We start from the raw sequence: 243793 nt of genomic DNA on the forward strand, positions 1-243793 counted from the left end.
TTTGTTTTGCAAGACAAGGTTTCTCTGTGTAGCCTTGGCTGTCCTGGACTTGCTTTGTAGACCAGGCTGGCCTCGAATTTACAGAGATCCACCTGCCTCTCCTCCCAAGTGCTGGGATTACAGGCGTGCACCACCAGGCCCTGGGACAGTTAGTTTTTAACTATTGAATTACATGTTTAATTGTCTGCTCCCTACTTTGTGCATTAATATATTTTTAGGTGGTGTGTGTGTGTGTGCACTCGTGTGTGCATGCACGTGCAGGTGCCTGTGGAGGCGACAGGACATCAGATGCCTGGGAGCTGTGATTACAGAAGGTTATTTCCTATGTGGATGCTCAGAACCAAACGCCACTTTTTGAAAGGGTAGAAAGTGCCGTGGGTGGTGGCGCATGCCTTTAATCCCAGCACTCAGGAGGCAGAGGCAGGCAGAGCTCTGTGAGTTCAAGGCCATCCTGGTCTACAAAGCGAGTCCAGGCTACACAGAGAAACCTTGTCTTGAAAAAACAAAAAAGAAAAAAGAAAGAAAGGGTGTGAAGTGTTCTTAACCCCTGAGCCATCTTTTTTTGCTTTTATCCTGTCTACTGTATTTTTAAGAACTTCCGTCGGGGACTAGGGTGATGCCTCTGTGGGTAAGAACACTTGGGCTTTCACATAAGACACAAGCTTGGGTCCCAGCATTCATGTCAGGCAGTTCACAGTCCTCTGTAACTCCAGCTCCAGGGACTCCAGGGTCCTTTTCTGACCTTCCTAGGCATTGACATATATGTGCATACACACATACCCGTGGGGACAGACACAAATATAAACATAAAGTCTTGCCAAGCACGATGATGCACATCTTTAATCCTAATACTCCAGATACAGAGCTAGCCTGGTCTACGTACTGAGTTCCAGGTCAGCCAGACTACACAGTGAGACCCTGTCTTTAAAAATCAACAATAATCAATATTCTGTGACCTTAAAGATTTATTTATTTATCATATATACACAGTGTTTTGCCTGTATGTACACTAAAAAAAGGGCACCAGATCTCATTATATATGGTTGTGAGCCACCATGTGGTTCCTGGGAATTGAACTCAGGACCTCCAGAAGAGCAGGCAGTGCTCTTAACCTCAGAGCCATCTCTCCAGCCCTATTCTGTTTTGGTTTTTCAAGACAGGGTTTCTCTGTGTAGCCTTGGCTATCCTGAACTCACATTTTAGACCAGGCTGGCCGCGAACTCAAAGCGATCCGCCTGCCTCTGCCTCCCAAGTGCTGGGATTAAAGGCGTGCGCCACCATGCCTGCCTCCAGCCCTATTCTGTGACCTTAAATTACTCTCAGTTTTTTGTTTTTTTAAAGACAGGGTCTGTTTGTGTAGTCTTGGCTGTCCTGGATTCACTTTGTAGACCAGGCTGGCCTACAATTCACAGCGATCCGCTTGCCTCTGCCTCCCAAGTGCTGGGATTAAAGGCTGTTTTTTAAAGTGTACATTTAAATTTTTTGATAGAGTGTTTCATAGACCCTTTAAATTTTAGCATATTAGTTGAGTGTGGTAGCCACGCCTGTCCGCCCAGAGCTGGGAAGCCCAAGGCAGGTGGGGTCCATGGATTCAAGGGTGGCCTCAGCTAGGATGAAAGGCTGGCCTCACAGGAGAGCCACCTGCCTCTGCTTGCCAAGTGCTGGGCTTCAAGGCCTTCACTGTCCTTTTTCCTTCCTTAACCCTTGGGTAGTGCTAGCAATGTCTCCCACACAGTGGTCCTGCGCCCTCTCAAAGCCGGCTACTTCAACTTCACTTCAGCGACTATTACCTACCTGGCCCAGGAGGATGGGCCTGTTGTGGTAAGTTGTCCAAGCCTTGAGCCAGGTAGGGCTCCAATTTCCTTCAAAGCTCTCCAGTTTCTTTGCAAAGTGTATGGATTGATTTTTATTTACTCATGTGTGTCTGTGTGTGTATGAGCATGTGTGTATGTTGGATGCCCATCGAGGCCAGAGGCATCTGATCTCCTGGCTGTTGGCTCTTGTTAAAAATGCCTGTAGACAATTTCTACAGCAGCTCCTAAGACAGGCTGACTGCGTACCTGCTATAGTCCTAAGGAATCTGTTTCTAATTGTAAAGTTCCAGAACAGGGTACCTGGGTGAGCGGCCACAGCGTCTCCCCGCTCTGTTTCTCTGCTTTTCTTTTGTTTTGTTTTTGTTTTGTTTTTCAAGACAGGGTCTCTCTGTGTTATCCTTGGCTATCCTGGACTCGCTCTGTATACCAGGCTGGCCTCGAACTCACAGCGATCCACCTGCCTCTGCCTCCAGAGTGCTGGGATTAAAGGCGTGCGCCACCACGCCCAGCATTGTCCTGTTTTTATAGCTCTCCATTTTATAGCTGTCCCTGCCATTGCCAGTCACTTTGCCAGGCTCCATTGTTAGATATCTCTATCTCTCTCTCTCTCTCTCTCTCTCTCTCTCTCTCTCTCTCTCTCTCTCTCTCCCCTTTTGGTTATTGAGACATATCTCACTATGTAACCCTGGCTGTCCTGGTACTTGCTCCGTAGACCAGGCTGGCCTCAAACTCACAAGAGAGGTACCTGCCTCTGCCTCCCAAGAGCTGGGATTAAAGGCGTGCCCAACCATCACCCAGCCAGGCTGGGATTTTGTTTTTGGTTGTTTTGTTTTATTTTGAGACAAAATCTTGCTACATTATCCTGGATGGCCTAGAGCTCACTTTGTCAACTTGGCTAGCCGTATTTATGACACACTCCCTGCCTCTGTATTACTAGTGCTAAGGGTTACAGATGTAAGGTCACCTAGCTGTAACCTCACTATCACTGCAGTCGGCCTTATTTTTAATTAATTAATTAATTAAAGTGATTGGTTTTTATTTATTTATTTTTACTTAGTTTGAGACAGATTCTCCTGCAGGCTGGCCTTCCTCAAACTCTCACTATATGAAGGAGGCTGGCCTTGAACTCCATATCTTCCCCCCTCCCTCACCAAGTGCTGGCATTACCAGCCTCTGTGCCCAGCACTGCCTGGTACTCGGTGGGTTAATAGCCACCCAAATCAAAGGCTTAGCTGCCACCTGAGAAACAGAGTTGTTTGCAGTGAGCTCCAAACTCTTGGCCCTCTTCAAAGCAAAGGAATGTGGAGTAGCCCCAGCCCTCCTGGTAATGTACATTGGGTAGGGCTCTGACATTTTTAGGACATTTCTTAGTACTTCATCTGAGCCTTATTCTGCCGTGTGAAGTAGAACAGGCTGTTTTCTCTTGAGGAATAAGTAACTGAGTGCTGAGACCTGGTTATTCCATTATACACCTTGTCTTAAAGGCCGGAATGGGCCTAAGACGAATGGATTGAGTTTTGGATTTAGTTGTGTAGCTGGCCTGACCTATTAACAAATGCTCACTGTGGAGGGAGCCCCACCATGTGGGATTTCAGCTCTCCTGGCTCCTAATCGATGTTTCTTTACAAAATGTTAAAAGGAATCTTCTCTCTGATTTTTTTTTTAAAATATGATCCATTCGTTCATTCATGAATTACAACTTTATTTTATTTTTATTTATTTGTTTATTTATTTATTTTGGTTTTTCAAGACAGAGTCTCTCTGTATAACCTTGGCTGTCCTGGACTCACTTTGTAGACCAGGCTGGCCTCGAACTCACAGCGATCCGCCCGCCTCTGCCTCCCGAGTGCTGAGATTAAAGGCGTGCGCCACCACGCCCGGCCCGTTTATTTTATTTTTTGAGACAGGGTATCTCTGTATAATAGTTCTCGTTGTGCTTTGTAGACCAGGCTGGCCTCGAACTCACAGCGATCCGCCTGCCTCTGCCTCCCGAGTGCTGGGATTAAAGGCGTGCGCCACCATACTTTATCTCTTTAATTTAAAAGTTTTTCTTAAAAAATACTTTTTTTTAGATTTACTTGTGTATATGAGAGCTTTGCCTACTCATATGTTTGTGTTCTGCATGAAGACGTCAGAAGGGATCGGATTTCCTGGGACTGGAGAGGTGGTTGTGAGCTACTTTGTGGACGCTAGGGACCCAATCCAGGTCCTTTGCAAGAACAGCCAATGCTCTTAACCACTGAGCCATCTTTCCAGCCCCCAACAGCTGTTCTTTCTTTTTTGTTTGTTCTCCCCCAAGTACTGAATATCAGAGCCCAGGCATCTGTCTGTCTTTCTTTCTTTTTCTTTCCTTCCTTCCTTCCTAGCCCAGGCTTCTTGCGTGCTGTCTAGGACTGCCTCTTGCTCTATAGCTGTGTTCTTTCAGTGCTCTTGCCTGTGTATGTCGGTAACTAAGTCCGGCGCTGTGCTGTGCCTGTGTCATTAGGAACAGCCTGGAGGAGATGACTTTGAAGCTTGCCTTGATGCCTTCTTTTTCCCTCTCCAGATTGGCTCCACCAGTGCCCCTGGCCAGGGAGGAATCCTCGCTCAGCGGGAGTTTGACCGGAGATTCTCCCCCCATTTTGTAAGTGCCTCTAGTATTGTGTCTCTGCGTTCCTTGCCATGAGAACATTCTTCTAGTTCTGGAAACGTATGGTCTCTTAGAAAATTGATTTGCTCTGCACTGTCTGTTTTTGCTTTTATTTGAGAGAAAGAGAGACAGACAGAAACACAGTTTTAGATATATTTCTGATATAATCATTCCCAGAATTTTATTTTTATTTATTTATTTTCTTCAAGACAGGGTTTCTCTGTGTAGCCTTGACTGTCCTGGACTCATTTTGTAGACCATGCTAGCCTCGAACTCATGGTGATCCACCTGCCTCTGCCTCCTGAGTGCTGGAATTAAAGTTGTGCACAAAGCCAGGCATGGTGGCGCACGCCTTTAATCCCAGCACTCGGAAGGCAGAGGCAGGCGGATCACTGTGGGTTCGAGGCCAGCCTGGTCTACAAAGCGAGTCCAGAATAGTCAAGGCTACACAGAGAAACCTTGTCTTGAAAAACAAACAAACAAGTCATGCATACCATACCCGGCTCATGCCCAAATTATTTTTTTAAGATTTATTTATTTATTATGTATACAGTGCTCCGCTTGCATGTATACCTGCAGTCCAGAAGAAGTCATCAGATCTCATTATAGATGGTTGTGAGCCACCATGTGGTTGCTGGGAATTGAAATCAGGACCTCTGGATGAGCAGCCAGTGTTCTTAACCTCTGAGTCATCTCTCCAGCCTCTCGTGCCCAGATTTTTGTGAGTGAGCTCCCAATAGCCAGCACCATAGACCTGGCCTTTCCCTCTGCCCAGCCTGGAGGAGAAGCCTGTGTTAAGAGTTCTGTGCCACTTGGAAGCCTCAAGAGATTTCAGTGAGTCACAGCGTGGTGAGAATTGTGAGCTTGGAGAGAATTTTTCAGAGCTGACTAAAATCAGGGGAGCTGGAGGCAGTACCACCTGTCCCATGTTCAGAGAGTCTAAGAAGCAAGGCACGGCAGGCGTTGAGAACAGCTCCGATGTGACTAAAGGTGTGATCCATGAAGGCCAGTGCTTCACAGGGCTGGAAGGCAGAGCACGCTGAAGTATGACACAGATAGTCCTAGGTGACAGGGCCTCCTGTTAGGGACATCCCTTTCTCAGGCACTCTCTAGAGTTTGGGGGAGGTGAGGCTTTGGCTACACAGCTTGAAAAGTAGATTGGTTGCCAAGAGCCGTTTTGTCTGAGGAGAGAGGCTAGCAAAGTCCTGTCTGCAGTCTGGGCCCTGCTACTCCCTTTGCCATTCCCTCTTTTCCTGCACCCAGACTCCTAAGTCAGCCCTGTTTCCCTCCACAGCTGGACTGGGCAGCCTTCGGGGTCATGACCTTGCCCTCCATCGGCATCCCTCTGCTCCTGTGGTATTCCAGCAAGAGGAAGTACGATACTCCCAAACCCAAGAAGAACTGAATGCAGCTTCCTCGGCCCTCCCTCCCAGGAACCAGATGTTGCTCAGTCTCCACAGGGGATCAGATGTGTTCTCTTGGCCCTTGGCCATTTTGTCCTGAATCCTACCCTGAACCCAAACAGATGCCAGGCAGGCAGGCCTGGAGGCTGTGAGAGCCCCGTCTTCACCGAAGCCATACAGGACTGCCTCGAGCCGCAGCTTTGGGGCTTGAGGGTCCCACCAAGGTGCTGTTGGAATATTACTGGTAATATGAACTCTTGGGGGGCCCTTTGGACACTGTCTGACACCCCCACCCCCTGCTCCTCTCAAGAGGGTAGAAGATTAAATGAAAGCAATGGGGCCGACACAGGCTCTGCCTGGATCAGGGGCACTTACCAAATGGATTTTCTAATAAAAACAAATGCCACACCCATGTGTTTGTCTTGCTGTGGACAGACAGTGATTTCTGGAGCCCAGGTCCGGAAGCTCCAGCTCCAGGGCAAGCCAGGAGACTCCTTTGGCCGTCTTTGTTCCAGAGACGTGCCTGTTTCCTTTTGACCCTCCTGGTCATCTTTTCTGTTTTCCTACCCATCACCACAGTCTCCCTAAGCCTTCCTTGCTGGCTCTCCCCAGCTGTAGACAGTTTCGTCACTCGTGCCTTGAGGGGCCTGATCTATTTACTGAACTTTCTAGAAAACTGCTCTTTGGGTGGTTTGTAGTCTAAGTCAATAGTTCTCAACCTGTGGGTTGAGACCCCTTCAGGGGTTGACAGGCCCTTTCACAGGGGTCACATATCAGCTATATACAATACAATTCATAGTTGGCAAAATTGCAGTTATGAAGTAGCAATAAAAAGTTTTAAAGCCAGGTGATGGTGGTGCACGCTTTTAATCCAGCACTCTGGAGGCAGAGACAGGCAAATCAATGTGAGTTTGAGGCCAGCCTGGTCTACAAAGTGAGCCTAGGACAGCCAGGGCTACACAGAGAAACTCGGTCTCGAAAAAAAAACAAAAAATTATGTTTTAAAAAAACCAGATGGCATTTCTTAGGGCTGAAGAGATGGTTCAGCACTTAAAAGTACACTGCTCTTGCAAAGGACTCAAAACTATGTGAGGTGGTCTTTAGCTCCAGCCCTGGTGAATCTAGCACCCTCTCATGACTTCTGTAGGCACCCGAGCGAGCGCGCTTGTGCGTGTACACACACATTAGTAAAGGAAACAGCTTTTCGAGTTTGAATTGTTTTCTTTTGGGATGGGGTATCCTTATTGCATATCTGGCTATTTTAGGACTTCCATTGTAAACCAGGCTGGCCTCAGACTCACACAGATCCACCTGCCTCTCTTCTGAGTGCTGGGATTAAAGGTGTGCACCATGCCTAGCAGTGTTTGCCTTTTGAGCCAGGAAGAAGTGCAGGGTCTCCTGCATCAGGCCCTCTTGCCGCCAGCCAGTGGAAATAGCAGCTTTGGCTGCAGCCTCATTGTGGAGAAGCCACTGTAAACTGACTCTGTCCAACCCAGGAATGCCGTGGTCTGAGAAAGGCCTCCCAGGCAGGAGGAAACGCAACAAACACCAGCTTTGTTTCTGCTACCAAGTTTCCCCTTTAGAGTCTGCTCCACAGCTCCCCTGCCCAACCGGTTTAACCTTTCCTTTACCCAGCTGTGGGAGCCTCCATGTCCCTGGAAGATGAAAAGGACATGGAGACAACGGGAAGCTCCAAATGGAGTGGCCCTCAGGCAGCTCACATCCTTCCTTCAAGCCCTGCAGCTTGGACACCCCAGTGCCAGCCAGGTCAGAAAGCAAGAAAGATGACGCCTCTTGTTCATTATGTTCCATTCGCTGGGAACCTGGGAATGCTCAGATTGGAACGGGGTGGGGGTGGGGCGAGCAGGTGGAGGGATGTATCAAGTGGGGAGCCCATTTGATGGGGACGATCCTGTCTAGTGCGGGGAAAACCTTCCTGGTTCCTTTCCAGGGAGGGACGCGCTGTTTCCCATGCAGAGTTAAATCAGAGGAGGAGGGCTCTCCTGCCCACAGCAGGATGGACTTGGGCAGGTGACAGAAAGCTGTTTCTTAGTGTTCACTCTGGGTGGTCTCTGGAGAGCTGGGGAGCTCACTCCTTTTCCTTGCACTGTGAACTGGCACTGTGTGAACCTGCACTGGTGGGGAAGGAGATGGACCAGGGAGTCCAGGAGCTCACAGATGCCAAGTGCGGTGAAGGCACTGAATGCTGTGCGTGCCTTGAAAAGAGGCCAAACTAGATACTAGATCTCTCACTCATGAGATCAGCTGCCTTGGAGTCAGGGTGGAATTTGAGCCTCCCTTTAGTAAGCACCCCTGAAGTCTATGGACAGACTTAGCTGAAAGAGTTGGCTTCAGCGCTGCCGTTGTCACCCTTGGGCAATCTGATAGGGTGAGTGCTTATAGTTAGTTCTCTTTGATGCTCCCACAGACACAGAAACACACACACACACACACACACACACACACACACACACACACATACACCCTCGAGGCTCTGAATCCTGATTCAGGATGTATGCAGATCTGTGAGAGGAGGAGGAGAGTGAGCAAAACCTCATTGCCTTGAGGATTGGGTGCCCAGACTGAGCCCCCCTCCCCCAAAAGGATGGACAGCAACCCGGAAGCCAGCAGGGGGGACGATGTCCCTTCTACCTTCCGCAGACTAGCCCTCTAGTCCTCCCACAGCATTCAGGCAGCATCTCAGCCTCACTCGGCTTGATACCGGAGAGAGCCAGCTACCTCCATTTCCGCTCCCTTCACAGCTAGCTCGGCCTTCAGACCTGAGGAAGGTGGACGGAACATGAGAGCCTACCCTGCAGGGAGAATAGAGCAGGGGGTTGTCTCCCCAGGGCCCACAGCTGGGGTGTGGGGAGCAGCACTGAGCACACAGAGTCAGGATAACTGGGTGCCTACCTCTAGATGGTCACTCACTGTTGACTGGTGGGCGCCATCTTGGAGCTTGCATCCTCATCTGGAGCATCCTAGATTTAATGGGGAATCTCATGGACTGGACTCCTCCTCGCTAGGACAGTGATTTGCTTCTTCCTTCTCATGTTTGGTCAGGGCATGTAAGGAATGGAGCATAGCGCCTTCTGGCAGCAGCTGCCGTTCCCCTCACCCACAGCAAGGACTCCAGACCAAAGGATTAAGACAACTAATTTGCCGGGCGTGGTGGCGCACGCCTTTAATCCCAGCACTCGGGAGGCCAAGGCAGGCAGATCACTGTGAGTTCGAGGCCAGCCTGGTCTACAAAGTGAGTCCAGGACAGCCAGGGAGCCAGGGATACACAGAGAAACCTGTCTCAAAAAAAAAAAAAGGGGCTGGAGAAATGGCTCAGTGGTTAAGGGCACTGCCTGCTCTTCCAGAGGTCCTGAGTTCAATCCCAGCAACCACATGGTGGCTTTACAACCATCTATAATGTTATCTGATGCCCTCTTCTGCCGATAATACAATAAATAAATCTTTAAAAAAAAAAAAAAAAAGACAACTAAGTTGATTATTTTATCCTATAGGTCACGAAGGACAAAGTAAAGTAGCTTATCCAAACATTACCAGCAGATGGCTGTCAGCATATCTAGTTTTACATATTATTTTTGAGCCAGAGTCTCTGTATAGACTAGGCTAGCCTGAACTCACTAGGTAGCCCAGGTTGGCCTTCCCCCTAAAGTGCTATTGTGCCACCACAGTGACCCACAACAAATTTACTAAGTGACTATGACAAACGCACATTTCCCATTTCCTGCCCACTTTATGAACCAGGAATGAAGCGTTTAGTACGTAACTAGTCCAAGGTGCTGTAAATACCGAGCTGTCAGAGCCAGGTTTTCCCATACCAGCCCTTTCCAAGACACAGGATCCTTAGAGAGGCGTGCTCCCAGTGACCTCAGGAAATCCAGTGTGTGCCAAGCTGCCCTCTGCCCTGGAGGAAGAAGTGAGGGTTGAGTCCACCACACCCCCTCAGTTGTTACCAAGGGTGGAGGAGCTGGTCAAATACCCTGCTGCCTGGCAACCAAAACACGCCATGCCGTGTATATGTGTGTGCCAAGCTGCTGGTCACTGTGCTGCTGTCAGAGCTGGGGCCCTCCTCATCTGCAGCTACCTTTGTAATCTCTCTCTCCTTGTACTTTCATCACAAATAAGTGCAATCTTTCCTCCTCCTCCTCCTCCTCCTCCGCTACTGTAACCTGCCTCTTAAAGGGACCAAAGAGCAGGTTGTAAGGCAAATATGAGAGAGGACAGAGGATCCTGCTGACCCCAGGGAAGACTTTGCTGTTAAGTAGGTCTCTAGCCAGTGACTCCTGCCCTGGGATGATGTTCCCTTTTCCCCTCCCTGGCTTCCCCTGTCCCCTGTTAGACGGAAGATAAAAGTTCCCTAGTGGTCCGGGTCCCACATCCTCCCCCTGTCAGGGTGACCCCAGCCTGGTTTCCCATGCCTGTTTCCACCACTGGAGCCTGAGTCCCGTGGCCACCCTTTTTTAATACTTAGGGCAGGGCCTGGCACCCAAAGGGTTAAAGGCCTGGCCGCAGAACTGTCTAGGGTGTTTGAAGTGGGGTGGGGAAGGGAAGGGCTTAAGCCGTTGAAGAGGCAGCTGGTCAGGGCTGGAGTGAGTGCCCCCCTGGCCCCTATGCAAACTGCTGGACCATGAACAGTTCCTGTAGAGGGACCAAGAGAGAGGCACCCCCATCCAAGTGCTGGGGTAGACCCCTAGAGGGGCTGCCTGAAGCAAGGACTTACACCCCTATTGAAGTCACCAGCTGAGGGCAAGAACAGGTTTCCCATCTTCTGGACGTCTCCAGGGTCTGGTGAGTTTCCTCTTCCTTTTCCTGTGTCCTGTTTGATAAAAGTACATTCCTCAGGAGGCAGAGATGTCCAGGAACCCCTCGGCACCCCGGAAGTGGCAAAAGAACTTATAGGTCTCTCACCAACGTATTCACATTTATGATCAGGGGGCAGTGTGTGTGTGTGTGTGTGTGTGTGTGTGTGTGTGTGTGTGTGTGTGTGTGTTCCTATATGTTTGTGTGCCTGCATACAAGTATCCAAATAGGAAAGCAAGTACTCACCATAATGGCCAACGATTAACACAACTTGTATAGCAAATGTTTTAAAATCCTTTTTGCTTTCCTTTTTAATGTTTAGAATCTTATAGGGTTAGCATACCCAACCCCTGTGTTAAATACAAGGTTTAAAGGATTTAAATAACTAACCTATGTCAATTAAGATGTAAGTTGTAGTACTAGGTTTCAAGGTCAAGTTCACTTGACATCTTACTTCATTGTGTTGTCATTAAGAGCAAAAGCAAGCTGGGCTGTGGTGGCACACGCCTTTAATCCCAGCACTCAGGAGGCAGAGGCAGAGGCCAGCCTGGTCTACAAAGTGAGTCCAGGACAGCCAGGGCTACACAGAGAAACCTTGTCTCAAAAAAACCAACCAACCAACCAACCAACAACAACAATAACAAAAAAAACATAGGAAAAGAAAAACAAAACCCCACTATCATTTTTATCCTTATTGTGCTGGGACTGGGATCCAGTACCTCAGTAAGGTAGGTGATGCCTTCACCACTGAGCTACAGTCCACCTGGGGCTATGCTTCTCTCTCTCTCTCTCTCTCTCTCTCTCTCTCTCTCTCTCTCTCTCTCTCTCTCTCTCTCTCTCTCTCATGTAGCTCTGGCTGTCCTAGAACTTACTATGTAGACCAGACTGACCTGAAACACATAGCAATTTGTCTACTTCTTTCTCTGGAGTGTTGGGATTAAAGGTGTGCACAACCACACCCAGTCCCCCGGATGTTTCCTGCAGTATGGACACCAAGGATGGCCACAGGATCTGGGAACCTGGAGGCTCAAATGCCCCAGCACCTCTTGTGTCTTAAAGTATTTATTTTTCCCAGGAATTTAGTTATGTCACTTGTGCCTTTAATCCCAGCTCTCGGGAGGCAGAGGCAGGTGGGTTGCTGTGAGTTTGAGGCCAGCCTGGTGCACAAAACAAGTCTAGGACAGCCAAGGCTACTCAGAGAAACCCTGTCTCAAAAGACCAAAATAAATAAATAAATAAATAAAATAAAAATAACTTATCCACCAAACACAAATCTCTTGAATGTTTATGACTTAATAAAATAATGTTAAAGGGAAAAATGGGGATATAGCATTGTGGTTAAGCTCCTGCACAGCGTGGCATAAGGCCTCACTCTTAAGCCCGAGGCCACCCTCACTGGACCACTCATCCATTACTGAAGCCAGGCCCTTTATTAAAAGTCTGTCTAGTCCGTCCCCTGTGCTAGTAGGAGTTACCCACACTACCAACTACTTTTAGCCTTTCCCGGGATCTGCTGGGTTAATTTCCTGTGTCACAGTGGCCAAAGTCTCCTTGGACGGTTCTCTGAACCTCAGACTTTCTCTTGCCCCACCCTTTTGGCACAGATACCGCAGTGCCTGCTGCTGAGAGACTGGCAGGAGGTGACGGGGACTGGCTGGGTGGCACAGGGCTTTGTTTCTTTATCTTCCACCTGCTGCTGACTGGACTAGTACCGAGGGCTCCTGTAGAGAAAGCAGCGTACAGTTACCAGCTCAGGGGTAGGGGGAAGTGAGAATAAAAGCAGAATCCCTAAATTCAATTTGCAAACGACAGAACAAAGCGGATGATCGCCTTTGGAAACAGCAAGATTCCATCCAGACTGACGTGTGAGCCCTGAGTATCCTAGAGCCAAGGGTGGGGTTGAGATGCCTGCTCAGTGACTTAGAGGTGTGTGTGGTTAGATTAGGGTCTGGGGATGCTTGACTGCCTTCGAAGCTTGGAACTTCTGGAATTTTCTAACAGTAAAATCAGTACCTGCTCTGTGGGCCTTGGCTGCAAGGCAATGCCTGTTCAGAGCCCCCCACAGAAGCCAGCCTAGGTGAATGGGTTTTGGCCACACAAGCGTCTGCCGGTCTTTGCATTGATAAGTTGGTCCTTCCGGGTTCTTCTCTCTTGCTTCGCGTATGTTACAGTTTACGGTGCGGTTGCCGGGTGGATGATGGATCTTCTCTACTCTTTCCCTTTTTTAAATTTTCTTTTCTCTCTTTCTTTCTTGCTTTCTTTATTTTTTTTTCTCACTTTTGCATTTTGGGAATTATACAGGAAAGTCAGAGAAAGAGAGAGCTGCAGAACGCAAGCACACAGCCAAGGCAAGGCAGGCTGATGGCGAAGACAGCATCCTTGGCCTTGATGAGTGGTCCCGTGTGTGGGGTCAGAAAGGAAGTGTAGTCCTGGGGTCCTCCTGACCAAAAGCAGCTCTGCTCTTACTTGGCTTCTCACTGTGGGACTCATGTATCTTAGGGCTTCTGCTGCTGTGAGAACTGCCATAGTGGTAAGCAATCCGGGGAAGCAAGGGTCCTTTTCGTCTTACAGTTTGAAGTGAGGCCATGAAAGGACACTACTTGCTCCCCGTGGCTCGCTCATTCGGCTGCCCAGGTGGTGCCCCACCCAGTGGGCTGGACCCACTCCAATTAACCACCAATCAAGAAAATGCCCACGTCTCGGTTTCTCTTCTCTATGACTCTGCCCTGTGTCTAGTTGACAAAAACTAGACCAGGCTGGCCTGGAACTCACAGTGATCCACCTGCCTCTGCCTCCCGAGTGCTGGGATTAAAGGTGTGTGCCACTAGGCCTGCTTCAACATTATCTGTCTGTCTGTCTATCTATCTATCTAGTGTGTGTGTGTTTGTATGTGTATGAATGTTTTGCCTGCAAACACATATGTGAGCCACTTGTATGCCTTGTGTCCAGTGAATTCAGAAGAGACTGTCAGATCCCCTGGGATTAGAGTCCTAAGTGGTTGTGAGCTGCTATGTGGGTGCTGGGAACTGAACCTGGGTCCTTTGCAAGAGCAGCCAGTGCTCTTAACCACTGCAGTGCTTCTTCAAGTTGTTTTTTTTTAATGTTATGACTTATTAGTGTGTGTGTCCTTGACTCATGTCAACAGTCTAGGTGACAAGCATGTTTAGTCACTGAGGCATCTCATCAGTCATTTGTTATTGTTTCAATCTTAAATTTATACTTATTTATTGGGGGGCACATGCTAAGGTGCACGTGGATGTCAGAGGACCACTTCCAGGAGTTGGTTTTCCTAAAACATGTGTGTGGGTCCTTATGGGGCTGGAGAGATGGCTCAGCAGTTAAGAACACTGGCTGTAGCCAAGCGTGGTGCACACATGCCTTTTAATCCCAGCACTCAGGAGGCAGAGGCAGGCGGACCTCTGTGAATTTGAGGCCAGCCTGGTCTACAAAGCGAGTCCAGGATAGCCAAGGCTACACAGAGAAACCCTGTCTCCAAAAACAACAAAACAATCCCCCCCCCAAAAAAAACACTACTGGTTCTTCTAGAGGACTGGGGTTCAAATCCTAGCACCTACATGGTAGCTAGCAACTGTCTGCAACTCCAGCTCCAGGGGATTTGACACCCTCACACAGACATCCATAGAGGCAGAACACCAACGCACATACAAGAAAAAGAAATAGATAATTAAACATGTGGGTCCCAGGGATGAGTTTTTGGCATCCAAGAAACTTACCCACCAAGCCAACCTGCCTGGCCCTGACTGATTGGTTTTAAAGTCGGGTGTGAGGAGAGCTCGCTTGCTCTCTTCAGGAGCTGCTGGGCTGGGTTCAGACAACAGTGCAGGCTCCACAGTGTGATGGAGGAGCTGTGAAACCTCACAGCTGCCTACAGTCAGCTGCATGGGTGGCTCTGAGCAAGCTACTGCAGGTCTGGGCGCTGGCAATTCCAGGTTAATGTCCGCTGGCTGCACACTCACAAGCTGACTCCCTCTGTGTGCTCCAGGCGATGTTTTAGGAAGTGGGCATATTGGGGTCCTCAATGTTTCCGTCCCCCTAAAACCGTTGTAGAATACCTGGTTGGATATATAGCAGATCTTAAAGCTTTTTTCTATCTTTTCTATTTTTTCCAGAAAAAATATTTTAGGCTCGTGAGCCATATGGTCTCTGTCATAATGATCAATTTTGCTGACAATATGCAAATGAGTGAGCAGGTTTTTTAAAAAGCTTATGAATATTGAAATTTGAATTTCATGGAAATTATGTATATATCTCTGTATATATTTTTAAGACATGGTCCTATATATTCCACATTGTTCTCAAACTCACAATGTACCTGAGGATGACCCTGAACTTGTGTGTGTGTGTGTGTGTGTGTGTGTGTGTGTGTGTGTGTGTATTTGTGTGTATGGAGGACAGGTCAGCCTCAATGTCATTCCTCAGGATCTGTCCACCTTTTATTTTTGTTGCTTGTTTGAGAGTTTATTTTATTATTTTTTTTAAAGAATTGTTTATTTATTATGTATACAAACTTGTGTCTGCATGTACATCTGCAGGCCAGAAGAGGGCACCAGATCTCATTATAGATGATTGTGAGCCACCATGTGGTTGCTGGGAATTGAACTCAGGACCTCTGGAAGAGTAGTTGGGGCTCTTAACCTCCATCTCTCCAGCCCTCAGCTCTCTTTTTTTTTTTCTTTTAAAATAAAAAATTATTTATTTTTTATTTTATTTTATTTTATTTTTTGGGTTTTTTTTGAGACAGGGTCTCTCTGTGTTAACCTTGGCTGTCCTGGGCTTGCTTTGTAGACCAGGCTGGCCTCGAACTCACATCGATCCACCTGCCTCTGCCTCCCGAGTGCTGGGATTAAAGGCGTGCGCCACCACGCCCGGCTAAAAATTATTTATTAAGTATACAGTGTTTTACTTGCATGTGCCCCTGCCCTCCAGAAGAGGGCACCAGATCTCAGTATAGATGGTTATGAGCCATCATGTGATTGCTGGGAATTAAACTCAGGACCTTTGGAAGAACAGGCAGCATTCTTAACCTCTGAGCCATCTCTCTAGCCCTCAACTCTCTTTCTTTACCTCCCTGCTCCATTCCTGTCTCTGCTTCCATTTCCTGCTTCTGTCTTTTCACCGCTGGGCATCCTACCCCACATCTAGCCACAAAAAGCCAACAGGACAACACAGATCTGTCTTTTTGAGTTGCCCTGCCGCACTGAGGGCTTCGCGCCCTTCACCACGGGCGTCCTGCTTTTTAGCCTGATAACCTCAGAGAATCAGTCATCTTTTGGGCAGATGAGGACGGACAGGCTGCATATAGAAAGCAGGCATGGCCCATAGAGATGGCAACACCAGCTACCCTGCCAGTGCAGCCACTAACAATCGAAAACACAGAGGCACACCTACGTAGGCGGTTGACACAGTATGTGCAGGTGTAGGTCAACCCAACTTTTTGTTTGTTTGTTTGTTTTTCAAGACAGGGTTTCTCTGTGTAGCCTTGGCTGTCCTGGACTCACTTTGTAGACCAGGCTGGCCTGGAACTCACAGCGATCCTCCTGCCTCTGCCTCCCAAGGGCTGGGATTAAAGGCGTGCGCCACCATGTCCAGCCTCAGCATCTGTTTTTTTTTAACTCAACATATAGCTCTTCATCTGGTAATTGATCCTTGACAGGAAAAAAAAAGAGCAGTAAGATGACTCAGCAGGTCTTACTACCAAGCCTAATGACCTGAGTTCAATTTCTGGATCCCACATGGTAGGAGGAGAGAATCACTTTCCAAACCACCACATCTGTGCTGTGTCACACTTTCACCCCTTTACACACTCTCTCTCTCACACACACACAGACACACGTGTACACACACACACACACACACACACACACAGAGTAAACAAGATGTGATTTAAAAGTAAAGAAAAGACCATTCAGATAGATTACTAAGGGTAAAGGCGCTTGCTGCAAAGCCTAAGCTCTGTCCCCAGGACCCATGAGATAAGAGAGAAATGATTCCTACAAGTTGACCTCTGACCTCTACTTTTGCTTTATGGTACCCATGTGCTCACACATTTACACAAAGAAATGGAAGACCAGCAAAATGGCTCCATGTGTAAAGGCACCTGCTGAGCAAGCCTGGCAAGCCAACTTCAACCCCCATACTCCACGGAAAGGTTGATAAGGAGAAGACTGACTCAACAATGTGGTCCTCCATAATAGTAATAATAATAATAATAACAACAACAAGAAGAAGCCAGGAGGTGCTGGAGGTGGCTCAGTGATAAAGAGCACAGCTGTTCTTTCAGAGGGCCTGAGTTCCCTTCCCAGCTATCATATGGTGCCTCACAATGGGCCATCACCATAGTCCCATGGGATCTGATGCCTTCTGGTATGCAGATGTACATGCGGACAAAATGCCCACTTACATATAATACATTAAAAAAAAAAAAAGGCCAGGCACGGTGGGATACCCATTTGATTTCAGCTCTTGGGAAGCAGAGGCAGATTGATCTGTGTGAGTTTGAGGCCATCCTGTTCTACCACAAGTTCCAGCACAGCCTGGGCTACATAGAGAGACACTGTCCCAAAACAAAGGGGCTGAGCTGGGTGTGGTGTCGCATGCCTTTAATGCCAGCACTCGAGAGGCAGAGGCAGGCGGATTGCTGTGAGTTCGAGGCCAGCCTGGTCTATAAAGTGAGTCTAGGACAGCCAAGGCTACACAGAGAAACACTGTCTCAAAAAACAAAAAACAACAAAACAAAACAAAAAACCAAGAGGCTGGATGGCTCAGTAGCTGATAACACTGGTTGCTCTTCTAGGACACCCAGATTTGATTCCTAGCACCTACATGGTGACTCACAACCATCTATCTAGACTTAGGGGGATCTGATGTCTTCTAGTTTCTGAAGGCAACATGCAGGCAGGCAGAATATCCATACATATAAAATAAAGGTCAATAATATACATATAAATAAAGGTTAATAATTAAATAATAATAAAAATAACGATGATGATGGCTGTTTGGGACTTGATGTCACACACCTTTAATCCAGGACTTGAGAGGCAGGGGCAGGTAGATATCTGTGAATTCAAGGCCAGCCTGGTTAAAGAGATAGTTTCAGGACAGCCAGGACCACACAGAGAAATCATGTCTCAGGGGAAAAAAAATGGCTGGGTGTAGTAGCATATGTCTTTAATCCCAGTGTTCTAGAGGCAGAGGCAAGTGGATCTCTGTGAGTTTAATCTGGGTGTGGTTGTCATAGCAATAGCTCCAGTAGTTTGGAGACTGAGGTAGGTGAGTTTCTATGAACTCTCAAAATACCTGGGTTACATAGTGAGATCCTCTCTCAAACCCCAACATCTAGGAACTCGCTGAGTGGTAGGGCATTCTCCTAGCACATGTGAGGTCCTGGGCCTGACACCCAGCGCCGCAAATGTTAGCAGGACAGCTTTGGCCTTGTCAGCTACAGCTTGCCATGGCTTATCCTAAAAGACACCTCCCTTCACCCCACCTTTCCAGGGGCTCCGAGCACCAGACAGGCTATTTTTTCTCTTCTTCTTGATAACTTCGCAACAACACTGTGGTGTTGTGGTGTTCATGTCAGCCTGTGACCTTTTATTTTCTCTCTCTTTCTGTCTCAGATAAAACAGTGGTGACGGTCACATGATCCCTATTTCTGCTCCTCTCTTACGCTGCCTTTTAGGTCTTCATTCCAATAAGCCCTAAAGCAGGTCGTGGTGGCGCATGCCTGTAATCCCAGCACTCAGGAGGCAGAGGCAGGCAGATCGCTGTGAGTTCGAGGCCAGCCTGGTCTATAAAGTGAGTCCAGGACAGCCAAGGCTAACACAGTGAGACCTTGTCTCGGAAAAACAAAAACAAAAAAAAAAAACAAAAAAACAAAAACCAAAACCAATAAGCCCTAAATAACAGCAGTAACAACAGCACGTGACCGTAGCATGTTAGCATGTTAGTTATATTGACTGGATGATATTTGCTATTCTCTCTCTCTCTCTCAGAGACAGGGTCTCTGTGTGTAACCCTGGCTGTCCTCTAACTCTCCATGTAGACCAGGCTGGCCTCTGCCTTGCCTTGACTGTCCTGGACTCACTCTGTAGATCAGGCTGGCCTTGAACTCACAGAGATCTTCTTGCCTCTGCCTCCTGAGCGCTGCAAGGTAGGTGTCTTAATCATGGTTCTAGAACTGTGACGAGACAGCATAATCAAGGCAGCTTAGAGAAGAAAGCATTTACTTGGGGCACACAGTTTCAGAGGTTAAAGTCCATGACCGTCGTGGCAGGGAGCACAGCAGCAGGCAGCAGGCAGCAGGCAGCAGGCAGCAGGCAGGCAGCAGGCAGGCAGTAGGCAGCAGGCAGCAGGCAGCAGGCAGCAGGCAGTAGGCAGGCAGCAGGCAGCAGGCAGGCAGCAGGCAGGCAGTAGGCAGCAGGCAGCAGGCAGCAGGCAGCAGGCAGTAGGCAGGCAGCAGGCAGCAGGCAGCAGGCAGGCAGGCAGCAGGCAGCAGGCAGCAGGCAGCAGGCAGGCAGTAGGCAGCAGGCAGCAGGCAGCAGGCAGCAGGCAGCAGGCAGGCAGCAGGCAGCAGGCAGCAGGCAGCAGGCAGCAGGCAGTAGGCAGGCAGCAGGCAGCAGGCAGCAGGCAGCAGGCAGGCAGGCAGCAGGCAGCAGGCAGCAGGCAGGCAGTAGGCAGCAGGCAGCAGGCAGCAGGCAGCAGGCAGCAGGCAGGCAGCAGGCAGCAGGCAGCAGGCAGGCAGCAGGCAGCAGGCAGCAGGCAGCAGGCAGTAGGCAGGCAGCAGGCAGCAGGCAGCAGGCAGCAGGCAGCAGGCAGCAGGCAGCAGGCAGCAGGCAGGCAGCAGGCAGCAGGCAGCAGGCAGGCAGCAGGCAGCAGGCAGCAGGCAGCAGGCAGCAGGCAGTAGGCAGCAGGCAGCAGGCAGCAGGCAGCAGGCAGGCAGCAGGCAGGCAGCAGGCAGCAGGCAGCAGGCAGTAGGCAGCAGGCAGCAGGCAGCAGGCAGCAGGCAGCAGGCAGCAGGCAGCAGGCAGGCAGCAGGCAGCAGGCAGCAGGCAGCAGGCAGTAGGCAGGCAGCAGGCAGCAGGCAGCAGGCAGCAGGCAGCAGGCAGTAGGCAGGCAGCAGGCAGCAGGCAGCAGGCAGCAGGCAGCAGGCAGTAGGCAGCAGGCAGCAGGCAGCAGGCAGCAGGCAGCAGGCAGCAGGCAGGCAGGCAGCAGGCAGCAGGCAGCAGGCAGCTGGCAGCAGGCAGCAGGCAGCAGGCAGCTGGCAGCAGGCAGCAGGCAGCAGGCAGACAGGCAGCAGGCAGCAGGCAGGCAGGCAGACAGGCAGCAGGCAGCAGGCAGGCAGGCAGCAGGCAGGCAGGCAGCAGGCATGGCACTGTACAGTAGCTGAGAGCTCACATCTTATCCACAGGCAGGAGGCAGAGAGAAAGAGACATTAGTGTTGCGTTTTTGTTGTTTGTTTGTTTGTTTGTTTTGCTTTGTTTTTTGAGACAGGGTTTCTCTGTATAACCTTGATTGTTGTGTACTCTCTCTGTAGACCAGGCTGGCCTTGAACTTACAAAGATCCACCTATCTCTGCCTCCTGAGTGCTTGGATATAAAAAAGTGCCACCATACTCAGGTGGTGTTCATTTTTTTTTTTTAATCTTAATGCCCACTTTCAGTGACACACCTCTTTCTAACAAGGCCACACCTCCTAATCTTTCCCAAAGCAATTACACTGACTAGGGACCAAAGTTCAAATATGTGAGCCTATGGAGGTCATTTTCTTGAAACCACCACTGTAAGGGATGCCATGCTCATATTTTCTGAAGAAGAAGAAGAAGAAGAAGAAGAAGAAGAAGAAGAAGAAGAAGAAGAAGAAGAAGAAGAAGAAGAAGAAGTCTGTACTTACTCGGGAGGCAGAGGCAGGCAGATCTCTGTGAGTTTGAGGCCAGCCTGGTCTACAAAGCAAGTCCAGGACAGCTAGGGCTACACAGAGAAACCCTGTCTCAGAAAAGAAAGAAAGAAAAAAAGAAAGAAAGAAAGAAAGCGTGCCAATCTACCTAAACCACAATTATACATGGAGACGACAAGGCCTCGGCTTTGAGCCACAGTGCTCCCTGCTGTACTACTTTACGTTCTCACCCTGGTACCCAGAGCTGGGAGTCAGTGGTGAGCAGCCTGGCCAGTGAAGTCAGCCAAGGAGAGGTGGAAGCGGGAAGTTAAGCCAAAGCAGCGCTTACAGCAGCTTCTTCCTACCCTGCCCACTTCATTTCAAGCATCCGATTCAGAATCTCCCAGTTCTGTCATCAGAAGACCAGACAAAAGCCCCTCCACCTTTATAAAAAAGGTCTCGCTATGCAGCCCTGCTGTCCTGGAACTCACTACGTAGACCAGGCCGGTCTTGAACGCCCAAAGATCTGCCTCTGCCTCCTGAGTGCTGGATTGAAAAGGTGGGGACCACCTTGCCCATCCTGGCCTAAGACTTTTAGTAAATTTTCTCTTTTACCATTTGGTAGTTGTGGAGCCATTTATGATTGTGCTTTAGGCTGAACACATGCTTATACGCACGCGCACACACACGCATGCGCACGCATATGAACACCTAAGGACAGAAACAGTATCTGCTTAGCTATCTACCATATGGGATCTCCATAACTAGAATAATAATGAGCAAACAAGAATTTGTCTTTAAATTTTTCATTTTGAAACAAGGTCTCACTATGTAGTTTGGTCTGGCTTCCAACTCACTTAATTGCCCACAGTGGCTTTGAACTCCCAACTTTCCCATTCTGCCCTCTGAGTACTGAGATTACAGGCATGGGCCACCACTCCCACAGCAAGACTCTGGAAAGAACTGGAAAGAACATGGACTAAGGGCCAGAAAAGCCAAGTTCTCCACTCAGCCCGGTATGCAGCTGACCTCATGACCCTAAGCCAGCGGTTCTCCAGCTCCGCCTCAGCAAAGCGAGGCTCAGAAGCTGCTCAGCGTCCTGGCTGTGGAGCCTTCTCCATTCCAGGCTTCCATTTCTGCTTTCTTTCTTTCTTTCTTTCTAGATAGGATCTCACTATCTAGTTCAGGCTAGCCTGGAACTTGCTACAGAGACCAGGCTGGCTTCAAACTCACAGAGATCAGCCTGTCTCTGCCTTCCAAGTGCTGGGGTTAAAAGGGTGTGCCACCACACCCAGTTTCTTCTTCCTTCTCTCCCTCCTCCTTCTCCTCCTCCTCTTCTTCCTCTTCTTCCTCCTCTTCCTCTTTATTTTTATTTTAAAATACAGGTCTGGCCACCCCGCAGGGGAGGAGCGGGCGCAGCGCCGGAGGGGACAGAGGGGACCTTGGTGGGACACCCAGGCCCAGAGCCTGCAGGCAGCCACTGCAGCAGCTGGAAGGGTGGGGCACAGGGCTGCCGCAATGGGGTGTAGCATGAGGCTCACTCAGAAAAGGGATTTCTACAAGCAGGACATCAACAAAACGGCTTGGGAACTACCCAAGACCTACCTGGCCCCCATGCATGTTGGCAGCGGGGTGTATTGTGTGATGTGCTCGGCCATTGACAAGCGGACAGGAGAGAAGGTGGCCATTAAGAAACTGAGCCAGCCTTTCCAGTCGGAGATCTTTACCAAGCGCACTTACCCCCGAGCTCCTACTGCCAAAGCACATGAGAACGTCACAGGGCTCCTGCATGTCTTCAGCCCTGCCTCTTTGTAGGCTCAATTTTCTTAACCAATATATTTTATTAACAATTTAGTGACCGAGCATACATCACTTATAACCCGACTAACCAAAACAATAGAAAATGAGAATTAATGGACACAATAACAAAACTGTAAGGATATCAGTTCTGAGGAACGATTCTCCTGGCACAATCTGCAGGATTTCTTCTGCTGGAACATAGAGTAACCAGAACCCAGAACCTCAGCAGGAGCCAGAGCCCTGAAGCCTTCCCTCAAGCGGTTCTCCCTAGGAGCATCTTGAAGTGGAGCAATGAACAGCCAAAACTATCCCAAGTCTCCAAAAACCCCCGCCTCCAGTCCTGGGCTCATTTATATATCTCCTCCCAGAGTCTGTTCACAGGATCTTTTCAGCTGGCAACAATCAAGCTCCTGCACGAGGTGGTCAGTCTTCTAGTGGATTAACCTCACCTGTTCTCTCACAAGACCGTTCCAATCCCTCACTTGGGATCCTAAAAAACAGGTTTATCTCTCCTTCACCTCTTCCTTCGAAACTTCCATGATTTCTACCTGGTGATGCCCTTCACGCAGACAGACCTGCAGAAGATCATGGGGGATGGAATTTAGCGAGGATAAGTACTTGGTGTACCAGATGCCCAAAGGTCTGAAGTACATCCACTCAGCTGGTGGTGTCCACAGGGACCTGAAGCCGGGCAGCCTGGCAGTGAGTGAAGACCGAGCTGAAGATGCTACACTTTGGGCTAGCACGGCATGCGGAGGCCGAGATGACCCGCTATCTGGTGACCCGCTTGTACGGGGCCCCCAGAGGTAATTCTCAACTGGACGCACAACTAAACGGCGCACATCTGGTCTGTGGGCTGTATCACGGCAGAAATGACGACCAGAAAGACATTCTTCAAGGGGAAGGACTAACCTGGACCAGCTGACCCAGATCCTGAAAGTGACCGGGGTGCCAGGTGCTGTTTATGCAGAAGCTGAAAGACAGCGGCCAAATCCCTGCCATGGAACCCCAAGAAGGATGTCACCCAGCTCCTCCCACGTGCCCGCACCCAAGATGCAGACCTGCTGGACAAGATGCTGGAGCTGGGCCGGGCATGGTGGCGCACGCCTTTAATCCCAGCACTCCGGAGGCAGAGGCAGGCGGATTGCTGTGAGTTCGAGGTCAGCCTGGTCTACAAAAGCGAGTCCAGGATAGCCAAGACTGTTGCTCAGAGAAACCCTGTCTCGAAAACCTAAAAAAAAGGACAAACATCTGACCTCCACTCAGGCACTTGCTCACTCCTCTCTAAACCCTTCCAGAACCCTGAGGCCCAACAACCATTAAAAAAAAAAAGCCGGGCATGGTGGCGCACGCCTTTAATCCCAGCACTCGGGAGGCAGAGGCAGGTGGATCACTGTGAGTTCGAGGCCAGCCTGGTCTACAAAGTGAGTCCAGGACAGCCAAGGCTACACAGAGAAACCCTGCCTCGAAAAACAAAAAACAAACAAACAAACAAACAAACAACAACAACAAAAAGATTATTATGTATACTATGTTGTGCCTGCATGTACACCTGAACGCCTGAAGAGGGCATCAGATCTCATTATAGATTGTTGTGAGCCACCATGTGGTTGAACTCGGGACCTCTGGCAGAGCAGCTAGTGCTCTTCACCTCTGACCCATCTCTCCAGCCCTCCCCGCAGCCATTGGATGATGCCTTAGAACATGAGAAACTCAGTGTGGGGGAACGGAAACAACACATCTACAAAGAGATCTCGAACATCAGTCCCGTAGCTCGGAAGGACTCTCGGCAACGAGGTGGCAGGAAGCTGCAGTGGCTGTCCAGTCCCACCCGCAGCTGGGACTGGTAGACAGGACCACCTTCTGCCCCAGAACTAGTATTTTTGTCACTACTTATGTCTCAGGACTTAGAGGAATGTAGCCTCCTGAGCCAAGAGATGGATCATCCAATGGCTTAGTGAGCAGGCCCCGAGGGAGCAGAACTCCAAACTGCTGTTCGGGGTGGGGGGAGCTGTGGTCACAGCAGGCTGTATTAAAACAAAAGTGTGGGTGACTACAATAAACAAACAACAAACAACAGGCCCGCATTCTATTTATTTATTTATTTTTGGTTTTTCCAAGACAGGGTTTTTCTGTGTAGCCTTGGCTGTCCTGGACTCGCTTTGTAGACCAGACTGGCCTCGAACTCAGAGATCCACCTGCCTCTGCCTCCCGAGTGCTGGGATTAAAGGCATGCGCCACCACGCCCCACTGCAGGCCCTCATTCTTAGCACAAAACTCAGCAGGCAAGCCAGCCTAGCCTGGCCCCAAGTCAGAACCATCCCCCTGCCTCAGCCTCTTAAAGAATGTGAATAGGCCTGTAGTATAGTGCCTGTCTCCAAAGTTCTAGAACCCTGCTTGCTCACTCTTCTCTCTCTTTTCTTGACTCAGAGCTGTCTCCGTGGACCTTCCATGAACAGATCGGTCCCAGAGGAGCCCTTCGCAGGTGAAGACCCAGCGCCCGGTGGCCACACTCAATGCTGCACATCTGCAGTTGAATCCAGAGAGCCACTGGAGGACCAGGAGAATGAAGAAGAGACGGAGAGGGAGGGAAAACAGGAAGACAGTGATGGCTTCCACACATCACCCCTTAGAAGGTCGGGGGCTTTCCGTGCCCATAGCCACAGCAGTGACTCCTTCAAAAGACACAGCTGGGGGCCTGGAAAGGAATTCCAGGACCCAGTAAGCAGGTGAGTCCCCAGGGGCACCTCCCGACCCTCTGGTCCCCATCTCTGGACCTCGGGAAATGTGTTTAAAGGCATATCCTGGTGTCTCCAACCCGCTTCCGCCTTGCCACCGATCTCCGATCTCCCTGGAGAGACAGGATCTTTAAGGAATGACAGAAGTCGAAAGCTCTCCCAGAGAGGCACCGCCTGTGATAAGGCCCGGGAAGAGTGGACCCTGTCTTTTGTAACAGGGCTTCCCACAGTGGCATGTGCTCTTTCCCATTGGTCGTAGGGGCAGGGGAGAGGAGGGGAGGGGAGAACTGAGTGGGTCCCATCTGAGTTTCATAACCCCGTACAGTGGTGTCAAACACTTGGATATCATATTACCCAGCCTCTTCAGACAGGAAGGAAGTAGGTCCAGAGAGCTTTAAGAGCTGTGCGGTGGTGGCGCACGCCTTTAATCCCACTGCTTGAGAGGCAGAGGCAGTTGGATCGCTGTGAGTTCGAGGCCAGCCTGGTCTACAAAGTGAGTCCAGGACAGCCAAGGCTACACAGAGAAAACTTGTCTCGAAAGAGAGAGAGAGAGAGAGAGAGAGAGAGAGAGAGAGAGAGAGAGATCTTTCTTTCTTTCTTTCTTTCTTTCTTTCTTTTTTTTTTTTTTTTGTTGTTTTTCGAGACAGGGTTTCTCTGTGTAACAGCTCTGGCTGTCTTGGAACTCGCTCTGTAGCCCAGGCTGACCTCGAACTCACATAGATCCACCTGCCTCTGCCTCTCAAGCGGTGGGATTAAAGGCATGTGCCCGGCTTAAGAGACTTCTTGACGGAAGTGGGTACTGTGTCTTCTCTGCCCCCTTCTGCTACCCTGATGGCAAACCCATGCCCTGGACAGAGCAGCAGGCTGAAACAGTTGGAGTTTTGGGGGTTTTTGTTGTTGTTGTTTTTGGTTTTTCCAGACAGGGTCTCTCTGTGTTAACCTTGGCTGGGAGTTTTGGTTTGTTTTTTTTTTTAAATATTTTTAAAAAGATTTATTTATTACATATACAGTGTTCTGCCTGCATACCAGAAGAGGGCACCAGATCTCATCACAGATGGTTGTGAGCCACCATGTGGTTGCTGGGAATTGAACTCAGAACCTCTTGAAGCGCAGACAGTGCTCTTAACCGCTGAGCCATCTCTCCAGCCCCGATAAATACTTTTTTTTTTTTTTGGTTTTTCGAGACAGGGTTTCTCTGTGTAGTCTTGGCTGTCCTAGACTCGCTTTGTAGTCCAGGCTGGCCTCAAACTCACAGCGATCCGCCTGCCTCTGCCTCCCGAGTACTGGGATTAAAGGCCTGCGCCACCACGCCCTGCTCGAGTTTTGGTTTTTTGAGACAGGGTTTCTCTGTGTAGACTTGGCTGTTCTGGACTCACTTTGTAGACCAGGCTACCCTTGAACTCACCGCGATCTGCTACCGCACCTGCCCGGCTAACAGCTGGATTTTTATGTTTTGTTAGTCTGTCGGTTGGTTTTTGTTTATTTTTGAGACCAGGTTTTAGGTAGCTCAGGTTGGTCCTCAAATTACTGATTCTTCTAAAACCCACCTTAAGTACTGAGATGACACACATGGGCTACCTTGGCTAGCTGGGGACAGCAGCTGCCCTTGCTCAGAGTTCTCCACATACTCAGCAGGCTGGGAGAGAGAGGACCGTGTCTTCACTAGCTCCTGGGAAATCCCTGACCACTTCCCCAAAATGGAGGAAGTTAAAAAGGAGAAGGTCGGGCAAGGGGGTTGTCCACGCAGGTCCAATGTGAGTCCAGCGCCGGCTACCACCAAGGGCAGTCTCTTGACTTGGGCATGGTCTCCTTAGATAAGCCCTTAGCTCTGGTGAGTAGTACAACTTTCTTCACCTCTTGGGCATGGACACGTGGGGTTTGGGGGCAGGGGTGTCGGTGTTGCTGAGTGAGGGAGATGCTCTGGGACTTAGTCCCAGCGCTGTTTTTGTGGGAACAGGGTAAGCAGCAATACCTTCCGGCAAGCCCATCTTAAGTGCCTTTCGTAATGCCTGCCTACAGTTTCTCTGAGTGTCTCAGTGTCAGCTTCACGAACAGGCACTACATCTGTGCTTCCGGTGCAGAGGGAAGGAGCTCTGGCTCCCCACAGCCGAGAAAGAGGAGAGGCTGTCACCAAAAATCAAACGAGGAGAACTCATCTTGTCCTTCCCCTCTGAAGGACAGTACTGCCATTGTGCCAGCAGGGGCCGCTCTTGTCCGAAGCCACCCAACTGTGCCATCTGAGCTGTGCCTAATGCTAACAGGAAGGGCTGGGCTGGGCTGGGGGCAAACAGGGCTGGGCTGAGGAACTGTTCGTTCCTGGTGCCCATCACTGACTACTGGCTACAAGAGCAGTGGTGGCGATGTGTGTTTCAGGAGGAGACTGCTGTCCTCGGGATGTCCAGGCTCCCAGGAAGCCCCCTTTCTACAGAGCCTCGAGGAATTGGACAGCCTTCTGGGAGCACAGCAGGAGCAGCGGCCACAGCAGCAGGGCGGCCAATCCTCCCACCGGGTATGACAGATAGACCCCGGGCCAGGCCACTGCCTCACGCCCCCTCCTGATCTTCCTCTGCCAGCAACCACTCTGTACCTCTTCTGTTCCATCAGCTTCTGAGTCTCTCTGTCCCTGGACCTGGCTCGGGCTCCATTAGACACCATCTGAATCTATCTTCTGTGGCCCTCTGTCCTGTTCCCTGAGTCTGTATGCGCTGTCCCCGACGCTTGGTAGCCTGCCCCTGTCTCTTTCTGTGGCAGTTGTTTCTTCGTTTCTATGTCTGTCTCTCTGTATTGATGTTGGGTATCTGTGTCCCCTCCCTTTATAAACCCCGTGTCCTTCTGGAGGCTATAACTACTTTCTGTGGGCCCCACATGCCTCAGAGCTGGAACTGAACTGATTATTTGTGGGAATAAACTAGGCATCTGGCACCCTGAAAGACACAGTAGACCTCTAACAAGGCATCGTCAATAGGAACAGCAGTTGAGAGGGAATAGAGAAACGCCAGGTGCTGTGAGTTTGAGGCCCAGCCTGGTCTACAAAGTGAGTCTAGGATAGCCAAGGCTACACAGAAAAACCCTATGTAAAAAAAACAAAAACAAAAAAACAAAAAACCCAGAAACTAGAGTGTAAGTAAGTGCTGGAGTCACTGTAGATCACGTGGAGTCTGTGGGGTTAATTCCCAGTAATAGAGGTGTGTGTGTGTGTGTGTGTGTGTGTGTGTGTGTGTGTGAGAGAGAGAGAGAGAGAGAGAGAGAGAGAGAGAGAGAGAGAGAGAGAGAGAGAGGCAGCGGGGGATGCAGGATGAGGGAATACAATTGCGGAGTGGGTCCCAGGATCTGAGGATCACTGAGGACACCCATGCTTGGGAGAACCCCTGGCTCTGCAAGCTAGTATCCTGCATTCCAGAGAGAACCCCAAGCCTGGTGGGTGAAGAGCCCCTCCCAAACTCACACCCCAGCTGCCCAGGAGCTCTAATCGACCCTTACTGTGAGAGTATCTTAGGTGTGTGAAAGGCTGAGAAAAAGAGCCTCTCTGGCAAGTGGCAGGACCCCATCCTGTTCCGGCTCCTAATTTTCTCCACCCACACTGCTGAGTGTCTCCTCCCCTGGCACCCCCACTTTAATTGAGAGAATATAGAGAGCAATCTCACCTTTCCACCTTCCTCACTTGGCAGCTGATAGATTGATCTCCTCGTCCCACAAATCGGAAATCAAACTGCCTCACAGTTGCATTTATCAGAAGAAAGGCATTAGGCTGCCCGACCCAGGGGCTGGCACTAACGTGGATCTGAGAAATGTCTTTTTCTCTTCTTGTTTCCCTTCCTATTTTTGCTCAGCCTCTCCTTTGCCCCTTCTCCTCTTACTTACTCCCTTCTTAGTTCTTTCTTCCCTCCTTAGTTATTACATTCCTCTCCTTCCCTTCATCTACTCATTAAGCCACCCCCCTTAATATTCTCCCTGCCTCGGTGTTTGGGGTTCTTGTTTTTTCTTTCTTGTGGCGTTCCTCCAAAGCCTACAGACCAGAAGTCTGATTCACTAGGGCTAGGCAGGAGCTGCAGACAAACGTCTATGAGCAAAATCTCATTCCAAAATTGATCTTTACACACTGTGAAGGAATTCACTGTGTGTGTGTGTGTGTGTGTGTGTGTGTGTGTGTGTGTGTGTGTGTGTGTGTGTACATGTGCAGATGCTTGTGCCTGTGCGTGCAATGCCTGGCTGGTTATGGGGTGCTGGAATCTGACCTCCAGTCCAGTTACTCACTTGCAGAGCAAGCACGTCCATGCTCTGCAGCCCTCGGTGTCTGAACTGCAGCTTGCCCTCTGTCTTCCAGCTGGCTACCAGTCACGAATACACTTTTGTATTTCCCCGTTGCTTTTGATTTTATCTCTTTATGTTATTTCATTTGCGATAGAGCTACTTATGTAACCTTGGCTGGCCCGTCCAGTCATCCTGGCCCTGCCTCACTAACTCTGGGATCACGGGCGCACACTGGACTTTTTCTGTTTTGTTTTTGTTTCTTGAGACTGTGCAGCCTTAGCTGGTTTGGAACTTGGAGTGTAGACAGGCTCACCTCCAACTTATGACGCTTTTCCTGCCTCTTAAGTGCAAAGGATTACAGGCATGAGCCACCACCCCTAAACTCTGGCTTTGCTTCTTAAAAATATATTTACGAAACTTCTAAGTACCGAAACCAAAACAAACAAAAATGCTTTCTGTCCCAAGACCTGTAGCATCATCAATACCTTCATCTCTGCTGACTGCTGCTATGGACTTCCTTTCCTTTTTAAAAACTTTTTAAAGCTGGGCATGGTGGTGCACGCCTGCTGTAATCCCAGCACTCGGGAGGCAGAGGCAGGCGGATCGCTGTGAGTCTACAAAGTGACTCCAGGACAGCCAAGGCTAACACAGAGAGACCCTGTCTCAAAAAAAGCCAAAAAAGAAAAAATAAATAAAAACTTTAAAAAATTTATTTACCTTTATTTTATGTGCATTGGTGTTTTGCCTGCATGTATGACTGCATGTGAGAGCATCAGATCTTGGAGTTAAAGACAATTGTGAGCTTCCATGCAGGTGCTAAGATTTGAACCTGGGTCCTCTGGAAGAGTAGCCAGTGCCTTTAACCTCTGAGCCATCTCTCCAGCCTCTGTACTTCCTTTTCTTTCTTTTCTTTCTATCTTTCTTTCTTTCTTGTTCTTTCTTTTTTCCTTCCTTCCTTCCTTCCTTCCACTGTGTTTCTTGAGATAGGGGTCTTACTATACTAGGGCACTGGCTGGCCTAGAACTCTCATTATATATCAGGCTTGTCTACAAAGGACTCCAAGAAAACTGGGCATGGTGGTGCATGCCTGTAATCCCAGCACTCTGGAGGCAGAGGCAGCTGGATCACTGTGAGTTCGAGGCCAGCTTGGTCTACAAAGTGAGTCCAGGATAGGTAGGGCTACACAGAGAGACCCTGTCTCAAAAAACCCAAAGCAAATCAAATACAGGCCTCCAAGAACTCCCACCTCCCTATGCCTCCCACATGCTGGGATTAAAGGTGTGTGCCACCAAGCTCAGACTAACACTTTTATTTCTTTTATGAAAAAAATTTTATTTTTATGTTTTGTGCATTGGTGTGAGGGTGTCAGGTTGCCTGGAACTGGAATTAGACAGTTTCGAGCTGGCACGTGGGTGCTGGGAATTAAACCTGGGTTCTTTGGAAAAGCAGACAGAGCTCTTAACCACTGAGCCATCTCTCCAGCCCCCTCCCCTTTTTAAATTTGTTATCTTTTTCTGAGACAGGGTTTCTCTGTGTAGCCTTGGCTGTCCTGGACTCACTTTGTAGACCAGGCTGGTCTCGAACTCATGAAGATCCTCCTGCCTGTTCCTCCCAAGTGCTGGGCTTAAAGGCGTGTGCCACCAAGCCCAGCCCTTCGTGCTTTTTCTTTTTTGTTTTATTTGAGACAAAGTCTTGGCTGACTTCAAACTTGTAATCTTCCTGCCTAAACTTCCTGGGAACTAACATTTACAGGGCTATTCCCTCCTGCTCACTACTGTAACTTAGACGTAACAAAGTTATTTACTTTTTAAATTAATTAATTAATTCATTCATTTTTATATCCCGATCATAGCCTCCTCCCTCCTCTCTTCCTGGTCCTGCTTTCCTGTCCCCTCCCTGCTCCCCTGTTCCTCAGAAAAGAGGAGCCCCCTACTAACACCCCAGCTCATCAAGTCTCTTCAGAACCGAGCACATCCTCTTCCCCTGTGGCCTGGCGAGCAAGCAGTTATTTACTTTTTATCTCTGTGTTGTTTCAAGTCAAGTTGTTAGATCACTCACTCGTTCTTTATTTATAATATATATATATATATATATATATATATATATATATATATATATATATATTTCTTTTTGGTTTTTGAGAAAGGGTTTTTCTCTGTGTAGTCTTGACTGTCCTGGACTCAATTTGTAGACCAGGCTGGCCTTGAACTCACAGTGATCCGCCTGCCTCTGCCTCCTGAGTCTTTTTTCTTTTTCTTTTTTTTTTTTTTTTTAAGATTTGTTTATTATTTATTCACTATTTTGCCTGTATGTACACCTCCGCACCAGAAGAGGGCCCCAGATCTCTCTCTCTCCCTCTTTTGGTTTTTCGAGACAGAGTCTCTCTGTGTAGCCTTGGCCATCCCCAACTCGCTTTGTAGAGCAGGCTGGCCTCGAAATCACAGCGATCTGCCTGCCTCTGCCTCCTGAGTGCTCAGATTAAAGGTGTGTGCCACCATGCCCGGCTCAGATCTCTTTTATAGGTGATCATGAGCCACCATAATCCCAGCAAACCATGGTTGCTGGGAATTGAATTCAGGACCTTTGGAAGAACAGGCAGTGCTTTTAACCTTTAAGGCATCTCTCCAGCCCCAAGACAGGGTCTTATGTAGCTCAGGCTAGCTTGGAAGTCTCTATGTAGTAAAGGATGGCCCTGAACTCCTGATCTTCCAGCCTCCACCTCTCAGGTGCTGGGATTATAGGCATGCACCGCCTTGCCAGTTTCCTGTGGTCCTAGGGGTGGAAACTAGGATTTTGGATATGCTGGGCAAGTGCTATACTGACTGAGTCACACCCTCAGCCCTATAACAGGAAGCACAGCATGGCTCACAGTGGGTGGTCGGAGGATGATTTTGTGACTTCAGTTCTCTCCTTCCACCTTTACATGGGTCCCAGGATGGGACTCGGATGTTATGTTTACATAACTCATCACTCCCACCAGCCCTTGCTTTGCTTTTTATTTATTATTATTATTATTATTATTATTATTATTTATTAATTTTGGTTTGGTTGGTTTGGTTGTCCTGGACTCACTTTGTAGACTAGGCTGGCCTCCAACTCACAGAGACCCACCTGCTCTGCTTCCTGAGTGTTGGGATTAACGTTGTGTGCCCACCTTGCCCACCCTCTTGTTGTTTTTGTTTTGTTTTTGTTTTTTTGAGACAGGGTTTCTCTGTATAGCTCTTACTGTTCTGGAATTCTCTTTGTAGACCAGGATGGCATCGAATTCACAGAGACCCACCTGCCTCTGCCTCGCAAGTGCTGAGATTAAAGGAAGGCATGTGCCACTACTGCCTGGTATACCTGGCCTTTTACAAAAATGTGTATGCACCTTGTACTGCCCTTGAAGAGGGCAGAGGAGGCCATGGGACTCCTGGACCTGGAGTTACAGGTGACGGCAAGCTGCCTGCCCACTGTGGGTGCTGGGAACAGAGCTCCTGCCCTCTGCAAGAACAGTAATCACTCATAACTGCAAAGCCGTTTCTTCAGCCCTGACTTTTGTGAATCTTCTTCCTTCTTTCCTTCCTTCCTTATCCCTTCTCTCTCGCTCTCATATATATTTTGAGATGAACAGTGGCAACAATCTAAACAGTGTCTGTACAGCCTGGACCTACACACGGGTGAAGTGTCTGTTTTAGTACACACAGGTCTCTCTGTGCAGCCTTGGCTGTCCTGGACTCATTTTGTAGACCAGGCTGGCCTCGAACTCACAGCGATCCGCCTGCCTCTGCCTCCCGAGTGCTGGGATTAAAGGCGTGCGCTACCACGCCAGGCATAATTGTGTGTGTGTTTTTTATTTTTTATTTTTTTTATTTTTTATTTTTTTTGGTTTTTTGAGACAGGGTTTCTCTGTGTATCCCTGGCTGTCCTGGACTCACTTTGTAGACCAGGCTGGCCTTGAACTCACAGTGATCCGCCTGCCTCTGCCTCCCGAGTGCTAGGATTAAAGGCGTGCGCCACCACGCCCGGCTGTGTGTGTGTTTTTTAAAAGATTTACTTATTATTATGTATACAGTGTTCTGCCTACATGTACACCTGCAGGCCACAGGAGGGCACCAGATCCCACTATAGATGGTTGTGAGCCACCATGTGGTTGCTGGGAATTGAACTCATGACCTCTGGAAGAGCAGTCAGTGCTCTTAACCACTGAGCCATTTCTCCAGCCCCCATAATTGTGTTCTTTTAAGAACATTTTTAGACTTTTTTTTTTTATGTGTATGAGTGTTTCGTTTTGTCTGTCTGTCTGTCTGTGCCCCACATGTGTGCCTGGTGCCTGTGGAGCCAGAAGAGGGTGTTAGATCCCTGGACTGGAATTACAGCTGTGAACCATTGTGTTGGTGCTGGGGCTCAAGCTTGGGTCTTTGGGCAGCCGGTGTGTTTAACCACTGAACATCTCTCCAGCCCTTTTGTTTGTTTTCTCGATGATAACCATTTTGAATGGAATAAAATAGAATCCTTATGTTTAATTTAATTTCCCTATCCTACTGGCTAAGGATGGTGAACATTGTTTTCATAAATTCACTGGCCATTCGTTAATGGTTTGCTTGCTTATGTATTGGCTGGATTGTATACTTTTTCATGCCTGTTACTTTATTTTATTTTATTATTTATTTATTTATTTATTTATTTATTTATTATGTATACAGTGTTGTGTCTGCATGTACACCTGAATGCCAGAAGAGGGACCAGATCTTATTATAGATGGTTGTGAGCCAGCATTTGGTTGCTGGGAATTGAACTCAGGACTTCTGGAAGAACAAATACTACTCTTTTTTTTGTTGTTATTTTTTGTTTTTTGTTTTGTTTTGTTTTTTGTTGTTTTTGAGATAGCCTTGGCTGTCCTGGACTCTCTCTGTAGATCAGGCTGGCCTCGAACTGACAGCGATCAGCCTGCCTCTGCCTCCCAAGTGCTGGGATTAAAGGCATGGGCCACAGACAGTACTCTTAACCTCTGAGCCATCTCTCCATGCCTTTTTTTGTTTTTGTTTTTGTTTGGTTTTTGGTTTTTGGTTTTTTCTGAGATAGGCTTTCTCTGTGTAGCCTTGGCTGTCCTGGACTCACTTTGTAGACCAGGCTGGCCTCGACTCATAGTGATCTGCCTGCCTCTGCCTCCTGAGTGCTGGGATTAAAGGTGTTCACAACCATGCCCGGCCCTTGTTTTTTTTTTTTTTTTTTTTTTTTTTTGAGACAGGGTTTCTTTGTATAGCCTTGGCTGGCCTCAAACTTACAGAGATCTGCCTGCCTCTGCCTCATAGAGTGCTGGGATTAAGGCGTGAGCCACCGCACCTGGTGCCTAGTTTTTTTGGTTTTGTTTGTTTGTTTTGTTTTTTAACTTTACAATCTAGATATTAGTCCCATTGCTTGTAAATCTAGATTTTTCTCTCATTTTGTAGGCTGGCTGGCTGGCTGTTCCCTCTGATAATTGTTTCTTTCACTGTGCTGAAGCTTTTTAAACTTCATGTAATCCTACATGTCAATTCTTGCTTTATTTCCTGCCCTTTGGAGTCCTTTACAGAAAAAAAAAAATCTTCTTTCTGCCCAGGGCTGGGGATGTGCTCAGCTGCTGTCCTGAGCCATAAACAGCATCTGCAGCTAGAAAGATGCTGCTCTTGTCGAGGACTAGTATTGGCTGGCTTGTGTCCTTTGTAACTCCAGCCCAGGGGATCTCATGCCCTGCTCTGGCCTCTTTGGTAACCTGCATACATGCAGTACGCATACATACACTCAGGCACACACACATAGACATAAAACACAATAAAAATAACAAAACTGGAGCTGGCAGTTATACCTGTAACCCTAGCACTCCAAAGAGGGAGGCAGGAATACCAGCACCAGGGTGATTCTTGGCCACACTGGGGAAGACCCTATTTCCAAAAACACAAACAAATAAAAAGGGTTTTATTTGTGCCTGTATCCTGAATGTCCTGTTCCCTCCCTGCCCCTTCTCTTCTTCCAGCAATTTCCAAGTTCCAGGCTTGACTTTAAGGTCTCTCATTCATTTGAATTAATCTTTGTCTAGGGTGAGAGAGAATCTAGAACCTTCAGAAACGTACCTGTCACTCTGCGCTGGGGCCGTACTAGACTTCTCCGTGTCTTGGCGGTTCAGCGTATGCACTCCCGAGGGAGCCCCGCCTCTCCTCCCGCACTGCACTCAATGTGTCCTTTAGACATTCTGACACTGTCCCTTTGTGGTGATTGTGTGTTTGGTGATTTATATCAATTGGGCTCTGTCTTTTTGTTTTTAAATAAACAGAACTTTCTTTTTCTTAAAAAAAAAAATTATTTATAGCTGAGTGTGGTAGCACATGCCTTTAATCCCAGCACTCTGGAGGCAGACGCAAGTGGATTTCTGTGAGTTCAAGGCCAGCCTCGTCTACAAAGTGAGTCCAGAACAGCCAAGGCTAACACAGAGAGACGCTGTCTCACAAAGACAAAACCAAAAATGGATACATTAAAACAACAGCAACAACACAAAACCCAAAAAACTCCATGCCAGTTTACAAATGGGATGTAGTAGCATAGGTGACTGCAATCCAGGCACTCAGAAAGTGGAGACAAGAGGATGGACACACGCCTTTATTCCCAGCACTCCCCAGGCTGACAGGTGCATCTCTGAGTTCAAGGCCAGCCTGGGGGCTCAGCAGGTGACAGTACCTGCTATGTGGACCCCAACCTGAGTTGATCCCTGGTTCCCATGATGGAAGGAGAAAAGCAACTCCTGAAAGGTGTCCTCTGACCTCACACCTACACTGTGACAGGCACAACAGAACCACAAAATAACAATGGAAAATACGTAAGGTTATGTTTTCTGTCCAGGTTTTTGTTTTTGTTTTGTTTTTATTTTTTTGGTCTTTTGAGACAGGGTTTCTCTGTGTAGCCTTGGCTGTCCTGGACTCGCTTTGTAGACCAGGCTGGCCTCGAACTCACAGCGATCCGCCTGCCTCTGCCTCCCTTAGTGCTGGGATTAAAGGCGTGCGCCACCACGCCCGGCTCTTCTGTCCAGGTTAGTGGATTATACTGCAGCACTAATATCACAACTCTTCCCCTCGAAATAGCCCAGATGTGGGGTCTGGGGAGTCTTGGGAGGCCTGTGGAAAGGAGACACGTTTGAGGAGGGCGGAGCAAGTGTGGCTTTCGCCTGAGAATCTCCACAATTCCAGGGTCAGAGTTTCTGCCATCCATCTGCTGCCACTTTGGTCCACTCGGCCACTGGCATGCTGTCCAAGGCTGTGTCCATGAGTGCCATCAATTTCTTCTCACACAGCTCGGATCCAGATGGTAAGTGAAAGTGGGGGAGCAAAGAAAAGGGGGACTTAGGGTAGGAGAGACTCTCCCAGCCCCCACATGCCCGCCCCTCCCCCGACATGCACACAGGTAGATAACTGTGACCAGGCATGGAAAGATGGCGTCTGGGGAGCTCAGTGCGGAACCTCAGGCCTCTCCATTTACCAGAGCAGGATGGAACCGAACCGTTCAGCTCCAGCTGGTTCTGTGCTTTACCTGGCTCTCAAGTTGTTCAGCGTGCTCTCCTCAGACCCCGCCCTCTGTCCCTGCTTCCCTAGTGGCCGCCCTCAGGAATGGCGTCACATGCACCTGCAGCCTGGGAACCTGATCCAGGTGGAGGGGGTTGGGGAGGCCGCCTTAGGAGCCTTTGTCTGCCTTTTCCTAGACAATTTCTCTTTTCCTTGTGTATTGGCAGGTAACTCGGTCCAGTCCTCTGCCACAGACCTCAGCAGATGGTGAGTTTTGGGGGATTCTCAACCCATCCAAGGCCTAGGTGGAGAAGTGATGGGTGGGGGCCATGGTCTTTGCATCCTTAAGACTCTCTGCTTCTTCAAACACTGTTCCCCAGAACGCTTCTGAGAGGCCTTCAAACGGCCATCTCCCCGAGGCGCACAGAATCCATTCTGTTGTACAGTAGCCAGGAGGGATGGGAGAAGAGTTAGGGAGAGAGAAAGAGTAGCCAAACCCTACGGAAGCTGCCGAATGGCAGCGGGATTTGCTGGCTGTTGTCGGCGACAGAAGGGGGCTTGGCCATTCTGCCGCTGGGTGGACCGTGACCATGGGTGGCTTTGGATGGCGGGTGACTGGCCGACAGACAGTGATTCTAAGGACAGCTAGTCGAGGGCTGTGGGGATTCTCAGAAGAGGGACAGGGTCTGAAATGGAGCTTAGAAAGGAGGTGGATGCTGGACATTTCAATAACTATGCAAATAAGCATGCAAAATTGGCACCTGTTTATCTGGCTCGGGTGGCCAAAGCTTTATTAGACTAGGGCCGCCGGCCCGCTAGTGTGTCTCTGTGAGCAAACCATGGCCCCTTTAAGAATCGGGCTCTGATTTGTGATCCTAAAATTCTCTAGTTGACACAACCTCCTGGCTCCAGCCGGGATTAGCTCATGGGATGGGCTGATGAAATCCCAGGAAATTCGGCTCTCATTGGCTTTAGGCCCAGGGGCTTTTTCCAAAAGCAGAGGGTCTTGTTCTGAGAGCGGGAGAAATGCCCCCAGGAGGGTACTCTCTCCAACCTCCTCAGACGGAGAACAGTTTGAGAGGGACTGGGCCCTGCCCTCCCATCTCCTGCTGGGGAGGAACGCGGAGGAGTCTGGAGTTTCTTCATAAATTGAGGGGCCTGGAAAACCTGAACATGCAGATCTTGGGGAGCTACGAGGTGGGGCGTTATTTCCAGTCTCCTAGCTCAATGGGGCACGGTCACCCGCCATCCTCGTGGTCTGTTTTTCCCCTCAGCTCCCTCTCCTCAACCTTCCCTGTCTCTTTGCAGCAGTAGCCAGCTGGACGTGGACTCCGGGACCTGGGCAGGCTTCCCGCTGCGACGGACCTTCAGCTTCTTCTTGGGCATGACCGGCAAGGCCAAGGTAGGAGTCAGCCCGGGAAACCGAGGCACAGACCCGCTATGCTCCTCCCTACGTCTCTTCCTCCTTGTTCTTGCTGGCCACCGCTCCCCAACTCTCCTGTTACAGATTCAGGGCAGGGACTCTCTTTTTTTTTTTTTTTTTTTTCCGAGACAGGTTTTCTCTGTGTAGCCTTGGCTGGCCTGGCCTCACTTTGTAGACCAGGCTGGCCTCAAACTCAGTGATCCACCAGCCTCTGCCTCCCGACGGCTGGGATTAAAGGCGTGCGCCACCACAGCCCGGCAGGACCCTCATTTTTTAAGAGAACACACGATGTACTTTCAAAGCTTGGGGTGTCCCAGTACATCAGCCTTTCCCTGTCCCCGCCCCGCGAGGCCCCGCCTCCCCCACCTCCAGCTTAGCAGACAGCTGGTGCAGACAGCTGGAAGAGAAAAACAGCTAGGAGCTGAGAAATGGCCCAGGGCTCCCTCACTTTAGGCCACCCATAGCTAAGAGGTGGGCAACAGAAGGCTTGCCCGTTGGACACAAGAATGTTAATTACAGCGAGGCCTTTCACTTATTCATAGGTGTTAGAGTTTTTCAAAGTGCTTTTACACTCATAATTTTATGGGTGGGTACAGCAACTGAGGGAGTTGAAATAAGACCACAGGCAGAGTGGGAGCTAGAAAGGCATGTGATTGTGCAGCGCTTGTGTGGCCGTGTGCCTCCTGAGGCCAGGAAGCAAAAGTGTTCCTCTCTCTCTCCTTTGTCATTTACTCCTCGGCTCTGGTGAGGCAGGGCGGCACATTAGCTGCAACCCGAATTTTTCATGGTCTTTCTTCCGAGCCATTTTGTTGTTGTTTTGAAACAAGGCCTCAGTCTGTAGCTCAGACTCCGGTGGAACTCACTGTTTTTGTTTTCTTTTGTTTGAGATAGGGTTTCTCTGTGTAGTCTTGGCTGTCCTAAACTAGCTTTGTAGACTAGGCTGGCCTCGAACTCACAGCGATCTGCCTGCCTCTGCCTCCTGAGTGCTGGGATTAAAGGCGTGGGCCACCAGACCGAGCCGTGGAGGCCCCCTTCCTTCCTTCCTTCTTTCCTTTCTTCCCTCTCCTCCTCTTCTTTTAGCTCCTCAGCCTGGCTGACCTTCATCATCTGCCTCAAGCCTTCTTAGTGCTGGGATTACAGGCTCCATTTTCTTTCTTTACTTTTTTTTTTGGTTTTTTGAGATAGGGTGTCTCTGTGTAGCCCTGACTGTAGACCAGGCTGGCCTCGCACTCACAGAGGTCCGCCTGCCTCTGCCTCCCGAGTGTAGTGCTGGGATTGAAGGTGTGCGCCACCACCGCCCAGCCCAGTCTCCACCCTCTGCAGCCCAGTGAGCCACCCTCCTTCCCATTCTGAGGTCGCCTCTGACCACTGGTCACTGAGAGGAGCCTGGAGGAGACACTATCCTACTCAGCTGGTAGTTAGGCAGCAAGTGCAAAGGCAGGGCTCTCCTGGAGGCCAGGGTTCCCTCCCTACAGGTGGGCAGGGACGGTAGAGCTGTCAGCAGGTCCATTGCTAGGGACTGGAGGCTGTTGGGAGACGTGATTTCGCAAATCACCATCTTAAAAACCCTGGACTTGGGAGGAGGCAGGCGGGGCCAGGAATCTGATTGCTAGAAAACAAAGCAAGCAGGAAGCCCTTAGGGTCTGAATTCCCCCCACCCCCAGGACGCAGGCTCCGTCAGTCAGACCGTCACACTGCATTTACTCACCCTTGGCCTAACAGCCAGATAGGAGATTGAGTAACTTGAAAAAGGGGAACCTGGGTAGACTGGTGCATGGACAGGGAACAAGAAGAGCCAGTGGAGGTCAGTACAGTGTTCTGCTTGCCGGCCTATCTTCACCAGCGTCTCTGCATCTCTGTTTCTCTCTTTTGAAACCCCACCCACTGTCTCTATGCCCTCATTGAATGCGTATGCCTACATCATGCTATCCCGGTCTCCCTTGTTCCTGGCTTGGGTACCACTTCTGCACATTGCTAGGGATGGAGAGGAGGAGGTAGCTTGTTCCTCCCCACTTGACTGGCATCAAATAGGTGGCCAAACACTTTCCTGGAGCTCATCGTGTACTTCTGGGAATGGCTCTGGCAGAGATAAGCCGTGGTGGTACATTAATCACCATTTCACAGACAAGATAACCTGGAGGCTGGGTTACTTAGATCCCTCAGCTTGCTTGAGGTGCAGCACTCATGTTAAGCGGCCTGTGCCTCCCTCAATAAACCCAAAAGACTTCCTGCACCAGCTCTTGCTGGGAAGCCACTGCAGTTATGTCTACCTTAGTCACCCCTGAGGCATCTCCAAGGCTCAAAGTCATCAGAAGAAAGGCCGCTTTGTGGACTGTCTGTGCTTGGGCCTAGGCTGCTAGGGCCGATCTTGGTTCTTCCAGTGGCTCTTTGGAAACCAGACCCTTCCTCCCTAGTTGTCGATGGGAGTGGTATTTTTGACATATTTTTTTCCCAAGTTAAATGAGCCAATGAAAACATTGGCTACTTTTAGATTCTGGCAGAGGTTTTTGCACACACACACACACACACACACACACACACACACGTATAAACACACACATAAGCAATTTCTGAAAGCTGTCATTGGATAGTATTACAGGAGGGTTGGAATAAAAGGGTTTGGGAAAAAGGAGGATACCAGAAGGAAAATGTTCATTGTTCCAGAGGATACAAAACAGAAACCGAGTCAAGCTGAAGACATAGCTCATTAAATACATGTGGGTCTGAAGGCTTGCCCCCCACTCCCAGGACAGGGGTTTAGGGAGCGGTGAGAGCAGGTCGGGTGGACATCAAGCTGAAGGTTGAGGAAACATAGTAAAAGGCTGGGAGGTCAGATCATCTTCCTCCATAATCTTTATGTACTGACTGGTCCCACACAGAGTCTGGCGGTAAGCCAGGTGCTGTGGCACACGCCTGTAATCCCAGCACTCAGGGAGGCAGAGGCAGGCAGATCTCTGCGAATTTGAGGCCAGCCTGGCCTACAGAGTGAGTCCAGGGCAGCCAAGGTTATACAGAGAAACGCTGTCTCGAAAAAACAAAACAACCCTCCCCACCCTGAACAAAACAACAACAAAAGAGTCTGGGCGTAAACCTAGATTTACTGGTTAGTCAAGAGTTTGGTTTACAACAATTTCTGGCCCAGGCCTTGGAGAAAAGTGAGGTCCTAGCCCATCTGAGGTCTCTGAGCCTCCAGCATTAAAAGCCCCATAGCTAACATTCTGAACGCTAGCTGGCTGTTAGTCATTTCTTGGCCTTAGCTGGTCACTCAAGGGAGGCAAGTCTGCAATCCCAGAGCCAGAAGGTACACAGGAGTTCCTATGGCCTTCCCTCAGTTTTACAGGAACCAGAATTGGCCTGGGACTGTCCTTTCTGCTTCATCTAGCTAGCCCAGACTGGGCATAGTTTGCTTTTCTTTTTTCTTTTTCTGCCCTTTACTATATAAGGATCCTCAAGAGGAGAACGGGTGTAGAAGCTGAGGGAGTCGCTAGGCAGGGGGTAGGTCAGGAGTGGTGCAGGGGTGAGGAGCCTCACAGCCTGTGGTTGAGGCAGTGGAACCCAAAATAGAGACGGAGGCTAAAATTGGCACTCCAAGAGCGCTGGGCTGGGCTGAAACCCTGCAGCCCAGCACCATGCTGCCCTGCCACCGAGAAGGCCAGAAGCATCCTCCATCTTTATCACACACTTTTTTTGGGGGGAGGGGAAGTAGATTAGGCAGGACCCTACATTTTTACAGGGTCCCAGGGTGCTCTGGTTTTTACAGAGCAATCGGAGACCTTGAAAGGTGGAAACGGAGCAGACTGGGGAAAGAATTCCCCACTGTGGCAGGAAACTCAGGTTGACTCAAAGGGTCCAGAGAGAGATGAAAAAAAAAAAAAACCCACACACACTCCTCAGCAAGCTGGAAATGCTTCCTGACCGGGGCAGGCTGCTTCTGGTCTTCTGGGTCTGGTTTAACTCGTAGCTGAGGGAACTGGTGTCAGGACACAAGGAAGGATTTCCTCAGCTAGCCTGAGGAAAGGTGAAGACTTCTCAGCTTCATGACCGAAGAGGTGGGGCTGCGAAGGGTGGTCAGAGCGCGGTCCACAAGGCCCAGAGGGGGGGGGGGAATTGTGGAGGAACCAACCCTCCCCACTGGATTCCTTGACTTTGGAAATGAGTCCTCTTCTCTTCACTCTTTTGGGGGAGAGTGAAATCTGCTAATGATGACGATTCTAGTTCCCCTTTGATTTTCCTCCTCCCTCTTGTCGCACCAGTCCACTGTAAATGAGGTCCGTGTACTCAAGCCTGCTTGACGATGGGCCCTTATGGCTGGTTCCCCCAGCGGCCTCCAACCTGAGGGTCCTTAAGGAGTCAAGTTACCCGGAACCGGTGACAGTGTTTTCTTAGGGAGAGCCGAGCTAAGAGTCAAGCGTGTGCCTTTAGGCGCTAAAAGGAAAAGGCAAGCAAGAGGGAGCCTTGGTCCTGTCTAAGGACCCCTGTCCGCCAGGCTGCCGCGGTACTAACCCTGGCGTCCCGTCCGGTGCGCCGGTACCCCGCCCTGCCTCCGCTCCGCCTCCCCCCTTCCTGAGCCCGGGCGGGGGAGGAGACTAGGGTTTGAGGAACTGGCGCTGGGTGCCGGGGCGAGGGGACTCAGACTTCCTGTCCCCGAGGCCGACGCGTGCGGCCGGACCCCTCCCCCGCCGGAGCTGGACGCCCGGGGCCCGCCGCGTCCTCCCGCGGTTCCCGCTGGATTATGTCTCGGATCGAATCCCTCACGCGCGCGCGGATCGACCGGAGCAAGGAGCTGGCGATCAAGGTGGGCTGGCTCTGCGACCCGGGGCGCCCTGCCGACCTCCGGGGCCTCCGCCCCGCGTCTCCCCCCCGCCCGCTCTGGGGCGCCCGAGTCCGCGCGCAGCGGCCGGACGGGGTGGGTGGGGCTGCGAGCGCGTGGGGAGGGGGCTGGAGGACCGCGACGTGACCCGCGTCTCCAGCACCCGCGCAGCTTCTGTGCGGAGATCTAATAGAGCGGAGCTGTGTCAGCAGTAGTTCGGCGGGACCTAGCGCTTTGGGCCGCTCGGAAGAAAGTTGCTCTGGTAAGGGACGGGGTGGGAAAAGGGGGCCGAACGCGTCGGGTTCCTGGGGGGGGGGCGACGCTCTTGGGCGTCTGTTTCTGCGCCCCAGTTCCGCCGGGCCGCTCGTGGCGGTGCTCCCCAGCGCTGGCTCCGTCGTTTCCCCCTTTGTCCCCACCATCGGGTGGAGGGGGCCGGAGGGGGTGGTTTCCCAGCTCCCTCCCCCACCTTCCCGCCCCTCCAAGACAAAAGTCAGCTCCTCCTCTTCGTGCGGATGGACTTTCCAGCTGTGATTCAGTTCTTGCCTGGGGTGGGCGGGTGGCTGGGGTCAAGACAACAAGCGACAGCCCATTTCCCCTCCCGCCGCCAGGCCAAGCCGACTCCCTCAGGTGAAGCGAGCCGCCTTTGTGTAGCTGGGATGCCTTCCCTCATCCCGAGCGCCGCTGGGTTCCTGGCACCCAGAGTTGTTTCCAACCTTATCTATTCCACTGGCTTCCAGGCTCCTGGTTCTCCAGCCACCTCTGCTGACCCAATCCCACAGCCGTATTTCAATTATCGCCTCGGGTTGGGGGCCCTTCACCTGTCATCTGGAGTCTGGCTGGGTAATTATCAGCACACACACTGCATCACAACCTCTCCAGCGCGCTTTTTACAAGTGTCCTTTATTCCTGTCTTTGTATTCAGACCCACTCCCAAATGCCACGACTTTCCATACCTCAGCTCCCAGGAAGTGGTGAGGCCGAGGACTTGTGGATGAATAAGTGAAGCTGGTTCAGGCTGACGGCGCCTCCCAGTTCCTCGGGGCACCCACATTAGAAGGCTAGGCGGGGAGGGGTTTTAATCTTAATCCTTGTCCTCCCAGGGAGCGCAGTGACCCTCCTGCAGCCAGCCAAGCAGATCGTTTTTTTTTTTTTCAGGCTGGCAAGCCACACTCCTTCCTCCTCCTGGTTCCAGCATTAGCTTTTTTGTCTTAGTGCTAACACTGGGACAAGGTCGGTTGGGGTGGAGGGCCTCAGGGGTTAGCTCAGTTTAAGGCCTTTCTTAGGGTTTTGGGATGGGTGTCTGCTAACCGGAAGGAAAGCTAGCAGGGCTCTAGCTCCAGGGTGAGATGACTGAAGTGTGAACTGTGAGAGCAAACAGGCTCTCAACAACCCTAGCGACTGGCCAGGCCCAGCTCCCAAAGTCTGTTTATTTTTTCAACCATTTGAGCAGAGACCCTGGAGTAGGGCCAGGGTTTGGTGGGGGGGGGCGGGCGGCGGGAAGGGAGGACTTTTTGAAAGCACGGAAATTTGGTTCCACCCTAAAAAGGAAAGCCATGGGGGAGTTGGAGGCCAGACCTGTGGGGGCCGTATGAAGACATTCTCGGGGGGCCTTTCTCTAGCCCAGACACCTGGCATCTCATGCCTTGTTTTTCTTTTCTCCCCCCCCCCCACCATAAAACAGTAACTGGAAATCCAGAAGCCTGGCTCTTTTATCCTTTGACTAGCCATGGAGGAAGGCTTGGGGCATCTGACTGGGACAGGGACCAGTGAGTGGTTCAGAGAGGGCAGGGAGACCGTGGGGAGGAGGGAGGTTGTCAGTTTGAGCTGGTCGGAAGGGGAGGGACACCTCCGGAAAGCTGTGGTTACCGAAGTGGGGGAGTTGGTTTTCAGCCAACCGAACCCTGGAGCTCCCCCTTCCCCCCTCCCCAAGCGCGCCAGCTGTCTCCTTTCTTTTTATACTGTGGTGGGAAGTGGAGGGGCCCACTGGAAATGAGATTATTTGAGGAGCACGGTCTTCCCTGCTACCTATGAGGGAGAGAAAGGTCTGGGCAAGGCCTGCTGCCCTCCCCGTCTCGTTCCTTCCTCTTAGGGTATCTTCACCGAAGGAAGAATTCAAGTGTAACCTGCGCCTTTCTCCATCCACGGGCACGGGCACAGGCTCCCTCTCCATGTACCCTCAGCGCTGCCTTCTTCTCCACCCCCTCAGCTCTCTCTGCCCTGCTTCCTACCTCCTCAAGCCTCAAAGATGTTCTTTCCATCTCTAGACCCCCTTATCTCTCCTCCCCACTTTCCGGAGCCCTAACAGTCTTGGCCCACAGAACAAAGCAAGGGCCGGAGATCAGGGCACCACGGGTTTTCCTGAACACCCTGCTGCGTGCGCGTGTGCGTGTGCGTGTGCGTGTGTGTGTGTGTGTGTGTGTGTGTGTGCGTGTGCGTGTGCGTGTGTGTGTGTGTGTGTGGTGAGGAGCCGGGAGAAGCGGGTCGCCTTTGTTCTGAGTACCAGAGAGGTGGCTGGCTTTGTGTGCAGGGCCAGGAGGGCAGGAGGGCTCGGGGAGCCCCGGAGGGAAATAAATACCCTTGATAGTTAGGAGACTTGAGGAGTTGGGGGGGTCTTCTAGGAAGTTGTGGTTTTGGGGGGGTCATCAAAAAAAGATTCTAGGGGGTCATGGGAAGCAAAACTGGGCACAGGAAGCTGAAGACTTAAGAGGGGTCACCTAGGGACTGCAAGATGGTTGAAGAGCGCCTACGGCACACCCAGGGGCGCCAGAGGGGGAGGAGAGGGGTCTAGTCTCTGTCCCACTGGTACTGGAACTGTGACCTTGAATCAGGGAGGGCACGGATCTGAGGATCAGACTGTGATTCCCATGTGTGGGTGTTACCTGTGTTTGGGGGTGTGTCTCTCCATCAGAGATGCTCTGGGGGTGCTCTTTGAAAATGAATGCTTACGGTGCTCTGTGGTCATAAGGAGGTAGTTCCCGTTTAAAGTTGAGCCTCTGTGTGGATGTAGGATGTGGGCACTGAGTGAATTGGTCAAGGCAGAGAAATGGCTGAGAAGGCTGGCTAGACCCTTCTGGGTTTGTTTGTGTCTCCTCGGGGAGGTGGGGGTAGGGCTGCAGGCGGCAGCTACCCCCTCCCAACTCAGCTGGCCTGCCTTGTGCCAGGAGGGCAGGGAGTCTGGCACAGCCATTGTTCGCCTGTACAAATGCCCGTCTGTCTGCCTCTTGCCTTCTCCCTCCTGGCCCGACAGGTGTGGCGGGGTGGGGAGCAGGCTGGGGTCCAGGGTACCTGGGTCTGGGAGTCTCTAGCTGGATTTTATTTTTGCCTATGGTTTAAGTGCTTTTCTGCTTCACCAGCACGCTGCCCTGGCCCACTGTCCAGGGGTTTAGCACCCTTCTTTAAGTGCCCTTGTGTGCACAGTGATGTGTTTCTCTTTTGTTTCTGGCTCTGGTGTCTGCATTTGGCCACGCTCTCTCAGCTTCCAGCCTTGCGTTCCCTTCCCCGAGCTTCTGAAGGCGCGGGGCCTTGTCCCGACCGCCCAAAGCCCTCCTCTGGGACTCACAGCAGGAATCTTCTCGCTTCCCTCCTCAGTCTCATAGATTTCCCCTGGTGGGATTGAAACCAAGTTTGCAAGCGCTGCCCTGCTGAGCAGCAGCCGGTCCCCTTCACAACCAGGGACCCCGTGTCTTGGCTATCCAGGGTGGAGCCACAGGCAATTAGTCCTAGTGCGGCTCCTTCAAGAGTCCTCTGGGTGGGTGGGGGCAGTCTTGAGGAAGATGCCTCAGCCGGTGGCCGGTTGTCGACAGAGGTGGTTGTGAATACCACACAGTTTTCCCAGAGCCCCTGGTATGGAGAGAACCGGGAGAGCAGCGCTGACTCACCCTGTGGAGCCCGGGGAAGCCAGAGTTTAGGTTTACCTTTATGTATAACACTGTTTTTCTCAGCCTAGAGCACAGGATGGAGCGAACTTGTCAGCTCTCAGTCCTAAGGCTCTACCCCCCAGCAGTGGCCAAGATTTGGCTCCAGTGTAGAAGGAGGTTTTGACTTCCCAAGGGAACCCTCTTGGTCTCAGTCAGAGGAAGTAGGCGACTTGGGCTTGGGAGTGCTCTGGGAGGAGGGCGAGGAAAGACAGGAGAGGGGACTGAAGTTTGAAAGGTTCTCATAGGCAGTAAAGGGTGTCTCCGAGCAGGGCAGCTACTGGAGACCCTGTCTTTTCTTCCTTTTTCCGCTTCCATTGCCTAGCACACATTGGGTGTCTGCTGTACATGAGGCTTTGTGCTAGGTATGGGTCTCAGGTTGAAGGTTGGCCTTGAACTCCTGATTCTTCTGTCTCAACCCTCCCCTCCCAAAGCATCGGATTTACAGGTGTATGCCACAACGCCCAGGTCTGTTCACCTTGACGTTCGGTTAACCCAATGTGTAACATTAGCTAGGATAACATCGGTAAGCTGGGCAGAGTATTCATTCAGATCTGTGAGGACGCAGGAGGTCCCACCAGAGCTGGGTCCAGCAGAAAGGCCTCTGAGCACTGGGGTGGATATTTGGACTGGGAAGTGACCGGTCTTTCTTGCCTCTGTGCTCCACCATTGAACCCCGTCGTGTCTAGCTTCATGCCTACTGGATCCTTGAACCCTAAGCAACATCCCCGCCCCATTTTTTTAGAATTTTGAGACAGAGAATCTTGCTAAGTCGCCCAAGCTGGCTTTGAATCGTGCATCGCCCCCGCTACCTCAGCCTTCTTGAGTACTGGCCGACCAGGTGTGTACACCACCCCTAGCGGTGCTTGGCCCTTTCCTGGTGGACATGCTGGGCCATGGAGGACTCAAAGAGTTGCTCTGCTTGCTATGGGGGAGAATAAATCAAGTCAGCCCACTTTCCTCCCTTGGTAAGCAGTTCCCATGTCTTTCTGCTCTCCACGGCTTGAGCCCTGGGGCGGGTTCAGGACAGCCATCTCTGGGACAATAGTGCTAGGCAGTGCCAGGGCTGCTCGCTGCTGCCTAGTGTCCGTGCTGGGATGTGCTGTTGCTGCTGTGGCCGCTGCCCTCTGCTTGCCCACCCAGAGCAGGGCCCGCTCCTCGAGAGGGTGAGTGTTTGGCAGGTCGAAGGCAGGGACCAGAGGGCAACTGGGGTCTGGATGGGCAGTGGCGCCGAGGAGGGAAGAGCCCTTTTCTGGGCTCAGTCCTTTCTCCCTTGGCCACTCCCAGAGGAATTGTCCAGGCAGGTAGTACAGAGAGCCACGTGCAAAGAGCCCATGGCAGCTTGTAGCGTATCTGCACACACAACTGTTCTTTCTGGAGAGGCCCTTGCCAGGCATGTTGTTTTGTTGACTGCTGGTCTCGTGGCTGCTTGCTGGCTTGTTTTTAATTAAATTGTCTTAAGTGGTCATACTTCAGATTGGTGTCCTAGAGAAGGGGGCGGGGTCAGAGAGGGGAAAGAGTACATAGTAGTGGGGAGAGCTACTTAGACTTGGCCTTTGAAGTCCCACAAGGTGACTTTGGCTTAAGAGCGTCCTCCCCCCACCCCCCAAGACAGCTGGAGAGTAGACCAATGGGAGCCTTTTCTGGTGATTCAGGTAGGTAGGTGCCACTGGAGAAGGAGGACACTGAAGTGATGGGAGACCAGAGTCTAAGGGAGGGGTGTCTCTTAGGAGAGGAGGAGCTAGCAGCGGGGGGGGGGGGGGGGGGAGGGACGCCCATGCATTAGGGGAGAAGTAAATGCGAGGCTGAGAGAAAGGTGGAGGTACAGGGGAGGAGTGCCTGAGCCAAGATCTGAGAACAGGGAGAGAAGACCACAACTTGAGGAGAGAAGAGAGAGGGGAGGCAGGAAACGGAGAGAAGCTCCGGCCTCATGGCGCCTGCCCTCAAGTCCAGTACTTGGGTGGCTGAGGCAGGAGGATTACCTTTAGTTCAAGGCCAGACAGGGCTACATAGGGAGACTCTGATTCAAACAAAACAAACAACCCAAACAGTACAGTAGGGGAGAGAGGAAAAGTGAGTGGCTGAGGTGGACAAGGGGCACAAAGACGAATGATAAACAAGTGACATCCCGGCCACTGGGCTCTGTCATCCTCAGGCTGCCCTAATTTAGGAGGACCAAGACAGGAGGATCTTGGTTCCGGACACCCAAGACTGAGGGCACTGTGGTCCGTTGCTCTCTGGCCCCTGCACTGTTGACGCAGCATCTTTGCACTTCCCCTTTTCCCCCACCCTCCCCCACTCTGCCTACCAGTGTTGTTAGTGGTTGTCCAGGCCCAGCTGAATGTTTTTCACTGAATTGTGACTCTGTGCTCGGGTCGCAGTGTCCTCAACCTGGGGCTCCTGTTCTCAGCCCTGCATAGTGTCCTAGGCTGCTAACATCTTTAATTAAATTAGTTAGCTAGTTAATTTAGATACAGGCTCTCACTATGAAGCTGTTACTGGCTTGGAATTTTCTTTGTAGGCCGGGATGGCTTCAAACTCACAGAGATCCGCCTGCTTCTCCTCCCAAGTACTGGGATTAAAGCTGTGTGCCTCGCTGTACCAGCTGTCCTGGCCTTTCTAATTTACTGGGTACATGCTGTGGTTTGAATGTGGGTGTCAATTCTGCTCTCCCACTGTGTGGGGCCTAGGGATTGAACTGGTGTCATCAAGCTTGGCAGCAGGTGCCTTTGCTTCTCTTGTCTGCCCACTTCTAACCTTTTTTTTTTTTAATGTGCATCAGGGTTTTGCCTGTATATATGTATGTGTTGGAGGGTGTTGGAGCCCCTGGAACTGGAGTTGCAGACAGTTGTGAGCTGTCGTGTGGGTGCTGGGAATTGATCCCAGGTCCTCTGGAAGAGCAGCCAGTGCTCCTCTTAACTGCTGAGCCCCCAACCTGTGTGTGTGTGTGTGTGTGTGTGTTGGTGTTTTGCGATAAGGCCTCATATCACTATATAGCCAAAGATACCCTTGAACTCCCAAGTTCTTTGCCTCCACTTCTTCAGTGGTGTGTGTATATGTGTGTGTTGTTGTGTTTTTGTTTTTGTTTTTGTTTTTGTTGTTCTATAGCCCAGGCTTGCTGCAATATTCCTGTCTTAGTCTCCCAAGTGCAGGAAATAACAAGCATGAGCTATGACAGCCGGGTTGTCTTTTCACCTTTTCTGGCTCTTGGAAAAGTCGGGAGCTTGGGGTGGGGGTGGGGGTGGGGAGGGCATAGAAAAGAAGTCAAGGACTCTTGCAGAAGCTGGAGGAAGTAGGAGAAAGCTTAAAGGCAAAGGCATGTCTCAGGCAAGAAGGAATACAAGAGCACTGTAATCCCAGCACTGGGCAGTGGAGGCCAGAAGATTGGTTACCTGAGCCCCCGCCCCCTACACACACACACACACACACACACACACACACACACACACACACACACACACACGGCCAGAAAGGCATCTTTTGGGTTTTGACTGAGTGTTAAGTAGAAGAGTTAGAGGTTCAGGGTCCCGACCTCTGGCTTGGGGGTGACTGAAGAGACTTTTTGGGCCCCCCCAATCTAATAAGGGGATCTCCTGCTTTCCCATCCCTGCTCCCCCATGACTGCTTTGAAGACAGCAGCTCCAACACCCGTTGTCATGGTTATGAGAGGAGCTAACTCCCATAGATTGGAAAGCGCTGGTGAGCTGGCACCCTCTGCTTCGCTGGTCCTCCCCTCTTCTCTGCGCATCTTCCCCCAGCACAGAGAGAGAGAGTGTACAGCAGCCCCGGGGGCGAGGAGCAGAGCTGAGGCTGGGAGGTGGAGTGAGGACGCGCAGATCTAGAGCTAGGGAGATGAGTGGCAACAGGAGGCAGCCCAGTCGCCGGGGTCAGGTAGGTCAGAGGCCTGGGAGCCTTAGGGACTGGCTGCGCAGGGCCTGGCCATGCCTGCACAGGCTATGCTCCAGCAATTGGTGTCATTTCACCTTCCTCCGTGCCTCTGCTTTCACTCAGCCCGTTTCTCTGGGTGCCAGGTACCTAGGGAACTTCTGGCCTCACTTCTGTCTCTCAACCTTTCCACAGACCCGGGAAAAGGAGAAGATGAAGGAGGCCAAGGATGCTCGCTATACCAACGGCCACCTCTTTACCACCATCTCGGTCTCAGGCATGACTATGTGCTATGCCTGTAACAAGAGCATCACAGCCAAGGAAGCCCTCATTTGCCCAAGTAAGTGTTTGCTTCGGTTACCACCAACCCTCATTCTTATTTCTGCCCTTTCTTCCCTGGATCCTTAAAAAAGGGGGACCTCTACTTTCTGGGCCTCAGCTGGGCTCAGGTCCCTTGCTACCCTTCCTCCCACTGGGGTGGTGGCTGTTGGAATGTGGCATGAGCTGGCCTCTTGGGTGTGGGTTGACAGAGGCTGGGATTACTGGCCTCGCAGCTGTCCCTCGCCTGGGTGTCCCCCTCGCTCCCTGAACAGCTGCTGACAGTTGGGAGAATGGGCAGGAATGTGTGTGTGACCCAGGGTGGAAGAGGAGGGTACGGACTGGAGGGAAAGCGGCCGCCAGCCTTGCAGCTGCCTCTGCCCGTCTTCCTGGGCCCCACTGGACAGTTTGGATTTGGGGATCCCCTTGCCCTCCCCCCAGCCACCCCCTTCCCCCCCGCCGCCTTTCTGTTGCATGTGGGTAGAATCTGAAGTCGGCTGATTTAAGGACAAGATGGGAGTTTCTCCTTCTTTATCCCTGGCAAAGAAATGCAGCAGGGACCAGTGTGGTGGTGGTGGGGGAAGGACTCCAAACTCCTAGTGTTGCCCATGTCTGACCTTTATCCTGTCCCAGGGTGACCCTGTACTGAACGGGAGGAATTCCAGCCTCCTTAGGATACCGGTGCAGAGGGCTCCAGCCCCGTCCTGGCCACCCCCACCCCCACCCCCAGGCCGTCCTCTGAGCCTTGGGCTGACCAGCAGAACCCCCGCTCTAGCCTCCAGATCCCTTTGGGACTTTGGGAAGGAACCTCAGAAAGAGCCAATGAGGCCTGCCTCACTACTTCTCTACCACTTGATATAGACCTAAAAAGGATGCAGCGGTAACCCCAATCTCGATCCCTCTAGAGACCTGACAGAATACTCAATCCGGAAGCTCGTTGCCAGGGGAACTGGGGAGGTGGGTAGCACTATTTTGAGCGCAGGTGGAAAGCGGAGGTTTGATCCAGAGACACTAGGTGTTGGGGGTAGGAGAAGGGAGCTCCGGGGGGGGGGGGGGCAGGGGTGAGCGCTGCCACAGCCCTGCTTCTGTCAAGGGGGGCCCCTTCTGGTCCCGCCCTGTGCGCCTTGTATTTGTGGAAGTGAGCGTGGTGCTGGGCATTGTCTTCCTGAGTTAGCAGAGTTTCCTGTGGTGTTGGGGTGGGGTGGGGGTGGGAGGTGGGCGAGCGAGCTGTAGAGCCGAGGGCATATCAGGAAGGGGGCAGCCATGGTCCTGAGCCTAAGGCGCAGCTCCTCCTGTTTCCTTTCCTACTTCATGGAGAAGTGGGGCGGGGGATGGGGAGGAGCAGATGGAGTGTGGGAGCTGTAGTTCGCCTTAGTGGGGAACAGAACTTCCCAGGCCTACAAGGGAGAAAGCAGCCTGAATGGAGTTGATGCAGAAGACGGCCAAGCTGGGAATGGGGAGGGGCCCCTGGGAGCTTTTCCTCAGGGACCGAGTGGCATTCTGGCCTTCTCTGCCACCCTCTGGTCTTGGGAGTCCTCATGCTCATCCGGTGCCATCTCCTTTGTGCACACCAGACACCCCCTCCTACCTCCCCCAATCCTCCCCATCCCCTCACCCCTCACCCCCCCTCCCCGCATCTTGCATGAAGGGACGCAGGGGAGGGACTGGCATGTGAGGATGGCCAACAATTCTGGGAAGCTGGGAGAGTGTCTGCAGAGCCTGTGGCCTGTGGAGCTGGGTGTTCACATGTGGGCGTGTCCCCCTCCTGTGCCACCCAGCCCTCCCTTCACCCTCTCTACCCCACCCTCCCAGCCTGCAATGTGACTATCCACAACCGCTGTAAAGACACCCTGGCCAACTGTACCAAGGTCAAGCAGAAGGTGAGAGGGCAGGGCGGGCAGAGGGTGGGGGTGCGAGTGGGGTGGGGGTGGGGGCCTTTCCATTCATTCCTGGCCCTAGGTCCCTCTCCTTGCCGTGGGCACCCTAGACCAGTGACCATAGGCCACAGGCCTACTATAAACATAGGCCCGCAACTAATTCACCTACCCCGGTGCCCTCAACTGCAGCTGCCAGATCCTGGATTGTCCCTGGGTGACAGCTGTTTTTGTGTGTGTGTGTGTGTGTGTGTGTGTGTGTATGTGTGTCTCTCTCTCTTTTGCTCTGTGTCTCACAGCAACAGAAAGCCGCACTGCTCAAGAACAACACTGCCTTGCAGTCCGTTTCTCTTCGAAGTAAGAGTGAGTAACAGGGAAGTTCCCATGAGCCACAGGACCACCAGCCTTCTAAGCCTGTGGTGGGCTCTGCTGCCCCCATGAGGTCATACCCGGGCACAGCTCCTTTTAAACGGAAGTGTCTCGGGTGGGGGCCGCATAAGGGATGGGCCCTATTCTTGGCCTTAGTATCAAGACAGGCTCGTCCAAATAGGGGTGAGGGACAGGGACGGCTGGTTACTTAAGCCTTGCCGCATCCTGTTACGATAGCCACTTATTTATACTTCATTTGGGGACTCTCTGTGGCAACAGTCAAGTGTCTGTTCAGAAAAAGTAGGGTGCCCGAGTTCCTTCTCAGCAGCTTGGGTCACCCCGGACAGGCCTCACGTTTCGCTTGGGAGCGGGAGGAAAGACCTCCTGCTCCTCCGCCAACAGTCCTGGCCTTCAGTTTGCTCATAGGCTTCTCTGGGGTTTGACAAACACATAAGAACAGGCTTGAAATTCGTGCCCAGGGGTTGCACAGTGAGTGGACGGTGGTGTTACCTTCCTGGGTTTTGCTAACTCTCTCCAACCATAAGAAGCGGAGGACAGGCCAGAGAGTTTACCTCAGATTCATTCGAGGAGCCTGGGAGGCCAAAGGGCCAAGGAATTACATTTTCTCTTGCTTGGTCTCCTCCTTCACAGCAACCACCAGAGAGCGGCCAACCTCTGCCATCTACCCCTCCGATAGCTTCCGGCAGTCCCTCCTAGGGTCCCGTCGTGGCCGCTCTTCCTTGTCTTTGGCCAAGAGTGTTTCCACCACCAACATCGCTGGGTGAGCTTCTGTCTGGGGAAAAGGGGGCCCGGCAGGCGAGAGCAATCATTTCTTCCCCTGAGTTCAGAACCGGAGAGACAGAGAACGTGGAAGATAAGTTCCAGGCCAGAGTAGCCACCCCTAGGAGCCCCAACCTTGGGTCCCCACCTGGGAAGGGACCTCGTGCCCGAGTGGGGGGTGATGCAGATGGCCTCCACTTCCTTCAGACATTTCAATGATGAGTCTCCCCTGGGGCTGCGTCGGATCCTCTCCCAGTCCACAGACTCGCTCAACGTGCGGAACCGAACCCAGTCCGTGGAATCCCTTATCGATGAAGGTGAGCAGCCCCCGGGCCTCGGGGAGAAGGGTGTTGGCACGGCTGGTGGGAAGGGGAGGGAGGGAGGGAAGGGAGACCTGGGCTCTGATGTCCCCACTGCACCGACGCCCAGGTGCGGAAGTGATCTACAGTGAACTGATGAGCGACTTTGAGATGGACGAGAAGGACTTTGCGGCAGACTCGTGGAGCCTCGCCGTGGACAGCAGCTTCCTGCAGCAGCACAAAAAGGACGTGATGAAACAGCAAGATGTCATCTACGGTAAGCAAGCCAAGGACACCGTGGTCCTCCCTTCTCTTACCAGGCCCTGTTGAGCTGCCTCTTCCCTCTGCCGCCCACCTGCTGGGACACCTCCATCCTAGCCTTGGCCTCCATGTCCCTGTCTGGCACCAGGTTGTGCCTGCGCACCTAATTTTTGAGCTTTTTTTATTTTTTTAAGATTTATTTATTTATTATGTATATAAGTGCACATTAGATCACATTATAGATGGTCCTACAGATACAAAGCTGCATCTCCACGGCCCAAGACAACAACAGGATAGCTGAGGGGATCCCAGTGAGGATCCAGGATGGATGGTGCAGCAGAAGCCAGAGGCCTCGAACCAGACCAGTGGCGCATTGCGATGTGACCTGATGCTCTCTTCTGGTCTGCAGGTGTACATCCAGGCAGAGCACTGTCTAGATAGTCAGTAAATAAACAAATAAATCTTTAAAAATTTTTTATTTATTATGTATATAGTGCACATTAGGTCACATTATAGATGGTTGTGAGCCACCATATGGTTGCTGGGAATTGAACTCAGGACCTCTGGAAAAGCAGTCAGTGCTCTTAACCGCTGAGCCATCTCTCCAGCCGGCCCCCATTTTTTTGTGTGTTTAGTTTTTTGTTTTTTGAGACAGGGTTTCTCTGTGTAGCCTTGGCTGTCCTGGACTCACTTTGTAGACCAGGCTGGCCTTGAACTCACAGCAATCCACCTGCCTCTGCCTCCTAAGTGCTGGGATGAAAGGCATGCGCCACCATGCCTGGCTGGTTTTTTTTTTTTTTTTTTTGACACAAGGTTTCTCTGTGTATCCTTGGCTGTCCTGGACTCACTTTGTAGATCAGGCTGGCCTCAAACCTACATTGATCTGCTTGCCTCTGCCTCCGTGAGTGCTGGGATTACAGGCATGCACCACTAACCCTGGCTCCGTTTGGGCTTTTTTATTTTGTCTCTCTGAGATAAGAGTCTTACCATTTAGGCCAGGCTGGTCCCAAACTGTCAGTCCCCTTGCATCAGCGTCCTGAATTGTGAGACTACAGGTGTGCACCACGGCACGCAGCTCCCAAGGCCTCACCTGGTCTCCATTCTGCTTCTTCCATGCCCAGCACTGTGCCCGGAACAGGGAGCCCTACACACCTAACACACACGATGCTTGCCCTAAAATAGAAAATCACTTAATGCTCGAAAGAGCAAGGCATAGAGATAAAAAGAAACTAGACCATGATCTAAGGTGAGGAGACCCACCTAGGGCCCCATGTATTGTGCCTGAGGTAGGTGACAGGGACAAATGTCCCTGTGTCTCATAGAGCTGATTCAAACGGAGCTGCACCACGTGAGGACCCTGAAGATCATGACCCGCCTCTTTCGCACTGGCATGCTGGAAGAGTTGCAGCTGGAGCCAGGTGTGGTGCAGGGCCTGTTCCCCTGCGTGGACGAGCTTAGCGACATTCACACACGCTTCCTCAGTCAGCTGCTGGAGCGCAGGCGCCAGGCCCTATGTCCAGGCAGCACCCGAAACTTTGTCATCCTTCGCTTGGGTGACTTGCTCATCAACCAGGTAAGAAAAGGCTGGCCTCCTGGAGGATGTTTGTAGGAGGAGTCAGGACAGAACTGAGCATTTCTTGTTGTTGTTTTTTTTTTTTTTTTGGTTGGTTGGTTGGTTTTTCTTTTTTGGGGCAGGGCGGGAGGTTGGTTAGTGGTTTTGTTTCTGAGGCAAGGTTTCTCTGTGTAGCCTTGGCTATCCTGGAACTCGCTTGGTAGACCAGGCTGGCCTGGAATTTCAGAGATTCTGCCTGCCTCTGCCTTCTGAGTACTAGGATTAAAGGCGTGTGCCACCACAGAACAGCCTGCATTTCTTGCTTTGAGACCAGAGTCTTACCATGTAGCCCTGGCTATCCTGGAACTCACTATGTAGACCAGGCTAGCCTTGAGTTCACAGAGATCTGTCTGCCTCTACTTCTCTCTCTCTCTTTTTTTTTTTTTTTGGTTTTTTCGAGATAGGGTTTCTCTGTGTAGCCTTGGCTGTCCTGGACTCACTTTGTAGACCAGGCTGGCCTCGAACTCACAGCGATCCGCCTGCCTCTGCCTCCCGAGTGCTGGGATTAAAGGCGTGCGCCACCACGCCCGGCTGTCTGCCTCTACTTCTCAAGGGGTGAGATTAGAGGTGCATGCTGCCATGCCTGGAGTGTGTGTGTGAGTGTGTGTGAAAGTGTGTGTATGTTTGTGAGTGTGTGTGTGTGTGTGAGAGTGTATATGTGTGTGTGTGTGTGTGTGAGTGTGTTTGTCTGTGTGAGTGTGTGGTGTGTGTGAGTGTGTGTGAGTGTGTTGTGTGTGTGTGGTGTGAGTGTGTATGTGTGTGAGTGTGTATGTGTGTGAGTGTGTGGTGTGTGTGTGTGAATTCAGATTGTCAGGCACAGTAGCAAGTGCTGTTACTTGCTGAGCCATCTTGCTGGCCGAGGAGTGAGCAGTTCTGACCTCCAAACAAACTCTGATGGCTGGAAGGGAAATGGGGTTGGGGGAGGGGGAAAGTGGGGGGGGGGGAGCTGGAGCGGAGGACACTGTCTAGCAGAAGGCCGGAGGTGTGTGAGGGGTGACGTGCCGCTCTGCAGGAGGTCCTGATCTAGTCCTGTTCCCCTGACGTCAAGTTCTCAGGTTCCAACGCGGAGCAGATGCGCAAGACCTACTCAGAGTTCTGCAGCCGCCACACCAAGGCCTTAAAGCTCTATAAGGAGCTGTACGCTCGGGACAAACGCTTCCAGCAGTTCATCCGGGTGAGCGAGCGTCTCCAGGCCCAGGCTCCACCCGCTCATGGTGCACACCCAAACCTCCCGTCCCCGGGGTAGCCTGTGCTCTTAGATCTCTATGCAGCCGCGGCTGGCCTGGAACTCACTCTGTAGACAAGGCTGGCCTCAAAACTCAGGAGATCCACCTGCCTCTGCCTTCCATGCTCTGGCACTAAAGGTGTGCACCACCACGCCCAGCTCACGCCTAGATCAGCAGCCAACCCTCACTGGGCAAGAGGATGTTGGATTAGTTTCTCTCCCGTCTTTATCGGTTTGCTCATCACCACAGACCTGTGACATTCTCGTCCCCCGTTTTCCTGAGGCTGTTCACCGAGGCTAATATGGGGCGGATGCCAGGCTGGGCCAGCTTCAGAGCTTGGGCTCCTAGTCTTTCTGTCCCCTTAGTCTTTCACCTTCCCTTACAGAAAGTGACCCGTTCAGCTGTGATGAAACGACACGGGGTCCAGGAGTGCATTCTGCTGGTAACACAACGGATCACCAAATACCCAGTGCTCATCAGCCGGATCCTACAGCATTCCCACGGTGAGGAATAGCCTGCCGGGGGACGCCCAGGAGCTGGCCAAGGGGTGGGGGGGTGGGGAAGCGGGGTGGTGGTGGTGGTGGAGGGGATCTGAGCAGCCTCCGGTAGAACTGGGCTGGAGTGGCACCAGCCGAACTCTTCTCTCACGCTGGGCCTCCGGCACCAGGGATTGAAGAAGAGTGCCAAGACCTGACGGCAGCCCTAGGGCTCGTGAAGGAGTTGTTGTCCAACGTGGACCAGGATGTACACGAGCTGGAGAAAGGGGCCCGCCTACAGGAAATCTACAACCGAATGGACCCTCGGGCTCAGACCCCCGTGCCTGGCAAGGGCCCCTTCGGCCGAGAGGAGCTTCTGCGGAGAAAACTTATCCACGATGGCTGCCTGCTCTGGAAGACCGCCACAGGTCGCTTCAAAGGTCAGTGGTCCTCTTAGCCGACCCGATGATAAATCATAGTTAGATAATCTGAATGGAAGTTGCAGCCAGCCTTTAGGGACGATGTTTACAGCCTTTCGCCAAGGGTGAGGTTCGGAGGGAAAAGGCGTGTAGCCTGTTGCTGCAGAGGTCTGAGCTCTGCGTTTGATGTGAGGGGCCAGTCGGAGACTTCTCTATTTGGTTGCATTTGTTTCTGCGATCTGTGAGTGCCCAGAGAAGCACCATCCTAATTAAGAGGACATAGAGACACAGATTAGATGATTCCGTCAACCGCAGTCCCAGCAGAGATACGTTTGGGACACCCAGGGTGGGAACCGAACACTGAGGAGGACAGGAAAGTTGGAGCAGAGCAGTCAGGCTACAGGGCTGTGTTGGGTGGTGTGTGTGTGTGTGTGTCAGGGTGTGCTACCCTAGGCTCGATTTTCAGAATTTATCTGCACTTCCAAAGTCCTTGTCCCTAAATCAGGACAAGAAATTAGGACCTCTAAACCTTGGTTTTAGAGGTGAAGGAGCCAGAGCCCATATAAAATTCCACCTGTGCTGTGAAATTCCTGCTCCTCGGGCCTGGGTACTGTCAGTCTTTACCAGGCTTTCTCCTCCATCCATTTCTCTCCTTCCCATCCCTCCCACGCAGCAGCTAAGAATATAAAGCATCGAGGATTAAAAATAGCAAGGCTGGAGAGCTCTATTTCTGAGCGATTAGCAAAAGCCCTCCCCTTCTGTGTCCACAGTTTAGTAAAATCCCCACAGGCAAAGGGGGACCGAGTCTTCTTGACTGTGGCATTCGGGTCTTTTTTTTGTTGTTGTTGTTTTGGTTTTTCGAGACAGGGTTTCTCTGTGTAGCCTTGACTGTCCTGGACTCACTTTGTAGACCAGGCTGGCCTCGAACTCACAGCTATCCACCTGCCTCTGCCTCCCGAGTGCTGGGATTAAAGGCGTGCGCCACCACGCCCGGCCCCGGCATTCGCGTCTTAAAGAGCTGGTCCTTGGGTGCCCCCCCTCCCACGTGATGGACTAAGGCGGATCTGAGAGCCTGGAGGTGGGGCAAGAGAAAGCAAATGAAGCAGGGCCTTCTGGGGTTAGAGGAGATGAGATTAGTTGGGGTGATGGGTGAGGGGTGGCTTCAGCCCTGTGTTACTGCAAGGAAACTAACTTTGTCCCTCTGTGTGTAAAAAGTGCGCTAGAGTACCTTAGAAGGTACCTCGTTGGGGCTGGAGAGATGGCTCAGTGGTTAAGAGCACTGTCTGCTCTTCCAAAGGACCCGGGTTTAATTCCCAGCCACCACATGGCAGCTCACAACTGTCTGTAATTCCAGTTCCAATGGCTCTGACACCCTCGCGCTAAAATAAAATTAAATAAATTATTTAAAAAAAAAAAAGAGGCTGGGCATGGTGGCGCATGCCTTTAATCCCAGCACTCGGGAGACAGAGGCAGGCGGATCGCTGTGAGTTTGAGGCCAGCCTGGTCTACAAAGTGAGTCCAGGACATCCACGGCTAACACAGAGAGACCCTGTCTCAAAAAAAAAACAACAAAAAAAAGGTACCGCGTTAGTCAGACGTCAGGCGTGCAGCTTAAGCCTAAGAACACAACACTCCTTGTTCTGGGAATCTTTTAACAGAAAAATCCTGGATCAAGCTAGGCCTGGTTTTATTTGCTTGTAGTTTCAGCTATCCAAGAGCTGAGGCCAGAGGATTGCTTGAACCTATATGTTAATATATGTAACTGTTTATGTAATAGTGGGTTTATAGAACCTGCAGAACAAGCAGTGGCTATGCAGGCATGGGGTGGGGTGGAGTGGGGGGTGGCAGAAAGGTCTAGAAGTCTGAATTAGGGGCTGGAGAGATGGCTCGGTGGTGAGCAGCGCTTACACTTTTTGCAGAAGATTGGGGTTCAGTTCCCATCATAGGAATTTAGAATTTACATCTGTGTAACTCCAGTTCCAGGGGATTTGACGCCCTCTTCTGGCATCTGTGGGCATTGCATGCATGTGGTACACATACACACATGCAGACAAACACACACATACAGAATGAACTTTAAAGAATCAGAACTGAGCTGGGAGTGGTGGCGCACACCTTTGGTCTCAGCACTGGGGAGGCAGAGGCAGGTGGATCTCTGTGAGTTCAAGGCCAGCCTGATCTACAAAGTGAGTCCAGGATAGCCAAAGCTACACAGAGAAACCCTGTCTTGAAAAACCAAAAAAAAAAAAAAAAAAAGAATCAGAGCTGGCCAGGTGGTGGTGGTGAATTTAATCCCAGCACTCTGGAGGCAGAGGCAGGCAGATCTCTGAGTTTGAGGCCAGTCTGAACCACAGAGTAAGTTCTGGGATGGTGTCTTGTTATGTAGTTTTTGGTGGGCCTACAACTTGCTATGGAAACTAAGCTGATCTCAAACTTTTAGAGATCTGCCTGCCTCTGCCTCATGAGTGCTAGGGTTACCACACCTGGCCAAAACTGGCTGATTGAAATAAAAATAAAAATTTTGGGGGGCTGGAGAGATGGCTCAGTGGTTAAAAGCATTTTCTGCTTTTCCGAAGGTCCTGAGTTCAATTGCCAGCAACCACATGAAGGCTCACAACCATCTATAACATGATCTAATTAATGTGCACTGTATATATACTAAATAAATAAATCTTTAAAAAAATTTTTTTTTGGCTGGGGACTGTGGTGCACACCTTTAATCCCAGCACTGGGGAGTCAGCGGCAGGCAGATCTCAGAGTTCCAGGACGGTCTGGGCCACAGAGAGAAACCCTGTCTTGAAACTTGAAACATACACACACAGGAGGAGGTTGGAGGTCAGAAAGGGTGAAAGGAAGCAACAAGAAGGGAGAGAGACCTGGGCCCAGGACTGGAAAGCAGTCTGATAAGGTGACCCTGGTCCTAAGGGAGGAGGTAAACAGTTCTTTCTTTGAGCCTTTAGTGCTGACCATTTTCCAACTTTGTGTCTTGGCAAGATGTGCTGATGCTGCTGATGACAGATGTGCTAGTGTTTCTCCAGGAAAAGGACCAGAAGTACATCTTTCCTGCCCTGGTGAGCCTTCCTTCTGCTCTCTTCATCCATTGTTTTTCTTTGTGTGTGTGTGTGGGGGGGGGGCACGGGTGTGGTTCGAGACAAGGTTTCTCTGTGTACCCTTGGCCTTGGCTGTCCTGGACTCACTTTGTGTACCAGGCTGGCCTCAAACTCACAGTGATCTGCCTGCCTCTGCCTCCCGAGTGCTGGGATTAAAGGTGTGCACCACCACTGCCCAGCTCCATTGCTTTTCTTTTTTCTTTTTTTCTTTCTTTCTTTTTTTTTTAAAGAATTTTATTACTATGTATACAGTGCTCCGCCTGCATATACATCTGCAGGCCAGAAGAGGGCATCAGATCCCATTATAGATGGTTGTGAGTCACCATGCGGTTGCTGGGAATTGAACTCAGGACCTCTGGAGGAGCGGTCGGAGCTCTTAAGCTCTGAGCCGTCTCTCCAGCCCCTCCATTGCTTTTCTTACCAAGCCCAAGACAGCCTTACAGAGTCAGATGCCTGTTGCAGCTGTTCATTCTATGTGATAAAAGGTCAGGTAGTGACCAGGTGTCGTCCCCGCGCACAGGCCTGTTCCCCCAGGGAGGAAGCCATTGTTAGCAGAATTCTGTAGATGATGACAGTAAAACTTAGAGGCCAAATATGGAAACACACGCCTGTAATGGCAGCAGCATTCGGAAGTTAGAGGCAGGAGGATCAGGACTTCAGGGTCCTTCTTAGCCACATGGTGAGTTCAAGTCTAGCCTGGACTTTATGAGACCCCATAAGTAAGTAAGTAAACCTACTGTGGCATGGTGGCGCAGGCCTTTAATCCCAGCACTTGAGAGGGAGATGCAGGAAGATCTCTTGAGTTCAGGTCAGCCTGGTCTACATACCAAGTTCCAAGCCAGTCAGGGGGCACATAGTGAGACCCTGTCTCAAAAGACACAACAAGAAAAGTAAAGCAGGCACAAGACTACAATCCCAGTAAAACAAGGGAAACAATCAAGAAGAGACTTGATACCCTACGATCATATGGGAGGAGGTCCCCCTCAGTCACAGCCATAGGGGAGGGCAGTGAGGGGAAACTGGGAGGAATGGGAGGATACAAGGGATGGGATAACAATTTAAATGCAATATGAATAAATTAATAAAAGGAAAAAACCAAGGGAAACAGAGGCAACTTTGAGGCTTGTCTGGGCTACATAGCGAGTTCAACACCAGGTTAGGCTACATAGTGAGATGTACAGGGAGGGGGAGAGAGAGAGAGAGAGAGAGTTGATTCTAAATTGTCTTGGGTGGTACTGATGCTCGACTTCTTGTATATACAGCATCATCTTCAATCCTTCTGTTATTTCTGGACTGAAAACCCAGCTATTAAGGATTAGAATTCTGGCTGGGGAGATGGCTCAGAGGTTAAGAGCACTGGCTGCCCTTCCAAAGGTCTTGAGTTCAATTCCCAGCAACCACATGGTGGCTCACAACCCTCTATAGTGAGATCTGGTGCCCTCTTCTGATGCGCAGGCACATATGCAGGCAGAGCACTGTATCCATAATAAATAAATAAATAAATCTATCTGTTTAAAAAAAAAAGGATTAGAATTCCTAGGCTTAATTTTTCCTTTTCCCTAACAGGACAAGCCTTCGGTGGTGTCCTTACAGAATCTGATCGTAAGAGACATTGCCAACCAGGTGAAAGGGATGTTTCTGATTAGTGCTGGCCCTCCTGAGATGTATGAGGTGCACACAGCATCCCGAGATGACCGTAGTACCTGGATCCGTGTCATTCAACAGAGCGTGCGCGTGTGAGTGTGTGGCTTCGGGTCCTAAGCAGAAGACTTCCTGGGAACAGAACCCATCATGAGGGGCTGGCTGGCTGGGGCAGGAGCTGGGGATAGACAAAATGAGCCAAGACTGGACAGGGCACGTGGGAAGTTCTAGTTTTTATTCAGACAACCCAGCTAGCCCTCCGTAGCACTTTGAAGTGGCAAAGGGTTGCGTAGAGAGATCTTGCATGGTGGTGGCACGCCTGCCAGCAAGTCACGTAGTGCCAGCTGCACCGACGTCACTGGCAATAGGAGGAAAGCTCTTCTTTGGGTTATGCTACATTTTACCTTCACTTTCTAAAAGTGATAGGATAGAGTGATTAAAAGCATTTGGTATAGCCGGGCGTGGTGGCGCACGCCTTTAATCCCAGCACTCGGGAGGCAGAGGCAGGCGGATCGCTGTGAGTTCGAGGCCAGCCTGGTCTACAGAGGGAGTCCAGGACAGCCAAGGCTACACAGAGAAACCCTGTCTCAAAAAACAATAAAATAAAAAGCATTGGAATTAGAGAACAGAATATGTTTTATCCGTAAACTCCAAGCAGTAGATACAAGAAGTAAACCAGTTGTGCTAAACCAGTAAGTCCTTAGGCTGTCCTTAGGTCAGCCATTGGATTTTAAGTAGTCAGTCAGGTGTCTAATTGCAATGCAGAAGTAAAAAGCTCAGGCAAAAACGTGGAAGACAGCCTGGCGTGGTATGAATGCATGTAACCCCAGTACCTGGGAAGTGGAGGCAGAAGAGTCAGAGTTAATGGCTCAGTCTTGATGCATAAGGAGTTCAGGACCAGCTTGGTCTCAGGTCCTGTCTTAAAAATTACAACAAGCCGGGCGTAGTAGCGCACGCCTTTAATCCCAGCACTCGGGAAGCAGAGGCAGGCGGATCGCTGTGAGTTCGAGGTCAGCCTGGTCTATAAAGTGAGTCTAAGACAGCCAGGGCTGCACAGAGAGACCCTGTCTCGAAAAAACAAAAACAAAAAACTATAGCAACAACAAAACCTACAACAAGCCAGGCAGTGGTGGCGGATCTCTGAGATTGAGCCTCCTCTACGGAGTGAGTTCCAGGACAGGCAGGGCTACCCAGAGAAACCCTGTCTCAAAACAAAACAAAAAGCCCTAAAAACTACGACAGAGTTAGTGATGTAGCTCAGTGGTTAGGGTGCTTGCCTAGCATTCTGGAGGCCCTGGGTCCCACCCTAGCACACTTAAATCTGAGTTTTGACCCACAGAGGTTCAGAAGTTGAAAACAATAGCAAAGACGTTGACAAAATGAGTTCTTGAAGACCACAGTCAGAATAAACTCCTCTTTGTATTTTCAAAGCTAGAGGTTGGATGCAGGGCCTTGTGTGTACCAGGCCAGGCCAACATCCTCAGTGCAGGCCTTCGGGGCGGTATATGGTGATAGGTGGGGAAGTTGGGGCGGAGACTCCCGCGGTGTGAGGGGACGGTCCCGCAGAACGTGGGCAAAGGAGGGAAAGCGGATTGCTGGTGCCCTTTCCACAAACCCAACCTGCCTGTCGCCCTGCAGATGCCCATCCAGGGAGGACTTCCCTCTGATCGAGACGGAGGACGAGGCCTACCTCCGGAGGATCAAGAGTAAGTCCCCTCGCAGGGAGTGGGCCCATTTATGGCATGTCCATACCAGATGCCACGATACTCTCAGAAGGTGAGAGAGGGGCTGAAGGTGACTCAGAGGTAAAAACACCTGCCTTGTCCTTCGGGACCCAGGTTTGATGCTCAGCACCAACCTGCTGACTCACAATTATCTCTAATTCCAGCTCAGAAGATCGCTAAAGCCTTCTGGCTACCTCGGTCACCGGCACATACATATATGCAGGCAAAACTCTTACATACATAAAATAAAACAATCTTAGGGAAAAAAATAAACAAATCTTTGGGGGGGGGGGAATGAAAGTTTCATGTAGGCTAGTAGAGGTCTATCCCAAAATAAATTTTTGGTTGGGTTTTCTTCCCTAGACAAGGTTTCTCTGTGTAGCCCTGGCTGTCCTGGACTCACTTTGTAGACCAGGATGGCCTCGAACTCACAGAGATGCCCCTGCCTCTCTGAGTGCTGGTCTTAAAGGCATATACCATCGCTCCTGGCCCCCAAAATAAACTTAAATGAAAAAAGCCAGGTTTAAAAGAATGTGAAGTGTATGCAACAATTTTGTAAGATTAGTGCAGATAGAAGTAGATGTGTGTGTGTGTGCGTGCACGCCCGTGTGTAATAGAGTATCTAATATCTCTATGTCCCAAGGACATCTAATGCCCTCTTCTGGCCTCTGAGGGCACATGGTGTATAGATGTACATGGTACAGAGACATATACGCAGGCAAAACACCCATATGCACAAAAATAAAGGTTAATGCCAGGCTTTTAATCCCAGCACTTGGGAGTCAGAGACAGGAGGATCTCTGTGATTTCCAGGACAGCCAGAACTACACAGAGAAACCCTGTCTCAAAAAACAAAAACAGGCTAAGCCAGGCGTGGTGGTGCTCATCTTTGGTCCCAGCACTTGGGAAGCAGAGGCAGGCGGATCACTGTAAATTTGAGGCCAGCCTGGTCTAAAGAGCCAGGACTAACCAGAGAAACCCTGTCTTGAACCCCCCCCAAGGCTCCTTAAAGAAAGAAGGCTTTCGGGCTCGAGAGATGGCTCAGAGGTTAAGAGCACTGGCTGCTCTTCCAGAGGTCCTGAGTTCAATTCCCGGCAACCACATGGTGGCTCACAACCATCTATAATGAGATGGTGCCCTCATCTGGTGGGCAGGCACACATGCAGGCAGAACATTGTATAAATAATAAATAAATTTAAAAAAAAAAAAGAAAGAAAGAAGGCTTTCGAGGCCAGCCTGGTCTACAAAACAAGTCCAGGACAACCAGTGCTACACAGAGAAACCCAAAAAAATTTAACAAAAATTTAAAAAATTAAATAGAAAAATAAATAAATAAAAGAAGGCAGGATTTCTTTGGGGCTATCCGTTCCAGAGAGTTAGGGTTGAAAATGGTGGGAACAGCAGGTGGCAGGCATGACAGCTGCCCCGAGTGACACACTTCCTCCAGCAAGGCTCCACCTCCTAATCCTCCCCAGAGAGACTGGGGACTAAATATTCAAATGCCTGTGCCTCATGGGAAACATCGCACTCAGACTACCACAAAGGGTGTCTTCAACTATATATGGCGTTTGAGGCCAGGTTAGTCATACAGCTGACTGCAAGTCACTGTGGGAAGCTTCAGCCGCTGAGTGAGCAGGTCTCCACAAGCTCTCATTAACATGGAGAGAACAAGGCAGGCCGCCTCAACCCTTATGTACAGACTTTTCTAAACAAACGTCACGATGATCTACAACACACACACACACACACACACACACACACACACACAGATTTTTGTTTTGTTTCACATGAGGAAATGCTCCAAGCCTAACAGTGAATTCCAGCCTCTCTGCCTATGCTGCCCCTCTGCCCCGGGCTGCCCCTCCCTCCGAGGCTTTTCCGGTCCTTTCCTTGCACACTCACCTGTCCCTATCCGCAGTGGAACTGCGGCAGAAGGACCGGGCGCTGGTGGAGCTGCTCCAGGAGAAGGTCGGGCTGTTTGCTGAGATGACCCACTTCCAGGCCGAGGAAGATGGCGTCAGCGGGATGACTCTGCCCGCCCTGCCCAGGGGCCTTTTCCGTTCTGAGTCCCTCGAGTCCCCCCGAGGCGAGCGGCTGCTGAGGGATGCCATCCGTGAAGGTGAGGGCCCTCCCACTGAAGCGTTGTAGGGTCTTCGCTCAGCGTCACACGGTGAGGCCCTAGACCAGGACGATGTCAACCCATAGAGGCCCCTGAGGCTTTGTCCTGGAAGAGCAGAGGAGGAGATCTGACCTTCCTATTGGCTGCCACTCGGGTGTTTTTGATGTCCCCTGGATGCCACATGGCTGACTGAAACCCCACTACCCATATGTGGACTCCCTAAGTGTTTGAATGGTCAGTGTGTGTTGGGTGAATCCCCCATGGGCTGTGTGTCCCACCCCCCCCCCTCCTTTCCCCTCAGTGGAAGGCCTGAAAGACCTGCTGGTGGGGCCTGGTGTGGACCTGCTTTCGACACCCCGAGAACCAGCCTTGCCCTTGGAATCTGACAGTGGTAACACCAGTCCTGGGGTCACGGCCAGTGAGTATGGGGCATGAAAACAAGATGGCAGTGGCTAGTGAAGGGGGATGGGTCCCGGGCTTTGGAAGATGGTAAACCCTGTTCCTCCTCTCTTCCGTAACAGATGGAGAGGCTAGAACCTTCAATGGCGCCATTGAGCTCTGTAGAGCAGACTCGGATCCCAGCCAGAAGGTAGGTTCTTGGGAGAGTCCCGGAGTGGCCAGAGGAAGGGCACAGCCGGCCTGGGGATCTTCAGTAGAAAGCTGCTGGGGCTGGGCAGGTGGTGGTGCAGGCCTTTAATCCCAGAGCAGAGGCAGGCTAGTCTGTGAGTTGGAGGCCAGCCTGGTCTACAGAGTGAGTCCAGGGCAGCCCAAGGCTACACAGAGAAACCCTCTCTCAATAAACTAAAAAGAAAGAAAGAAAGGAAAGAAAGAGAAAAAGAAGGAAGCTGGGGCAGGGCCCCTAGGTCTGTGCCTGCTGACTCCCCATTGGCGTTTATTTCTGCAGGATCGGAATGGAAATCAGTTACGGTCGCCCCAGGAGGTGAGATGAGGATTCTGTGGTATCTGAGAAATCATAGCGCGGTGTAGGTGATTTTAGGGGAGAGCCTGTACTTTTAAGTATGTCTCAAGACATCGCTGTCTCCACACCCTTGGGATTGCTTCTGGGCACGTAGCCAGTCCTGGAGCTTGGGTACACTACCGCATCCTTTCCTCTGTCCTCAGGAGGCGTTACAGCGATTGGTCAATCTTTATGGACTTCTACACGGCCTGCAGGTCAGTGAGCAAGGGCTGGCATGGGGAAGAAGGGGAGGAGCCAGCCAGAGGTGTCCATGTAGGTGACAGTCTCCCTAATAGGCTTAAGTACCAAGCCAAGCGCTCTGGGTCCCTGTGTCGTCCTGTCCCCATCCCTCCACCCCTCCCACCCACCACCCACCCCCGACCCCCGACCCCCGTTTGAGAGAAAGGTGGGCAGAAGTGGCTTCTGAAGCACCTTGGCCTCATCTCCTCCCCCCCACCCCCCCAGGCTGCTGTGGCCCAGCAGGACACTTTGATGGAAGCCAGGTTCCCCGAGGGCCCTGAACGGTGGGAAAAGCTGTCGCGAGCCAACTCTCGCGATGGGGAAGCTGGCCGGCCTGCGGTTGCTCCCGGGGCTCCTGAGAAGCAAGCCACCGAGCTGGCACTACTGCAGCGGCAACACACCCTGCTGCAGGAAGAGCTGCGGCGCTGCCGGCGGCTCGGGGAAGAGCGGGCCACCGAAGCTGGCAGCCTGGAGGCCCGGCTCCGGGAGAGCGAGCAAGCCCGGGCCCTGCTGGAGCGAGAGGCTGAAGAGGCCCGCAGGCAGCTGGCCGCCTTGGGCCAAAACGAGCCACTCCCAGCGGAAGCCCCGTGGGCTCGCAGGCCTCTGGACCCTCGGCGCAGGAGCCTTCCTGCCGGCGATGCTCTGTACTTGAGCTTCAACCCCCCTCAGGTAAGGCTGCTTGGAGGGGTGAAGGGACACTCGTGAACCTAAGAAACCCCCACAGGACACCCCCCAGCTGTTGGGGATTTGAGCCCAAGTGACTGCAGACAACAGATTTGAATGACAGTACTCTTTGGGCTGTGGGGGAAGTCTCAGTTGGTAAAATGCTTGCGGTGTAAACATGACAACCTCAGTCTGACCTCAAGAACCCTGAGTTCAAAGCCTAGTGCTGGGGAGGCAGGGACAGGTTCGCTCTCTCAGCTCATTGGCTGGCCAGCCTAGCCTGTTTAGGGAGTACCAATAGGAGACCATGTCTCATAAATCAAGGTAGATGACTCTTTTTGGCCGGGGTGGCGTGAGGTAGGGGGTGTTTCAGACAAGATCTCTCTCTCTGTAGCCTTGGCGTCCTGAAACTCACTCTTTGGACCAGACTGATCAGTAATTCAGAGAGATCTGTGGGCCACCACCAGGCTAAAGTGGCTGACTTTTTTTATTTTTTGGTTTTTTTTGAGACAGGGTTTCTCTGTGTAGCCTTGGCTGCCCTGGACTCACTGTGTAGACCAGGCTGGCCTCGAACTCACAGTGATCCGCCTGCCTCTGCCTCCCGAGTGCTGGGATTAAAGGTGTGCGCCACCACGCCCAGCTCAAGTAGCTGACTCCACCCGGGGCTGGAGAGATGATTCAGTGATTAAGACCACTAGGCTGGTCTTCCAAAGGACCTGGGTTCATTTCCCAGCACCCTCGTGGCCTCTCACAACTGTCTGTAAAGCGTGGTCTAGGGGATTGAACACCCTCATACAGACAGTCATGCAGGCAAGTCAGTGCACATAACATTAAAAAAAAAAAAAAAGAAAGAAAGAAAAAAGGAGGAATCAAGCTGCCTCTAGCCACATCACATCATCTTTCAGGCTGGAGACGTAGCTCAGCAATTAAGAGCACTGATTGCTCTTCCAGTGGACCCAGGTTCAATTCCCAGCACCCACATCACTCCTATGAATCCGGCATTTTCTCACATACATATATATCCAGGCAAAACACCAATGCACATAAAATAAACGTTGACTGTGAAGACAAAACAGGAGCCACATTGTTGTTAAGGAGCCAACATTGGTATACATTGTTATTAAGTCTCCATGCCTTACAAGAGTGTTTTTGTTTTTTAAGATTTATTTATTTATTAAGTATACAGTGTTTTACTTGCATGTGCCCCTGCCCTCCAGAAGAGGGCACCAGATCTCACTATAGATGGTTGTGAGCCACCATGTGGTTGCTGGCAAGTGAACTCAGGACCTTTGGAAGAACAGGCAACGTTCTTAACCTCTGAGCCATCGCTCCAGCCCCAAGTTTCTTTTCTATAAACCCACTGTATCCTGCAAACCATGCTTTTCAACCTGTGCTGAACTTGGGTGTTTTGTTTGTTTCTTGTTTTTTATGTGCATTGGTATTTTGCCTGCATGTATGTCTGAGTGAAGGTGTCAGATCTTGGAGTTACTGAGAGATGTGAGCTGCCATGTGGTTGCTGGGAATTGAACCCGGGTCCTTTGGAAGAGCAGCCAGTGCTCTTAACCTCTGAGCCATCTCTGCAGCCCCCTGTGCTGAAGTTGTAACCCGCAGTGTTATCCCGCTACTTTGCCTTGCTAGGCTCCTGACCACGTGTGATGACTCCTCTCCCCTTCCTGGTGTGTTCTTGCACTTTTCAGGCAGCCTTGAGCTCTGGGTCCCCCGCTCTTTAGTCCAGGTGCTAACAGCCCATTTTCTCAAGAGCTGTTTTCTATCAACCCTAACCCCCATAAAAGGGACCCCAAAAGCCAGTAAGGACCTGTTTTCTGAAACCCCGACTTAGGGGGAAGCAGTCATCTGGCCAGGCTCCTTTGCACTTCTGAATATAGCTTGCTTTAGTCAGACAGTTGTGTGGGCGGGGATTATTATTATTTTCTTGTGTGTGTGGTTTTGTTTTGTTGGTATTATTTGTTTGGTTTCTTGAGACAGGGTTTCTCTGTGTAGCCATGGCTGTCCTGGACTCGCTTTGTAGACCAGGCTGGCTTTGAACTCAGCGATCTGCCTTCCCAGAGTGCTGGGATTACAGGAATGTGCCACCGTGCCCGGTGGAAATGTTTTTTTCCTCAGGTCCAGTATGACCTCTGGCTTCCTTATACAGAGTGCACACACATTCAGACAAAAATATTTAAGGCTCAGTCCCATGGCAGAGGCCTGTGCAGGTCTCCAGCGTTTGCGAGGAACAAATACGCTCTGTTCAAGTTTTCTGCTAGTAGTCTATTTGGGATCTGATGGGTACCTGGAGTTCTCCATGTGAAGGCTCAGACTGGAGGACCAGCTGAGCCCAGTGGATTACAGAGTGTTCAAGGCAAGCAATATGGTTCTCACTGAGAGGAGAGCCAGTTAATGGTCGAGCTACTGAGAATTAGTCATTTGGTTGAACCCCAAGATAACGAGACATCTTGGGGCCCTCAGAGGGCTCATTGCCTGGCCCACTCCTGCCTGTAGTTTTCACACTGGGCTTCTCTTTTTCTTTCCATAGCCCAGTCGAGGCCATGAGCGCCTTGATTTGCCTGTGACTGTTCGTTCCCTCCACCGACCTTTTGATGACCGAGAGAGCCCTGAGGAGCGGCTGCAGGACAGCAGTGACCCTGACACCGGCAGTGAGGAGGAAGGTAGTGGCCGCTTGTCTCCACCCCACAGTCCACGAGGTGAGACCCTAGTTGGGGATGTGGGGTCTGGGTCTGAGCCATCGGGACTGCAGCTTTTAAATGTATTCTAAGTGACTCCTGAGGAACTTGTAAAAAGCAGTGTTTTCCATTGGTTGGTGACTCACAACCTTTGGTGTGGTGATGCATGCCTTTCATCCTAGCTCTCAGGGGGAGGCAGAGGAAGGCTGATCTCTGTGAGTTCAAGGACAGCCAGCCTGATCTACAAAGTGAGCCCCAGACAGCCAGACAATCCTGACTTAGAAAAAAAAAAAAGAAAGAAAGAAAGAAAGAAGTCAGGCGTGGTGGTGCACGCTTTTAATCCCAGCACTTGGGAGGCAGAGGCAGGTAGATCACTGTGAGTTTGAGGCCAGCCTGATCTACAAAGCAAGTCCAGGACAGTCAAGGGTACACAGAGAAACCCTGTCTCGGCGGGGGGGAGAAATCCATTTTAAAATAGTTTAAAGACTGCCATGGCCTAGGTAAGGAAGTACAAAGGTATCACATCTCTTAGAGTTAGTTTCCTGTCCCAATGGTGATTTTGCTGCCCGAGGGTTATCCCACCAGGGTGCTCAGAGGCCCCGCCCCCCACCCTAGGGCGTTTGTGTGACTCTGTGCTGCTCCTCATGGGAGATCCTGCCTCCTCTCTCATCACCTCTGCCCTGTGTCACACCTCCAGACTTCACGCGAATGCAGGACATCCCAGAGGAGACGGAAAGCCGAGACGGCGAGGCGACAGCTTCAGAGAGCTAAAGGGACCCTTCCCCTGCCTGGTGCCCCACTGAAGAACATTAGAAAACGGGGCAAACCTTGGGGACTCCATTCTGCCAATAATGAGGGAATATTTGAAAGAACTGCTGATTGTCCTTGCTAGTCCCTGGATCCTTGGATCCCTGGGGGCCGTGGAGGACAGGGGGATTTAGAAGCCACAGCGCCCCTAGTGGCATCCAAGAGCTACAGTAGCACAGATGCCACTTTTTCATGCCTTCTTCCCTCTACTTAGGAAAAATTATTTATTTATTGTTTAATGGTAATGGGGGGGGGGGTGATTTAAAGGACCAGGGACATGGGAACCAAGCCATAGGGATCAGAGGGCCTCTACTGTAACACCACTGGGACAGCCTGACCCCCACCCCAGTGACACCCATCTGTGGCCACAGAACCTGCTGCCCCTTTAGGAGGGCTGTGGGTAGGACCGTGTCCCTGTCCCCGCTCCCCTTAGCCTCCTCCTGCGGGTCTTCCTTCTCTTCAGCCTCCATGGAAATCTGGCTCCTTGGAGTTGATGGCGTAGAGGCTATAGGGGGGCCGTATGTGTTGCGGTTGGGGGACAAAGACTCCACAGGGACCAGAATGTTTTGGGGGTTTTTTGTTTGTTTGTTTGTTTCTTTTTTGTTTTTGTTTTTGTTTTTTGTACCAAAGCCAACTGCACGTGTTTTATATTTTTAAAAGAAGATTGTAGGCACTTCTAGCTCCATGTGTTTGAACTTGAGGAATTGGGGAGACTGGCTTCTTTCATCTATAGCCAGGGGCTCCTATTCGGGATTCTCCTCTCTCCCTCTCACCTCATCTCCCACCATGGCAACTACAGTTGAACCGTAAGCAAGAATGGGGCGGGGCAGAGATTGTTTTTCAATGCAACCCAACCCTAATGCCCATCATCGATAGCTATTTGTCTGCCAATTTGATTTTTTTTCTTTTTCTTTCTTTCTTTCTTTCTTTCTTTTTTTTTTTTTTGTTTGTTTTTTAAAAAGGACAAAAACAGTAAGGACAAAGGAAAAGAAAAAAGCTCAAGCAGGGTGGGGGGGATGGGGATGAAAAACCCGAAATGCATGAGGTGCTGTCTCAATGCCCATTCCGAGGATTGCGGTGGGTGCCTGCAGCCAGGCAGGCGGCCGTGGTTTCTGTAAAGGGGCTTGTCACTACCTCACTAAAGAGGGCGCTAACAAACGAAGCTGCCTTGTTACAAATCTCAGATTTACAAGGATGGAAACAAAGCGGCACTCAGCCCCCACTGGCTGGCGGTGACGCCAATATTAGAAAACTGAAGTTTGCATCTTCATTTGTATGCTGTGGTTTGGATATCACGTCCGGATCCTGCCGCCCCTCAGTTCCTCCCCCGCCCTCCGCGTCTCATGCCCACAGCATCAGGGCCCAGGGCTGACTTGTCAGAGCAGCAGCCTGTTCATTCTGTCTCTTGGAAAGGCAGTAACTGGTTTCAGTTCTTGGTTTTTGGTCCATTCCACTTCCTGTTTCTAGGCCCTACCCTTAGCGCACGCGCACGCGCATGCACACACACACACCCATGGCCTATGAGGTAAGGTAAGGAGGAGGGTCTCAGGACCCCAATGGAAAAGGAGAATTGAAAGTGCTTGGGCAGCAGGCTTTGTGGGGCAGCCAGCATCTTCCTCTCCGTCGGCCTCTGGCCTTTAGGCAGCACTTTCTATCCAGTCATGGGATTCTTGGGCCATAGGCATTGTTTTATATGTTTACTTATTTACTTTAGTATTAACTTTTGAGACCAGGTCTTGCAATGAAGCCCAGGCTGGCCTTGGACTCACAGCAATGCTCTTGCCTCAGCCTTCCAAATGTTTTGAATTACAGGCATGAGCCAGTATGCCCCGCCTACGTTGTTTTTCTTATATACAATTGGTTCCCAAAAAATTGCCAGGCCTCACGTCCTCTGCCTTTACAAGCAGCAGCCCTTCAGTTACAAGCATGCTGAGCCTCAGGCAGCACTAAGGATCTGGAGCCCAAACATGAAAAAGTCAAGTGGAGGAGACTGTGGGAGACTGTGGTGGGGTTGGGGGGGGGGCTGGGCAGGGAGAACAGTTTCCCAGCATTACCCAGAGGGACCAGGAGAAAAAACCTAGACCCTGCGACTGAGAGGCTGAGTTTTTCCTGCTATCTGTTAGCATAGCCCCACCCCTCATGAGCCCAGAGCCACCTCATTGGTTCCTTGCCCTTCCCCTCCCCAAATCCCTTAATTTTTCTGACCTTAATTTCTGTGCCTGTGTGCTCTGGGATTCAGGGTCCAGCTGTTTACCTAAATCACACTGCTCCCTTAGAAAGTAGGGCTACATTCAGTTACTTGAGCTGATTTTGTCAATATTTACCCACCCCAGGGTTCTGCAAAGCAGATGCCCACCAGAAAAGGCAATATCCGCCCCAGCCAGGCCATCAGGGCCGCTGCTGGGGAGAGAGGGGACCATGCCCACCTTCCCAGATGGCTGGGAATACACCTGGCATTTTGAAGCCGGTTTAAACATTATCATAAAGAGGAAATTAAACATCAAGAGGCTAATTAAATCTTGTTTCCCATCCTTTAATATGTTGTGAGTTGGGCGACTCTTAAATGCTCCTCGGCAACTGGCAGGGACAGGCGGCGGCGCCTGGAGCATTGCGGAGGGCGTCTCCTCCGTAGGTGCCGCTATTCTGGGGCCTTGAGTGCCTGGTCACATCCTGGTTACAAAGCGTCCCCAGAGCCGGGTCCTGAAGGGAGGGCACGGAGTAGGAACTAAGCTGCTACCTCCTCTCCGTTCCGGAAGCAGCCCCCAGCAAGCTCCTTCCTGATGGCCAGCTTAGGTCATTCTGGTTTTAAGTGACGAGGGGAACCCACTGCTCAGGAGCTACTTGCAAAGGGGCCTTGGAAGGACTAAGCCTGTTGTGTCTGTCTCTTCGCAGAGCTTGATGATGTTGGTTTCAACCTTGATCTTCACCTCGTTTTTTTTTTTTAAGATTTTATTGCATATGAGTGCTTTATCTGCAGAAGAGGGCATCAGATTACATTATAGATGGTTGTGAGCCACCATGTGGTTGCTGGGAATCGAACTCAGGACCTCTGGAAGAGCAGATGGCACTCTTAACCACTGAGCCATCTCTCCAGCCCCTTCACCTGGTTTTTTGAGACCAGATGTGTTGCTGAGCTGGGAGCTTGCTGGTTTGGCTGGACTGGCCAGTGAGTCTCGGGTCCTCGTCTTCCTCCCAGCACCACTGTATCCAGTGGTTTTTATATTGCTTTTGGGAGCTTGAGCGCAAGGGCTCAGCGCACTTGCTCCAAGTACTATATCCACAGCGCTCTCCCTGGTTTGTTTGTTTTAACTTATTTATTTAATGTATATGGATACTTTGTCTACATTACATCTACACACCAGAAAACTGCGTCAGACAGGTGTGAGCTGCCATGTGGGTGCTGGGAATTGAACCCAGGACCTTTGGAAGAGCAGTCAGTGCTCTCAACCACAGAGCCATCCTCTCCAGCCCCCTGTATTTGGTTTTGTTTCTAATGTTAGTAAGTGACATGCAAGTCAGAGCACATGGGTGGAGGTGAGAGGGTAACATTGCATTCTTGGGTCTCTCAGTCCATTTTTGTGTGGATTCAGCAATCCAACCCAGGCTGCCAGGCTTGTGTGCCAAGTATTTTCCCTGCTGTGCCATCTTGATGGTCTTTATTTTATTATGTATGCGTGTTTATGGTGTGCATGTATGGGTATGCACGGCCAGGTCTTTTTATGTGAGGCTTTCATTATACACCATAAACAGTAACATATAAAATAATAGACAAGATGTCATTAGCTCTCCTGTACCTGTCTGCCAGCTGCCCTTACTGCCTCCTTTCCATTTCACACGGAAGGTGAAAATACTAGTAACACTGCCCCCGGCACTGATGGATCCTCAACATCCTTTTATTTTCCTGAGACAGTCACTGGTCCAAGTGGGCCCTGAACTCTATTTAGTTTAGGGAGATCTTGAACTTAAGGCATCAGATAAATACTCCAGCAACTGAGACATTCCTAGGCTCTAGATAGAAAGCTGAGCATGGCAGCATCCACCTATAATCCCAAAACGGGGGGGAAAGACTAGAGGAGAATCAGGAGTTCAAGGCCAGTGTAGCTATATAGAGAATTGGAGGCCAACCTGAGGTATAACACACACACGCACACACAGGCATGTACACACACACACACACATATGTACACCACATACACCACACACAAACATACACACAGAGACAGATGGCCCAATATAGTACTTGCCATGCATACACAAGGGCCTGAGGACTAGGGACCCATATAAAAGTCAGTGCAGGGGCTGGAGGGATGGCTCAGTGGTTAAGAGCACTGATTGCTCTTCCAGACCTAGGTTCAATTCCACCACCCACATGGCAGCTCGCAGCTGTCTGAACTCCCAAGATCTGACACCCATAGACATACATGCAGACAAAGCACCAATGCAGAAGCTCACTGGTCAGCCAGTCAAGCCAGTAGGTCTGCTCCAAGTTCAATGAGAGACCCCGTCTCAAAAATAAGATGGGGCAGGAGAGCTAGCTCAGCAGTCAAGAGCGCTTGCTGATGTCCAGCCGGACCTTGATCTGGTGTCCAGCACCTCGGCCAGGCAGCTAACAACCACCTGGGGCTTTTTGTTTTTGTTTTTTTGATACAGGGTTTCTCTGTGTAGCCTTGGTTGTCCTGGACTCGCTTTGTAGACCAGGCTGGCCTCGAACTCACAGGGACCCGCCTGCCTCTGCCTCCCTAGTGCTGGGATTAAAGGCGTGCTCCACCACACCTGGTGTACATTCATTCCCAGCACTCAGGAGGCAGAGGCAGGTGGATCGCTGTGAGTCTGAGGCCAACTTGGTCTACAAAGGGAGTCCAGGACAGCCAAGGCTACACAGAGAAACCCAGTCTCAAAAAACAAACAACCAAACAAAATTTTAGCCCAGCGATGGTGGCCCACGCCTTTAATCCCAATACTTAAAAGGCAGAGGCAGGTGGATCTCTTGAGTTCAAGAACAGCCTGGTCTGTATGGTGAGTCCCAGGTCATCCAGGGTGACCCTATCTCAGCACAGAACAAAAAAACAAGGAGATAAACTAAGGAAGAAATCTTATGTCCACCTTTGGCATCCACAGGTGCAAGTACACAGCCAATGTACACAGCCAAATGTACATGCACGAATACAAGCACACACAGACACGAAAGCAGGAAGAAAGGGCAGGACGGAGCCGAACATGCCTGTGAGTCTAGCATTTGGGATCCAGATGCAAGAGTTCGAAGCTACTCTCAGCTACATAGTTTGAGGCCAGCCTGGTCTCATGAGACCCTGTCTCCAATTTAAAAAGAAGGGAACTGAGGCCGGGCGTGGTGGCGCACGCCTTTAATCCCAGCACTCGGGAGGCAGAGGTAGGCGGATCGCTGTGAGTTCGAGGCCAGCCTGGTCTACAAAGTGAGTCCAGGATGGCCAAGGCTACACAGAGAAACCCTGTCTCGAAAAACGAAAAAAAAAAAAAAAAAAAAAAAAAAAAAAAAAAAGAAGGGAACTGATTTGTAGAAGTAATTTCCCTGAGGGGAAGGTTCAGACCCACATGCTGTGGCACTTGGTTAAAACTCAGACGTCCGCAGTGATCCTCAACACTCCTGCTTTCCGACCCTGAGCCTCCCCCCTCTCCTGCACCTCTCACCTCCCTCTACCCTGAGATGTCTTCGCTGTTTTCGCCAGGGCTATATATACATTCAGGGTTTGACAGGCATGTAAGGTCCCAGCAAGCCCAGCCTCGCATCTTCCTGCATTCTAACTGCAGGTGTTGCAGGGGAGGCGTGTGCATCCTTTCTATGGAGACCCTTGAGCTGAGCAGCCAGAGGGCATGCTTTCTGGTTTTGGTACTAAAGAAACATAAGGGACGCTCTGTTCTAAAGTGAGTAGGGACAGGGCGACTCCTGACCAGTGTGTCTAAACCCGGTAGTGTGGAAGTTATCCTGTGCTGTACTGGCATGAACAGTCAAGGCAGTCTGTGTATAATCTGGTTTATTCACAGTTCCTGTTCGCCATCTCCAGAGATAAACTTTGCCACGCCCACCTCCTCCCTTAGACTTCCATCTTCTGGCTTCCACCACATCCGGAGTTGGTGATCTGCAGCCAAGCAGAGAGAACAGCTTCTCCCTAGAACCTGCGGGCTATGCCCCTTGGTAGATCTCAGAAAAGAGTGTTTAACGTTGCATCCTTCATCCAGGTGTCCTTTGTGTTTGTGCCTGTTGTAGAAGGGCCATCCTCCTGGGTGCCAGCCACCCATCTCCCACCTACCTCCTTTAGGGCCACTTGTTCTGCACAGGCCTTGTTCTGGGGCCCCAGCCTTGACCAGAGATCCCTGAAGGAGCCGACAAGAACCTGCCTGGGCTCCTGTCGGAGGAGACAGTAGAGCACAGGGTTGAGGCAGCTGTTGCTGTGTGCTAAGCAGGTGGTGACAGGAAAGACATATGTATGGAAGGTGTAGAAAGTACTGTCCCAGGGCACCAGGTCAAACTTTACCAGAATTCCCCAAAGAGTGACCACATGGTTGGGGAACCAGCAGAGGACGAAGGAAGCCACCAGGATACGGATGGAGCGGGCTACCACCTGTCTGTCCTGCCACCGTCTCGGCCGGCCTCCCTGCTGCCGCTGTAGAAAGGCCAGCAGCAGCAGGTAGCTGGTGGTGATGATGCCCAGGGGCAGGACAAAGGCCAGCACCACCCTCTGTAGCTGGTATGCTCCCAGCCAGTATCTGCTGGGGAAGCGCAGAAGGCAGAGGCGCACGCCCCACAACTCACCCTCGGCCCCAAAGATTGCTGTGGGCACAGTCATCAGGGCAGCCGCCACCCACACTACCAGGGTGATCACACGGGCCCAAAAGACCGAGAGATGGCTTCCTGGTCCCACAGCCATAGCCACGACCCAGTATCGGGCGACACTCAGCGCTGTGATAAGGAAGGTGCTTGCATAGATGCTGAGGACAGTGCTGGTCAGGACGATCTTGCAGAGGGCACTTCCAAAAGGCCAGTGGAAATCCATTGCCGACTCAGTTGCCCAGAAAGGGAGAGTGAGGGCCAGTGCCAGATCAGCCAGAGCCAGGCTGAAGACGAAGGTGTCAGAAGGCGGGCCAGGGGCACGCTGAGCACAGTTCCCTAGCACCCACAGCACAGCCGAGTTTCCCAGCAAGCCGATGAGACCAACAAGTCCGTAGGCTACTGCAACCATGATCCTCAGGGCAAGGAACTGGGCAGGCATTGCAGTGCCATCGGTACTCAGCACGCCGTCTCCAGAGCCATTGACCCAGAAGAGAGTGGGCAAAGAGGCAGAAGAATTGGATGAGGCCATCATAAGGCATCCGAGGCTGCTGGAGCAGAGCAGAGCAGGGGAGCCTGGGAGTGGCCGTCCACTGGACTGACAAGCTCCACAGCAGTCTCAGGAGAGCTCTCAGGAGACACCTGGAGTCTGGGTGTTGGTCTGGAGCTTCAGGCTTGTAGGAGCCCCTGCCCGTGCTCACACCTGAGAGGGAGGTGTGTGGGCAGAACAGCCTACCTCTTCCCTGTTGGACAACAGTGGTGGGTGGGGCAGCGCAAGGGAGGGATATGTCCACACTGCAAACATGCATAGGACAGGGAGAAAATAGAGCTGTCTGGAGTGACAGAACCAGGCAACAGAGAGCCCTCTGCTAAAAGGAGAGGTCTCCAAAGAGACTAGGGGAAGAATATGGTGTTAAAGAACCAGAATGGGGCGGGGGTGGGGGGTGGGGCGAAGGGGAGAGAGAGAAGGAGGGGACACATGTGTCCCACAGTTGCCGTTTCCCTCTGAGTGAATCGCATTAACTCCCCTGTGTTTCTTTGCTTAAAATGTCAGTGTGGGCAGGCCAGAGAGACAGTGGCTCTGTGGGTAAAGGGGTTTGCTGCCAAGCCCGGTAATTTAAATTTAATCTCCAAGATTGACACAGAAGGTTAGACCTGACACAAGCTGCCCTTTGACCTCCACACTCATGCTGTAGTCCAGTGGTGATAGGCACTCCCAACCTACAAAATATTTTGTTGTTTTTGAGACAGGGTTTCTCTGTGTATCCTTGGCTCTCCTGGTAGACAAGGCTGGCCTTGAACTCACAGCGATCCATCTGTCTCTGCTTCCTTGAGTGCTGGGATTAAAGGCGTGCGCCACCGCCCAGCCCACCACCAAATGTTAAAAAGAAAATATACAAAAGTTCACTGAGTTGCCAAGTGCCAGTGGTCACTGCTACCAGCAAGGCTGAGACAACTGGATCACCTGAGCCCAGGACCTAGAAGGTGAACCTTGGCAGTCTAACAATAAATAATAATAAATGAATATGGCCATGGAGGCAGGACCAGCCTCCTGAAAGCTGCCCCCTGGCATTTGCATGCTTTCAGTAGCACACTGCACATTCGTGCCCACTTAGGCAAGTAAATACTACTTAAATATTGTTTTACATTGGAGCTCGAGATGCCTCCATAGTTAAAAGCATTTGTGGCTTTCGCAGATGACTTGGGTTTGGTTCCCAGTACCCATACACATCCACAACTATCTGTCCGTAGCTATAGTTCCTGAGAATATGGCCCCCCTCTTTTTGTTTGTTTGTTTGTTTTTTCGAGACAGGGTTTCTCTGTGTAGCCTTGGCTGTCCTGGACTTACTTTGTAGACCAGGCTGGCCTTGAACTCACAGTGATCCACCTGCCTCTGCCTCCTGAGTGCTGGGATTAAAGGCGTGTGCCACCACTGCCCAGCATGACCCCCTCTTTTGGTCCCGTGGGCATTAGGCTTACATGGGGTGCATATACATACATGCAGACAGGCAGACATATAAGACAAAAATCCTTACAAAAGTTAGATCATCAGAAAATGTTCCTTGTACTGGTGTGGTGAGCTAACGCGAGCCAGTCCCGTGTCACTCTCTGCGTGATGACTGTAACTTCAGAGGGGGAGGTTTGGAGTGTTTGTAATGGAAGGGAGAAGGACAATGAGCAGCTGGTGTCACATTGAGGGAACACCACGGACTGAAAGGAAGGTCAGAATTCACTGCCAGCACCATCCATGTGACCTTGATGCTAAGAAGGGGAAGGGAAGAGAAGGAGGAAGTCACAGCTTCCTGTGCACCCCTCCTGGGCACACTGGGCTTGTGAGGCCGTAGGTGGATGGACAGGGGCACGCCTCCAGACCTCCTGCCCTATGTCACTAAGCACTCTGGCCAGCCTGCCCCACTCCCTCCTCATCTCTCTGGTGAAGTCAGAGCTCAGTCATAACCACATTCCTCCATGCCCCATTGTGGAGTTCTGGAGCCTGAGAGGAGCCATAACCCCACCTCATCCTGTCTCCCCATGACCTCAGCCCCAACTGGAAAAAGGCCTCACTAAATCATCTCCTTCCTCTGCCCACAGCTTTTTTTTTTTTAAAGATTTATTTATTTTTTATACAATATTCTGCTGCACGCATGACAACACACCAGAAGAGGGCGCCAGATCTCATTACAGATGGCTGTGAGCCACCATGTGGTTGCTGGGAACTGAACTCAAGACCTCTGGAAGAGCAGGCAGCGCTCTTAAATCTCTGAGCCATCTCTCCAGCCCTTTGCCCACGTCTTTATCCACAGTGGGGGCTGCGATGGATAGAGAGCATGGTGTGGGGATGTAAGAGTGAGGTTGTTTTAAGGGGTTCCAGGAACAGTTGAGCACCTTTAGGCTAAGACAGTATCCGATACTGAGTCTCTTGTAGTGCTGGGGGGAGCAGAGGGCTTGAGCTCGTGTATGAGAACCCCAGAGGTGCCTGTGCAACTGCTGCTCAACTTACCCATTTTATTTCACGTGTGAGTGTTTTGCCTGCATGTATGCATGTGCACCATATGTGGGATTGGTGCCCATGGAGCTCAGAAGGGAGCACTGAGTCCTCTGTACCTGAAGTTATGAATGGTTGTAAAGCATCCTGTGGGGGCTGGGAGTCCAACCCTTAAGTGCTGAGCCCCCGACATGAAAAAAATTTAGTTGAAAAAAAAAATCAGTTTCTGGACGGTGGTGGCGCACGCCTTTGATCCCAGCACAGAGGTGGGAGGATCACTGTTGAGTTCAAGGCCAGTCTGGTCTACAAAGTGAGTTTAGGACAGCCAAGGATACACAGAGAAACCCTGTCTTGGAGAAAGAAAGAAAAAGAAAGAAAGAAAGAAAGAAAGAAAGAAAGAAAGGAAAAGAAAAAGAAATCAAAGCTGGGTGTGAATTCCCAGGGGTTTCTGCTCTGTCTTTAAAATACCTCTCACAGGTAGGCGTGGATGCACATATCATAACCCTAAAACCCCAACAATGGAGGGACAGGGGCGGCTGGATCCTGAGAATTCTCTGGTCAGCCAATCTTTGAAAGCAGCGCCAAATTTTGGTTCAGTAAGAGCCCCAGACTCAAGGTGATAAAAGAACAGTGGAAGAGGACTCTAGCATCCTGCCTCTACAGCACCCGCCATATCTGTACACTAACTTCCACAAAACAATTGTCAGTAATGACTCTCTGGCTGGGGACGGTGGCATACGCCTGTAATCCCAGCACTCTGGATGCAGAGGCAGGCGGTTCGATGTGAGTTGGAGGCCAGCCTGGTCTACAAAGTGAGACGACCAGGACAGCCAAGGCTACATACAGAAACCCTGTCTCGAAAAACAACACACACACACACACACACACACACACACACACACACACACACGTCTTCTGATAATCTATTTCCAGTCTTTTCCTTTGAGATCATCAGCGCCCCCTGGTGGTTATGGTCATTGCCACCAGCTTGACATGTCTATTTTTTCGTTTTGTTCTTTTGTTCTCTCACCCACATATTCACTGATCTCAGCAGTTCCCTAACACTTACTACTTTGTGTCAGGCACTATGCTAGATGTTGTGGAGACACAAAACATGACTGTCCTCATTGGAAATTATAAACCTTTTCAGATGGAAACTGTGAAAGCAGCTGATTCCATTTCTCATTTCACAGAAAAGGTCTTGCCCAAAGCTATGGGGGAGAGATAGTGGACGCATGAGTTGAGATAAATGGGTTTTGTTCATTTGTTTTTTGGAGACAGGGCCTCACTATGTGGCCCAGGCTGTCCTGGAACTCACTACATAGATCAGCCTGGCCTAAAACTCATGCCCATGTCAAGCTAGATAAATGTCTTTTGACTCCTAGAATGTACTCTTTCTGGGCTAACAAGATGGCTCCTTGGGTAAAAGCAATGTTGTACATGCCTGACACCCCAAGTCCATCCCTAGAATGCAGGTTAAAACAACAAGCCGGGTGCCATGCCTTTTTCCCAGCACTCGGGAGGCAGAGGCAGGAGCATTGCGGTGAGTTCGAAGCCAACCTGCTCTACAAAAGTGAGTCCAGGACAGCCAGACAGCCAGAACTGTTACACAGAGAAACCTTGTCTCAAAAAACCTAAAAAACAAACAAGCAAACAAACAGTAACAAAAGCCAGGAGCAGTGGTGCATGCCTGTAATTTCAGCACTCAGGAAGCAGAGGCAGGTGGGTTACTATGAGTTTGAGGTCTACAAAGCGAGTCTAGGATACCCAGGGCTTTTTTTTTTTTTTTTTTTTTGGTCTTTTGAGACAAGGTTTCTCCGTGTAGCCTTGGCTGTCCTGGACTCACTTTGTAGACCAGGCTGGCCTCGAACTCACAGCGATCTGCCTGCCTCTCCTTCCCGAGTGCTGGGATTAAAGGCGTGTGCCACCACGCCCAGCCCTAGTATCGTGATCTTGAATGAAGCAGTCTCTAACGGCAGTGGTGGAATGGATTTGCCAGTGAGAGTGAGAGCAAGCAGGCAGAGAGAGAGAGCTTCCCTTTTCCGTCGCCTTTGTATAGGCTTCCAACCTCAGAAGATCTGGATTGAAAGTGGGTCTCCCCAAGGCTGGTGGCAGTACATCGCTTTAATCCTAGCACTCAGAAGGCAAGGAAAGCAGATCTCTGTGAGCTCAACACCAGCCTGGTCTACAAAGCGAGTCCAGGACAGCCAAGGCTACACAAAGAAACCCTGTCTTGAACCCCCTGCCCCCACACACACACTCAGAAAAAAATATTAGGGAGTGGTGGCATTTTAATCCTAGCACTTGGAAAGCAGAGGATGTGGATGTCTGAGTTTGAGGCCAACTAGGTTTATAGAGCGAGTTCCAGAACAGCTAGGGATACACAGAGAAAGGCCAAAAAATGAACAAACAAACAAACAAAAAGCTCAACTCTCTGAAACAGAACAATCCCATTGCTGAATGCATTTCTGGAGCCAGGTACATTTTGGGGTATCCCAGGCTGTGACTCGGGGAACACCAACCTTTCTGTCCCAAGTGGGTTTCCATTCCAGGTGCCAGGTGTTTGTCCTCCTGAGACAGGAGTGGTACAGATGACGCCTGACTCTTGTTTTTGACAGGAGGTTTTGCTGCGTTGCCCAAAGTGGCCTCGTGACCCTCCTCCCTCAGCCACACAAGTGCTGGGATTACATTTGGGTGTTACCATGCCCATCCCTGAACCCCTTAATTAATCTTAATTAAACGGGAGAAGATAGAATGAACTCTCTAAGTCAGTGCGCTATAATGGCCACCCTCTGTCTGTGGGAAGCCAGCACTGTTCTGCCTGCGGGGATAAATCAGGGATGATGTAACACAGAATGGCAAAAAAAAAAAAAAAAAAAAAAAAAAAAAAAAACTTGGCTGACTCAAGTCCTCTGGGCTTTGTTACTTGGTGTTGCTCGGCATTGAACACAGGGCCTTGAACACTCTACTGCTGACCTTTATGTTCCTTCTTTAGTTTTTTGTTTGTTTGTTTGTTTTTCGAGACAGGGTCTCTCTGTGTAGCCTTGGCCGTCCTGGACTCGCTTTGTAGACCAGGCTGGCCTCGAACTCACAGCGATCCGCCTGCCTCTGCCTCCCGAGTGCTGGGATTAAAGGCACCACGCCTTCTTTAGTTTTTACTGTGAGGAGTATTCCAAGTTGCCCAGGCTGGTCTTGAACCCAGAGGGTCAGAGCCAAATTGCAAGGGACTGGAGGGATGATTCAGCACTTAAGAGCACTTGCTGCTTTTTTTTTCTTTTTTAAAGATTTATTTATTATTGTGTATACAGTGTTCTGCCTGTATGTATAGGCCAGAAGAGGGCATCAGATCCCAGTATAGATGGTTGTGAGCCACCATGTGGTTGCTGGGAATTGAACTCAAGACCTCTGGAGGTGCAGTCAGTGCCCTTAACCTCTGAGCCATCTCTCCACCCCCACTTGCTGCTTTTGTAGAGGACCTGGGTTCAGTTTCTAGAACCCACACGGCAGTTTGTTCACCGTTCAATAACCTTCTACTAGTCTGAGTCCAGTGCTTGAGTGGTCAGTGTGCAGCTATTCCTGAACCCATAATAGCCAGCCTGGTCTACAAAACGAGTCCAGGCCAGCCAAGGCTACACAGAGGAAACCCTGTCTTGAAACCCCTCTCCAGCCCCCAGAAAAACCCCACGGGACTACGTTTTCGTTTTAATTCCAGATGTGGGATAAGAGGCTGCTTTAAGGGGCTGGAGGGATGGCTTAGAGGTTAAGATCACTAGCTGCTCTTCCAAAGGTCCTAAGTTGAATTCCCAGGAACCATATGGTGGCTCACAACCATCTATAATGAGATCTGGTGCCCTCTTCTGGCATGTATGTGTATATACAGGCAGAACACTGTATACATAATAAATAAATTAAAAAAAAAAAAGAGGCTGCTTTACAGCAGGTGACTATGATTTGCCTAGTGCTCTAGTAGGGGTGTGGTTTTGCCACTTGCAGATAGTTTCTGCGACTGTGTGACATTTCAAATCCTGGGAACCTTTCAGAGGATATATAAATGCGAGGGCCCTGAGAGGTGGAGTGGCTGTTGTTGGCTGCTTGGTGGTTGGATGCTGCTGCTGGTTGCTGCTGTCAGATAGTCATGCCCAAAGAAATGAGAAGACCTTGTCCTTAGGAACTCTACGCCCCGAGTCAGCAGGAAGCAGCCTAGTAAGAACTTCACGCCGTTCCCCCTCTATCTTTTTCCCCTCTCCTGTCTAGGGGGTTAATAAGGGTAGAGGGAGAAAAAGGAACCCACAAGATAGCTAAACCCTGGCTACAGGAAATAGCTCAGTGGATAAAACAATTGCCATACACTTTTCAGAACTGGAGTGAGTTCACGTCCTCAGCAAACAAGTAAATACTCAGTGGGGGTGTGTCATACTGCCTGTAATCCAAGCACTGGGGAAAGCAGAGACAGGCCTCTCTAGAGCAAGCTGGTTATCTAGACCAGCTGAACTGTCAAGTCTGGAGCTGAAGGGAGAGACCTGAGACCCTGCCTTAACTTACAAGGTGGAGAGCAATGGAGGCAAACACCTGATGCCAGCCTGTACTCACGCGTGGCTACTTGTGCACTGTCTCCCCCCCCACTTGTACTCACGCGTGACTACTTGTGCACTGTCTCCCCCCACACACTTGTACTCACGCGTGACTACTTGTGCACTGTCTCCCCCCCCCCCACTTGCTGGAGAGATCTGGGGATGTAGTAGCTCAGTAGGTAGCTTGCCTACCATGCAGAAAGCTCTGGCTCCCATTCCCAGAAGCACAGAAAACTGGGTGTGGTAGCTGAGGACAGCACAGCTCCATTCATGAAGTAAGAGTCTGGAATGTGGATTTTCAGCAGGGAGGCTGGGGACCCAAAGAGCATTAAAGAACCTCTGAGTGCCCAGTATTTCTCTTGCGCTGAACTTTCATTGGGGTGATTGTATGCAAAAATAATGTACAATAAGTAAACCTATGCTTACAAGGAATAGAAGGCAATAGATCACCAAGGAGAAGAGAAAGAAGCACGAACAAAAACTATACATGAGCACAACAAGCCTTTACTTCCTTTTTTTGTTTTTTGTTTTTTGAGACAGGGTTTCTCTGTGTATTTTTAGCTGTCCTGGACTCACTTTGTAGACCACGCTGGCCTCGAACTCACAGTGATCCACCTGCCTCTGCCTCCTGAGTGCTGAGATTAAAGGCGTGCACCACCACACCCGGCTGTTTGGTTTTTTTGGTTTTTCTTTTTCTTTCTTTTTTTAAAGATTTATTTATTATGTATACAGTCAGTATTCTGCCTGCAGGCCAGAAGAGGACACCAGACCACATTCTAGATGGTTGTGAGTCATCATATGATTGCTGGGAATTGAACTCAGGACCTTAGCAAGAGCAGCAGTGCTCTTAACCTCTGAGCCATCTCTCCAGCAGTTTTTTTGTTTGTTTGTTTTGTTTTTCAAGACAGGGTTTCTTTGTGAATACCTGTGGCTGTCCTGGAACTCACTCTGTAGACCAGGATGTCCTCAGATTTGTGCCCACCTGCCGAGTGCTGGGATTAATGTGTGCGCCACCATCCCCTGAAACTCTTTCCCATGTGAAAGCCAAAGACCATCCAGAGTCCTGGCCCTACAAGATTAGCAGAGTACCTCACAGAGATGTGAGTGACACCACAGAGCCATGCCTTCATCCCTACCACAAATGGATATTTATTTTATTCCAAAAAATAAAAACTATTATTTAGCTTTTAAGTGAATTTTTTCCATTAATTATGTGAAAATGTAAACTAGCATGCTGGGTTTGTTTTTTGTTTTCTCTATTGAAAGAGTACTTGCATAAACATTAAGGATCTGTTTTCAAGATTTAAATCAAACTCCTGCGCATTCAAAGCTTTTCACTATTTTGAAAAGGCAGCCAAGCACGAATACACAGCCCTCACAGAAAAGGACTTAATAATTAATTATGATTATTAATATCCACCCCCCCCCCTCATCCCGTTCCTTTCTTTATTTGAGACAGGGTTTCTTTGTGTTACAGCTCTGGCTGTCCTGGACTCACCTTGTAGATCAGGCTGGCCTCGAACTCACAAAGATCCACTTGTATCTGCCTGCGGAGTGCCTGGACTAAAGGCAAGCTCTTTTTTTAATTTTTATTTTTTGTTTGTTTGTTTTTGTTTTTGAGACAGGGTTTCTCTGAATAGCCCTGGCTGTCCTAGACTCACTTTGTAGACCAGGCTGGCCTCGAACTCACAGCGATCTGCCTGCCTCTATCTGCCCGGCAGCTCTTAACTACACTGTTTAGCACCCTTCTACCTTTCTTTATTTGTTTATATCGGAGGCCAACGTTCCATGGGTGCTCCAGGTAGATTGTCTTGTGTGTTCGCTGGTGTCTTTACCTCTTTCAGACCCTCGGTTTTTTAATGCCCCACTACGCTGAGCAGTTTTTCTTCAGTTTTTGCTTGTTTCATAACTCTACAGTTGTCCAAGTACCTATGTTTTTGCCAACATCAATGCTAGGCTCATGGCTACTACCACCACCTGCAGCGGCCTGGAGCATCATATCCCTAAGAAGGAAAAAAAAAAAGAAAGAAAAGTAAATTATGCAAATGAACTTTGGGAAGAATCCCTTCCTTTTTCAAATACTGAACTGAGATATGGGCTGGGGTCGCGGGAAGATTTCCTCTCAGCTACAGGTAGGGACTCCACAAGAGCAAACTGAATTCGAAGAAAATCGGTTTAATTTTCGGACTTACAGCTGTCCTCCAGGCGACTAGCTTGCCCACAATAAAGATGGATTCTCCCAGCGCGGACCTCGCTCTTAAGACAAACGTAGCAGCCATCTTTCTTGGGGGCAAAGTCGCCAGCCGCAAAGTCGCGGGCGCTCTAGCCACAGAACCTCCGGACCGCTTTAAATGCCTGCGAGTCCAATCGGAATCTTGAGTTCTCACCGGAACCGCCCTACCTCACGGCCGGAAGGGGCCGTGCGTCAGCGCGTCGGGGCGGAAGTGGCGGGAGGGCGGTGGTGGGTAGTTGGCGGGTGGTTGACTAGAGCCGGCCGCCATGTCCGCAGGGAGCGCGACACATCCAGCAGCTGGCGGGTAAGGGTTTCGCGGGCCAGGCGGGGGGCAGCGAGCACGGGCCCGGGTGTGTGTGTGGGGAGCCCCGGGAGGCTGCGTGTGGGTGCAGAGCCCGTAAGTGGGGGCGCGTCCGGACGCCGAGGCCCGGGTTCCGGAGCGAATGTTGAGCAGGCCTCGGGCGCCCGGAAAAAGGCCGGCCAAGGTGCGAGGGACAAGGGAACTCGGAGTTTCTAGAAGGGCGAGCCAAGGGGAAGGCAAACCCAAGAGCACGCCGGGCCGGCTTGAGTCTTTGAGTGGAAGTGACCGGAAAAGGAATGTTTTGGAAAGGGGTTGAGAGATCTAAGGATTTGGGGCGGGGGGATCGGCAGCTCGGTGATGAATAAACTCGGGTGATGAATCCGGAACACGGCAGGGAGAATGGGATTCTGTGTCCTAAGAGAACGACACAAAGGAAGGTTTCCTACGGGCCCCGGTATTTTCCTGTTCCTACCTGTAGGCGCCGCAGCAAATGGGACCAACCGGCTCCGGCCCCGCTTCTCTTCCTGCCCCCAGCGGCCCCCGGTGGGGAAGCCACCGGCAGCGGGGGAAGCCCTGGGGGCGCCGCCGCGGCTGCTCCCTCGGGAGCCTTGGATGCCGCTGCTGCTGTGGCCGCCAAGATCAATGCTATGCTCATGGCCAAAGGGAAGCTGAAACCATCGCAGAACGCCGCCGAGAAGGTATTGTCGCCTTGCGGTTGCGTAATCTTCGGGGTTAGTGAAGGGGAAAATGGATAGCAGAGAGTGGAGATCACACTGGGGAGTATTCACATTGATACCTAGTTAAAATTTTTCTTGTGAGGCTGAGGCTTTTCTTTTCTTTTTTAAAGATAGGGTCTTTATATGTAGACCAGGCTGGCCTGCTTGCAGAAATCCGCTTGCTTCTTTCTCCCAAGTGCTGGGGATGACAGGCGAGCTCCATGATCATACCCAGAGGTCAGGCAATTTTCACTGGTCTTGTTACTTTGTTTTTGTTTTTGACACAGTTTTTCTGAGCAATAGCCTTGGCTGGCCTAGACCTCCTTACAGAGGTCCACCTGCCTCCGCCTCCCCAGTGCTGGGGTCACAGGCATGGGACATCTCGCCCAGCTTGACTCAATTTTTATAGGCATTGAAAGCGATATGTTACTGATACATGAAGTTCTGGTAAATCAAGTGAATGTTTTTAAAATGTGAATTTGTATACGTGTCTTAAGTGTCATAGGACTTTGGCTTGCCTATGTAAGGGATCTAGTGATTGAACTAAGGTTATCAAGCTTGGCAATAAGCACTTTTACCCTCTGACCATCTTGCTAGCCCTCTGTAAGTATGAAGTGTTCAAGTGTTTTGTCAGGAGGACGTGCGGGTACATGTTGCCGTGGTGACCGTAGGAGCTCAGTCTTCACTTTCCATCTTGTTTGAGTCAGGGTCTCTGTGCTCACTTGAGCGCCCAGGGATTCTTTTTTTTTTTTTTTTTTTGGTTTTTCAAGAGAGGGTTTCTCTGTGTAGCCTTGACTGTCCTGGACTCACTTTGTAGACCAGGCTGGCCTCGAACTCACAGCGATCCGCCTGTCTCTGCACCCACGCCTTGCTGTAGGAACATTGATAAGACAGAAGCAAGCTCCCGTGTCTGGTTTGGTTTGTGTACTCTGGGAATTAAAATTCAGTTCTCATGCTGTGTGGCTGTCACTCAGGAGTTAAAATTTAGAACTGTATCTATAATGGTGACACACGGCTTTAATCCCAGAACTCAGGAGGCAGAAGCAGGTGAATGTCTGAGTTGGAGGCCAGCCAGGGCTACACAGAGAAAGTCTGTGTAGCTTTGAAAGTTATTTGAAAAATAAATAGCTTTGCCGGGCTTGGTGGTGCACACCTTTAATCCCTGCACGTGGGAGGCAGAGGCAGGCGGATCGCTGTGAGTTTGAGGCCAGCCTGGTCTACAAAATGAGTCTAGGACAGCCAACGCTACACAGAGAAAGCCTGTCCTGAAAAATAAACAGCGTGGCATGGTTGCCATACACCTTTCTTTAATCCCAGGACTCAGGGAGGCAGAGGCAGGCGGATCCATATGAGTTTGAGGCCAGCCTGGTTTACCAAGTGAGTCCAGGATAGCCAAGGCTACACAGAGAAACCCTGTCTCAAAGGAAAGAAAGAAAGAAAGAAAACCCAAAAAAATCTCTAATTAGATTTAAGTATGTTTTTATGTTTAAATATAAATGAGCTAAAATGGAGAAATAAGTTGTTTTGCTCTTAGACAAGTTGAGAGCATTATTTGGTTATTTCACTCTAGTGTCAGGATAATTAAACCTTCAGACAGAAGCTTTGCCTTGCCATAAAGTGCAACATAAAATATAAACCTAAAAAAAAGTTGCACAGAGCCGGGCGTGGTGGTGCACGCCTTTAATCCCAGCACTCGGGAGGCAGAGGCAGGCGGATCACTGAGTTCGAGGCCAGCCTGGTCTACAAAGTGAGTCCAGGACAGCCAAGGTTACACAGAGAGACCCTGTCTTGAAAAACAAACAAACAAACAAAAAAAAAAAAAAAAAAAAAGATCCTGGAGTGTAGAACAAGTCCTTGTCTAAAAAAGAAAGAGCAAAAAAATTTTTTTTCAAAGGATTTTTTGTTGGTGGTTTTTTGAGGCAGTATCCTTCATAGCCCTGTCTTTCTTGGAACTCTCCCAGCCTGGCCTTGAGCTCACAGAGATCCTCTTTCCTCTGCCTCCCCAGTGCTAGGATTAAAGCTGATGATAATCTTTTAAACTGAGTCTATGTTGAGTAATTTTATTACCGTATATGGATGTTTTGTCTCCATATATGTATGTATACCATATTTATGCCTAATCTCTCCAGATTCTAGAATTGAGTGTCAGATCCCCTGAAACCGGAGATCACAGATGATTGTGAGCTACTATGTGGATGCAAAAAATTCCCCCTCAATCTCCCAACACACACAGAGACAGGGTTTCTCTTGTAGAGCCCTAGCTGTCCTGGATCTCACTTTGTATACCAGGCTGGCCTTAGAGATCCACCTGCCTTTGCCTTCCAGGTGCAGGTACTAAAGGCGTGTACCACCACACTCGGCTGCAGTCAGTGTTCATAACTGTCAAGCACTATCTCTAGTCACTACTTGAGATAGTTTGGGTGTGTGTGGGTGTGCGCGCTCATGCGTGTATGGTCACAGGTGCCATATAACTACTTTGTGTAGTCTAGTCTCTACTTTTTTGTTTTTTGTTTTGTTTTGTTTGACTGAACTTAGGCTGATGAGCTATCTTGCCAGTCCTGTGATGCCATTTAAATGAGTTTCTTTTTATGAGCTTTTAATATCTTTTTTTATATCATTTGTGAAGAATGACTGGATAAAAAAATTTTTGTTGGTAAAGGAAAAAACAGGAAGTAGGTGGGACTCGATTGCTGTAAATCTGACAACTGAAATCATTATAAAAGCTTTTAATTCTTTTTCTCCCCCCTTCTATTTTGTAGCTTCAGGCTCCTGGCAAAGGCCTAACTAGCAATAAAAGCAAAGATGACCTGGTGGTGGCCGAAGTAGAAATCAATGATGTGCCTCTGACATGTAGGAACTTGCTGACTCGAGGACAGACTCAAGATGAGGTGTGTTGGGGAGAGTGGCAAATGAAGTCAGAAAGATGGTTCGAGCACAAGTATTCCTGATTGGATTTGGGTCTAATAAAGCCAGGATTGGGTTTAATCGCAAGGGATAATAGTGAAACAGTTGTGGGCCGGGTTTGGTGGCGCAGGCCTGTAATCCCAACGCTTAGGAGGCAGAGGCAGAAGCTGGTGGATCTCTGTGAGTTTGAGGCCAGCCTGCTCTACAAAGCGAGTCCAGGACAGCCAGGACTACACAGAGAAACCCTAACTCGAAAAACAAACCAAAAAACTGAGGCAGATATGGGTGATTTCCCTGGGTGGGTTTGATACAATCAGAATTTCAGATACATGACAGTTTATACTTGGTGAAATGAATGGGAGAAGTAGTCCTGTTCTTTGGGATATTAATACCTTAATACCAAACTATAGTTTTATTTTGTTTTTTTTTTTTGAGACAGGGTTTCTCTGTAGCCTTGGTTGTAGACCAGGCTGGCCTGGAATTCACAGTAATCCACTTAACTCTGCCTCCCAAGTGCAGGGATAAAAGGTGTGCACCAGCATGTCTGGCAAATTGTATAATTATATGTATTTGTGGTGCTTCAGTCCTTGTATTCTCTTTTTAATGGAACATGTCTTCTTTTAGATCAGCCGGCTTAGTGGGGCTGCTGTGTCAACTCGGGGACGGTTCATGACCACAGAGGAGAAAGCCAAAGTTGGACCTGGGTGTGTATCCGATGACTTGGGGAACAATTAATTAATAGCTCAATACTTAAGCATTTTTCCTGGCCTGGAGAGACAACACAGTGAGGACCTGAGTTTGAGCATTCCAGTCCTGAGGCGTTGCGGCTTGTGTCTGTAATCTCCGCTCTGGAGAAGCCTGGGCAGAGGATGGACCTCTACGGGTTACTAGCCAGCACAGCTGAATGTAAGCTCCAGGTCTCAGAGAGACTGCCTCAGAGAGACTGAGAGTGCTCGTTCTGGGCTGGGACAGCATACTGGCTGCTCTTGCAGAGGACCCGGGTTTGATGCCTAGAGGCACATGGTGACTTATAACTGTAACTCCACCTCCAGCTGTTTATGGGCACCAGGTGTGCCTATGGTTCACAGACCTATGTGGATGCAGAAGATCCATACACATTAAAACAAAAAACCTGGATTTTATTGTACCCTGTTCACAGGAACAGTCTGCACACACGCGCGCGCACACACACACACACACACACACACACACACACACCCCTTTTTCCTATAGAAATAGTCTCCAAATGTTAGGCATGGTAGTGAGCACCTTTAATTTGTTGCAGGGGCAGAAGCAGGCAAATCTGTACTAAGTCCCAAGACAGTGAGAGCTACCTAGAGAGACCCACAGAAGGTCTTGTATTGTCTTGTAAAACCTACTCCAACCGCTGATGTCCATTCCCAGACCTTTCAGTTTTTCAGTGTTATTTTATTTTTTGGCCATATGATAGTTGTAGACTGTAGGTATATAGATATTCTCACCTTTAAATTTTCCTTTCTGTTAGTATGTAAGATATCTTTTTGTTTGTTTGTTTTCTGAGACACGGTTTCTTTGTGTAGCCTTGTCTGTCCTGGACTCACTTTGTAGACTAGGCTGGCTTCAAACACAGAACAGAGACCAGCTGCTTCTGCCACCCTGAGTGCAGGGATTAAAGGTGTGCATCACCATGTCCGGCTTTTTTATTTTGGTTTTTTTGATTTAATGTATTTGTATACATGCTTGTCTGTGTGTGTACCATGTGCATGCCAGTCCCCACAGGGGCCAGACAGGAGAGTTGGATTCTCTGGAACCAGAGTCAGTGGCAGTCATGAGCAGTCTGACTGTTGATGTGATTCTGGGCCTCTGCAAGGGCAGCAACAGCTCTTAACTGTTTGGCCATCCTTCTAGTCTGTTACTTTTTTTTTTTTTTTTTTTTTGGTTAGTTTTGTTTTTTTTTGAGACAGGATTTCTCTTTGTAGCATTGGCTGTCCTGGAACTTGCTCTGTATACCAGGCTAATCTCATACTCAGAGATCCACCTGCCTCTGTTCCCAAATGCTGGACTAAAGGTTTGTACTACCATGCCCAGCTCAGTCTCTTACTTTTTATTTTATTTTTTTATTTTTTCGAGAGAGAGTTTCTTGTGAAGCCTTGGCTATCCTGGGCTCTCTTTGTAGACCAGGCTGGCCTTGAACTCACAGAGATCTGCCTTACCTCTGCCTCTGTTGGGGTTATAGGTGTGTGCCACCATCACTCCATAACACTGAAAAACTGAAAGGTCTGGGAATGGACATCAGCGGTTTGAAAGCATCCTTTTTGTGTGTTCAATGTGTGGATGGTTTGGGGTTCTAGTGACTGTTTCTCTGGAGCTATTTCTTTGTTTTTAAATGTATTTATTTTATTTTTGTGTATGAGTGTTTTACCTTTGCCTTATGTACAAGAGCTGAGAACCAAACATAGGTCCTTTGCAAGAACAGGAAGTACTCATAACCATCTTTCCATCCCCAGCAAATGCCCCACCCTCTGCCTTTTTTTTTTTTTTAAAGCTACATGGTCTCACTACATATACATAGTTCTGGCTGTCCTGGAACTCACTATGTAGACCAGGTTCACCTCAACCCCAGAAAACTGTCTCTGCCCCCTGAATGCTGGAATTAAGTGCATGTTCTACTATGCCTCGTTCCAGTAGACAGTTTTTGTTTTTGTTTATTTGTTTGAGACAGGGTTTCTCTGTGTAGCCTTGGCTGTCCTGGACTCACTTTGTAGATCAGGCTGGCCTCGAACTCACAGTGATCTGCCTGCCTCTGCCTTCCTGTGTGCTGGGCTTAAAGGTGTGCGCCACCAGCCAGTTTCTCTGCTGGCCTGGGACTCATTAAGTAGACCAGTGCGCTCCAGGAGTTCTCTCTCTACCTCCCCAGTACTAGGAGTACATACCTGGCTCTTTAAAAATGGATTTTAGGGGATCAAACTCAGGTCTTTCCTTATCTCCCCTGCTCTGAGATGGATCTTTTATATTCCTTTTACAGGGATCGACCGTTGTATCTTCATGTTCAGGGGCAGACACGGGAGTTAGTAGACAGTAAGTAATTTTCAGCCCATGTGACTTCTGTGCTGGATAAACGCTCTTGCCTGCTGTTTATGACCTCTCAATGGGCTACGAGGGTGTAGAGGGATGGAGCTGCTTGTGAATCTAAACACTGAGTTGAGGTTTATATAATTGAGCATTGGCCTGTGTTTATCTTTGAGCATTAATTAACTCGTTCTTTATTGTGGTATAAGAACTCAAACCTGGGGCCTCATGAATGCAATGTAAGCACTTTACTGACCAGCTGTATTCCCAGGCCCCTGTATAGCATCTTACTGTCTGTAATTTTTCCCTAGGAGCTGTAAACCGAATCAAAGAAATCATCACCAATGGAGTGGTGAAGGCCGCCACAGGGACAAGTCCAACTTTTAATGGTGCAACAGTCACGGTCTATCACCAGCCAGCCCCCATCGCTCAGCTGTCTCCTGCTATTAGTCAGAAGCCTTCCTTCCAGTCAGGAGTAGGTTTTGGCATGAGCTTGTTAGTGTTATAAAAATATCTTTGCAAACTAATAACCTAGGGAGAAAAACAATACCAAAGTTCCAACCTGAGAATTATCTACTTTTTAATTTTTATTTATTTATACATAGGTTTTTGAGACAAGGGCTTCTGTAGTTGTGGCTGTCTGGGTTTTTGAATTAAAAGTATGTGCGCTATAGATATTCTATACTATTATGGACTAACTAATGCCAGTTAAATAAAAATCTTCATATTGATTGGGTTTTAAATGGAGGGGGTTGCTAGATCAAAGGGCATACAAGACTGTAGAGTGTGTACGCTTGACAACTGGAGGACCAAGAAGGCTAAGTCTGATGAAGCAAGACTTTGCTGATACACTCCTCCTAGACAAAGGGGTGGAGAGAGCTGCCCTTATTGGAGAAAACCACAGGGCTGACTGTTCTACCCAACATCTTCCAGCACTGTCTTTGCTGTTTTTTAAATTTAATTGAACAAGAATTGAAGAAAAGTGGGTATGCTTAATTAACACTATATTTATGTGTGCGTGCTTATGTGCATGAGTGTTTTTTCCTGAAATATCTTGTTGAACAGATTTTTTTTTTTGGTTGGAATCGGGGTCTCTGTGTAGCCTTAGCTGTCCTAGACTCGCTTTGTAGACCAGGCTGGCCTTGAACTCAGCGATCTGCCTGCCTCTGCCTCCCGAGTGCTGGGATTAAAAGCGTGCGCCACCACGCCCGGCCAGAATAATCATTTTGTAGGTAAGGTAGATAATAGGTACATGTTTTGTGCTGCCTGTTTGGCCAAGCAGGGCTTAGACTATGCTAGGAAAGCACTCTTCGCCTAAGCCACTAGCTCATAGGTTCTCACGGGCCCCAGGCCTCAGTAACGTTGACTTCTCGTGATACATGTGCTGCCATGCTTGGCTTTTCTAATGCAGTGCTGGGGGTCTAGCCCAGTTCTGCTAACTGACATGTCCCGAGCTCCACAGATTTAAGTGTTCATTAAGATAGGGTCTTAGAGTCAGGCCTGGTGCTGCAAGCCTTTGATCCTAGCACTTGGGAGGCAGAGGCCAAGGCCAGGACAGCCAGGGCTGTTACACAGAATCTCTGTCTTTACACACACACACTCTCTCCCTCCCTCCCTCCCTCCCTCCCTCCCTCCCTCCGTCCCTCCCTCCCAAAAGAGATAGGGTCTTAGAGCAGGTTATAGTGGCACATGCTGTTCGGCACTCAGGCACAGAGGCAGGAAAATGGAGATAGAGTCTTAGGGGTCCCTGGCTAGCCTGGAACTCACTATGTAACAAAGGATGACCAGAACCATCTGATCATCCCCCCCCTCAGGAATTAGCACCATATGCTACCATGTCCTGTTTATGTGCTAGGTAAGCACTCTGCCTGCCACTTAAGTTACGTTCTTAGATACCCAAAACTCCTTGAAATTTGGACATAACAGCAGAGGCCTTATTCTAATTAGCATTCTGTTGCTACGACAAACACCATAACCAAAAGCAATCTCAGCTTTCAGTCATAAATGTCATGGATGGATGGCAAAAGAGAAGGTCAAGCGGGAGCTTGAAGCGGAAACTGCTGGAGAGTGCTGCTCGGCTCCTTTCCCCTCCTTCCTTCCTGCCTTCCCTTGCCCTTTCTTTCTTTCTTTCTTTCTTTTTTTTTTTTTTTTTTTTTTGGTGGAGTTTTTTTTTTTTTTTTCTAGACAGGGTTTCTCTGTGTAGCCTTGGCTGTCCTGGACTCCCTTTGTAGACCAGGCTGGCCTCAAACTCACTGAGATCCACCTGCCTCTGCCTCCCGAGTGCTGGGATTACAAGCGTGCGCAACCACGCCCGGCTATTTTTTTTCCTTTTTTTTTTTCAGTTTTGTATTGTGAGACAGAGTTTCTCTTTGTAGACAGGGTTTCTCTTTGTAATATCCCTGGCTGTCCTGGACTTCGGTTTTGGAGATCAGGATGGCCTAGAACTCCTAGAGAGCCTCCTGCCTCTGCCTTCCAAGTGCTGAGATTAAAGGTGTGTGCCACCATGCCTGCCCTCCTTTTTAAATATATGTAAACTGTCCACTGGGATGGTTCCTACTCATCTTGACTCAGGCGCTTTCAGTGCTGTCTCCTGGAGGAGAAGCCTCCCGCCCTCCTGCCAGCTCTGCTTTTCCTTCTGTGGCTGACAGGACAGTGGAGCGGCCAGCACACAAGACTGCTGGTGCGCAGTAGGCCACGGGGATTTGGCAGCATCCTGGGCATTTCCCATCCATAAAGTAGGAGTCAGGGCTCTGCACCAGGTGCTGCTGCCAGAGTTTCTTCTTCTGGAGAGGATGAGGGAGAGCCTTTGTGAGAGGCCAGCTCTCATAGGGAGGTTGTCAACACTAGAGAGCTCACCAGCCCCCCACCCCCCCCACCCCCAGACAGGGTCTCATTATGTAGCTCTGGCTGTTATGGAACTCCTTACATAAACGAGGCTGGCCTCAAAGTCACAGAGATCCACCTGCTTTACCTCTCAAGTGTTAGGGTATGTATCAACCACCATTTTTAACACAGCCCTAGCCCTATGTGCCTAGAGTTGGGCCTTTTGCATCAATTTACAAGAAAGTGTCTCACGGACATGCTAATAAGGCAGTCTGATGAGGCAGTTATCAATATTAGCAACTGCAAGTCTACCCTTGCTCAATCTGGCATAAAGACATCACGGTTAACCCTTCTTAGGAGGCTGAGGCTAGAGGGTTGAGGTTATGAGGCCTAGGCTGTGTTGTGGATTTCAGGACAGTTGAGATTGTAGATAGAAAATTTCAAGGGTCCACATGGAAGCGATCCTAAGTATATAGAGGATTACACTGCTTTGTATAATGGTTTTCTACGAGATTTTATTATTTTCTCTATTACTAATCAAAGTACTCTTCTCTTACAGATGCATTATGTTCAAGATAAATTATTTGTGGGTCTAGAACATGCTGTGCCCACTTTCAATGTTAAGGAGAAAGTAGAAGGTCCAGGTTGCTCCTATTTGCAACACATTCAAATTGAAACTGGTGCCAAAGTTTTCCTACGAGGCAAAGGCTCAGGCTGCATTGAGCCAGCGTCAGGCCGAGAAGCTTTTGAACCCATGTATATTTATATCAGGTATGGACAAGAGCTGAGGACACACAGCTCTTTCTCAGTGTACTCAGCGTAGGCTGCAATAGTTGATAAGAACCCTGAGATCTGTGTGCTAGTGGAAACCTGACCCTCGCATGCAGGTGGGGCAACAGGGGATCAGGTTTCCAGGGACACCCTGTGCACACGGGGGCCTATAGGCCTACCTAGGTCTCTTAAGAGTACCTCAGAAATTAAAAAAAAAACCAAACCCATATGAGGAATGAAGTAAGCTTGGGGTGATGACGTAGTTAATTTGCAGTTGGAAACATGATTTCCCAGCCCTGAGCACTTGAGGTTCCTCCAGAGGATGTGGGTTTCATTCTGCCACTTAAGTGGGATATCTCACAAGCACTTGTAAGTCCAGTTCTAGGGCATATGATGCCTTTGGCCTCTGAGGACACCTATATATGCAAATACTAAATACAATTAAAAATAGTAAAAATGAATATTTTAAGAATTTAGAAAGTCTTGGGGCCGGGCGTGGTGGTGCATGCCTTTAATTCCAGCACTCGGGAGGCAGAGGCAGGTGGATCGCTGTGAGTTCGAGGCCAGCCTGGTCTACAAAGCGAGTCCAGGACAACCAAGGCTAACACAGAGACCCTGTCTTGAAAAACCAAAAAAAAAAAAAAAAAAAAAAAAAAGAAAGAAAGTCTTGGGTTGGAGAAATGGCTCAGCAGTTAAGAATACTTGCTGTTCTTCCAAAGGACATAGCTTAGATTTTATGACCCAAATGGCAGCTAACAACAACACTCTACACATTTGGTACACAGATCTGTGCAGGCAAAACACCTATATACATAAAATAAAAGATTTATTTATTTAATATTTATTTGGTATTCTACCTACATGTGAGCCAGCATGCCACAAGAAGACACCAGATCTCATAGATGGCTGTGAGCCACCATGTGGTGGCTGGGAATTGAGCTCAGGACCTTTGGAAGAGCAGACAGTGCTCTTAAACCTCTGAGCCATCTTTCCAGCCGGGGAAAATATTTTTAAAAGCTGAATTAGAAAGATTAGTTGTGGCTTTAGCATTCAAATCTTGTTGTTTTTGGAGACAGGGCTTTTTTGTGTAGCCATGGCTGTCCTAGAACTCCTTCTGTAGACCAGGCTGGCCTCTGAACTCAGAGATCTGCCTGCTCCCCCCACCCCCCAGTGCTGGGATTAGAGCTGTGTGCCAGCACTGCATGGCTACCATTCAAGTCTTTAAATTCTGTTATTATTTGATTATAAAAAACAGTTCGGTGGTGGTCCTAAGGGTTTCTCTGTGTAGCCTTGGCTGTCCTGGACTCACTTTGTAGACCATATTGGCCTCGAATTCACAACGATCTGCCTGCCTCTGGCTCCTGAGTGCTGGGATTTAAGGCGTGCGCCACTACCACCTGGCTCTGGTCCTAAGGTTTGAATCTAGAGATTTTTTTTCCCTTTTTGTTTTTTTTGAGACAGGGTTTCTCTGTGTAGCCTTGGCTGTCCTGGACTCACTTTGTAGACCAGGCTGGCCTCGAATTCACAGCGATCCACCTGCCTCTGCCTCCCAAGTGCTGGGATTAAAGGTGTGCGCCACCACGCCGGGCTGAATCTAGGGATTTTTAAGTGTTAGGTAAGCAAGCACCCTGTTACTATATTAACACTCAGACTATGCCTATAATAACTGATTTAAACTGCTGATGTCTCTGCATAACCTTAGCTGTCCTAGAACTTAGTATGTAAGCCAGGCTGGCCTCAAAATTACTGGGATATCCCTACCTCTAGCTCCACAGTGCTAGGATTAAAGGCGTGTGTCATTGCAACTGGCTTATGGTATTTTAATATTTTGGATAGGGTCTCATGTATTCATCTTAAATAGATTGTGTAGCCCAGGGTGACCTTGAATTTTCTGATCTTGTCTTCCCAAGTGCCGAGATTATAAATGACCCCCGAATTAGTTTCTCCTTTCTCCCTCTCCATTTTATTTTATGTGTTTAAGTGTTTTGCCTACACATATGTATGTATGTATGTATACTATCTATGTACCTGGTGCAAGAACAGTCCAGAAGAGGATGCTGAATCACCTGGACCTGGCATTGAAGATGGTTGTAAGCTACCGTGTAGGTGTTAGGAATCAGACTCAGGTCCTCTGGAAGAGCCGTAACAGCTCTTAACTATTGAACCATTTTTCCAGCGTCCCCCCATCCATTGTCTTCTTTATGTCAAAAGTACTATTATCCAGAGAAGAGGTACTATAAAATATATGCCGCAATGGTGTATAGTTATAACTTAAAAGACTTAGCGTTGGTATCTGGGGGTGGTGGCACATCCCTTTAATCCTAGCATTTGAGGAAGCAGAGGCAGGCAGATCTTTGTGTTTGAGGGTTGCCTGATTTGCACAGTTCCAAGACAGCTAGAGCTACATGGTAATATCCTGGGTTTTTTTTTTGTTTTTTTGTTTTTGTTTTTGTCTTTTTTGGTTTTTTGAGACAGGGTTTCTCTGTGTAGCCTTGGCTGTCCTGGACTGGCTTCGTAGACCAGGCTGGCCTCGAACTCACAGCGATCTGCCTGCCCCTGCCTCCCGAGTGCTGGGATTAAAGGTGTGTGCCGCCACCACCTGGCCTCCTGTCTTTTTTAAAACAAAAAGAAAAAAAGATAAGGTGCTTATCTTTGTGTTCCTAGTAAACGACCTCAGAGGGTTAGATTGGAGTTTCAGTGCCTATGCTAAAGTAAGTGTGTACAGTAGCATAAGAAGAGGAGATAAGACTCTGACTCTGCTCTTTGCATCCTGTGGTTTGTTCTTATTTGCAGTCATCCCAAACCTGAAGGCCTTGCTGCTGCCAAGAAGCTCTGTGAGAACCTCTTACAAACAGTGAGTCTGTGTGTGTTGCTGGGGTAGGAACCAGGGGCTCATGTACACGGCTGTACACTCTAGTGCTGACCTGTAAGCAGTCCTTCCTGGGATTTGTCATAGTCTTTAAAAAGTAAATTAAGATATATTATAGTTGTGCTAAATTTTAATTAAGCTAAAGTAAAACCTAACTGCGTAATGAGCATCTGGAGCACAGGATGTGATGGGTAGTCCACGTTACATGCAGCGACGCAGACTAGACACCAGCTAGAGTCATCAGAGAGAGTGGGTCTTAGTTGAGAAAATGCCTATTAAGATTTTAGGCTTTAAGGCTTTAGTGATGGTTGGGGAGGGCCCAGCCCTTCTCAGTTGTGTCGTCCCTGGGCTGTTGGTCCTGGATTCTATAAGAAGGCAGGCTGCGCAAGCCAGGAGAAACAAAACAGTAAGCAGCACCCCTCCATGGCCTCTGCACTGACTCCTGCCTCCAGCCAGGTTCCTGCCCTGTTTGTATTCCTGTCTTGGCTTCCTTCCATGAAAGTGATATGGAAGTATGAGCCAATTTAACTCTTTGCTCCCTAACTTGCTTTGGTCATGGTGCTTCAGCACAACGGTAGAAAACCTAACTGAGATACTGACCAAGACGGTAATTTAACTATCTTTGTACCTGATAACTATGACTTCAGTAGTCTGAGTCTGTGACAGTTGAGAAAATGTATTTGAGTGAGCCCGGTGTATTGGTACACATTTTTAATTCTAATACTGTGGGAAGTAGAGGCAGACAATTTGTGTGCTCAAGGTCAGTCTGGTCTACATAACAATTTCTAGGCTATCCAGTGGTGCATAGTAAGACCTTTCCTTCCTTCCTTTCTTTCTTTCTTTTAAAGATTTGTTTACTTATTTATTATTTACACAATATTCTGCCCCCTTGTATGCCTGCAAGCCAGACGAGGGTACCAGATCTCATTATAGATGTTTGTGAGCCACCATGTGGTTGCTGGGAATTGAACTCAGGACCTTTGGAAGAGCAGACAGTGCTCTTAACCTCTGAGCTGTCTCTCTAGCCCTTGTTTTGTTTTTTTGAGACAGGGTTTCTCTGTGTAGCCTTGGCTGTCTTAGACTCGCTTTGTAGGCCATGCTAGACTTGAACTCAACAGTGATTCTTCTGTCTCTGCCTCACTGTGTGCTGGGATCACAGGCATATGCCACTATGCTCAGTTTGATCTGGTGATTTTGTGAAAGCACTTTTTGGTTTTGGTTTTGGTTTTTTGAGACAAGGTCTCTCTGCTAGCCTTGGCTGTCCTTGAACTCACAGGGACCTGCCTGCCCCTGCATCGAGAGTGCTGGGATTGAAGACATGCACCACCACATCTGACATTAACTTAGTATTTTCCTAATTTCTTTAATGGTTGCTTTCTGAATGATTTTGTGCTCCAGAATTGAGTAGTTTGGGTGTTTAGGGTTGTGTTCCTGCTCATGTACGAATTTACATAAAGTTTAATAGTCCCTTTAACTCACATTTAAATTAGAACATCAGGGGAAATATTTTAGTTTCCAATTGCTTTGGTTTTAGTATATGGTCAAACCCCTGTAAGTATGAAGGCACTTGGGATTGGCTTTTCTTAACTCTGCTTTCTCGACTTTTTTCAGGTTCATGCTGAATATTCTAGATTTGTGAATCAAATTAATACTGCTGTACCTTTACCAGGTGTGTATGGCGTTAGTGTTAACATACTTTGGTACTGATACTTATGGCTAAATGTGATTCTTGAGGCTAGACTAGTGGTGGTCCCTTCAACTTAAGGTGATTTAGAGAGCCATTGGGGCCTCAGTGTTGATTAATAATCGGGTAAAATGTTTCATTTTGCTGCAGCTGATTAAACACTCTTTTTCTTCCCCCCTCAGGCTATACACAACCCTCTGCTATAAGTAGTATCCCTCCTCAGCCAGCATATTATCCAGCCAATGGCTATCAGTCTGGTTACCCTGTTGTTCCCCCTCCTCAGCAGCCAGTTCAGCCTCCCTACGGAGTACCAAGCATAGTGCCACCAGCTGTTTCATTGGCACCTGGAGTCTTGCCAGCATTACCTACTGGAGTTCCACCTGTGCCAACACAATACCCGATAACACAAGTGCAGCCTCCAGCTAGCACTGGACAGGTAAGATGCCAGGATGTGTGATGCGCTGTTGTTGAGCTTAGGAAGAAACCGAGGAAAGGATGCTTTCTAGAAGTCAGTCCTAGCCTGTGTTTGGTACAATGCGATCTCATCTCCACAGTCTTTAGTTAGCGTCACAAGTCTTGCTCCCATTGAGCTCTTTCAAGTGGATCGTTGGCGGACGTTCTATAAAGCACTCGATGACAAATGTGTTAGACTGTGGAGGCTGTACTGTCTCTGTCACAGGTACTCTTGCTCTGTATAAAAGCTGTAGAAAATACCTAATGTGAGTGGCAGGTCGGAGTTTGTTCTCTGCCCGTAGCTTTGTGGTCTAAAGTTCTCAAGGGCAAAGAGGCTGACCTATAACACCTATACCTCTCTTTTTGTTTGTTTGTGTTTTTGTTTTTTGAGACAGGGTTTCTCTGTGTAGCCTTGGTTGTCCTGGACTCACTTTGTAGACCAGGCTGGCCTCGAACTCACAGAGATCCACCTGCCTCGGCCTCCATGTGCTGGGATTAAAGGTGTGTGCCACCACGTCGGGCTAACACACCTCTTTGTGGTTTTAACTGAACAAGTCTTTTCTTTTTATTGTGTATATTTGTTTTCCTGTATGTATGTGTACACTCCATGTGTACTTGTGCTGTGGAAATCAAAAGAGGGGTCAGAGCCCCTAAGTCTGGAGTTAACAAGTACATGTGAAATTCCAGTTGTGGTTTCTGGAAACTAAACCTGGGGTCACAACAGGACCATCAACTGCTATGACCACGGAGCCATCTCTCCAACCTCTATTTATGAATGATTTATTTATTTATTATTTTTGGTGCATGCCACTTTGAATGTGAGGACGTCAGCAGACAATGTGCAGGAGTAGAAGAGGGTTTTTCCCTCTCCTTCCACCATGTCAATTCCAGACTAAGTCTAGAGTTGAACTTAGAGCATCAGATTTGGTGACAAGTGCCTTTACCCCTGAGACACATTAGCATTTTGTTCTTTGAAGTATTCACATGTAATCGAGGCGTTAAATGCCTGAAACTCCTGACTTTACCTCTCCTGTGCTAGGATGACACACCTGACTACTCAGCTCTGAGTTAGCTCTTCTCATCCTGGCAGTAAACACTACAGGGCTGGGAAGAGCTTGGTCAGTGAAGCACCTGTCACAGAAATAGGAGGACCTTGAGTGTGAGCCCACGTTAAAAATCTGGATGTGGAGCCGGGCTTAGTGGCACACACCTGCCCAGCACTCAGGGAGTCAGGGGCAGGCTAAGGCCCTATACACCAAGGCGACGTTATTCTATGAAGCACACGGTTGTATGTCACCTGAGATTTTTTTTTTTTTTTTTTTTTTTTTTTTTTGCCAGTGTCCGTGCTACTTTGACTTGGGCCTCTGAACTCATGTATTGATCTAATGTTTCTTATCCTCTTTGCTTCAGCTTGTAAACTGGATGAATTCAGCTCCTCTTATTTTCCCTAATGACTCTATGTTTATGACTGGACCTTGGCAGTGTAATACTCATTCTTCTGAAGAAGGGATTGTGTTTAATTTTTATATGGGATTTGAGCCTTTTAGCCATCTGCATAGGCCATTATAACATTTGTATGCCTATGAAGGCACATATGGACTTATGTTTTATAAGATAACAGAACTACTAATCATGAGTCTCTTTTTCAAGCTGTTCTGTAGATTTTTCTGATCAGCCTAATAACATAACCATATTCCTGAACATAGCTTGGTTCTCTGGTTTTGGTAGCAATGTATTATACTCACTACATGCATCATCTCAGAATCACTCTGCATATCCTACTGTAAAAAATAAAAAGGGGGGAGATGTTGGAACATGGTCCAAGAACGGAGTATAAGAATTTTGAGTACTTGTAAGAACACGCTAAGAAAACAAGACAAGATTCACAGAATTGTTCTTGGATTATGCTTTCATGCCTGACCCAGGCGTAGTCGATAGGAGTGAGTTTACCTCAGATTATTTATTAAGACTGGCTCTTGTTAATAGTTTATATGCCTCTGTGGGGAGAGGGGAGATTTTTTACCAAGGGAGGTTTGTCTGTCATGCACGTTACTCATATGACTCCTATTAACCCTCGGAGTGTTAATTGTCAGATCCTCTGGATAAGGTTGACACTGTGGGCTAGAGATGGCTCAGTGGTTAAGAGCACTGTGCTCTTCCAAAGGTCCTGAGTTCAACTCCTGGCAACCACATGGTGGTTCACAACAATCTATACTGGGATCTTATGCCCTCTACTGTCCTGCAGGTGAACATGTAGATTGAGAACTCATATACATTAAATAAATAAATACATCATTTTTAAAAAATTATTTATTTTTATTTTATGTGCATTGATGTTTTGCCTTCATGTATGTCTGTGTGAGGATGTCAGATCTTGGAGTTAAAGACAGTTGTGAGCTGCCATGTGGGTGCTGGGAATTGAACCTGGGTTCTTTGGAAGAGCAGTCACTGCTCTTAACCGCTGAGCCATCTCTCCAGCCCAAATACATGATTTTTTAAATTTGTGATTGCATAAGACTTTAGTCTACCTCATCTATTGGCTCCATTCTTTAGGACCCACCACCTCTAGAGCGGTAGACAAGGGTTGGGAGGATAGAAGGTACACCCATAATAGCAAATAGTATAGTATTATTTTGCCATGCTAAGGGTTGTCTGGATAAAAGATGGTATCTATAAATATTTGATCACCTGAATGGGGGGGATATTTGGTTGGACTAACTAACTAGTTCAAACACAATGATATGATTTTAGTATAATTAAGTTTTCTTTTAAAAGTTCTGATAATGGAAACAATAGTTGTATAGAGATGCAAAAGGGAATACATGATGTATTGCTTACCAAAGTTTATATTATTGTACTAAGAATAATGTGCTCTGTTATCAATGCTTTAGAAAAATAACCTCAGCAGGGCGTGGTGGCGCACGCCTTTAATCCCAGCAGTTGGGAGGCAGAGGCAGGTGGCTCTCTTGAGTTCGAGGCCAGCCTGGTCTACAAAGTGAGTCCCAGACAGCCAAGGCTACACAGAGAAATCCTGTCTCAAAGAAAAAAAAAGAAAAATAACCTCTGGCCAGGAGGTAGTGGCACATTGCCTTTAATCCCAGCTCCTGGGAGGCAGAACCAGCCTTGTTTACAGAGTGTGTTCCAGGATAGCCAGGGATACACAGAGAAACCCTGTCTCAAAAGAACAAAACCAAAAGAACCCTTAACCCTGTATCAAAGAAGACGCATCTACTTCTGGACTTTAAAAAGAGATTTGTATGGCATAGGAGTCACTCATAAACTCTATGCACAAGTAACAGTGGACAAATAGGATCCACCTGCTCTTCTGGCCAGGCTAGCCTCACACTCAAAGCTCTGCCCACTGGGTGCTGGGGTTAAAGGTGTGCACCTCCACTGCCTGGCTTTCGTTCTCAGTCTCACACAGATGGTTTCCCTCCCAGCTGTGATGCTTCCAAGTGTGAGCATTATTTCTTGATGAGGTTGGCCCGTTTCATTATCTTACCTCAGGAGTTAGGCCATGTTGTTTTCTGTGTTACAGATAAACAAAGGTTCTGAAAAGTAACTCTTTTGGAGATATGATTTGGAACAAAAATCTTACTTAAACTCAGGCTTATGACAATTTTGGAATCCAATTTTAGTGGGTAGAGAAAGTTCAGTACTTGGCATTGGTTCTAGTCCCCAGCACCATCAATAAAATAAGTAATGAAATAGAAATTTAGGAAAAGATTACATGTCTAGTCCATCTGTATGCATTATCTACAGTCCTCAGTGGCAAGGGAAAGACTTAAGTTGGAGCATGGTAATGGATTGGTGGTCCCTCTATGTTGTCTTCTCATAGTGGACCCATGCCAGAGTACGCTTAGCTTTTAAACCATTTAAAACTAGCTATCTGTGAGCTATGAGCACTGAAGATTGTAAGGTTTATAACAAAAAAGATCCTATTGGCTGGCTTTTGCTGGGCAGTTATGAGGACCTCATATTGGATCCTAGCATTCAGGCATTTCTGCACATACCCGTAACCCTAGCTCCCAGGAGGCAGAGACAGAAGGATCCTTTTGATTTCCAGCTAGGCCAGAAAATCATTTTCAGGCTCAAGGAGATAACTTGCATCAAAACAGTAGTTGGAAAATAAGAGATACCCAATGTCCTCTGGCCTCCAAGTGTGTGCACAGGCGCATGCGCTTTGTGTGTGTATGTATGCCACATATAACATTTAAAAAGACTTACTAAGTTCTGATTATAATCCCTGATCAATGCTATTTTACATGTTGATAGTCTTTATATGATGGCCTAGAACTTGCTGTGTAGACCAGAACCTTAAATTCACAAAGATCTGCTTGCTTCTGCCTCCTGAGTGCTGAAATGAAAAGTACATGTACTATCAAGCCCAGCTATTTTATTTATTTATTTTTTTAAAAGATGTTCTATATATTCTATCAGTGCTCTGTTTGCCAGAAGAGGGCATCAGATCACATTATAGATGGTTGTGAGCCACTATATGGTTGGGAATTGAACTCAGGAGCAGACTGCTCTTAACTGCTGACCCATCTCTCTAGCCCCCGTTTGTTTTTTTTTTTTTTTTTAAACTCTGAGATTAATTTATGTTTATGAGTGTTTTGCATGTATGTATGTCTGTATATATATGCATTGTGTATGTGTCTGGTACCTGAAGATGTCAGAACAGAACATTGGATTACACAGACGCTTGTGAGATGCTTGTGGGTGCTGGGAACTAAACCAAGGTCCTCAACAATACCAGCAAAAATCACATGTATTATCAGAATTATCTGTATTACCTGTAGGCCCGGCTAGCAATCAATTAAGATACAGACATTTGTTATTAATAGCCTTAGTTAACCTGGGGCAGGGGAGATATCAACCCTCTAAATTACCTCCCATAGTGGGGATCCCTGCCTCAATCCCATGCCATCTGTTTCCAATAACTTCTGTCAAGTTACTTTCCATCCATAATCCCAAACACTTGTTCCTTATCTGGGCCGGATTCTCCATCCACGCCGGCCATGTGTTTCTCCTCCAGCTAACCATGGTGGCCTTCCTCTCTTCCCTTCAGGTCCCTTCCTTTTCTCCTCCTGGTTGTCCTTTCTTCTTCCCACAATCTCTTCCTCTCCTAGCCCCACCTATCTCCTCTGCCCTGCCAGGTGGGATGGCTTTTTATTAAACAAAAGGTGGGGCACAGACAGAAAGCAGTAATTAGCATCAAAATACACCAGATTATCCCCCAACAGTTCTTAACTGCTCAGCCCAGGCTATTTTACTTTTTATACTTAAGGCAGATCCAAAATTCCCCAGCTTTGAGCTACACACAGCTCTTTGTTCTTGAAATGCAAAGTGTAATCGAGGAGTACAGTGTGCTATGCAAAGATTCTGCATTTTCTTACCTAAAGATAGGATCTCAAAAGATATAAAAATTAGGGGCTGGAGAGATGGCTCAGTGGTTAAGAGTGCCACCTGCTCTTCCAAAGGTCCTGAGTTCAATTCCCAGCAACCACGTGGTGGCTCATAACCATCCGTAGTGTGATATGGCGCCCTCTTCTGGCTTGCAGGAGTACACGCAAGCAGAGCACTGTATACATAATAAATAAATAAATCTTTTTAAAAAAAGATATAAAAATTAGACTATAAGCACATTTGTTAGTAATAGAAGTTTTGGGTGCATGCTTATTGTTGCACTTAGAACTTCCTGGTCAGTCAGTGTTGTGTGTTCTCCCAGTGCTTCAGATGCATAAGATCAGCACCCAAAACTGATCGGCAGCTCTGGGAGGTTGGCGGTATTGGCTTTCTGAAACATGCTGGCTATTCAGGCCTTTTCTTGACATTATGCACCCAACATCTCATACTTTATTCCTCCTTGGTTTCTTTGGTCCTAGAGTCCAATAAGTGCTCCTTTTATTCCTGCTGCTCCTGTCAAAACTGCCTTGCCTACTGGCCCCCAGCCCCAGCCCCCACTCCCAGCTCAGCCCCAGTCACAGAAGAGGCGATTCACAGAGGAGCTGCCTGACGAACGGGAATCTGGACTGCTTGGATACCAGGTTAAATAAACACCCAGTCTTCCTTTATCTTACCTTGCTGTGATCTCCCTTTAAATAAGAGAGTTTGCATCGTGGAATTCAATTAGGTTAGCATTTAATTCTTGAGGAGTTTAAAGCAAGAATGAGTCTCCTTTGCCGGTTTTTTGTTTTTGTTTTTTTGTTTTTTTCTTTTTTTGGTTTGCTTGTTTGGAAGTCAGTGTGATAACACAGTGTAGAGGGAAGTCTCCCGTGACCAGCAGTATGCTTTTTTTTTTTTTTTAACCTAAAATGATTGAAAGCCACTCAACAAAAATTGTCGATCTTCAAATTCATGATTTTTATTTAACCTGTGGCTTTCACTTACTGTCCTCATTACCCCCTTAAAAATGAAGGACAACTTCTCTCTGCTCTGCCCTGCTCTCCCACCAGGAAAACCCTGTGAAAATGGAGTGATGCTACATTCTGAACATAGTCACTGACAAAGACAATTTAGAGGAGGTGTAGGTCAGTGGTGGAGCACGTATAGTGAGCACAGGGCCCAGAGTTTAATCCCCAGTACCAGGAAAGACAAGAGTAGTTTTGTTCCTGTTTCCTAGGAGAGGCATTTATGTCTTATCACAGCCTTGAGACATCTTCAGACCAAAACCGTTTGCAGTTTTTGTCACTAGATTTCTAGAAGTTACACCATCCCCTTGACAAAATTCTACAGAAACAAGAACCCCTACTTGACTATAGTTACTCTCCCAAAGCCCAAAGACCATGTAATGCCATTGAACGATGGCAGTTTATCAGAAAGATGAGGCACCTGACAGTTACATTAAGGAGCTGAAGTCAATGCAGCAGTTGTAGATTTGCTAATGCTACTGTATTTTTCTGCTCATAGCATGGACCCATTCATATGACTAATTTAGGTACAGGCTTCTCCAGTCAGAATGAGATAGAAGGCGCAGGATCGAAGCCAGCAAGTTCCTCAGGCAAAGAGCGAGAGAGGGACAGGTAAGTTAATCGGAATAGAACAGCTAATTGAACACTGGATAATATGATGCTAACCCCTTTCACTGTCTCATGACAGTTATATTCTGGTTTAGGGGCATTTTCCTAAGGTTAGGCAGTCACAGAAGTGCTAATACAATCAAGCTTCAGAATGATAGTCTGCGGTGTGGTACATGCCTTTTCAGGACGGAAAGGCAAGAGGACCAAAGGCCATCAAGTTTGAGGCTATCCTGGGCTACATGAGACTCTGCCTTAAAAAAAAATGAAAAGGGTGTGTGCTAGGATGACTCAGTGGTTAAGAGTTAATCAGGATCCTGGTTCCGTTCCCAGCACCCTCATGGTAGCTCATAACCATTAGAAACTACAGTCCCAGGAGATTGACCACCCTTTTCTGGCTCATGAGAACTTGGCACATAGTGCACATATATGTAAGCAACATGCCTGTACACATAAAAAGGAAGTATACCACATCGTGTATGGAGATGTGTGAATTGTGTAGTTTCTGCTGCATGTAATACACGAATTCTCCTTTCCTGTTTGTGACGTTGATCTTCTTAAAAGGGCAGTGAGGCCGGGCCGTGGTGGCGCACGCCTTTAATCCCAGCACTTGGGAGGCAGAGGCGGGCGGATTGCTGTGAGTTCGAGGCCAGCCTGGTCTACAAAGTGAGTCCAGGACTGCCAAGGCTACACAGAGAAACCCTGTACATGCTTTTGACTGCTTAGGAGGGGCATGAGTTCTTTCAATAGTTTAGGCTGGCTTGTTGATAGTTTGAAGAGGGCAAAGGTAAAGGCAAGCTGTTAAGGTAGCAGTCTTTTGTTATTCATATCAGCAGTTGTTACTGTTATTTTGGCTCAAGGTAATTTAAAATACTGAATTTCTCTGAAAAAAAAAATGTCATGATTTTTAACAGGCAGTTGATGCCTCCACCAGCCTTTCCAGTGACTGGAATAAAAACGGAGTCTGATGAAAGGAATGGGTCTGGGGCCTTAACAGGAAGCCATGGTGAGTGAAGTGTGGCTGGGGGTGAGGTGACTGAGCCGGGCGGGCATAAGCTCTTAGTATGCTAACCTGCTGGTCACTCAGATTTAATCCAACCTCTGTAATCTACTGGCTAATAACTATATTTTTTAATTTATAAGGACAATATATAGTTTTTACTTTTAACCATCCTGTGTCAGTAATAGGGTTGCTTGCTTTATATTAATACATATCAACAGTAGCATGAAAATCCTAGGAAATACAAATGATTGGGAGGTCATTTCAAACCCTGCTGCTTATATTGTCTAACTGGAGGTCATCTGGTGTAGACTTAGGAAGAGTTAAGTTTCCTAAGTGTCGGGAGCTGAGCCCATCCCCCACAGCGCCGCCTCCTGTGCATGGGATCATTTGTGTTCCTTGCTTCCAGTTGGTGAAAATGAACAGAAGAAAAAGTAGCTCTTCTTTTCTTCTTTTCTTTAGCTCTGTAAGTGGTGAAATGGTAGTCCTCAGAGGCTCACTTGCTAACTTTCCTTTTTCTTTTCTTTTTTTTTTTCTTTTTTCTTTCTCTGTTTTCTTACATGGTTCTGGTGGATTCTCATTTGCTGGTGCTGGCTGTTTTTCGTGTGATCATCAACGTTTTGGGGTGACCATTGACCCTGTGACTACAAAATGGTGTCCAACTAACCACTTACAATTAACATCTTTTTTTTATTAACGAATTTATGGTTTTGTTTTGTTTTGTTTTTTTCTTGGTGGGGATGGGGTTGGGTTTGTTCTCTCTTCTAGATTATCCAGCCAAGAAGATGAAAACGGCAGAGAAAGGATTTGGCTTAGTAGCTTACGCTGCAGACTCCTCTGATGAAGAGGAAGAACATGGAGGTCATAAAAATGCAAGTAGCTTTCCACAGGGCTGGAGTTTGGGCTATCAGTACCCTTCATCACAGCCAAGAGCTAAACAGCAGATGCCGTTCTGGATGGCCCCGTAGGAAATAGTGGACAGAGCTCTGACCCTCGGTGACTCTTCTTAGCAATAATGCATGCACTTGATTAAACAAGACTCTGGGACCTGTTCTGGGGGCCATCTTGGACCGTTGAAGACGCTAGGGACGCAGTGTCCCTTGTCATAAAGGGATGCCATTTTTTTTAAGACCCTATTTCTGCAGTGGCATAACATCCGTTAAAATTAACTTAGAATCACAGATTTGCGTCCAAGCATTTTAACAGTTAATGAAATGTTTTTGTCCAGCAAAACATCAGAACAGAGTCATTTCCACTTATGTTTGACCTGGTCTAGCCTTTTCCAAACGAATAGCCTCAACTCTGTTGTAAAGAAAGTTTTATTTGTATTTTACTACTATTGGGTCAATTTTGATAACTGGTTACAAACAAAGCCTTACTATTTATTAGTGGGAAATGGTTTTAGGACTCTTCCTTCCAGTACTTACGTTTAAGTCTGAGAGTTCCATGTCCCTCTTTCCATTTGGGTTGTGTTGGGAAAATGCTGTTGTACTAATTTAAGTGGTCAAATACAGCTGGATCCTGAATAGGAAAGTGAAGTTATTTTTGCATTGTTTCTTTACTGGGATGATCCAAAGCTGGCACTGCCCTTCTAAGCTCCTTGTTGTCAGCTGGGTCAAAGAAAATATGACTAAAAGCTGGTCAGAACTCGTCACAGAAACGAAACACTCATCTGTCTCTCTCAGAACTGGTTGCAGCTAAAAGAGAGATGTGATGACACTGATGGGGCAATGCACTCTGACTGGAATTGCAACTTGTCCTTTTTTCTTGGCATTGCAGGTTTTGCCAAAAGAACTTTTTTGTATCTAATATTGCTGTGTGGACGTGAAGGAATTGGTGGCTGAGCCAGGAATGTGTTAAAAATTGCTGTGTGGAAGTGAAGGAACAGGTTGGGGGCTGAGCCAGGAGTGTCTGAGATACTGTCATTTTTGCACATTTTTGAATACTTTGCAGGCTGGCTTTGTACAAACTTATTCTCTGGTTTCCTGTATATTGTAAATAATTAGACCATAATTTCATTATAAATAAATGTATAAATATTCTGCTTGTCATTTCTCTTTCTTCCACAGCCCATTCATATATAATCTCAATAAACTTCTATTTTAATGATTTTTTTAAAAGTGCATTGGTGTTTTGCCTGTATGTCTGTGTGAGGGTGTCAGATCCCTTCAGCTGGAGTTATATATAGTTGGAAGTTGCTGGGAATTGATCCTGGATCCCCTGAAAGCCATCTGTCTCTCTAGCCACTCAATAAACTTCTTCATTCATAGCATAATCCTTGAGTTTATAACTCTGCAGAGTATATCTTTAAAGGCTAAACGAAAGATTAAGATAGTGCTTCTCTACATAGCCCCTACCTGTCTGGGAACTCATTTTATAGTCTTTGCTGGCCTTGAGCTTAGAGGTATACCTGCCTCTGCCTCCCAAGTACTGGGATTAAAGGGATGTGCCAACACACCTGGCTGATTATTATTATTAAATTACATGGGTTTTTTTATTTTTTTCGAGACAGGGTCTCTCTGTGTTAACCTTGGCTGTCCTGGACTTGCTTTATAGACAGGTTGGCCTCGAACTCACAGTGATCCGCCCGCCTCTGCCTCCCGAGTGCTGGGATTAAAGGCGTGCGCCACCACACCCGGCTACATGTTGTTTTTAATTTTTCCACTTGAACAATTTATTTTTGAGACAGGGTCTCACTATGTGGAACACATTTTTGGGGCATGATGTGTATAGCTGGCAGAGGACATCTTTCAGGAACTAGTTCTTTCCTTGCAGTCGAACCCAGAGCTTTGTCTATGCTAGGTAAGACCCCACCACTGAGAAACATCCTAGCCCCTTCCCCCTTTGGATTTTTGGAGACAGATCTCATGTAGTGTAGTGGCTGCCCTGGAACTCTGATGTGTAGACCGACGTGACTTTGGGAGATCCTCTGCCTGCAGGGTGCAGATATTCTAAGCATATGTTACCATGTCTTCCTTACCTAGCACTTTTGTTGTTGGTTTTTGAGACAGGGTTTCTCTGTGTAGCCTTGGCTGTCCTGGGCTCCCTTTGTAGACCAGGCTGGCCTCAAACTCACAGAGATCTTCCTGCCTCCCAAGTGCTGGGATTCAAGGCGAGTGCCATTACACCCAGCTGCTTCTTTGTTTTATGATTTGTTTTCACTGGGTGTTGTGGGACACACATGTAATCCCAGGCTCAGGAGGCAGAGGCAGGTAGGTGGATCTCTGAGTTCAAGACCAGCCTGTTGTACCAAGCGAGGCCAGGACTACAAGAGAAACCCTGGCTCAAAAACAAAACCAAAAAAATTTATTTCCTTCATGTATGTGAGTGCCAGAACTGGGCATCAGATCTCAGTATAGGTAGTTTATGAGCCATCATGTGGTTACTGGGAATTAAACCCAGGGCCTTTGGAAGAGACATCTTTCCATCATCACCTAACTTTTTTTTTGAGGGGGTGGGGTTCGAGACAGGGTTTCTCTGTGTAGCCTTGGCTGTCCTGGACTCACTTTATAGCTCAGGCTGGCCTCGAACTCACAGTGATCTGCCTGCCTCTGCCTCCTGAGTGCCACCTAATTTATTAAAAAAAATACCTTGAAGGCTGGGCGTGGTGGCGCATGCCATTAATCCTAGCACTAAGGAGGCTGAGGCAGGCAGATGCTATGAGTTTGAGGCCAGCCTTGTCTACAAAGCGAGTCCAGCACAGCCAAGGCTACACAGAGAAACCCTGTCTCAAAAAAAATAAAATAAGCCGGGCGTGGTGGCGCATGCCTGTAATCCCAGCACTTGGGAGGCAGAGGTAGGCGGATCGAAGTGAGTTCGAGGCCTGCCTGGTCTACAAAGTAAGTCCAGGACGGTCAAGGCTACACAGAGAGACCCTGTCTCGAAAAACCAAAAATAAATAAATAAATGACCTTGACGGTCATGGAGGTGGAGTTGAAGGCCAGCCAGTCTGGTGTATTTAGCTCCAGGACAGCCAGGGCTATGAGGAGACCCTATTTTAAAAAGGGGTGTGGGGAGCCGGGCGTGGTGGCGCATGCCTTTAAACCCAGCACTCGGGAGGCAGAGGCGGGCGGATCGCTGTGAGTTCGAGGTCAGCCTGGTCTACAAAGGGAGTCCAGGACAACCAAGGCTACACAGAGAAACCCTGTCTTGAAAAACCAAAACCAAAAAAAAATAAAATAAAATAAAAAGGGAGGGGGACTGGTGAGATGGCTGAGAAATTAAGACCACTGGCTGTTCTTCCGGAGGTCCTGAGTTCAATTCCCAGCACCCACATGGTGGCTCACAACCATCTGTGATAGGATCTGATTGCCTCTTCTGGTGTGGGTGAACACAGATTACTCATACATAAAAAAGATGGGCTCCTAAAAAAAGAGAGAGGAACTAGTATTTTGAGACAGCATTTCTCAGTTACTAGCCTACTGCTGTAAAGAGACACCATGACCAAGGCAACTTTTATTTTTAAAGCATGTAAACGAGGGCTTGCTAACGGTTGTAGGGTGTTAGTCCACGTTCCTCTCACTGGAAGCAGACAATGGTGCTGGGACAGTAGCCTAGACTGCTAGTCTTTCCTCAACCTGTTCTGCTTACTGGACACCTCACATTGAGATAAGGCTACGAGAGGGCATGTTCATTCCAACCACCACACAGGTCTCAGCAGATGCTGAGGCAGCTGGCTTAGACTTGCCTCACGCCTGCCTCTGTGTCCAGAGCTTGGAGGGTGACTGACACCACGCCTGCTTCATGAAAAGCTGCAGCAGAACATGGGGACAACTTGTCCCAGAACCCAGGAGCTGGAGGACAAAGGGATTTTGAGTTTGTGCATAGCCTGGGCTACATGAGACCCTCAAAACAAATTATAGTTGCACTCGGAAGACTAAGGATTGATTACCGTGGATTTGGGTTCTTTGTGGGCTGTTAAGTAGGACCCTTAGCTGCCCCTCTGCTCCCTCCTGGCCTTCGCTCAGCACTGAGTGCTGACATCTGTCTCTAACAGAAAAGGGAAGTGAAGGTTGCAAAAATAATACAGGAAGGGTTCGCTGCTGTGGTGCGTGGAGGGGATGAAGATGGTGCCTGGTTATTGCTCCCCCCAGCCCGAGACAGGGTTTCTCTGTGTAGCCCTGGCCGTCCTGGACTCACTTTGTAGACCAGGCTGGCCTCGAACTCACAGCGGTCCACCTGCCTCTGCCTTCCGACTGCAGGGATTAAAGGCGTGCACCACCTTACTACCTTAGAACTGACAAGAGACCTGCTTTCAGTTATCTGTCTAGTTGTGGTTCTGAGATAGGGTTTCTCTGTATAGTCCAAACACTCTTTTGTTTGTTTGATTTTTCATAACAGCGTTTCTCTGTGTAGCCCTGAAACTCTCTTTGTAGTCCAGACTGGCCACAAACTCAGAGATCCACCTACCTCTCTGCCTCACTGATTGGTTTAAAGGCATGGGCTGACTTTTTTTTTTTTTAATGTATTTATTTTAGTGTATGTTTGCCTGAATGTGCACCACCTGCGTGCCTGCAAGATGTCAGAAGAGGGTGCTGGACGCCCTGAAACTGGAGTTAGGGAGGGTAGTGAGCCACTTTGTAGGTGCTAGGAACTGAATCCAGAGTCTATGCAGAAGCACCACGTGCTTTCAACTACTGATAATCTCTCCAGAGCTGCCCTCCCTCCCCGCCTCCCTCCCCTCCACCCCGACCCCAGCCCCGTTTTCCCTCTCCCCTTACCCTTGTGGCCTGCACTGCCTCGCCCAGCTCTGCTTTTTTGGGGTGTGGAGGGGCTTCAAAACAGGCTTTCTCTGTAACAGCTCTGGCTGTACTGGACTCGCTTTGTAGACTAGACTGTCCTCGAACTCAAAAAGATTCGCCTGTCTCTGCCTTCCAAGCGCTGGGATTAGAGGCACGCGCCACTACATGCAGCCCATGCGGAATTTAGTATGTATCCAAGGCTGACCCTTTAACTGCTTGCCACAAAAACCTCCCAAATGCTGGACTTACAGGCAAGTACCATCATCATATCTGGCTTGTATCTGTCTTAGTATTTTTAAGATACAGAACTGCGATTAGACTAACTGGGTGCTGCGAACAAGAGCCGTAGAAAATGCTATTTGTGTAGCAAAACCATTTCTACCCCAATGAAATCCTGTATTTTGGTAAGATTGAGGGGATGTGGGTTTGTTGTACTGTATATTTGGTTAGAAAATTTTTTTAATGCCCACTAGCAGCAAATAGCCTTAAATTATTTTTAAAAGTATGTCGCTCGGGGCTGTGGTGGTGGTGCACACCTTTAATCCCAGCCCTCAGTAGTCAGGCTGATGTTTGTGAGTTCGAGGACAGCCTGGTCTACAAAGTGAGATCAGGACAGCCATAGCTACACAGAGGAATTCTGTCTCGAAAAATCAAAAAAAGAAAGCTTTGGTTAATGGTACACCCATTTATGTACGTGCTAGCCTCGAGATATAGTACGTGACCAGAGAGCTTTGCGAGTCAGCGCTAGGCGTGGGGCGGAGCCGAGTCTCTGTCAGCTGTGGGGGCGGGGCTGCAGGGCCGCGCCCCGCCCACCGGCGCCATCTTCCTGGGCCCGGGCGGGGCACTTGGCTGTGGGCCGCTGCTGGGGAAGGAGCGCGGGCTGTAACCGGGACTCGGGTTCAGAGGTACAGGCACAGGTGGACAGAGACAGGGCTGGGGTGCCCGGGGCAGACACCGGGAGAGAGCCTGGCGGTGCCAGGAAGCCCTCGGCACGCATCCGGATCCTTCCTACCGGCGCGCTGCCTCGATCTGAAGAGGAGTCCAAGTTCTTTTTTTATTTTTCTGGCAAAATAACTTTGGAAATCTGCCGTATGTTTTAGGATTGAGAGAGGACGTAGGTTTGTTAGTGGTGCGCAGTGGGCAGGGTAGGCCACCGTGTTGGGAGGCGGGGGCTCTAGTCTGTGGCCGGCTGTCTCCAAGAGTGTGTGTTGTGCCTTCCCTAGGAGGCCTCTCCCGGGGGCCCGGGACTGCTCGGGGGCACAATGGAGCCTGCAGCGCGCCCGGTTGGCAGCAGCTGTAGCAGCCCTGCAGCACTGTCCCGGGAATACAAACTGGTGATGCTGGGTGCCGGCGGAGTTGGGAAGAGTGGTAAGTAGCCTTTAACGCTGGCCGGGAAAGTTTGAGAAGCCGTACCCGCCCTTGGTGGGTAGCTGGCTCTTGTGCAAAGTTGATAGTTAAAGACTGCGCAGCGGTCACCGTCACGACTTCCATTTCTTGTTTTGAAGCCATGACAATGCAGTTCATCAGCCACCGGTTCCCAGAAGATCACGACCCCACCATTGGTAAGTCAGAGGCTCCTTTGTATTTCCAGAGACATCCCGTAAAAGTACGTTAGTAGATTTAAGGTTTAAAACATAACATTCAGATCCTAAGCTCTTGTGTGTATGCAATCCGTACTTACTTAGAAATGAGAATAAACAGTTTAGTATTGTTTTAAATTTTAGGCTTCATATGTGTATATGCCATCTTTAGTCTTCGGATTTAGTTGAGCATTAATAGACAAGCTTTTCTTTTTTTTTTTTTTAAGGCATGGGTACTAGATTAAAGGAAAAGTTGAAAGGTTACTCAAGGAAACCTTTTCTTGCTATCACTTCTAAGGGTCTGACATGAGACTAACCCTGAAGTATGAGTCAGCTGGTTTGAACTTCCACAAAAGGAAGCAGAAAAACAAGTAGAGCCAGCCTACTGACCGCTTAGGAGCACTCTTCCACTTGAAGCCTCCATTTGTTTCCTTGTCCCCGCAGCAGCTCCTTATGTAGTAGTGTCTTCTCCTGTGTCCTCCTTGTGCTCTTAGGCTGTCGGTGTCCACACGGCAGAATGCCGGTAGGGACTGTACCTGAGACTTCACAGCAAGCCTGCAGGCAGGGGCTCTACCACTGAGCTGTATCCCCAGCCTTGGTTTGTATTATTTGTTCTAATTTGTGTTGTGTTTTTCTTTGATAAGAGACCAAAGCCTAAGACAGCCTTGACGTCATAGCGCTCCTTTTGCCTTAGTCTGGGAGTAGAGGCCTGGCCCACCCTGCCCAGGTCTGTGGGCTGTACTGTTGTTGTTGTTGTTGTTATTAACTGCTCTCGTCTAGAGACCACAAATGTTACTCATTCCTAAGTCATAAGGAAGCAGTTTCGATTCTAATTGATCGTATAAGTAGGGCTGAGGAAGGGATAGGGCTCGGCCTGGAACAGGGAGTGATGGCAGGGATCTGGAACAGCAGCCCTTGGGAAGCAAAGGCAGAAGTGTGACTTGACCACCAGGCCGGGTTACGTAAAGGTTGGCTAAGGATGGGTAGGAAGATCCTCTGTGAAAACAAAACCAAAAGCCCGCCCTTCTGCTCCTGCGGTCACTTCACTGAGTGCATGGGCCTGTGGGTTTGGGGAAAATGGTAACACTTCTTGTTTTCAGTGAGTGGTGTGGGAGTTATTTATTTTTTGTGTTAAGGATCAAGCCTAGGGCCTCACACAGGCTGGCTACATGCTGTACCACCCACTGCACCCTAGCCCTGCGGTATCAAGGTTAGAACATTGTTTCAGGGATTCAAGCTGTGGTGAGGCGTGGCGACTCGATGAATAAAAATCAACTCGGGTTAGGATCCCTGTACGCCTCCCACCCGTGGCTCCCAGTGCAGAGCTCACATTCAGAGCCATCCCACCTTTACTGAGGCTTCACTAGAGGGAAACTGTTGCTGCCAGGTGGCCAGGCAGGGACACTGTCTACCCTCTGCCTGCAGGATGAGTGTCTGCCACCCCTGCCTTCCTGAACTGCTGGCTCCTGGGTGTGGAAGCCTGGCTGACAGCTTACCACACCCACCTAGTTGTTCTGCCCTTGTTTGTGGTCAGAACCAGCCACACCTAGAGATTGGCTGGGAAATGTCAGTGTTCACCTCAGTTGGTTTGAGCCCAGGCCTAAGGGTCTAGTGGCCCAGGTCCTAACCTCAGTCCTTGGTAGAAGGGCAGAAATGTTCCTGTGCCTCCTTCACTCTACTCCTATCCAGGGCTGTTTGTTTGCTTCTCTGTTTTTCGAGACAGGGTTTCTCTGTGTAGCCCTGGCTGACCTATAACTCGCTTTATAGACCAGACTGGCCTCAAATTCACAGAGATCTGCCTGCCTCTGCCTTCCGAGTGCTGGGATTAAAGGCGTGCGCCACCACGCCCGGCTGATAGTCTTTAATTTTAACATGGTAGCTAACATTCAGTATAGTGCAGTTCACTGGCTGCCATGTGGTTTGAGATGTGAGCTGCAAAAACTGTAGTAGCGACCTGGGTAGATGTGTAAATCTGCCACAGGAGAAGGCCACGTGGCCCTGGGCCTTACCTAGTGGAAGAGTCAGGGCCTGAGGCTGAGGAGATGTACCATCTGGTAACTCTCAAGAGAGAAGGAAATCCAACGTTCCTAGGTCTTTTTCACTGAAAACAAAAATGTACTTATAACTGTGGTAAAGGTGCCCACCCCAAAAACCTGGTGACCTCGATTTCTGCAAAACCCATAGAAACATGGAAGGAAAGACTTGACTCCACAAAGTTGTCTTCTTGATATCTATGTGCACACATACATGCACAGACATGGTATAATATCCCTTATTTCCCTCTCTGTGTGTGTGTGTGTGTGTGTGTGTGTGTGTGGTGACAAACTCTGCTTAACCACGGAGCTTGGGGTCAAGCCCAGGACCTTGGCCATAGTGGACAAGCATCCACTATCAAGCTACATCCCAGCTTTCTTATTTTTAATGCAAAACTCATTTTTTTCTACCTTAAGATACTTTTTTTTTTAAAGATACTTTATCATTGGTCTGTCTGCATTGTTGTGGGTTGAATTCAAGGCTTATGCATATTGTGCAAATCCTCTGCTGTAGGTCTATACCACTGCCTCATAAACTGCTTTTTTTTTAAACAGGTTAGTTTTATCTTATGGGAATGAGCATTTGCCTGTATGTATATCTGTACACCACAGTGTGCGTGGTACCCAGCTTTCTTTATTATTTTAAGACTTATTTATTAGCTGGGCGTGGTGGTGCACGCCTTTAATCCCAGCACTTGGGAGGCAGGAAAGTCAAGGCTACACGGAGAAACCCTGTCTTGAAGGAAAAAAAAAAAGAGAGAGAATAATAAAGAAGTCAGGCTGAGCATGGTGGCACACGCCTTTAATCCCAGCACTCGGGAGGCAGAGAGATCACTGTGAGTTCAAGGCCAGCCTGGTTCACAAAGTGAGTCTAGTCTCAAAAAACTAAAAAAAAAAAAAAAAAAAAAGGGCAGTCAGGTGTGGTGTGTGCCCCTGTAGTCCCAGTACTTGGAAGTCTAAGGCAGGAGGCTCTCTTGGAAGGAGGAGTTCAAGACCAGCTGGACAACATAGAGACCTCATTTCTTTGTGTTTTGGCAGTGGGTAGTTTTTAGGGTGGGAGTTGAATCAGGGTCTTGTGTGGCTCGCACTGGCCTTGGAGCTGAGGACTTGCTCCTGAGGAGCTGCGCCCCCACTTCCATGTCCTCGTATTACAGGCATGCACAACTCTACCTAACTTCCAGCCCAGCGGCACACATCTGCTGGGGAAGGGTGATGGTAAATTCAAGGGCTAGATTATTTAAGACCCTGTCTCAAAAACAAAATGTATCTGGGCCTGAGGTTATAGGTCCCCGAATGTTTCTTGGGCTGCTGAGAATAGTTCAAGGACCAGCTATTGGACAGCCTAAGTCCAAGACTAGCCTGATCAGCTTAATGTGACCTCTCACAAGTAAAAAGAGCCTGGCATAGTGGCTCGACCCTGTAATCCTGGCATGTGGGAGGCTAAGGCAGGATGATTGTCACAAATTAAAGACTGGAACAGTGCCACAAGTGTGTAACCCTGCCACAAAACAACACAGTATGAAAGAGCTGCCTGCATAGCTCAGTGATGGAGGCTTGTCTGTCAGAGGCCTCAGGTTCTGTTTTCAGTGTTTTAAGAAGAAAAAGTGTCAGGATGCAGAGACAGGCAGATTTCTGTGACTTCCAGGACAGCCTGGCCTACATATTAAGTTAGCCAGCCATGACTACATAGTGAGATCCTATCTCAAAAACAAAAAGCAAACGATAGGTGGAGAGATGGCTCAGAGGTAAAGAGCCCTGACTGCGCTTCCAAGGGGCCTGAGTTCAGTTCCCAGCACCCACATGGTGGCTCACAACCATCTGTAATGAGAACTGTGCCTGCAGGTGTACATGCAGATAGAATACTGAGCCCGGCGCACGTCCTTAATCCCAGCAACCTGGGGGGCAGAGGCAGGAGGGTCGCTTTGAGTTCAAAGCCTGGTCTACAAAGCTAGTCTAGGACAGCCAAGGCTATACAGAGAAACCCTGTCTTTAAAAACCAAAATAAATAAATAAATAATAAAAATGCTGTGTAAATAGTAATTAAATAAATCTTTTAAAAAATGTAAACAGCAAAAAAGTAATAAAATTGTATTTTAAAAGTTTTAAAGGGCTAAGATACATCATGCCTGCATTGCATACTTAAAAGACCTTAAGTTTAGCCAGGTGTCATGACCTACGCCTTTAACCCCAGCACTCGGGAGGCAGAGGCAGGCAGATCTCTGTGAATTTGAGGCTCTCAGGGTCTACAAAGCCAGTCCAGTACAGCCAGGACTACAAGAGAAACCTTGTCTCAATAAACGACAACAACAAAACCCCAGGTGTGGTAACTCCCACCTAAACCCAGCACTTGGGAGGCAGAGGCAGGTGGATCTCTATGAGTTTGAGGCCAACCTGGATCCAGGACAGCCAGGGCTACACAGAAATCCTGTCTCAAACAAAACAAAACAAAAAAAGGCCTTGAGTTTAGTCCTCAGTATTGCAACTAACAGTAATATGCAGAAAGGAGCTTGGTTTTGCAGTGAAGTGTAGAGTAATGTTAATTCAGAACATGGCTGCTCAAGCAAGAGATCACATCCAAAGACCTTGTAGGTCTCTGTGATCTGGCTGGAATTCAAACACGCCTTTAATCCAGGGGACAGAGACAAGCAGATCTGAATTTAAGACCAGCCTAGTCTAGGGCTTGAGAGATGGCTCAGAGGTTAAAGAGTCCTGCCTGCTTTTCCAAAAGTCGTGAGTTCAATTGCCAGCAACCACATGGTGGCTCCTAACCATTTATAATGAGGTCTGGTGCCCTCTTCTGGCCGGCAGGCACACATGCAGGCAGAACATTGTATACATAATAAAGAAAAAGACCAGCCTGGTCTAAAGCAAGTTTCAGGTAAAGGAAGGCTTAGATCCAGGCGTGGTGGTACTGGCCTTTATTCCCAAACAATGAAGGTTTTGTAGAAGGAAGCACTCATGTTTGAAAGTGATGTCTAATTGAGTGTCAGAAAAAGTGATGAATCAGAGAAGATTTGACAGAAGAGGATACACCCAGCCCTCAGAAGAGAGAGGATAGGGAAGCTACTTAAGGGACAGTGTGGGGGGATAGTTTCACTGGGACAGTAATAAGAGAGACAGGTTGTAGAGAGAGAACTGAGGTGAAGACCGAAGGAGCCAGGAGATTAGCGCAGATTGCTGGAGTTAGTTTGAGGTCAAGCAGCAATTCAGGGGCCGAGAGAGAAGCCAGGTTGAAGAACTCAGCTGGGAGAAGAGTTAGCTGAGTTGAACCAGCCAGATGTGAGCTCAGAAAGAACAAGAAAGGGTGAGCTTATTCAGCAGTAAGTCTCAGAGCCTGGAAACAGTCTAGGCCTAGGTTAGATTGTACGGAGGCTAGGAGCTTCCGGGTAGGCCTAGGTTAGCAGACAGAGGCACTAATTCTCTGAGACAACAATTAAAACAGGCAAATCAAAGTTCCTTTGACAATGAAGGGATTGCGACATTTTTAGGAAATAGTAGACTTGTAAGGGATGCTTCACTGAATGGGACGCCATACTGGCTGTTGTCACAGGGTCCCAGATTCAGTTCCCAGCACCAGCATGGCAAAGTGTCCACGTCTGGTGACTTGAACCTTTAACCCAGCACTCTGGGCTGAGGTGAAAAGAGGAACCATAGCATACGCTGTGCACATGGGCCTTTGAGTCAAGCGTCCTGGGATTTAGTCCTGGCTCCCTCACTAAATTAGCCTTTTATCTATTTGTTTGTTTGTTTTTAAGACAGGGTCTCACCTGTAAGTATAGTTGGCCTCTGCAGCCCCCTGTGGTAGGGTTAAGAATGTGAGCCACCACACCTGGGTGACTTTCATTTGCAGTAAAATAGAAATAGTAATTATTGTTTGTTGGTTTTTTGGTTTATTTTGTTTTGGGGTTTTTGTTTTGTTTTGTTTTCAGTCAGCATTTCTCTGTGTAGTCCTGGCTGCCCTGGAACTTGCTCTGTAGACTAGGCTGGCCTTGAACTCAGAGATCTGTCTGCCTCTGCCTCCCAAGTGCTAGGAATAAAGGCATGCGCCACCACCTGGCTGTTTGTTTGTTTGTTTGTTTGTTTGAGGCAAGGTTTCTGTTGTTCTCTGGGCTATCTTGGACTCACCTCTGCCTCCTGAGTCCTGAGATTAAAAGCATGCACCACCACTTCTGACTTGAAATAGTAACTCTTTTGTTTGTTTGTTGTTTGTTTGTTTGTTTGTTTTTGAGACAAGGTTTCTCTGTATAACCCAGGCTGTCTTCATAGACCAGGCATAGACTCTAAGCAAGCCCTATTTAAATGCTGTTTTTCATAAGAGTTGCTTTGGTCATGGTGTCTCTTCACAGCAATAACCCAGTGACTAAGACAATCTCTTCCTTTCTTTCTTTTTTCCTTTCTTCCTATTTTCCTTCCTTCCTTCCTTCCTTCCTTCCTTCCTTCCTTCCTGTTTTTAAGACAGCATCTCCGTATGTGGCCCTAGTGATGTAGAGCTCTTTATATAGACAAATTGGGCTTGAATTCACAGGTTGCCCTCTGCTTCTTAAATGCTCAGAGTTCATTTTTAGGTTAGAGTTATAGCTGAATAAGATACATGACCACTCATGAACAAAGAACAACCTTACTGGGTACCCTAACCTATATATTTTGATGGATTTAATAGCATCCTGAGAAAATTAGGCACATGAAAACAACTTAGGGCCCAATGAGATGGCTCAACGCATAAACACGCTTGCCCTGCTAGCCTAGTGACCTGATTCCCATCCCAAGGTGTATAAAAGTGTAAGGAAAGAGCCAGCTCCAAAGAGTTGACCTTGACCTCCATATGCACATACACAACATGTACACACATACACATCAGTAATAATAGAACGTTAAAAAGAACTTGGTGGGCTGGGGAGATGGCTTGGTCATTAAAGCATTTGCTGTACAAATCAGAAGCACAGTTCGCTTCAGACCCCCAGAACCAGGTAACCGGTTTACATGATCCAGCCTCCAAAGTGAAAGACGAAGGAGGCGCCAATGTGCAAGGTACCTAGTGAGACTCTGGGACTCCACACACACTTGGGCATCCTTACCTTTCCATGTGTGCATTTCCACACACATTAGAACAAGCATAGAAAGAAATTGGGTAGGGCCTGGGACTTTTGCTCAGTGGTAGAAAAGTTGCCTAATGTTCAAACCCCAGGATGCAAGGTCTGGCTCCACCAAAATAGACAAAACAAACAAATAAATAAAACCTGGATGGGGGCTGGGCGTAGTGGCTCACCCCTTTAATCCTAGCACCATGATTAAGATGCCTACCTTGCAGCACTCAGGCAGAGGCCCGTGGATCACTGTGGGTTCAAGGCCAGCCTGGTCTACAAAGTGAGTCCAGGACAGCCAAGGCTACACAGAGAAACCCTGTCTTGAACCCTCCCGCTGGCCCCCCCAAAAAAACTGAGTGGGGCCAACTCTTTTCTAGGACAACTCTTTTCTAGGACAAAGTCAGTACTTCCTGCACGTGTGGGTCTTTGGTTTGGTTTGGCTTTTGTTTTTGAGACAGGGTTTGTGGCTGTCCTGGAACTCTCTCTGTAGGCTGGCCTTGAATTCAGAGGCCTTCTTCCTCAGCGTCTGACATGCTGGGATCACAGGTATGCACCACTACGGTGTTCTCATAACAGCCCTTTCTTCCCTCCTGTAGAAGATGCTTATAAGATCCGAATCCGCATTGATGACGAGCCTGCCAATCTGGACATTCTGGACACGGCTGGACAGGTACTAAACCCAGGGCTGCGTGAGGACAGTGGCCGCTAGGAAAGGGGAGCAGGCTTCTTGGACAATATCACTAGTTTGTCTCTCTTAATTTTTCATGCTCTGCCTCAGGATAGCAGGTAATTAACATGCTGCTTCTTTACTCTAGAGTAGCCGGTGCGTGTGTGGCGTCGAAGTTGCAGGGATGCATTATGGGCCTTTCTTTCCCTCCAGGCAGAGTTTACAGCCATGCGGGATCAGTATATGAGGGCAGGCGAGGGATTTATCATCTGCTACTCTATCACGGATCGCCGAAGCTTCCATGAGGTTCGAGAGTTTAAGCAGCTGATTTACCGAGTCCGGCGCACTGACGACACACCTGTGGTTCTCGTGGGCAACAAGTCTGACCTGAAGCAGCTGAGGCAGGTGGGAAGAGAGTGTCTGTAATGTTAAGGGTAGTTATTTGTTTCTTGGTTTGTAGATTGCTTGTTCTTAAAATAGAGAATGAAAATTTTCCTCTCCCTAGCCTTGGAAATATCCCTCTATCTATTAATTTCCAGTTACTATAGGTAAAATCTGGATTTTGAAAATCAGTGCATGGGATTTTAGATAGGCAATAAGCTATCTGTGGCATGTACCTTTAACCTCAGCGCTTAAGAGGCTAGACAGGAGGATTGCCATACATTTGAGGCCAGCCTGGGCTACGTAAACCCTGGCTCAGTCAGTCTACAGCAGATGGCGATAGAATATCCATTAAGTAAAGAATCATGAGCTGGTAGTTTGGTAACTCTTCAGACATGACGTTTGGGTGTGGTTTAATGTAGAGCTTCTGCCTAGCATGCACAGGGGCCTGGCCGAATCCCCAGTAACACAAAGTAACACTTTAAAAATTATTAAAAGTGGGCCGGGTGTGGTGGTGCACGCCTTTAATCCCAGCACTCGGGAGGCAGAGGCAGGTGGATCTCTGTGAGTTTGGGGCCAGCCTGGTCTACAAAGTGAGTCTAGGACAGACAAGGCTTTTCAGAGAAACCCTGTCTTGAAAAACAAAGAAAAGAAAAGAAAGAAAATTAATAAAAGCTCTGGGGAAAGAAAAAAATCTAGGGCTCTCGAGATCTCAGATAGTAAATAGCCTGCTTTGTCTTGTAACCCAGTGGCAGAGAGAGAGAGAGAGACACCAATTCCACAAGTTGACCGTTGACCTTCACACACGTGCTAGGACATGCAGGCCTCACACACACACATTGTACACAGATAATAAATAAGGACTTTAAAATAGCCCAGCGTGGTGGCACACCTTTAATCCTAGCAGCACTGGGGAGACACAGACAGGCTGATCACTGTGAGTTCAAGGCCAGCCTAGTTTACAAAAGTGAGTCCAAGACAGCCAGGGCTACACGGAGAAACCCTATCTCAAAAACCTAAAACAAAACAAAATAATAACATTAATTAAAGCCTCAGGGCTAGAGAGCTCACTGAGCAGTTAGGAGCAGTGGCTGCTCCTACAAGACTACTATTCCACTGCATGTATGTCTCTATACATGTAGGTAAAACATCCATATACATGAAATTATAAATAAAAATATAAATTAAAAAACTAAAGGCCGGGCGTGGTGGCGCACGCCTTTAATCCCAGCACTCGGGAGGCAGAGGCAGGCGGATCGCTGTGAGTTCGAGGCCAGCCTGGTCTACAAAGCGAGTCTAGGACAGCCAAGGCTACACAGAGAAACCTTGTCTCAAAAAACCAAAAAAAAAAAAAAAAAAAAAAAAAACTAAGCTAAAACTTAAGAAATAAGTGTTTGTGTTGCTGCAGGAAGAACTGACTCATATTTGTGATGCACTTCCTGAAGGTGGTTATAGACCCAGCAAGAGGAAAATAAGAGAAATGACTGAGGGCCAGGTGCAGTGGTGCACACCTGTAACCCCAGCACTCGGGAGGCGGAGCAGGCTGGGAGTTCGAGGCCAGCCTGGTCTACAAAAGGAATCCAGGACAGCCAAGGCTACACAGAGAACCCCTGTCTTGGGTGGGAAAAAAAAGATCTTCCACCTGAGTTCGGTAGTTTCACAGCCAGGCACATGGATTGTTCTTATAGCCCCAGCACTGGGGAGATAGAAACAAGCCGACCCCTGAGGTTTGCTGACCAGCCTGCTTGGCAAGCTCCAGGCCAATGACAGACCTCATCTCAGAAGAGAAAAGAGAGAAGAGTGGGGAGTTCAGTGTCTGCCTAACATCCAGTAAGCTGAATGTGGTGGTGCATGAGGCCAGCCTGGTCTACAAAATAAGTTCCTGGACAGCCAGGGTCACACAGAAACCCTGTCCCGAAAACCAATTTTTAAAAAAGCTATGCAGGAATCCGTAGGCCTTATCCCTTACACTGCATAAAAGCAGGCACAGTGGCACATTCTTACAACTCCATCACTGTGGATGTAGAGGCAGAAGGCTTAGAAGTTCAGAGTCATGCTTGGCTAGCCTGGCGTCTAAGACTCTGGTTTTTTGGGTTTTTTTTTTTTTTTTTTTAGTTTTTTTGTTTTTTCAAGACGAGGTTTCTCTGTGTAATAGCCCTGGCTGTCCTGGACTCACTTTGTACACTAGGCTGGCCTCGGACTCACAGCCATCCACCTGCCTCTGCCTCCCAAGTGCTGGGATTAAAGGCGTGCGCCACCACGCCCAGCTAAGACTCTGTTTTTTTCGTTTTTGTTTTAAATCCTGGAAACAGACTAGAGATTGAATTGTGTAGTTGAAGTCATGTGGTTCCGTAGTCTGTGCCTCAGTCACGCGGGGCTGCGTGCTCTGCTGGGACCCTGCAGGCAGGAGGGGCCGCCCTGCTAAGGAAGCCCGTTTGCTCCTCTGAGAGTCGTAACTGCAGCTTGCCTTTGTGCCTCTGAAGGTCTCCAAGGAGGAGGGACTGTCTCTGGCTCGAGAATTCAGCTGCCCCTTCTTCGAGACCTCTGCCGCGTATCGCTACTACATCGACGACGTTTTCCATGCTCTTGTACGGGAGATCCGGAAGAAAGAAAAGGAGCTAGTATTGGCCATGGAGAAAAAGTCTAAACCCAAAAGCAGCGTGTGGAAGAGGCTGAAGTCACCATTCCGGAAGAAGAAAGACTCGGTAACCTGAGGGAGGTGTGGCGCGTCTGCTGTGAACTGCCGTGCTCCTCGAAGCAGTCCAGTCACCTGCAATACTGAGCATGCTGTTTGCTCGCTCCTGCTATGATGGGTATTCTAGGTGTCCCTGGCGAGGGGACACGCCAGTGACTCGCTCCCTAAGCCCTTCTTAGTGACTCTCGTTAGCCCATCAGGGCACCGGCTGCTCCCTAATCGGCACAATAGAATTTGGCCTGCCACTGTTCTGGTTACGTTGCTGATGTAAATTGTCTATGCCCAGGCACATGTGTATACCGCGTGCACTTGACTGAGTTTCCAAAAGGAGCTTTGTGTTGCATCCTCCCCTCTGCCCTTCAACTTGAGCTTCCGGTGCTATGTGACGGAGGGCCCCTGCCTTGTTTAACCACGCTGGCCACCCTGGAGACAGAGCTGAACCTGAATAGGGACACTAGTGCTAGAGAGACTGGTGCTAAAGGTAAGTAGGTGTCCGCGGAGTGGCCGCCTGCTGTGGCTCACACAAGAAGCCGTGGCTGGAAATGTGCAGGGTCGGCACAGCGTTCCTACAGTGACCGCAGGACTGCACATCTGACCAAAAGGCACCAGGTGGCCTCAGGGTAACAAGGGACGGAGGCGGGACGCAGAATGGAGGGTTCTCCCTGGACATACTTGACTCCGGTGTCTTGCCCTTCTTTCCGTTGAAGGTTGGCACTTTGAGACTGCTCTGCGGCTGGGACCACCGCTAGGTCGCACAGCTCCTATTTGCATCCCTCGCTGGGCTAGGCATGGTGGCGCCCTGTATTTCAAAAGCTGAAGCAGGAGGATTGCCATGAGTGGATACCGCCCTGGGTCATAGGATGAGACTCTGTCTCAGAACAAAACCAAAAATAAATAAAAGACAAATTCTTTTTTGTTTTTGCTTTTGTTTTTTTGAGACTGGGTTTCTCATGTTATCTTGGTTGTCCTGGACTCACTTTGTAGGCCAGGCTGGCTTCAACTCACAGCAATCCACCTGCCTCTGCCTCCTTACTGCTGGGATTCCAGGCGTGTGCCACATGCGGTGCCTAAAAGAAATTCTTAGGACTGTTGTGCCATGTGCCTTGTCCAGGTTCCTTTTCCCTTTGAGCCGTCTGGCCTGGCCAGGTGCGTTTAGGCCCTTCATTAGGCCAATGTTATTATCCTATTAGAAGAGACATCAGGAGTCTGAGTAAAATTGTCATATGTTCCCTTTACCTCAGTGGTCATTGGACTCAGGGCATGGAGGGCTGGTGTTTCTGTTTGACGGGCCGGCCTGGAAGCTTTAGTAGCCACATACGAGAATTGGTTTCCTAATTTGAAGATTTCCTCAGAGTTGTCAAAGCTAAGCTTCAGAAAATACCATTTTGCTTACATCTGTGACTGATAGACTTGGTTCTGGAAGAAACAGCTTTAAGTTGGTGGTGAGCTCTCTGTCAGGGTTGTCCTGCTGTCCGGATGTGCTGTGCTGGGCACCTTCAGGAGAGTCGGAACCCTGTACGGAGCGCCACTCAGCTTCCTGCTCCCAGCTGTCAGCAGAATGGCGGCTCCGCATCCAGACCCCGGCGAGGAGTCCCTGCTGGGACTTTTAGAATTCTAGGTAGTTGTCTTTTGAAAATCATGGTAATATTTGCTACTGTACAAACTGTGTTTTAATACTCAAGCCATCAAAAAAAATGAAAGGCCCAAATTCAAGTGTTTGCAAAACCAGTCTCTTCGCGCAATCTCTCCCCCAGATGAGGACTTTGGGATTGGATGCCTTCTTCGCTGCTTATTATTCATGGCCTGTGGGATTGTCATCAGTGTCAAGCAAGGGATTGACAGCTACAGCAATTCAAGATTCAGGCAATAAGAGAACATTGCCAGGAAGAAAGGCTTCTAAGACAGACTTTGTTTTGTGCAAGGAAAACAGCAGAGGGCGTTTTTAAGGCTATCCCCGTCAGACATTGGATCTGGGATAAGATGTCTTCATGGTGCTGGGAAGCTGCAGGCGCACAGTGTGTGTGTGAGCAGGAGCTCCTCCTCAGCACTCACAGAGTATGGCTACCTTACAAGCCTCAGGTCGTCCGTATTGTCCAACCTGAAGGCATGAAAACCAAGTGTTCCCTGGAGTTTTGAAGAGAAGATTCAGGGACAAGGTGAAAGGCACTGGAACTGTTTCCGTTGAAGTCAATACTAACTACAAGCCTTGGCAACTAAGTGCCTAGAATTAGCTGTTTATAATCTGTAAGGAGATGTGTTTTAACTTTGTGTGTTACCTGGGGAGAAGGTCTTCACCAGCACTCTTGCGTATGAAGCAGGTTGTGCAGCACAATACAAGACTTTTAAACAGTGTGTTGGATTTTCTTTTGTTTTTTTTTTTTGTTGTTGTTGTTTTAACTAGAAGATATAGAATCTTTTTTTTAAGTATGTCTTTTTTGTTTACTTTGTTTACATTACTTTTTTGGTGTGTGTGTGTGTGTGTGTGTGTGTGTGTGTGTGTGTGTGTGTCCAAGCACGCCTGTGCTGTGGTGTCAGAAAACACCTTCTAGGGGCTGTTTAAGAACCTGGTGGCAGTGGCTACTGCGTATGCCTTTAATCCCAATACTCGGGAGGCAGAGACAGGTGGATTGCTGTAAGTTCAAGGCCAGCCTGGTCTACAAAATGAGTCCAAATCCTTTCTCAAAACACAACCAAAAAATAAAAATAAAAAAAAGAGCCTGGCTGTCTGAAGTCTATCTCAGTGCTCACCTCCAGAGAGCCAGCCTCTCTAGCTAGTGCGGCAGTGCCTTCCACTAAAACCTGGGAGCCAGCATAGTCAGAGGCTCTGACGGAGAGAGAGCTTTAGGGGTCTGTTGTTGCCTTTGCTCCGAGCAGCAGGTGGCTGAGTGCATAGGGTCTTCCAGACTTTTTCAGTAGAGGGCAGTTCCTTCTACAGACTCACTAGAAGGACAGAACAGCATCATGGGAGGAGGTCACTGAAAGGCTCATGTCCATGGACGACAAGCTGCTCTTGACCCCGAAGATGCTGAGCTGGAGCAGCTAGTGCAGCCTGCCACTGACAAAGCCTGAGGCTTTCGGGAGGGCCTTTCCAGTCAGAGAATTCAGATCCTACCTGTCCCTAATTTCTTTGCAGTCCTAGCCAAGAACCTGGCTTCAGCCAAAATATCTTGCACCTTTCCCCCTATAGGCAGCAGTTCCACGGTGCAGTGAGATGGTAAGTAAAGTCTAGCCTGAGTGTGATTCTGGGGTCCACCAGGAAGTTGTCCTCTGTCTTTCACATACGCTGTGTCATATGTGCTCCCACAAAATAAATATATAAAATGTTTTACACACAAAACAAACAACAAAAGCCAGCCATCAGCAGGCAGTGGTGGTGCACTCCTTTAATCTCAGCACTTGGGCAGAAACAGGCAGATCTCTGATTCAGGGCTAGCCTGATCTACAAAGTGCGTCCATGACAGGACTACACAAAGAAACCCTGTCTCAAAAAACCCCAAGAAAAGACCAGGTACGAGTATCACACCAGCATTTGTGGGGTAGAGGCAAGCGGATCGGATGTTCCAATGTTATCATCTGTACATCACAAGTTCAAGGCCACCTGGAACTACAGAAATAGAAGTAATGGTAGAAGCAATTGAAGAGACTGCATTTAACCTGAATTCTTATTTTATGTTCCTTTTGGTAAACACCCATTGTGTTAGAACTTTTCCAATTTCTTTTTTATTTTTAAATATTTTTATTTAATTTATGTGCATTGGTGTGAGGGTGTCAGATCTCGGAGTTACAGACAGTTGTGAGCTGCCGTGTGGGTGCTGGGAATTGAACCCGGGTCCTTTGGAAGAGCAGGCAGTGCTTCTTAACCACTGAGCCATCTCTCCAGCCCCAACTTTTCCAATTTCAATCCTTTTTTAAAAAGATGTATTTGTCTTTATTGTATGTGTATATCTGTGTGCCTGTAAGTTTACATGCCCCACACTTATGCCTGGTACCTAAGGAGGCCAAAGGGTATCGGTTTCCTGGAACTGATTACAGGCAATTAATTATGTGTCACCACGATGTGACTGTTGGGAACTGAACCTGGGTCCTCAGGAAGAGCAGAGCAGTTGGTTTCCTAGCCACTGAGCCATTGCTCCAGCTCCTCTCATCTCAGTCTTAGAAAGAATGACGCATGTGCTGAGGAGACGGCATATCCATACTTAACTGCTCTTTCAGAAGACCCAAGTTAGTTCCCAGCTCTCCTCCACTGCCTGTCTCTGAAGCTCAGCAGTGCCTCTGGCCTCCACGGGTACCTGCACGTAGGAGTGAGCATGCGCGCGCACCCACGCACACAGGTGGGCGGACCTTTCTGAGTTGGGGCCCTGTCTCGAAAAACAAAAGACTCAAATACATTGGGGGGCTGGAGAAATAATGGCTCAGAGCTTAAGAGCACTGACTGCTCTTCCAGAGGTCCTGAGTTCAATTACCAGCAACCACATGATGGCTCACAACCATCTATAATGTGATCTGATGCCCTCTTCTGGCCTGCAGGCATACATGCAGGCAGGGCACTGTATGTATAATAAATAAATACATAAATCTTAAAATAATAATAGCAATAAAATCTTTTAAAAATAATGAAACATAGGATTTATTTATTTATTTTTATTTATTTTTTTGGTTCTTCAAGTCAGGGTTTCTCTGTGTAGCTTTGACTGTCCTGGAACTTGCTCTATAGATGAGGCCTGCCTCCCAAATGCTGGGATTAAAGGTGTGAGCCACCACCACCTGGCTGATACATAGGATTTCTTACTTTACTTCCCCCTCCCCCATGGGACAGGGTCTTGCTGTGTAGCCCTAGCAAGGCTGATACTTGCTACATAGCCTAGACTAGCTTTTTGTTTGTTTTGAGACAGAGTTTCTCTGTGTAGCCTTGGCTGTTCTGGACTCACTTTGTAGACCAGGCTGGCCAAATAAGGAAGTGAATATAACTTTGATGCCATAACAGAGGTCAAGTGGAGGTGGGGAGAACTAGAAACAAGCCAGGAATGTTTTTCTTTCTTTCTTTCTTTATTTTTTGTAGGATGGTAATGGTGGTGGTTCAAGACAGGGTTTCTCTGTGTAGCCCTGGTTGTCCTGGAACTCTCTTTGTAGACCAGACTGTCCGAGATCTGCCTGCCTCTGCCTCCTGAGTGCTGAGATTAAAGGACTATGCCACCATGCCCAGCTCAGAAAAACAAAACAAAACAAAACCTCCCAAAAGATTCATAATACAAAGGAAGCCGCCAGACAGAGTGAGACAGAGCGGTCTTAATGTTGGGGATATTTCTAAAGTTGCTGATCAGGTTTTAAAATAGTTCCTTTTGAGACAAAGTTACTGGAACAGTTTAATCTAGTAATCACTTCTTGAAAAAGGCCACTGTGAGCATTCCTCAGTACACATGATCAGATCATGAAGTCACCCAATTTTCTGAACAAAAGCTGTTGGGGTGGGGACACGCTCCGTTTCCTGCCCTTCCTGGAGCAGCCTATTGCTGGAGAATTAGTTGCTCTAAGCCAGAATGCACTTAGCTCCCTAACATCTCCTGCCAGAAATGTTAACTTGCCCTCGAAGAGGGGTGTGTAGGTAAGGGGACAGCAGGGACACATGGTCTGTATAAAATGAGTGCTCGTAGGCTGGGTGTGGTGGCGCACGCCTTTAATCCCAGCACTCAGGAGGCAGAGGTAGGTGGATCGCTGTGAGTTCAAGGCCAGCCTGGTCTACAAAGTGAGTCCAGGACAGCCAAGGCTACACAGAGAAACCCTGTCTCGGAAAAACAACAACAACAAAATACAATGAGTGCTGGTGTTCAGTGTGCTCTTACCTGCATCGCTGCTGGCTGGAAGGCATCACACCCACCTACTTCGAAAGTATTCAGGGAACTGGGGAGACAGCTCAGTTGCTATGACTATGAGGACCTGGGTTCACCGGCCAACTAGCCTAGCCAACTTGGTGAGCCTTTGGAGAGAGAGAGAGAGAGAGAGAGAGAGAGAGAGGAGGTGGCCAGGTAGACAAGTTGGATGATTGCCAAGGCTGACCTCCGGGTTCCTTACACACACAAATGTGTCCACACAGAACAAAGGCCTTTGGCAGTCTCAGCCAGACTCCGGCCATTCACTTTCCTAGAGAGAATATGTCACTTCCGATCTCCCCAAACCCCCAAACCCCTCTAGACCCATTGTTGCATGGTGCTGGTGCTAAGAGTTGACCCCATATACATCACACAAAATTCCCTACCACTGAGTAACACCCCTAGCGCTTTTTTGTTGCTTCAGTGTTGGGGATCAAGCCTAAGGCCTCAGCCGGGCGCGGTGGCGCACACCTTTAGTCTGTCCATTGCCTTCCTGCCTTTATTGGGCCCCTGCTGCAGGCAGGTGTTGACACCATGAATTGAACACGGATTGGAAGTGAACACACGGTTCTCGAAGCTTTGCTTGCATGTTGTGGAGTGCAGGATACTAATTCTGAACTGCAAAATGCAACAAGAGATTTGAATCCATCCTTAGCGAAGAGAGGCACAGGAGGAGGAGAGAAAGGAGAGAGACTGGTCACTAAATACTAGGCTGGAAAAGTAGCTGAGAGGACCCTAGGAGAGAAGCACTGGGTGTCTGTTACTGCAGTTGCCTGGGGACATTCCTGAGGACACTAGCATGGAGATTCTGAGCGCAGTCTGATTTGCATTAATTCCCATTAGCTTAAAACAAAAACAAAAAACTCCACTTATTTATTCATTTGTTTAAGGTGTGTGAGGCAGAGGCCGGAGGATCTCTCTGAATTCGAGGCCAGCCTGGTCTACAAAGGGAGTCCAGGGCAGTCAAGGCTAACACAGAGAAACCCTATCTTGAAAAACAACAACAACAACAAAATTGAAAAGAAAAAAGAAAAGAAAAAACCCAACATCAAAGCAGTTCTTCAAGAGACTCTGAAAGACCAGGCGCTTCTGCGGCTCTGTGTTTTCTTTCCCTTATGAGGACAGTGTTCACACAGCTAGTTAGGGAAAGTGAATAGCTCTGATGAAAGCCTGCAGTCAGGAAGCGGGGGCAGAAGCATTGCGCTTGTGAAGCCAGCATGGCTTAAAAATTAAACAAACCGAGGGGGGTGGGAGTGAATCATTCCATGCTACAGACTTGAGAGGCAGAGAAGCCCGCAGCCCATCCTCACCCCAGAGAACAGCCCGACCTGGCTCCCGTGTCTGCAGAGCATCTTGGAATGTGTAAGTGTACATGTGTCAGTGTGGTGTTTGGTTAATTCCTGTCTTCTGCCAGCCATTTCCAAACAGGGTCCCTGCTTATCAATGGCTCGTCTCCCCGGAGACTAACTGGCATTTAGTGGGTAACACGAGTCAGTGGTTCCCCAGCACTGCCAAAAAAAAAAAGAAAAAAAAAAATGAATGTGAGAACAGAGCTGCTCCGTGGTATTTCTTTTCTTTGTTTTGTTTGAAGCTGGGGGATGGTTTTACTGAGAGTTTGAGAGAAAAACAACAGGGCAAGAAAGCTGCAGATAACACGGCTGTGCAGAGGGGCGGCTATGCCCTTTGGCAGCAGCCACATGGGAAAAAGAGAAGAGGAGCCTCAAGAATGAGAAAGCCCTGGGCACTAGGAGGGCTGGGCCCAGGCTTTGGGAAAAAAAAAGTTACACTGTTCTGAGAATAACTCACTGAGCTGAGCTATATGGTGAGGGTCAGTAAGCCACTGTGCTACTGTTTTCATTTGGAATAAATAGCTTCAATTAAAGGAGCAGCCTAATTATCAGTACAGACACCTGTCATCTCGGGGGCTGGAGAGATGGCCCAGGATTTAATGGTGCCTCTGTTGCTTTGCAGAGGACCTAGGTTTGGTTCCCAGAACCCACATGGTAGTTTACAACCATTTGTAACTGCAGTTCTAGGGAGACTTGACTCCCTCTTCTGACCTCTGTGGGTACTGCACACACATGGCACACATACATACAAGGTGGCAAACACTCTTACACACAAATCTAAAACCAAAAGAATACCACCGTCTCTCCTGGTGGTTGCGGCTTTACAGAGCACATGGATTTCACAGGCCTGTAACCCAGAGTTGTATACCAGATTCCCAGACAAAGGGATTCGTGAGAGAAAAATTGACAAAGTGCTGGCCTAGAACTTTGTGTGTCCGTCTAAGCGCTATCAACAGTCACAGTCCCCCAGCTTCAAGTAAACCAGGCTAGCACCATTGCGCCTATTTAATGTGAATCAGTCTTTATTCTGCACGTGTGTGGCGCATTAACAAGTTCAACATACAAGATAGCATTACATATTGCAGGTTAGCGTCACAGCATTATGCAATTTCACACAGTTCAGGTTAGCTTTTTCCGTTGTTTTGTTTTTTTTTTCTTTTTAATTTGACACTTTTATTTTTGAGTTTTATTTTTACAAGAGAAGACACAAGGTAAAGAAAGACGACCACTTCAGAGAGGGATTGTGGGAAGGGCAACGTTGCTGTCATGACCAGTATTCAAAGTCTTCCATATCCCTCTCCTAAGTAGGTCACCCTGGTCCCACACAGCAGTTCTGTCTGCCCCCTCCAGCACAGCATTGTCCATAAACACGCATGGTGGCTGTGCTGCGACCCAGAAGAAGGAAGAACTCACAAGGGAACTTTTGATATTGTGAATAGCTCTCACAGTCCCAAAGGAGTCAAGAAATTTACATAGACAGACTGGCTGTTGGGAAATCAAGAGTGACCTTTCCCTAACCTATTCCTAACCACAAGAGCCTTGTGCAAAAGCTAGGATGTGACTCTCTTGTCTTTCAACGGACAGGAAGAGGCACTCTGCCTCCACCCACACCAGTGAGCTCTGTGACGATCAGGTGTGAAAGCCAAAGTCAGCTAAGAAGCTTTAGGATACCAAAGCCCAGGGCATGATGGAGCAGGGCTGAGGTAGCAGGGAGGGGAGACACGGAGGCGGCCCCGAGCCTGTGGAAGTACCAGCTCCCCACCACCACCACCCACTGCTCTGCAGACCCAGGGGATGCAAAGGATTGAGCTGCAGGGAGATGGGGAAGGGAGGAGCGTGGTGGGGCTGTTTCCCAGACTTCTCAGGGGGAGCGGCAGAGGCACACACCGTGGGACAGAGACCAGACTCCACCTGTCACTTCGCATCGTTTCTGCCAAGGAAACGATGCTGCTTGGTGACCTCTGACCCTTACACATTAAGGCGACGGAGAGGGAACCATTTCGATTTATTTTTTTTTTCCCTAATGGGGCTTAGAATGCTCCTGCCAGGTTTTCATTAGACTATGTCAAAATGCCTTTTTAGAAAACAAAAAGTATTTTCTTCTACGTATGATACAATATTTACATTCCATGGGTTAAAGGTCGGAGACTAGTGGTGGGATCCCAGCTGATGGCGAGACACTGAGTCGGATTATGGGATAGAAAGGCTGACAACAGCAAGAGCAGAGTGGGGTTTCCTGCCTGTACAGGACTGCTCCGCATTGCCAAGAAGAACAAAACAAACAAACAAAAGGAAAAAAAAAAGAAAAAGGTTGTGGGGCGTAAGTGGATTCAGATCTACAAGAACTAGGGGAACACCAAAGGCAGTGTCACCACCCTCTCCATGGAAATTCTGCTTGTCCACCCTTCTCAGAAGCAAGCTCGGGATGACCCTGTAGGGAAGCGAGCACTTCCGTTACGGCTAGCCTTTCAGGTCCTGGATCAAGCTTATTTGACTGCGGTCCTCTTCAGGATGTCAGAACTAGGCACTGCCCATCCAAACTCACCTCTCCTTCCTGAAGTCTCATGTTTCTCTGGAAGTCTCCACTTGGAGACCTGCCTCTGAACTCCAGTACAGGGCTCAAGCGCTGCGCTGTCCTGCCCAGCGGCAGAACGACAATGGAACTTTGGTTTCCCACCCTTAAGCATGGGCTGAGGCTCTCGGGTCTCCAGCCATGCGCTTCCGCTGAGAAGAGAAGAGCGGGGCTCTGAAGGCATTCGTATTGTCTTTTACTACCCAGCCCTACTCAGCTTTCTGAAGAGCCATGACTGTAGGCCTCAGGGAGAAAGAAGTCATTTCTGAGGCCCATTTCCTTATGAAACAGAAAGCAACTTCTGTCAGCAATAAGGAGATGCCAAAGCTCCTGAGGCAGCATTTCTGGAAAAGCAAAAGCCAGCGTAACCTTACAAACCTCCTAGGATGGCTGACCACTGATGAAGAAACCGCCACAGAGGGCCACGTGGACATCTTATTTCCTCCCCTTGTCCCCTGACCTGTAAATATTATCGAGGATGCACTGGAGTTCGCCGGCCGGTACTTCCCTCTCGCTGAGGTCCCCATGGCTCCTTATAATTCCAACTCCACCTCTCCCATGCTCCCCAGGGCTCCCGCTAGTCACTGGCTGCCTGTTACCTCTTCATAACAGGTGGCTAACAGCACACACCCCACACCCAAGTACTCTTTCTCCTGGAAACCCTGCTTGTTTCTTTGCCTTCTACAGACCTCTGGATTTGGAACTCAGCTAAAGACCAGCGATGTGAGAGGTGACAGAAAAAATGGTGGGAAGATGGGGACACGGGGCTTTACAAGAGCAGACTTTTCTCTTGCAGCGATGGGGAGCTGGAATAACCGAGAGAAGCCCGATAAAAAGAGGCCAATTTCAAGGGATCAGCAAATACAATTCGGCACAAAACACAATTTTCATGGATTAAAATCTGCAACTTGATATTGGTTAGGCTAATTTCTTGTTTGTATTAGACATGCAAGTATAAGGTTACATTGTTATATATAGACTTGGGGTCTTTCCTTCTCTCCCCCCTCACTTTAAAAAACAAAAGATCGTCTAGTGCCTTGTAAAGAAGAAAGCAATCCTCACGCTAAGAACCAATCTGCAGCTGTGTGGAGTGTGATGTTCTTCATGTGGTTTGTTCTGTAAGAAATTTTCTTCTATGACTAAAATGAGGTTTTGAGTCAGCTTCTCTGTCACCTCTCCCCGTCGTGCGCCTCCCCGCCTGGCCCCCGGGTTAATACTCGCTCAGACTGTGCCACTTGGCTATAGGCTTGCGGGGACTCTCGCAGACCTCTCTCCAGTGTTCTGCGCCACTGGCTGTGACACTATGTGCCCCCAGGATCAGCCTCCCCACCACCTCATTCTTAGTAGTGCGGTCGAAGTCAATGACCAGGAACTCGATGCTGATATCAGGCAGGAGGTCAGTGGGGATGTCATAGATGAAGGACTCATTGAAGACGGGGTTCAAAGTGCACTTCTTTACGTGGGTTTTCTTCTTGGCGATGCGTTTTCTGCCGTAGTAGACGTTCACCTTGACATAAGGATCTGGTGCCCCCAAAGAGAAGAAGAAGAGAGACAGGCCTATGACACAGTCCTCTGCTGTGTGTGGCGGTTCTGTGTTTAGAATCTGAACAGTGGTTCTCAACTTGAGGGTCATGACCCTTTTGTGTGTGTGTGGGGGGGGGGGTCACATATCAGATATGCTGCATATTAGAAATTTACATCACAATTCATAACCACAGCAAAATCACAGTTATGAAGTAGCAATGAAAAGAATTTTATGGTTGGGGGGTCATCACAACATGAGGAACTGTATTAAAGGGTCATATAGCCTTAGGAGGGTTGAGGGCCACTAGTATAAATGGAAAAGGCTCTTTTGTCCTCGTCTTTGCTGACTATTAGGTGTTCAGTGATTGTACCATAAATGCACACAGACCTCACGTGAGTCTTGCTGCCTAGACTAGGGGGTGATCGGGGCCAGGGGGAGACCAAGCAGGTAAGTAGAGCAAGGTGCAGGTCTAAAGAAATCCAGAAGCTTTGTCAAGGGTATGGGGACCATACCTGCAATCTTTTTTTTTTTTTTAAACAAGTCTTACAAAAGGGCTTTGGTAGGCATGGAATTTAGAAAACCCTTGTTGGCTCACCCCAAGTACCACTGTGGCTGGGGAAAGCTACTGGCCTAGTTGTGGGGAGCAGAAGTAAACAGAAGAGTAGGTGAAAGAACCGGGTGTGATGGCGCACGCCCTTAATCCCAGCACCGGGGAAGCAGCGGCAGGTGGATCGCTATGAGTTCGAGACCGGCCTGGTCTACAAAGCGAGTCCAGGACAGGCAAGGCTACACAGAGAAACCCTGTCACAAAAAAAACCAAATTAAAAACAAAAAAGCAGGTGAAAGACGGCAGGGGTCTGGACATTCTGAGTACTTCCGGGCCACAGGCCGGGGTGGGGGAGGGGTTGGCACAGACAGAGATGGGTTGAAGTAAATAGCTGCTACCTGAGAGACCGGTGATATCCATCTTCGGCAAGTGTCTGGCTTTGAGGACCACCACTGTCATCCTCTGCGCCACAGGCTGGTATGACAGAGACACCTGGAGCTCCCCTCTGCTAATGCACTTCTGTAAGGGAGAGACCACAGGTGAGAATCCTGCCAGGGGAGCAGAGGCGCACACAGACATGCGCAGAGAGAGAAGAGAGCCTGCAGGTGGGTGTTGCTCTGGCACAAGGAAAAGGGCGTGTGCTCAGGCCAGGTGCAGGAGCACAGAGAAAGCCAGCCCGAGCTCTGAAAGCTACACTTCCTTTCTTTTGGGAATTGAATTTAGCACCCCACTCCCATACTAGGCTAGTGCTCTACCACTAGCTGAGCAGTCAGTCTCAGGACTCCAGAGGCAGACACATGGGTTTGAGGCCAGGCCTACATAATGAGATCCTGTATCAAAAACAAAAACAAAAACTCTACTGAGCTACCCTAGTAGTTAGTTCGTGAGTTCAGATTCCTCAGCACCTTTGTGAGAAGTAAGAGGAGAATCCAAAACAGCACCCCAGCAGCACGTGTCATACGTAACCCCATGCTGGGCACCAGAGACTGCAACTCTCTAGAGCTCGCTGGTCCACCTGCCTAGCTGAATTCCCAAGCCCCAGTTCCAGGCACAGTGAGAGAACCTATTTCTTTTTCTTTTTAAATAAATCATACGCCTGTTGTTTCAAAAGATTTATTTATTATTATGTATACAATGCTCTGCCTGCATGTACACCCAAAGGCCAGAAGAGGGCACCACATCACGTTATAGATGGTTGTGAACCACCATGTGGTTGCTGGGAACTGAACTCAGGACCTTTGGAAGAGCAGGTGGTGCTCTTAACCACTGAACCATCTCTCTCCAGCCCAAGAGATCCTATCAAGAAGGGCAAGGGGATTTCGGTGGCCAGCCTGGGCTACACAATGAATTCCAGGACAGCCAGGGCTATGTAGAGAGACCCTGTCTCAAAAACCAAACAAGCCGGGCACAGTGGCACACGCCTGTAATCCCAGCACTCAGGGAGGCAGAGGCAGGTGGATTTCTGTGAGTTCGAGGGCAGCCTGGTCTACAAAGCGAGTCCAGAACAGCCAAGGCTACACAGAGAGACCCTATCTCTTTTTCTTTAAAAACTTGGGCTGGAATTGTAGTACAGTAGTGCTTGTGCTTAGCATATGGGAGACCCTAGATTCAATCCTCAGAGAAACACAGAACAAAAGTGACCTAGGGCACAATGCACACCTAATTCTCAGCACGTGGAAGGTGGAGGCTTTTGACCTGTGGGCCAGTCCAAGCTACATAATAAGTTTCAAGTCATCCTGAGATGACTGCGGAGATGCCTCAGGCATGAGGACTAGAGCTTGTGCCCCCCAGCTCAGGGGATAGGGAGCCAGGGAGACCTGGAGCAAGCTGGCTAGCCAGAGTCTGACAAAGTCTGGGTGGTGAGTTCCAGGTTCAGTGAAAGCCCCAGCCTTGGTAGAATAAAATAGGTGGAGACCAACAGAGGAAGTCACCAGACCTCAACCCTGGGCTTCCACATGCGTGTGCAAGCCTCATACGTATGAACACACACACACACACACACACACACACTCACCCACTCACCCCCACATGCACGCATACCCACACATACACATTCATGCACTCACACACAGACACATACATACACACATATACACACACTCACACAGACACATACACGCATATACACATATATACACATACTCTCACACACACACATACACACATGCACACACACCCACACATACATACACATACATGCACTCACACACAGATACACAGATACACACGCACTCACACACAGACACATACACACTCACACACACATACACACACACACACACACACACACACACACACACACACACACACCACAATGTTTTGGAAGCTGTATGGCAGGAAACAGGAGATGCCTGTGAATCTTCACTCTACTTCATTACGTGACCTTGGACACGTCCTGCTGCCAGTTTCACAAGGCGGCGGCCTGCTGCTTAGCAGTTCTTCCCTCCTGTGTGTGTGCTCCACGCCTCCCTCTTCTCAGTAGATTCCCTCACTGCTCCCTCAGCTTGGTTTCTGAGACACTCTACTTTGCATTTGAACAGCACGCGTCTTGGTGGGTAGGCCTGGCTGGCCTCCTGCCATCCTGCCATCACAGAAATGCCCCACCTCACTCTGGCTGAAAAACATGGCTTGTTTCCAGACTCTGTAGTGCTGACTGGCCTAGAGACATGCGACATGTAGACAGAGCTGGCCTGGGACTCTCTGGTTTCCCAAAAGCTGGTGAGAACACACTGACCCCTGAAGAGCTGGGGTCTTCAGCGCTGGGGGTCCAGGGGTCAGAGAGGTGCACGTCAGCTGTTGCTGTTAGTTTAGTGGTATGGCCTAATAAATGTTTATTATTGAGCTTACAGTTATTACTGCGGTATTATTTACCTGCTTTCTCAATCCGTAAAGATACAAACACCCGATATATTTTAGAATAGCCTAATTCCCTCGGGCATGGCGGATGCTATCTCCTAAGCCTACCTCCCATTGTCTCCCGGCCTCCGTCCCTGGCCAGCCTTTCTCTAACCATTTCTATCTGGCCACCTCCTGCTCATCTGGGTCATCTCTTTCCATGTGGAACGTCGGCGTTCCTCCTCTGGGCCCACGTGGTGATTCTCCTCCTCCTCGCCTCTCCAGGATCTGTCTGCTTCTCCTTCCCAAGATCCTCTCTGTCTCCAAAAGCCTAAGAACCTTCGCCACATCTACCTTCCTCCAGCCCTACCCAGTTAAACAGGGAGGCAATACTTGGGGTACGTGACAGTCTGGAATGAAAATAGGGGTGAGGAGGGGAGCAGCAATTAACAAATACAAAGCACCAGACCAGGCCCCAGTGGTTTGCTTTCAAGGCCAGGTGCTCATCAGGCTGAAGAGACCAAGCCCAGCACTCAAAGGTGAGGCACCAGCATGGGCCTGTCTTATTTTTTTTTTTTTTAATTATTTCATTATTATTATTTTATGTATGTTTGTGCACCACATGCATATAACGTTTGCAGAGGCCAGACAAGAAGAGGGCTTTGGCTGTCCCTTGAACTGGAGTTACAGGCAGTGCTGAGCAGCCATATGGGTTTTAAGAATTGAACCTGGACCCTCTGCAAGAGCTTTGAGCCACTATCCATGTCTCCAGCCCTGAAAACCTTCCCTTTATTTATTTATTAATTTTAATTTTTAAAAATCTTTAAAATTTTTTAACCTTTGTTTTACACGCGTTATTTTTTTTTTTTAAGATTTATTTATTTATTGCATATGAGTGCTTTATCTGCAGAAGAGGGCATCAGATCATATTATAGATGGTTGTGAGCCACCATGTGGTTGCTGGGAATTGAACTCAGGACCTCTGGAAGAGCAGGCGGCGCTCTTAACTACTGAGCCATCTCTCCAGCCCACGCGTTGCTGTTTTGCCTGCATGTATGTCTGCGTGTGAGAGTGTCAGATCTTAGAGTTACAGACAGTTGGGAGCTGCCCTGTGGGTGCTGGGATTTGAACCTGGGTCATCTGGAAGAGCAGTCAGTTCCTTTAACCACTGAGCCTCACTCCAGCCCCACCTTCCCCTTTTTAAAAATATTTTTTTATTTCTGGGTGTGGTACACTTTAATCGCAGCAAAGGCAGGCTGATCTTTGTGAGTTCCAGGCCGGCCTAGTCTACAAGCAGATTAACAGGTACTGCTATGTAGAGACCGTCAGGTGGCCTTGAGAACTTGTTGTTTGAGGCAGGGTCTCACTATTATGGCTGTCCTAGGACTCATGCACAGCAGGCTGGCGTCAAACTCTCTGAGACCCTCCCAACTCTCCCCTCTTGTGCTGGGATTAAAGGCGTGTTCTCCCACACCTGGCCAAAGCTTGCTTTAGTATATATTTATCTGGTGACCTAAGTTCGAAAGTGCCTCCCAGCAGTAAATAAATACATGTGACAAGTTTTTAATTACATAAACTGAATTTACCATCCTTTTTCTTTGCTTTCAATTTCTCTCTCTTTCTCTCTCTCTCTCTCCTCTACCATGTGGTTTATGGTCTTTAACTCAGGGCATCTGGCTTCGAGACAAGCTTCTCACTCACTGAAACCTCACGCGGACTCTCTCTACATTCTATTTATTTATTTATTTATTTATTTATTTATTTATTTATTTATTATTTATTTATTATTATGTATGCAGTGCTCTGCCTGAATGTACACCTGCAGGCCAGAAGAGCCAGTCAGATCTCATCATAGATGGTTGTGAGCCACCATGTGGTTCTGGGAATCGAACTCAGGACTTAGGACTTCTGGAAGAGCAGACAGTGCTCTTAACCACTGAGCCATCTCTTCAGGTGCCCCTGCCCTTAAATTTTTTATTTTATTTTAAGCCGGGCGTGGTGGCGCACGCCTTTAATCCCAGCACTCGGGAGGCAGAGGCAGGCGGATCGCTGTGAGTTTGAGGCCAGCCTGGTCTACAAAGTGAGTCCAGGACAGTCAAGGCTACACAGAGAGACTCTGTCTCGAAAAACCAAAAAAAAAAAAAAAAAAAAAAATTTATTTTATTATTATTATTTTTTTTTGTTTTTCAAGACAGGGTTTCTTTGTGTGTATCCCTGGCTGTTCTGAACTCACTCTGTAGACCAAGCTGGCCTTGAACTCACAGTGATCTGCCTGCCTCTGCCTCCCAAGTGCTGGGATTACAGGCGTGTGCCACCATGCCTGGCATGCTGGCTCTTTCTAAATGAAAGGGAGTTCTGGGTATCAAATTCCAGGCATGCATCTATACATATATACATAGGAAGGTTTATTAGGAACAGCGGGGAAGGGGAAGGAGAGAGAGAAAGAGAGAAGAGAGAGAGAGAGAGAGAGAGAGAAGGGAGGGAGAAAAGGAGAGATACAGAGAAAGAGAGAGCCAAGGCAGGGCTTTATCCATTTTTGGGAAGTGACAGCCCCCGCCCCAACCATAGCCTTTAGCTTTTGGAATCAAACGTGCAGGAGGAAGTAGACTCAGAGTTTTTTATGGTATTTCTCCCCTTGACGGAAGCTCCATATTTTATTCGTCTCCTGACTCTGTTTATAAGTAGCCATGCCCAATAAGAATCAGCTGTTTCCCTTTGCCACCAATGTGCTTCTGGGATATTTCTTTTTGTCAGCATTCAGTTTGGTTTGAGAACATAATTTCACTTTCACTGTTAGCTGTAACCACTCGGCAAATAAGCCCTCTGGGGAACACTTTATAGAACACCCAAAATGAGCTGCTCAATAGAGCAGTCACCAGCCACATGTGACTGCTTAGCTTCAACCCATTAAAAAAAATTATTATTATTTTTTTGAGACAGGGTTTCTCTGTGTAGCCCTGGCTGTCCTGGACTTGCTTTGTAAACCAGGCTGGCCTCGAACTCACAGAGACCCACCTGCCTCTGCCTCCCGAGTGCTGGAATTAAAGGCATGTGCCACTGCTGCCTGGCTAAACCCATTAGAAATTAAATGAGGAAGGGCTGGAGAGACAGCTGAGTGGCTAAGAGCATTAGTTGCTCTTGCAGAAGATAGAGTTTGGATCCCGGCACCCAGCTGTGGCTTACAGCCATCGTAGTACCAAACCCAGGGTGTCTGATTCATCTTCCACATCTGCCTTCTGCAGGCGCCAGGCACACACTTGGTGCACACACAGGCACCACACTGTAACACACACACATTTGAACTAAAACACATTACACAACAAACTAGATAGAGTGTTGGCTGGGAGGTTGAGGGCACTGGACCTAGGTTCCATTCTCAGTACCCACGTGGTGGCTCACAAATATCTGTAGCTCCATTTCCAGGGCTTCTGAGGAGGCTGAAGACACTGCATGATGTGGTGCATAAATGTAGGCAAACGTTCACACACGTAAAGTAAAAATAAATAACTCTTAAATGAAAGCAGAGTTCCTGAGGATCCTGGGCCCCACTCCTGCAGGCACACAGTTCACATCCATCCGTCTAAGCATGCACACTCATACACATAGAATAAATGCTAAAAAAAAAAAAAAAAGTTTGACTTACTACAGCCATACCAGGTGGTTCACAACCATATATCCTCACATATCCACACCCAGGCATGCACATATACATGTAATCAAAAATGTTTTTTTTTTCTTCTCATGTGCAAGCCTTTTGGTCTTGCCCTTGGTGGACTAATGGCAATCAACTTGGTTAAGGAATGGCTGTTTCATCTTGCGTAAATGTCCTTGCCTTCTAATGGAACTGAAGGACTTTTAGGGGAAGAAAGCACAACAGCGGGATTTAACAGCCACATCCCAAGGCTGAGCAGGTAGTTCACTTGGCAGAGTGTAGGCTTAGCATCCATGAAGCCCTGTGTGTGATCCTGGCACTAGGCAAAGCTGAACGCGGTAAAGCACACCTGCAATCCCCGCACTTGAGAGGAAGAGGTGGGGAGGACACAAGATGCACGCTCAAAGGCTCTCCATCGCTGAGGCTCCTCGGGAAGTGGAGTTCTCACGCCAGATCAAGGAAACTTCTCTTTGCCACAGACAGAGAGCACCACTCAATTATAACTGAGCAAAGTGCAGACTTGTGGAGCCCAGTCCCAAGTGATAAATCTACAACACATGTCCTGTGCCTAAGGCTCGGGGTCAGTGTGGAAGAAGGGGCAGAAAAGATCTTAAGAACCAGAGGAACAGGAAGTCACCTGTGAGATTCTGTCTCCTAGAGATGTCAGAGAAGCTACTACAGGCATAAAGTCTCACCAACATAACTACCTGAACAGGAGCTGAATAAGGCTTCACGCCTGTATTCCCACTGCTTAGCAGGCCACAGGGTCAAAGTTCAACCCCTGGGTTAGCCCGCAACCTCTATAACTATATTTGCAGGGAATCCAATGCTCTCTCTGGCTCAGTCATATATGTGGTTCACATAAACACATGCAGGCAAAACACTCATATACAACCGGGTGTAGTGGTGAACACATTTATTGCCAGCACTAGGGAGGCAGAGGCAGGAGGATATCTGTGAGTTCAAGGCCATCCTGGTCTACAAATCGAGTCTAGGACAGTGAGGGCTACACACAGAGAAACCTTGTATCCCCCCACAAAAAAAAAACAAAAGGAGGGCTGGAGAGATGGCCTCTGCTATTCCAGAGGTCCTGAGTTCAGTTCTCAGCAACCACATGGTGGCCTGCAGGTGTACATGCAGGTAGAACATTGATACACACACACACACACACACACACACACACACACACACACACACACACACAAAACCACAAAGACCCAAAACCAAACCAACCAATCAAACAAAACACTTACATACATTAAAAAAATATAGCCGGGCGTGGTGGCACATGCCTTTAATCTCAGCACTCAGGAGGCAGAGGCAGGCAGATTGCTGAGAGTTTGAGACCAGCCTGATTTACAGAGGGAGTCCAGGACAGTCACGACTACACAGAGAAACCCTATCTGGAAAAACAAAAACAAAAACAAACAAACAAAAAAGAAATAATAATAATAATAATAATAATAATAATAATAATAATAATAATAATAAAAAGAGAGAAAAACTTTTTCAAAAAATCTAAAAAGGATCCATCCTCATTAAAAACAAAAACCACCCAAAATCAAACAAATAAATAAGATTAAGGCTTTGAGCTGTGCACAGCTGCAAGTGCCTGTAAACCCAGCTACTCCAAAGAGGAATGGCAGCAGGCCCTAGATTCAGTGGGTTCAAACCTACTCTCAAACCAAAACCAAACCAAGCCAAAGCCCTGAAAGCTCTGGCCTAAGTTTCCTCGTTGCTTATTTGAGACTTTCCCCCAGATCATCTGTTCTTGCTGAGTTACCCAAGATCAAAGTCTCCGGGCCCTGTCGCCAGTTCTTTGGGAAAATACACAACTTCTAGCTTCCTCCCCTAGGTCATTCCTCAGACAACGACCCTTCTCCTGGCCTCCTTCACGTCGGGCTCTTTTCCTTGGGCAGCACGCCCACCCCACTCAGCTGCCTCTGTGCTACCCCAGCCTGCAGCCACAACACTACCTGACCGCCATTCCATTCTGCAAGGATGGCCAGATTTGAGCGGCTCCCTCGGGCCGCCTCCGCCTTTTCTTTCTATGCAATTCTCAATTCAAGCAGGCCTGTCAATGGCTCCTTTGAGCCACTGAGGGCTGAGAGCTGGGAAAAAGACCCTGTTGTGGAGCAGGCAAGCAGAACGCCATGGAGAAGAGGTTTTAGCCATGATGGACAGAGGCTCTGCTGTGGCACAGGGAGTGCGCTAGGACCTAGACCCTAAAAGACACATTCAGATGAAAGAGGACCTGGTGAGGACAGGTCCAGTTCCTTGTAACCAGCTCAGCACCTCCTTCAGAGGGATTTTCTAGCCACTAATACTCTAAACCACAGCCATGAGAAAATGCAAGCAACAAAACCTCAACCTGCCACTTCCCCGTCTCGCCGCAGCAAACGGCTTTCTTCATGCTCCTGGAATACTGACACGCTTTTCCTTTCTCCTTTCAGTCCCAGTAGCTGGACTGTGGAAATCTGGGGTTTTAGGAACTCTCTCATTCCCATGGCTGCCCCAGGTAAACAACAAGAAACATTAGAGGCCACCTTGTGATCCCCCTATCCATGCTGCCGGTCACCTTCCCTCAGCTTTTCTGCACCACCTTCTCTTTTCGCTCCTGCTCCTCCGGGCTTACTATGAGAATGTCACTTCTGAGAGAGCTCAGCGTTTAGAAGCACCTGGCTGCCCTTCTAGACCACCTGGGCTGGATTCCTGGCGCCTGCACAGCTAGGACTGTCTGTAACTTCAGTTCTAGGGGATCCAATGCCCTTTTCTGGCCTCTGTGGGTGTGAGGCACACAAGTAGTGCACAAACATATGTGCAGGCAAGACACCCATACACATAAGAGGTATGTGGACCTCTGTGAGTTTGAGGCCAGCCTGGTCTACAAATTGAGTCCAGGACAGCCAAAGTTACATAGAGAAACCATGTCTCAAGGTTTAAAAAAAAAAAATCAAATAGCTGGGAGTGGTGGCGCACACCTTTAATCCCAGCACTTGGGAAGCAGAGGCAGGCTGCTCTGTGAGTTCAAGGTCAGCCTGCTCTACAAAGTAAATCTAGGATAGCCATGGCTACACAAAGAAACTGTGTCTCTAAAACAACCAACCAACCAATAAACCCCAAAACAAAAACAAACCAAAAAATCACAGTCCAGGCATTGTGGCACATACCTTTAATCCTAGAACTTGCAAGACAGAGGCAGATGGATCTCTATGAGGTCAAAGCTAGCCTGGTCTACATAGCTTAGGCCAGCTAGAGCTACACAGTGAGAGCCTGTCTCAAAATAAAATTTTTTTCCCTAGGGTGTGTAGCTCAGTTAGAAGGGTGTTAGAATCTACACCAGAACTATATGAACACTTCATGTGGCTTTGTGATGCTGGACAGGCACTCTACTAGCTGAGCTGCAGTCACCGCCCTCCCATCCAGGAGCCTTTTTTTTTGGTTTTTCCAGACAGGGTTTCTCTGTGTAGCCTTGGCTGTCCTGAACTCACTTTGTAGACCAGGCTGGCCTTGAACTCACAGCGATCCGCCTGCCTCTGCCTTCCGAGTGCTGGGATTAAAGGCGTGCGCCACCACGCCCGGCTTTTCTTTCTTTTTTTTTTCTGAGACAGGGTTTCTCTGTGTATCCCTGGCTGTCCTGGACTTGCTTTGTAGACCAGGCTAGCCTCCAACTCACAGCAATCCACCTGCCTCTGCCTCCCAAGTGCTGGGATTATAAGTGTGTGCCACCACGCCTGGCTTTCCAGAAGCCTTTGAAGGACAATTTGGTTGTGAGCCGTAAAAGGATGTTTTGGGCTGGGGATGTAGCTCAGTGTGTGTCAGACCCTGAGGTAGGTCCTGGCACATCTCCCTAGGCCCCTCAGAAAAAAGATACCTTTTCAAGATGAACTGGCCAATGAAATGCCCAGAGCAGTGCTGGCTGGAGCCCCCGGGGGACACACATGTTTGCTGCAGGAGGACTTGAAAGAGGCATTTGGGGGCTGTTCTGATCTCAGGGAAGAGTGTGGGAGTCTGGCAGGCTCTGCTGTCCTGTCTGGGCCTCTCCTACTGCGATGTATTGCTTAGGATCCCAGTCCTGGCTCCCTCCTCTGGAAAGGAGTTAATAAACTGGGCAGAAACTTGGCTCTCCCAAGAACTCCTGGCATTGTCTCTGCTCTCTCCCAGTGCCCTGCATTGAGGCTGTTTTGTCTCAGGCCTGAATCAGTTCCTTTTTTGCCAGTCTCTCCCCAGCTGCAGCTCGGCGCGGAGCCATGCCCGCCTCACAGGACTGGGCTGTGAGCACACATGAGTGCACTGGAGGAGTGGTGGGTGGTGGTGGAAAAGATCCTCCTTCCAGGACAAATAAGCCCAAAGTGGAGATGGGCACAGGAGCCCTGTAAATGGGAGTCAGGAAACCAGAAAGCTGGGTCCAGAACGCTAAGCAGAAGCAGGTGGTGAGGAGACAGAAAAGTGGAGAAGCCATTTCCCTCCCATCTTCTTCACTGTCCCTCCCTTTTACTTCCTTTGTTGTTGTTGTTGTTTTGGTTTTTTGTTTGTTTGTTTGTTTTGAGACAGGGTTTCTCTGTGTAGCCTTGGCTGTCCTGGACTCTGCTTTGTAGACCAGACTGGTCTCGAACTCACAGCGATCCTCTGCCTCCCAAGTGCTGGGATTAAAGGTGTGTGCCACCACTGCCCGGTACTTTTTTTTTTTTTTTTAATTTCCTTTTAGAGCTAGGATGTCATGTATTTTAGGCTGTACTTGAACCTGTAGGGAAGGCTGACTTTGAACCCCTGATCCTCCTGCTTCTACCTCCTAAGTGCTGGGATTATACGTATTTACCTCATTCATTTTATATAGTGCCAGGAATCCAACCTAAGGTTTTGTGCCTGATAGGCAAGCCCTCTATCAACTCAGCCACATCCATAGCCGTGTGTGTGTGTGTGTGTGTGTGTGTGTGTGTGTGTGTGTGTGTTTCTGAAACAGTTTCCTGTAACCTATGTTGACAATCAGCTTTCTGTAGCTCAGGATGACCTTGAACTCCCAGTCCACCTGATCTCACCAACCAAGACCTGGGATTACAGAGGCTACGATGCCTAGTTCTAAAAGCCAAGATTGGCTATAGGTATATAGCCAATGTACCTATATAGGTATATACCAATATAAGTATATAGCCAATACCTATAATTGGTATAGGATCCCAGCACTTGGTCAGCAAAAACAGGAGGATAATTGTAAATTCAAAGGCAGGCTGGGCTACATACTAAGTTCTAGGCCAGCCCCCAGTTTACATCGTAAGCTCCAGGCCGCGGAGGGCGACATAGTAAGGCCCTGTGTCATGAAACAGAACGACAGAAACAATGCTAGAGATGTAGGTCGGGATAGACGGCTTGCCTAGCACGCACCTGCACAGAGCCCCGGGTTCGAATTCCAAAACTGCAGAAGCTGCGTGTGGTGGTGCACACCTGAATCCCAGCACTTGGGGGATTCGATTCAGGGAGGACAATAAGGAGTTCAAGGTCACCTTCAGTTTCATCAGATTCTTTGTCAAATAAAAACAAGCCCCCCCTTTTTTGTTTTTTTTTTTCCTCCTATGAACTGGGGAGTGAATTGAGGGCCTCTTATGTGCTAGACAAGCCCTCTCTCACTTAGTAACATGCCCCTGGGTTTAAGTCTGTCTCTCAAATCCATCCAGCCCCAGAGGATGCAAACGAACAGGGCCAAAGATGCCTTTTTCTTCCAATAAGGTGAAAACACCTTAGCGTGATAATGCGCCAGGCACCTTGCCTGGTTGGTCATCATCACGACCTCTTAGGAAGGCAGCGGTGTCAGCTGAGGGAAGGGGACTGAGAGGAGTCAGGTGACCGCTGTCACGGGGCTGGGAAGCAGGAGCTGAGGTGTCAATTCCAGAGCGCCAGCAGCGCTGCTCTGCTCCCCAGTTGTGGAAGACAGGAGTGAGGCACACGGAGGGGTGGTAGTACCAGTCTGTACTTCTGAAGTTAATTGCAGAGCAATGTTACTGAGTGGGGAAAGAGGGAGGAAGGGCGGGGTGGAGGTCCTTCTCCTCCCCCTAAGCAAACAAGGGAGGGCCTGGAAAGTGAAGAACTGCGGTAAACTTCATGCTTAACACCCTTCTAAAAAGACATATACAAAGGCTGAGGAGAGGGGTCAGGGGTTAAGAGCTGAGTTCAGTTCCAAGCACTCACATTAGGCAGCTTTGCTCCAAGGAATCCAACGCAAGAGCATGTACACACACACACACAAAAATATTTTTTAAAGAAATGCTCAGGGACCATTGGGATGGCTAAGTGGGTAAGTGCACTTGCCACTAAGTCTGATTTGAGTGGAAGCAGAGAATCAGCTCCTGCAAGTTGTTCTCTGATCTCCACGTGCCCCCCACCTCACCCCCATACACAGAGGCAGGCAGATCGCTGTGAGTTCGAGGCCAGCCTGGTCTACAAAGCGAGTCCAGGACAGCTAAGGCTACACAGAGAAACCCTGTCTCGAAAAAAACAAAAACCAAAAAAAACCAACCAACCAACCAACCAAAAAACCCAAAAAAGAAAGAAAAAGAAAAAGACACATACAAAACAAAAAAGAAAAGAAAGGAAACACCACTGAGCCTTGGCAGCACTTTGGAAGTAAAAGCAGAAAGATCAGGAGATGACAGTCATCCTTGGTGCCATAGGTCAATCTTAAATTCCAGGTAAGTCTGCTTTACGGGAGACCGTGTCTCAAAAATCGTGAGCTGGGCGTGGTGGCACACGCCTTTAATCCCAGCACTCGAGGAAGAGGCAGGTGGATCGCTGTGAGTTCGAGGCCAGCCTGGTCTACAAAGGGAGTTCAGGACAGTCAAGGCTACATAGAGAAATCCTGTCTTGAAAAACAAAAACAAACCAAAAAAAATTGGACATGGTGGCTCACGCCTTTAATCTTAGCACACGGGAGGCAGAGGCAGTAAGATCTCTGTGAGGTTGAGGCCAGCCTGTTAACGAGTTCCAGGAGAGCCTGGGCTATATATGAGACCACATCTCAAGAAAAAAAAAAAAACCAAACCATTCATAATAATATTTGCAACCACCAGGGCTGGTGGACCAACCTCTCCAAGCAAGCTGGATGCAGCACCAGGACACCAGCCACTACGCAAAATTTCAGAAGCAGCTTTGCCCTTTTGTCTTCACATATTTGCTTCTTAGAGGAACACACACCCGCCTTCTGTTTTACTTTGACCACAGCTTGTCTTTGATAGCTCAGAGCTCAGTCACTTCTCTGTCACCTGTCTTTGCTATATATAGGTCTCTCCCCTGAGACCCTGGTGTGCCCCCATCCTCCCATCCCCCTCCGTACACCCCCAGCACACTCTTCCTCCTCACCTGGATGTTCCTCTTGGTGATGTCCCTGGTCAGCTGAACCTTGCCTGTGCTGGGGTCCACTCCAGCCAACGGCACCATGACCTCCCCAATGACGTCATCCCGAGAGAAGCGATCAAAACTGAGCACAAGGAAATGTAGCACCAGGTCCTGCAGCTGGCTGTACGGGATGCCGTAGAAGGTGAAGGTCTCATCAAACACAGGGTCCAGGGTCTTGCGAAGCACACGGGTCTTCACTCGATGCCGCTTGTCAGGAAGGATCGTCATTTTGATGTAGGGGTCAGAGCCCTGGGTCTGGTCATCCATCACTGGCAGCCCATGGGCCTCTTGGATTGTCACCACCAGAGCTTTTTTGGGGAAGTTGTAGTCCACTGAGAAGGTAAGGGATCCTAGCATCACGTCTTCCTCTGGTGATGAGGGGGAGGTGGCTTTGCTTTCACCAGGGGTCAGGCTTGTCATGGGGCTCCTCAGTTCTTCCCCATAATCTCTTTTGATGGGTAACTGGTCTATACAAGATGCAGGGCTCAGCCCTCTGGGATCCTTTTCATGGCTTAGCAGGCCTGACTCTGCCGCGTTTACTAACAGGTTCCCTCGGCCGCTCTCCCTCCGAGAACCGTCTTTGTCTCTCCGAACTTTGATGATTTTCTTCTTGTTGCTGAGGGCCTCCGGGTAGATGCTGATGCCTTTCAACATGTGGATGAACTTGTATGGTGGGGTCCTGTGCTTCTTCTCTGCCTGCTGGTGGCAGCATGTCCACACAAACACAGTCACGGAAACACACACCACCAGCACAGAGGCCCCAATGAGGCCAGCTGCCACTGGTGACACATCTGAAGGCAGAGACCAGAGTTATGTCAAAACAGGACTTCTGTCCCTGTCAAGAGAGTGCCTCTCCTGGGGCTGAACTAGTTAGTCTTTAGTCCAGCCTCCACAGTGGGAGCCCAACTGGGATTTGGAGCTTTCTCCCCTCAGGGCCCAGGAGGTGAACCATACCTTAGCCTTCCTGCTAAAACCACAGCACATTGGCATAGCAGCTGTTGTTTGAAACAGGGTTTCACTATGTAACCCTGGCTGTCTGGCAACTTGTCATATAGACCAGGCAGGCCTTGATCTTATAGAAGTCGGCCAGTTTCAGCCTTCTAAGTGCTGGTATTAAAGGCCTGGCTCACTTTACATACCTATGTAGTGTCTCATCTAATTTTTTTTTTCAAGACAGAGTTTTTGTGTGTAGTCCTGGCTGTCCTGGACTTGCTTTGTAGACCAGGCTGGCCTCGATCTCACAGAGATCGCCTGCCCCTGCAACTGGCTTATTTTCTTTTCCTCCCTTCTTTCCTGTGGGTCTCACTGTGTAGCCCTGACTGTCCTTGAACTCCTTTTGTAAACCAGGCTGCTCTTAAACTCACAGAAATCTGGCCGCCCCTGACTTCTGAGTGCTGAGACTAAAAGAGTTTGACACATGCCCAGCTCAAACATAATTTTCTTCTAAAACTTTCTTTGAGAATCTTATTGACTGATTGTTTGATTTCAGTGCTATGTAGTCAACTCAGAGCAGCCAGCAGGCTGGGCAGTCTACTGCTGGGCTGTATTCCTAGCACTCACTGCTTTTTTTAAAGCACCACCAGCACACGGTGGTGGTGCACCCCTTTAATCTCAGCACTCAGAGGCGGAGGCAGATGGAGCTCTGTGAGTTCGAGGCCAGCCTGGTCTATTGAGTGGGTTCAAGGACCGCCAGGGCTACACAGTGAAACCCTGTCTCAGAAAAAAAAATTATGAAAAAGAGGCTGCAATATGTAATCGACACAGTGCTTCTACAGGATGTGCAAAGGAGGCCTGGACTTGTGTTCAGCACCACATAAAACCAGGCACTATGCCTGCAGCCACAACACTAGGGACGCAGGAGCAGGAGGATGAAAAGTTCAAGGTGTCCAAGGTAACCTTATCAAGTCCAAGGCTAACCTAGGCTAGCTGAGATCCTGTCTGTAAGTAATTACATTATAGCCCAAGCTGTATCTGTAGCCCTAGCTTTCTCTGTGTGGATTTAATCATGGTGCCTAGTTTAATAGTCTTACCGTTTATTATCTTCCCTCGAATGTAGCCCTTGTGAGGGCAGGCCATCTTGTTCGCTGGTGTTAGGCAATGTTTAAAACACACAGTGGGGCCGGGCGTGGTGGCGCATGCCTTTAATCCCAGCACTCGGGAGGTAGAGGCAGGCAGATCACTGTGAGTTCGAGGCCAGCCTGGTCTACAAAGTGAGTCCAGGACGGCCAAGGCTACACAGAGAAACCCTATCTCGAAAAAAACAAAACAAAAAAACACACAGTGGGTATCTAGGAGTCCTGTCTGCTAGAGGAGCAAACAGCCAAAGAGACAGATTGACGATCCATTTCCCCTTGCTTCATTCTTCCTGTCCATTAGTCTTGTCTTCCCCTAAAAGTTGGACCTGCCTTACTTAAGCTCATTGGAGCCCAATTGGTTTAGTGCCTAAGGCCTATAGTTTTCTTTCTTTTTTCTTTTTTTTTTTTTTTTTTTTTTTTGGTTTTTTGAGACAGGGTCTCTCTGTGTAGCCTTGGCTGCTCTGGACTTGCTCTGTAGACCAGGCTAGCCTCGAACTCACAGTGATTTGCCTGCCTCTGCCTCCCAAGTGCTGGGAGTAAAGGCGTGCGCTACCATGCCCGGCCCTTAGTTTTCACTTTACATTTTAGGGGAAGAATTGGAAGTCAGGGAGAACTAAGGCAATAAGTACAATTCTAGCACATTCCAGATTCTTCCTGAATACCCTCGCGGTATCGGCATGGCTCAGTGTCTCAATGACTTGGGGCCTTGGGCCCAGCCTCACCTCAGGAGAGAAGCATCTCCTGCCCTAGGTAAACAAAACTCATTAGCTTCTTTGTTTTCCTTAGTCTGCTATTACCCTGACTGTCCATGTTTGTTAGCTTTCCCTCATTAGATAAACTTAGTGAGAACAGAGCTGTCTTCTATCTCTGTCTGTTTCCCAGCTGCCTTGAAGCAAACAGTTTTGGTCCAGTTTATATTCCTTATGCCAACCTTATCCAACACGGGTCACTGGTGGGGCCAGTGGACAACTGACTGTGTTTCCTGAAACCACGAGCCAAAATAAATCTTTAACCAAAACCAAAACAGAGACAGGGTCCATTTTGTTCATTTCAATAACCTCTACAGTTTAGAAAAAGAGGGTATAAGCCGGGTGTGGTGGCACAGGCCTTTAATCCCAGTACTCGGGAGGCAGAGGCAGGCTGATTGCTGTGTGTTCAAGGCCAGCCTAGTCTACAAAGCAGACCAGGACAGCCAGGGCTACACAGAGAAACCCTGTGGGGGCTAGAGAGATGGCTCAGTGGTTGAGAGCTTTGACTGTTTTTCCAAAGGATCTGGGTTCAATTCCCAGCACCCACATGGCAGCTCACAAGTGTTCGTAAGTCCTCCAGTGGATCTGACTCCTTCATACTGACATACATGCAGAACAAATACCAATGCATATGAAATAAACATAATTTTTTTTCTGTTTTTGTTTTTTGAGACAGGGTTTCTCTGTGTTATCTTGGCTGTCTTGAACTCGCTTTGTAGACTAGGCTGGCCTAGAAATCACAGGGATCCACTTGCCTCTGCCTCCCAAGTGCTGGGATTGAAAGTGTGAGCCTGGCTAAACATAAATTTTAAAAAAGATCTATTTATTTTATGTATATTATTATACAGTGCTCTGCCTGTGTGTTCCGCCTGCATGCTTGCCTACATGCCAGAAGAGGGCATCAGATCACATTATCAATGGTTATGAGCCACCATGTGGTTGCTGGGAATTGAACTCAAGACCTCTGGAAGAGTAGTCAGTGCTCTTAACTTCTGAGCCATCTCTCTAGCCCCAAATTAAACAAAAGAAAACAAAAATTTAAACTGCACTGTTATCAACAGAGAAGCAAGCCAGGCAGTAGTGGTGCATGTCTATAATTCCAGCACTTGGAAGGCAGAGGAGCTGCAGGGAGAAACTCTGTCTCAGGGGTGGGGGCATCAGGGGTGGGGGAGGGGGAAGCAGAATACTGGAAACTATCAAATGAAAAATTAAAGAACCTGGAGCTGAGGGTATGTAGGGGAAATAACTATCTAACTTATTCCTAATTACTTCAGGCATCTTCATGGAAGAGGACTTGGTTTGATATTACTTTGTAGAACAAACCAGCACCAATATGCACGGGCTGCAGAAAGACACTTTGGACTCAATTTAAAAAGTCAAGCCAGAGACCAGTGTGGTGGCGCACACCTTTAATCCTGGCACTCAGGAGGCAGAGGCAGGTGGATCTCCATGAGTTCGAGGCCAGCCTGGTCTACAAAGTGAGTCCAGGACAGCCAGGGCTACACAGAGAGACCCTGTTTAAGTGGGGGTGGGGATATGTCAAGCCAGGAGCAGTGGCACACAAATGCAACCTAATATGCAAAGGTTGAAGCAAGAGCATACCTCCAAGTTAAAAGTTAGCCTGAGGGGCTGGAGAGATGGCTCAGCACTTGGGAGAACTGGGAGTTCTTCCAGAGCGTGAACACTGCCTGTGAGAAGAGGACAGAAGGGAACTACCAAGGTAGTTCCTGCCTCAGTCTCCTGAGAGTGAGTTCTGGGGTTAGAGGTGTGAGCTGCCACCTCTCACATCCAGGGGTGTGTGTGTGTGTGTGTGTGTGTGTGTGTGTGTGTGTGTGTGTATGTACAATGGGTGTGCCACATGCCCACGGAGGGCGGAGGATAGGGGTCGGTTCTGTCCTTCCACCAGCTGTGGGTCCTGTAGATGGAACTCGGGTCATCAGGCTTGGCAGCAAAGGTTTTCCACCTGCTCGGTGATCTTGCTGGCCCGAGACAGGTAATTTGAAAAGGAAGTCTAAAAGCCAAGATGGGGAGACGTTCGCACAGTTCTCTGGCTTTACCGTGTGGCGTCACCGAGGGAACCTACTGCTACTTACAATGCCTCGTTTTTTTAACTGAGAAAATGGAAATAGGTAGAAATGAGAAAAGAAAGGCAGTGTTATTCCAGAGGACCGAGGAGGGAACTAAGGCGGGTGACCTGTGTGTGGCTTCCTCAAGTGCACACTCCTCCTTTTCCACCTCTGCCCTACACTGACATTCATTTCCGTGTCTTTCTATCTCCAACACCTACGAAGGTGAACTAGAAACACAAGGCCCTCTTCTGTTCTCTAATGAAAAGCTTTGTGGGAAAAGGAAGTTGGAACTAATGACTGAAGTTAGTACTTATGTATGCATTGTTTATTTATTTTTGTTTTCTTTCTTCTTCTTCTCCCTGCCCTCCCACCCCCACAGACAGGGTTTCTCTGTGTAGCCTCTGCTGTCCTGGACTCACTTTGGAAACACAGATCAGGCTGGCCCCCATCTCACCAAAATCTGCTTGTCTCTGTCTCCCTGAGTTTTGGGATTAAAGAAAAACAAAAACAAAAAAACCACCACCACCACCACCACCAACAACAACAAAAAGATGTGCACCACCATGCCCGGCCTTTGTTTTGTTTTGTTTTGTTTTTTTCTTTGTTTTTCGAGACAGGGTTTCTCTGTGTAGCCTTGGCTGCTCTGGACTCGCTTTGTAGACCAGGCTGGCCTCGAACTCACAGCGATCTACCTGCCTCTGTCTCCCGAGTGCTGGGATTATAGGCGTGCGCCACCACGCCCGGCTTTGTTTTGTGTTTTTTCAAAACACAGTTTCACTGTGTTGTCCTGGGTCTCCTGGAACTGGTTCTGTAGACTAGGCTGGCTTCGAACTTAAAAAGATTCACTTGCCGCTGCCTCCCTAGTGTTGGGATTCAAGGTATCTTACCACCTCTGCCCTGCTTGAAATGAGTGTTTTCAGTTGCCCCAGCAGCTGTGGGCTGTGATATAGCCTACACTGTTGGAAGATCCCTGTTTGATCTGCAGCATTGCATATAACTGGGCGTGGTGGCCCATGTGTGTAACTGCCGCACTCAGAAGTAGAGGCAGGAGGATCAGAAAAATCTAGGTGATCTTCAGCTATATTTTAGTTCTAGGCTAGCCTTGGCTACATGAGAGCCTGTCTTAGAATAAATATACTGGGGCTAGAGCGATGGCTCAGTGAATGAAAGTGCTTACCATGCAAGCGTGAGAGCGTGGTTGGAGCATAGCATAAACACCTGGATTTCTAGTAGTCCTGTGGGGAGACGGGAATCTATAGAAGGTCAAGGGGCAGCTGCTATGCGCAGTAGAAATATCACAAATGGCTGGGAGGCAGAGGCAGGTGGATCTCTGCAAGTTTGAGGCCCGTCTGGTCTACAAAGCAAACCCAGGACATCCAGGGCTACACATGGAAACCCTGTCTTGAAAAACCAAAAATTAAAAAAAAAAAAAAATCACAAATGGCGGTGGTGGTGAATTTCTTTCTTTCTTTTTTTTTTCTTTTGTTTTGTTTTGTTTTGTTTTTTTGAGACAGGGTTTCTCTGTGTAGCCTTGGCCATCCTGGACTCACTTTGTAGACCAGGCTGGCCTCGAACTCACAGCAATCGCCTGCCCCTGCCTCCCGAGTGCTGGGACTAAAGGCGTGCGCCACCATGCCTGGTTTATGGTGGTGAATTTCTTTAATCCCAGCACTCAGGAAGCAGAAGCAGGAGAGTCTCTATGAGGTTGAGGCTTGTCTAGTCTATATAGCGAGTTCAGGGACAACTGTAATTACATAGAGAGAAACAGTCTCAAACAAAACAAAACATAACCAAAAACCATTAAAAAAAGAAAGGGAAAAAAAAAAGAGAAGAAAAAAATAAAAAAGAAAGAAAGAAAATAAGCAGCCAGATGTGGTCCCGCACACCTTTAATCTCAGCATTTAGGAAGCAGAGGCAGATGGATCTCTATGAGATTGAGACCAGTCTAGTCTACAGAGCCAGGTTCAGGACAGCGAAAGCTACATAATGAGGATTTGTCTCAAAAAGTAGGGGCTGGAGAAATAGCTCAGCAATTGCGAGCACTGGCACCCACATGGCAGCTCACAACTGTCTGTAACTCCAGTTCCAGAGGCTCTGACAGTCTCTCACAGGCATACATGCAGGCAAAAAAACCAAAGCAAATAAAAAAGACATATATATATTTTTTGTTTGTTTGTTTGTTTGTTTTTGTTTTTGAGACAGAGTTTCTCTGTGTAGCCTTGGCTGTCCTGGACTTGCTTTGTAGACCAGGCTGGCCTTGAACTCACAGTGATCAGCCTGCCTCCACCTCCCAAGTGCTGGGGCTAAAGGCATGCACCACCATGCCTCGCAAAAATAGATATATTATTAAAAAAAAAAAAAAAAAAGAAAACCCAAAACCAACAAGACCCTTTTTCAAAGAAAGTGAAAAGCATGGACTGACACCTTATGTAGTCCCCATGTTGTGTGTGTGTGTGTGTGTCCCTGCCTCCCATCACAAAGAATGATCCCACCAATAAAGTAGATGTAAATTATAGTGATCCTGACTGGTTACTTTTGTGTTTCCAGGTCACGGATAATTGACTATTTATGTCCTCTAAGGTTTAAAGTTCTTTATAACAAATGAAAAAGTCAGTGTGGCAGTTTCCTCTGGCTGAGGCAGTCTGTAAGGTCTAGGGGTCTGAAGACACCTATTAAAGCCTATGAGAATTCTCAACTCCTTTAACTTCTGCTCAGACCAGAATTCTAAAAAAAGATTATTTCATTTCTCTTTCTTTCTTTCTGTTTTTTTTTTTTTTTTAAGACAGGATTTCTCTGTGTAGCCTTGGTTGTCTTGGACTTGCTTTGTAGACCAGGGTGGCCTCGAACTCACATTGATTTGCCTGCCTCTGCCTCCTGAGTGCTGGGATTACACGGGTGTGCCACCATGCCCGGCTTTACTTCATTTCTTTAAAAATACAAACATTTAATTTTATTTATATTTGCTTGATCATTTTATGTATATGAGTGTTTTGCCTACAGGTATGCATGCACACCACTTGTGTGCTTTTAGCCTTTGAAACTCAGAAGGGGGTCACTGTATTTCTCTGGACTGGAGTTATGATCATGATGTGGGTTCTAGGAATTAAACTTGGGTCCTTTGCAAGAGCAACAAGTATTCTTAATGGCCGAGCTGAGCTAACTCTTCAGCCTCCTCCCTGAGTGTTTTTTGGCTTTGCTGGCCTCAAACTGGCTATACAGCCAAAACCTGGCCTTGAATTTTTTGTTGTTTCAAATCATAATAATAAAAAAATACAGGGGCTGGGGAGATGGTTCAGTGGTTAAGAGCACTGGCTGCTCTTCCAGAGGACCTGGGTTCAGTTCCCAGCACCCACACAGCAGCTCACAACTGTCTGTAAATCTAGTTCCAAGGGATCTGACACCCTCACATAGATATACATGCAGGCAAAATACCAATGCATAAAAAAAATAATTGAAAAAATGTAAAAATAAAATACAATGTGTGCATATGGTGTGTGTGTGTGTGTGTGTGTGTGTGTGTGTGTGTGTGTGTGTAAGACAACTCTGTGGAGCCCTTTCTCTCCTTTCACCTTTCTGTCAGCTCTAAGGATAGAATCAGGTGCCAGGCTTGAGCCCACATGTTCCACATACTGACCCATCTTCCTGACCCTGACCTTTGAGTTCTGAATCCTCTAACTTCCACCTTCCCAGTGCTAGGATTATGATGTGAGCCACCGTGCCTGGACCACCTTTTTATGCTGTTTTATTTTTTGAAGACAAGGTTTTACCCTGTAACCCAGGCTGACTGGAACTCACTGAATATTCCAGGCTTACTTTGAACTCATGACAACCTGCCTCAGTCTCCCAGTGCTGGGGGGACTGCCTTGAGCCACCGGGCCTGGCTTCTCTGTTTTCAGAGACCAGTCTCATTACCCTGCCCAGTTTGGTTTTGGACTCAAGAAGTAGCCGAAAGCTAGCCTTGAACTCAGGAAGTAAGGAAACCACAAGGCTGGGTTTTGTTTCATCTACTTTCAAAGGCCTCTGGAACTGCAATTAGAAAAATCTCTCTGCTGGAAAGAGGGTGTGAGAAGGAAAAGAACATGAAGAAAATCCTGGGTTTCTTATGCGATCACAAGATGGATTTCAGTTTGGGAAACTCAGGACTTAAAGGATAGAGATGAGACAGAGGGCAAAGCCAAAGACGCACAGCACAGAAAGAGCCAGCCTTGGGGTCAAACGGGAACAAGCCCCGAGGAGTGTGAAGATTCATTGTTTGTACGCTTTCTCTGATCTGATGTCTTACTATGTTGAGAGAATACAGAACATTGGGTTCTGTTCACTTCCATATACCACTTACTAGGGAGTGAGAAAAGCCATTTTTTCAGCTGGCTTGTGTCTCCACCCTAAATTCTGGAACCAATGCTCACAACTGGATTGTCTGAGGGATATACTTTCTTAAGGAATATGAAGGTTCTAGACTTGCAGCAACTCTCACTTGATTACCCTGATCGCAAGACAATTTTATTTTACTTATTTATGTGGTCAAGTAGAGCATTACGAAGTTTGCTCTCCTGGATCGTTATGGAGGAGCTCCCCAAGAGGAAACGATTTCGCCAAACCTCTCTTGCCTTCTTTCCCACCTATTTTCCACTGCACTTTCTGCCCCAGGGAGTGTAAAAGTGCTCTCCGAGCCCAGAGGGCTAGGTCCTGGACCAGCCGCTCCGAGATGACGTAATGCTTTCTGTGGTACACAAAGCGGCCTCCCCCGGGCTGGGCCTCTCTGGCCCCTCCCCCAAGCCAGGATTGCCGCCCCCGCCAGCACCAGCGCGGGTGAGTCCCCCTTTTTGAAAAGCCAGACCAGGGAAACAGGGAACAAAGGCCCCGGAAGGGGCGCCTAGGCACTGCCAGGAGGCTCAGAAATAGACATCACGTCATCTCTCCGCCCGGCGGCGCCAAGCGCCATTTGGTAATACCGTGAAGGACTACACCATTACGGTGCAGAATGAAGCTTGCAGGGCTAGTATTTTACCTCAGCCCTAGCAACCCTCTGACCGGCTTAAGGAGTGGCTTCCTTTCTGCTCCCCACCCCCGCACACCCTTCTTTCCCTGGAGGCCTCCGCCTCCCTTGGCTGCCAGCCACACAGCCCATAGTCTCCACGCTGCCATCTTGACGCCCATCCCCCTTGCCACTTCCCTCTCCTGCAGCCCTCAGAAGTAGGAGGGGGGAGGAAGGGGCACCGCCCTGCGTGCCCCTAGGGGAGGGCTCGGCCTACCCCACCTCTCTTCCTCCAGAAGGAGGGGTTCACAACCTCCGCATGCTTGCCGTGCCTCACCTCCGGCCGTGCTGACAGTGCACCATCAAGGGTTTACCGTCAAGGTTTTAGCAGCCTGGACTTGCTTATCCTCGGTGGCAAGCTGCCCTTGCCCTTGCCAGCGCCTGCAGCCCACAGCCGAAATTCACAAGCTGTCCACTACCTTGCACTCACTCACGACCTCTGGCCCCATTATGGCAGGGCTTGCAGATGCCATCTGGACCTCACTCCCCGCCCATTCCCCAGTTACCTGGCTTTGCAACGGCACTAATTGCCCCAAAATTAGTTTGTCAGGCTCTACTTACCAAAGCTGGGGCGTATATTTGTGATCTCAGCCATGTTGTAATCAGAGGCTGTTGATAAAACACTTTTGCAGAGGTCAGACAACTTTGGGAATCTCGGTCAGTACCGAGGCCGCGGCTGTAGACCTCCAGATCAGGGGAGGGACAAGGTGTCTGGCCGACTGCCCCTGCGACAGTCCCGATCCCTGGTTGCTAGCTGCGCTTTCCTCTTAGATGCTCCAGGGATGCTCTGAGCTAAGGATGCAGGTGCAGTCAGACTGGTCCTGATGCGAGTTAGGCTCCGCCTCTTTCCGAATGGCCCTCGGCAGAAGACTCCGCCTCTGCCCGAAAGGTTCCGGAAGCTCTTCGCGAGAAGACCCGTCCCACTGCCGAGTTTTCCCGAAGATAAGGCTCCGCCCATTCACAGGCTGTGGGGGATTGGGGCTAGAATTTCAAAGCCCAATAAGAAATGTAGGTGTTGTGCTAACTCAGTTGCACATTCCTGTGACTATAGCACTCGAGTGGGTGAGGAAGGAGAGTCAAGGACAGCCTTGGCTAGGTCTCCAAACACAGAAGGGCAGGAAGACAATCGCTTTTGCGTCTTCTGAAGCTGTCATTGTAGTTGCCTCGGTATGTATAGATAGAAGCTGAATCTTCTGGATTACAGAAGCTGTGAAAAACAAAATTCTATCCTGGGCAGAAGCAGGACGATCATGAGTTTCAGGCCAGCCTGAGGTATTATATAGCAAGACTCTGTCTCAAAAAAGCAAAACAATAATAAAGACTTAAAAATCCCCTGGGCGGCGGTGGTGCATGCATGTAAACCCAGCACCCAGGAGTATAAAACACCAGAACCACCTCCAAAAACAGGAATGGATTTTTAAAAAATATTTTATTTAATTTTAATTTATGTGCATTGGCATGAGGCTGTCAGATCTTGGAGTTACAGACAGTTGTGAGCTGCCGTGTGGATGCTGCGAATTGAACCCTGGTCCTTTGGAAGAACAGGAAGTGTTCTTAACCACTGAGCCATCTCTCCAGACCCATGAATGGATTTTTGAAGCTCATGGCCCAGGCACTTTATTGGGCACTGGCTTAATACATTAGGAGCTGGGATTGGAATACCAGATTCCTCTTTTTCATAATTGGGTGCTTTTGTGAACTCATCTATCCTGCAGGGCCAGAATCTGCAAACCGGGGAAAGTGATAAAAATATCCATTGGTTGACAGGTTTATCATGGGACCAAATCACCTGGGATGAAGTGAGGACATTTTGCAAAATGCAGAGTATTAAGCAGGGATGAAGAACTGCTACGCCTTAAATTTGAGTCTGCCTTCGATCTTTGCTGCCTAAAGAATCTCTCTGAATTTTAAGAATTCTCCTTTTATTCCTATGTTCCAGATAGTTTGTGGTGAGGGTGATTAGTTGTCAACTTAAACCATGGATTTCCCCAGCCCCAGTTTTGAGGTGGATCGTTAGCTAAAGGGAGAGAAGGCTAGGATGTGCCTTCCTTCCTTTCTTTTTTTTCTTTCTTCTTTTTCGAGATAGGGTTTCTCTGTGTAGCCCTGGGTGCCCTGGGATTTGCCTTGTAGCCCGACCAGACTGGCCTCGAAATCAGAGATCTGCCTGCCTCTGCCGCTCAGTGCTGGCATTGAGGACTTGCATAACTTTGTTTGCGTGGGAAGTGCCTTTCATATATTTATTTACTGACAAGATAGCGAAGTTCCAAGCCAGGCATGGTGGCGCCTGCCTGTAATCCCAGCACTCCTGAGGCAGAGGTAGGCGGAGTTCGGCAGCCAGGGCTATTACATAGAGAACCCTGTCTCGGAAACAAACAAACAAAAAAAGATAGCTTAGAACTTTTGATCTTCTTGCCTCCAATGTTCCAAGTGCTGCCATTATAGGTGTGCGCCGCCACATTCGGTTTATTTGCTATTGAGATTCAAACTGAAGCGTTTCCAATATGCCAAGGCAAGTACTCTACGAAGTTACATCTTTTATTACCTACCGACCGCCCATCCTACCTGCCTGCCTGCCTACATACCTCTATCATCATCTATTTACCCCCCATCGATCTGTCATGTGTTCTATTACTTTTCCCACGAACTGACGTACTGACGCTGTGGCTTCAGGAGGCCCTAAAAGAAGATGGCGCCTATCACTTGGCGCATGCTCCCTGACGCGCAGGCCCCGCGCCTCGGGGGCGCGCACGTCGCCCGGTGCCGTTGCGTTACTTCCGCTGATGCTGTAGCGAGTTTCCGCGGGATCAGGCCGGCCTGTGTGAGGGTACTGGGTAGTGTGCGGTGGGGCGGGAAGAGGCACGGTAGACGTGGGGCTCCCGGGCGGAGGCAGCCCAGGATGAGGGGCGTCTGCTGCGAGGCTGGGTGCGCGGTGCGTGGGGGCAATCGGGGTAGCGGGGGTGTGAGTGGCGGTGCGGACCTGGGCCAGGCTTGAGCGCCGAGGTGGAGAGCGCAGCTAAGGGACTCCCTGTGAAATGTTTTTCCGAGAGGGGGGATCCTTGGGGTGCTGGCTGCTCGCGCGTTGCTTTCCGTTCACTCAGTTGGTCAGCCCCTCCTGGCCTCCTAGGAGCAGACTCTTGGCGCGAATGTAGTTTGAATAGCTTGGAGCGATTCCCGCACAGTTGGTTCTGACTGAACAGCTTCTAGCTGCTCCCCGATCCCTGAACTTGAAGGATTCATCTGGGAAATAAAGGAATCATCTAGGTTTTTCCCTCTCCCCTCCTTACTCATTTATCGCTGTCTCTGACAGGACCAACGATTCCTCTGTTGGGGTATTGACCTTTATCAAGATAAGAACCCGGGCTTTTAGGGCAAGGGGCCTCCCTTAATGCCCTAGAGAAGGTGAATTGTGGAGGCTTGAGATTACCTCCCCCCCCCCCCCGCCCGTCCCCCGAGACAAGGTTTTTCTGTGTATCCTTGGCTGTTCATGGCCCCACTTTGTGAGGTTGGCCTCCAACTCAACAGAGAGCCACTTGCTTCTGCCTCCCTGACTGCTGGGATTACAGGCGTGCAAACACAGCATCCAGTTTAAGATTCGTTTTATAGATCAAACTCTGACTTAAGTTTTCTCTGGGACTGATGTGTGGTCTTTCAGACTCCAAGGTTGCCGATGGTGCTTATTTTGTTTTTGTGCCTATTGATGAAAGTAAGAGTTTTCGTGCATAGAAGGCTGTAACACAGGCTACAGTTAAGATGGTAAAAATGCTTGCCTTACGTGCATAAAAGCTCTTCTGGGTTCCTTACTCATAAAATGAGGTGTGTTGGAAACACCTGTAAGTGGGGGGCAGCTGGATCACATCTGCCAGATCACTCTGAGGTACATAGCAAGTTGGAAGTCACCTTCCAGTATCTGTGCTTGGTCCAAGTGCAGCACGGCGTTGTTTAGGCCCCACTTTTCATTCATTCATCTCTTCAGGGAACAGTCACCGAGTGTCTGCCTTACCCACAGAGTGTTGGATCCTGGAGACCCCCAGTTAAGGATTCCCTTTCTTCACTGACTCCATAGCTCTGCAGGATGAAGACAAAGATACAGAAGTGACACGCGATGCTGTAAGATTTAATTTGAAAATTTCTGATCATGTGTCTGTATGTCAGTATGTGAACGTGAGTGCAGGTGGCCAGTCCCAGGCTAGTCTGGCTTTGAACTCAGGGAGATCCACCTGCCTCTCTTCCTAGACCGGGAAGAGGTCTGCAAGATGGCGCGAAGCCTGAAGTAACAGAAGCGGAAGAGGTTAAGGCATCACTTGTCAAAGTAGCAGGGTACTCTTCAGTGTGGACTTTTGAGTTGAGCTACTGTAGTCAGTTTCTCACCCTCCCCTAGAAATCGTAGGCGTTTGGTGTGGAATACCGCGCTCGTGATCAAATGTGGGCAGCATGAGATGACAACAGAGCCAGTGTCGTTACTGTCATTACTACTGAGGTGACAAGGATTTGCTTTTTATGCTTCTAGGATGGGACAGAAGTGGGGCTTATAAAATGCTGCCCTGTAAAAAGAGAAGGTCTTTGGTGACAGAGTCTGGGCTGCAGCAGCAGGATGGCCAGGAGGGTGACGCCTTAGACCTAGAGACAGCTGTGAAGCCAGGATTGGACCAGCTCAGAGACTCCGGGTCAGAGCCACTGTCCTGGGGTCAGAGTCAGGACAGTGCAGCGTGCTCTGAAGTACACACCATGCATGAGGTAGCAAACCAGCTCAGCGTGGAGGAGCCATCTTTAAGCCCTAAGATGCTCGCCCAGCGTGTAAACGCACCGGTTCTGGAAGCTGTTGATGTGGCCGTCTCTCAGGAAGTCACCCTTCCTTCCCTGGAGTCTTCCCATTCCCTTTCTGTCCACATGGATAAAGGGAGACTGCAGGCCACTGCTTCAAGGAAAGGGAAGAAAATTCTCTTCAAGTCTGGGCTGGTTAACAGGGAAGACCCCGTAGATCATCCTGTTGTAGGTGAACCTCCTCCTGGAGAGCCTGGTGAAGAAGTCAAGGCGGAAGGAGGTAAGGGCAGAAGGTCTTCGTTGCTTGCTTGCTCTTTATTTTTATTTGTTTTTTCCAGGCAGGGTATCTGTGTAACAGCTATGACTGTTACACTATGTGACTAGCCAGCGGAGGATGGCAGAACACCTGGAACTGATATTAACAAAGGGTTGTGAGCCACCATCTGGGTGCTGGGAGGCAAACCTGGCTTCTCTGCAATATCAACAAGTGTTCTTAATTACTGAGCCATCTCTCCAGCCTTTTCCTTTCAAGCTTTATTGTGCGTATCTGGAGACACGACACTCTATATTGTGTACTCATAAAGTGGGCCTCATGGGAGAGGGCAGAAGTTTTTTGTTTTTTTTGTTTTTTGTTTTTCTGAGGCAAGGTTTCTCTATGATAGCCCTGGAACTCTCTTTGTAGACCAGGCTGACCTGGAACTCACAGAGATCTGCCTGCCTCTGTCTCCCCTTTTCGTGCGCAGGCATACATGCAGGCAGAACACTGTGTATGTGATAAAGTGATAAGTAAATCTTTTAAAAATATCTTTAAAAATCTTTTTAAAAAAATCTTTAAAAAAAATTCTGGGGCTGGAGAGATGGCTCAGCGGTTAAGAGCACCGTCTGCTCTTCCAGAGGTCCTAAGTTCAATTCCCAGCAACCACATAGTGGCTCACAACCATCTGTCATGAGATCTGGTTCCCTCTTCTGGTGTGCAGATGTTCATGCAGGCAGAACACTGTATATGTAATAAATAAATAAATCTTAAAAAAAAAAATTCTGCCAGATGTGGTGGTACACTCCTTTAATCCCAGCACTGGGGAGGCAGAGGCAGGCGGATCGCTGTGAGTTCGAGGCCAGCCTGGTCTACAAACTGAGTCCAGGACAGCCAAGGCTACACAGAGAGACCTTGTCTCAAAGAAACAAAACAAAACAAAACAAAAAAAGAAAAAAAATTGTTTTGGGTTTTAGAGACAAGGTCTTCCATTATCGCTCAGGCTGGTCTGGAATTCTCTTTGCAGCCCTGCCTGTCCTCTTGCTTCTACCTTCTGAATGCTAAAATTACGGTAATTATATACTGTGCTACCATAAAAAGGATGAATTTTATTTTTAGATTTTTGATATTTTCCAATACGTACATGCTTACGTTTTTGGTTATTATATGTGAATTTGAAGACAGATTGCAGAGCAGTGCAGTACGTTAGAAGACAAGGGCTGGGGTGTGTGGGATGTGAGTCAGTTGTAGGGGGCTCTTGCTTACGTTTTCATGGCCCTCATTTTGACCCTCAGTGGTGTGTGTGTGTGTGTGTGTGTGTATGCGTGCACGCGTGTGCGTGTGTTCACTCATAATTGTAACTATTCAAAATTATTAGTTAAAACAGTGTATACGCCGGGCGTGATGGTGCACGCCTTTAATCCCAGCACTCGGGAGGCAGAGGTAGGCAGATCGATGTGAGTTCAAGGCCAGCCTGGTCTACAAAGTGAGTCCAGGATGGCCAAGGCTACACAGAGAGACCCTGTCTCGAAAAACCAAAAAAAAAAAGAAAAACCAAAGAAAACAAAAAAACAGTGTATACTATTTTGATTTTCTCTGTTTTCTTTCTCTCTCTCTTTTTTCTCTCTTTTTTTCCTCTGTTTTTTAAATCCTGTTTTTCTTTATTTTGTGTGTGCATATGTGTATAGTGGGGGAGGGTGGGTGGATGGGTGTGTGCTGAGGTGGGAATGTGCAGATCAGAGGACAACTGTTGTGGGTTGATTCTCTTCTTCACCATGTGGGTTCCTGATATCCAAGTCAAATCTTAAGTCTTAGTGACAAGTGCTATCTTAATCCTCCCTTCTCAAAGTCCACAACAACCACACAATAAGACCCCCGTCTCAAAGAAAGCCAAACTGAGCTTTCATGCAAGGATGGCCTTGAACTTCTGATCCTCCCACATGCTGAGTACAGGCTTGCCCTCTAGGCCTGGTGCAATCCCTGACACCCTGCGTCTGCTATACAGAAGCCAGAAGCCAGCACCATATCTCCTGGAACTGGAGTTCTAGAGAGCCATGAGCTGCCATGTGGGAGTGTTCTCACTCTGGCTCTCTGACTTGCTGGAGCTGGCTCTCTCTCTTCTTCTGAAACAAAGTTTCTCTATCTCGAATAGACTGACCTGGAACTAGCTGTGTAGCCCAAGCTGAAGTCAAAACTCACTGTGTCACCCACCAGGTGTGGTGGCACAGGCCTTTAATCCCAGCATTTGGGAGGCAGAGGCAGATGGATCTCTGTGAGTTTGAGGCCTGCCAGTTCTACACAAGCAAACAAATAAAACCCACAAAAATAAACCTCACTGTGTCAAACTCATAGGGCTCTCTAGCCTCTGCCTTCTGAGAGCTGGGATCAAAGTGACCTGCCACCGTGCCCAACCCTGTTTTCAAGTAACTTTTTTTTTTTCTTTTTTTGGTTTTTCAAGACAGGGTTTTTCTGTGTAGCCTTGGCTGTCCTGGACTCCTTTGTAGACCAGGCTGCCCTCGAACTCACAGCAATCCGCCTGCCTCTGCCTCCCAAGTGGGGGAATTATAGGTGTGCGCCACCACCGCCTGGCCAGTTGTTACATTATTAAACTGTGTTTGTAGAGCACAGTGTCTATCTCTGCCCTTCCTCAGTGTTCCTGGGTTCCAGGGATTGTCCCAGCAGCCTCCTGGAGTAGCTAGAGTTTCAGGTGGTTGTAAGCTGGCCCATCCAAGCTCAGGCCATTTGGAAGAGCAGTGCCTGCTGTTAGTCTCTTTCCACGGCTCTCCCCTCGCTCACTGTTTTCAAGTTGTTCTGGGGGTTGAATTCAGAGCTTCCTTTGTGCATAGTGAGCAGGCACCCTAACTCCAGCTGCGTCTCCAGTGCCCAAATGGAAGGAAGGTCTTAGGAAAGACTGAGGGGAAAGGGAATGGTGAAGGGAGAGAGACAGAGAAGAAAAACTTCATTCAGAATATATTTTAACTTTAGGTCTACTCTAACCTAAGAACAAAAACTGATAGCATGAAAATAGTCGGCGGATGACATATTCACCAGTGGCTCTCAGCCTTCCTAATGCTGCCTCCTTTTCATACAGTTCCTCATGCTGTGGTGACCCCCATCCATGAAATTATTTTATCGCCACTTCATAACTAAAATTTTGCTGCTGTTATGAGTTGTAATGTAAATATCTGATATGCAGGATGTCTAGTATGCGACCTCCATGACAGCAAAGGGTTGTTCAACCCCCAAGTCAAGTACCGCCAGTGTGTTAACAAATTATAAGGTGCAATATGGTCATGTTAATCACTCAGGAAACAAAGAGAAAAAACAATTGAGTAGAAGTTAGGGTTGGGATACACCGGGTCAGTTACCAGCCCTGCTTTAGGGACGCACTCACTGCAGTCCTTGTTAACTAGCCTCTAGCTTGTTGCCCCGTGTGTAGCCCCAGGCTCCATACATAAAGGGAGGTGGGGTCGAAAGTGATTGAGCCATTATTTAAAACAAGGCTTCTTCTTTTTCAGTGGGGTAATGCTATAATTTAGGAACATGTTTTGTACTAATTGATACTGAAGATATCGATATGACAATAGTTCAGAAAATGTAAAGGATATGCTTATGTTTTCTCATTGGAGGGAATAGCTCATAAGAAAATGTAAAGGATATGCTTATGTTTTCTCGTTGGAGGGAAGAGCTCACAAGATAGCTATTTAAAAATGGTCACCCATTGGGAGGCAGAGGCAGGTGGATCACTGTTGGCTTTGTTTCTTAACAATTAAACTTTATTGTACAACCCAACTAATATACACAAGAAGGAAAAAAAGGTTAAAGGGACAGAAGAGTGAACCTTCCGGTATCCGTTCCACGGGACAGGTCCTTAGGTGTCTCCCTGTCCCTCCAGCTGGTCTGGTCCAGTTGCTCTCCCCGAGCGCTCTCTCCTCGCCTCTACTTATTGTTTTTTTTCTCCCCACCTTCCCAGTCACATGCAAAGGGCTGTCTCCTTCTCCCTTCGAGGGTCAATTTGAAAAACAATAGCCACGGTGGGGTTCCCAGGTCGGCTTCCTGAGTTCCAAGCCCAGGAAGGCTCCAAACAGTCTGTCACAAGGTATTCATGGGGTGCCCCAAGGGTAAAGCCCGCCAAGACTGCTTCCACCTGTGACAAAGCTTAATCTTTCCCACAGATCACTGTGAGTTCAAGGCCAGCCTGTTCTACAAAGCGAGTCTAGGATAGCTAAGGCTACACAGAGAAACCCTGTCTCAAAAAAGGGGGGGAAAAAGGGCACCCACCCTTCTTAGCCTTTTGGCTCCGGAATTACAGGTGTGCATCACTGTGTCTAGTTATTCTGGTTTTTTGTTTTTGTTTTTGTTTTTTTGGTTGTTATTTTGCTTTTTAAATGGGTGAGTATGTTTTACCTGCATGTGTGTGTATGCACCACATTCATGCACTGCCCACAGAGGCCAGAAGGGGTGTTGGATCCCTGGATCTGGCGTTAAGGACACTTGTGATCTGCCATGTGAGTGCTGGGAAGCTAGCTTGATCTTTACGTAGGCTGCCAATGTTCTTACCCTCCAGAGCCACCTCAGTGGCCACAGGGTGTGTGTTTCAAGTGAGGAAAGTCACAAGTAATTTGGTTTCCTTTTCTGAGACAGTCTTAGAAGCTCAGGCTGGGCTTGAACTCTGTATGTAGTCTAGACTGGCTTTGAACTTCTGATGCTCCTACCTTTTGCTCCCTAGTGCTGGGTTTACAGGCATGAGCACCACTCCAGTCCCTGTTCTGCCTCCTGACCTCAAGTCTTTACCTCTGATTTCCATGTATACTCCTTGGTATATCTCAGAGATGTTTTCTGTATATGAAAGTATTGATGTAGTCTTTTCTCTTAAAAAAACAAAACAGTGTTTTCTTTTAAGTTTATTTTCACTTTCAAAATTTTAACTTTTTTTTTTTTAATTTTAACATTGTTTTAATCAAGTAACGCAGCTGTTTGAAACAGGAAACTTTAAGACCAAAATTTTAACTTAACTTTTATAATTTTTATGCATTGGTATTTTGTCTGCATGTATGTCTGTGAGAAGGTATCAGATCTTCTGGACCTGGAGTTACAGACCGTTGTGAGCTGCCATGCGGGAGCTGGGAATTGAACCCAGGTTCTCCAGAAGAGCAGCCCTGACCACTGAGCTCTCTCCTGCCCCTCACTGTCAAACTTTCTTTCTTTTTGGCTGATCTGAAGGAAGTTGTCTCAACTGATTGTTCACATTCTGTTACAAATTGATCTCCCATAGTTTCCCTTTTGTCACTACTGCACTGGACTGGCCAAACAAACAAACAAACAAACAAGTAAAATTTAAAGACAAAGTCTCACTGTATAGCTTTGGTGCCTGCAACTCACTCTGTAGACCAGGCTGGCCTTTATAGAATCTGCGTGTCTTCACCTCCTGAGTGCGGGGTTAAAGGCATGGCAGGCTTGGCTGTTTGTCCTTGTGCATGTGTGTGTGAGTGCCCATGACAGTGTGGAGCCCAGCCGACAGCTGGCTGGAGCACCCCCCCCCCCCTTCCCTCTCTCCAGCATCACTTTAGAGTCCAGACTGGTCTGAATTTCACAGACATCTATCTTCTGCCTCCCTAATGCTGGGACTAAAGGCATGTATGTGCTACCTAGCCTAGTGCAGTCTTTCTATGACAACTTGATTTTTTTTTTTTCTTTCTCCTGAAACTCTGAATAGATCAGACTGGCCTCCAATTTATAGTGCTCCTCTCAATTTGGCTTCCCAAGTGATGGGATCACAGTCACATCACAGAACTCCTGCCTTGACAGCTTGATTTTCTTTTTTTAATGTTTCTTTTGGAGAGTAAATATTTAATGATTCATGGTATATTTGCTCATTTGCTCTGTAAAATTGATTACAGAGTCAGGAATATTTGTTTTGCTTTTATTTTCTTGAGACTTACTCTTGCTATGTAGCCCAAGCTTTAAATTCACTTACTATTTTTCTGCCTTAACCTCCCCGGTGCTAGGATGACAGGTGTCTGCCAGTATGCCTCAGACATTTATGTTTTTATGTCTTATTTAGGCTTTCTGTTGTTGTGAAGAGACACCATGATGAAGGCAGCTCTTATTAAAGAAAGTATTTAACTGAGGCTTGCTTACAGTTTCAAAGGGTTAGTCCATTATTGTCAGGATAGGCAGCGTGGCAGTTTGCTGCAGTTGCCATATCTGAGAACTTTACATTCCTGATCCACAAGTAGGCAGCAGCCACTGTACCTGGTATGGGCTTCTGTGAAATCTCAGAGCCTACCCTGGTGACACGCTCCTTCCACTAAGGCCACACTTCCTAACCTTTGGAATCCTCCTCTTTCCCCCCGCCCCCCCCCCCTTTTTTTAGTTTTTTGAGACAGAGTTTCTCTTGTCCTGATTGTCCTGGACTCACTTTGTAGGCCTTGAATTCACAGAGATCCACGAGCTTCTGCCTCCTGAGTGCTGGGATTCAAGGCGGGCGCCATGGAATCCTTCTCAAACAGTCTGCCACCTGGGGCTAAGCATGCAAATACATGAGCGTGTGGGGTCCGTTCTCATTCAAACCAGCACAGTGTTTGTGGGTGTTTGCCTACAAGCGTGTCTGTATACCCGGTGCTGCCTCATGCCTGAAGAGGGCTGGCATCAAGATCCCCTCGAACTGGAGTTGCAGGTGGCTGTGCGCTGCAGTGTGGGTTTGGGAGCTGCACCTGGGTCCTCTGCAGGCACAGCCAGTGCTCTCAACTGCTAAGCTGTCTCTCCTGCTCCTCTTTCGGACATTTTTATATCATTGATAGTTGATGTGTTAATGGTCAACTCTAAATAACTGTCCCTTTGTCATCTGATACTCCCTACCCTATAATGACCTGAGTTTTGTTTTCTTGGTGCTGTGAACTGAACCAGAGCTGTCATCTGTACTAGGCTAGCACTTTATTATTGAACTAAATCTCCAACCCGTGGTCGCCTTTTTCTTAGGAAAACACACATTTTAAAACATACTTTAACTCAAAATACCATAACAGTTACCTCATTTATTCTGTGAATTAGAGACGAGTAGCTTGGATCTGTGTGTTCGTTTCATCGTTTGCTTTGGGAGGCTGTCTTGCAGAGCAGGCGAAGCCTGTGTGTACAGTGTACTTCATGAGGGTGCGGATCGGAGGGTCCTAGGAAAGGTGCTGATCGGAGGATCCTAGGAAAGATGCTGATCGGAGGGTCCTAGGAGAGGTGCTGATCGGAGGGTCCTAGGAAAGATGCTGATCGGAGGGTCCTAGGAGAGGTGCTGATCGGAGGGTCCTAGGAAAGATGCTGATCGGAGGGTCCTAGGAAAGATGCTGATCGGAGGGTCCTAGGAGAGGTGCTGATCGGAGGGTCCTAGGAAAGATGCTGATCGGAGGGTCCTAGGAGAGGTGCGGATCGGAGGGTCCTAGGAGAGGTGCGGATCGGAGGGTCCTAGGAGAGGTGCTGATCGGAGGGTCCTAGGAAAGATGCTGATCGGAGGGTCCTAGGAGAGGTGCGGATCGGAGGGTCCTAGGAGAGGTGCGGATCGGAGGGTCCTAGGAGAGGTGCGGATTGGAGGGTCCTAGGAGAGGTGCCGATCGGAGGGTCCTAGGAGAGGTGCTGATCCGAGGGTCCTAGGAGAGGTGCGGATCAGAGGGTCCTAGGAGAGGTGCCGATCGGAGGGTCCTAGGAGAGGTGCAGATCGGAGGGTCCTAGGAGAGGTGCTGATCGGAGGGTCCTAGGAGAGGTGCGGATCTGGCAGTAGGTAGCACATGGTGAAGAACAGCAGAGTGTAGTGTTTGCGATTCTTCTAGGGAAACTTGAGGTGCATTCTGGAGGGGAGTTACCCTTGCTGTCATCAGGCAGCCAGTCTGCAAAGCCGGGAGCCCAGCCTAGGAGAGCATCCCAGCCGGATGCTTCCGCCTTTCCTCAAGAAAAGCCACTCGGAGCTCCGGTTCACCAAGCTGAGGAGGAGATGGAGGATGCTGGACTCTTTATTCCAACGGGTAGGCTTTCTTTTTCTTTGTAATTAAAACAAAACAAAGCAAAAGCAATTGTAGAGGACCAAAAGAATAGACTGATGAAGTGTGGAGTACGTGTGTAGCCACTGACGTGTCAGAGAGTGTTGTCGGGATAATGGCAGCATCTGGGGTCTCTGCGCACAATCAACCTTGTCTTCCCTTTCAGTTCCTAGTTACACTTGGATTTAGTAGTAGATCCTGACCTCTAACAGCACGTGTTCATTCACCCTCTGCCCTCATGAGTGGAATAGATGTATTTCTTCTTGGTGGTTGTTTTCCACTCGATGTTGTATGTATGAAACTCATTCATACTGTCTAAAATAGCCAATTGTTCATTTTTATTGTTGTTTGATGCTCTGTTGTTTGAGTATTTAGATTTTCGTTTTTCTTCTTGCTTTGGGAATTAAACCTAGAACTTTTACATGCTTGCCTTAAAGCATTTTACCCCCGGAGCCATCTTACCAGCATTTTAATTTTTTCTTAGTTGGTAATTAGGAGTGTTGGTCAGGCATGGTGCTGCCTGCCTGGAATCCCACAAGTCGAGGCTTGGGGGAGTAAGTAAGTCAGTAAGTGCCTGAGAGGTGCGTTAGTAACTTCCGTCCTTGCTGGCCTGCGTGCTTGTCTCCTGGTCTGCACAGGAGGCACTAGCACTCCTAAGACTTCAAGACCTTCCCTGTTGTTGCAGGTATGCGGTGGTGTGCATTGAGGTGGCAGGGGGTGCATTGCAGGTATGCGGTGGTGTGCATTGAGGTGGCAGGGAGTGCATCGCAGGTGTGCGGTGGTGTGCATTGAGGTGGCAGGGAGTGCATGTCCACGCTTTATCTCCTTTGGAGAAATGGTCACTGTTGTGCTGTCTGTTGTTAAGCTGAAACTGGTTTTTTGTTTTTTAAAATTTAGAAATTTTTTTAGGTTTTATTTACTGTATATGACGCTCTATTTACACCTGCAGGCCAGAAGAGTACATCAGATCACATTACAGATGGCTGTGAGCCACCATGTGGTTGTTGGGAATCAAACTCAGGACCTCTGGAAGAGCAGACAGTGCTCTTAACCACTGAGCCATCTCCCTAGCCCTAAAATTTTTTTGAAGTATAGTTTCACTTGGAGAGTTTAGCTGTCCTCAAATTTGATATATTCTGCCTTAGTTTCCCTTTCACTTTATTTATTTATTTATTTGTTTATTTTGAGATAAGGTCTCTGTTATGTAGCCCTGGCTGTCTTGGAACTTACTATGTAGATTAGGCTGGCCTCAAATTCAGAATTCCACCTGCCTCTGCCACCTGAGTGTTGGGATTAAAGGTGTGTTACAAACAACCCAAATAAATAAATAAACAAGCAAACAAATAAATAAATTGTTTTCAGGGGTCAGAATGGATGGTTATAGGTTTTTATTCTAGTACCACTTATTAAAAACAAATAACTTCTTGCCAGTGGTACAGGCCTTTAATTACAGCATTCGGGAAGCTGAGGCCGGCAGATTGCTGTGAGTTTGAGGCCAGCCTGGTCTGTAAATCAAGTTCAGGACAGCCAAGGCTACACAGAGAGACCCTGTCTTGAAAAACCAAAAAAAAAAAAAAAAAAAAAAAAAAAAAACAAAACACCAAAAAAAGCAAACCAAATAACTTCTTTTTAAAAAAGATTTATTTATTTCTTTTACATATATGAGTCCTCTATCTGCATGAACACTTGCAGGCCACAAGAGGATATCAAATACCAGTACAGATGCTTGTGAGCTACCATGTGGGGCTGGGAATTGAACTCATAGCCTTTGAAAGAGCAGACAGTGCTCTTAACTGCTGAGCTCTCTCCAGCCCCAAATAACTTCTTAATTACTTGAAGGTTTTTTCATTCATAGAGGCTGTTTGATTTGTTGTAGACAGACCAGACTACTTTGTTTATTATTAGCGTGTGTGTGTGTGTGTGTGTGTGTGTGTGTGTGTGTTTTGTAGTGAATGTATACTGCATCCATGATGGAGGTCCCCACAGAACCCTGAGTTCTCTCTTCCACTGTGGGATCTGAGTATTCTACTCAGGTCATCAGGCCTTCATGGTAGCTGCCCTTACCTAGTCAGCCTGCCTACTTACTTGGGTTTTGTTTTGCTTTTTGATCTCATTGTGTAGTCCAAGCTAGACTTAGGGTTATGGAAAGGCTCTGCCTTGTGAAAGCTGGAGTGACAAGCAAGCATTCTAGCTATTGTGTGAGAGCCAGAATGAAGGCTCCCGAGTAACCTGCTTTCTTTTGTATTTCTCCACTCTTTTTCTAGTAGTTGTCTTTTTTGTTTCAGTTCAGTCTCGGACCTAATATTTCACTTAGTTATGGTCTTTAGTCTTCAGTCTATCTTGTCTTTAGTTACTTTATTCTTCCTCCACTTTTTTTTTTAAACTATGTTTTTCAGTGTTTGTATGTGTGTGCTCCATGGCATGAACATGGGGATTGTGTGTGTGTTTGTGCCCACTCAGGCATGGGACTGTGCTCCAGGACAGCAGTGTGGAGGCCAGAGGACAGCTTGCAGAAGTCACAAGTCAGTCCTGCACTTCTGTGTGGGTCCTGGGATCAGTCAGGCAGTCAGGCTTGGTGGCAAGTGCTGAGCCATCTCAGTAGCCTTATCCCTCTCCCCCACAGGGTTTCTCTTTGTGTAACCTTGTGTAACCTTGGCTGTCCCGCTTTCTAGACCAGGCTGGCCTTAAGATCACAGATTATTTGTTTTGAAGAGGGTCTTACTCTGTGTCCCTGGCTGGAAGTCACCATATACCCCACAACCTTGAAGTTGCTGAGATTTTCCTACTTCCATGTCTTCTGAGTGCTGGGATTACACATGTAAACTACCTTGCCAGGTTCCCCTGTGGGGAGTGTGGAACATCTGGTTGTTTGTAGGATCTTGCGCCTGTGGATTTTTCCCTCTGGTGTTCTCTCATGCTCAGATTTCAGTTCTGCATTTGTGTAAGAGTGCCTCAGAAAGTAGACACCTCCTCCAGTGCCCCCTGAGAGTGGACGTGATGTCAGTGCAGGTTGTTACTGGTAAGGGTTTCCATGACGGCAAACCTTCAGGGCACAGTTTGACATGGACACGCCTCTAAGTCTCTACCAGTCATTTTAGTCTGAATTGTTAACATGTGGTTCTAATGTTAAGTCTTTTTCCTTCTGATTTCTTTGTCATAAATGGAGTTTTTCTGTGGAAAGGGTGGCACACACATATAATGCTGGCATTTAGGAGGTTGAGGCAGAGAATTGTCTTGATTTTCTTTTCTTTTTCTTTAAAGCTTTATTTATTATTATGTATACAGTGCTCTGCCTGCATGTACACCTGCAGGCCAGAAGAGGGCATCAGACCTCATTATAGATGGCTGTGAGCCACCATGTGGTTGCTGGGAATTGAACTCAGGACCTCTGGAAGAGCGGCCAGTGCTCTTAACCTCTGAGCCATCTCTCCAGCCCTACCTTGATTTTCAGTTCAGTCTGTGCAGTGTATTAAGACCCTGGCAAAGGAAGGAAAGAAGGTTTGTTCTGTAAGGCCTGTCGGGACTGTTTTGTCTTTGGAGTCAGGCTTGATTTGTGCTGCAGGCTGGTCTTGAACTCATAGTCCTCTGTCTGAGTGCTGGGATCACACGTCTACGTTACCACACCTAGTTAAGGTTTTACATAGAGAACATAGGCTCATGGCTTACGTTTGTTAGTTAGTTAGTTTGTTTATTTATTCCAAGACGGTTTCTCTGTGTTGCCATGGCTGTCCTGGACTCACTTTGTAGACCAGGCTGACCTCGAACTCACAGCGATCCGCCTGCCTCTGCCTCCCGAGTGCTGGGATTAAAGGCGTGCGCCACCGCACTTCAATATTATCAATGTTATTCTTTCCAGCTCTTTTTGTTTGTTTGTTTTTGTTTTTTGTTTTTTGAGACAGGGTTTCTCTGTGTAGCCTTGGCTGTCCTGGTCTCGCTTTATAGACCAGGCTGGCCTCGAACTCCTGAGTGCTGGGAGTAAAGGCCTGTGTCACCGTGCCCAGCTGGAGACAGAGTTTCCTGTGGTCAGGGCTGGCTCTGATCGTGTGTAAACCACGTTGGCCTGGATCACGTGTGTGCAGAGCTGGGTTATTTTTGTTCTATGCTTTCAGTAACGTGTCACTTCACCTACAATCACAGAATTGTGTGTGTGTGTGTGTGTGTGTGTGTGTGTGTGTGTGTGTGTGTCTATAAGTCATATAGTTTTGGGGCTAGGGTATAGCTCAATTGGTTGAGGTCCTACCTAGTATGCACGAACCTGGGCTCTAGTACTGAACACAGGAGTCATGGTGGGACACGTATTAATGCTCAGGAGATAAAGACTCAGAATTCTTTCCCTCTCCTACTGTCTATAACAAGTTCAGAGAAAACCTGGGTGATACTTTGTCTCAAAAAAGTTTTATTTATTCTTTTATTTATTTTTGGTTGTTCTAGGATTCAAACTCAAGTCCTTGTACATCTAAGCATGCTCTTCCCTTCCGAGTCCATGTCCCTGCCTGTAGTTTATATGCTTGTGCAGGCCTAAATTATTCAATTAGATTGATTTAATTTATTTTTTCCCCCTGAGATAAGGATTTTTGTTTTTGTTTTTGTTTTTCAAGACAGGGTTTCTTTGTGTAGCCTTGGCTGTCCTGGACTTGCTTTGTAGACCAGGCTGGCCTCGAACTCACAGCGATCCGCCTGCCTCTGCCTCCCGAGTGCTGGGATTACAGGCTCTACTACACCTGCTTCTTTCCAGTTTTTTAATGTAGGTGTGTGTGTGTGTGTGTGTGTGTGTGTGTGTGTGTGTGGTGTGTGTGTTTGTGTGTGAGAGGGGGGGGGGAGAATTAAAGCTGTTAAGATGACTAAGAAGCAAAGGTGCTTCCTCCTGAGACTGATGACCCAAGTCTGATCCCTGCATTTCACTTGTGGCAGGAGGGGACTGATTTCTGCAGATTGTCCTTTGACTCGGCTGTGTGGGCTGTGGCATCCCTCCCATAAGTAAAGGAATGGATATGACAAAAATAGTTTAAAAAACACTTTTCAAGTGAAATTGTGGTATTATTCCTACTACAAATGATTTCTTTCATAGAGTGCACCAGTAAGCCTTCTGATTCTGTAATTTTCTTTGTAGCAAATTCAGTTTCTTTTATTTTCTAAATGTATTTATTCATGCGCATTCATGTATGTGAGCTCTCTGTCTTTGTGCCCATCATGCACAGGCAGACTCTAGGCTGTGAGCCCCGTGTGGGTGCTGGGAACTGCGCTCAGGACCTCTGCAAGAGCGGTCAGTGCTCTTAACCACTCACTGAGCCATCTCTCAAATTTAGTTTCTTTAAACATTTTATTTATTGTGTGAACACACTCATTTTTGTGGAGGTCAGTGGACACCTGTGAAAGAGGTGGTTCCCTCAGTCCATCATGTGGGTTCTGCGATCATGCAGTTTCTTAGGCTTGGCAGTAAGCATCTTTAGCCTATTGAAACATCTTGTTGGTCCCACATTTAGTTTCTGTCATTAAAAAAAATGTTAAAGATTTATTTATTATTATGTATACAGTGCTCTGCCTCCATGTGCACCTGCAGGCCAGAAGAGATCATCAGATCTCACTATAGATGGTTGTGAGCCACCATGTGGTTGCTGGGAACTCAGGACCTCTTAGAAGAACAGACAGTGCTCTTAACCACTGAGCCATCCCTATTTTATTTACTTTGTTAAGTGCTGGAAAATGAGCCCGGGCCTTTGTTCATGTCAGGCCAGCATACTTTGCAGCCTTTTGGTTATATCTTGGCTGCTCTTTCTTGCTTTGGTTTTGTTTCTTGAGTCTGAGGTTTGGTGTCTGACTCTTGCTTCTCCTTCCCAAGCGGTGGGGAGTCCAGGCGTATGCAATGCTGAGGATTAAAATGAGGGCATGTGCCATTGTGCCTGAGGTTTTTATTTGTTTGTTTGTTTAAGACAGGGCTTCTTTTGCAGTCCTGGCTGCCTTGGTCTCGCTTTGTAGACCAGATCTGCCTGCCTCTGCCTCCCGAATGCTGGGATTAAAGGTGTGCACCTCCACACCTGACCTCTTGTGCCTAAGTTTCATGTGGTGCTGGGTATTGAACTCAGATCCTCATGTTTGTATGGTAAGCACTTTACCCATTGAGTATCTCCTCAGCTTTCATATAAGGTTTAAGATTTATTTATTTCTATTTTATGTGTATGAGTGGGCTTAATGCCCTCAGAGGCTAGCAGAATATGTCTGGTCCTCTGGAACTGGAGTTACAGGCAGTTATGAGTACCATGTGTGTGCTAGTAACTGTACTTGGCTTCTGTGAAAGATCAGCTAATGCTCTTAACTGCTGAGCCATCTCTCCAACCTCCAAGTGTGTTTATTTAACATAGAAGATTGTGTTAATTGTAGTCATTGGTAACTCCCATGTTTTCAAATAGTAGCAAACTAGAGATAGTGAAGCAGGACTTGCCTTGTCTGTGTGTTCATGATAGTCAAGCTTTCCCTTTTGTCTGAGTGTATATGCTCCTGTTCTGTAGAGTCAGGCACTTTACTTCCCTCCCTTCCTCTTTGGGTAGGTTCAGACTAGATGTTTAAGTTAGTGTTTCTTTTTTCTTTCTTTTTTTTTTTTTAAGAGCAAATGGAGCCGGGCGTGGTGGCGCACGCCTTTAATCCCAGCACTCGGGAGGCAGAGGCAGGTGGATCACTGAGTTCGAGGCCAGCCTGGTCTACAGAGCAAGTCCAGGACAGCCAAGGCTACACAGAGAAACCCTGTCTCGGAAACCCCCCCCCCAAAAAGAGCAAATGGTATAATAATGATAAATTATGGCTTTTGTTTGTTTGTTTCATTTTTGGAAACAGCGTTTCTCTGTGTATCCCTGGCTGTCCTGGAACTCACTGTGTAGGCCAGGCTGTCCTCGAACTCAGAGATAATCTCTGAAATTGGGACACAAATTTAGAATTTCTGACATATTACATGATCTAAATGGAGTAACAATTTCACTGCAGTGTCTAGAATTAGAATGTTTGAGCTGGGCATAGTGGCACATGCCTTTAATCCCAGCACTTGAGCGGTAGAAGCAGGTGGATCTCTGTGAGTTCAAGACCAGCCTGGTCTACAAAGAGAGTTCCAGGACAGCCAGGGTTATTACACAGAGAAACCCTGTTTCAAAAAACAAATAAACAGACAAAAAGGCTGGGCATGGTGGCTCACGCCTTAAATCCAAGGCCAGCCTGGTCTACAAAGTGAGTCAAGGACAGCCAAGGCTACATAGAGAAACCCTGTCTCGAAAAACCAAAAAAAAAACCAAAAAAAAAAAAAAAAAAAAAGGAATGTTTGGCCTCTCAGTATGTGTTGATTATCTGGTGTGGTGTTTTTTACCTTTGGAAGTTTAGTTAGGAGGATCAGAAGTTGAAGGCCAGCCTGGGGTAAAAAAAAAATCAACGTTCCTGTGCCAGAAACAAAACAAAAAACCATTATTGCTTCTCTATTGCCCTGTTTGTTTTATTTTTAGTTGCATGTACACATGTGTGACTGTGTGGGTATGTTCCCTTGGAGACCACAGGTGTCACTTTAGTTACAGACAATTGTGAGTCACCTGATAGGTGGTTTTTTGTTTTGTTTTTTTGAGACAGGATCTCTCTGTGTAGCCTTGGCTGTCCTGGACTCGCTTTGTAGACCAGGCTGGCCTCGAACTCACAGCGATCCTCCTGCCTCTGCCTCCCGAGTGCTGGGATTAAAGGCCACTACGCCTGGCTTGATTTTTTTTTTATTATTTTTTTATTTTTATTTTTTTAAAGAGGGTCTTACGTAGCTGGCCTTGAATTCCTAATTCTCTTGCCTCTGTTTATCAGTGCTGGGCTTATTGGTGTGTACTGTGTTATTCATTGTATTCCTTCTTTTTCTTTCCTCCTCCTTTTTTGGTTAAAAATTATATGTTAGAAGTGCTAATATAGGTAAATGATATGTGTCCAGATATTCGGTGCATACCAAAGCCAAACATTCTAATTCTAGCCGCTGCAGTGAAATTGTTTTTCCATGCAGGTCAGACAATATGGCAGAAATCCTAGGTTTGTTTACTAGTTTCACAGATTAACAGGGTTACCATGGTGATGGAGTCCCTAAGGTTTTCTTTTATAAAATAGGTACATCTTTCCACTAGGGGCCTTCTTTAAGTTGAATGAAATACATTTTTATATGTACGTGTGTGTTAATGTGTATTGTTTAGGTAGTGGTGCCATGGTGCACCTGTGGCTGCTGCAGGGCCACCTAGAAGAATCGGGGTTCTCCTCTTACTGTGTGGGTTCCAGGGCTTGGTCTCAAGCAGTTATTCCTGCTGGGCGCTATCTTGCTGGACCCTCTTATTCTTTAATGAATATTTTCCTAAGTCTCACTTAATATATTCACCTATGAATATTATTGTTATTTTTTAAAACTATATGTGATGAACTTTTTGCCTGCATGTATATTTGTGCACCATGTGCCTGCAGAGGCCAGAAGAGGGCATCAGATCCTAATATTGATGGTTGTGAGCCACCATGTGGTTGCTGGGAATTGTACTCAGGACCTCTGGAAGAATAGTCAGTGCTCTTAACCACTGAGCCACATCTCCAGCCCTGTTTTAGTTTTCCTATCTGTACAATAGGAAATTTATTTATTTATTTATTTGGTTTTTTGAGTCATGGCTTCTCTGTGTAGCCTTGGTTGTCCTATACTCTCTTTGTAGACCAGGCTAGCCTCGAACTCGCAGTGATCTGCCTGCCTCTGCCTCCCAAGATTAAAGGTGTGTGCCACCATGCCCGGTCTGTGTTAGCTTTTTTTGAGACATGGTTTCACTGTTTAACCCTGGCTGTTCTGGAACTCACTCTGTAGAGCAGGCTGGCCTTTGTCTCCCTAGTGCTGAGACTGCAGGTGCTCACTCCTGACGCATAGCTGTTAGCTGTTTTGAGTAGTAACATGGGAGGTAACCAGCTTCATAATAAAGTATCAATGCCACATCATGGTGTTTGCTTTTCTAAGTCAGACAGTGGGCAGGATGGTTTTCTTTCACTGTTGCTTTGGATGCAAGTTCCTAGAGAAGTTTGATGATGTTCATCTTGGTTTATTTGCAGAAGAGCAAGACAGTGAAGAAAGCGATAAAAGGAAAAAAACTAAAAAGGGTACCAAGAGGAAACGGGATGGAAAGGTTCAAGGGCAAGGAACGATGGCATATGACCCGAAACTGGATGATGTGCTGGATCGTACCTTAGAGGATGGTGCCAAGCAGCACAACCTGACAGCAGTCAATGTCCGGAACATCCTGCATGTGAGTAGCAGTGGGCAGCCACGTAATCTGCAACTTCTTTTTTTTTTTTTTTTAGTTTTTTGAGACATGGTTTTTCTGTGTAGCCTTGACTGTCCTGGACTCACTTTGTAGTCCAGGCTAGCCTCGAACTCACAGCGATCCACCTGCCTCTGCCTCCTGAGTGCTAATCTGCAACTTCTTACAGACCAAATAAGTAGACACATATGTCCCTTGACTCCTGCTATACAAATGATCAATTTTGCTGTTTGTGTATGACAGACTGTTTACCTCCCACGACAGCTCTCTCTTTGTGAAGTCTGAGCAGCTGTTGAGAATATGAACTACCTGACCTCCGTCCACCGATTTGATCAATAATGTTCTATGTCAGAGAAACATCATAGTAATGGAACATATGTAAAGAATACCTCTGAGAGCTAGCAGAGGATTTGCTTAGCATGCACAACAGTAGCTGGGTTCCAGCCCCAGCAAGATTTAGAAAAAAAAGAAAACAAGAAAGCCTTTGATGCATAATTCTCTTCTATCTCTTACGTGGATTTTCTTTTCTTCCCCGCCCCCCCAGACAGGGTTTCTCTGTGTAGCCTTGGCTGTCCTGAACTTGCTTTGTAGACCAGGCTGGTCTCACATCAGTCCCTCATGAGTGCTGGGATTAAAGGTGTGTATCACCACACCCGGCTGGATTTTCATATTCCTGGTCCCAGTAATGTAATGAACGGGGCCATTTGCTGCTTCACTGTTTCAAGGCTTGCATCTGTTATCTTTAGTTACCTTGTATGACCCCAGTTTGACACTGTTTGGGAATCTAGCTACTGTTTATCCTCCACAAAAGTCTAGTCACAGAGTTGCATAGAGATGAATAGCCCAGATGAAAAATCTTTTGCCTAAAGTGGCATTTCCCTCCTTTCCTCCAGGAAGTCATCACGAATGAACATGTTGTAGCCATGATGAAAGCGGCCATCAGTGAGACAGAAGACATGCCACTGTTTGTGAGTAGCTTCTTGTCCCTTTCCATTCCATGGAAACTTTTTTCTTTTCTTTTCTTTTTTTTCCTTTCTTTCTTTCTTTCTTTCTTTCTTTCTTTCTTTCTTTCTTTCTTTCTTTCTTTCTTTCTTGTTTTATTTATTTTTTTGGTTTTTCGAGACAGGGTAGCCTTGTGTAGCCTTCCTTGGCTGTCCTAGACTCACTTTGTAGACCAGGCTGGCCTCAAACTCACAGAGATCTGCCTGCCTCTGCCTCCCGGTTCTGGGATTAAAGGCCTGGTCACCACTTTCATGGAAACTTTCTAAGTGTCTGAGGTCATGTAGGAATTTGTAAACAACTTGGCACATTTCAGACTGAAGGATCACATTGTAATGCTTATTGGCTTCTTTGTCCCTGTACCTCCCTTCTTAGGAGCCTAAGATGACCCGCTCGAAGCTGAAGGAGGTAGTGGAGAAGGGAGTGGTATGTGTTCTGAGCTTCTCTTTATCTTGGGAAATAGAATCTTGTTCTAGGTTATTCATAGAGAAATATGTGAGCAATTTTGGTCTGGGTTTGTCTTTTGAAAGAATTATGTGTGGGCTGAGGCTTTTAGCTCCGGGTGAGAGTGCTTGCCTAATATACTTGGGATTACAAATGTGAGCCGCCCTGTTTTTCCTGAGGTGCCCTGGCATGAGTCAGGGGCAGCTAGGCCACACCCTTGCTTGGTGCTCCTTTCTTTGTTGTTTGGGTGAGGCAGGGTCACATGTTGACCCAGGCTGACCTGGAACTCACTTGTCCCCCAGACCCTTCTGAGCTTTTGGCATTCGTCCTCTCTCAGCCCTGCAAGTGCTGGGGTTGTGAGCTCACAGACACAGCTTTGAGACTACTGTGGGCAGCGACAGTTACACCTGTGCCCACTGTCGCTTCTTACTGAGTAGATGGTTCTCTCCGATTGTCAGCAAGAGGAAAGGCAGCTTCGTGTTATTACTTCTGTTCTTTTTGATAGGTAATTCCAACTTGGAATATTTCACCAATTAAGAAAGCCAATGAAATTAAGGTAAATTTAGAAGAAATCATTGTTACTCTTTTCCCAAAATACTTCATCAGTTTTAAAACCTAGCTACTTCCTCTGTATTCACTACTTTGTAGACCTGCTTTCCCCCCTCCCCCCAGTTACAGGTTTGGGTTTCTCCATCCTGTTACCCCTAACCTTGTACTTCATGGGATCATATAAACCCTGCCTGTGTTGTCCACTACGGCTGCATTAGACTGACAGAATTCTTTCCTCCCCCCACATCTTCACTTTATTTTCCAAATGTGTGTGATTTCTGCCCCCTGCTCCCACCATCTGTCCTGATGCTGTGCTGGAACCCAGTGTCTTCTGCATGGTGAGCATGCATTCTGCGTCTGAGCTTTCTAGTCTCCGACCCATTCTGTCTCTTCCTCTTTCTCATTTTTATTTTTACTTATTTATTTGTGTTTTGAGTGGAGGGAGCACCTGCATGGCATGAGGAGATTGGAAGACATTTGGGGGAATTGGCTCTCTTCCTCTGCCATACTGGTCTTGAGGGTTGAACTCAGGTCACTGAGCTCGTGCCTTTAGCTGTTGAGCCATCTTTCTGCACCCCCTGCCCTATTTTTGTGTTTCCATTAAAGCAGCCTCCACAGTTTGTGGACATTCAGCTTGAAGAAGATGACTCCTCAGATGAAGAGTACCAGCCTGATGAAGAAGAGGAAGATGAGACAGCTGAGGAGGTTAGTGGGTGCTCATGCTAATTAAGAGTGGACTTGAGAGCCAGGCATGGTGGCACACGCCTTTAATCCCAGCACTTGGGAGGCAGAGGCAGGCGGATCCCTGAATTTGAGGCCAGCCTGGTCTACAAAATAAGTCCAGGACGGACTACAAGAGAAACCCTGTCTTGAAAAACAAACAAACAAACAAACAAACAAAAAAAGAAAGAAAGAAAGAAAGAAAAAGAGTGATATTGGGGTCTCATAAGGAAGGGTTTATTTGGTGACTTTGTATTGTCACCTGTTCTATAAAGATGATTGAGACATGGTTCTCTTTTTTAGTAATTGCTTTGCTCTGATGTGTTTCTCTGCTCTTCAATTCCCTCAAATATTTAATCTTACATTATGAAATGTAATGCGTGTAACACAAAGGTGTAGTATAAGCTCAGCACTTGGGAGGTGGAGGTAGAGGAGGGTCAGGGCTTCCAGTTTATCCTCAGCCACACAGTATGTTCTAGACCCTGTTTCAGTACCCAGCTGACAGTTGTACCCCCATCCTGAAACCCTAATGGGTACTTACTGTTTTTCTTTATAGTTACATCACTTCCATACCTATCCTCCAATATATACCTATATGTCACCTAAGATATACCTATATATAATATGGTTTAAGTTTTCCTGTTTATGAACTTTATTATTTAAATTTTTTTTTTTTTTTTTTTTTTTGGTTTTTCGAGACAAGGTCTCTCTGTTTAGCCTTGGCTGTCCTGGACTCGCTTTGTAGACCAGGCTGGCCTCGAACTCACAGCGATCCGCCTGCCTCTGCCTCCCGAGTGCTGGGTAATTTTAATTTTTTATTTTATTTTATTTTAATTTTTTTGAGTAAGGGTCTCACTATATAGCCCTGGCTGGCCTAGACTTCCCTAGGTAGATCAAGCTATCCTCAAAGTCATAGAGATCCTTCTGCCTCTGCCGCCTGAATGCTGTGGTTAAAGATATTTGTCACAATTGGCTCTTAAGACTTTCCAAAAATGCTTTTTCTTCTTCATCCCTTCTTCCTCCTCTTCCTCTTCTTTTTCCTCCTCCTCTTCCTTCGTCTTTGTTAATACCTCACCCTTTAACAGTTTATCATTAAATTAGGGTAGAGATATCTTTAGACTATTAAGTCATTGAAAATTTATTTTCCCTCTGTGATATATGTAATATTTGTGTATATTACACATATTCTTTCTGTGACATAATCTTACATATTATATGTGTGCATGTGTATATGTGTGTGTGTATGTATCTCTGTGTGGGGTTGGTTGTGTGTGCGCGCCATTCTTTGCTTGTAGAGATAAGGGTACATTCTGGTAAGAGTTAATTTTTGCCTTCCACCATGTGGATCTCGGAAGTCGAACTCTGGTCCTTAGGCTTGGTTGTATGCACCTCGTCATCTGCTGTGCCTGCCTGCCAACCCACATTCCAAATGACTGGTGTTTTGTGCTTTATTCTGTTGTGACATTTTGTGCTCTGGACGGAGGTTGGGGCACACACGTGAGAGTGACTGGGTTTGTTTTAGAGCTTGTTGGAAAGTGATGTGGAAAGCACTGCTTCGTCTCCACGTGGAGTGAAGAGATCCAGACTGCGGCCATCTTCTGAAGTGGCGGAGACAGAGGAAGAGAGCGCCATGCTGTCAGAGGTAAAGCAGCGCTACACAAGAGAGAATAGATGTAATATATGTGGAGGCCTCTTTATAAGTAGCAGATCTATCAGTGGAATTATGGGTTGTCTCCTTTTCAAAGTCCCTCCACTGAGTGAACAGCTAAGAGACAACAGACCTAGTCATGGTCAACAAGGTCTTCTGTGTTCCTTCTTTAAAGCCAAGTAGTTTCTGTTTGCTTCACTGGAATAGGGTGAGACCTAGTTGGGTCTGTGTGTTGAAGTTGCCGTTCATCTGTTTTCATTTAGAAAAGAGGAGAAGGGCCACACTGCTTGTATTTAGAAGACCTGCCTTTCCTTCCTTCCTAACACTGTCCTTTTTTAATCAGGTAGAGAAGGTGGCTGCGCCTGCTCTTAGGCACATCAGTGCTGAAGTAGTGCCCATGGGGCCCCCACCTCCTCCAAAACCAAAGCAGACCAGAGACAGTGCTTTCATGGAGAAGTTAAATGCGGTGGACGAGGAGCTGGCATCTAGTCCTGTCTGCATGGACTCTTTCCAGGTAAGCATCTCAACTCTGCGGTGCTGAGAAAATAACTTATAGTATTTACTTTCTAATGGGTGATTGCTCTGTCTGCTTGTACAAGAAGGCACCAGGTCTCAGTGTAGATGGCTGTGAGCCACCATGTGGTTGCCGGGAATTGAACTCAGGACCTCTGGAAGAGCAGACAGCTCTGTAAACCACTGAGCCATCTCTACAGCCCCTCCAGAGGTTAATTTTTTATTTAGGTGTCATGCTGTTGTTTGTTTTTGCTTTGTCCTGCTTTTTCAAGTAAAAATGGCAGTATTTTTGTTTTATTATTATTATTTTGATTTTTTTGAGACAGTGTCTCTCTGTGTGTCCCTGGCTGTGCTACATCTTGCTCTGTGGACCAGGCTGATCTCAAACTCAGAAATCACTTGCCTCTGCCTCCTGAGTGCTGGGATTAAAGGCACCCAGCCTGGCTATTGTTTGTTTGTTTGTTTGTTTGTTTGTTTAGAGAAAGGGTCTTAGTATGGAGTCATTTAAGGATTGGAACTTAAGTCTTCAATGTAGATGTGTATACAATATGTAGGCGAGGTTGGCCTTAAACATAAGATGGCCCATCTGCCTCAGCTTTCTAGAGTGCTGGGATTAGCGGTACACACCACCATACCTGACTGAGAATGGTAGTTAAGGAATAAACTGTGGGACAGTATTTAAAAGTGGGAAGACAATGCCTCCAGAGATGGCTCAGAGTCTAAGAGCACTGGCTGCTCTTCCAAAGGTCCTGAGTTCAATTCCCAGCATCTACATGGTGGCTCGCAACCATCTGTAATGAGATCTGGTGCCCTCTTCTGGCATCAGGAGTACTTGTAGGCAAAAAACACTGTATACATAATAAATAAATAAATCTTAAAATTGGGAAGATAAACTGGGCATAGTAGCACATGCCTTTAATCCTAGCACTAAAACTAAAACAACAAAAAAGGTAATATGACAATAAACCTAGAATATTTGAAAATATTTGCAAAATACATTGTGGATAACAGACTTAAAACTATAATCAGTTAAAAATAAAATTCTGTGCCTGGACAGATGGCTCAGTAGTTCAGAGCACTCGTTGCTCTTCCTTAGGTCCTGGGTTCAGTTCTTGGCACCCACATAGCAGCTCTCAACTGTCTGATGCCCTCTTCTGGTGTACAAATGTAAATGCGGACAAAGTACCCATATACATAAATAAACCTTGAATCCCACTCACAAGGCAGAAGCAGGTCTGATGCAAGCCTGATCTACAAAATAAGTTCCAGGACAGCCAGGCCTACACAGAGAAACCTTGCTTCAGACACTGAGGTGGGGGGTGTGGAGCGGGGAGAAGAACACTGCTTGCTCTTCCAGAGGACTCAGGGTTAGTGCCCAGCAGCCATATGGCAGCTCCCAACTGCTTACAACTCCAGTGCAGGCTTCCCATACCCTCTTTTGTCCTTTGTGGGCAATGCATGTCACACAGGCAAGAATAGCTATACACAGAAAGTAAAAATAGATAAATTGTGGGCTAACAAAATGGTTCAGCAAGAAAAAGTACTTGGTGACTAAGCCTGATGATCTGAGTTCATTTCCTGGAACCTTCACACTGGAAGGAGACTCCTGTAACTTGTTCTTTGACTGCCACATGCATGTGCGTGTGCACGCTCTCTCTCTGCCCCTCACATACGTGCGCGCGCACACACACACACACACATACATACACACACACACACACACACACATACATACATACACACACACACACACACACACACACACACACACACACACAGAGTAATAAATGCCTTAAAAACAATCCTCACTGAGAATGGTGGTACATGCCTTTAATACCAGCGCTGGAAAGGCAAACACGGGCAGATCTGTGAGATTGAGGGCAGCCTAGCTTGCATAGTGAATTCCAGGGCAGCTAAGGCTATGGCTTAAAACCCTGTCTCAAAACTTCAAACCCCCCCCCAAAACCCCCAAAACCTCAATACTGTACTAGCAATGCCAGTCATCCACTTAGGGAGGTAGGGACTTTGTGGGAGTCAAGCTGAAGACCAGGCAGAGCTCATGAGACTATAAGTCAAAAATCAAGTGAAGGATATAGAAAATGGTGTCACCCTTCACAACCTGCCGTCCTAGCGGAATGTACTAGAGAAAGCCAAAAAGGAAATACAGAAAAGTAATGACCTTCCCTCTTTCTCCCTCTTTCTCCCTCCCTCTCTTTCTTTTTGAGACAGGATAGAGGCAGTGAATCTCTTTGGGTGCAAGATAGTGAGTTCAAGACCAGCCAGGGCAACATAGTGAAACCTTGTCTAAAAAAATAATAACAATTTAAGAAGATCGTATTTAATTCACTTGAGAGATGCAGGCATGATTTGTCATTTACAAATCAGTAAATGTAATGTCATCGTTGAATCTTTTTGTTTGTTTTTGCAAGACAGAGTTTCTCTGTGTAGCCATGGCTGTCCTGAACTTGCACAATTTAATTTAATATTCTAACCTAGTCTAGCTACCACCCACTCTGCTTAGATCTATTCTACCTACTAGTTGGCTGTCAGCAACTTTATTTAACCAATCAGAGGATATTAGGAAGCAGAGTTTATGCAGCATATTTTCTTGTATGTGAGAATGTACTTGTCTGGATTGCAACCAGATCTTGTGGGCCAGCATGTAGTATTTGAACACGCAGCAGCACCAGCATTTCCCTTCCCCCTTTTTGTCTAGATAAAAAAGCTCTTTCTCTTACAATAATAAACTACAGCAGTAAGAATAACTATGAAACAGTTATGAAAGCTGTCATGTAATAATTACATTTACCATGTCCAGTCCATTTGTATTTGTTAATTTAGGAGAAAGTACTGTACTATCTGTCCTTTATTGGTAAGTTTACCCAACTCATTTTCTATCACAGTTTGTATTTAATAACCTAAAAATTCTACTTAGTCCTAAAAAAATCTTTTTAAAGCATCTTTTTATCCTAAACAACTTGTGCTTAATTGTGAGGCTAGAACTATCTAGTCTTCAACCCATCAGAGACTAGAGAATGAATAAATACTACCTGAGTTTACAAAGCAAATAGCTTCTAAAATATAGAAATGGCAGACAGCCGGCTGCCTGGACAATCATCAGTTTTTCTCTGCAACGTTGGCGCCTCATCTTCTGTCTTCTGGCCTAGTATATGATAAGACCTTTTTGTGAAGCAGGAGCTATGAAGGATTGTCTACCTTGTTTTGTCAAAAGTTCAGCAGTCGATTTTTTCTGTGCATCCAGTTTGTCCATTTTGGATAGCATACTGTCAACAGTTGAAACAAGGGCACTTTTGCCCTGGGGATGCCTTGCCACTTTCAAGCAGATGCCATAAGGAGGTTCTTTGTTGCTCAATAACATCTTTGAGGTGGGCTGGAGATGCTGCCAGGAGCTGACATGCCTCCTTGTCAAAAGAATCCTTAAAATAATAAAAGATATTTAAAAATGCAATATTCTGTAGGTCTCTGAGGTTTTTGAAGACCAACTATTTATCTATAGTACATCTGAATAATATCTAACATGATCATCAGTTTAATTGTCTGTTAGTTTGCATTACTTATTGTAATAGCAGCTTTTAAATGGACTAGAACTTAAGCCAGGAGTAGTGGTGCACGCCTGTAATCCCAGCACTCTGGGAGGGAGAGGCAGGCGGATCTCTGTGAGTTCGAGGCCAGCCTCGTCTACATGTGTGCTGGTGCCCTGAGAGGCCATTGGTTTCTCTGGATCTGGAGTTTCAGGCAGTTGTGAACCACTCATGGCTATGAACCAAGCTTGGGCCTTGGAACCACAGAACCATCTCTCTATGTGTCCTTTTCTTTTTGTACTAGAGATGGAGCTCAGGTCCTCATGTGTGCACAGCAAGCACATTCAACATTAACAGACAAAGAGCAAAAGCTTTTGTGTATACCAGTGACTAGCATGCTGAGCAAGATATCAGAAAGAATCAGTCCTATTCGTAATTGCCGGGTGGTGTGGGCTTGGGTGAACCTTATTGCTGGACTGACTGTCTGGACCTGCCAGGTCCAGAATAATGACACAGATATAATAATATTTATTGTAGTGTAGGCCTTAGCTGGCTACCTCCCAACCAGCTCCTCTACCTTAAGTAACCTGACTATTCTAGTCCACAGCTGCCATGTGGCTGTTACCTCTCAGCTCAGTCCATCTTCATGTCATGCTTGCCAAACATCCCCTATGTTGAGTCTTCCCGCAGGTCCAATCTCCGTCCAGAAGTCCTGCCTTTCCTCCCTTTCTCAGCTATTGGCAGTCATCTCTTATTAAACCAATCAGAAGATGAGGGAGGTGTGTTTACAGAATCCTGAGGCCTGTGATGGGCCACTGAATAACAATATCAAAATCTGGCAGTACTCAGCTCTCTGCTGGTACAGAGAGCAACATTTGAACAATACAAAGGCAACCTTTATACAGTGCACAAAAAGATTATCTCAGCAAAACCTAACCAAGGAAGTGAAAGACCTGTATATGAGTATGTGGTATAATTTGCATCTTGCAAAAGGTTAAATTGTATGGCGGCTAGAAGCTTCCAGGCTTAGGCCTAGGGATAGTTAGATAGAAGTGCTCTGGGCTTGCCCCAGGCCATCTATTAGTACAGCTTGGGTACAGCACTCATCTCATTGCCCTGGCTGGAAACATTTACCAAAAAAAAAAAAAAAAATCTTAAAAAAAGGTAGCATACTTACTTGGGGAAGGGGAGATGCCATGATTGTGAGGTAGTTTTCCCAGAGAGAAGCACATCTGTTCCACTCCAGGTGTGCTGACCCCTGGGATTTCCCCAGACCCAGGACACTGCAAAATTTGTTGTAGTGAAGGATTGCTTTCACTATCTCCCCTGTAGAAAAACTTATTAGGATAAAAGAAAAAAAAATTTCAGACAACTAAAACCTACAAGAAATGAAAAGGAGATTCAGAAGAAAGTAAGTCCACGTTGCTGTGCTTTTTGTTTGCTTGTTTTGTTCTTGTTTGTAGAGCCAGGGTCTCTGTGTAGCCTTGGCTGTCCTGGAACTCACTCTGTAGATCAGGCTGGCCTCGAACTCACAGAGATCCACCTGCCTACGCCTCCCCAGTGCTGGGATTAAAGGCGTGCGCTCCCCATTTCCTACTGGGAAGACAGTAAAACCTACAGTGTTTTGAGCAGAGATCTAGTAGTTTAAGTAGGATGTGTTGCAGAGGGTGCAGTTTGGAGAATTTGGAAGCATTATTTTCACACCCTGCATCCTTTTTCTTTCTACTCTGCCCAGCCCATGGAGGACAGTCTCATTGCATTCCGAACACGTTCTAAGATGCCCCTGAAGGATGTTCCTCTGGGCCAGCTAGAGGCTGAGCTTCAGGCTCCAGACATCACTCCAGACATGTACGACCCAAATACGGCTGATGATGAGGACTGGAAGGTGTGGCTGGGGGGCCTCATCAGTGATGACGTGGAGAACGAAGGTGAGTGATTTTGTTTGCAGTTATCCACTTTGCTCTATCTTCTGTGGGGAGTATTGCTAAAAATTGGAAATTATAATAATGTGTATATGGCTCAGACTTGTTGTTTCAGCTATTTGGGAAATTGAGACAAGAAGATGTTTAGGTTAGCATGGGGAACAGTGTCACTTGTCTCAAACAAAAGGTCGATATTGTAGACAGATGCAGGCAGAATACTGTATAAATGATAAATAAATCTTAAATAACAAAAAAGAAAAACAAACAAACAAAAATAAAAAACAAAAAACAAAAAGAGTAATCATGCCAGAAAAGGAACATTCCTAATTTTCCTTTGTCTGTGCACCAGAAACAATATAGAGGATTTCTGTTATCTCAATAGGTAGATTCAGTAAGTTAAGGGGGTCTGCCACCAAGCTGATGACCTGAGTGTAACCCAGGATCCATATAGGGGGAGGGGAAGGGGAGAACAGAATCCCTTAAATTGTGTCCCCCCTCTCCCATGAACTAGTTAAAAATTTCATACAACAAATAAGTGAAGCTTTCTGTGAGCAAGTAAACAGTCTGTAGTGGTGATAAGCATCTGGGTCCCTTGAGTCCATTTTCTCCTGGAGCTGTCTACTTAGAAGTGGTGCAGAGCCTACAGGCTTTGAGGGTTCAGTTCCCGTGTTTGCTGCTGCTTCAGGTGCCAGGCACAAGCTTTCATCTTCTGGTAGGTGCCAGAAGGGTGTGGATCCCCGTAATTAGAGTTATGGGTGTTGTGAGGGTCTCTGTGGGTGCTGGAAAGCAAACCTGGTTCCTCTGAAAGAGTAACAAGTGCGCTTAACCACTGAGCCTGGAGTCTTAGGAATTAATTATATTGCTGGTGTACTACACATGCTATTAATTCTAAGGCTTGCAAGGCAGAGGCAGGTGGAACTCAAGTTCTAATTCAAGACCAGCCTGCTTTACATAGTGAGTTTTGGACTAGCCAGGGCTACACAGTGGGACTCTGTTTAAAAAAAAAAAAATTATATGTGTGTGTGTGTATGTATGTATGTATGTATGTATGTATGTATGTATGTAAGTAAGTAAGTAAGTAAGTAAGTAAGTAATGGCTTTGAACTCATTGAGAAAGCTTCTCAAAAACAAACAAAGAAAAAGATTACTGATCAATTTGCAGGAGTTGGTTTTCTCCTACCATCTTGGCCCAAAGGATTGCACTCAGGCTGACTAGGTTGGCAGCAAGCACCCTTACCTGTTGAGCTATGTAGTTGGCCTCTGTTAAACATATTATTATCAATTATATTTGTATCTGTGTGACTTAATTCCCTGGGGTCTGCAGTCAGATACCCTGGAGCTGGATCCTCAGGTCTTCTGCAACAGCAGCAAACACTTAACTAAGCCCCAAGTGTAGCCTTGGCTGGCCTGGAACTTGCTCTCTAGACCAAGCTGACTTCAAACTCCTAGATATTTGCCTCCCAAGTGCTGGGTTAAAGGTGGGTGCCACAAAAGCGGGTTTTTGTTTTTAATTATTGTTGGACTGGAGAGATGGCTTAGAGGTTAAGAGCACTGGCTGCTCTTTCAGAGGTCCTGAGTTCAATTCCTAGCACCCACATGGTGGCTCATAACCATCTATTATCAGAGCCTATGTCCTCTTCTGGCGTGCAGGCACACATGTAGGCAGAATACTGTATATATAATAAATAAATAAGCCTTTTTAAAAAATGATTTTCATTGTTATTTTGAAGCAGGGTCTCATGTAGGCCAGACTGAAAATCACCACATCTGGTTTTAAGCAGTGCTGAGAATTGAGTTCTAGGTTTCTTTCTTTCTTTGTTTTTTTTCGAGACAGGGTCTCTCTGTGTATCCTTGGCTGTCCTGAACTCACTTTTTAGATCAGGCTAGCCTTGAACTTACAGCGATCCGCCTGCCTTTCTCTCCCGGGTGGTGGTATTAAAGGTGTAAGCCACCACGCCCAGCTCTGTGCTTATTGTTTTGGTTTGTTACTTGGGTTTTCTTTCTTTCTTTTTGGTTTTTCTTTGTTTTGTTTTGTTTTTTTTCCCTAGACAGAGTTTCTCTGTGTAGCTTTGGCTGTGTACCTTTGTAGACCATGCTGGCCTCGAACTCACAGTGAGTGATCTGCCTACCTCTGCCTCCTGTGGTAGGATTAAAGACATGCGCCACCACCCCCAGCCTGAGTTCTGGCTTTCATGCAATCAACTCAGATAAGCATTGTCAGCTGAGTGCTACTGTCCCCAATTTTTATTTTTGTTAGTTTATTCCTACCTTCCTTTCTTTTTTGCTTATTTTTATTTTTATTTTTTTCGAATTTTGAGATAGGGTTTCTCTGTGTAACAGAGCCATGATTGGCCTTGGAATCCTCAGAGATCCCCCTGGCCTTTCCTTCTTTCTTTCTTTCTTTCTTTCTTTCTTTCTTTTTTTTTTCATGGTTTTTCGAGACAGAGTTTCTCTGTGTAACAGCTCTATCTGTCCTGGAACTTTCTTTGTAGACCAGGCTGGCCTTGAACTCACAGAGATCCTCCTGCCTCTGCCTTCCAAGTGCTGGGATTACTACAGCTGAGCACCAACACCGCCCGGCTCTGGCCTTTCTCTCTCTCCTCCCATTCTTTTTTTCTCCGTACAGGGTTTCTCTGTGTAATAGCCCTTGCTGTCCTGGAACTCTTTATAGACCAGGCCCATTAATTTCGTTCTAGAGAGTCTCTGTGTATTTAATTTAAGCAAATTGTTATCTCAAATAATGTTTCCACGGGGCTAGTGCTGGTGTTCAATCCCAGCATTCTGGAGGCAAAGGCATGTGGATCTTTGTGAATTCCAGTACAACCTGGTCTACAGAGTGACTTTGAGGACAGCCAGGCCTACACAGAGAAATCTTGCTGGAAAAAACAAAATGAAAAAAGAATGTTTTTCCACAGAAGAATTTTATTATACATATTGTTATGTATGTTCAACTTTCTCCTTTTACTTTTTTTGTTTGTTTGTTTTGTTTTTGGATTTTTTTGGTTTTTCAAGATAGGGTTTCTCTGTGTAATAGCCCTGGCTGTTCTGGAACTCTCTTTGTAGACCAGGCTGGCCTTGAACTCACAAAGATCTGCCTGCCTCTTCCTCTGTGCTGGGCTTAAAGGTGTGCGCCACCATGCCAGTCTCTCCTTTTACTTAATCATACAAATTAGATATTTTTCCATAGTATATACTCCATACAATCCTCCCCCCCCCCCCCTTTCTTTGCTCTTTTCAAGACAAGGTTTCACTGTGTAGCTTTGGTGGCCTAGAACCTCTTATGCAAACAGGCTGGCCACCATCCCTGCCTCCCAGGTGCTAGGAATAAAGGCAGGGCCTACCATTTCTGACTATCTCTTAAAAAAATGGATACAACATAGGAATACATTTTCTTTTTGGTAATTTTAAAAAATGATTTATTTATTTTATGTGTATAAGTGCTGCATGTGTACCTGCATACCAGAAGAGGGCATCAGATCACATCATAGATGGTTGTGAGCCACCATGTGGTTGCTGGGAATTGAACTCAGGACCTCTTGGAAGAGCAGGCAGTGCTCTTAACCACTGAGCCATCTCTCCAGCTGCTTTTTGGTAACTTTCTTCCTCCTTCTACTCTTTAAGGTTCTCAATAGTAGCATGTAACTGATGTTGACACTCTTTTGAACTGGTGGTGATTTTATATATATATGATGCTTTTGTCATGCATGTACTGAACATTGGCAGAATGGTTATATGTTCACCTTTTGTCTGTTTATACTTTTTTGTCATGCTGTGATGTCATAAATATCCATAGTTAGTACCTTATGTGTACATATGGGGTTGGAATCAAACCCAGGGCTTTGTACTTGCTAGGAAAATGCTTTAGCATTGAGCTACATTCTTAGTCCCACAATTACAGGGTGTCAGTAGGCACAGCAAGACACCCCTGACCACAGCCACTCTGTGGAAAGAAAGAACAGTTTTAGTGGAAAAAAAAACCTGGGGGGCTGCCTTCAGGTATAGTAGAGGACAGTGCCCAGCTGGGTTTTACAGGGTATGTGATGGGGAGGGGGTGCAGCTGCTAGGACAGCCTGGGGCTCTGTCAGACCGAGGAGGTGCTGGCCATTTGGCCAGAGTGCTCAGTGCTGATTAAGGGCTTCTGAGAAATGCTTCATGTTTCTGTTTCCTAGCAACACTAAGCTCAGATGGGATCTGGACCATCACCCTAAAATAATGCCATCAGCACTGCCTTGTGGGACCTGCTAACACAGAGTTCTTCCCTCATTGTTGGAAATTGTCTCATACCTTTTTTCACTGTATCATTGTACAAAATAGCCTGTACATAAAATGTTGGCATCCTGAGTTCCATCTCCAGCACATGGGGTTGGGGGAGGGGAACACCATCTTCTGCAGATTGCCCACTGATCTTCACACATGTGTGTCATGGCATGTTGGCCCCCCCCACATACATGTATAACAGTGGGTTTTTTGTGTGTATGTGTATGTGAGACTACTACTCAAATATGACTACTGAAGTGAGTCATACGGGAAGTCTTTCATGTTTTGCTGCATGTTGAAATGGAATGTTGTTTGGAGGAGAGAAAGGAGCTGGGCTCAGTGGAGAAAGTAGATGCAACAAGTCAGTTGTGGAAAGTGATACACAGGAAGTATTGGGGGGAAATGTTACCCAGAAACCAGCTAAGGCTGCAAAGTGAGACCCTGTCTCCAAAAACCAAAGGGAGAGAGAGAAAGACACACAGACACATAGACAATTAGACACACACACACACACACACACACACGGACGCACGCACGCACGCATGCACGGAGGGAGGGAGGGAGGGAAGGAAGAAGGGAGGGAGGGATGGGAGAGGGGTGGGGGAACAAGTCAAGAGTTGGAAATGAGTCTCCAAAGTGTTCCCTCCCTAGATGAAGCAGATGATGATGATGATCCAGAATACAACTTCCTGGAGGACCTTGATGAGCCAGACACAGAGGATTTCCGTACTGACCGGGCCGTGAGAATCACTAGTAAATTCTGTTTATTATTGCCTTCTCAGTATGTCTCTGTTTACTTGGTAGATGCTTTAGAAGTTTATGGCTTATTCACATGAAGACAATGAAGTTGCTGTGGCAGTGGCATACTCCGTTAATCCCAGCACTCAGGGAGGCAGAGGCAGGTGGATCGATGTGAGTTTGGTGCCAGTCTGGTCTACAAAGCAAGTGCCAGGACAACCAAGGCTACACAGAAAAACTCTATTTTGAGCCCCCCCCCCAAAAAAGGAAATTAAATTTCCTTTATTACTGTAATTGTTTAAATGTAGGTGTATAAAGTTGTTATTTAATTGTACACCTCATAGTCCTGTATTTGGCATTTTCTATTCGGCAAGGGTTGTATTATACTTTGAATGCCAAAATGAATGTGGACATGGCCCCTGCCTTGCAGGTAATGAGCTTAAAATAAGGGGATAGAAAGCGATGTTCTATGTGGGTTTTTAGGAGGTTGTCTTTCTCTAGACAGCTTAGGAAAGGACTCAAGATGATGTATTTTAGCCAGTGAAGCAGGACTAAGAGATTTGTAGTGAATTGGGTAGGACAGAGACGGCCCATTGCAAACAGAAGAGATTAGCAACCGGAGTGTCAGAGACCAACTTGTGTTATCAGATAGCTCTCCATGTGTGTGTCTGTTCATCTTCTTGGGAAAGAATCTCACTGTGTAGCCGGAGTTCGCTCCTGACTCATGCAGCACAGGATGGTCTTGAGTTCGGAACAATATTTTACATCAGTCTCCTGAGAACTGGGTTTATAACTCTGTTGTTATTATACAATTGTTGAACATTTTCTGTCTGTCTTCCCACTAGAATTTAAACAAACGTGATGAAAACAGACTTGTGTCTTTTGTTCCTTCATGCATCCTAAGCATCTTGAGCAGGACCTTTGGTGTTTTATAACTGTTTTTGAGTTGCTGAGTGTTGGGTGGGTATGTGCATTTATTTGCTCAGATGCCTTGGGAGAAACAGGGAGAAATACATTATCTTCATAGAGTTCTTCCTTACTACAGAATGAAACTAAGTTCTGCTTACATACATAATCCTTTGCTTTTTCACAGAAAAAGAAGTGAACGGGCTGATGGAAGAGCTGTTTGAAACTGTGAGTATGGTTTTTGAGTCAGTGGATTGGTGGGATTCTGTAGTAAGCTCTGCTCTTTGCTCTTCCAAGTCGTCTTTGCAGCCGAGTGGCCTGCTGTGTCAGGGTCGGCTAGGAGCACAGGGGCCAGAGAACTCAGGGTTGTAGTCTCTTGAGTATCCACAGGCAGTGAACCTGGGTTATCCACATGCCACTCCTGGCACTGTTGTTGCAGACTCTCATTAGGACACTGAATCCAGAGACAGTTCTTCGGAAAGTTGTCTCTTGATTTTAGGTAATTTTTCAGTTGAAGCAGAGATTTGTTTAGCCAGGTAAGTCTACCCTCCAAAGAAAGATTGGAGTGGGTGTTTCCAAAGAGGAGTGGCAGGTAAATCTGTCTGTTTAGATATTTCAGGTGAGTCAGGTATGACTCACACCTTTAATCCCAGCACTTAGGGAGGCAGAAACAGGCAGATCACTGAGTTCAAGCCCAGCCTGGTCTGCAAAGCTACAAATAGACCAGGACAGCCAAGTCTACACAGAGAAACCCTGTCTTGAAGAAGCAAAACAAAGAAAAAGATATTTTGGGTGTGTGGGGAAACTGGAGAGATGGCTCAGCACCTGCTACTTTTTCAGAGGATCTAGGTCCAGTTCTCAGCACCCATGGTTGTGGGTCTCCTCTTTACTTGGGGGCTGCTGGCTATCAGCCCACAAGGGCAGGAGGAGCAGAGGCACGGGTCAGGGATGGGATGGCCTTGAACGTGATGGAATGACAGCCTTCCAGCACCAGCTACAGGGCAGCACATCCACTGTATTCCAGGGCTGAGGGGGACATATAGGAAAAGTGGAGCAGCCAGTGGGTACTCTGATAGGTTCTCACAGTGCACGTCCTTGCATAAAGCCACAAGGTCCTTTTGCTGGTGCAGGGCACAGTACTTAATTATCGATGGGGTGGGGTGGGGGAACATTCTGTAGGAAGCTGTGTCAGAGGCTACTTCTGTGATAAGCCACTCATTTAGCTCAGGGGCAGCCTCCATATAAGATCAGGTAGCGAGTAGGAAGCCTGCTGAGGGAAGGGAGGCCTCCATCTTGCGCCAAGCTCAGAGAGCTGTCTAGTCATGGAGGCTGCAGCCTTCAGCCACAGGGCCCTCCAACACACAGGGAGAGGTTCACAACCACCTGTGGGCTGCTTCTCTGGCTCTTACCAATCTTTCTGCTCCTTCTGCAATGTTCCCTGAGCCTGAGGTACAGAAGTGTTTGTATAGATGTCCTTTGAGACTGGACTCCACAACTCTGCGTTTTGATCAGTTGCAGTTTTCCATAATGATCTCTGTCTATTGCAAAGAGAAGTTTTCCTTGATGAAGAGTGAGGAGAGGTTTTTTTTTTTATTTTTTATTTTTTATGCGAACGAGTGTTTTTTCTGCATACCTGTCAGTGTACCACATGCCTGGTGCCTCTGAAGGCCAGAAGAGGGCATTGGATTCTCTAGACTGGATTTACAGATGGTTGTGAGCTACCATTTTGTGGCTGGGAATTGAACCTGGGTCCGCTGCAGGAGCAAAGAGTGTTCTTAACCCCTGAGCTAACTCCGGCCCGTAGACTTTCTTTTGGGTCCCAATATTATTAAAGTCCCTGAATTCTGTAGTTTTTACTTATGTTTGTGTTGCTAGATATACTTATACACAGGGACCATTCCCTTGATAAAACCCTCCTTTTTTGCCCACAGTTCCAAGACGAAATGGGATTCTCCAATATGGAAGATGATGGCCCAGAGGAAGAGGAGCGTGTGACGGAGTCTCGGCCTAACTTCAACACCCCTCAAGCCTTAAGGTATGCTGGTTGAGGCTTAGAGTGAAGCAATCGTGTATATCTGAAAAGATTTTTTTTTTTTTTTAGGAATTAAAATTAATCTTCAGTCGGGTTCTTCTTCAGGGTGAGGAGCCCTGGAGGTAATTGTTGTCAAACAAACAAAAACAATCTCCTTGCTTTGGGGCAGTGCAGCTATAGACAAAGCTGTATCTGTTTGGGAAGGGAGAAAAAGCATAGCTGGCCCTTACAGCAGCTCCTCCAGGTGAGTGGTGCTGGAGAGGTGCAGAGCTTCGCAAGGCCAGCCACAGAAATGACCTCCACTCTGCTGTCTGGTTGCCTGTGCTCATTGTTTGTCACTAGATCTCACTCGCCACCCGTGCAAGCCTGCTGTGATGTCCCAGGAGCAATAAACTGGCCATTTTGTATAAAGTTACTAATAAGGGATAAGGGGTTTTTAAAAATCTTCTATGGCTTTCCTCCTGACATTGGGCTGTCATTGTTGGGGACCCAAAAAGCTGGGATGCTGGCCAAGGCCAAGAAGAGCAGGCTGTTTTGCTAGCTGTCCAGGCTCTGTGGGACCTCCCGGGGGTTAGGGAAGCACAGGCCTGCTGGGGCAGCCTGACAGGCTGGACCACCTGGGCTAGATGCTTTGGAGCTGACACCTGGAGCGGGCTGGGTCTCAGAGCAGTCTGTAGTTGATTTTAAATCTGCTGGGGCAGATTCATTGGGGAGGGAAGGTAAAGTTTCAGGGAAATTTTTTATCCAGGGTGTACATTTAAAACTTCTTCCACGGGGCTGGAGAGATGGCTCGGTGGTTAAGAGCACTGTCTGCTCTTCCAAAGGACCCGGGTTCGATTCCCAGCACCCACATGGCAGCTCACAACTGTCTGTAACTCCCAAGATCTGACACGCTTACACCAATGCACATAAATTAAAATTAAATAAAATATTTTTAAAAAACCCTTCTTCCAGTTTGATGGTGCACTTGGGAACCAGAGGCAGGCGTATCTTTGTGAGTTCTAGGCCAGCCTGGTCTACAGATTGAGTATAGGATAGCCAAGGCTGTTTCACAGAGAAACTCTGTCTTGAAAAACCAAAAAAGAAAAAAGAAGAAAAAATTCCAGGCTCATGATCATGGTAGTTGGCTGAGGGGAGTCCCAAAACCAGGAGAGACAGAAAGCTCCTAATCGCAAGAACAGTCAGTAGGTGTGGGAGCTTACTTCAGCTGTTGGAGTCCATTTAACCTGGGAGAGGTGGGTTCAAGTCTGTTCCTTGAAACTAATGAGGGTTTTTTTTTGTTTGTTTGTTTTGTTTTGTTTTGAGACAGGGTTTCTCTGTGTAGCCTTGACTGTCCTGAACTCACTTTGTAGACCAGGCTGGCCTTGAACTCACAGTGATCCACCTGCCTCTCCTCCCAAGTGCTGGGATTAAAGGCGTGCGCCACCACTCCCGGCTGCTTATGAGAATTTTTAAAGTTTACCAAAAGAGATAGAAGATATGTTAGGCAATACTACCGTCTGTGGTCTGTGTTGAGATCCACATTGCAGAGAGGCAGTAGATTCATGTGTTTGAGTCATAGGAAATGCTTGGGGACCCCAAAATGTAATAATAGCAGTGTTTTTCCAGGGTTAGAGTAATTGCTTATCAGAATTCCATTTATTATTGTTAAAATTCTGAGCTTCTGATGTTTTAGTGTAACAATACTATAGCGAGGAAAAGAAATCAGAAGCATCTTTCATTTTTATATACCTTAAATTTCTTAAATACCTCTACAGCTTGTATTTACACACCTTAAGAGACTTTTTTTAGCCCTTCAGAACTAATAGAGACCTAGTAGCTCTAGAACAGTGGCACTTGAGGCCTTATTTTTACATAGGACGGAAACTGAGAAGGCAGCAGCAGAAGCCTTGTGGAAGGAGCTGGTATGGTTGCTGATGTTAAATTGACAAAGCTATCATTATCCTAGACAAGGCATCCTCAGATCATATCACAGAGCTGAGAGGATAAATTTCACGAGAGTAAGCAGGAAGTATTAGGAAAAGTATCAGCCCAGGACCCTCAAGGCCAGGTCCTTAGCACAAAAGAGATTTATTTGCCCCAGATAGACAGAGGGCAGGCAGAAAGGATGAAGACGGGGTAGAGGAGGAGGGAGAAGGGGACGGAACAAGGGAGAGGGGACATAGGCGAATGGCGGTTTGTAACGGTCCACAGGGAAAGCCCATGTCAGGATGAGGTGTTTAATTTTAATTGGACAAGTTATTGAGGGTAGCCAAAGGGGCTTTCAGTTGCTGGATTCAGTCCTTTGGTAGTCAGCCTCAAGAGGAGGAAGTAGCTAAGTGAGGGAATTAACCTTGGGTGCTAGCTTAACGCATGTAACCTAACAGTTTTTAGCAGGCAAACGGAATGGGAGAGAAGGGCATCCATGCTCGCCACACTCCAGCTGGCCAGAGTCCCGTCAGTGGGGAGAAGTCGTAGAGTGCTGCCTCTTAGTATAATGCAAGGACAACGACGAGGTCCCACTAGCCCGTGCCTTTGTACTACTCAGGTGTTCCTCTGCGCCTATATTTTAATCTCTTTCTTTCTCTTTGTGTTTTTTATATAGAGAGAAGTAATTGTAGTAAAATAAGGTGGAAAATAATTCAGACTCTTCTTTAGGCAATGTTGGCGATTGAACCCAGGGCTTCTGCATTCTAGGCATGTGCTCTACCATTAAACTCTCCTCCAGCATCAGTCTTATTGTATTTGAATATAATGCTAACAGTCTGAGGGAAATATTTGCTTAAAGAACATGAGTATTGGCTATAGTGAGATTTAGTGATCAAAGTAACATTGTTCAAGCTTGGTTAATAGGCTGTTACCAGGAATTTGCTTTGTTATGAGCCTAGGGAAATATACAGATTATTTCCTTGTTGGGAATAGGTTTGAGGAACCACTGGCCAACCTGCTGAATGAACGACATCGGACAGTGAAGGAGCTGCTTGAACAGCTGAAAATGAAAAAGTCTTCAGCCAAACAGCAGCCTGAAGTGGAGAAGCTTAAGCCTCCGAAGGAGAAAGTCCATCAGACCCTGACTCTAGACCCAGCGCAGAGGAGCAGGCTCCAGCAGCAGATGCAGCAGGCACGCCTTTTCCTCTTGTCTTGTAACTGGATTCTCTCCAGACCCAGCTCAGAAGTCAGAGATGGCCCTTCCCATCGGAAGCCCGGACCTTAGCAGTGTCCGGCGGCTAAGGCCTTGAGAGAAGGGCATGTTGATGGCTGTGGCTCAGGTGGGACCCTGTGATATGCAGGGTTAGAGATTTCAGAGCTCTCAGCAGTGCGTTCAGAGTATTAGTCTCTCTAGTTTGAGGTTCAAGCTTGTCTGAGTTTGTGGTTTTGCTCAAAAGAACACAGCTCAGGAATTCATGCCAAGATCTTGCTTTGCTCTAGTCTCTCTGAGAAGCAAAACTTGTGATACATTTGCAGATTTGTTGGTAGGATCTGCATTTTTGAAATGGCAACTTTTTAATAAGTCATTTTTTTTTTCCTCCCCAGCATGTTCAGCTCTTGACACAAATCTACCTTCTCACCACCGCCAACCCCAGCCTCAGCTCGGAGGCTGCCATCACCAGGTTATTTCTTGTAAGGTTCCATATATTCATAACTCTGAAGACTTAAGTATGACATCAGCCTGCCACTGTTAACGTCTTTCACGTGGTGTAATCTGTGCTTCTTCTCTCCTGCATGTGTTTGTTCGCTGTGCCTGCTCGTCCTGTGCCTTCCTGTTTGCTTAGCACTGAGTCTTAGGAAATGTTTGAATCTTATTTTAATTGCACCTTCCTGATCTTGGGACCCATTTCATCTGTTTCCTTTCCTTTCCTTTTCTTCCTTCTTTCCTTCCTTCCTTCCTTCCTTTATTCCTTCCTTCGTTCTTTTCTTTCTTTCTTTCAAGACAGGGTAGTTCGAGCTGGGCTCAGACTCATAAATTGGCCTGGTCCTCTTGCCTTGACTTCATAAGTCCTGGAGATAACTCTTTGTGGTTTCATGGTGTGTTTGCCAATATGCCGAAGTTCCTCTATGGTAAAAGAGTCTCCTCACTTTTTATTGTATTCAGAACATCGTGATAAAAAATGGTTTTTGATATATTATTCAGAAAATTTTAAAATTAGGTTTATTCGCTTTTAATTCCAGCACTTGGGAGGCAGAAGCAGGTGGATCATTGTGAGTTCGAGGCCAGCCTGGTCTCAAAGCGAGTCTAGGACAGCCAGGGCTGTTACACAGAGAAACCCTGTCTTGAAAAATGACCAAAAAAAAAAAAAAAAGATTGATTTTTATGTGTGTGAGAGTTTTGCCTACATGTACGTATGTGTATAATATGTTCGCTTGATCCTTGTCGAGGCCAGGAGAGGGTGTCAGATCCCCTGAAACTGAAGTTATGGATGTTTTCAATCCACCAGATCAGTGCTGGGGACTGGATGTGGGTCGTCTGCAAGAAGAACACACGCCTTTTAGCTGCTGAGCCAGCTTTCCAGACCTCAGAAAACGTTTTTATTTATATTTGTTTGTTTGTTTGTTTGTTTTTTAAAGATAGGGTTTCTCTATGTAGCCTTGGCTGTCCTGCACTCACTTTGTAGACCAGGCTGGCCTCGAACTCACAGCGATCCACCAGCCTCTGCCTCCAGAGTGCTGGGATTAAAGGCGTGTACCACCATGCCCGGCTTCAGAAAATGTTTTTTTAAAAACAGGAGGCAGGCCAGGTGGTGGTGGTACATACCTTTAATCCTAGCATTTAGGAGGCAGAAGCAGGCAGATCTCTGAGTTTGAGGCCAGCCTAGTCTACAAAGTGAGTTCTAGGACAGCCAAGGCTACACAGAGAAACCCTGTCTTTGAAAAACAAACAAACAAACAAACATACCAAAACCCCAGGCTGGAGGTGGGTGTAGTAGTGGAGTTTGCTTTCAGTATTCAGTATTTGGTGAATGAGAAAAGTGGATCATGAATTCAAGTGTGCCCAGCCCTAGATTGTGAGATTGCGTCTCAGATACCTGGGGTATGTGCGTGGGAATCTAACATTCCCCCATTCTCCCCTCCCTCAGTGCTGAGGTTACATCCAGGGCTTTTGCATGCTTCGTAACTGCTCCATCGCTGAACTCAGTCTAACTTGAGAGTACAGTGCGCATCTGGACGACTGAGGAATGTTACAGTCTTGAGAGTCAAAACAAGAGAAGCTGGCATGGTGCTGCATGCCAGTAGTCCCAGCACTGGGGAGGCAGAGGCAGGTGGATCTCTGTGAGTTCAAGGCCAGCCTGGTCTACAAAGCAAGTCCAGGACAGTCAAGGCTACACAGAGAAACCCTGTCTCAAAAAACCAAAAACAAACAAACAAACAGAAACCCAAAAACAGTAACAACAACAAAAATAGGACCAATGAATGTACACCCAGTCCCTAAACGGCTGAGGCCGAAGGCAGACAAGTTATAGAGCAATGACAGCAGTTAAGAGCGATTGTTACCTGCCTCTAGTCCTATACAGGAAGGGTCCTTTCCCCGTCAGAGCGTGAGGACTGGGTTGTCTGGAATCTTCTCAGATCTCTGTTGTGTCCTTTTTTCCCAGAAAGAGCTGGGCACCTTTGCTGAGAATTCCATCGCTCTTCACCAGCAGTTCAACCCCAGCTTTCAGACTTTGTTCCAACCCTGTAACTGGGTGGGAGCAATGCAGCTCATTGACGACTTCGCACACATCAGCGTCGACTGCAGTCCTCATAAAACTGCCAAGAAGACAGGTAGGTGACTCGGGCCACTGTCAGGTTCTCATTGGTACTGAGAGATGCGAGTCTTTAGTGTTTTAGGTATAATTCTTAGGGATGGAGGGTGCAGGATATTTGTAATTTATTCTTTCTGACTCATCTCCTAGGCCTTAGGATTTCATGTTGGTGTCTGTGTTGGTGTAAGCGAGGCAATAGGCAGGCTAGGTGTGCAGGAATCACTCCTAGGACGTGGACTTGAATGACATGGGTGTGTTCGCTGTCACAGTATTTGTGGTTTGGTAAAGAGAAAGTCAGGTTGTGAAGATTCAGTTGTGTTTATGTTCTTAATCTGATTCATTAAGGTCAAGTTGTGGTGACTGGAGATGTAGCTCAGTGGCAGAGGACTTACCTTCCTTGTGTGACCCATGTTTAACGTCATTTGGGGCCTACCTCCCAAATCCCACTTCGTTAAAAATGAAAGTGTCACTTATACTTTCTATGTATTTTTAAAATTACTTTTATATATCCACACAGATAGACAGACAGACAGACAGACACACACACACACACACACACACACACACACACACGGGAAACAAGAACACTGCACATAATACATTACACAGCAGTAAGAGTTGTTTTTCTCCTTCTACCACCTGGCTCCCAGGAGCTGAGTTGAGGCCCTCAGGCCCAGTGGTCAGTTTGTCTGCTGAGCCGTCTCCCTGGCACCTAGAGCATCAGGTTTGTAAGGGAGAATAACCAAAGTATAATTTTTATCTTGAAAGAGCAAAACTCTTGTTGAAGGTCTTTGTCTTGTGAAGACTGTTTAAAGAGAGAAGGGATGGAAAGCTCTCTGAGGATAACAGTATATGTGGGTGCTGCTAGGTGCCTTATGTTCTGTGTTAGTGGGAAAGGGTTCCATACAGGAAAGGACGAGAACACTCGGTGTGGCTTAGCTCCCGTTAGGAGCATGTGAGGTTGGAATGCATGGAAGCTTGAAGGGATCGAGCCAGAGGAATTTATAGGCTTTTGTGAAGCTCTTTGGTTCTTAGATTATATTTATCTCAGATGTTTTTTTCTTACAGGCAGTGAATTTCCCTGTTTGCCCAAGCAAGTGGCCTGGATCCTGGCCACAAATAAGGTTTTCATGTACCCTGAGCTCCTTCCTGTATGTTCCCTGAAGGCAAATAATCCTCGGGATAAGACCATCTTTACCAAGGCTGAGGACAAGTACGATTACTGTGAGGAATGAAAGAACACATTAGCGAGAGACAAAGAGAGCCTTAGGGGAAATAAGATGTGTGACACGGAGACTGGAAAGATGCTCTTTCTAAAGGTCCTGAGTTCAGTTCCCAGCACCCACATAGCAGCTCACAACTGTCTGATGCCCTCTTCTGGTATACAGATGTAAATGCAGACAAAGTTCCCATATGCTTAAAATACATAAATAAATCTTTAAATTTGAAAAAAAGAAAAGAAGGGCAAGGGGGAGAAAGTGTGTGAAAAGGACACAGACCAAAGTAAAGCCATGTAGATGGCAGTTTCAGCCGTGCCATTGGCAGGCCATGCAACACATGTTGCTGTTAAAACTTCCTCATTATTTTATGGGCGTTTTTCCTGCTTGAGGGCTGTGCAGCATGTGTGTAACAGTGCCAACAGAGGGTGGCAAAGGGTGTTAGAGGCCCTTGAACTCGAGTTGCTCATGGTTGTCAGTCACTGTGGCTTTTGCTGACTGAACCTGGATCCTCTGGAGGAGCTGGCTGTGCTACTAACCACTGAGCCCTCTCTCCAGCCCTGGCCTGGTACACACATTCTTGGCCTTTCGTTTTCCATCCTCTTTCTGCTTCTAAAAGGTGGGGGTACAGCTGTAAGCCATTAGGCTGGGCAGGTGGTGCTGGATGTTGGCGTGGAGCCTTGGGTGTGCTGGGCACTTTGCTGAGTTATTTCCTCAGCCCTCTCATGCTGATACAGCTTCAGTAATTTAAGAAATTTTGTAATTTGCTTTTAAAAAACACAAGAACTTGATGGCACACGCCTTAATCCCAGTACTCAGGGAGGCAGAAGCAGAGGCAAGCGGATTTGTGCGTTTGAGGCCAGCCTGGTCTATAGAGCGAGCTCTAGAACAGCCAGAGCTACACAGAGAAACTTGTCTCAAAAAAAAAAAAATATAATAAGTTCAAATTGTCATTTTATTCATTGAGTTACTGCCACCATACCTGGAGCAGCTCATCCTGTGACATGTAATGCTCTTTTTGTTGTGATTTTTGAAGTGTGACGAGTCTCATTTGTGCTGGGCCAGTCAGTGCTGTATCTCTAGCCCTGTTGATGTTATTTTTTGAAACCAAGCTCGTGGGCCTTCCATATGGTAGGCAAGCACCATAACCAACAAGTTAGTCATGCTACACTCCCGGCATGTGCTGTGGAGCACAGGCTGGTCTTGACCTTGGTGTCCCCTCCTCAGTCTCCTGGCTGTTGAGAGTGTGCCTTTGCCTGATTTTTTTTCTTCTGTTTTTCTGTCATAAGGCTTCACCAAGGATGTGAACTTTAAACAAATTTATTTTAAGCAGTGTGGGGATTAATCCAAGGTCTTTCTTGTCATTGTTTTTTTTTCTCCCAAGACAGGGTTTCTCTGTGTAGCCCTAGGTGTCCTGTACTCGTTTTGTAGTCCAGGCCTGGAACTCAACACTCTACCTGCCTCTGCCTCCTCCAGTGCTGGGATTACAGGTGTGTGCCACCGTGGCCCGGCTCATGTTTGGTCCTTAAAACACTCAGTTCTCTGTTAATATCTGAAATGTCGAAAGTGCTTATGAAGCGGGAGCGGGTTGGAGAGTGCTTGTGAAGAACGGTCTGTGAAGTTAGGTTGTATCTTTGCTTCTCTCTCAGTCTCTTAGCTTTAGGCCTGAAGCACTTCGAAGGCACCGAGTTTCCTAAGCCTCTAATCAGCAAGTACCTGGTAACCTGTAAGACTGCGCACCAGCTGACGGTGAGAATCAAGAACCTCAACCTGAACAAGGCTCCTCACAACGTGATTAAAGTGAGTGTTTCTGCAAGCTCCCCTACTCGCCTTTGTCCTCTCAGCTCTCAGCGAAGGGAGGGAAGGCCCTGCAAAAGGCAGCTAATTGAACGGGTCATTCCTCCCACCATGGACGATTAGTTCTGCTCTTTCCTTGTTAAGGCGTTGGTTCATTGATCTGCTCCAGAGTACCTTCTCGTGACTATTTGCCAAAGTCAGACGCTTTTCAAGTCAAAGGATTCTACAAGTCCTTGGTCCTCCTAGCCGCACTGTGTCTCTCTAGCCTTCTACAAGCAAGCAGGCAGTTTTTCATTCTAAATCCTCTCCACAGTGCTGCTCTGCTTGCTTTAAAGATTTATTTTGTTTTTTAATTAAGCATGTGTCTGTATATGGGTATGTGCAAGTGTATGGAGGTGGCTCAGATCCCCTGAAGCTGAGTTACGAAGTTGTGATCCTCCTGACGTGGGTGTGTGGGTGCTGGGAACTGGGTTAGAGAGGACCTGCTCTTAACTGCTGAGCCATCTCTCCAGTTTCCAGCACTGCTTTGTTATTTAGACATTTATGTCAAAGTTATATAGAATATACTTCAGGAGTCAAGTAAACGAGCTGTGTGGTACAGCTGTAACCCCTGCTCCCAGGAGACCAGACACTGTAATTGCTGTGACTTGAGACTATCCAGGGCTCTGCAACAACATCCTTTTTTAAAAGAGACAAGTAAAAGACAGACAATAGAAGAAAAGATTAAATAACTTTGTAGGCTGAGTTTAAAGTCCATTTAAAAAAATATTTTATTTAATTTTAAATTTATGTGCATTGATGTGAGGGTGTCAGATCTTAGAGTTACAGACAGTTGCGAGCTGCCATGTGGGTGCTGGGAATTGAACTTGGGTCCTTTGGCAGAGCAGGCAGTGCTCTTAACCACTGAGCCATCTCTCCAGCCCCTTAAAGTCCATTTTTAATTTTGGTTCCTTATGTCTCGTTTTCCCTTCACCTCAATCCCTTCCAACAACCCACACCAGGTAGGAGAGAAGGAAGGTTAGCGGGAGAGAGGTGTAGTTCTCTTTGCCCACTTTCTGCTGTTTTGCTTGTCGGGTTCCTTGAGGCAGGTCAATCCTCGTTTCAGGATCTCTCCAACTTCTTGTCAAAGTCTGCTGGTGTTGGGCAATCTGAATCAGCCCCATAGCCCACACCTGGGATTAAAACAAAAACATTTGCATAACATAACCGAGAAAGCAAAACTTCCACAATGTAGCTTAAAGAGTCAGGCAGGATCTGAAGCTCTTGCTATGGAAGTGCTTTACCCTTCCCTGGTGGCCTGTGTGCTTGGGAAGGGTGAAGTGCTTACCGCGGCACTGCGTTAGCAGGGGTATAACTGATTTCTCGGTGTTTGGATTCAGACCTAAGTTATTAACCTTCAGTCATGAATTCCTGCCTGTCTGTCTTCATTCCTTCCTCCCTCTCTTTCTGCTTCTCTGCCTCCTTCCTCCCTTCCTTCTCTTCCTTTTTTCCTCCCTCCTTCAGTGCTAAGAAGTGATGTCTCTGAACCGCTTTCCTAGCACCCTTACTTACTCATTTATTCTATTCAAACTCTATTGTTTTTTAAGATGTGTCATTTTCTGTGTGTGTTTGTGTGCCTGAGTACACGTGCACCGTGTATGTGTGTGTGTGTGTGTGTGTGTGTGTGTGTGTGTGTGTGCGCGCGCGCAGGTGCCTGTGGAGGTCAGAAGAAGGGATTAGAGCTATTGCCCAGGGTGGGTGTTTGTAACTGAACCCAGATCCTTTCTAAGGGCAGCAAGCACTTTTAACTATTGAGCCATCTTCCCACCCCCTGATATATTGATCTGTGTGTGTGTGTGTGTGTGTGTGTGTGTGTGTGTGTGTGTGTGTGTATTTAAAGTTATTTATTATTATGTATACAGTGCTCTGCCTACATTCACACCTGCAGGTCAGAAGAGGGCATCAGATCACATTATAGATGGTTGTGAGCTACCATGTGGTTGGTGGGAACTGAACTCAAGACCTCTGGAATAGCAGTCAATTCCCTTAACTGCTGAGCCATCTCTCCAACCCTGTTTATATTTTTTTAAAGTCACATGCCACAATGCACACATGAGGTCAGAGGATTACTTGAGGAAGTCTGTTCTTTGCTTCTACCATGTGAACTCAATTCCTCAGGCTTGAGCCTACTGTCTGACCATTTAGTCTATTTATTAGTTAGTTTGTTGATTTTGAAACCGTGTTTGTCTGTGTATGCTGGTTATTTACTTATTTGTTTGTTTATTTACTCATTGATTGATTAATTGAGTGACTGATTTAAAGCAGGGTGTCTGTGTACTGCTGTCTGTCCTGGAGCTTGCTGTGTAGACCAGGCTGGTTTTGAACTCACGGTAGATCCTTTTCCCTCTGCCTCCCAGGTGCTGGAATTAAAGGTGTATGACACCACACTCAGCTCATTTACTTTTAAAATGAAACCAACATCCTCTGTCTCTTCCTCTCTTCTCCTCTTCCCCTGAGATCACCGATGCATTCCATCTGCTTAGCTCCCAGTGTCTTTTCTTCTGTCTTTTCCAGATCACACTGTTACCTGCTTAAAAGTAGCTTCTGTGGGTAAGAGGAGGGTAGGGTAAGCTCTGTGTCCAAGAGGGAATGTTTAGTAAGATTATTTTCATGATTTACTTCCTTTGCTTTCTGACTTAAATTTCCAAATTTCTTTACAGTGGGGCTTATTGGGGAAGATAGGTTTGAGTTGTAGTGGTCATCAGAATGGGTAGATAGTAGATCATTGTAAATCCTCATTGATTAGAAATGCAGCGTTATTCAGCATATACTCCCGATGCATTTGTACGTGTGCAACATCAGCCACCCCGGTTACCAGTCTGGGGGACCATGACTTACACTCTGTGTTTTCATGCCCAGTTCTATAAGAAGACCAAACAGCTGCCCGTTCTGCTGAGATGCTGTGAAGAGACCCAGCCACAGCAGTGGAGGCCGCCCGTGGAGAGGGAAGAGCACCGGCTCCCCTTCTGGTTAAAGGTCAGGCCCTGCTTCAGAGTGGGAGGTGGGAGTCGCTGAGCATTTCTGTAGGAGTTAAACCTTACAGAATCGGAATGTGCTTGTCCTAGAAAATTGATGCACAGAGAAGTCGTCTTGGAACCATATATATATATATATATATTTTTTTTTTTTTTTTTTTCCCTCTTTGGTTTTTCAAGACAGGGTCTCTCTGTGTAGCCTTGGCTGTCCTGGACTCACTTTGTAGACCAGGCTGGCCTGGAGCTCACAGTGATCCACCTGCCTCTGCCTCCCAAGTGCCTGGATTAAAGGCGTGCGCCACCACACCCGGCCTTGGGACCATATCTTGAGGCTGTCTTTCACTAATCTTTAGAATCCAGAAAGCTTCTTTTTCTCTCCGCTATGTTCTGATGTGTGCTACAGCTGCTGTCCTTCTCCCATAGGCCAGTCTGCAGTCCATTCAGGATGAACTGCGGAACATAGCTGAAGGTTCTGCAGAAGGCGGAAACGGGAGCACTGCTGCTGAGACCAGCACCGGTCAGCACGCAGTGAAAGGCAGCCCTGATGCAGGGAGTGAAACGCGGTACCCACTGCTGTTGCCCAAGGGTGTAGTACTCAAATTGAAGCCAGGTTCCAAGCGTTTCTCCAGAAGAGCTTGGCGACAGAAGCGGCCGTTGGTCCAGAAGCCCCTCCTTATCCAACCCAGCCCTTCTGTTCAGCCTACGTTCAACGCTGGGACCTGGACCGCTCAGTCAGAAGTTCCTCCGAGCAGCACGGTGGTCCAGATTCCCCACCTGATCCAGCCAACCGCTGTCTTACAGACACTTCCAGGTTTTCCTTCAGTGGGAGTCAGTGGAGAAGAGCGTTTTGAGTCTCCTGAAGCACTGCCTACCCTGCCTAAGTCTCAGTCACCCCTGCCGCCTTCCTCTGCACCCAAGCTGATGCTGCCCTCACTTGCCCCTCCTAGATTCCGAAAGCCATATGTGAGGCGGAAGCCTGCCAGAAGAAAAGGAGCCAAAGCTGCTCCCTGTGTGAAACCTGCCCCCATCATCCACCCCGCGCCTGTCATTTTCACTGTCCCTGCTGCCACAGTGAAGGTTGTCAGCCTAGGCAGTGGCTGCAACATGATCCAGCCCGTCAATGCAGCCGTGGCCCCGAGTCCACAGACCATTCCCATCACTACTCTGCTGGTTAACCCGACTTCTTTTCCCTGTTCGTTAAACCAGCCCCTTGTGGCCTCCTCTATCTCACCCTTAATTGTTTCCAGCAATCCTCTGACTCTTCCTGTACCGTCTGTTCCTGAAGATAAGGCCCAAGTAAATTTGGATATTGCTGAAGGGAAAAAGACTCCTTCAAACCCGGAGTCCAAAGTAAAACCCCAGGAGCTAACTCCCCTCTGTGCTCCTACCCTCTGCAAAGAGGAGCCTCGGCCATGGCATTCTTCAGCAGGTACAGAAAGCCAGGAAGCGCTCTCAGAATCGAGTGCCTGCGGCTGGGCTGTTGTGAAAACAGAAAGCCAGGAAGGGGCTTCAGAGAAGAGTGCCTGCGGCTGGACGGTGGTGAAGACTGAGGATGGTGAGCATGTTGTTGAGCCATTGCCTCAGAATTTCCAGGAATCCCTGAACTCTACAGCGAAGGCGTTAGAAGAAGTGGTCAAGATGGAAGCTGAGGACTACATGGAGGAAATCTCCAGTAGCTTCCCCGAGCAGGACATTGGTGAGAGCGTGAAAGAGGAGTGCTCTATGGAATTAGACACTGGCTCCCCACAGGACAAGCCGAGTAGTGCCAGAGAGATGAGAAAGCAGACAGTCTTGCAGAGGGAAGAGACGCAGACAGCTACATCCCCTTCTGTGCCCCAGGACGCTCCTGATGAGGGAAGTACAGGTGGGGACGCGAGCAAAGGATTGCCCAAGAGCACCTCGTCCTCCATGGACCAGGAGGTGCTGCTCAGTAGTCCTCAAGGGAAGCTCGAGGACTCAGCCAGTGCTGATGGGCAGGCCGTGGGGACCCCAGTGGGACCAGACACTGGAGGGGAGAAGGACGGGCCTGAGGAAGAAGAGGAGGAAGACTTTGATGACCTCACCCAGGATGAAGAAGATGAACTGTCATCAGCGTCTGAGGAGTCTGTGCTTTCTGTCCCAGAGCTCCAGGTAAGGGGCAGAGTGGCTGCAGGTGGTCTGGGGGATTGTAGAATGTTTACCTTGTTATGTGTAGTCATAAGGTGTTACTGACTTTTGAGTCTATTATGGAATTTTGAACTTTGTGTGAAGTGCTGTGTAGAGGGAACAGTCTCTTTGAAGCAAAGTACAGGAGGAGGAAGAGGAGAAGAAGAAGTTTGAAAAGTTCCTAAGTATGGGTCCTGGCAAAAGCAAAGCTGTCGTCAGGATATGGAGCAGCTTTGCAAAGACGAGCTCTGCTCTCAGGCCCTGCCCCATTGCCTCAGGCTTCTCTTCTGAGTGGTGGCCCTGCGTTAGATCCTCACAACATTGCTCCTGTGCCTCCCTCAAACATTCTGTGGGTGCTTTTAGGAAACAATGGAGAAACTGACTTGGCTGGCATCTGAAAGGCGAATGAGTCAGGAGGGTGAGTCTGAGGAGGAGAACTCCCAGGAGGAGAACTCTGAGCCAGAGGAGGAGGAGGAGGAGGAGGCAGAAGGAATGGAGGCCTTACAGAAAGAGGACGAAGTGAGTGGTGACGCGGTTGGACGTGCTGCTGAGAAGCCGCCCTCTACCTTGGCCTCACCCAGGGCTGCTCCGGAAGTGGAGGCCAGCGTAACCCCACCCGGTGAGTGCAGTGGACTCCCGAGGAGGGCACGTTTTCCGGCAGTTGCATTGCCCGAGGACAGTGTGCTGAGTGGGCTGTCTTCTGCAGCTTTCCTGCCCCCAGACAGACTAGGTGGTGCTGGATCTCCACTAGGCTGCCCTGTGTTGTGTTTGTGGGTCTTGCCTCTCGTGTGTTTGAGGCTGAGGGCTGTCTGGCTTGCGTGCTCACTTCTGTCTTGAGGCAGGCTCTTACACTACAGCCCAGGCAATCCTTTTGTTGTGCCACCTTTCCCCCAATCTAAGTGTGACCCTCACACCTGCCTGTTGTCTCCTTTCTCAAGCCGCAGCACTCACTGTCTTGTAGCCTCCCTACCACTTGTGAAGTGTCTGTTGCTTCTCGCTGTGCAAGGCTGGCACAGGGCAGGCAGGCTGGCTTCTCGCTGTGCAAGGCTGGCACAGCGCAGGCAGGCTGGCTTCTCGCTGTGCAAGGCTGGCACAGGGCAGGCAGGCTGGCTTCTCTCGCTGTGCAAGGCTGGCACAGCGCAGGCAGGCTGGCTTCTCGCTGTGCAAGGCTGGCACAGGGCAGGCAGGCTGGCTTCTCTCGCTGTGCAAGGCTGGCACAGGGCAGGCAGGCTGGCTTCTCGCTGTGCAAGGCTGGCACAGGGCAGGCAGGCTGGCTTCTCTCGCTGTGCAAGGCTGGCACAGCGCAGGCAGGCTGGCTTCTCGCTGTGCAAGGCTGGCACAGGGCAGGCAGGCTGGCTTCTCTGCTGCTTTTCTTGATGTTAGCTGTTTTGCATGGGGTGGCACTTTGGTGGGTAGCATGGTTACAAGGACTGAGAAAGACTCTTTTTCACATGAACTCCAAGGAGAGAACATCAAAGCTTCTGGAAAGGGCCGGAGCAATCATCGAGCTCGAAACAAACGGGGGAGTCGGGCTCGGGCCAGCAAGGACACCTCCAAGCTGCTGTTGCTGTATGATGAGGACATTCTCGATCGGGACCCACTCAGGGAACAGAAGGACCTGGCGTTCGCACAGGCTTACCTAACCAGGGTAGGCAACACTGCTGCCGCTGCCAGTCTTGTGCGGGTGGCAGCTGCTGCTTTGGAGGAAGATGCTGTAAGCTTGAAATGTATGACTGAGGAGGTGGCTTAGCAGTAGAGTACTTGTCTAGCATGGACAAGGCCCGCACAGCCAAAGCCAAGTCTTTTCTCAAGATGCTTTGCCTTAGCAACTGCCACAGAGTTCTCTGAGACCTGCAGGAGACCCAGAGTGCAGCCATGCGTGGGGTAGTTATCGGCACCCCTAGCATTACCCCATCTCGCCTTCACCCAGAGATAGGGAGGAAGGCACTGCTGCCCTTAGTGGCAAGTTGTGACTTCACAAGTTGGGCCGATACAGGTCCTCGGTGAGCGTTCAATGAAGAGAATGGCAGTTGGCGTGCAGCCTGGGGAGCGGCTGTCAGGGCGTCTTCGCTGTCTCTTGGTGTACTGTGTGGCTTCCTCCTCAGTTAATAACTCAGCAAGGAGGGACAGGCATGGCCTTTTCCCATCTGCTTTATCTTGTTAACATTCTCAGTGTGTGTATTACATATTCTGGTACGACATGTATTAGAATGCGTGTACGCAACACCTCCTACCTCCTTAAGTGTGGTGCTAAAGTCAGGAGGGAGCTCCGCTTTGGGCCGTGAGAAGCTGTCCCCAGATTTTAAAGGTTTAAAGGTTGTTCGGTTGCCTCTCAGGGAAGAGGAGGTCTGCCTTGCTGCTTGTTCTATGTGTTTTGTTACCCCTCAGATCTGTGAGCATGGCTGCCTTCTCCTGTGCCCTTGTTTGTTTTGGAGGCCCAAAGAAAGGATGTTTACTATTGGAGGTCTTCCTGTGTAGGTACGAGAAGCTCTCCAGCATATCCCTGGCAAGTATGAAGATTTCCTTCAGATCATCTATGAATTTGAGTCAAGTACCCAGAGGCAGACTGCTGTGGATCTCTACAAAAGCTTGCAAACACTGCTGCGAGACTGGCCTCAGCTCTTGAAGGACTTTGCTGCTTTCCTGCTACCTGAGCAAGCGCTGTCCTGTGGATTAGTAAGTGGGTGGGAGACTGCACAGCAGGCTTCAGGGCACAGGCCGATGGAGCGTGAATGCAGTCAGTCAAGACAGCCAGTCTTCTGACTGTTCCAGGTCACCCACCCCACCTCACTGCACAAACTCTTCCCAGGCCTTTCTCTTTGCAGTCTGACCCTCCCGCTTGTTCACGGGGATTTACCTGTAGTATCAGTGAAGACCTCCATAAATCGCATTCTGCCCTCCCTCTTCACTGGGGAAAGTAGACACAGTGTCTTTCTATGTATGCAGCTTTGGCTGGCTTGGAACTCATTATATAGATCAGGCTACACAAAGATGCTCCTGTTGCCGGGCGTGGTGGCGCACGCCTTTAATCCCAGCACTTGGGAGGCAATGGCATGTAGATTGCTGTGAGTTCAAGGCCAGCCTGGTCTACAAAGCGAGTCCAGGACAGCCAAGGCTACACAGAGAAAGCCTGTCTCGAAAAACCAACAATCAAACAAAAAAGTTGAAATGGGTGGAATCACATGGTGGCTCTTACTACTGTGCCTGCACTTGGGAGGCAGAGGCAGGAAAGGGGGGAGAGAAGTGAAGAAAACAGTAGTCCTGATTTGTGATTGGTAGAAACAGGAGTAAAGGGAATAACTGCATCAGTCTAATAGATTTGTGCTCATTTGATGGTGGGTTGACTTTAAATATAATGTCCGTCTTCCTTCTCACATCCTTATGAGGATTAGGTAAACACATATACAAAAATAATTAGCACACTCTGACATTCTACTTGTTTGAGTATATGATTTTATAATCCATAAAATAAAATAACAAATATCTTGATATATATCCTTTATTTGTTTTATTTTGAAACAATTCTCATTGTGTGCCCCATGCTTTGTCTTGGAATCCTCTTGTTTGTGTTTCCTACAAGCATAAGAGAGACACACATCTGTTGAGTCTTCCATTCACATCTGGATCTCTTGGCCTGGTGCTAGGGTTTTTAAATAGGACTCTGTCATAACCAGTGCCTCTGGTCCACTCTTTCCAGAATCTTCATGCCTGGCCCTAGCTCTGCAGTGACTGCTTTCTTGTCTTCCATTCTGACAGTTTGAGGAGCAGCAGGCTTTTGAGAAGAGTCGCAAGTTCCTGCGGCAGCTAGAGATATGCTTTGCGGAGAACCCCTCACACCACCAGAAGATTATCAAGGTTCTTCAAGGCTGTGCGGACTGCCTTCCTCAGGACATCACTGAGGTACCGTCTTGCCCTGCTTCTGATTGTTTGTTTTTTCCCTTAGATTGGTTTATTTTGTGTGTGTGAGTGTTTTATGTGCACGGATGTATGTGCATCACATGCATGCCTGGTGACCGCAGACGTTAGAAGAGGGCATTGGATTTCTTGGTTCTGTAGTTACAGATGGTGAACTGCCGTGTGGTGCTGGAAACCCAGCCCAGGTCCTCAAGTGCTCCCACCTGCTGAGCCGTCTCCAGCACCCTTGCCCTGCTTCTTGTTCACTGTCATTCCTCTCCTTGCCTAATACATGCCTTAGCTTTTCCCTCGGGAGGACCATAAAGTAAAGAGATGCAGGAGGCCAGAGTGTTTTCAACGTAGCTGCAGGATGAAGCACGGGGCTATGGGGGACAGCTCCCAGAAGCCAGAGCCTGGCTGGCTCTCACAAGCTCTGGAAGGATGCTGAAGAAGGGGTGAAGGGCCTGGACTCCTCATTTTGCTTCTTCCGGGGACCAGCTGGCAGGAGTGCAAAGTCCTGTCATTGGAGCTGCATTTCTGACTAGTACCCCATCCCCACCCCATCCCCACAGCCCCATCCCTGTAGGCAGCAGGCAGGGAAAAGCTTAAAATTCTTAGCTGTCAAGATGGAATCTATGTGCCAGTGAGGTGGCTTAGCTGGTAAAGTTGTTTGCTGCAACGCCTGATGACCTAAATTCAGTCCCTGAGACCCATATGAGTCTGGGTTAGTTAGTTAGTGACTTTCTCGTAGGCATGTACAGGATCCACATGGTAGGAGGAGAGAACTGACTCCTGGAAGTTGTCCTTTGACTCCCTTAGGCATTCTCTCTCTCTCTCTCTCTCTCTCTCTCTCTCTCTCTCTCTCTCTCACACACACACACACACACACACACACACACATTTTCAAAATAAAATGTGGCTGGGCGTGGTGGTGCATCCCTTTAATCCCAGCACTCGAGAGGCAGAGGCAGGCTTTGAGTGTAGTCTGGGAAGATCTGCAGATGTTGTCTGAGCCTTCATAACTCTACTCAGCTGAAGACACAGATGTGGCAGCTCCTCAGAGGCCATGACCACCTACAGGATGAGTTCTCCATCTTCTTTGATCATCTGCGCCCAGCAGCTAGCAGGATGGGTGACTTTGAAGAGATCAATTGGACAGAAGAGAAAGAATATGAGGTATAGGTTGTCAAGGGGAAGGCGGCCTGGGGGGAGGGGAAGGGGGAGACCCTGAGTTGGCTCAGTACCACCAATTCTTGTTTAGTTTGATGGCTTTGAAGAAGTGATACTCCCTGATGTGGAAGAGGAAGAAGAGCCAGCCAAAGTGCCCACAGCGTCAAAGAGCAAGAGGAGAAAGGAGATTGGGGTCCAGCATCATGATAAGGTATGCGTGCTTTTGGAAAACAGCAGCTTTTCGTGAACCGTGCCTTGGACTGTACTCTGCACGGAGCCCTGGTATATATAGGGCAGCTTAATGTCTTGGAGATGGCGTGGGGCACAAACGAAGTGAGGCTGCTGTGGAGAACCCATGGGCCCTAGTGAGGAGGAATCCACAAGCAGACATGACGTCCCGTCCTTATAATTCCAACACTTAGAGGCTGAGGCAACTGCAGAGGTAGTTTAGGTAGGGTTTCATCTCAAAAAGGAAGGAACAAATACAGAACAAACAAACCAACCCCTCAGGTATGTCATGTTTTCCCCTAGCTCAGCACTAACATTTTTCTTTTTTGTCCATAGAAGGAAATGATGATAATTTATGTAGCAGTTGTATTACTGTGTGGCAGCATCATATAGGTTATTAACTAGTTCGTGTAATATTCATAGTGATGCTGAGGAGGGTGATGGAAGTACAGAGAAGCTAATGCCAGACTGACCCCTTCAGGTGTCTGTGCTGGGACATGGATGCAGGCTCTGGAGTCTGCTTGTACTGAGTACCAGAAATAGCCCTGGTGCGGGATGGGTCAGTGGGTTAGGATACTTGGTCCCACGCCTGATGACTAGAGCTTGCTCACCAGGATCCATATAGGCAGGCTGTTCTCTCCGACCTCCATACATGTGTGCACATAAATGTGTACGGTCAATAAATAGATGTATTAATCTTCGAGAACAATGTGTCTGTGGGGGAGTATGTGTGGGTACAGGCACCCACAGAGACTAGAAGAGGGTGTGGGATCTCCCGGAGTGGGGTTGATTATTATTATTGTTGTTGTTATGGAGTGGGGAAGATGATGATGACGACGACAACGGCGATGACTATTTAAGTAGAGCCTCTCTATGTAACCCTGGCCTGGAACTCTATACAGACCAGAGATTTACCTCACTGTCTTCCTAGTCCTGGGATTAAAGTCGTGGGCCACTGTGATACCCAGCTTTTTTTTTTTTTCAATTTACATTTATGTATTTTGTGTGGGGGAAGCACACATGTGCCAGGGACCATTTGTGGAGGTCAGAGGACAACTTGTGGGTGTTGATTTTCTCATAGCAGGGACTCAATTCAGGTCCTCAAGCCTGACAGTGGGTTCCTTTATCCGCCTTGCCCTCTCACTGGCCCACGAGGTAGTTTTTCTTTTTTGTTTCTTTTGTTTGTTTTTGAGACAGGGTTTCTCTGTGTAGCCCTGGCTGTGGTGGAACTCAGAGATCCACCTGCCTCTGTCTCCTGAGTGCTGGATCAAAGGCATGTGCCACTATGCTTTAAGAGTTAATTTTATATTCATGGCTGTTTTGTCTGCATGTATGTCTGTAGGCCACATGTGTGCCTGGTACACAGAGGCTAGAAGAGGACAGACCTGTTGGAGCTACCACATGGGTCCTGAGCATCAGACCATCTCTAGCCAGCCTCCTAGAGCAATGCTTCTCTACTGCTTCGCTGGCAGACTTCCTAGAAAATAAGCGACCCTGTTGGTGTTTCTTGTCCCTTAGGTTTTCATGTCTCGGCTTTATTAAGCAGAATCCCTGTACAAAGCCACTTTTCACATTTAGAGAGCACACAGGGAGACAGTCTGTAAACTGGGCCTCACTCTGCAGTGCCTTTCTTCAGCACCTATTGGACTGAGGTCTGTCCTGGGCTTGTGTGTGGCTTCTTATTTTGGATCATGGCTGATTCTTACAGGGATTCATAACCAGCTGTAGTTAGGATTGGGCCAGTGGCCCCGTGTGATGCGATGGCACATTGTACAAGAGTAGGAGGGCCAGCTTCATAACTCAGGCCTCTCAGTGCAGCTAATCAAGATGGTTACGTTGCAGGAGACCGAATGGCCAGAAGCAGCCAAGGACTGTTCCTGTTCTTGCCACGAGGGAGGTCCTGATTCTAAGCTGAAGAAGAGCAAGAGGAGAAACTGTCACTGCAGCAGCAAGGTAAGGAAGGCGCTTGGTGTGCTGGGACTGCCCAGGCCACACTGCAAATGCTGGCGGGGCTTGTTGTTTGTGGGAGCTCTGCTTTATTTGTTTTGGGGGTTTTGTTTGTTGTTTTTGGGACAAGGTCTCTCTTCATAGGCCAGGTTGTGTTGGAACTTACTATGTAGATTAGAGTGTCCTCAAACTCACAGAAATCCACCTGCCTCTGCCTCTTGAGTGCTGCGATTAAAGGTGTGCGCCACCACACCTGGCTTATGCTGTTTTGCTACTACAGATTTGTGTCTTCTTGGATTTATAAAGTGATCACATGCATCTGGTTATACAGTACACACATGTGTATATATGCAAAATAAATGGACCTTTGTACAAAGTCCAAAATGGAATTGGGCCTGGTGTACAAGCCTAGCACTTAGGTGGAGTCGGGAAAGTTATCCTCAACTACAAAGCAACACCTCTCTCAGAATAATGCTAAAGGAAATGTACAATGGATTTTCCTTTTGTCTTTGTCTTGAGACAGTGGCTTCTTACATAGCCCATGTCACCCTCAGCTTAGCGGTCTCCTGTCGGTGCGTCCTGAGTGCTGGCACTGTGAGCAACGTCAGTTTTATGTGGTGCTTTGGTCAATCCCACCAACCGAGCTATGTCTCCAGTTTTAGATATTTTAATTATTTTTTTCAGGGGTGATGAATTGGTTTTGGATTTGAGCTAAGGTCTCTTGTAACCTTTGCTAGCCTCAAATTCTCCATGTAGTGAAGGCTTGCCCTGAACTCCTGAGTGCTGGGATTGCAGTTGGATTTTGCTTTTTGTCTTTTTGTTGTTTTCTAAGACAATATTTCTCTACATAGCCTTGGCTGTCTGGAACTTATTCTGTAGACTAGCCTCAAACTCTAGAGCTCTACCTGCTTCTGCCTCCAGAGTGCTGGGATTTCAGGTGTGCACCACCAACTCCCCGCTGAATTTTACTTTCTTTTTTTAAAGATTTATTTATTACATATACAGGGCCCTGCCTACATGTGTGCCTGCACATCAGAAGAGGGCACCAAATCTCTTTATAGATGGTTGTGAGCCACCATGTGGTTGCTGGGAATTGAACTTAGGACCTCTGAAAGAGCAGATAGTGCTTTTAATCTCTGTTGCCCCCTGGATTTTACTTTTTAAAGAGAGTCTTTGATTTGAACATAGGCAGAGATAGCAAGCTAGGAAATAAGACCCTAGACAGCATGTGCTGGGCAGCCTCAAAAATACTAGTGGCTGGAGAGATGGCTCAGCAATTACGAGCACTCACTAGCTGATCTTCCAGGGGACCTGGGCTTCTATTCCCTGCACCCAAATGACAGCTCACAACTGTCTGTAATTCCAGTTCCAGGGGATCCATTGCCTTCTGGCCTCCGCCAGCACTGTGGGCACATGGTGCACAACATCCATGCAGACAAATACTCACATGATATGTATAAAATAAAAATCAATCTTAAAAACATAACCCTCGATAAACCCTGTAGACAGTGCTTCTGGACATGGGAGGTAAAAGCAGAGTTGAAGTGTTTCCTTACAGACGTGCTGTTGCCTGGGGACAGCCTCTGTGTGGTCTGCGCTGCTCTCCTGCTCTTCCTTTATCGTTATAGATTGCCCTACGATTAGTTCCTTATAGCATCCCTTTCTTTAAGTCAAATAAACCTGTGAGCAAGATACACTGAAGAAAACTGGTCCTCCAGAGTGAGTTGGTTGGCATCACATATGCAGTGGAGACAAGAGGGGTCCTAGCTACTTAGAAGCAAGTTGCCTAATTGTGAGCAGCCAACACAGGCCTCACCCTGGAGGGGCCTGATATTTAGGAAGGTCAGGGCAATTTTAACCTGGAGAGTCACCTTTACAGGTCTGTGATAGCAAATCCCACAAGAGCAAGGAGCCCCTTGACTTGGCCGGCAGTAGCCCCCTCCAAGAGGCCAGTCCTATGCTCAGCACTAAGGAAGCAGGACAAGGCAAGGACATGTTGGAAGAGGAAGCCCCAGAGGAGCAGGAGAACATTGAGGCAGCACAGAGTGAGACTGGCAGGACCACCAGGAAGGAAGAGACACCCGATCCAGGTGAGTGACCTGACAGCCAAGCTGCTCCTTTCCCTCCTTCCTGCTCAGCTCATTTCCCTACTCTTCAGGAAGCTTGATGCGCTTGGCTAAAGCACCTTCCCAGGGGTGGGCATGACAAGGCATTCATGGACAGACCCTTTCCCATTCACCTCTTACACAAGTGAGACTGCTACGAAGCTGGGCGTGGTGGCACACGCCTCTAATCCCAGCACGCAGGAGGCGGGGCAGGTGCTCTCTGTGAGCTCCCTTTACACAGGGAGTTTCAGAGCAGCCAGAGCTACACAGTGAGACCCTGTCTCAAAAATAACCAAGCCTTTTCCTAGCCTTGCGTTCTATTACCGTTCTAACGACCCTGCCTGCCTTTGCTGAGTAGCTCCATTACCTCCACCAGCTTTCCCAGTGGATCTGTTCCATCGTTTCCCAGGGGCTTGTGGTTTTCAGAGCATATCCTGATCCCCATATTCCTCCTGAGCAGGGTCGACAGTAGGGAGCACTTCGTTGTGCTCTGCACAGGTGACTCTCACAGAGCACCCCTTGGAGGGCCTGACTCTCTGTCCACCAGACACTCGTCAGCGTCCTGCTCATGCTGAAGTAGTCTCCCCTGCCAGAAGAAACCAGGCTAGGCCTCAAGCAGTCTCCTGCCCCGGTACATCCTCCATACCTCCTGAAGAGGGGCAGGACCCAAAGGCCACTGCTACCTCAGAGACTACTGTGCTACTGCCAGATACATCAGAGACTGAGAAACTGCTGGAGCTCCCCACTTCCTTCCCAAGTCCTGTTTCAAGGACCAGAGACACAGGGAGAAGACACGTATCTGGGAAAGCAGGCACTCAGAGCTGGCTGCTTGAGAGCAGAGCGGAGGCAAAGACAGCCCATACGGTGGCCCCTATCTGTGGAACTTCATCAGGAGTTAATGCCTTAGAGATTACTCCCAGAGCTGCCAGAGAAGACATGGCTGAAGACAGTGGAACACAAAGCAAGGGCCCAGAGGGGGCGCTGCCAAAAGCCTCGGAAGCGACTGTCTGTGCCAATAACAGCAAGGTCAGCTCCACTGGGGAGAAGGTGGTCCTGTGGACAAGGTAGGTAAAGATGGGCTGTGTTTGCAGAGTGTAACCCAGATTCAAATAGCTTTTGGGGCTAATCACACTGCCTGGATTACAGGGAAGCCGACCGAGTGATTCTCACCATGTGTCAGGAACAGGGAGCACAGCCTCACACCTTCAGCATTATCTCTCAGCAGCTGGGAAATAAGACACCTGTTGAGGTGAGGTGAAGGGGGCATATGATGACGGGGCAGAGTTGGGAGGTTGAGGTCAACTGGTTTACAGTCATAAGGAACTCTCAAGGCAATGGCTGGTCATTATAAACGGTGGCCTGAAAAAAGCTTGACCTGTCAAGTGGTGGGGATTTTTGGAAATAGGATTTTCACTATGTTTCTGGATGTCCTAGAACAATGTAGATCAGGCTGGCCTTCAACTCAACAACTCAACAGATCCATCTGTCTGCCTCCTGATTGCTGGAGTTATATATCACCGTGTCTGGCCCAAGAATAAGTTTCTAGTTTTGTTACTCAGGGAAACTGTATGTGGCCTTCTCTTTTCTATACAGAAGACATAACTCTTGGTCACTCCGTGATAAGCAGGTCCCCAGGGACAATGAGTCCAACCTTTTCCTTCGCTAGGTTTCCCACCGGTTCCGAGAACTCATGCAGCTCTTCCACACAGCCTGTGAGGCCAGCTCTGAGGATGAGGATGATGCCACCAGCACCAGCAATGCAGACCAGCTCTCTGACCATGGGGACCTCTTGTCTGAAGAGGAGCTAGATGAGTGACCAGGGAAGGTACTGGTGTCATCTTCCAGGATCAACCTGACACCCACCTGTACTGGAGAGAGGGTGACACTTCACTTGTAGAGACTGAGGACAGAGGTGGCTCTACAGTCTGCGTGTCTCTCGGGGTCATTGGTGAAGACCCTACAAATCCAATCTGTACATAGCCTTGAGGGAGAATGGGGCTTGTCTTGTCTGGTGATCTCCGTGTTTTTAAATGTATAAATGTGTATGTTATGTTAACAGGTCCCTGTACACTGGGTTCCTGCACCTGGCAGCTTTTATTATAAACTATCTCCCAATTCCCTTCCCTGGAACTTCAGTTTGAAAGGCTGTCACCCTCTTGGTAACGCTGGGCCAGGCTATATAGTTCCTGCAGCAGCTCCTCCATGTCATCTTGCTCCACCCCAGCATCCATGAAGCTTGCCCAGCGCCGCAGGTCAAGTCTGGAGAGCTCATCAGCCAAGTCTCTCAGAGTTCCGTGCAAAGATGAAGATGAACGCAGGGCCCCAAACACAGGGATGCTCTGCGCTGCTGCAGAGGGAGAGAAAAGGGATGCTGAGTGGACTGCAGTCTGGAGGTCTGGGACTTGGTGGACTTGGTGGACCCGACTGTGAAGTACAGCACTGATGTGTGTGCTGTTCCTCAGTGTGCCAGTGCCCTGGAGGAGCTGTCGTCGTGTAGAGGAGCACAACTGTGAACTTCCTTTTCCTTAGCACTTTGATTCCAGGAAGAGAAAATAAAATGGCTCCTGTATAGATGAGGTGCTGGTTTCCTGCATGTCTTACCTGCGCTCTTAGGGACACTGTCCAGGGCTGTCCCCTTCTGACTGAAGCTTGAGAAGAGGCGTGGGTAAGGAGGAGCCACCTTGCAGGGAGTCAGCAGTAGATGTGAGGAACTGCAGGCAGAGAGGTGACTCAGAGCAGGGAGGCAAAGGCTGAGCCCTGGGGAAAGGGCAAGTGCCACACTCACCTCAAGACTCTAGGATGCTGCTGCTGTAAATACTCGGCCAGGACTTCTTCTCCAGAGGCACAAGCGTGCAGAGTGGAGGGCAGAGGTGTTCCTGGCTTGAGTTTACTGTCACAACAAAGCCAAACCCACATTAACTCTGGCTGCATGGATGCAAGCTAAGATTCTTACATTCTTGGACCATTATCTGAATCAGCCCAGAGATTGTTTTTTTTTCTTCCCGAGACAGGGTTTCTCTGTGTAGCCGTGGCTGTCCTGGACTCACTTTGTAGACCAGGCTGGCCTCAAACTCAGTGATCCGCCTGCCTCTGCCTCCCTGAGTGCTGGGATTAAAGGCGTGCGCCACCATGCTCAGCCAGAGGTTTTTTTTTTAAGGTGAGGCATGGATGGTGGCAGGAAGCAAGCTTTACAAGGACCCCTGAGACCCAGCAGCCTTACCTGGTGTGGCTTGCTCTGTCTATGCCCCTGAGCACCACTGACTGGGCAAAGCACCGGTGCCCCGCAGAATCCCCACATGCAGACAGTGGGGTCCACGGGCTGGCTAGTCCAAGCTGCATCAGGATGTCCGGAAGGGACTGGCCTGGGGCCAGTGGGAAGGGGATGGCTGCTTCTGCTGTCACCACCTAAAGGCCAGAGGGACAGGTTACAGCGCCTTTTCTCAGCTGTGGCCCAACCCCTCACGGAGCTGCTTACCTTTTTCCCAGAGAAACTTAGCACATCAGCCAAATTAGCCATGGGAACCATGGAGGAACGCAGGCGATAGGGAACAGTGACTGTGTCCAGGACTGTAGCCAGGATGGCGCTGCAGTGGAAGGGCAGAGTGGCCTGTCAAGTGGGACAGGGAGGAACATGTAGAGGCAGAATAGACGTCCGGGGAATGAAACAAGCTGTTCGTTCAGAGGCCGGACAAACATGAGGTGCTAAGAGGTCAAGTCCAAGCTGGGAAACCCACCTTGGTGTTAAATGCTTACCAAGTATATGCTGTGTCCTAGGTTCAGTCCCTAGCAACGAACATACACACACGGGTGGGGTGGGGAGGACGCACGAGAGAGAAAGAACAGAGTCAAAGACACAGAGGCTGACACAAATTGAGCTTTGAGCCTTACATCATAATGTAGGTACGGAAAGTTGACAGGTGGCTTGGGTCGCAGGCCCAGATTCCTGCCCAGTGATAATGGGCAGACGAAAGAGCTGTACCCAGTCAGGTGCACCAAGCCAAATGCTGTGTTTAGGAGACGATAGATATTTTTCTGGGGCTCCTGGTAACGGAAAGGAGAGTGGTTTGCTTCAGGCGACTTGCTCAGGGGATCCTCTTTCCCACCTACTGCTGCTTCCTCTTCCAGCCTCCACTCACCCCAAGACTATAGGGACCAGGCAGCAGCCCCCATGTCACTACTCCCCGCCCTGAGTACTCGTCCTGTAGCAATTCTGCAGTCTTAGCACCGACACCGGAAAAGCCATCATGCAGGTCACACAGGATCTGGAAGCCCTGGAGAGATGAAGGCCACAAGAAACCGGACTATAGGATGAGGAGACTCTGTACCCCAGCGCCCACCTGTCACACAGCTACCTGCAAGTAGTCACATTCTTCCACATAGAAGTGCAGTCTGTCCTCCAGCTCTTCCAGGTACCTGGGCTCTTTCAGGACACTCTCCCCTTGGCCAAAAGCCTCCAGCCGGCCTGTTTCACTGCCAAAAACCACCATGATAAAAGACTCAGCCCTGTGCCCAGCTCCTCGGTCTGCTGTTTAGGGGGCAGGTGACATGTGCGGGCGGGACCTGAGCTTTGCCTCAGCGTCTGGGGTCCCCGTACCCATCATGGTTGTACTTCTGAATGACACAGATGCTCCGAGGGTGGAGATGGACTCCGAGGAAGTCTGACCAGACTCTGACGCTGCTCTCGGTGGGGATGACTGGTGGGGGACCTGAAGGACGAATAGATGAAATCTGTATACCCCTCCCCTCCCCCCAAGTTCCTGCTTTTCTTGGTTCAGTCGCCGCCATCACTAAGGGAAAGCTCAGCTCACCTTTGCCATTCTGGATAGCTTTGGCCCTCCAGACACTGTCACTACCCAGCACTCCCTGTGAGGGGTGAGAAAAGAGGCACTTAGTTGCAGGCAGGTCTCTTCTGCCATGGGCTTTCTTGTGTGCAGATGTGCATGCCTCCATGAATTCATGTGCACCACGTGACTGAGGTGCCCAAAGGCAGAAAAAAGGTGTTAGAGCCTCAGGTACTGGAGTTACAGGTTGCTGTGAGCTGCCTTATGAGGGCACTGAGAAGCCAACTCGGTATCTGGAAGAACAGTCAGGTCTCTTAACCTCTGAGCTAGATTTCAGGCCCCCACCAGTTCAGAGGTGCTTTTTCCAGAAAGACACTCCTCTAGGGCATTTACAGTCACTAGACTCCCCCGGATTCACAGAGCCATTTTGCTTGTAGCAGGTTTAAAGGTTTGTGGCAAAGCCCATCACCTCTGCACTCAGAAGGTCCTGGAGGTTAGGGTTCTTTGGGTAGGCTTCTTCTCTGTGTGTGGTGAGCTTCCCTTGCCTGAAAAAGAGTGGAGATTAACTAAGCAAAGGAATTGTCCCTCCTAGCTCTCCAGCCTCAATGCACACACAGCACGAGGCCCGCTCTCACACACGGGTACACACCATGCTACTGCAGCCTCTAGCTGTCGGTCCTTGTAGAGGCCGCCTTCTTCCCTCAGGGAATTCAGACTGCCTGTACAGAAATGAAAGGCAAAATCAGACCAGGGCGACATCTGATCAGGATTAACCCGGTCACCTGTCAGGTGATGTGTTGTGGCAGTTCCTGTGGACCAAGATGGGTATGTAGCCCTGAATGGTCTACAAATGCAGGACAGGTTGGTCTCCAACTCGGATTCTATCTGCCTTTGCTGGGATTGGTTATAGGCGTGTCCAACAGCGCATTATGCTTGGCTTTCAAAAGGATACTTCGATATACAGTCGGAAGGGACGGGAAAGCCGGACTCCCTCTGTCAACAGCTGTGGTCCTGCTTGAATGTAGCAGCTTAGACCCTTCCAGAGCCAGCTCCTGAAGTGATCATTCCGGGAGCTTGTGCCCAGTGTGGGTTCTGAGTGAACTCATGCTAGGGCCCTGCAAGCTAACGGGAAAACTTGGCAGAGCCTCGCCCGCCACCGCTTCACCTTTCAGATCCATGAGGATGAGTCGTGGCGTATAGGTTTCCTGGCCATGCAGCGTCCGGCCAGTTCGGTACAGGACGTCGGGGCACAGCTCGCCAGGCGACTCTTGGCCCTCGGTGGCGCGTCCCAGCGCAGCATCCTGCAAGTTGCAGAAGACTGAGCTGAGGGGAAAGAGGGGCAGGGTACCTTCCACCAGGAGCGCCGGGCTGCCACTAGGGTCCTGACCTGCTGGTTCCACCAGTGTGCCCCCACGAAACCCGCGAAATGCCCCAACTGCAGCGTGAGCACCTCGCGGGCCCCGCCCGCCATGCCGCCGCTGCTCTCCAGCGCTTCACTGCCGTCGCGGGCCGAGGGGGGCGGGTCCTGCGCCCTATTGGCTCGCGAGCACGTGCTCTCCCGTTGGCTGTACGATTCGTTAGTTTCGGAGGCGCTGCTCAACCCCCGCCTCTTCCGCTCCTGGATTGCCGGAAGCTGCCACGACTCGCTGACGTCATGCGGTTCCCTCTGCACTTCCGATAGTGGCTGCACTGTCCAACGTCAAGGAAGATTCTCTCACCTGCTTCTGTCTCCACGCAGATCCCTCTCTCTTCTAGCTAGTTACTCTCGCGAGAAAAACAACCCGCGGTGGAGCCTTCTTCCCACTCAGTTCTGTTTCCCATCCCTAACGTCCTGGCCCGCCTAAACGACTGTGCCATCCATATGCTTGTTACCTTATGGAAAAGATTGCATGCCCTTTCTTGCATGTTCATATAGCTCGTCTGCCCTTCTGTGCTGCTTTTATTATTTGGGTTGATTGGTTGGTTATTCTTGAGACAGGGTCTCACCATGCAGCCCCTGGGTGGTCTGAACTGACTATGTAGAGCAGCCTCTATTTCCTGAGTGCTCGGATTAAAGGTTTAAGCCACAGCTGGACAGGGTGGTGCACGCCTTTAGTCCCAGCACTTGGGGAGGCAGAGGCAGGCCAGCCTGGTCTACAAAGCGAGTCTAGGACAGCCAAGGCTACACAGAATCCTGTCTTGAAATATCCAAAACAAAACAAAAAACTGGAAATGTTGAACCACCATCTTTTCTTTCAAATAAGAAAAGATAAAACAAATTTTGTGCTCGAGTGGTTGACTTGTTTGGTTTTTGCTTTGCTAATGTGCTCCTTTTGTGTAAGCAACACTGAGGTTCTTTGTCTCTGACTCTGGGAAGCATATTTTACCACAGGGGTGCTACAGATCACGGGGAACCAGGGCCAGTGAGCTACAGCTCTGCCCTCTTCTCTGTGTGGCCTTGGCTGTCCTGGACTCTCTTTGTAGACCGGGCTGGCCTCGAGCTCACAGGATTCACCTGCCTCTGCTAGGATTAAAGGCTATGGACTTTAGTTTCACCCGCCTATCCCAATTCAGTTAAAGTTTTTTGTTTGTTTGTTTTTTGTTTTTCAAGACAGGGTTTCTCTATGTAGCCTTGGCTGTCCTGGACTCGCTAGGTAGTCCAGGCTGACCTGGAACTCACAGCGATCCGCCTGCCTCTGCCTCCCGAGTGCTGGGATTAAAGGCGTGCACCACCACGCCTGGCTCAGTTAAAGTCTTAAATGGTTAGATTTTCAAAAGTATCTTGGGCTGGAGAGATAAACAAAGAGCATGAGGTGCTCCAGCTGAGGTTCAGTCCCCACCCCTCTGCCTGACAGCTCCCAGTTGCCGGGAGCTCCAGCTTCAGGAGACCCAGTGCCTCTGACGTCACAGGTACCTGTCTTCATCCCTCACACATACATGCACATAAAGAAAAATAATAAAGATAAGCCTCGAAAATGTGTTCTAGATCCTGTTAGTCACAGGAAAGTAAACAAGCAATGCGGGGAACTGGGTGTCACTGATAGGAAAGTGGCAGCTAATGATAAATAACAGGTTAAGAGCCAGGAGGATGGCTGGTGGCATAAAAACGTACATGGGCCAGCAGGAGGCTTTTGAAACCTTGAGCCAAGCCCCCGTGACAGACTTACAACAGTTCCAACAGCTGGGGACCAGTTATGGGAAAGTTTGAGATTACTGGGGCAGGACTCATGATGTGTGGTAGTTTATCAAGGAGTCCTAGAAACTGGGCCAGCTCCGTGGGTCAAAATGCCCACGAGAGAAACAGCCCCTGCAAGTTGTCCTCTGATCTCTAAATGGGTGCTGTGGCACGTGTGCCCAGAGGCACAATACTTATTAACTGTAGAAGTTTTTAAATGCTGAACTACAAACATCAGAATTGTGGGAGGGCCTTATTAAAGCCTGGCTAAATTAGGATATTTGGGAAAATAAATTACGGGTCTGCATTAAAACAGGCACAGTGGCTCATGCCTGCACTCTCAGCACTTGGGAGGTAGAGGAAGGACTGGGATCCGAGGCTAGCCTGGATTACATGAGACTCTAGCTCAAAAAAACCAAAACCAGGGCCCTGCTGCCCTTTGCTGGTCACTGCACAGCAGCACTGGGCAGGTGGGGGTGGGGGGCTGCTGAGGTCCTGAATACCTGGGCCTGTACCTGGGCCCAGATGCACGGCATTGCGTTGCCTCCCCCCCCCATTGCATTGCCCCCCCTCAACATCTACCTCATCTATGGGGCAACAACAGTCTATGTGGGAGAGTCTAATGGTGTCACCGCCTCAAACCAGACCAATGACTCACTGCAGTCAACACTGCATGTAACGCTGTTTGGGCAAAAGGGTGCACTGAGCGACACACTGCAGCTTCTGATGCCACTATAGTGACGGAAAACGTGATGGAGAGGCAGGAAACCGAGGAGCTAAGTGTCAAGTGTGTGGCAAGACTGGAGAAGCGACAGCTGTGACGGGGTGAGAAGGCTGGGGGTGATGGAGGGACAAGTCATTACCGGGTAGGGTGGGCAGGCCAGAGTGCAGCAGGCTGGAGCTTTCATGAACTCACCCCCAACAAGCTGCCAGCCTCACGATCGCCTGGGACTGAACACTGACGTCCAGTTACCTGATCAGACCTCCGTGGTCCATGCTTCTGGACACCCTGCTGGTCGTGCCCTGTGCTTTGGCAGAGGACCATGCTGATGACTGTGGGCTGTACTACCAACCGGAGACCAGGTGGAGGTCCTGGGCAGATGCTGGAGATCACGTGGATGTTGTGGTCTGCTGTTGCCAGAAACCACGCGGAAGCCCAGGATCCGTGTCACTGTTGACTGTGAAGGGCAGTGGCATCGGTGACTTTGAGAAAGAGCGCCATAGAAGGCTTCAGTGACAACCCTACCTCCACCCAACCCCACCTACTACAAAAAGGGACAACCTTGAGAGGAAGCCATCAAGAACTAAAAACAACAACAACGAAAACCCAAAAACAAAAAAGCTGTGATGGGGACACAGGTGTAGCTCTCGACAGTTGAAGGCTTCTGGCATGGGGAAGGCCGGACAGGTGGAGAAAGACACAGCTTCCCTTGGGGGGTTGGACACTGGGCACTTGACCATGAACAACACAAAATGCACTTTTTTTTCCTTTCCTTTTTTTTGGCATGGGGGTTGGGTGGGATGGGGAGAGGGCAAAGACTGGGTGGTGGGAGCATTCAGGGTACATGATGTAAAATTCCCAAATAATAAATGAAAATACTACATTAATTAGCAGGCTGGTGGCACACACCTTTAATCCCAGCCTGGTCTACACAGAGAAACTTTGCCTAAAAACAAAACAAAACCAACCAACCAACCAACCAAAACAAAAATACCATGTTAAAAGAAAATCAAAGGCTGGAGAGATGGCTCAGAGGTTAAGAGCACCAGAGGTCCTGAGTTCAATTCCCAGCAACCACATGGTGGCTCACAACCATCTATAATGTGATCTGATGCCCTCTTCTGGCCTGCAGGTGTGCATGCAGGCAGAAACTGTATACATAAAAAATAAATCTTAAAAAAAAAAACAATTAAAATGTTTATAAGACAAAACAAGTCAGGCATAGTGGCGCATGCCTTTAATCCCAGCACTTGGGAGGCAGAGGCAGGCAGGATCACTGCAAGTTCAAGGCCAGCCTGGTCTACAAAGTTAGTCTAGGACAGCTAAGGCTACACAGAGAAACCCTATCTCGAAAAATGAACCAACCAACAACAACAAAAAAACCAACAAACAAAAAAACCCCCCAAAACAAAAAACCCAAAACCCCCAAAACCAAACCCCCCACCAAAAAAACAAAACAAAACAAAAAAACCACCAAACCAAAAACCCAAAAAACAAAACCACCTTTCTCCTGTTAGCATGTATGAGAGGCCATATGAGCCTTGAGTTACCATAAAAGATGCCAACCAGTTTCAGAGCTCTGGCAGTTGGTCTCAAAGTCTGGGAAGCTCAAAGTCCTTGAACGGGTGGCCAACCAGGCTGCCTAAGCAGGTAAGAACTGGCTTTCTTCCACAGCGTGGCTCTGCCTTGAACCTCCAGGGCAAAGCTGGTGTTGGCTCTGTGACCAAGATCTGTGGAGGATGGCAGAGAAACAACAGGCACAGCCACGTCTGTGGAGGCTCAAGAGTGTGGCCTGCCGGACCTGCCAAGCCGGAGGTGCTGAGACGTGGGGAAGGATCCAGGAGGGTGCTGCAGGCTGACCTCAGGGTCACATCTGACAGAGACGCTGGACAAGCAGCATCTTGACAAGGGAGGAGGATGAGAAATCACCTCACTCATGAACACAAGAAAACACCGAGGACATGGCGAGTCCTGGTTACCAGCTTGACGACAAGTGTATCAACTAAAACCCAAGCAGGCAGCCACCTGTGAAGGATTGTCCTGATTACATCACCTGGGGTAGGCAGGGTGGGCCACACCTGCTGGCAGCCCACAGAAGCCCACAGAAGCTTCTGACTTTTGCCTGCTTGACCTTGCTTTCTCTGACAGAGTCTGCTGCTGAAGATCCCTTTACTGCTGTTAGAGCCAGTGCAGACTGCGGACCAACTGTGCGCAACAGCCACCAGGAGACAGCTGTTGTTGGGACATCCAGACCACAGCTGTAAGACTCCAAGACATCCTTCTTTTATAGACTTTTTTTTTTTTTTGAGACAGGGTTTCTCTGTGTAGCCGTGGCTACTTTGGAACTCTCTCTATAGACCAGGCTGGCCTTGAACTCAAGAGATTCACCTGCCTCTGCCTCCCAAATGCTAGGGTTAAAGGCGTGCGCCACTACTACCAGCTATATAGATAAATACATAAATAAATGTAGGTTTCTCCAGAGGCCCTTTACTAATAGAGCTGATAGAGCTTTAGTTATTTATCGTTACAGTGCTCTGCCTGCATGTGTGTCTTCATGCCACAAGAGGGCACCAGATCACAACTGAGATGGCTCTAAGCTACCATGTGGCTGCTGGGAATTGAACCCAGGACCTTTGGAAGAACAGTGCTCTCATTCTCTGAGCCATCTCTCCAGCCTCCTACCGCTGATACTAAAGCACCCGCTGTGTTGGCAAGAGAGCCTTAGTTGCAACCCCTTGCACTCACATCAAAATCCAGGCACCATGGCTTGTTAACAAAGCTCACCAGCCAGGTAGCCAGGCTGCACCTGTAAGATCCAGGTTCAGTAAACCCTGCCTCAAAGCCCGGCAGGGAGTGACTCAGGAAGATGATGGGCGCAGCCTTTGGCTTCACACACGTGGCATCCCACTGCTGAAATAAACCTCCCCAAGCCAAAAGCTCTGTGTTTAGTTGCTTATGGAATAGTGAGGCCACTGTTTGAGACAGCTCTGTCTATCCAGCCCTGGCTACCCTGGAACTCACTTAGACCAGGCTGGCCTTGAACTGGAGATCTACCTCCCTCTTCCTTCCAAGGGCTGGGACTAAAGTGAGTGTTACCATGCCCAAAAGGGCCACTCTTAAGTAGGACTGAGCAGTACCAATGAGAGCCTTACAATGCACTGAGCATCCTGAAGGCAAGTGGGTATCACATCCCAAGCTCCAAGCCTGTGGGTTCAGGGTGTGCCTGCCTCCCCCCCCCCCCAAGGCGGGCTGCATCGGATATTCACAGGCGCTGCAGTCACTAGAGCACTCTCCAGTGCTGTGTGGGTATCTGAGGGTCAGAGCTTGGGCCAACGCCCTCCATAGTGCGCTGTGTCACTTCCTTTGTTTCACATTTTGAGTTATTTGTGGGCACTTACTTAAAAAACAGACAGACTAACAGAAACATGGCTGGGTGCACTGGCACATGATAATACCAACACTCAGGAGGCTGAGGCAGGAGGATTGGGAAGTCAATGCTGGCCTGGACTGCAGAATGATACTGTATTTCAAAAAACCCGAAAGATGTACTGATAGACGGCAGCAGGGCTGTCAGTTAGGGCTCAATATGGAAGCCGAGAGATAAAGGCACCGTAGCATCCAGGACAGGAAGGGACTGGCCTAGTGGCTCACAGCTGCTGCTGGGCATGCGGGACTCACAGACACCCTGAACGCTTAACATTTTGATGCCATTAGACCAGGAGAAACAAGAAAAGCAAATGGCTCTAGGTGGGGAATCTGGAAACTGAGTCCTGGACTTCGCTGGGCACGGTTCCTGTGCCTGTACTCCAGCTCTCGGGTGGAGGCAGGAGGATGCTGAGTTTAAGATAATCCTTGCTAACATACAAAGTTCTGCTCAGTTTGGGCTACATGAGATTTGGTTTCAAAATGAAAACAAGGGGCTGGAGAGATGGCTCAGTGGTTAGAACACCGACCGTCCTTCTACAGGACCTGGGCTCAGCCCCCAGCATCCACACCGTGGCCCACAACTGTAAGGGGCTGGAGAGATGGCTCAGTGGTTAGGACACCGACCGTCCTTCTACAGGACCTGGGTTCAGCCCCCCAGCATCCACACCGTGGCCCACAACTGTAAGGGGCTGGAGAGATGGCTCAGTGGTTAGGACACCGACCGTCCTTCTACAGGACCTGGGTTCAGCCCCCCAGCATCCACACCGTGGCCCACAACTGTCTGTAACTCCAGGTTCAGGGCTCTGACACCCTGACACACACACAAGCAGGCAGAAATCAAATGTACATTAAAAAAATCACTAAGAAATTAAAAAGACTGGGTGTGGTGGCAGAAGCCTTTAATCCCAGCACTCGAGAGGCAGAGGCAGGAGGATCACTGTGAGTTCAAGTCCAGGCAGGTCTATAAAGTGAGTCCAGGACAGCCAGAGCTCTGTTACACAGAAAAACCCTGTCTTGGAAAACCAACAAATAAAATAAAATAAAATCCTAAATAAAAAAGAAAACAAACCAAAAAAAACCCCATAATCTTTAAGCCATGCCAGCATCCTGGGAGTGGTAAGGATTAATACTCTTCTGGGGCTAGTGGGACGGCAAGGTGGGTAATGGCATTTGCCATGTAGCTTGCAAGCCTGACAACGCTTTCCCCCAAAGCCAGAGGGAGGACTGACTTTATACAACTGTCCTCTGCCCTCCATGTGTGTGCACAATAAAAATAAAAAATTTAAACTGATTTGAGTCACTATTTCTAGCTCTTTGAGGGTGCGCACACAGACACACTTCTCCTGCGCTAGTGTCAGCTCACTCTGCAGCCTGGAGGCTGCAGTGAGGG

General features: G+C 48.2%; 8 protein-coding genes, 2 long non-coding RNA genes and 1 pseudogene across 34 annotated transcripts in view; 6 read left to right on the forward strand and 5 right to left on the reverse strand.

Annotated features, from left to right (window-relative positions):
- SSR2 (signal sequence receptor subunit 2) overlaps positions 1–6254 on the forward strand; it is an 8449-nt gene extending 2195 nt beyond the window's left edge. The window contains exons 4-6 of the mRNA XM_084769887.1: positions 1713–1821; positions 4360–4437; positions 5738–6254. Of these exons, the coding sequence (XP_084626013.1) occupies positions 1713–1821; positions 4360–4437; positions 5738–5848 (298 nt within the window). The 3' untranslated portion in view covers positions 5849–6254. The remainder of the gene's footprint in view (positions 1–1712; positions 1822–4359; positions 4438–5737) is intronic.
- A 4214-nt stretch (positions 6255–10468) lies between these two features.
- On the forward strand, positions 10469–74981 carry ARHGEF2 (Rho/Rac guanine nucleotide exchange factor 2). 9 transcript variants are annotated; one of them, XM_084768932.1, is made up of 27 exons: positions 10469–10649; positions 24783–25081; positions 27464–27599; positions 36541–36658; positions 37080–37119; positions 38161–38254; positions 51080–51224; positions 53015–53082; positions 53376–53439; positions 54097–54226; positions 54433–54542; positions 54655–54801; positions 56108–56358; positions 57446–57571; positions 58009–58126; positions 58291–58539; positions 61513–61589; positions 63195–63364; positions 64908–64975; positions 66912–67112; positions 67414–67530; positions 67634–67701; positions 68017–68052; positions 68235–68285; positions 68536–68979; positions 71510–71678; positions 72355–74981. In XM_084768932.1, exons 2-27 carry the CDS (start codon positions 24804–24806, stop codon positions 72426–72428), a joined length of 3549 nt encoding a protein of 1182 aa, XP_084625058.1. In that variant the 5' UTR covers positions 10469–10649; positions 24783–24803; the 3' UTR covers positions 72429–74981. The 9 variants fall into 9 exon arrangements, with proteins under 9 accessions (XP_084625058.1, XP_084625056.1, XP_084625057.1 ...); XM_084768930.1 differs by lacking the exon at positions 10469–10649 and having other exon boundaries at positions 38164–38254; XM_084768931.1 differs by lacking the exons at positions 10469–10649; positions 68017–68052.
- On the forward strand, positions 22083–24202 carry LOC311589799 (mitogen-activated protein kinase 13-like; annotated as a pseudogene). The gene is made up of 3 exons: positions 22083–22363; positions 22876–23443; positions 24035–24202. The product of its transcript is annotated as a mitogen-activated protein kinase 13-like (transcript).
- Positions 74982–77983: 3002 nt separating the features above from the next.
- On the reverse strand, positions 77984–80166 carry RXFP4 (relaxin family peptide/INSL5 receptor 4). Its single transcript, XM_084768762.1, has one exon. The coding sequence runs from the start codon at positions 79802–79804 to the stop codon at positions 78644–78646; it is 1161 nt and encodes a 386-aa protein (XP_084624888.1). The 5' UTR covers positions 79805–80166; the 3' UTR covers positions 77984–78643.
- A 7163-nt stretch (positions 80167–87329) lies between these two features.
- LOC311590109 lies at positions 87330–89142 on the reverse strand. The gene is made up of 2 exons (XR_014776768.1): positions 89019–89142; positions 87330–88829 (listed from the first exon to the last, which is right to left on the reverse strand). It is a non-coding gene; the product is annotated as an uncharacterized lncRNA (long non-coding RNA).
- A 79-nt stretch (positions 89143–89221) lies between these two features.
- Positions 89222–114688, forward strand: KHDC4 (KH domain containing 4, pre-mRNA splicing factor). 2 transcript variants are annotated; one of them, XM_084768961.1, is made up of 15 exons: positions 89222–89363; positions 89839–90058; positions 92836–92964; positions 93605–93684; positions 95985–96037; positions 96340–96503; positions 99411–99622; positions 102416–102476; positions 104103–104160; positions 104358–104611; positions 110517–110678; positions 111541–111653; positions 112562–112653; positions 113416–113519; positions 114427–114688. In XM_084768961.1, the coding sequence occupies exons 1-15, from the start codon at positions 89326–89328 to the stop codon at positions 114454–114456; spliced, it is 1770 nt and encodes a 589-aa protein (XP_084625087.1). In that variant the 5' UTR covers positions 89222–89325; the 3' UTR covers positions 114457–114688. The 2 variants fall into 2 exon arrangements, with proteins under 2 accessions (XP_084625087.1, XP_084625086.1); XM_084768960.1 differs by having other exon boundaries at positions 113416–114688.
- Positions 104989–110502, reverse strand: LOC311590111. The gene is made up of 2 exons (XR_014776770.1): positions 109367–110502; positions 104989–106168 (listed from the first exon to the last, which is right to left on the reverse strand). It is a non-coding gene; the product is annotated as an uncharacterized lncRNA (long non-coding RNA).
- A 4476-nt stretch (positions 114689–119164) lies between the features above and the next one.
- On the forward strand, positions 119165–131738 carry RIT1 (Ras like without CAAX 1). Of its 6 annotated transcripts, none has more exons than XM_084768976.1 (6): positions 119165–119293; positions 119612–119756; positions 119894–119950; positions 127682–127755; positions 127966–128157; positions 130617–131738. In XM_084768976.1, exons 2-6 carry the CDS (start codon positions 119651–119653, stop codon positions 130845–130847), a joined length of 660 nt encoding a protein of 219 aa, XP_084625102.1. In that variant the 5' UTR covers positions 119165–119293; positions 119612–119650; the 3' UTR covers positions 130848–131738. The 6 variants fall into 6 exon arrangements, with proteins under 6 accessions (XP_084625102.1, XP_084625106.1, XP_084625105.1 ...); XM_084768980.1 differs by having other exon boundaries at positions 127966–128153; XM_084768977.1 differs by lacking the exon at positions 119165–119293 and adding an exon at positions 119300–119506.
- Positions 131739–139044: 7306 nt separating this feature from the next.
- Positions 139045–167342, reverse strand: SYT11 (synaptotagmin 11). Of its 2 annotated transcripts, none has more exons than XM_084768965.1 (4): positions 167051–167342; positions 156526–157352; positions 143087–143207; positions 139045–142137 (listed from the first exon to the last, which is right to left on the reverse strand). In XM_084768965.1, exons 1-4 carry the CDS (start codon positions 167082–167084, stop codon positions 141827–141829), a joined length of 1293 nt encoding a protein of 430 aa, XP_084625091.1. In that variant the 5' UTR covers positions 167085–167342; the 3' UTR covers positions 139045–141826. The 2 variants fall into 2 exon arrangements, with proteins under 2 accessions (XP_084625091.1, XP_084625090.1); XM_084768964.1 differs by having other exon boundaries at positions 143084–143207; positions 167051–167340.
- Positions 166245–232241, forward strand: LOC311590099 (GON-4-like protein). Of its 8 annotated transcripts, none has more exons than XM_084768951.1 (33): positions 166245–166263; positions 170496–170596; positions 170997–171530; positions 179321–179512; positions 188606–188799; positions 189708–189782; positions 190189–190239; positions 190763–190813; positions 191413–191511; positions 193049–193168; positions 193518–193688; positions 198965–199157; positions 204060–204161; positions 205240–205280; positions 206984–207087; positions 209986–210184; positions 210598–210684; positions 212655–212823; positions 213873–214017; positions 215671–215821; positions 218717–218833; positions 219256–220962; positions 221341–221596; positions 222441–222625; positions 223456–223653; positions 224734–224877; positions 225904–226047; positions 226133–226252; positions 228112–228222; positions 230096–230306; positions 230782–231385; positions 231468–231570; positions 231988–232241. In XM_084768951.1, exons 3-33 carry the CDS (start codon positions 171023–171025, stop codon positions 232135–232137), a joined length of 6702 nt encoding a protein of 2233 aa, XP_084625077.1. In that variant the 5' UTR covers positions 166245–166263; positions 170496–170596; positions 170997–171022; the 3' UTR covers positions 232138–232241. The 8 variants fall into 8 exon arrangements, with proteins under 8 accessions (XP_084625077.1, XP_084625073.1, XP_084625075.1 ...); XM_084768947.1 differs by lacking the exon at positions 166245–166263 and adding an exon at positions 169173–169307; XM_084768949.1 differs by lacking the exon at positions 166245–166263 and adding an exon at positions 169260–169313.
- A 150-nt stretch (positions 232242–232391) lies between these two features.
- Positions 232392–236647, reverse strand: MSTO1 (misato mitochondrial distribution and morphology regulator 1). 2 transcript variants are annotated; one of them, XM_084768963.1, is made up of 14 exons: positions 236490–236647; positions 236268–236403; positions 235752–235821; positions 235572–235647; positions 235130–235184; positions 234916–235027; positions 234674–234791; positions 234458–234592; positions 234210–234362; positions 233797–233928; positions 233542–233726; positions 233107–233211; positions 232923–233032; positions 232392–232668 (listed from the first exon to the last, which is right to left on the reverse strand). In XM_084768963.1, exons 1-14 carry the CDS (start codon positions 236571–236573, stop codon positions 232454–232456), a joined length of 1686 nt encoding a protein of 561 aa, XP_084625089.1. In that variant the 5' UTR covers positions 236574–236647; the 3' UTR covers positions 232392–232453. The 2 variants fall into 2 exon arrangements, with proteins under 2 accessions (XP_084625089.1, XP_084625088.1); XM_084768962.1 differs by having other exon boundaries at positions 234916–235184.
- Between the last annotated feature and the right edge of the window lie 7146 nt (positions 236648–243793).

This window comes from Acomys minous (genome assembly GCF_964271855.1).
Source record: "Acomys minous genome assembly, chromosome: 19".
In the NCBI taxonomy this organism is placed as follows: domain Eukaryota; kingdom Metazoa; phylum Chordata; class Mammalia; order Rodentia; family Muridae; genus Acomys; species Acomys minous.

Bases quoted from the DNA above. Each gene is read 5' to 3' on its own strand.
- SYT11 (XM_084768964.1), bottom strand. From the start codon at position 167,084: ATGGCTGAGATCACAAATATACGCCCCAGCTTTG. The intron at 157,353-167,050 runs GTAAGTAGAGCC...CTCTGCCTTCAG, and splicing joins AAATATACGCCCCAGCTTTG to ATGTGTCACCAGTGGCAGCT. The intron at 143,208-156,525 runs GTGAGGAGGAAG...TCTCCCTTACAG, and splicing joins TCACCAAGAGGAACATCCAG to AAGTGCATTAGCAGAGGGGA.
- LOC311590099 (XM_084768951.1), top strand. From the start codon at position 171,023: ATGCTGCCCTGTAAAAAGAGAAGGTCTTTGGTGACAGAGTCTGGGCTG. The intron at 214,018-215,670 runs GTACGATTACTG...CTTCTCTCTCAG, and splicing joins TTTACCAAGGCTGAGGACAA to TCTCTTAGCTTTAGGCCTGA. The intron at 223,654-224,733 runs GTAAGTGGGTGG...CCATTCTGACAG, and splicing joins AAGCGCTGTCCTGTGGATTA to TTTGAGGAGCAGCAGGCTTT.
- MSTO1 (XM_084768962.1), bottom strand. From the start codon at position 236,573: ATGGCGGGCGGGGCCCGCGAGGTGCTCACGCTGCAGTTGGGGCATTTC. The intron at 235,185-235,571 runs GTGATGGGCTTT...CACCCCTCACAG, and splicing joins AGGACCTTCTGAGTGCAGAG to GGAGTGCTGGGTAGTGACAG. The intron at 234,593-234,673 runs GTAGCTGTGTGA...TCATCTCTCCAG, and splicing joins AAGAATGTGACTACTTGCAG to GGCTTCCAGATCCTGTGTGA.
- ARHGEF2 (XM_084768932.1), top strand. From the start codon at position 24,804: ATGAACAGATCGGTCCCAGAGGAGCCCTTCGCAGGTGAAGACCCAGCG. The intron at 25,082-27,463 runs GTGAGTCCCCAG...TGTGTGTTTCAG, and splicing joins TTCCAGGACCCAGTAAGCAG to GAGGAGACTGCTGTCCTCGG. The intron at 54,802-56,107 runs GTAAGCAAGCCA...TGTGTCTCATAG, and splicing joins ACAGCAAGATGTCATCTACG to AGCTGATTCAAACGGAGCTG.
- RIT1 (XM_084768976.1), top strand. From the start codon at position 119,651: ATGGAGCCTGCAGCGCGCCCGGTTGGCAGCAGCTGTAGCAGCCCTGCA. The intron at 119,951-127,681 runs GTAAGTCAGAGG...TCCCTCCTGTAG, and splicing joins AGATCACGACCCCACCATTG to AAGATGCTTATAAGATCCGA. The intron at 128,158-130,616 runs GTGGGAAGAGAG...GTGCCTCTGAAG, and splicing joins ACCTGAAGCAGCTGAGGCAG to GTCTCCAAGGAGGAGGGACT.
- KHDC4 (XM_084768960.1), top strand. From the start codon at position 89,326: ATGTCCGCAGGGAGCGCGACACATCCAGCAGCTGGCGG. The intron at 89,364-89,838 runs GTAAGGGTTTCG...TCCTACCTGTAG, and splicing joins ACACATCCAGCAGCTGGCGG to GCGCCGCAGCAAATGGGACC. The intron at 112,654-113,415 runs GTGAGTGAAGTG...TCTCTCTTCTAG, and splicing joins GGCCTTAACAGGAAGCCATG to ATTATCCAGCCAAGAAGATG.
- RXFP4 (XM_084768762.1), bottom strand. From the start codon at position 79,804: ATGATGGCCTCATCCAATTCTTCTGCCTCTTTGCCCACTCTCTTCTGG.